Genomic DNA, 288,358 nt, shown 5'->3' on the forward strand with positions numbered 1-288,358 from the left:
AGGAAGGATCACAAGCTTTGTCACAAAGGAAAGAAGGATGGGAGGAAAGATCACAAGCTTTGTCACAAAGGAAAGAAGGATGGAAGGAAAGATCACAAGCTTTGTCACAAAGGAAAGAAGGATGGAAGGAAGGATCACAAGCTTTGTCACAAAGGAAAGAAGGATGGGAGGAAAGATCACAAGCTTTGTCACAAAGGAAAGAAGGATGGATGGAAGGATCACATGCATTGTCACAAAGGAAAGAAGGAAGGAAGGAAGGAAGGAAGGATCACAAGCATTGTCACAAAGGAAAGAAGGATGGAAGGAAGAATCACATGCATTGTCACAAAGGAGAGAAGGATGGAAGGAAGGATCACATGCATTGTCACAAAGGAAAGAACGATGGAAGGAAGGATCACATGCATTGTCACAAAGTAAAGAAGGATGGAAGGAAGGATCACATGCATTGTCACAAAGGAAAGAACGATGGAAGGCAGGATGACATGCAATGTCACAAAGGAAAGAAGGATGGAAGGAAGAATCACATGCATTGTCACAAAGGAAAGAACGATGGAAGGAAGGATCACATGCATTGTCACAAAGGAAAGAAGGATGGAAGGAAGGATCACATGCATTGTCACAAAGGAAAGAACGATGGAAGGCAGGATGACATGCAATGTCACAAAGGAAAGAAGGATGGAAGGAAGAATCACATGCATTGTCACAAAGGAAAGAAGGATGGAAGGAAGGATCACATGCATTGTCACAAAGGAAAGAAGGATGGAAGGAAGGATCACATGCATTGTCACAAAGGAAAGAACGATGGAAGGCAGGATGACATGCAATGTCACAAAGGAAAGAAGGATGGAAGCAAGAATCACATGCATTGTCACAAAGGAAAGAAGGATGGAAGGAAGGATCACATGCATTGTCACAAAGGAAAGAACGATGGAAGGCAGGATGACATGCAATGTCACAAAGGAAAGAAGGATGGAAGGAAGGATCACATGCATTGTCACAAAGGAAAGAAGGATGGAAGGAAGGATCACAAGCTTTGTCACAAAGGAAAGAAGGATGGAAGGAAGGAAAGATCACAAGCTTTGTCACAAGTGCAATACTTTAATTTTCTGCTGCTCATTCCTGTGCAATATCCCATCTGCCCTCCCGTCATATTTCTTTTCAAGATTTTCTTATTTAATCACTAATGTACATATATTTATATTTATAGATACATATATATTCAGTCATCTTTTCTCTTTTACCATGTCTCTCTAATATTTTGCTCCTTACTATTTTTCTATTTTCTTTATTGTTTTATTTTATTTTAATATATTTTCTCCTACTGTGCATGCTGCTGAGTGACTGCTGCTCGTCAAACACATTTAATTGCAATGTTGACCCTGTGCTAACTTGCATATGACAAATAAATCTGAAAACTGAAACTAAATTAAGGAAAGAAGGATGGAAGGAAAGATCACAAGCTTTGTCACAAAGGAAAGAAGGATGGAAGGAAGGATCACAAGCTTTGTCACAAAGGAAAGAAGGATGGGAGGAAAGATCACAAGCTTTGTCACAAAGGAAAGAAGGATGGAAGGAAGGATCACAAGCTTTGTCACAAAGGAAAGAAGGATGGGAGGAAGGATCACAAGCATTGTCACAAAGGAAAGAAGGATGGAAGGAAGGATCACATGCATTGTCACAAAGGAAAGAACGATGGAAGGCAGGATGACATGCATTGTCACAAAGGAAAGAAGGATGGAAGGAAGGAAGGATCACAAGCATTGTCACAAAGGAAAGAAGGATGGAAGGAAGGATCACAAGCATTGTCACAAAGGAAAGAAGGATGGAAGGAAGGATCACATGCATTGTCACAAAGGAAAGAACGATGGAAGGCAGGATGACATGCAATGTCACAAAGGAAAGAAGGATGGAAGGAAGAATCACATGCGTTGTCACAAAGGAAAGAAGGATGGAAGGAAGGATCACATGCATTGTCACAAAGAAAAGAACGATGGAAGGCAGGATGACATGCAATGTCACAAAGGAAAGAAGGATGGAAGGAAGAATCACATGCATTGTCACAAAGGAAAGAAGGATGGAAGGAAGGATCACAAGCATTGTCACAAAGGAAAGAAGGATGGAAGGAAGGATCACAAGCATTGTCACAAAGGAAAGAAGGATGGAAGGAAGGATCACAGGCATTGTCACAAAGGAAAGAAGGATGGAAGGAAGGATCACATGCATTGTCACAAAGGAAAGAACGATGGAAGGCAGGATGACATGCAATGTCACAAAGGAAAGAAGGATGGAAGGAAGAATCACATGCGTTGTCACAAAGGAAAGAAGGATGGAAGGAAGGATCACATGCATTGTCACAAAGGAAAGAACGATGGAAGGCAGGATGACATGCAATGTCACAAAGGAAAGAAGGATGGAAGGAAGAATCACATGCATTGTCACAAAGGAAAGAAGGATGGAAGGAAGGATCACAAGCATTGTCACAAAGGAAAGAAGGATGGAAGGAAGGATCACAAGCATTGTCACAAAGGAAAGAAGGATGGAAGGAAGGATCACATGCATTGTCACAAAGGAAAGAACGATGGAAGGCAGGATGACATGCAGTGTCACAAAGGAAAGAAGGATGGAAGGAAGAATCACATGCATTGTCACAAAGGAAAGAAGGATGGAAGGAAGGATCACATGCATTGTCACAAAGGAAAGAACGATGGAAGGAAGGATCACAAGCATTGTCACAAAGGAAAGAAGGATGGAAGGAAGGATCACATGCATTGTCACAAAGGAAAGAACGATGGAAGGCAGGATGACATGCATTGTCACAAAGGAAAGAAGGATGGAAGGATGGATCACAAGCTTTGTCACAAAGGAAAGAAGGATGGAAGGAAGGAAAGATCACAAGCTTTGTCACAAGTGCAATACTTTAATTTTCTGCTGCTCATTCCTATGCAATATCCCATCTGCCCTCCCGTCATATTTCTTTTCAAGATTTTCTTATTTAATCACTAATGTACATATATTTATATTTATAGATACATATATATTCAGTCATCTTTTCTCTTTTACCATGTCTCTCTAATATTTTGCTCTTTACTATTTTTCTATTTTCTTTATTGTTTTATTTTATTTTAATATATTTTCTCCTACTGTGCATGCTGCTGAGTGACTGCTGCTCGTCAAACACATTTAATTGCAATGTTGACCCTGTGCTAACTTGCATATGACAAATAAATCTGAAAACTGAAACTAAACTAAGGAAAGAAGGATGGAAGGAAAGATCACAAGCTTTGTCACAAAAGAAAGAAGGATGGAAGGAAGGATCACAAGCTTTGTCACAAAGGAAAGAAGGATGGGAGGAAAGATCACAAGCTTTGTCACAAAGGAAAGAAGGATGGATGGAAGGATCACATGCATTGTCACAAAGGAAAGAAGGAAGGAAGGAAGGAAGGAAGGAAGGATCACAAGCATTGTCACAAAGGAAAGAAGGATGGAAGGAAGAATCACATGCATTGTCACAAAGGAGAGAAGGATGGAAGGAAGGATCACATGCATTGTCACAAAGGAAAGAACGATGGAAGGAAGGATCACATGCATTGTCACAAAGTAAAGAAGGATGGAAGGAAGGATCACATGCATTGTCACAAAGGAAAGAACGATGGAAGGCAGGATGACATGCAATGTCACAAAGGAAAGAAGGATGGAAGGAAGAATCACATGCATTGTCACAAAGGAAAGAACGATGGAAGGAAGGATCACATGCAATGTCACAAAGGAAAGAAGGATGGAAGGAAGGATCACATGCATTGTCACAAAGGAAAGAACGATGGAAGGCAGGATGACATGCAATGTCACAAAGGAAAGAAGGATGGAAGGAAGAATCACATGCATTGTCACAAAGGAAAGAAGGATGGAAGGAAGGATCACATGCATTGTCACAAAGGAAAGAAGGATGGAAGGAAGGATCACATGCATTGTCACAAAGGAAAGAAGGATGGAAGGAAGGATCACATGCATTGTCACAAAGGAAAGAACGATGGAAGGCAGGATGACATGCAATGTCACAAAGGAAAGAAGGATGGAAGGAAGAATCACATGCATTGTCACAAAGGAAAGAAGGATGGAAGGAAGGATCACATGCATTGTCACAAAGGAAAGAAGGATGGAAGGATGGATCACAAGCTTTGTCACAAAGGAAAGAAGGATGGAAGGAAGGAAAGATCACAAGCTTTGTCACAAGTGCAATACTTTAATTTTCTGCTGCTCATTCCTGTGCAATATCCCATCTGCCCTCCCGTCATATTTCTTTTCAAGATTTTCTTATTTAATCACTAATGTACATATATTTATATTTATAGATACATATATATTCAGTCATCTTTTCTCTTTTACCATGTCTCTCTAATATTTTGCTCCTTACTATTTTTCTATTTTCTTTATTGTTTTATTTTATTTTAATATATTTTCTCCTACTGTGCATGCTGCTGAGTGACTGCTGCTCGTCAAACACATTTAATTGCAATGTTGACCCTGTGCTAACTTGCATATGACAAATAAATCTGAAAACTGAAACTAAACTAAGGAAAGAAGGATGGAAGGAAAGATCACAAGCTTTGTCACAAAGGAAAGAAGGATGGAAGGAAGGATCACAAGCTTTGTCACAAAGGAAAGAAGGATGGGAGGAAAGATCACAAGCTTTGTCACAAAGGAAAGAAGGATGGATGGAAGGATCACATGCATTGTCACAAAGGAAAGAAGGAAGGAAGGAAGGAAGGATCACAAGCATTGTCACAAAGGAAAGAAGGATGGAAGGAAGAATCACATGCATTGTCACAAAGGAAAGAAGGATGGAAGGAAGGATCACATGCATTGTCACAAAGGAAAGAGCGATGGAAGGCAGGATGACATGCAATGTCACAAAGGAAAGAAGGATGGAAGGAAGGAAGGATCACAAGCATTGTCACAAAGGAAAGAAGGATGGAAGGAAGGATCACAAGCTTTGTCACAAAGGAAAGAAGGATGGGAGGAAAGATCACAAGCTTTGTCACAAAGGAAAGAAGGATGGAAGGAAGGATCACATGCATTGTCACAAAGGAAAGAAGGAAGGAAGGAAGGAAGGAAGGATCACAAGCATTGTCACAAAGGAAAGAAGGATGGAAGGAAGGATCACAAGCATTGTCACAAAGGAAAGAAGGATGGAAGGAAGGATCACATGCATTGTCACAAAGGAAAGAACGATGGAAGGCAGGATGACATGCAATGTCACAAAGGAAAGAAGGATGGAAGGAAGAATCACATGCGTTGTCACAAAGGAAAGAAGGATGGAAGGAAGGATCACATGCATTGTCACAAAGGAAAGAACGATGGAAGGCAGGATGACATGCAATGTCACAAAGGAAAGAAGGATGGAAGGAAGAATCACATGCATTGTCACAAAGGAAAGAAGGATGGAAGGAAGGATCACAAGCATTGTCACAAAGGAAAGAAGGATGGAAGGAAGGATCACAAGCATTGTCACAAAGGAAAGAAGGATGGAAGGAAGGATCACATGCATTGTCACAAAGGAAAGAACGATGGAAGGCAGGATGACATGCAGTGTCACAAAGGAAAGAAGGATGGAAGGAAGAACCACATGCATTGTCACAAAGGAAAGAAGGATGGAAGGAAGAATCACATGCATTGTCACAAAGGAAAGAAGGATGGAAGGAAGGATCACATGCATTGTCACAAAGGAAAGAACGATGGAAGGCAGGATGACATGCAATGTCACAAAGGAAAGAAGGATGGAAGGAAGAATCACATGCATTGTCACAAAGGAAAGAAGGATGGAAGGAAGGATCACATGCATTGTCACAAAGGAAAGAACGATGGAAGGCAGGATGACATGCAATGTCACAAAGGAAAGAAGGATGGAAGGAAGAATCACATGCATTGTCACAAAGGAAAGAACGATGGAAGGCAGGATGACATGCAATGTCACAAAGGAAAGAAGGATGGAAGGAAGAATCACATGCATTGTCACAAAGGAAAGAAGGATGGAAGGAAGGATCACAAGCATTGTCACAAAGGAAAGAAGGATGGAAGGAAGGATCACAAGCATTGTCACAAAGGAAAGAAGGATGGAAGGAAGGATCACATGCATTGTCACAAAGGAAAGAAGGATGGAAGGCAGGATGACATGCAATGTCACAAAGGAAAGAAGGATGGAAGGAAGGATCACATGCATTGTCACAAAGGAAAGAAGGATGGAAGGAAGGATCACAAGCTTTGTCACAAAGGAAAGAAGGATGGAAGGAAGGAAAGATCACAAGCTTTGTCACAAGTGCAATACTTTAATTTTCTGCTGCTCATTCCTGTGCAATATCCCATCTGCCCTCCCGTCATATTTCTTTTCAAGATTTTCTTATTTAATCACTAATGTACATATATTTATATTTATAGATACATATATATTCAGTCATCTTTTCTCTTTTACCATGTCTCTCTAATATTTTGCTCCTTACTATTTTTCTATTTTCTTTATTGTTTTATTTTATTTTAATATATTTTCTCCTACTGTGCATGCTGCTGAGTGACTGCTGCTCGTCAAACACATTTAATTGCAATGTTGACCCTGTGCTAACTTGCATATGACAAATAAATCTGAAAACTGAAACTAAATTAAGGAAAGAAGGATGGAAGGAAAGATCACAAGCTTTGTCACAAAGGAAAGAAGGATGGAAGGAAGGATCACAAGCTTTGTCACAAAGGAAAGAAGGATGGGAGGAAAGATCGCAAGCTTTGTCACAAAGGAAAGAAGGATGGAAGGAAGGATCACAAGCTTTGTCACAAAGGAAAGAAGGATGGGAGGAAGGATCACATGCATTGTCACAAAGGAAAGAAGGATGGAAGGAAGGAAGGATCACAAGCATTGTCACAAAGGAAAGAAGGATGGAAGGAAGGATCACAAGCATTGTCACAAAGGAAAGAAGGATGGAAGGAAGGATCACATGCATTGTCACAAAGGAAAGAACGATGGAAGGCAGGATGACATGCAATGTCACAAAGGAAAGAAGGATGGAAGGAAGAATCACATGCGTTGTCACAAAGGAAAGAAGGATGGAAGGAAGGATCACATGCATTGTCACAAAGGAAAGAACGATGGAAGGCAGGATGACATGCAATGTCACAAAGGAAAGAAGGATGGAAGGAAGAATCACATGCATTGTCACAAAGGAAAGAAGGATGGAAGGAAGGATCACAAGCATTGTCACAAAGGAAAGAAGGATGGAAGGAAGGATCACAAGCATTGTCACAAAGGAAAGAAGGATGGAAGGAAGGATCACATGCATTGTCACAAAGGAAAGAACGATGGAAGGCAGGATGACATGCAGTGTCACAAAGGAAAGAAGGATGGAAGGAAGAATCACATGCATTGTCACAAAGGAAAGAAGGATGGAAGGAAGGATCACAAGCATTGTCACAAAGGAAAGAAGGATGGAAGGAAGGATCACAAGCTTTGTCACAAAGGAAAGAAGGATGGAAGGAAGGAAAGATCACAAGCTTTGTCACAAGTGCAATACTTTAATTTTCTGCTGCTCATTCCTGTGCAATATCCCATCTGCCCTCCCGTCATATTTCTTTTCAAGATTTTCTTATTTAATCACTAATGTACATATATTTATATTTATAGATACATATATATTCAGTCATCTTTTCTCTTTTACCATGTCTCTCTAATATTTTGCTCCTTACTATTTTTCTATTTTCTTTATTGTTTTATTTTATTTTAATATATTTTCTCCTACTGTGCATGCTGCTGAGTGACTGCTGCTCGTCAAACACATTTAATTGCAATGTTGACCCTGTGCTAACTTGCATATGACAAATAAATCTGAAAACTGAAACTAAACTAAGGAAAGAAGGATGGAAGGAAAGATCACAAGCTTTGTCACAAAGGAAAGAAGGATGGAAGGAAGGATCACAAGCTTTGTCACAAAGGAAAGAAGGATGGGAGGAAAGATCACAAGCTTTGTCACAAAGGAAAGAAGGATGGACGGAAGGATCACATGCATTGTCACAAAGGAAAGAAGGATGGAAGGAAGAATCACATGCATTGTCACAAAGGAAAGAAGGATGGAAGGAAGGATCACATGCATTGTCACAAAGGAAAGAAGGATGGAAGGAAGGATCACATGCATTGTCACAAAGGAAAGAGCGATGGAAGGCAGGATGACATGCAATGTCACAAAGGAAAGAAGGATGGAAGGAAGGAAGGATCACAAGCATTGTCACAAAGGAAAGAAGGATGGAAGGAAGGATCACAAGCTTTGTCACAAAGGAAAGAAGGATGGGAGGAAAGATCACAAGCTTTGTCACAAAGGAAAGAAGGATGGAAGGAAGGATCACATGCATTGTCACAAAGGAAAGAAGGAAGGAAGGAAGGAAGGAAGGATCACAAGCATTGTCACAAAGGAAAGAAGGATGGAAGGAAGAATCACATGCATTGTCACAAAGGAAAGAAGGATGGAAGGAAGGAAGGATCACAAGCATTGTCACAAAGGAAAGAAGGATGGAAGGAAGGATCACAAGCATTGTCACAAAGGAAAGAAGGATGGAAGGAAAGATCACAAGCTTTGTCACAAAGGAAAGAAGGATGGAAGGAAGGATCACAAGCTTTGTCACAAAGGAAAGAAGGATGGGAGGAAAGATCGCAAGCTTTGTCACAAAGGAAAGAAGGATGGAAGGAAGGATCACAAGCTTTGTCACAAAGGAAAGAAGGATGGGAGGAAGGATCACATGCATTGTCACAAAGGAAAGAAGGATGGAAGGAAGGAAGGATCACAAGCATTGTCACAAAGGAAAGAAGGATGGAAGGAAGGATCACAAGCATTGTCACAAAGGAAAGAAGGATGGAAGGAAGGATCACATGCATTGTCACAAAGGAAAGAACGATGGAAGGCAGGATGACATGCAATGTCACAAAGGAAAGAAGGATGGAAGGAAGAATCACATGCGTTGTCACAAAGGAAAGAAGGATGGAAGGAAGGATCACATGCATTGTCACAAAGGAAAGAACGATGGAAGGCAGGATGACATGCAATGTCACAAAGGAAAGAAGGATGGAAGGAAGAATCACATGCATTGTCACAAAGGAAAGAAGGATGGAAGGAAGGATCACAAGCATTGTCACAAAGGAAAGAAGGATGGAAGGAAGGATCACAAGCATTGTCACAAAGGAAAGAAGGATGGAAGGAAGGATCACATGCATTGTCACAAAGGAAAGAACGATGGAAGGCAGGATGACATGCAGTGTCACAAAGGAAAGAAGGATGGAAGGAAGAATCACATGCATTGTCACAAAGGAAAGAAGGATGGAAGGAAGGATCACAAGCATTGTCACAAAGGAAAGAAGGATGGAAGGAAGGATCACAAGCTTTGTCACAAAGGAAAGAAGGATGGAAGGAAGGAAAGATCACAAGCTTTGTCACAAGTGCAATACTTTAATTTTCTGCTGCTCATTCCTGTGCAATATCCCATCTGCCCTCCCGTCATATTTCTTTTCAAGATTTTCTTATTTAATCACTAATGTACATATATTTATATTTATAGATACATATATATTCAGTCATCTTTTCTCTTTTACCATGTCTCTCTAATATTTTGCTCCTTACTATTTTTCTATTTTCTTTATTGTTTTATTTTATTTTAATATATTTTCTCCTACTGTGCATGCTGCTGAGTGACTGCTGCTCGTCAAACACATTTAATTGCAATGTTGACCCTGTGCTAACTTGCATATGACAAATAAATCTGAAAACTGAAACTAAACTAAGGAAAGAAGGATGGAAGGAAAGATCACAAGCTTTGTCACAAAGGAAAGAAGGATGGAAGGAAGGATCACAAGCTTTGTCACAAAGGAAAGAAGGATGGGAGGAAAGATCACAAGCTTTGTCACAAAGGAAAGAAGGATGGACGGAAGGATCACATGCATTGTCACAAAGGAAAGAAGGAAGGAAGGAAGGAAGGATCACAAGCATTGTCACAAAGGAAAGAAGGATGGAAGGAAGAATCACATGCATTGTCACAAAGGAAAGAAGGATGGAAGGAAGGATCACATGCATTGTCACAAAGGAAAGAAGGATGGAAGGAAGGATCACATGCATTGTCACAAAGGAAAGAGCGATGGAAGGCAGGATGACATGCAATGTCACAAAGGAAAGAAGGATGGAAGGAAGGAAGGATCACAAGCATTGTCACAAAGGAAAGAAGGATGGAAGGAAGGATCACAAGCTTTGTCACAAAGGAAAGAAGGATGGGAGGAAAGATCACAAGCTTTGTCACAAAGGAAAGAAGGATGGAAGGAAGGATCACATGCATTGTCACAAAGGAAAGAAGGAAGGAAGGAAGGAAGGAAGGATCACAAGCATTGTCACAAAGGAAAGAAGGATGGAAGGAAGAATCACATGCATTGTCACAAAGGAAAGAAGGATGGAAGGAAGGAAGGATCACAAGCATTGTCACAAAGGAAAGAAGGATGGAAGGAAGGATCACAAGCATTGTCACAAAGGAAAGAAGGATGGAAGGAAAGATCACAAGCTTTGTCACAAAGGAAAGAAGGATGGAAGGAAGGATCACAAGCTTTGTCACAAAGGAAAGAAGGATGGGAGGAAAGATCGCAAGCTTTGTCACAAAGGAAAGAAGGATGGAAGGAAGGATCACAAGCTTTGTCACAAAGGAAAGAAGGATGGGAGGAAGGATCACATGCATTGTCACAAAGGAAAGAAGGATGGAAGGAAGGAAGGATCACAAGCATTGTCACAAAGGAAAGAAGGATGGAAGGAAGGATCACAAGCATTGTCACAAAGGAAAGAAGGATGGAAGGAAGGATCACATGCATTGTCACAAAGGAAAGAACGATGGAAGGCAGGATGACATGCAATGTCACAAAGGAAAGAAGGATGGAAGGAAGAATCACATGCGTTGTCACAAAGGAAAGAAGGATGGAAGGAAGGATCACATGCATTGTCACAAAGGAAAGAACGATGGAAGGCAGGATGACATGCAATGTCACAAAGGAAAGAAGGATGGAAGGAAGAATCACATGCATTGTCACAAAGGAAAGAAGGATGGAAGGAAGGATCACAAGCATTGTCACAAAGGAAAGAAGGATGGAAGGAAGGATCACAAGCATTGTCACAAAGGAAAGAAGGATGGAAGGAAGGATCACATGCATTGTCACAAAGGAAAGAACGATGGAAGGCAGGATGACATGCAGTGTCACAAAGGAAAGAAGGATGGAAGGAAGAATCACATGCATTGTCACAAAGGAAAGAAGGATGGAAGGAAGGATCACAAGCATTGTCACAAAGGAAAGAAGGATGGAAGGAAGGATCACAAGCTTTGTCACAAAGGAAAGAAGGATGGAAGGAAGGAAAGATCACAAGCTTTGTCACAAGTGCAATACTTTAATTTTCTGCTGCTCATTCCTGTGCAATATCCCATCTGCCCTCCCGTCATATTTCTTTTCAAGATTTTCTTATTTAATCACTAATGTACATATATTTATATTTATAGATACATATATATTCAGTCATCTTTTCTCTTTTACCATGTCTCTCTAATATTTTGCTCCTTACTATTTTTCTATTTTCTTTATTGTTTTATTTTATTTTAATATATTTTCTCCTACTGTGCATGCTGCTGAGTGACTGCTGCTCGTCAAACACATTTAATTGCAATGTTGACCCTGTGCTAACTTGCATATGACAAATAAATCTGAAAACTGAAACTAAACTAAGGAAAGAAGGATGGAAGGAAAGATCACAAGCTTTGTCACAAAGGAAAGAAGGATGGAAGGAAGGATCACAAGCTTTGTCACAAAGGAAAGAAGGATGGGAGGAAAGATCACAAGCTTTGTCACAAAGGAAAGAAGGATGGACGGAAGGATCACATGCATTGTCACAAAGGAAAGAAGGAAGGAAGGAAGGAAGGAAGGATCACAAGCATTGTCACAAAGGAAAGAAGGATGGAAGGAAGAATCACATGCATTGTCACAAAGGAAAGAAGGATGGAAGGAAGGATCACATGCATTGTCACAAAGGAAAGAAGGATGGAAGGAAGGATCACATGCATTGTCACAAAGGAAAGAGCGATGGAAGGCAGGATGACATGCAATGTCACAAAGGAAAGAAGGATGGAAGGAAGGAAGGATCACAAGCATTGTCACAAAGGAAAGAAGGATGGAAGGAAGGATCACAAGCTTTGTCACAAAGGAAAGAAGGATGGGAGGAAAGATCACAAGCTTTGTCACAAAGGAAAGAAGGATGGAAGGAAGGATCACATGCATTGTCACAAAGGAAAGAAGGAAGGAAGGAAGGAAGGAAGGATCACAAGCATTGTCACAAAGGAAAGAAGGATGGAAGGAAGAATCACATGCATTGTCACAAAGGAAAGAAGGATGGAAGGAAGGATCACATGCATTGTCACAAAGGAAAGAACGATGGAAGGAAGGATCACATGCATTGTCACAAAGTAAAGAAGGATGGAAGGAAGGATCACATGCATTGTCACAAAGGAAAGAACGATGGAAGGCAGGATGACATGCAATGTCACAAAGGAAAGAAGGATGGAAGGAAGAATCACATGCATTGTCACAAAGGAAAGAACGATGGAAGGAAGGATCACATGCATTGTCACAAAGGAAAGAAGGATGGAAGGAAGGATCACATGCATTGTCACAAAGGAAAGAACGATGGAAGGCAGGATGACATGCAATGTCACAAAGGAAAGAAGGATGGAAGGAAGAATCACATGCATTGTCACAAAGGAAAGAAGGATGGAAGGAAGGATCACATGCATTGTCACAAAGGAAAGAACGATGGAAGGCAGGATGACATGCAATGTCACAAAGGAAAGAAGGATGGAAGGAAGAATCACATGCATTGTCACAAAGGAAAGAAGGATGGAAAGAAGGATCACAAGCATTGTCACAAAGGAAAGAAGGATGGAAGGAAGGATCACAAGCATTGTCACAAAGGAAAGAAGGATGGAAGGAAGGATCACATGCATTGTCACAAAGGAAAGAACGATGGAAGGCAGGATGACATGCAATGTCACAAAGGAAAGAAGGATGGAAGGAAGAATCACATGCATTGTCACAAAGGAAAGAAGGATGGAAGGAAGGATCACATGCATTGTCACAAAGGAAAGAAGGATGGAAGGAAGGATCACAAGCATTGTCACAAAGGAAAGAAGGATGGAAGGAAGGATCACAAGCATTGTCACAAAGGAAAGAAGGATGGAAGGAAGGATCACATGCATTGTCACAAAGGAAAGAACGATGGAAGGCAGGATGACATGCAATGTCACAAAGGAAAGAAGGATGGAAGGAAGAATCACATGCGTTGTCACAAAGGAAAGAAGGATGGAAGGAAGGATCACATGCATTGTCACAAAGGAAAGAACGATGGAAGGCAGGATGACATGCAATGTCACAAAGGAAAGAACGATGGAAGGAAGAATCACATGCATTGTCACAAAGGAAAGAAGGATGGAAGGAAGGATCACAAGCATTGTCACAAAGGAAAGAAGGATGGAAGGAAGGATCACAAGCATTGTCACAAAGGAAAGAAGGATGGAAGGAAGGATCACATGCATTGTCACAAAGGAAAGAACGATGGAATGCAGGATGACATGCAGTGTCACAAAGGAAAGAAGGATGGAAGGAAGAATCACATGCATTGTCACAAAGGAAAGAAGGATGGAAGGAAGGATCACAAGCATTGTCACAAAGGAAAGAAGGATGGAAGGAAGGATCACATGCATTGTCACAAAGGAAAGAACGATGGAAGGCAGGATGACATGCATTGTCACAAAGGAAAGAAGGATGGAAGGATGGATCACAAGCTTTGTCACAAAGGAAAGAAGGATGGAAGGAAGGAAAGATCACAAGCTTTGTCACAAGTGCAATACTTTAATTTTCTGCTGCTCATTCCTGTGCAATATCCCATCTGCCCTCCCGTCATATTTCTTTTCAAGATTTTCTTATTTAATCACTAATGTACATATATTTATATTTATAGATACATATATATTCAGTCATCTTTTCTCTTTTACCATGTCTCTCTAATATTTTGCTCCTTACTATTTTTCTATTTTCTTTATTGTTTTATTTTATTTTAATATATTTTCTCCTACTGTGCATGCTGCTGAGTGACTGCTGCTCGTCAAACACATTTAATTGCAATGTTGACCCTGTGCTAACTTGCATATGACAAATAAATCTGAAAACTGAAACTAAACTAAGGAAAGAAGGATGAAAGGAAAGATCACAAGCTTTGTCACAAAGGAAAGAAGGATGGAAGGAAGGATCACAAGCTTTGTCACAAAGGAAAGAAGGATGGGAGGAAAGATCACAAGCTTTGTCACAAAGGAAAGAAGGATGGATGGAAGGATCACATGCATTGTCACAAAGGAAAGAAGGAAGGAAGGAAGGAAGGATCACAAGCATTGTCACAAAGGAAAGAAGGATGGAAGGAAGGATCACATGCATTGTCACAAAGGAAAGAACGATGGAAGGCAGGATGACATGCAATGTCACAAAGGAAAGAAGGATGGAAGGAAGAATCACATGCATTGTCACAAAGGAAAGAAGGATGGAAGGAAGGATCACATGCATTGTCACAAAGGAAAGAACGATGGAAGGCAGGATGACATGCAATGTCACAAAGGAAAGAAGGATGGAAGGAAGAATCACATGCATTGTCACAAAGGAAAGAAGGATGGAAGGAAGGATCACATGCATTGTCACAAAGGAAAGAAGGATGGAAGGAAGGATCACATGCATTGTCACAAAGGAAAGAACGATGGAAGGCAGGATGACATGCAATGTCACAAAGGAAAGAAGGATGGAAGGAAGAATCACATGCATTGTCACAAAGGAAAGAAGGATGGAAGGAAGGATCACATGCATTGTCACAAAGGAAAGAACGATGGAAGGCAGGATGACATGCAATGTCACAAAGGAAAGAAGGATGGAAGGAAGAATCACATGCATTGTCACAAAGGAAAGAAGGATGGAAGGAAGGATCACAAGCATTGTCACAAAGGAAAGAAGGATGGAAGGAAGGATCACAAGCATTGTCACAAAGGAAAGAAGGATGGAAGGAAGGATCACATGCATTGTCACAAAGGAAAGAACGATGGAAGGCAGGATGACATGCAATGTCACAAAGGAAAGAAGGATGGAAGGAAGAATCACATGCATTGTCTTTTTTTTTTTTTTTTTTTTTTTCTAAATGACATCAGAAACAGCAGTATGCGACATTACGTGATGGCAGAGCTTCAGTTCATCCTTTGTCATTTTTTTTTTTTTTTTTTTTTTTTTAATAAATAGGACAGGGGGAATGAATGAGAGAGAGAGGGGGAGAGAAAGAAAGAAAACCAAAGGGGAGAAGAGACGGTGAGAAGGGGGGGGAAGAGAGACAAAAAAAAAAAAAAACTCCTGGGTCACCTGTATGGAGAAAAAAAAACAAACAAACAAACAAACAAAAACAAACAGAGGAGACAGCAAACAACAAAGAGCAACATAATAATAGAGAAAACAAAGCACCATCACAATAAACTAGCTAGTCATAGATATCAGTATTTACTAAGTAATAAACGATATTGTGCAGCACGCAAGATAGACAGCGCACAGTGTGCTTTGAGGCAGCAGCCAAGAAAGCTTTAGTCCGCGTCTGTGAATACCCATGTGTGCATACCTGTGTGGATCAGCATGCTTGCATTCCAAAGGTTTCTCCATGTAATGATCTGCTAGGGAGTGTGGGGGGGCCACAGCCCCGTCCTCCAGGGTGTGAAGCGGGTATGGAGGAGATCAAAACTCCAGACATCCAGAGGCCCCCAGAACACAAGAGACCATGGAAGACCAACAGAGGGGCAGCCGCGCCACTGTCCCAGTAAGAGCTGAGGAGAGTCCCAGATGAGGGCTCGCCCAGCAGCCGCGGAGCAGAAGTCAGGGGGAGTTGCAGTGACGCGCCCGTGAGCTCCGCCGGCCCCCAGCTGCGCCTGAGTGACCGAGCCCTAGGCCGAGAGGCCGGGGGCACCCCACCTCCAAAGGGGCCCGAGCGAGCCCCAGGCCCCAGGCCCCGACAAGCGGCCGCCAAGGAGTGAGCCGGTGTGTACCCGGACGCCCACCCCCAGACACAAAGAACCACCAACACACCGACACCTGAGGGAGTCCGCCACCGGCAGGGAAAGTGGTGGTGGGTGGAGATAGGCCTCCAAACCTTGGAGGGCCTGAGGTGTCCCCAGAGAGGTGGCGTCTGATACCCAACCTGACATATAGACACAGACATACAGGCACACACAGACACAAACATCCATTCCCACCCTCATGCTCTCATATGCACTCACTCCACACTCAACCAACGTGGAGACAGACATAAAGAGACGCTGTACACACAATCACACTCCCCAAGCGTACTCTACAAACCGGGTCTAGGTACCCTTGCCCCTGGAGGGGGGAATTGCACCCAGACCCAGGTGGTGTTACCCTTTTCCCTGCGGTGGGGAGAGGCAGACCACCCCGACTCCGCAGCAGCAGGGAGGCCCCACACCCCAGACCGCAGTCGGACGGCCAACTCCTCCTACTAGCCCTCCCGCTCCAGCAGGCCGCAGAGAATGGGGGTGGGAGAAGACTCCAAACCTCCCTCCACCCGCTCATTGTAGTGTTGATGCATATGTGTTCTAAGGTGCAATTAAAACCCAGGAGGGCATGGAGCTACCTGCCAAGGAGCAGCAGGTAAGCGCATAGTCCCTCCTGCTAACCCTCAATGACTAAGTGTATTTAAAATTGAGAGGTGGGCAACGACGTCAGGGGTGAGGTATACACCCTGATGGTGATTTGGACTCCGTGATTGTGCCCACCCCCAAGATCCTATATGTATGTGTAATGAGAGTGTGAATAATGTGAATGTCTAAGTTGTGGGATAAAATTGAGGCAGAGGCAGCCAGAAGGGGACGGGGGGGGGGGGGGGGGGTAGCCTCCTCTGCACCCTGGTGACATACCCCCACTCCAAGGCCCTGCATGTGTGGGTGGTTGTGGAGGAGCGGGAAGAGGGAGGCAGCTGGAGATGGGGAGGGAAGGAAGGGAGGGGCAGGTAACCCCTCCCTGGGGCCAGCTCCCCCGCTGACCCCAGTAGGCACTCCCACCCTCCGCGACCCGCCAGGGAAGGGGGGCCCAGGCCCATCAGACCGGGGCCCAGTGCAGTAGCGCCCCCCGGCTCCACAGAGCCCTGGACAGTCCACCCAACCCCACCACAGAGAAAACTGCACCCACCCCACCAACCACACATCTTCCAGACTACATAAGACGGTAAACGCCCAGGCTGAGATCTTCCTCCACCTCTCCTGTATCTCCCCCTCCTGCAGAGAGTTCCTGAGAGAAGAAAGCTCCTGCAAGATGTGACCATCCCCCCCACCAGTTGAAGAGCCCCCCAGGCGGCTCGATGCACCGGCGGCACCCTGCTCCAGGGCCGGGCCCCCATGCACCCACCCGCCCACAACCCCGGCAACACACCAACCAGGACCCGAGCCCCCGAGGCCCGGCCCGGGCCCCAGCCCAGAGACGGAGCGCCCCCAGAACCTCACGCCCATCCCGGACCCACCCAGGGGCAGCCAGGTTGCCAGGTCAGTAACCCGCGTCCGTCAGCACAGACCCTCCCCTAGCCCCGCTGCACGCAGCCGCGAGGAAACAGTCACCTGAGAGCCAACAGAGCCCTCAACCGGACGTGACCGCTACCCCGGGTTGAGCCCCCCAAGGAAGATGCCTCCGGGGAACCCCCCGACGCCCTAAGCCTGTCCCTACCCCCTCACCAATCACAACAGTGAAGGCGGGACCAAACTATGACCCCCCACCCCCACTAGGTGATGGAGCTGATAAAAGGGGCCCAGAGCAATTGATCTAATGTGGTGGCAGAGGCTGTGTCAAGACTAATGTAATCTAATAGATAATTTCTATATTGGTTAGAATTAAGATTATTTTTATTTTTCCAGTTCATGAGGACTGTTTTCTTGGCTATGCATAGGGCAGTGAAGATCATATGGGCTATATTCTTTTCTGAAGTGACATTATCTAAGCTGCCCAGTAAACACACTAAGGGGGAGGTTGGAATGTTACATTTCAGACATTTTGATAAGTCTTCACATATCTCGCGCCAAAACTTTTGCACTGGTGGACAGAACCAAAGAGCGTGGATGTAATTGTCTGGTGTATTGCCTTGACAGTGTGAGCAGTTGTTGGAAGATGTAAAGCCCATCTTGAACATCCGATGACCTGTATAGTGCACTCTATGAAGTATTTTGTATTGTATTAATTGCAGACTGGGATTTTTAATTAATTTAAAAGTTTTTAAGCAAATCTGAGACCAGAAGTTTTGGTCTAGGTTGACTGATAAATCTGCTTCCCACTTTGCAGTAGGAAGGGATATTGATTCATCTAATTTAGAAAGTGTTCTGTATATTTTAGATAATAATTTGGGGGATTTAAGAGTAAGAAAATGTGCCGCACTTAGTGGTGTTTGTAATTCAACTTGACTGAGGTTAAATTTCTTTTTTACTATGGATTTAATTTGTTGATATTCTAAAAACCTTGTCTTGTTGATCCCATATTGTTCAACTAGTCTGTCAAATGGAATAAATTCTGTTCCCTCTAATATATGTTCTAAGTATTTAATTCCTTTACAACTCCATTCTGGGAAATTAATCATATTATTGTTTTGTAATATGTCAGGGTTATTCCAGATAGGTGTACGTTTGCATGGGATTAATGAAGACTCCGTTATTTTTAGAAACTCCCACCATGCTGTTAGAGAAAAGCTGATGTTGATACTTTTAAAGCATTCATGTCTTTTGATGTTTGAGCTAATAAATGGTAGGTCTGAAATCTCTAGATCCTTGCATAGTGCCTGTTCAACATCTAGCCAGGGCTCAACTAAGAAGGTATGTTTTAACCATTCTGAGATGAACTGAAGCCTGTTGGCTAAGAAGTATTGGTGAAAATTAGGCAGATCTAATCCTCCTCTATCCTTGGTTCTTTGTAGCGTTTTTAAGCTAATACGCGGGGGTTTATCTTTCCAAAGGAATTTGGAAATATATGAATCCAGAGATCTGAACCAATCTTGTGATGGTTTGTTAGGGATCATCAAAAATAAGTAATTTATTTTTGGCAAGATCATCATTTTTATAGTGGCGACCCTTCCCATGAGTGATATGGGTAAAGATTTCCATCTAGTCAGATCGCCTTCTACTTTCTTTAGAAGTGGGATGTGGTTTAGTTTAGTTAAGTCTGAAAGCTTAGGAGAGATATTAATACCTAAATATTTAATATTTCCGGATTGCAGTGGGGCAGAGGAAGAATTATGGAAGGAGCAGTTAATGGGGAGAACTGTAGATTTTGGCCAGTTAATTGAATAATCTGAAACTCTTGAAAACCAGTTTATTAAAGTAATTACCTCAGAGAGGTTGGTTTGTGTGTTTTGCAGAAAAAGCAACACATCATCCGCATAGAGACTGATTTTATGTTCTATGTTCTTACATTTTATGCCCTTAATTGTTGTAGCCTGTCTAAATGCTGCTGCATATGACAAATAAATAAATCTGAAAACTAAAACTAAACAAAGGAAAGAAGGATGGAAGGAAAGATCACAAGCATTGTCACAAAAGAAAGAAGGATGGAAGGAAGGATCACAAGCTTTGTCACAAAGGAAAGAAGGATGGAAGGAAGGATCACATGCATTGTCACAAAGGAAAGAAGGATGGAAGGAAGGATCACATGCATTGTCACAAAGGAAAGAAGGATGGAAGGAAAGATCACAAGCATTGTCACAAAGGAAAGAAGGATGGAAGGAAGGATCACAAGCTTTGTCACAAAGGAAAGAAGGATGGAAGGAAGGATCACATGCATTGTCACAAAGGAAAGAAGGATGGAAGGAAGGATCACATGCATTGTCACAAAGGAAAGAAGGATGGAAGGAAGGATCACAAGCATTGTCACAAAGGAAAGAAGGATGGAAGGAAGGATCACAAGCATTGTCACAAAGGAAAGAAGGATGGAAGGAAGGATCACAAGCTTTGTCACAAAGGAAAGAAGGATGGAAGGAAGGAAAGATCACAAGCTTTGTCACAAGTGCAATACTTTAATTTTCTGCTGCTCATTCCTGTGCAATATCCCATCTGCCCTCCCGTCATATTTCTTTTCAAGATTTTCTTATTTAATCACTAATGTACATATATTTATATTTATAGATACATATATATTCAGTCATCTTTTCTCTTTTACCATGTCTCTCTAATATTTTGCTCCTTACTATTTTTCTATTTTCTTTATTGTTTTATTTTATTTTAATATATTTTCTCCTACTGTGCATGCTGCTGAGTGACTGCTGCTCATAAAAGACATTTAATTGCAATGTTGACCCTCTGCTAACTTGCATATGACAAATAAATCTGAAAACTGAAACTAAACTAAGGAAAGAAGGATGGAAGGAAAGATCACAAGCTTTGTCACAAAGGAAAGAAGGATGGAAGGAAGGATCACAAGCATTGTCACAAAGGAAAGAAGGATGGGAGGAAAGATCACAAGCTTTGTCACAAAGGAAAGAAGGAAGGATGGAAGGATCACATGCATTGTCACAAAGGAAAGAAGGATGGAAGGAAGGATCACAAGCATTGTCACAAAGGAAAGAAGGATGGAAGGAAGGATCACGAGCATTGTCACAAAGGAAAGAAGGATGGAAGGAAGGAAGGATCACAAGCATTGTCACAAAGGAAAGAAGGATGGAAGGAAGGATCACAAGCATTGTCACAAAGGAAAGAAGGATGGAAGGAAGGATCACATGCATTGTCACAAAGGAAAGAACGATGGAAGGCAGGATGACATGCAATGTCACAAAGAAAAGAAGGATGGAAGGCAGGATGACATGCAATGTCACAAAGGAAAGAAGGATGGAAGGAAGGATCACATGCATTGTCACAAAGGAAAGAAGGATGGAAGGCAGGATGACATGCAATGTCACAAAGGAAAGAAGGATGGAAGGAAGAATCACATGCATTGTCACAAAGGAAAGAAGGATGGAAGGAAGGATCACATGCATTGTCACAAAGGAAAGAAGGATGGAAGGATGGATCACAAGCTTTGTCACAAAGGAAAGAAGGATGGAAGGAAGGATCACAAGCTTTGTCACAAAGGAAAGAAGGATGGAAGGAAGGATCACATGCAATGTCACAAAGGAAAGAAGGATGGAAGGAAGGAAGGAAGGAAGGAAGGATCACAAGCTTTGTCACAAAGGAAAGAAGGATGGAAGGAAGGAAGGAAGGATCACAAGCTTTGTCACAAAGGAAAGAAGGATGGAAGGAAGGAAAGATCACAAGCTTTGTCACAAGTGCAATACTTTAATTTTCTGCTGCTCATTCCTGTGCAATATCCCATCTGCCCTCCCGTCATATTTCTTTCCAAGATTTTCTTATTTAATCACATATATTTATATTTATAGATACATATATATTCAGTCATCTTTTCTCTTTTACCATGTCTCTCTAATATTTTGCTCCTTGCTATTTTTCTATTTTCTTTATTATTTTATTTTATTTTAATATATTTTCTCCTACTGTGCATGCTGCTGAGTGACTGCTGCTCGTCAAACACATTTAATTGCAATGTTGACCCTGTGCTAACTTGCATATGACAAATAAATCTGAAAACTGAAACTAAACTAAGGAAAGAAGGATGGAAGGAAAGATCACAAGCTTTGTCACAAAGGAAAGAAGGATGGAAGGAAGGATCACAAGCTTTGTCACAAAGGAAAGAAGGATGGGAGGAAGGATCACATGCATTGTCACAAAGGAAAGAAGGATGGAAGGAAGGATCACAAGCATTGTCACAAATGAAAGAAGGATGGAAGGAAGGATCACAAGCATTGTCACAAAGGAAAGAAGGATGGAAGGAAGGATCACATGCATTGTCACAAAGGAAGGAAGGAGGGAAGGATCACATGCATTGTTACAAAGGAAAGAAGGATGGAAGGAAGAATCACATGCATTGTCACAAAGGAAAGAAGGATGGAAGGAAGGATCACATGCATTGTCACAAAGGAAAGAACGATGGAAGGCAGGATGACATGCAATGTCACAAAGGAAAGAAGGATGGAAGGAAGAATCACATGCATTGTCACAAAGGAAAGAAGGATGGAAGGAAGGATCACAAGCATTGTCACAAAGGAAAGAAGGATGGAAGGAAGGATCACAAGCATTGTCACAAAGGAAAGAAGGATGGAAGGAAGGATCACATGCATTGTCATAAAGGAAAGAACGATGGAAGGCAGGATGACATGCATTGTCACAAAGGAAAGAAGGATGGAAGGATGGATCACAAGCTTTGTCACAAAGGAAAGAAGGATGGAAGGAAGGATCACAAGCTTTGTCACAAAGGAAAGAAGGATGGAAGGAAGGATCACATGCATTGTCACAAAGGAAAGAAGGATGGAAGGATGGATCACAAGCTTTGTCACAAAGGAAAGAAGGATGGAAGGAAGGATCACAAGCTTTGTCACAAAGGAAAGAAGGATGGAAGGAAGGATCACAAGCTTTGTCACAAAGGAAAGAAGGATGGAAGGAAGGATCACAAGCATTGTCACAAAGGAAAGAAGGATGGAAGGAAGAATCACATGCATTGTCACAAAGGAAAGAAGGATGGAAGGAAGGATCACATGCATTGTCACAAAGGAAAGAAGGATGGAAGGAAGGATCACATGCATTGTCACAAAGGAAAGAAGGATGGAAGGAAGGATCACAAGCATTGTCACAAAGGAAAGAAGGATGGAAGGAAGGATCACAAGCATTGTCACAAAGGAAAGAAGGATGGAAGGAAGGATCACAAGCTTTGTCACAAAGGAAAGAAGGATGGAAGGAAGGAAAGATCACAAGCTTTGTCACAAGTGCAATACTTTAATTTTCTGCTGCTCATTCCTGTGCAATATCCCATCTGCCCTCCCGTCATATTTCTTTTCAAGATTTTCTTATTTAATCACTAATGTACATATATTTATATTTATAGATACATATATATTCAGTCATCTTTTCTCTTTTACCATGTCTCTCTAATATTTTGCTCCTTGCTATTTTTCTATTTTCTTTATTATTTTATTTTATTTTAATATATTTTCTCCTACTGTGCATGCTGCTGAGTGACTGCTGCTCGTCAAACACATTTAATTGCAATGTTGACCCTGTGCTAACTTGCATATGACAAATAAATCTGAAAACTGAAACTAAACTAAGGAAAGAAGGATGGAAGGAAAGATCACAAGCTTTGTCACAAAGGAAAGAAGGATGGAAGGAAGGATCACATGCATTGTCACAAAGGAAAGAACGATGGAAGGCAGGATGACATGCAATGTCACAAAGAAAAGAAGGATGGAAGGCAGGATGACATGCAATGTCACAAAGGAAAGAAGGATGGAAGGAAGGATCACATGCATTGTCACAAAGGAAAGAAGGATGGAAGGCAGGATGACATGCAATGTCACAAAGGAAAGAAGGATGGAAGGAAGAATCACATGCATTGTCACAAAGGAAAGAAGGATGGAAGGAAGGATCACATGCATTGTCACAAAGGAAAGAAGGATGGAAGGATGGATCACAAGCTTTGTCACAAAGGAAAGAAGGATGGAAGGAAGGATCACAAGCTTTGTCACAAAGGAAAGAAGGATGGAAGGAAGGATCACATGCAATGTCACAAAGGAAAGAAGGATGGAAGGAAGGAAGGAAGGAAGGAAGGATCACAAGCTTTGTCACAAAGGAAAGAAGGATGGAAGGAAGGAAGGAAGGATCACAAGCTTTGTCACAAAGGAAAGAAGGATGGAAGGAAGGAAAGATCACAAGCTTTGTCACAAGTGCAATACTTTAATTTTCTGCTGCTCATTCCTGTGCAATATCCCATCTGCCCTCCCGTCATATTTCTTTCCAAGATTTTCTTATTTAATCACATATATTTATATTTATAGATACATATATATTCAGTCATCTTTTCTCTTTTACCATGTCTCTCTAATATTTTGCTCCTTGCTATTTTTCTATTTTCTTTATTATTTTATTTTATTTTAATATATTTTCTCCTACTGTGCATGCTGCTGAGTGACTGCTGCTCGTCAAACACATTTAATTGCAATGTTGACCCTGTGCTAACTTGCATATGACAAATAAATCTGAAAACTGAAACTAAACTAAGGAAAGAAGGATGGAAGGAAAGATCACAAGCTTTGTCACAAAGGAAAGAAGGATGGAAGGAAGGATCACAAGCTTTGTCACAAAGGAAAGAAGGATGGGAGGAAGGATCACATGCATTGTCACAAAGGAAAGAAGGATGGAAGGAAGGATCACAAGCATTGTCACAAATGAAAGAAGGATGGAAGGAAGGATCACAAGCATTGTCACAAAGGAAAGAAGGATGGAAGGAAGGATCACATGCATTGTCACAAAGGAAGGAAGGAGGGAAGGATCACATGCATTGTTACAAAGGAAAGAAGGATGGAAGGAAGAATCACATGCATTGTCACAAAGGAAAGAAGGATGGAAGGAAGGATCACAAGCATTGTCACAAATGAAAGAAGGATGGAAGGAAGGATCACAAGCATTGTCACAAAGGAAAGAAGGATGGAAGGAAGGATCACATGCATTGTCACAAAGGAAGGAAGGAGGGAAGGATCACATGCATTGTTACAAAGGAAAGAAGGATGGAAGGAAGAATCACATGCATTGTCACAAAGGAAAGAAGGATGGAAGGAAGAATCACATGCAATGTCACAAAGGAAAGAAGGATGGAAGGAAGAATCACATGCATTGTCACAAAGGAAAGAAGGATGGAAGGAAGGATCACAAGCATTGTCACAAAGGAAAGAAGGATGGAAGGAAGGATCACAAGCTTTGTCACAAAGGAAAGAAGGATGGAAGGAAGGATCACAAGCTTTGTCACAAAGGAAAGAAGGATGGAAGGAAGGATCACAAGCATTGTCACAAAGGAAAGAAGGATGGAAGGAAGAATCACATGCATTGTCACAAAGGAAAGAAGGATGGAAGGAAGGATCACATGCATTGTCACAAAGGAAAGAAGGATGGAAGGAAGGATCACATGCATTGTCACAAAGGAAAGAAGGATGGAAGGAAGGATCACAAGCATTGTCACAAAGGAAAGAAGGATGGAAGGAAGGATCACAAGCATTGTCACAAAGGAAAGAAGGATGGAAGGAAGGATCACAAGCTTTGTCACAAAGGAAAGAAGGATGGAAGGAAGGAAAGATCACAAGCTTTGTCACAAGTGCAATACTTTAATTTTCTGCTGCTCATTCCTGTGCAATATCCCATCTGCCCTCCCGTCATATTTCTTTTCAAGATTTTCTTATTTAATCACTAATGTACATATATTTATATTTATAGATACATATATATTCAGTCATCTTTTCTCTTTTACCATGTCTCTCTAATATTTTGCTCCTTGCTATTTTTCTATTTTCTTTATTATTTTATTTTATTTTAATATATTTTCTCCTACTGTGCATGCTGCTGAGTGACTGCTGCTCGTCAAACACATTTAATTGCAATGTTGACCCTGTGCTAACTTGCATATGACAAATAAATCTGAAAACTGAAACTAAACTAAGGAAAGAAGGATGGAAGGAAAGATCACAAGCTTTGTCACAAAGGAAAGAAGGATGGAAGGAAGGATCACAAGCTTTGTCACAAAGGAAAGAAGGATGGGAGGAAGGATCACATGCATTGTCACAAAGGAAAGAAGGATGGAAGGAAGGAAGGATCACAAGCATTGTCACAAATGAAAGAAGGATGGAAGGAAGGATCACAAGCATTGTCACAAAGGAAAGAAGGATGGAAGGAAGGATCACATGCATTGTCACAAAGGAAGGAAGGAGGGAAGGATCACATGCATTGTTACAAAGGAAAGAAGGATGGAAGGAAGAATCACATGCATTGTCACAAAGGAAAGAAGGATGGAAGGAAGGATCACATGCATTGTCACAAAGGAAAGAACGATGGAAGGCAGGATGACATGCAATGTCACAAAGGAAAGAAGGATGGAAGGAAGGATCACGAGCATTGTCACAAAGGAAAGAAGGATGGAAGGAAGGATCACAAGCATTGTCACAAAGGAAAGAAGGATGGAAGGAAGGATCACAAGCATTGTCACAAAGGAAAGAAGGATGGAAGGAAGGATCACATGCATTGTCATAAAGGAAAGAACGATGGAAGGCAGGATGACATGCAATGTCACAAAGGAAAGAAGGATGGAAGGAAGAATCACATGCATTGTCACAAAGGAAAGAATGATGGAAGGCAGGATGACATGCAATGTCACAAAGGAAAGAAGGATGGAAGGAAGAATCACATGCATTGTCACAAAGGAAAGAAGGATGGAAGGAAGGATCACATGCATTGTCACAAAGGAAAGAAGGATGGAAGGAAGGATCACAAGCATTGTCACAAAGGAAAGAAGGATGGAAGGAAGGATCACATGCATTGTCACAAAGGAAAGAACGATGGAAGGCAGGATGACATGCAATGTCACAAAGGAAAGAAGGATGGAAGGAAGAATCACATGCATTGTCACAAAGGAAAGAAGGATGGAAGGCAGGATGACATGCAATGTCACAAAGGAAAGAAGGATGGAAGGAAGAATCACATGCATTGTCACAAAGGAAAGAAGGATGGAAGGATGGATCACAAGCTTTGTCACAAAGGAAAGAAGGATGGAAGGAAGGATCACAAGCTTTGTCACAAAGGAAAGAAGGATGGAAGGAAGGATCACATGCATTGTCACAAAGGAAAGAAGGATGGAAGGATGGATCACAAGCTTTGTCACAAAGGAAAGAAGGATGGAAGGAAGGATCACAAGCTTTGTCACAAAGGAAAGAAGGATGGAAGGAAGGATCACAAGCTTTGTCACAAAGGAAAGAAGGATGGAAGGAAGGATCACAAGCATTGTCACAAAGGAAAGTAGGATGGAAGGAAGAATCACATGCATTGTCACAAAGGAAAGAAGGATGGAAGGAAGGATCACATGCATTGTCACAAAGGAAAGAAGGATGGAAGGAAGGATCACATGCATTGTCACAAAGGAAAGAAGGATGGAAGGAAGGATCACAAGCATTGTCACAAAGGAAAGAAGGATGGAAGGAAGGATCACAAGCATTGTCACAAAGGAAAGAAGGATGGAAGGAAGGATCACAAGCTTTGTCACAAAGGAAAGAAGGATGGAAGGAAGGAAAGATCACAAGCATTGTCACAAGTGCAATACTTTAATTTTCTGCTGCTCATTCCTGTGCAATATCCCATCTGCCCTCCCGTCATATTTCTTTTCAAGATTTTCTTATTTAATCACTAATGTACATATATTTATATTTATAGATACATATATATTCAGTCATCTTTTCTCTTTTACCATGTCTCTCTAATATTTTGCTCCTTACTATTTTTCTATTTTCTTTATTGTTTTATTTTATTCTAATATATTTTCTCCTACTGTGCATGCTGCTGAGTGACTGCTGCTCGTCAAACACATTTAATTGCAATGTTGACCCTGTGCTAACTTGCATATGACAAATAAATCTGAAAACTGAAACTAAACTAAGGAAAGAAGTATGGAAGGAAAGATCACAAGCTTTGTCACAAAGGAAAGAAGGATGGAAGGAAGGATCACAAGCTTTGTCACAAAGGAAAGAAGGATGGGAGGAAAGATCACAAGCTTTGTCACAAAAGAAAGAAGGATGGATGGAAGGATCACATGCATTGTCACAAAGGAAAGAAGGATGGAAGGAAGGAAGGATCACAAGCATTGTCACAAAGGAAAGAAGGATGGAAGGAAGAATCACATGCATTGTCACAAAGGAAAGAAGGATGGAAGGAAGGATCACATGCATTGTCACAAAGGAAAGAACGATGAAAGGCAGGATGACATGCAATGTCACAAAGGAAAGAAGGATGGAAGGAAGAATCACATGCATTGTCACAAAGGAAAGAAGGATGGAAGGAAGGATCACATGCATTGTCACAAAGGAAAGAACGATGGAAGGCAGGATGACATGCAATGTCACAAAGGAAAGAAGGATGGAAGGAAGAATCACATGCATTGTCACAAAGGAAAGAAGGATGGAAGGAAGGATCACAAGCATTGTCACAAAGGAAAGAAGGATGGAAGGAAGGATCACAAGCATTGTCACAAAGGAAAGAAGGATGGAAGGAAGGATCACATGCATTGTCACAAAGGAAAGAACGATGGAAGGCAGGATGACATGCAATGTCACAAAGGAAAGAAGGATGGAAGGAAGAATCACATGCATTGTCACAAAGGAAAGAAGGATGGAAGGAAGGATCACATGCATTGTCACAAAGGAAAGAAGGATGGAAGGAAGGATCACAAGCATTGTCACAAAGGAAAGAAGGATGGAAGGAAGGATCACATGCATTGTCACAAAGGAAAGAACGATGGAAGGCAGGATGACATGCAATGTCACAAAGGAAAGAAGGATGGAAGGAAGAATCACATGCATTGTCACAAAGGAAAGAAGGATGGAAGGAAGGATCACATGCATTGTCACAAAGGAAAGAAGGATGGAAGGATGGATGACATGCAATGTCACAAAGGAAAGAAGGATGGAAGGAAGAATTACATGCATTGTCACAAAGGAAAGAAGGATGGAAGGAAGGATCACATGCATTGTCACAAAGGAAAGAAGGATGGAAGGATGGATCACAAGCTTTGTCACAAAGGAAAGAAGGATGGAAGGAAGGATCACAAGCTTTGTCACAAAGGAAAGAAGGATGGAAGGAAGGATCACAAGCTTTGTCACAAAGGAAAGAAGGATGGAAGGAAGGATCACATGCATTGTCACAAAGGAAAGAAGGATGGAAGGAAGGATCACATGCATTGTTACAAAGGAAAGAAGGATGGAAGGAAGGATCACAAGCATTGTCACAAAGGAAAGAAGGATGGAAGGAAGGATCACAAGCTTTGTCACAAAGGAAAGAAGGAGGGAAGGATCACATGCATTGTTACAAAGGAAAGAAGGATGGAAGGAAGGATCACAAGCATTGTCACAAAGGAAAGAAGGATGGAAGGAAGGAAAGATCACAAGCATTGTCACAAGTGCAATACTTTAATTTTCTGCTGCTCATTCCTGTGCAATATCCCATCTGCCCTCCCGTCATATTTCTTTTCAAGATTTTCTTATTTAATCACTAATGTACATATATTTATATTTATAGATACATATATATTCAGTCATCTTTTCTCTTTTACCATGTCTCTCTAATATTTTGCTCCTTGCTATTTTTCTATTTTCTTTATTATTTTATTTTATTTTAATATATTTTCTCCTACTGTGCATGCTGCTGAGTGACTGCTGCTCGTCAAACATGTTGGTCAGTCACAGGAGCTCGTTCAGTGAGAGACTGAGATTACCGAAAAGCACCACTGAACGACACAGGAAATCATTCCTGCCTGTGGCCATCTCCCTGTACAACGCATCCACTTAACACACTGTTTGCTGCTACAACTACACATGTTTCTTTTCCAAATATTTATTTATAAGTGACTTATGTATGTATGTATGTATATATATGTATATATTGTACTATTCTTAGTTAGCGTATTGTCTGTCTTGTCTTAATGTTGGTTTAAAATGGAGCACTGTAACAAAAAATAATTTCCCCCAGGGATCAATAAAGTATTCTGATTCTGATTCTGATTCTGATTCAAACACATTTAATTGCAATGTTGACCCTGTGCTAACTTGCATATGACAAATAAATCTGAAAACTAAAACCAAGAGCACCTGGCTGCAGCCACTGTCCACTGTGGAGCTCCACAGTAACCGGAAACACGTGACCTCCACAGTAACCGGAAACACGTGACCTCCACACTAGCCGTAAACACGTAACTTCGGTTAAATCGACTTTGACAGCGAAAACTAAATTGCGTTTTTGTTACTATAAAATGGTTTTAAGTGGGGGGGTTTTTTTAACACTCTGGGTTTGTTCAAAAAAAATTCACCATCCCCTAAATTGTTCGTGGCCAAAAGTGACACTTGCTGTTTCGCTGATTTATTATTATTTTTACAGTACATCGTGTTGTGCGTTCTGATTGCTGTAGACCATTGTCAATCAATCTAGTCCAGTGTCTCCTGTACAGGAGCGGTCCCTAATAGGCCCACAGACCGGTCCCGGTCCGTGAGTCCTTTGGTACCGTTCCGCGAGGGTTGATCCTCCGGTGTGAAATGTATGGTTGTAGTTGTGTGTCTTATTTTGAAAGAACTATTTACGCGTTACCATAGCGACCAGAGAGCGTTAAGAAGCAGAGAGGAGGATGTCACTGTCATTGTTGTTGGCGCACAGCTCAAGTCACGTTTATTATTATATTTACAAAATACCACAGTTTCTTTTTTTTATTCTTTTGTTGTATTTATCCGCGACACCTTAAAGGTAGTTCCCTGAAAATATTGTCTGACATTAAAGTGGTCTGTGGTGCAAAAAAGGTTGGGGACTCCCGCTGTACAGTACAGAATGCGTTTAGCTTGTCGAATTTACATAAATCTTCGATCGCTAGCAGTGTAACTCTGAAGTGCTGTACTGTACGTTTGGAAGTTTTCTCCCAAACAAACACAACAATGCCGACGAAACGTTTTGCACCCTCAAATGCACCTTTAGGTTTCATTCCATAATACTGGACTTGTGTTTCTACAAAGGTTTGAACTCTAAGAGTGTTTAAACAAAGAGAAAAGTGTGAAAATGTTCATTCCTGTCTGAGAAAAGTGTATAAAGCATGTAGTGAGGGGTTTTACAGTCTTAACATCTCTAATAATTGTAAAAAATAAAGTTGGCTATGGATTTCACCTACCGCGGGTTATTTTTTGAACGTAACACCAGCGATAAACGAGGCACCGCTGTATTATTAATAGTAGTGTCTGGGACATATAATTGATTAACATCAACATTGATTATTATGCACTATTATTTTTGTTCAAGGAGAGCCAAAAATATACAACTCTCTCTCAGCTTGTTTGTTGCCAAAAATGGCCACTTTTTGTGTATGTTCACAAAATGCTATAAAATGTATATTTCTTAAAACATTTATCTACTTTTACCGACGTGACTCTTTAAAATAGCACCAGTCCTTTTCATCAAAATCAAAATTGTATCTAAATGTTTTACTCTTTATAGCCAGTTAGGTTATATATTACCATTAACTTTTCTGGTAAAACGGTGATAAAGTCCTAATGTTTTCATGAAACTTCCTTTTTTTCCCCATCTGAGCATCGGGGAAAAGGCCGTCTTGCAATTGTTGAGGTCACTAGTGTGTGCCCCATTTCTTCCAGGATCACTCTCTTTATAGGTTTTAGTGGACTCCTAGTACTGCGAAGTGGTTTCATGGTACAAAGGGATTGTATTCCAAGATCTGGGAGACTGTAGAAATGAGCAGTGATGCCCTTCCTACCATCTTTCCAGAAAAATAAGTGATCTGTAAGCTGTTAGGCTGACTTACAGCAGCAGCACTTTCTGCACCTGCATAAACTCCAGGACACATTTACTAACGGTGTTTGTTGCTGTATGTGCAGCTTTGAATTTTTTAATAATATATATTTTGTTAATATTTTGGCTATGGTGTCTTGTTATGAAATGTAAAAGAGTAAAAGTGTTTTTAGCAGGTGCTTCAAAGCTAAGTTTGACTGGGAAACTCAAAGCTCAATTGGCTGTATCAACAGAAATTCACTGCAGCCTATGTAATATTTCATGCGTCATAATTTATTCTACTCTATCTTGCAAATACATATTTGTGTGGCAATGTCATGCACAACACACATAACTATTAGATCCTTAAGATCAAACCCGTGTCATTGTTTTGGTCCACTGCAGTGCAGTAGTCAAAAAAAAGAATAAGTGAAGTGTCCACAGATAGCCAGGATAGAGCCCAGAGTGTTAATGTTTAAAATGTATAAAAATATTATTGATTACAATTCTTTACTGTTAATATCAACAATAAGCTTTTTATTTTTTAAATTACAAGTTTAAAAAAATGCTGTTACATTTACATTTAATGCTGTTTCACTGTAATCATTTATTATAAGTATGGACACAGAATCAAGTGAACAACATTTTGAAATAAGTTTAATTGGAATTTTGTACTATGCAAAAACAAAACAACAACAACAACAACAACATATTAAACAAACACAGCCAGTGCCTTCATTTGTCCATTACATGTCAAACATAGCACTGACCCTTAGCCCCTGATCATCAGCACATGCTTTCAAAAAGAGCTCCATGTCCTTTGCAAACTGAAAAACAAAGAGGAACAAGTCCCTTGCTCCAGTGTCTTCTTCCTCTGACATGTCTCTTAAGACCCTCTGCTGGTCCCCTTGATTTAAGGACAGATATTTGGGCATTGTTACATGTGCCTTATTTTGGACAGCCCACTGCACAGCAGGACGCAGATCTTCAACAACTGCTGGCTCCTGTGTCAGGCAAATGGGGATGAAAACATAGTTATTTCTCTGTTGCAGAACAGTTTTTTAACAGTTATTCAAATGTCACTAACCATGTAATTACACTACTGTTTAAAGTGAATACTGACCTGACTGACTTCCTGGAACTTGCGCTTTTTCAGTCTGAAAATGGGCACGTGTTGTCCTTCAAGCACAGCTTTGGCTTCCTCTCTCCAGTGTGCAAATAGCTTGCCAGAGCTACGAAGAGTAAGGCCACAGTGAGGGCATGTCATTTTCATGGACTTTCCATCAGCTGCAGTTTTATTGAACACAGAGGGTAGAGCTTATGAATGTTCTAACAAAGACTCAGAAAATGGTTCAGATACCGAAGACAAAACCTTGGGGGGGGGGGGAGACGGGTCTCCTCGAAGAGTTCAGCGGGGAGCAGTCCTGATAATGGTGGCTGACTTGGCATTGAAGAATGCTGACAAGACAATAAATGCCTTGCCATATCCCCACGCCGTATGATTGTAATCTTACAGACAGGGCAGTGAAAGTGTCCTGTTGTCCTACAAGGCTGCCTGCACCGGCATATCATTTTATCTGTAAGAGAAAAAAACAAACAAACAAACAGATGTAATTTAAATGTAGTTGTATAGAATGCAATCAATTTGTCTAACAATCAGATTGTACATGTTAACAAAAACATCCAAGCCAACCTCAATAATGAAAGCAAAATGGTATGGATCACAAAAGTTATGTCAAGAAAAGTGGTGAAAAGTAAATAAAAATATATTTTATAAAAACACTATTTTTGTTGCAGATGAATGCACTGAACTGTACAATATCAACAGCAACTTTTAAGTCAACAAAGATACTGCAGAAGTGCTTAAAAAAGTGCATATTTATAACTATAAAGTATATTTAATACAAACATACCTTTTAAAGGCAAAGCATTTTTTATATGCACACTTAGATGCTCCTCAATCTTTGCCCTGACAGTAGGGCTGAAAGTGGGGCACAGAGGGCAGTGAAAGAGTCCTCTGCAACACGTGTTGCATTCCTGCAATTCTGGCTTTAAGCCTGAATTCCAGATTGATGTGTGCATCTAAAACACAGAGAGAAACAGATAAACACCATATACACATTTAAGTTAAGGTTTTAGCAGAAATAACAATTTACACTTGGCATGTAATAGATTTGGGAAGAAAATTCTTGAAAAAAAAACCCCAAATATTTTAAAAGACACTTTAATCTGTGAGATATGTTTCTATTGACATATAACAGTCAATTGAACAGAGGCTAACTAAAATCTGGGCAATAAAAAAGCTGTACAGAAAAGAATGACGAATAGAAGTATTGATAAATATATAAATCTGTTTGTGACGAAATTTGCAGTGTTGACGCTAACCAAAGGTGTCACAAGTACACACGTTCCTTACTACAGTTTAGATACCTCTGTTTAGAAAGCACTGGCTCGACTTTTTAGTCAAGTCGAAGTAAGAAGTACAGGGTCTAAAATATAATTTATGTACAAAATTTTGAAGTAATCTTGCGTCCAAAGCACGCGTGCTGATTTACAAATGTACGGATTACAAAGTACAGATACGCGTGCTAAAATGTGAGAAGTAGAAGTTTAAAGAAGTATACAGTAGGCACAAAAAAGTACAGCAGTAAAGTAAAGATACCAGAAAATTCTACTTAAGTACAGTATTGAAGTATTCGTTATTTTGCATCTCTGACGCCAACAATAAATCATACTCTAATGCAAAATGTGGTTTTTGCTTCTTCTCGCCCACAGAAGCCGTTAATCCAGCTCTCTTACTAAAACCAGGCCCAGGAAAAAGCATATCTGTGTGTTTCTCTGCCATGGAGCACGATGAAAAAACATTAAAATAAGGAGGAATGTTGTTGTAACGCAAAAAAAATGGCAACATGATCATTGTAAGAAAACTAGACGATTCCTAGAATTATGAAATCACTAACGGCAAATTTATATAAGAAAGACTTAACTAACCTTTGCGATCAACTTGCAAGACTTCCACGGTATCCATGCGTGTTTACGGCTACTGTGGAGGTCACGTGCTTCCGGCTACTGTGGAGGTCACGTGCTTCCGGCTACTGTGGAGCTCCACAGTGGCTGCAGCCAGACCCTTCTCACTAAAACTAAACAAAGGAAAGAAGGATGGAAGGAAGGATCACATGCATTGTCACCAAGGAAAGAAGGATGGAAGGAAGGATCACAAGCATTGTCACAAAGGAAAGAAGGATGGAAGGAAGGATCACAAACTTTGTCACAAAGGAAAGAAGGATGGAAGGAAGGATCACATGCATTGTCACAAAGGAAAGAAGGATGGAAGGAAGGATCACAAGCTTTGTCACATAGGAAAGAAGAATGGAAGGAAGGATCACAAGCTTTGTCACAAAGGAAAGAAGGATGGAAGGAAGGATCACATGCATTGTCACAAAGGAAAGAAGGATGGAAGGAAGGATGACATGCATTGTCACAAAGGAAAGAAGGATCGAAGGAAGGATCACATGCATTGTCACAAAGGAAAGAAGGATGGAAGGAAGGATCACAAGCTTTGTCACAAAGGAAAGAAGGATCGAAGGAAGGATCACAAGCTTTGTCACAAAGGAAAGAAGGATGGAAGGAAGGATGACATGCATTGTCACAAAGGAAAGAAGGATGGAAGGAAGGATGACATGCATTGTCACAAAGGAAAGAAGGATGGAAGGAAGGATCACAAGCTTTGTCACAAAGGAAAGAAGGATGGAAGGAAGGAAAGATCACAAGCTTTGTCACAAGTGCAATACTTTAATTTTCTGCTGCTCATTCCTGTGCAATATCCCATCTGCCCTCCCGTCATATTTCTTTTCAAGATTTTCTTATTTAATCACTAATGTACATATATTTATATTTATAGATACATATATATTCAGTCATCTTTTCTCTTTTACCATGTCTCTCTAATATTTTGCTCCTTACTATTTTTCTATTTTCTTTATTGTTTTATTTTATTTTAATATATTTTCTCCTACTGTGCATGCTGCTGAGTGACTGCTGCTCGTCAAACACATTTAATTGCAATGTTGACCCTGTGCTAACTTGCATATGACAAATAAATCTGAAAACTGAAACTAAACTAAGGAAAGAAGGATGGAAGGAAAGATCACAAGCTTTGTCACAAAGGAAAGAAGGATGGAAGGAAGGATCACAAGCTTTGTCACAAAGGAAAGAAGGATGGGAGGAAAGATCACAAGCTTTGTCACAAAGGAAAGAAGGATGGATGGAAGGATCACATGCATTGTCACAAAGGAAAGAAGGATGGAAGGAAGGAAGGATCACAAGCATTGTGTTAAGATTCAAAAATTGAGAAAGGGTACAAGAGGTGATCGAAAAATAACCACACTGGTCCGGCCGGGTGAAGTCAAACGAAGATTTTAATTCACACGTGGGAAGATCACTGGAAACAGCAATTGATCTTCAACTTACTCAAAGCATTAAACAGATATTTATACCGTCAGGGCTTAAATTTAATGACGCCCCTTCAACGTCACAGATACATTTTATACATAGATCAAATCAAAACCACAACGACTTTTGACACCGTTTAAAAGAACAATTGTCTCCTATCTTCACAACAGGTGCTTCCTGTCACTGCCGGATGCTCGCTTGTCATCCTGACACCTCAGCAGCAGTTCTGCGACAAACTGCTCTTGTTGCAACCCCAGCAAAACATGATTAAACTTTCACCTATAAATGATTCTCTACCTAAGTGTGTGTGTCTGTGTGCTAACCACAATTGCACCCTGTTTCACCTCGCGACTAGCTCCTAACCTCTAACCAGACAGAGAGACAGAAGCCACTCTGATATGCAACAACTGAAACTAGGTATGTGTCCTCTACTAAATAAATGTTTTAATCAAGAACCCCTACTTAAAGCTTAATACAAGAATATGAACATATAAAAGATAATAAAATAAACTGATATAAGTGTTTTGTAAGCATGTATTGCAATTCCTTCTATGTTCTAGTTTTCCCTCAGCATGTATCACCTGAACAGTCACGTCAGTGAGGCTTAAGACCTTTAAAGAACCTGAACATCAACTCAAATAAGCACAGATATGCAATATGTATAAAATAGTTATAACTGCACCTGAAATACAAAGTTAACATCATCATAAACATCTTAAGGCCATCTTAAAGCTATCTATTACATTGTTAAAGCAATGATCATACTGCAGATTATATTATGCTGGTAAAATACTTTTTGTTCATCCCCACAATCCCCCTTTCGACCTCTGGCACACCAGAGGTCGATACATAGGTTGTTGTTCACTCCTCAGTCCACTCGGCTACCTCCAGATCCATCATCGGCATCATGGACATAGGGGCCACCGCCCCAGGGTCCACTGCCTTTACAATCACTTTCTCTAGCAACCTTCGGGCACAAGGAATGAGACAACAACCACAGGTCACCAGAATACCCACCAATACAGATAGAGACAACATAATTGACAGAACAAGCCCCTTCCACTTTCCCTTTTTTACTCTTTTTATTTAAACCACCCCTTTTCAAACTCTCAATTTGTTACCACTCCTTTCTGTAGGCGCGGCGATCTCCTCCTAGGCTGCTCTTCTTTCTTCGGCCTTCCAGGTGGACTACTGGTCGGCCCGTTACACAGGTGAAGAGGTTTATTCTGCCTCTGTTTCTTGACACCTGCGTTCTTTGAAGGCAAATTTTCCTCCACCAAGCTCTCTCTCCTCCTGTCTGAACCTCTGTGTACTTCCTGTTTTACTTTGACAGTCTCTCGTCAGTATGCGTAATGTTGTGTTCACTCCTGCCCTGTCTCGTTATGTTTATCAGTATCCCCTGTGTTCCCCACCTGTGTGTAATCTCCCTGTGTTCTCTGGGTGTATTTAAGTTGTGTCTTCTGTTATGGTAGTTGCTGGTTCGTCTGTGTTGTTTCCCCTCGGTCTCCCTGCGTCTCGTTTCTGGTTTGTGTTATTAGCTTACCCAGTTTAGGTTTCCGGTTTCTTGTTTTTCCACCAGTGCTGTTTTGTGCCCACCGTTGTAAATAAATATTCACCTGCACCAGAGCTGCCGCCTTTTGGGTCCTTTTCTACAACTCCACACGGCTTGCCTCGCAAACCGTGACAAGTTCACTTTTAATCCTTTAACCTTAACTTAAAAATAACAGTTTCAGTTTTACCATATCCAAATGATCAAAAAACCCCAAAAGTCCTAAAATGATCCTAAATTATTAAACAATTAAATTAATAAACCCTAAACCCCCTTTATCTTGATACATTTCATGTGTCAAGATACTATACAAAACTTAAAAATGCTCAGTTTCCCCACTCATGATCCAATCTATGTCATAAAAATAAACTTAAAACAGAACAGTTATCAGTCATGTGTTTCTTCAATTAATGATAACTGAGTTACATCAAAAAATATTTCCCCTTTAGCATTTGGCATTCTCCCAACAATATACTATAATCCCATAATCTAACCCCACTCAACAAAACAAAACAGAAATTTTCTCTGGTAAAAACAAATTGTTTGTCCACATTAATTCATCCTCACTCACATTCAGTCACACATTCACTCACATGCAGTCACACCATGTATTTGCTGATAGTGGAGCTTCCCGCACGATCAGATACTCCACCCTCAGCAAAATGAGCTCAGTCATTTTTTATTTTCCATAGGAAAATATTTCTTTATGCTTTTGGACTGGATTGACTCGCATAAAATCCTTTTTACAGGGACTTACGACCTTGATCAGTCCCCACAGGTAGCTCTCCTCAGCCAATTGTAATCTGGAAAGCCCCCCTTGTATTTGCTCTCCCCGAGAATTTTCAGCGCCGTTATTCACTGTTGCAGGCCTGCTTAAAACAGAAATAAAAAATAGAGCTGATTGTTAGCTCATAAAAACAAAACAAAATCACCTGACAGGTTTTCTTTAAGTGCACTGTTACAAAATAATGGGCCCCTGCCAGACATGTCCATGTTTCCTAAAACTCCCTCTATTAAAAACAAAAACACCAACCCAAACCTAACTGACAAACTCAACCCATCACCACAACAACCTTAAACACACAAGTCTTGCCACCACATAATTTCACCTCCTCAATACACCGAAAGTCTCATTAAAACCACACAATTTGCAAACAAAAATCACCCCCTTTAACATACTTAAATTCAGCATAAAACCCCCTTGCGACAACGTATAATCACTAAACTATAAACTATTTCCTACCCAAATCTATACTTCTCTTGTCTGCCATGCTTCCTCGTCTGAAAGTCACTTCCTCAGTCACACACATACAGGAAGCTCCTACGTCACCACTCACTCCAACTAATTTGCATACTGAGTCATCTCTCAATGAGTTGCTGTAACGACAGAAACATATGTTTAAACATCACCAACTCATTAAATCATTTTATTTCTTCCAACAGTGATCACTAGTGTTGATCACTCAGTACGAGAGCACTCCTAAGTCACTCTTTTTAAAACTACTTTAATCCCTTTGTCATATGGCTTATTCTATTCCTCAATTACAAACTCAAATGTATTTTATTAAACATTCACACCATTGTATCATTCATACAAAATAGCAAGCTGTTCTTCATTGCATATGTTTGTGTTCTTAGCCAGGTTTAATCTGTATCTATGCATTAAACTCCATGAGCTTGTCTTGTCTTTATAAGTTTAATGCATTTTCTGTTTGTGTGTGTGAATTTGCATATGGTGCTTTTGCAGTGTGTCAGACTCCTTCATAATTTTGCCTTTAAACAGTCAATTTTCTCCTCCCCAAATTTACTAACCCAAATTCTGATTTCCTACCTTAAATAGCAGCATTCCTTGTCCTCAGCCAGAAGGTAGGGCTCCACTTGCCACTTACCCCCTCTGCCTCAGCCCAGCGGCCTTACCCGTCAGGTCCCGTCTTCTTACTGAAGCCGAGTAATCGTGACTGTGCCTGCCTTAGGTTGTCCCAGGGTTTCGAGGTGGGATCTTACCCGTCATGGGCTATCCAGCCTTCCATACTCGCCTGATACGGGGCCCAAGTGGGCAGGGGAGGGAACACACTGGCTCTGGGAATTAAAGGAGTGTAAGCTGCTTCCTTCATTGCATCTTATATTAAACTATCTCACTTCTGACTCCTTCCTAGAATAATTTCACATATGGCACTTTGTGTATGTGTGTTTTCTATTCATTAATGTAATTGTCAGTTATTTTCTCTCTTCATTTTACCTTCTTTTGTTTGTTTGTGACGTTCTACTTTAGTTCTACTAAACCTTGATATAAAAACAATACTCCCTTATTTCACACACACACTCTGCATTTTGCCTACGCACACACTTCTCTCTCAGACTTCCTCTGTTCACACATCACCTTGCACTCACTCTACTATCAACTTTCATAGTGTTATTATTATTTAGTATTTTGTACACCTCACACAGAATCATTCAAATCGAGTACTCACAGCATTCACATCACAACCTTCAACTTTCACTTTCGATCCTGCAAGACGCAGAGATGGACATCTCCTTCACCTAACATAAAACTAAATTACCACATCAACATACAATTACTGAAATTCAAACTCAAATACACCGTTTGTTTTAATAAAGTCAAAGAGTAAACAGGTGTACCAAGTGTATGTACTTATGTGTTTTAAACTGAAAGAAAAAGAAACTCAAACTCTTATAACATCACTCATGCCTCTCTCAAATTAAAAACACTTTCAAACTTTAAAACCTCCTACTTTACATCACCAAAGAAATACCTCTCACACCTTTATTCATCATGTCAAAGCTTTCTCCATTTTGCACAACCTGCCACATGTTTAACAAAAAATCGCTGCCCGAGAAGGCTCCCACATATCAAGGTGGTCGTTCTCACAAATTTCCAGCAGACCCTCAAATAAACAAAAACAACGACCCAGGCAGGCTTCCAGTTCAGCCTCCTCAATTTCTATGCACACCGAAAACTCATGGGGAGATTCTTCTGTCTCCCCGTGTCCTACACAATTCACCTCCAGATGATCCCCTACAATTGAAATTTCAGTGTGGAATGACGCAGAGATTAACATTCCCTTATTTATTTACTATATGTAACCTGAATTTTTCTCTCTCTTATCAAATAACAAAGGTTATCTTTAAAATTTGTTATTGAACTACTAATTAAGTTGCTTTTTATGGTATCAATGGTAAACTACCCCTAAAAAGTCCACTTCATTGCGTGTTCATTGAGATACTTCTATTAAGGCTATTTAACAAGTTCAATTTCCACATATTCATTAATCTGTCACGCTTATTAGTGGCTCATGGTTACTTAAAACCTATGTCTGACTTGACCACAGAGTTAGAGCATCATTCAATCCTCTCAGGATGACCACTCCACTTACTCTGCATCCAGTCAGCTCATGAATTAACAACACTTGCAGACTGTAACCCTTTTATTTTTTGTTTATGCCTTCAAATCCACCTTAAATCTTCTTACCTAAACGTTGGTTTTAAACACAAACAATTCTTATATTCTATTTTGAAACGCTGTCACCATTCATATATTTACAATGTTATTATTTACTAAACCAGCATTTTAATCGCAGACATTTATCCACATTTGCAAACAATAGTTATAGAGCTGAATAACACACAGAACCGAAAGCAGCCGAGGCAGCTCATGCGCTCTGCATCAGCTGCCTCATTTGCATGCACACACACTCTTCATCTAAGAATAGCAGCAGGCAGTCAGTGCATTACTGACTCGACACACAGAGATCTCTCACACCAAATTTTCTTATTCTATATTACAACGACGTCTTATATTTACAACCACTGTCAGATCTGCCAGCTTTAGCGCCTACACAATTTTAGACAAATTTAAAATAACCGCCCAGCGGATAAACTCCCTGAGTTTTTTGCGACCAATTAACCAGTATCAAGACTTTAACTGTTTCTGGCCTCATTTCTAAAATCCCTAACTCAATTTAAAAGCGTCAACCAACCCAAACTTTGAAGTTTTAGGTAAAGTTACACGCCCGAAGTCCAACTTCTTCTGACCAAAAAAGCGCAGGTACCGTTCCAAACGGTAAGGAGACTCTAACTCCTAGCTTAATTCCAGGATGCCCTGTACCCCACAGTTAAGCCAAACTGAACTAACCCTGTTTGCCGACAGGTCAATGTCGCGCGTCCACGACAAGGAGGGAGCGTAACCTCCGGGCTCTGCGCTTCCTAGCAGACCCGAACTGCCGTTCTAGAATAATTTATAATACTTTGAAACAACAATCAACACCCGAAACAAGTGTATAACTGAGGCAGGTGCAACCTAGTGGTCAATGGAGACTCCAACTCACAAAATGACCGCTCAGGTCCACTCTTATGACCAAATTTGGACTCTAACCAACACAATAACCAATTCCCTACCAAACTACTTGAGACTCGAACTCAATTTCTTTGGGACTTCAACCCATTATTTAAACTTTTCTTATCAGACTCTTAACTACTTTCATTTCTTCTTAGCAGAACTCTAACTGCATCAACTCATGAGATTTTCATCAAAATCAAAACAGACATCCACCAGTAACTTCAGTGAGTAGACTTAGATTTTATCATGTCCAATTTGGCACACTTTGGAAATAATTCAACAGGTAGTGCCTTACCTTTTGGATAAGCCGGCTTATGCCCACTCACTTCAACCACTGGAATTCATGTCTGCCCGTCTGACCACCTCGGACCACCGCTCACACCTCCACTTTTCTCCCTTACTCAACCACCGGACGAAGCCCCCAAATGTTAAGATTCAAAAATTGAGAAAGGGTACAAGAGGTGATCGAAAAATAACCACACTGGTCCGGCCGGGTGAAGTCAAACGAAGATTTTAATTCACACGTGGGAAGATCACTGGAAACAGCAATTGATCTTCAACTTACTCAAAGCATTAAACAGATATTTATACCGTCAGGGCTTAAATTTAATGACGCCCCTTCAACGTCACAGATACATTTTATACATAGATCAAATCAAAACCACAACGACTTTTGACACCGTTTAAAAGAACAATTGTCTCCTATCTTCACAACAGGTGCTTCCTGTCACTGCCGGATGCTCGCTTGTCATCCTGACACCTCAGCAGCAGTTCTGCGACAAACTGCTCTTGTTGCAACCCCAGCAAAACATGATTAAACTTTCACCTATAAATGATTCTCTACCTAAGTGTGTGTGTCTGTGTGCTAACCACAATTGCACCCTGTTTCACCTCGCGACTAGCTCCTAACCTCTAACCAGACAGAGAGACAGAAGCCACTCTGATATGCAACAACTGAAACTAGGTATGTGTCCTCTACTAAATAAATGTTTTAATCAAGAACCCCTACTTAAAGCTTAATACAAGAATATGAACATATAAAAGATAATAAAATAAACTGATATAAGTGTTTTGTAAGCATGTATTGCAATTCCTTCTATGTTCTAGTTTTCCCTCAGCATGTATCACCTGAACAGTCACGTCAGTGAGGTTTAAGACCTTTAAAGAACCTGAACATCAACTCAAATAAGCACAGATATGCAATATGTATAAAATAGTTATAACTGCACCTGAAATACAAAGTTAACATCATCATAAACATATTAAGGCCATCTTAAAGCTATCTATTACATTGTTAAAGCAATGATCATACTGCAGATTATATTATGCTGGTAAAATACTTTTTGTTCATCCCCACAATTGTCACAAAGGAAAGAAGGATGGAAGGAAGGATCACATGCATTGTCACAAAAGAAAGAACGATGGAAGGCAGGATGACATGCAATGTCACAAAGGAAAGAAGGATGGAAGGAAGAATCACATGCATTGTCACAAAGGAAAGAAGGATGGAAGGAAGGATCACAAGCATTGTCACAAAGGAAAGAAGGATGGAAGGAAGGATCACAAGCATTGTCACAAAGGAAAGAAGGATGGAAGGAAGGATCACATGCATTGTCACAAAGGAAAGAACGATGGAAGGCAGGATGACATGCAATGTCACAAAGGAAAGAAGGATGGAAGGAAGAATCACATGCATTGTCACAAAGAAAAGAAGGATGGAAGGAAGGATCACATGCATTGTCACAAAGGAAAGAAGGATGGAAGGAAGGATCACAAGCATTGTCACAAAGGAAAGAAGGATGGAAGGAAGGATCACAAGCATTGTCTCAAATGAAAGAAGGATGGAAGGAAGGATCACATGCATTGTCACAAAGGAAAGAAGGATGGAAGGATGGATCGCAATCTTTGTCACAAAGGAAAGAAGGATGGAAGGAAGGATCACATGCATTGTCACAAAGGAAAGAAGGATGGAAGGAAGGATCACATGCATTGTCACAAAGGAAAGAACGATGGAAGGCAGGATGACATGCAATGTCACAAAGGAAAGAAGGATGGAAGGAAGAATCACATGCATTGTCACAAAGGAAAGAAGGATGGAAGGAAGGATCACAAGCTTTGTCACAAAGGAAAGAAGGATGGAAGGAAGGAAAGATCACAAGCTTTGTCACAAGTGCAATACTTTAATTTTCTGCTGCTCATTCCTGTGCAATATCCCATCTGCCCTCCCGTCATATTTCTTTTCAAGATTTTCTTATTTAATCACTAATGTACATATATTTATATTTATCGATACATATATATTCAGTCATCTTTTCTCTTTTACCATGTCTCTCTAATATTTTGCTCCTTACTATTTTTCTATTTTCTTTATTATTTCATTTTATTTTAATATATTTTCTCCTACTGTGCATGCTGCTGAGTGACTGCTGCTCGTCAAACACATTTAATTGCAATGTTGACCCTGTGCTAACTTGCATATGACAAATAAATCTGAAAACTAAAACTAAACAAAGGAAAGAAGGATGGAAGGAAAGATCACAAGCATTGTCACAAAGGAAAGAAGGATGGAAGGAAGGATCACAAGCTTTGTCACAAAGGAAAGAAGGATGGAAGGAAGGATCACAAGCTTTGTCACAAAGGAAAGAACGATGGAAGGAAGGATCACATGCATTGTCACAAAGGAAAGAAGTATGGAAGGAAGGAAGGATCACAAGCATTGTCACAAAGGAAAGAAGGATGGAAGGAAGGATCACAAGCATTGTCACAAAGGAAAGAAGGATGGAAGGAAGGATCACATGCATTGTCACAAAGGAAAGAACGATGGAAGGCAGGATGACATGCAATGTCACAAAGGAAAGAAGGATGGAAGGAAGAATCACATGCATTGTCACAAAGGAAAGAAGGATGGAAGGAAGGATCACATGCATTGTCACAAAGGAAAGAAGGATGGAAGGAAGGATCACAAGCATTGTCACAAAGGAAAGAAGGATGGAAGGAAGGATCACATGCATTGTCACAAAGGAAAGAAGGATGGAAGGCAGGATGACATGCAATGTCACAAAGGAAAGAAGGATGGAAGGAAGAATCACATGCATTGTCACAAAGGAAAGAAGGATGGAAGGAAGGATCACATGCATTGTCACAAAGGAAAGAAGGATGGAAGGAAGAATCACAAGCATTGTCACAAAGGAAAGAAGTATGGAAGGAAGGATCACATGCATTGTCACAAAGGAAAGAAGGATGGAAGGAAGGATCACAAGCATTGTCACAAAGGAAAGAAGGATGGAAGGAAGGATCACATGCATTGTCACAAAGGAAAGAAGGATGGAAGGAAGGATCACATGCATTGTCACAAAGGAAAGAAGGATGGAAGGAAGGATCACATGCATTGTCACAAAGGAAAGAAGGATGGAAGGAAGGATCACATGCATTGTCACAAAGGAAAGAAGGATGGAAGGAAGAATCACATGCATTGTCACAAAGGAAAGAAGGATGGAAGGAAGGATCACATGCATTGTCACAAAGGAAAGAACGATGGAAGGAAGAATCACAAGCATTGTCACAAAGGAAAGAAGGATGGAAGGAAGAATCACATGCATTGTCACAAAGGAAAGAAGGATGGAAGGAAGGATCACATGCATTGTCACAAAGGAAAGAAGGATGGAAGGATGGATCACAAGCTTTGTCACAAAGGAAAGAAGGATGGAAGGAAGGATCACAAGCTTTGTCACAAAGGAAAGAAGGATGGAAGGAAGAATCACATGCATTGTCACAAAGGAAAGAAGGATGGAAGGAAGGATCACAAGCTTTGTCACAAAGGAAAGAAGGATGGAAGGATGGATCACAAGCTTTGTCACAAAGGAAAGAAGGATGGAAGGAAGGATCACAAGCTTTGTCACAAAGGAAAGAAGGATGGAAGGATGGATCACAAGCTTTGTCACAAAGGAAAGAAGGATGGAAGGAAGGATCACAAGCTTTGTCACAAAGGAAAGAAGGATGGAAGGAAGGATCACAAGCTTTGTCACAAAGGAAAGAAGGATGGAAGGAAGGATCACATGCATTGTCACAAAGGAAAGAAGGATGGAAGGAAGGATCACATGCATTGTCACAAAGGAAAGAAGGATGGAAGGAAGGATCACAAGCTTTGTCACAAAGGAAAGAAGGATGGAAGGAAGGATGACATGCATTGTCACAAAGGAAAGAAGGATCGAAGGAAGGATCACATGCATTGTCACAAAGGAAAGAAGGATGGAAGGAAGGATCACAAGCTTTGTCACAAAGGAAAGAAGGATGGAAGGAAGGATGACATGCATTGTCACAAAGGAAAGAAGGATGGAAGGAAGGATGACATGCATTGTCACAAAGGAAAGAAGGATGGAAGGAAGGATCACAAGCTTTGTCACAAAGGAAAGAAGGATGGAAGGAAGGAAAGATCACAAGCTTTGTCACAAGTGCAATACTTTAATTTTCTGCTGCTCATTCCTGTGCAATATCCCATCTGCCCTCCCGTCATATTTCTTTTCAAGATTTTCTTATTTAATCACTAATGTACATATATTTATATTTATAGATACATATATATTCAGTCATCTTTTCTCTTTTACCATGTCTCTCTAATATTTTGCTCCTTACTATTTTTCTATTTTCTTTATTGTTTTATTTTATTTTAATATATTTTCTCCTACTGTGCATGCTGCTGAGTGACTGCTGCTCGTCAAACACATTTAATTGCAATGTTGACCCTGTGCTAACTTGCATATGACAAATAAATCTGAAAACTGAAACTAAACTAAGGAAAGAAGGATGGAAGGAAAGATCACAAGCTTTGTCACAAAGGAAAGAAGGATGGAAGGAAGGATCACAAGCTTTGTCACAAAGGAAAGAAGGATGGGAGGAAAGATGACAAGCTTTGTCACAAAGGAAAGAAGGATGGATGGAAGGATCACATGCATTGTCACAAAGGAAAGAAGGATGGAAGGAAGGATCACAAGCATTGTCACAAAGGAAAGAAGGATGGAAGGAAGGATCACATGCATTGTCACAAAGGAAAGAACGATGGAAGGCAGGATGACATGCAATGTCACAAAGGAAAGAAGGATGGAAGGAAGAATCACATGCATTGTCACAAAGGAAAGAAGGATGGAAGGAAGGATCACATGCATTGTCACAAAGGAAAGAAGGATGGAAGGAAGGATCACAAGCATTGTCACAAAGGAAAGAAGGATGGAAGGAAGGATCACATGCATTGTCACAAAGGAAAGAACGATGGAAGGCAGGATGACATGCATTGTCACAAAGGAAAGAAGGATGGAAGGAAGGATCACATGCATTGTCACAAAGGAAAGAAGGATGGAAGGAAGGATCACATGCATTGTCACAAAGGAAAGAAGGATGGAAGGAAGGATCACATGCATTGTTACAAAGGAAAGAAGGATGGAAGGAAGGATCACAAGCATTGTTACAAAGGAAAGAAGGATGGAAGGAAGGATCACATGCATTGTTACAAAGGAAAGAAGGATGGAAGGAAGGATCACATGCATTGTCACAAAGGAAAGAAGGATGGAAGGAAGGATTACATGCATTGTCACAAAGGAAAGAAGGATGGAAGGAAGGATGACATGCATTGTCACAAAGGAAAGAAGGATGGAAGGAAGGATCACATGCATTGTCACAAAGGAAAGAAGGATGGAAGGAAGGATCACAAGCTTTGTCACAAAGGAAAGAAGGATGGAAGGAAGGAAAGATCACAAGCTTTGTCACAAGTGCAATACTTTAATTTTCTGCTGCTCATTCTTCTGCAATATCCCATCTGCCCTCCCGTCATATTTCTTTTCAAGATTTTCTTATTTAATCACTAATGTACATATATTTATATTTATAGATACATATATATTCAGTCATCTTTTCTCTTTTACCATGTCTCTCTAATATTTTGCTCCTTACTATTTTTCTATTTTCTTTATTGTTTTATTTTATTTTAATATATTTTCTCCTACTGTGCATGCTGCTGAGTGACTGCTGCTCGTCAAACACATTTAATTGCAATGTTGACCCTGTGCTAACTTGCATATGACAAATAAATCTGAAAACTGAAACTAAACTAAGGAAAGAAGGATGGAAGGAAAGATCACAAGCTTTGTCACAAAGGAAAGAAGGATGGAAGGAAGGATCACAAGCTTTGTCACAAAGGAAAGAAGGATGGGAGGAAAGATGACAAGCTTTGTCACAAAGGAAAGAAGGATGGATGGAAGGATCACATGCATTGTCACAAAGGAAAGAAGGATGGAAGGAAGGATCACAAGCATTGTCACAAAGGAAAGAAGGATGGAAGGAAGGATCACATGCATTGTCACAAAGGAAAGAACGATGGAAGGCAGGATGACATGCAATGTCACAAAGGAAAGAAGGATGGAAGGAAGAATCACATGCATTGTCACAAAGGAAAGAAGGATGGAAGGAAGGATCACATGCATTGTCACAAAGGAAAGAACGATGGAAGGCAGGATGACATGCAATGTCACAAAGGAAAGAAGGATGGAAGGAAGAATCACATGCATTGTCACAAAGGAAAGAACGATGGAAGGAAGGATCACATGCATTGTCACAAAGGAAAGAAGGATGGAAGGAAGGATCACAAGCATTGTCACAAAGGAAAGAAGGATGGAAGGAAGGATCACATGCATTGTCACAAAGGAAAGAACAATGGAAGGCAGGATGACATGCATTGTCACAAAGGAAAGAAGGATGGAAGGAAGGATCACATGCATTGTTACAAAGGAAAGAAGGATGGAAGGAAGGATCACAAGCATTGTCACAAAGGAAAGAAGGATGGAAGGAAGGATTACATGCATTGTCACAAAGGAAAGAAGGATGGAAGGAAGGATCACATGCATTGTCACAAAGGAAAGAACAATGGAAGGCAGGATGACATGCATTGTCACAAAGGAAAGAAGGATGGAAGGAAGGATCACATGCATTGTCACAAAGGAAAGAAGGATGGAAGGAAGGATCACATGCATTGTCACAAAGGAAAGAAGGATGGAAGGAAGGATCACATGCATTGTCACAAAGGAAAGAAGGATGGAAGGAAGGATCACAAGCTTTGTCACAAAGGAAAGAAGGATGGAAGGAAGGAAAGATCACAAGCTTTGTCACAAGTGCAATACTTTAATTTTCTGCTGCTCATTCCTGTGCAATATCCCATCTGCCCTCCCGTCATATTTCTTTTCAAGATTTTCTTATTTAATCACTAATGTACATATATTTATATTTATAGATACATATATATTCAGTCATCTTTTCTCTTTTACCATGTCTCTCTAATATTTTGCTCCTTGCTATTTTTCTAATTTCTTTATTATTTTATTTTATTTTAATATATTTTCTCCTACTGTGCATGCTGCTGAGTGACTGCTGCTCGTCAAACACATTTAATTGCAATGTTGACCCTGTGCTAACTTGCATATGACAAATAAATCTGAAAACTAAAACTAAACAAAGGAAAGAAGGATGGAAGGAAAGATCACAAGCATTGTCACAAAGGAAAGGAGGATGGAAGGAAGGATCACAAGCTTTGTCACAAAGGAAAGAAGGATGGAAGGAAGGATCACATGCATTGTCACAAAGGAAAGAAGGATGGAAGGAAGGATCACATGCATTGTCACAAAGGAAAGAAGGATGGAAGGAAAGATCACAAGCATTGTCACTAAGGAAAGAAGGATGGAAGGAAGGATCACAAGCTTTGTCACAAAGGAAAGAAGGATGGAAGGAAGGATCACATGCATTGTCACAAAGGAAAGAAGGATGGAAGGAAGGATCACATGCATTGTTACAAAGGAAAGAAGGATGGAAGGAAGGATCACAAGCATTGTCACAAAGGAAAGAACGATGGAAGGAAGGATCACAAGCTTTGTCACAAAGGAAAGAAGGATGGAAGGAAGGATCACATGCATTGTCACAAAGGAAAGAAGGATGCATTGTTACAAAGGAAAGAAGGATGGAAGGAAGGATCACAAGCATTGTCACAAAGGAAAGAAGGATGGAAGGAAGGATCACAAGCTTTGTCACAAAGGAAAGAAGGAGGGAAGGATCACATGCATTGTTACAAAGGAAAGAAGGATGGAAGGAAGGATCACATGCATTGTCACAAAGGAAAGAAGGATGGAAGGAAGGATCACATGCATTGTCACAAAGGAAAGAAGGATCGAAGGAAGGATCACATGCATTGTCACAAAGGAAAGAAGGATGGAAGGAAGGATCACAAGCATTGTCACAAAGGAAAGAAGGATGGAAGGAAGGATCACAAGCTTTGTCACAAAGGAAAGAAGGATGGAAGGAAAGATCACATGCATTGTCACAAAGGAAAGAAGGATGGAAGGAAGGATCACATGCATTGTCACAAAGGAAAGAAGGATGGAAGGAAGGATCACATGCATTGTCCCAAAGGAAAGAAGGATGGAAGAAAGGATCACAAGCATTGTCACAAAGGAAAGAAGGATGAAAGGAAGGATCACAAGCTTTGTCACAAAGGAAAGAAGGATGGAAGGAAGGATCACATGCATTGTCACAAAGGAAAGAAGGATGGAAGGAAGGATCACATGCATTGTCCCAAAGGAAAGAAGGATGGAAGAAAGGATCACAAGCATTGTCACAAAGGAAAGAAGGATGGAAGGAAGGATCACAAGCTTTGTCACAAAGGAAAGAAGGATGGAAGGAAGGAAAGATCACAAGCTTTGTCACAAGTGCAATACTTTAATTTTCTGCTGCTCATTCCTGTGCAATATCCCATCTGCCCTCCCGTCATATTTCTTTTCAAGATTTTCTTATTTAATCACTAATGTACATATATTTATATTTATAGATACATATATATTCAGTCATCTTTTCTCTTTTACCATGTCTCTCTAATATTTTGCTCCTTACTATTTTTCTATTTTCTTTATTATTTTATTTTATTTTAATATATTTTCTCCTACTGTGCATGCTGCTGAGTGACTGCTGCTCGTCAAACACATTTAATTGCAATGTTGACCCTGTGCTAACTTGCATATGACAAATAAATCTGAAAACTGAAACTAAATAAAGGAAAGAAGGATGGAAGGAAAGATCACAAGCATTGTCACAAAGGAAAGAAGGATGGAAGGAAGGATCACAAGCTTTGTCACAAAGGAAAGAAGGATGGAAGGAAGGATCACATGCATTGTCACAGAGGAAAGAAGGATGGAAGGAAGGATCACATGCATTGTCACAAAGGAAAGAAGGATGGAAGGAAGGATCACAAGCATTGTCACAAAGGAAAGAAGGATGGAAGGAAGGATCACAAGCTTTGTCACAAAGGAAAGAAGGATGGAAGGAAGGATCACAAGCATATTCACAAAGGAAAGAAGGATGGAAGGAAGGATCACAAGCTTTGTCACAAAGGAAAGAAGGATGGAAGGAAGGATCACAAGCTTTGTCACAAAGGAAAGAAGGATGGAAGGAAGGATCACATGCATTGTCACAGAGGAAAGAAGGATGGAAGGAAGGATCACATGCATTGTCACAAAGGAAAGAAGGATGGAAGGAAGGATCACAAGCATTGTCACAAAGGAAAGAAGGATGGAAGGAAGGATCACATGCATTGTCACAGAGGAAAGAAGGATGGAAGGAAGGATCACATGCATTGTCACAAAGGAAAGAAGGGTGGAAGGAAGGATCACAAGCATTGTCACAAAGGAAAGAAGGATGGAAGGAAGGATCACAAGCATTGTCACAAAGGAAAGAAGGGTGGAAGGAAGGATCACAAGCTTTGTCACAAAGGAAAGAAGGATGGAAGGAAGGAAAGATCACAAGCTTTGTCACAAGTGCAATACTTTAATTTTCTGCTGCTCATTCCTGTGCAATATCCCATCTGCCCTCCCGTCATATTTCTTTTCAAGATTTTCTTATTTAATCACTAATGTACATATATTTATATTTATAGATACATATATATTCAGTCATCTTTTCTCTTTTACCATGCCTCTCTAATATTTTGCTCCTTACTATTTTTCTATTTTCTTTATTATTTCATTTTATTTTAATATATTTTCTCCTACTGTGCATGCTGCTGAGTGACTGCTGCTCGTCAAACACATTTAATTGCAATGATGACCCTGTGCTAACTCGCATATGACAAATAAACCTGAAAACTAAAACTAAACAAAGGAAAGAAGACAGTTCGACCAAAGACTGCAGCCAATGATTGATGAAGTTGAAAAGCTTAAAACTGAGCTTGACTACTTCAAAAAACAGGACACAATCAAGAACAAACGGATCGAGGATCTAACTAAAGAAAACAAAGAACTTTGGCAGAATAATGAGATGCTGTCTTCTGTTGTGGACGACAGGACCAGTATCTCAGACAGGTTGGACTCGATAAAAGATGACAACGAAGCTCTCATAAAGTTCCGCGCTGAACTTAATAGGAAACATGAAGAAGATGTTGAAGTGCTGCAAGCACTGCTGGAAACGGAAAAAGAAAAATTTGCGCGTCAGCAGTTTCACAACAGCCAAGTCGTCGACTTACTGGTGAAACGCCACAAAGAGGAGAAAAATCGGATGCAGCAATTTTATGACGAAAATACATCAAAACTCACAGACAAAGCATATGCTGCAGAAACAAAGTTAAAAATCGTCATAGGCATTTATGATAAATATATTGCAAAGCTTGAGAGGAAAATGGAAATTGGTAAACGTGTGAGCATCAATGCAGTCTATGAACATGAGGAGGAACATAAACCCTCGCAGTTTTGGATCGAGGACATTTTGGCGCATAATGCGAAGCTGCAGGACCTAAATGAATTCATGGGTAAAACTGTGAATGATTTAACAGATGAGAAAGCTCAAATGGGGAAGACCATCTACGAAAAAACGGCCCAGCAAATGGAGATGAAACAAAAATGTCAGAGAAATATTAGGGCTCTGGCCTTTGAAAAGAAAATGAAGGCTGTGGTCGAAGATGAAAATGATTCTCTGAAAAAGAAAAATGAAGACATAAAAAAGGCCCTAAGCAAAGAGAAGGAAGAACACAGAAAGACAGCAGTGGACAGGCATAAAGTAAAAACGGCACACAATCAGGCACTGGCTGAAAAGATCTCACTGGAAGAGCAACTGCGCGCCACAAAAAAGCAAACAGAAATATTCACACAAAAAACGAATTGCCTGGAAAAGAAAAAGCGCCACTTCCAAGAGGAATTGTACTAGTGCGTTTTGTCCTTTGAAAAGGCATTTCCACATGCAGGTCACTTCAGAGAAAAAGAAAAGGTGGAATTTAGGGATATGTTCCACAACTTGAAAAAGAAATACGTAGACGGTGTGGAAGGCATCCCCTTTGTTGGAACAACGAAGGAGTTTCTTGAAAAACAGCTGAACTGTCTACGTATCAGATGCAAGGATCTAGATGCAGCTTTACTAGATAAAACACGGGAGCTGGAATCATTTAAAAAGCAGTACAATGATATGGTAAAGTCTTCCGAATACGCTTTATTCAAACAAAAACAGGAGCTCATTGGACCAGTGAACCAGATGATCAGAAAGGCTGCCAATGAAGAAAAAGAGATAGGTCATCTAAAATCTAGAGTGAAAGACGTTCAACTCCAGCTTAAATTAGAAAGACAGAAAGGACAAAAGCTCGCACCGGTGGTCCATAGAGGCGTGATGGGGAGATGTTATGAGGAGACTCCGACTCCGTCTCAGATCTTTCCACAGATTAAACCTCATCCACCTCCAGTGCCTCCAAAACACCCTGGCAGACGAAGGCCTTCCCCAGAGTCTCCATCAACACCACCTTTCCTCAATTCTTATGATGTATTACCACCAATTGGAATAGGCCATTAGAAGTATACTTCATCTTGTCTCCCTCTATTCTCTTTCCATCACCCCCAACCGGTCGCAGCAGATGGCCGCCCCTTCTTGAGCCTGGTTCTGCCGGAGGTTTCTTCCTAAAGGGAGTTTTTCCTCCCCACTGTCGCCCAGTGCTTGCTCAAAGGGGATCATTGGGGTTTTCTGGCTTTTTCTGTAGTGTTTTCACCTTACAGTATAAAGCAGCTTGAGGAGACTGTTGTTTTGCCATGATGCAATATAGTATTAAATATTGCTAAATTATAGCATCAAAGTAAAACAAAAAATACTTCAATGAAATTAATCAAAATGTCTAATCTGGCAAAAAAAAAAAGAAAAGAAAAGATAAAAGGTTTCACCTTTAAATAAAAATCCAAATCACAAACATTCTGATTTTTGTTGTGTTTTTTTTGTGTGTGTTGTCAAGTATAAAAGTTTTGCACTCTGTCACGGTCTCGATGTCTGCCCGGCCGGCTCCGCAAGGTTACATATGTTTATTGTGTTGCTGCTTTCTTCCACTCGTCATTCTGCCTGGGCGGAGCTCAGGCCCACGCACCTGTCTGCAATTACGCTGCAACGTGTCCTGTCTGTATGAAGACTGAGAGCTGTATTAGATTATAATATTATTTTATGCCATGTTAGACCCCTAAGTAAAGGTTGTGAATTATTATGTAGTTTTAGTTGGCATTATTCTCCTGAATTAGAATAAGCTGATAACTATTGCATTAGTTAAACTGATTTGCATTACATTAGACTGCTGATTTATTGTGGATGAATGATATTGTTTTATGATGCATTATACTGCTGAGTTATAAGAAATACTGTTTGCAGAAAGTCATCGCCTTATTTGTCTGATTAGAAGAGAACGGAACATGCTGGAGTTTTCTGCCCCATCTCAGCAGGAGCAGATAGACGGGGAGCCAAGGTCGTAGCTTAGGCGCTGTGTGAGAGAAAGCATGTGAATGTTTAGGCTTTTTATGATAAGGTGGAGGCACCAGAGGCTATAAGAGTTTGAGCAATGCTCCACCATTTTGAGATCTGAGGCTCACTGCATCAGTGTCCATCTCCCACGTGTGTGACCATTAAAATCATCGTTTGACTCAACCCGACCGGACCAGTGTTGTTATTGTGGTTTTTTCTCTTGTCTCCATCCCCAATATTTTGAACCTTAACATTTTGGGGGCTCGTCCTGTGGTATTGGGGTGGAATTTAAAAGTTTGGACGGTCTGAGGTTGTTGAACGGACAGGCACGAGCCAGTGGTCTGATGTGAGTGGGCATAAGCCGGCTTATCTAAAGGTAAGGCACTACCTGTTGAATTATTTCCAAAGTGTGCCAAATTGGATATGACTAAATTAAAGTCTACTCACTGAAATTACTGGTGGGTGTCTGTTTTGATTTTGATGAGGATCCCCATGTGTGTGTTATGCAGTTAAAGTCGGCTAAGAGTCTTTAATGAAGTTTAAAAAGTATGAAAGAAATGCTGGGTTAGAGTCCCAAGGAATTGAGTAAAGGCTCAAGTAGTTTGGTAGGGAATTGGTCATGTTGTTGGTTAAAGTCCAAATTGGTTATAAGTGTGGTCCTGTGTGATTATAAGTGAGGGAAACGGCTCCATTGACCTCTAGGTGGCACTTGCCTTAGTCAGACTCTTGTTTTAGGGTGTTGACTGTTGTTTCAAATTTTTATAAATTATTATAGGACGGCACTGGAAGATGCTAAGAAGCGCATAGCCCGGAGGTTATGCTCCCTCCTGGCCGTGGACGCGCGGTCTTGACCTGTCGGCGAAAAGGGTTAGTTCAGTTTGGCTTATCTGTGGGGTACAGGGCATCCTGAAATAAGCTAGGAGTTCGATTCTCCTCACCGTTGGAAACGGTGTGATGTGCTTTTTTGGACACAGTTAAATTGAGTTAGGGATTTTAGAAATCAGGCCATAGGCTGTTCTGGAGGAAACAGATACTGGTTAATTGATTACAAAAAAGTGAGACTTTCTTCGGTAAGACCCGTTATTTTAAATTTGTCGAAATTTGTTAGGTGCTGAATCTGTCAGGCCTGTCAGTGATTGTAAATATAAGACGTCTTTGTAATATAAGATAAAAGAGTTTTGTCTGAGCTTTGTGTGACCCTGTGTGTGACGACAGCGCACTGCAGCGCTGCGAGCTATTTTTAGACTGTGTGTGAACATGCAAATGAGCTGTGACGCGCACAGAGGACTTTTGCTTCCTGTTTAGCGTGTTATTGAGTTTTATCATTTTGATTTGCAAATAATGATACATGCCTGTAATTAAAACGCTGTTTTTGCTGATTATAATAGTACAGATAAGGTTTTGAATGACTACGCTGAATGTTTGATGTTTGGCTGAGTTTTGATATAGAAGAGACAAATCGTGCATGATTAAGACCGGCACGTCAGCTGGCAGAGTAAGATTGTGATGAAAATGATATTAAATAAATCTCTCAGTGTGTTGATACAGGTGGCCTGAGGATGAAGTTCAGGGTGTAGAGCTCGAGAGTTCTACAGTTTCTGCTCCGACCCTGCGACTCCTCAAGAGACTCTTTCAGCTCCTAATAGCGGCTGCAATGGAGAGAAACCCCACTCAGTTTCAGCTGGATTCAGGATGTCATCGCTCTCCAGTGTAGTATCATGCAACACCTATCCATCAAACAGAAGGCCTCATCAACAGAGTGGCACTTTGAGAAGAAAATACACAATCAAGTGGAACATCAGAGGACATGAAAAAGGCTGAGCTACAGAACAGACTGAAGGCTGGGAAAACGCCATCAGCTTCTGCCTCTGGACTGGTGAACCACATAGGAACAGAAACGGTTAAGAAGGAACCCGAGAGCACTGTAAATGCATGTGCCCAACAGAACTGCCCCACTGCCCCCACGATATGGCCCCACAGTGGCCAACAGAACCACAGGAGCCAGACAGAGCCCCAGGAGGAGTGTGTGAGCACCGATGAAAAGCCCTCCTTCTCAATCACCAGCAGTTCCTTCACAGATGCACCATCTAGAGGCAGCCAGGAGCACGACACAGTAATGTTTGGATCAGCACCTACTCCAGGTACACATCAGAAATGTCAAAGCTGCAGTCTAAATGTATCACTTTATACAGCTAATAATAATAATAATAATAATAATAATAATAATAATAATAATAATAATATACTCAAGTACCGGTAATCATTATGTTACTCTCTCCTCATTATACGTGTAAGGGGACCATGGTGTGCATGAGAGAACATTTAATTTGAGGCTATAGCAACATTATTTTACATATTTAAATTAATATAAATACATTTTTAACTTTAAGAAATTGTGTTAATAGTCATGCTGTTAGGCTGAATTATTATTAGTATTAACATCTCCACTTTCATAACGTCTGTTTTGCATTAAAGCACAGAGAATGCCTCAGAACTGAGAATGGTTATATGCTCACCTTTCTTCACTGCAGCCACTACATGCTTGTTTCAAGGCTTACACACATTCACTCACACACTTTAACACACATGCAGGGGCAGGGATAGCTCAGTAGGTAGAGCGGTTGCCCCATGATCGGAAGGTCAGGGGTTCGAATCCCCTGAACGGCTACCCTGAGGTACCCTTGAGCAAGGTACCATCCCTACACGCTGCTCCCTGGGCGCTGCACTGGTGGCTTCCCACTGCTTCACTGAGTGAATGGGTCAAATGCAGAGAAGAATTTCCCCACGGGGATCAATAAAAGTGTACATTATTATTATCATTATTATTCACACGCGTGCACACTGACCAACTCTGCTTCATCCAGGAGATGCGTTACTGTCAGAACTCTTTTTTCCCCTTATAATGTAAGAAAGAGCTCCAAGCAGATGGGAAGAAGGCCTTTTTATTTCATGCCTCAGTCTAGGATGGATGGGATGCATAGCTTATTTTATTTGGCAGATCACTTAAAATTGTGATTCTGTTATTTCTACTTTTAATAATTTATCAGTTTTTTGTCTTTAGGAAAATGTTTCTTCAAGAAAGTGGAAATGTGATTGTGATATGGGATGTAAATACAGTGAAAGAGTTGAGCTCTTTTGGCAGATACTGTGTATTGTTAAACTATCAAAACAAGCATTTTCTAAAGTGGAAACAAATGAAAAGTTCATTTTAAAAGACCTGAGTTTTCTCTCTTTTGAATGTTTACTGTTGCTATTAATTGAATACTCACTGCTGACATAATCGATAGTGCTAACAATTTTCTTGCATATTTTGTATCGTGCAGCCCCATTTATCCAAAGGATACATGGCCATTTAAGAGCACATTTTATTTTCAGTTACTGAGTTATGAAGAAAAAAAAGGTATTCAGATACAACTTGCTTTGCCTTCTATCTCAGTAATAGTTCCTGTGCACTTTTTTCCTTTATAGTGAACTATCAAAAACTGTGTTTTTTCTGGTCCTTCTTTTATCTCATCTCATCAATTTGTCTGTTTTTTTTTCTCTCCTGTCCCTCAGACATAAAGGCTGCTCCTGCACTGACGGACTCACTGCTCCCCAACACACTGCCCTCCATCACCAACCTGTCCAGCTGCATGAAGGATGGAAAAGAGGAGGATGGGGGTGAGTTTGTCACTCTGCGGCCACATGTGACAGTTTAAGAGCCTTCATATTGCTGTGTTCTGCTATGAAGCACACGAAGATGTAATTAGCTTTCAGCGGTTGTGTGTGTTTGTGTTTTTGTGCACATCGATCGAGCTGGACAAACTGGATACAGAGATGATCAAGCTCTTGGCACATCAGAGGATCCAGCAGCTCTTTGCTCCCAAAGTGCCCAGCACTCAACCTCCCCCCACCACCAGCACTACCCCAAAAACCTCAGCACCCCACCCAAACAGTAAGACACCTTTGCACTACAGTTTAGTCTGTTTACTTGTCAAGAAGTCAGTTTTTCTGCTGTTTGATTGCTGTTTTGTTCTAATTATTAAAACCTACACGCTCCTCCTTCCAGGTCAGAAAAAGGTGCAAGCCAGAGCGGTCTTTTACCCTCTGACAGGAAGAGGAGCAGCTGTCAGCATGTGCTATAGGACGTTACACATAGGATCAGGTAGGACATTCAGTCGCTGTGACTTTGACCCTGCTGCATTCTGTGCCCTGGCTCTGAGCCACTCTTAGGTTTCACCTGTGATGTGGGAAAGGTTCACGTAGGAGAACAGCATTAAAGCTGGTCTCACGTAGTTTTTTGAAATTATACCAGTTCACCAAACTCAAGTCAATCATGTTTGATTTAGGTTATATTCTTGCCTTGTGACTAAAGTTTAGTAAGACCGAAGTAGAACATAGGTAGGGCCCCATCATACCTGCTGTGTGGTGCCTGGCAAATGTCACCGTACAGCAAAGTTGATGTTGCATGTTGTAAGCTGTCATCTCTGCTGGTCATGCACTTCTCCATTTTTATAATCTGGTGTGTTGTTGCATTGCTGCTGCAGCTGGGTTAAAGTCTGTTTTTAATGGCATCCTAACATCATATCAGTACAGAAGTTTAGAGGTTCACAGGTTTCACAGAGGGAGATGTTGAAACTTTGAAACTTTGCAAAAACTTTAAAATTCCTTGTCTTCCAACTTTGACTTCTTCTCCTTCTATACCAGCGCTGATTTGGAGGACGGGCAACACCTGTTGTTCAGAAGAATACTGCAGCACGTACATGCACCGTAACAGCTAGCATGAATGGATATAGCTGTGTGATGGTATTACTGGTGACACGCAAAGCTGCCAACACAGCAGGTATACCAGGGCCCCTGGTTTGGTGTCTTGGCTCTGAGCTAATCACTCCTACAGATATAAAACTGGGAAGTGATGCAGAAGCAGTGTGTGGAAAAACTAACAACACCCCATCGTTCATCAGCTTGCAGAACCACCAGACAGATTTGCTGACGTGCTTGGAGTCATTGCACTGCCTGAGCCTTGGTGGCTGTTTTTGGACTTTAACTCCTGGGAATATTTTGCAGCTGTCTTGCATGTTTTCCACTTGAATAATGAATAATCTTTCTCATGGTAGAATTATGAGCATGTTTGGGACTGGCTTCATGCAACTTCAGATACTGACATGCAGCACTCATTTATTCTTTAAGACATCTTTCCTCTTTGGCATTATGTCGACAGACACCAGAATGCTTCTGAGTTTATAGAGGTGGTCATTCGTGCTGATAATCAGTTAATCAGCTACTTGTCATCTTTATTTATATGGAAGCAACAGGGGTTTGCTTAGTGCTTCATACACTAATTCTGCATTTTGGCTTCTTTTTTGTCAAATACATGACAGTAGTGTCATATTTTATAGTTCATTTGAGGTTATATATCAAGATTTAATTTCAAGACCTGCTAAAAACAAGATAATTTTTATTTTGTCCTAATATGTAAACCTTGACAGAAGGTATCCTTTTAACCATGACTGTACTTCTGCACGACGTGCAGCAGTACACAACAGAGTATAATATAATATAATAATATACTGAGCCTGTACTAACTCCCAATCTCTGTATCATTAGTCAGGTTGAGTGATAGTTGATACCGTCATCTTTAAATCAGAGTATTTTAAGCGAGTTGTCTGTGAAAGTAAGTTCTTAGACCTGTGAGGGTCACAACAGGACCATGTGGAATAAAAACTACTGAACGAAAACACAATATGTCACATTGGAGTGCAGGTCATTAAAATACATTTTGACACGTCAATATTGCAGAAAAAAAATCCATGTTGCAAATCTATATTCTTTGTGTTGTGGGAAAGGGTGTTTAAGTCTTTAACTGTTTCTTTAAGGTGCTGACATGGATGTGTGCCTTACAAACTACGGTCACTGCAACTACGTATCGGGGAAACATGCCTGTATTTTCTATGATGAGGTGAGGCTGTTAAACTACATCACTCTGCAGAGCACTCCTGTGGTTGTCAAAGGAGCTTGCAAAGAAGCTTGCAAAGCTCCTTTGACTACGATGACCTGGATGACTGAGAACCTTCACAGACACTCCTGTGGTTGTTAGTGACCAAGATGTAAATTATGTGTGTTTGTCGTCCTTCAGAATACCAAGCATTATGAGCTTCTGAACTATAGCGAGCATGGCACCACAGTGGATAATGTCCTGTACTCGTGCGATTTCTCTGAGAAGACCTCACCATGTCCACCCGGTGGCCTGGTAGCCAAAGTCCAAGGAATCATTCGTAAGTACATCTCCGTCATCTGTTTGGATTGGCTTGAAGGAACCCAGGTCTGCGTGCCCAGTTTGACCATCTTCATCCACTTAGCCACTCATCTGTATGTGTCCTGGTTAAAATAGTTAAAATTTTATTTGTGAAGAAATCATAACATCATTGCTTCTGTAAATTAAAGGAATACTTTAATTTATACTCTAATACTGAAAAGAATCATTTTTAGTTTGGCTAGAATTTCAGGAAGTGTAGCCCCCCATGTGCTTAATGTCAGTGTCCTGTTTGTTACACTGACACTGCTCCTGCAGTATTGGACAGCTTTTAGTGTTCTTCATCCAAATTGTGGTCAAGGTCACATTTGTCATTCTTAATGGGTACAATTAATTAGTTTATGCAGTGCAGTGAACCAATGACAAGAAAACTTATCACCTTCTTGCTGTAATTCATACCTTACAGTAGCCTATGAGATGTGCTGAGCTATACGTGCTTATTTTTAAGTGAATAATATTAAATGGTAAATGGCCTGTATTTATATAGCGCTTTACTAGTCCCTAAGGACTCCAAAGCGCTTTACATATCCAGTCATCCACACATTCACACACACACATATTAGCTTAATATAAAACTAAAATAAATGGTAAATGGCCTGCATTTGTATAGCGCTCTACTCAGTCTCTAAGGACCCCAAAGCGCTTTACACTACATTCAGTCATTCACACACACAGGCAATGGTAAGCTACATTGTAGCCACAGCTGCCCTGGGGCACACTGACAGAGGCGAGGCTGCCGGACACTGGCGCCACCGGGCCCTCTGACCACCACCAGTAGGCAAACACGGGGTTAGTATCTTGCCCAACAATATTTGGCATGCAGCCATGAGGCAGCCTGGGATCGAACCACCAATCTTCTGATTAATGGCTGACCTGCTCTGCCACATGAGCTACAGCCACCCCAAAATAAATAAGTGAACATCATCATTAGCTGTCTTCAGTCAGCCCATGTTCTTGGACTGCAGCTGCTGGCTCTTGTTCTGCTCTGAGTCCCAGTGAGCTCATTGTATTCTCATTGTGTGAGAACTGCACACGAACCAGTTCTCCGTCTGTTGTAGGTTCTGGTTAGAGTGCCAGCTTGAAGTGCAGGAAAAAAACAAACCATGAGTTTGGTATTGGAATTCATCTCCATCCATAATGGCGATCTAGCCAGCGAGCCTGCTGGTAGAGAAAACACCAAATGGGAAAGAACGGGCTGGCTTATTATTAGCTATTGCAATTTCAAAGTAAAAGTAAGGATGTAGTAAACGTACAGTACAGTGGTAAACTTGGTGCATGTGGCATTGTAGCAATGAGAAAGGTAAATAAAGTGCTAAAATGAGCAGTCAGATATACTTGTTCTGTGGCAGACCACGTTATGTAAAGTCTGAATGTTGCTGTATCACATAAAGCTTCCAGTCTTAATCTGTTATTAAAGATCATTTGGACAGATGTTTGATTAGTAAAGAGCTGCAGTGTGAAACAGCATTAAATCAAATTTCTCTGAAACTGTTTATAGATGATGAGTGTAAAACATGTTTGCCAGAGTTCAGCTTTCCACATGATTTTAGTCTCATTTTCAAAACAAAGTGTTCATTTTTTATTTTGTGGATAAAATGTAATCAGTGAAATCTTTTCATGGTTGCATTGTCTCCACATTAATGGAGTTTACTGTGACACTAGTCTGGACAGACGTCTTTCTCAGACCTGCTGCATTTCTTCTTTGTGTAGGTCGCAGTAAGAAACGGGAAGAGGACGAGGGAGCCAACTCCATGGTGGGGTTGTTGCCAGTAGGAGGAGTGATGAGTAGCCAATGTCAGGGTGGTGCTGAGCCGTCTTGTAGCTGCAAAGCGAGTAGCTCCAGTCTAATTGGAGGCAGCGGGGCAGGCTGGGAGGGCACGGCGCTGCTCCACCATGGTAGCTACATCAAACTGGGCTGCCTCCAATTTGTCTTTAGCATCACTGAGTTTGCCAGTAAGCAGCCCAAAGAGGAGCAGGCCACTACACCTGCTGCCAGTTGCACAAGCACCAACACCAGCAGCAGCAGTGTCATCAGCACCACCCTCACCACCACCGCTAACACCTCCACACCACCACCACCCAGCACTGCCACAACAAGCGGCTTTTCCAACCAGGATGAGGCTGACTCTGAGACTGTACCTCCCCACCAAGTGCCCGTACTGCGTTTAACTCTGTTCCATAATCCGCACAGGAAGCCCCGCCCTGCCTCTTATTTTGCACCTTCTGTGTCACGACGAAGGGAAAGCTGCACAGCTGGTTGGTCAACAGGGAAAAGTTCTTTTTTTTTTTTTAATAGTTTATATCTTTGTCAATAATACTTCAAGTTCATGCAATCTCTTTTTTTCTTTTTTCTTTTAAATGACTGACGTAACCGTTAGGACCGTTAGGTCTTTGAGCAAACATTACTTCCTTGCGCTCAATCTTTGTTTTTGCCAGTATATTAGTTATGTATGGTGTAACCTTTTTGTCAGTCAGCCCATTTAGCACAAACATTTTTTGTTTTTCTTCCTTTGTAGTATTCAATTCCATACATTCTAATTTCTTTTGCTGCTTTTGCACCACAGGTAGCTATATATGTATGAAAACATACATGCTTATACACTATAACATGTATATATAATGTAAATACATTTTAATTCAGTGCCTCTCGATTGGAGAAACATTGGATTTCATTTAGATTTGCCATTTTTTGGTTTTTAACTGTACAGCTCATTGAATTTGTGATACTGTGTAGAGTACCAGACGTTTTGTGATAAAACTTGTTCTTAGTCTGTACTTTCCGCTGTAGTCCATCTGTAAATACCGTATAGTTTTAGCATTCATTTTAACATCTTGTGCTGCTGTGTATATAAGCACTCTTTGTCTGTACCTGCTTGTCTGTTCAAACCTGTGAATACAGAAAGTTTCTAAGAACAAACTCAGTGTTTATGCCTGTTATTTTCAGCCTTGTTTTAGGTCCACTTTGAGCTCTAGTTTGGTTTTCACTTTCTGAGACAGCAAGTTCAGTACTGACAGGGGTGGATCTACAGGGGTGGCATTGGGTGGGCATGTGCCACCCTAAAATAATCTTTGCCACACCCTAGTTGTTTGCATATGACATGTTGTTTATTAAAATAAGCTAGCATTAACACTTTGAGCCTAGCTGCAATTAACGTTGAATATAAATTCTAAAAAATGAATATATTGCATAGCGTTACCCTCCCTCCCCTATTAGAAAATGGTTCAGCCCTGCTTTATTTCTTGTTGTTGGTAGCAACCAATGCCTATGATTGGGCAGAGCACATTTGGAATCAAGAGTTTATCAATGAGGTCGACGCGGACCTGGTCATCATACTGTTCATTCAGAATGCTGGTGGGCTCGGCTTGTTTCAGGACAAAAAAATAAATAAATAAAAATGGACAAAGTGATGACGTGCTCCATGAAAAGCAGACTGTGGGTTGGAACAGAAATAAACAGAGATGTGTTTTGTTTTCATTTCTGTACCTCATGGTTGTTTAATTCAAAAATACAGGAAGCAGCAACAGATGCAAATACAGTTATTAAGGTGTCACACATTAGGGCTTTCACAAAGTTGGTACATTAACTGTTTAGAAATGACAGCTTTAAAAAACATTGTTGTCTCTAGCATGATTATATCTTTGATATGATTTACTTTTAAACTCAAATGTTGCACATTCTTCACAAACAACTACGCTTTAGTTACACCACTTGACACAACATTTTACTATTTATGTAATCTGGTGTATCTGGGTGCTTCACACTATATAGCTACATTGCTTTAGTCCACCTGACAACTTACACCAGTTTAGTCTAGCCCATTGTTAATTATACACCGGCTAGCGAACTACACACCTGAATGCAGCCAGGCTGATTTCATTCTGGCTACATTCCTGTTTCCTATCCTGTTTCCTCAGTTGTCGCCAAATCGTTGCACTGGACTCATTACTCAACCTTGGCTCCCTCGCTTGCATACTCACTTTGCTTAAATTCACCTTGGTGTCCTTTTGCCAAAGCTGCTGCTGCAGAGCTGAAGAGCTGTGGAGAGAGGGCTTGAGTGGAGCGACGTGGAAAGCAGCAAGCTGCATGGTGTTACACTCAGTGTTGGGGAGTAACGCAATACATGTACCAATGCTACGTATTTAAAATACAAAATATGAGTAACTGTATTCCGTTACAATTACCGTTTAAAAAGGTGGTATTCAGAATACAGTTACTTTGTTGAAATAAAGGGATTACACGGTGGTCTTTTCCTGTTCCATATGTTAGGCTATGCCCTCTCTATTTTTGGTAATTCCACGCTGGTGGAAACCCAAACAAAACACGCATTAAGAGGCTCTTATGCCTGTGTCTCAATCTCGTGGCCCATGTCACCTCTAATGACATGAAGAAATATTTTTTAAAATTATTATGCAAGAAATTATTTAATATGAAGGCAATAGCAGAGTGTTACAGGCATCGCCCTAAAGAATGTAGCCTCATGGGCAGTGTAGTCCGTGCTGCAGGGAGAATGGACTGCCATACCCGTTATGTGTCTGTGAGCGAGGGAGGGAGAAAAAGGAGAGTGGAAAAGTACGAGCTGTCACTGAGCAGAAACGGGAGCTGGAAGCATGTAAATATAATAATAACCACTGCAGCCAAGAAGAGTGCCTGACGAGCCCAGCTGTAAGTAAGCTATTAAGACTCGACTGTACAATGTGTGCGTGTTTTCCTCCGAAACAATAAGTTTTGTTGGAGCAGCCTTTCAACGCCTCTCTCTGTCTCTCGCTAGCAAAATTGACCCAGACAACAAAGTAAAGCTAGTTTTCGGCTACAAGCCCGACACGAACCCGACGTATTAGCCAGAGGTCCTTTTACTACGGTTCGGAGCCGCGGACCTGTTTTAAATAAGCGAGGAATAGTTTTCTATATGAGATCGCTGCAAAAATGGTGAGTACCTTCAGTAATAGTAATAAATCACACAGAAATAGTACATTCATGTAGTTGTAAAAAGCATGATAATATCTCAAGTATTCCAAAGTATTCAGAATACGTTACTCTCAATGAGTAACGTAACGGAATACGTTACAAAATACATTTTAGGGCATGTATTCTGTAATCTGTAGTGGGATACATTTGAAAAGTAACCTTCCCAATGATGTTGCCTCTCCTGACACTTTTCATGTTCCTTGTTTGCCTTGAACTGCTGCCAAGCCTTCCCGTTTCACCAAGTCAAGACTGTTTTTATAAGTTCTGTCATATCTGGGATAATTTTAATGGTTAAGTCAGTCACCTGATCTCAGAGTGTGCTTTTCAGTTTCTGAAGTCAGCAGGACCCACAAATAAGCACGATGAACAACTGAAGGTTTAGCACAAGTAAGGAACACATAAACGGATGGTGTAACAGATAAAATGCAGTTCCAATTACTATTTTTCTCATTCAAAGCAATCAAAAACACTTTGGGAGCTTTTAGCCAAAAGAACTAATACTTAGCAAAGACAAATACACCAAATTTAAACGTATAATTTAGTACAGGGAGAGGAGCTATAGAAAGTGTGCTTCACCAGTGTGGAGTCCATGCAGCTCAGGCTGGGAAACCCCACACATGCAACATGTTTACAAGTGGCGTCACACTGATTAATGCCCCACTTCAACAGTGACACGTGGAACCTTAGTGTAGATAACCTGCTGTTAGTTTGGTATTTTGTCCTAATCCGCTTGCCGTACCTCCGAGTAGGTGTGTATGTTTTGAGTGGTATAGGCGCCATTCGTTTAAGGAATCCAAGCATGTAAGTTCTCTGCTGCTGTGCTGGTTAATAAAACCACGTTAACCGAGACTACTGCTTCATCATTATCATACTGGTGAACATACAACATGGTGTCAGATGGGATAGAACACGTACTTCGTAGTTGAGGGTATTTTTTCTTCCCGCCTCAAGTCTTTTTTGTGTGTGCGTTTTTTTGTATCCGGACTGCAGACAACATGGCGGAGGGATTCAGGAGGCCCGACCCACTTGTTTTCTATGGTAATGTTGCTGAAAATTGGCGCATTTTTGAGCAAGAGTATGACATTTTTATAGCGGCGGCACACTCTGACAAGCCAGCGCGCACACAAGCCTACATATTGCTCAACTTAGCAGGTCCCGAAGCTATAGAACGAGAGCGGTCTTTTGTTTACGCGCCAGAAGTGAGAGAGCCCGGCGATGGAGGATGAGTTCTCATTCCTGCAGAATCGAAGGAGGATCCTGAGTGTCTCAAAAAGAAATTCAGACAGATGTGCAGCCCTCAAACCAACGTCACGATGGAAAGACACAAGTTCAACACGCGGAATCAGAGGACTGGCGAGACTGTTGAATCCTATGTAAGTGATTTACGGATTAAAGCAAAAAGCTGCAGATTTGGCGATCTGAGTGAAGAACTAATAAGAGACAGACTAGTTTGTGGCATCAACAATGACAATGCATGTGGAACACAAAGAGGAAGTTTTTGTCACCGTACAGATTAATGGGATTCCTGTTGAGATGAAGGTGGACACAGGTGCTAAATGTAATGTGCTTCCCAAGAAAACGGTTAACATTGTAAGAGCAGATAAACAAATGAAAGCACACCCCAAGTCCGTTAACCTAATAGCATTTGGAGGCAGCAAGATTCAAACCTCAGGTGTAATTAAGCTGCAGTGTTTTCTGCATGGACAGCCACATGTGTTATCATTCTTTGTTATTAATGAAGATGTACAGCCAATACTTGGACTGTGTGCATGCAGAGAAATGGGGCTTGTATCATTCAGCAATGACGTCCACCAATTGAGCACGTCTGCAGATGACCTGTCACAACAGCTTATCACAGAATACAGCGACTTATTTTCTGATGAGCTTGGGAGGTTGCCAGTCACCTATCGCATGACACTGAACCCAGATGTGAAACCAGTTGTTCACCCAGCACATCGCATCCCTTTGGCCATGAAAGACAGGGTCAAGGCAGAGCTGGTCAGGATGGAGAAATTAGGCATCATTACTCCCGTCTCAGAGCCGACAGACTGGGTGTCTTCCATGGTAGCCACCAACAAGAAGGGCAAAGATGAAACCAGGATATGCATAAATCCTCGAGATTTAAACACTGCTCTGAAAAGACCACACCATCCCATGCGCACAGTAGAAGAAGTGGCTGCAATAATGTCAAATGCTACTGTGTTCTCTGTTTTGGATGCTAAGAACTCTTTTTGGCAGGTGTCATTGGATCAGAAATCATCCATGCTAACCACCTTCAGCACTTGTTTTGGTCGTTTCAGGTTCCTCAGAATGCCTTTTGGCTGCCAGCGAGGTGTTTCAGAGAGCCATGGAGCAGATATTCGCTGGATATCCATGTGCCATCATTGTTGAAGATATACTCATCGGTGGAAGAACCATGAAAGAACATGACGACAACCTGAGAAAAGTCCTTGATCGTGCCAGAGAAGTAAACCTGCGACTAAACCCATTAAAGTGCAAATTCTGGCTGAATCAGGTCAGTTATGTCGGACACATTTTCACAAGCGAGGGGCTTAAAGCAGACCCTTCCAAGAAAGCCGCAATCAAAGAGATGCCGGTTCCAACAGATGTCCAAGCCCTGCAGAGGTTCCTGGGGATGGTCAATTATCTTGGAAAATTCATTCCAAACTTCAGCCATCTGTCAGCTCCTCTGCGACAGCTCACACACAAGGACAGCGAGTGGATGTGGGACACACAGCATCAGACTGCGTTCGAAGCACTTAAAGAGCACATGTCTAATCCACCTGTTCTGTCATATTACGATGTCAGCAAACCTGTGACACTAACGTGCGATGCATCACAGTATGGTCTTGGTGCAGCTTGCTTACAGGAAGGGCGACCTGTGGCGTATGCTTCACGTACTCTGACAGACACTGAAACCAGATATGCTCAGATAGAAAAGGAGCTGCTGGCTGTTGTTTTTGCATGTACAAAGTTTCATGACTACATTTATGGCAAGCCTGTGGTCGTAGAAACAGACCATCAGCCACTAGTCACCATACTAAAGAAACCTATTCACGCTGCACCAGCCAGATTACAGAGGATGTTGTTACGGCTCCAAAAATACAACATCACCCTCACATATAAATGTGGAAAACACATGTATCTGGCTGACACACTGTCTCTCCCAACAGCTCCACTTTCCAGCAGTCTGAAGAAGAGGACAACTTTGATGTCATGACGGTGAGCTGCATCTCTTCTTCACGCCTGGAGGAACTTAAAGGACACACAGCTGAGGATGAGACACTGCAAGCACTCAGCTCGCTCATCAAACATGGTTGGCCACAACGACTCCACAACCTTCCCTCAGCAGTTCATCCATATTTTCCTTTCAGGGATGAGCTGATTGTGGATGACGGCATCATTCTTAAAGGTTCCAAAGCTGTGATCCCAAAATCACTGCAAGGAGACTACATCACCATCGTGCACAGAGGACATCCCGGCGTAGAAGCTACCAAGCGGAGAGCACGGGGATTGTCTTCTGGCCGTTCATGTCAAGAGATATTGAGCAAACAGTTACTTCCTGCTCGGTGTGTAACAGCACTAAACAAAAAGAGCCCCTTCATCTTCATGAAGTTCCAGAGCTTCCTTGGTCAACTGTGGCTGCAGATGTCTTTGAGTGGCACTATTTAGTAGTAGCCGACTCATACTCAGGCTGGTTTGAGATTGACCTGCTAAAGGATTTGACATCGGCGACAGTCATCAAGAAGCTGAAAAGACACTTCTCAGTTCATGGTGCTCCACACACTCTGATCTCAGACAATGGAAGGCAGTTTACAAGCCAGCGTTTCAAAGACTTCGCTTCACAGTGGGACTTTCAACATGTCACCAGCAGTCCAGAGTATCCTCAATCCAATGGGCTTGCTGAGAGAGCAGTGCGCAGTGCTAAACAGCTGATGGAGAAATCACACAGAGATGGCACTGATGTATTTCTCAACCTGCTGAATCTCAGGAATGTTCCACGTGATGTGAACCTGGGTTCTTCTGCAGAACGACTTCTATCCAGACAGACTCGAACTACGCTCCCAATCACAACGAAACTGCTCGAACCACAACACCGTGAATCTGAGAGAGTGAAAGCCCAACTACTCAACAAGAGACTGACTCAGAAGGTCTGTTATGACAGATCCAGCCGACCACTTCCACCTCTCAACGAAGGACAAGTAGTGAGGTTACAGACCCCACAGGGTTATGACCGCACAGGTGTGGTCAAGGAACTTTGTAAAGAACCTAGATCCTACCTGGTACAGTCAGATGGAAACACTTACAGGAGAAATCGCAGACACATATTGCCTATGTCTGAGCCCGTTACTGTTCAGGAAGACACTGATCATCATCATTATGATAGACTGCAGGGTGTGGATGAAAACAATGATGTAGAACAGTTTAAAGACAGCACTCATGTTGAGAGCTCTTCTGATGTTTTGCATTCTCCAAGACCTTCCAAGAGTGATGGTGCTTACAGGACACGCTTTGGTCGTGTGTGCAAACCAAATCCAAGATATAGGGATTAATTTGGTGCTAGTTAAAAAACACAGAACATTTTCAGGTTTGATGTTTGAGCCAACAGTAACTGATGTCAATGCCTCAAGATAAATTCTGTTTGAGGTGTTTTTCAGTTGTAATCATATTTTACTTTATACAGCAAAATGGTATTTTTGTCATGTTTATTTCTTCCATCTGCTTGCAAATTTAAATGTTCCTAAGGGTCAGCGTATGTCACCTTTTATGCTGTGAGTTTTATTATTCAATATGCACTCAACTTTATATCCGGTTGGGGAAGTACTAAAGAAGGGGGATGTAGATAACCTGCTGTTAGTGTTAGGTGTGGCTGTGTGCAGACAGGAATAGGACCCAAGGTGCAGACTCCGGAGACAGAACTTAAACCAAAACAGCTTTAATGCTGAACGCAAACATCATATAACTAGAAAAAACTCAAAATAAACTTACACCGGTGGACGAGCAAAACACACAGCAACGTAAACGGTAGATCGCGACACAGACACAGAGAAACACAGGGCTTAAATACACAGAGGGAGCAATCAGGGAATGGGTAACAGGAGGGAAACACAGCTGGGGCAAATCAGGCCTAACGAGACAAGGGGAAGCAAAACCAGACACATTAACATCAGACATGGACTTTCAAAGTAAAACAGGAAACATAACACAGACTCACAGGCAGGCACTATAACAAAGGGAACAGAGATGTGGGACCAGGGCAGACACAGACACTGACTGGATGTGGGGATACAGCAGACAGGGGAGACAGCAACATGACACAGACAGAAAACCAGAACACCAAAACTCTAACCAAATCCCACCCAGAGAACCTAAACTAAGAATAATCCTAAAACCCATAAAGCAAAGCTAGAATATAATGAAATAACAAAATCAAAGAACCAAAAACACAAAACACTGGGTCAACGACCCAGGGACCCTAACAGTTAGTTTGGTATTTTGTCCTAATCCACTTGCCGTACCTCCGAGTAGGTGTGTGTATGTTTTGAGTGGTATAGGCGCCATTCGTTTAAGGAATCCAAGCATGTAAGTTCTCTGCTGCTGTGCTGGTTAATAAAACCACGTTAACCGAGACTACTGCTTCATCATTATCATACTGGTGAACATACAACACTTAGTTTTACAAAAATTAAATTTACACAATAAAAAAAAAAATCTATATACAATACAGTTTTGAGAATGTTCACACTCCGTATATTATACCTTGTTTCTGTAGAGAAGGTGCTCAGGGTTTTTCTTCATTTCCTGAGACCAGCTGCTCTGGATCATCACCAGCTTTTCTCTTCATTTTTTTTTTTCACTCGGGGAAGTCTGTCCTTTTCTTGGCCATTGCTCTGCACTGTGTTGAGAAATCAGTTTTACCCCGGTTCTTTTTATTCCTCGAGCATCCAGAGATGGCACCGGACTCAGTAGTCATTTTTAGAAAACTTTATTCATCTTCATTCATCTTTACTCATCTTCATTTAAGCATGCACTTCTAGAAGGGAAGATGAGGCCGGTGTCCCTCTCCAAAAATCTTCACCCCTTTGTTAGTTACAGCCAGCTTTATAGAAGTAACCCCATCATAAAACCCCCCACGGTGTGCTGCAAACTCTGTCTTTGTCTATGTGCACGAGCACGTGAATGCCTACATGTGCACGTTCCCACGTGTCTATGTGAGTGCTCGTGTGTGACTGTGTACGCATACCTGTGTGTATGTGTGAGTGCACATGAGTGAGTGTGCGTGTGGATGTGTGTGCGTGACAGTTAAAACACTGTGGGTGAAGATATCTTCCTAGAGGTCATAACCCCCCCCTTGCATCCTCTGGGGAATTTCCACTCAATGGGGGAGAAGCCCTCTAAAATCTACTGCTAAATTCACAACACAATAAGGCCTTTATTACTCTACAAACAATGTCTCTACAATAATTCTACTTTCTATGATAACACATTTCTAAACTCTACATCAGCTAAACATTCCTACAACTGGAGAACCAAAGTGTGTGATCAAAGCTGAAATAAGGGATATTTTTCCATTGCAGGACTTAGAGTGCTTCAAGTAGTGATAGCTGTTGATCCATTTCTCAAATAATCTGTAAGGATCTGGATTTTTAAGAAAGATACAAATATCTCTGCTTATATTTGGCTAAAAGCTTGACATAGATAAGGCATATAAAGCCCCTGTACACCAGCACTGCGCTTACATTATAGTTCAATCAAGAAATAGTTATTATTGATTTATTATTGAATTTTTTTAGTAATCATTATTAGTATTTAATCACATTAGCACAGTGGGGTGGCAATAATATTCCACATACTAGAAATCCTGCTCAGCATTTCATAAAATACATTTTCAACAAATGTTGGAGTAACAACACAGTTACGGGGAAAATGTGTCTGTCTGTAAATATTAACTAAACATTTCTATGTGCTACAAAATAGATATAATTGTAAATGTGCTGAGGTGAAACTATACTTTCAATAATATAACCACTGAAATAATCTATTTATATATATATTAGGGGTGCAACGATAAGGCTTGTTAGTGTCGGTAATCGATTGTTCGTGAAGTACCCTCAGAAGGTCTGCTAGATGATGTTAATGCAGCACTACGGACGATATATATATATATATATATATATATTATATATATATATATATATATGTATATAGTATGTACATTGGGTGAATGTACAGTAGTAGCAGCAAGCAGGTGAATTCTGTACATTAATATGAATAGACATCTGACTATTTTATTATTATTATTGTTTTATGTGATAGAAGAACTGAATTGGGCATGTATGGCGTTATCACATCATTTGAAACTTAGCCCTGATTGCAGAAATTGGAAGTGTTACAATTGACCCACGTTACAACTATCCCCGGTCTCCCTACTAGCACTTAATAAAGTGGTCAGTGACTGTATGAGAAACTGATGCATAAAGCTCTGTAGCCAAACCCACATGTTGTATCTATAGCACAGTAAAGTGGAAAGTTACAGGAGATCCTACAAAGCATTGTTTTATCCAGGGGCAATTCTAGGATCAGAGCTTTGGGGGTGCTGAGCACCCAGAGCTGCTCAGCCAGGCAAGATAAACTTTACTCGTCACGATGAGACTTCTTCCCTGTCTCTGTTAGTCCCTGCATTCCACTCCAGTTGTCCTGAGTTCCCTGTCTCCTTGGTGCATTTAAACCCCTGTTCCTCCCTGGCCTCATCATCTGTTGTCTTCATCTCCGTTATCAGTCATCATAATTTTACCCTCTCTGTGCAAGTCTGCAAATTTCTTTATTAAATCATAAGATTCTTAAATTCATCAAGTCTCTCTGTGCCTGGGTCCACGTCACAAAATATGACATCACTGTTTTGTACATTTTAACACAATTTAATCCCCACATTTGTGAAAGAAAAGCAAAACACTTTTTTTTTTAAAGTCTGTAACAAAACCATCAAATCTGATAAAGGTTATTTAAATGCTGCAAACGAAGAATGGATTGGAATTTAAAAAACAAACAAACAAACAAACAACATATCCTAACCTTAATTACTTTACTGGGGGAAAATGATGAATGGTGATCATAGTGAGTAAGAAGTAAACTGAGTGCATTTTTTGGACAGAGATTCACTTTTAACTCATTCACTGCCATTGACGGCTATAGACGTCAATTGAAAAACTTACGTTGAACTTACGTTACTTACTTACTTAAAAATGCACAAAAACCCTGGCAGTGGGGAGTTACCTGATTTGAAAATGGCTGGCAGTGAATGAGTTAATGTGTATGGTAAATGGTCTGTATTTGTATAGCGCTTTACTAGTCCCTAAGGACCCCAAAGTGTTTTACACATCCAGTCATCCACCCATTCACACACTGGTGATGGCAAGCTACATCGTATGTATAATAAAATACAGATATATGAAAATAGACTCCAAAAATAGAGTCCTTGAAATGTACAAATTATTGATTAAAAGAAAATTATAAAAATGGAGGCAACTTTGCCTATGGTACAATGTATGAAAATATCTTTACTGCAGATACTACTATGGCTCTGCAGATTTATTCCTTTCATTTTAACCTGTGTTGCCTCACCTTAAAGTTGGCAAATACTTTTGGTGGTCAACTCTCACAAACAGTTTAGCAGTTTCTGTTTTGCCTGTCACTGTTCCCTGTCTGTTTTCTTACCTGGTTCTTTTCTTAGGACAATTTTAAATTTTAGATTTTAAATAGGCTGTATAAATTTCAATGGGAACAACAGGACAGTCAAATGTCGCTGATTTTACTACACAGTAGGATGGATTGTAGGGTAGCTAACATTGTCGCAAAACACGTTTTCAATACTGCAGGTTACCTGGGTGTAATGTTTTTCAGCTAAAAAGAAACATGGCCTGACTCCTACCTAACTAAATAAAAAGTAACTGAAGGTTAAATGCAGTTAACATGTCCCGTTTTAAACCAGGCACTTACACCTCCGACCCGCTGCGTCTCAGCCACCATCGCTCTGGCAGCAACGACGGCGCAAGAGCCAGAGTAGGTGCGAGCCGAACTGGAACAAACCATTTTGGGACGGGGGGGTATCTATACTTTTGTTGTTAAAATGTTACATCTCAACCAAGTACTGCATGCTTTTTTATATTTTTAGTAGTGTGTAGTAGCAAGTACTGTCAAAAAAGTAAGAAATATTTGGGGGTGCTTTGATTCATTTCGGGGGTGCTGAAGCAACCCCAAAAATGGGCTAAAATCACCCCTGGTTTTATCCAATCTCTGTAAGGAAATCCTGAAGTTCAAACAGGAACGTGTAGGGCGAAGAGAACTACATTTCCCTAAAGCCATCGCGCGAGTCTGAAACGAGGAAGCGAGCTGTTTATTAGAGAGAGGCAAACAAGAACAGCTAGCAAGAGAAAGGAGGCTGTAATAATAATTATTAGGCTGTCAAGGCAATATTGAATATTATTGAATGTAACAGACTCAATTTGGCGGTGACAATGAGCGAGGTTTTCTCGTATGAGAGTTTGGTTCATGCTGTCTCAGGAGCAGTGGTAAGTTGATCTTAGTTTCAGTATGCGCTGCTTAATTTTAAGTCACAAATGGGAGTTGCTGTAGCGTCACTTCTTATATGCTTTATCCAAACAGAGCTCAGTTCAAAATAACAATTTCCACTCCCAACTTTACCAAAAACAATAAATAGTAGATAATGTAGCTGTAAATGTGGAAGTGTTTACAATAATAATAACCTCTTTATTCGGCGAAATGTTTATGTACGTGTAACTTATTATACGCACCGAATTGAATACTGAATAACAATCATATATAAAACGTCTTATTTTAGATCCTAGTGTGCATTTTAAACCGTTTACATGTATGTTCCTGTAACTTGCTTGATTTTTATATGGGGTTCATTCGAGGATTTGTTCCATATGTCAAAAAAATGGCATGCCATGGATTTTTTACTGTTGCCCCTTTAGGGAAGTGTGACTGCAATGACAGTGTTCTTCCCTCTTGATACTGCCAGACTACGGCTCCAGGGTAAGAGAGCAGAAATCACAGTCTCATTTCCAAAAGTTTTGGGGTTTTTTGTTTTGTTTTTACTGAAAGAAAATCCCCATCTGTTTGTGTTCAGTGGATGAAAACAGGAAAGCCAAATCAACTCCAGCCATTCTGGCAGAAATTGTGAAAGAGGAAGGATTGTGAGTATAAATAGTGAAAATCTCAATGTGTTTCAAGCCAAAACTATTTTAATAAATTTGCACGCATCCCCTCAAACATCAAAATACAGTCTTTCAAGCAGTAGAAGGCTGCTAAGATGTGTTCCTGTGTTTACCTCTGCCCCCTAATTCAGACTGGCACCCTATAGAGGTTGGTTCCCTGTCATCTGCAGCCTGTGCTGTTCCAACTTTGTCTATTTCTACTGCTTCCACTGCCTCAAGGCTAGCTGGCTGAAAGGAAAACAGTCAGCACCAAGCACTGACTTGATCATAGGCATCGCAGCAGGTGAGGTGGTCATTGGCAAGATCTGCCATCTAATTTCAGACGAGTCCCTCATACCTTTGTCCTAAGAATGACTAGCGTGAACTCCTATTTAGTAGCCTATTCTGCACAGTGTATAAAACCAGTTTACATTATTTACATTTCTAAATGCTGAAACCGGTAGTAAAGATTCAATTTCATCTGCCTCTTTGTCTCTCCAGGGGTTGTAAATGTACTTGTCACCACCCCTTTGTGGGTTGTCAATACCAGACTGAAGCTCCAGGGCTCTAAGTTTCACAATGAAGACATCCATCCCACCAACTACTCTGGGATTCTGGGTAAATGACCTTACATTTTTCTTCTAATGAGTATTTGTGCAAACCTTCTACACATGTGCATACTACAAATTCTCTCTTTCGCGCGTTTGTTTCCAAATTGTTTTGATTTTGCAGATGCATTTGTGCAGATCATCCGTGACGAGGGCATCGCAGCACTGTGGAACGGGACCTTCCCGTCCCTGCTGCTGGTGCTAAACCCCGCTATCCAATTCATGATTTATGAGGGCCTGAAGAGGCAGCTGAGGAGAGGCATTCCCAAGGAGGTGAGTAAGAAAAGGGAAGGGAAGTATGCAGACATTGTCTGGTTGGTAATTCTGTTCACATGATTTGTTCAGTGGCTCTGCATGTGTTCCCTGATCTTTTGAACACCACGTTTTGAGACTTTTTTGGACACTACCGCAGCGTTTGTTGGTATGTTTATTAGCTAAGGAAAATCTGATAGGCAGAGTAAAACTTTAAACTACACCTGTTACTGAGGTCATCTGAACTCAAAACTTTCACCTTTGGGATACGTTTGTTCCTCTGATGATACACAAAAGATTCAGGTTCTTCTTTCTGCCCAAAGCTGTCATCACTGGAGGTCTTTGTGATCGGGGCCATCGCCAAAGCCATCGCCACCACTGTGACATACCCACTGCAGACTATACAGTCCATTCTTAGGGTATGTCTGCATTCTGTTGATCACTTTTAAAGTGACACATATAATCTTTTAGTAGCTAGATTTGTGAATGTATGAACCTGTAACAAAGAAAACATTAATCTCAGAGATGCTTTTCTTTTTTGTTCAATCACCACAGTTTGGACAGTACAACAACACATCGACAGAGAAGTCAAAGCTGCTGTCCAGTCTCAGAACTATAAAGTGTCTGCTGGTCAACAGGGTGAGGTAAGTGTTTACACACGCATATTAACATACTTGCAGTGCAAATTGCCACCATGACATATGGGTTAGAAGGTCCTGGGTTTGAAGCCGCCATCTGACTAGCGTGTTCTCTGAGGTTTTGCCTGTGTCTGGCTGTCGTTCTATGAAAAAGTGGTGATTGAATTGGATAAGGAGAGGAAAATGGCTGGATGGGAACCCCAAATATGGTTTTGGGTTTTGTTACATCCACATTAGAATCTGTTTGATTTTGGGTGACCGCATTTAAACAGAGCATACTAGGCAACATGGGTTAGAATTACTATGAAGAACAAGATGAAAAAAATAGCTCCATTTGGTATTTAAAAAAATCTGTATGCATACAGAAGCTGCTCTGTTTGTTTGTTTTTTTTGCGTTATTTTTTTTTATTTATTTACAACAGAAACCAATGCAAATGCATTACCATACACATCTGTAATAATTATATACAACTAACTGTACAATCAGACTCTAGAGAACTCATCAGGAAAACACACTGAATAATCTCTGCATTTATATTTTAACAATTAGATTAATTATATCCAGCATAACAAGCAAATAATCCCTGGTTTAATTCCTTGATCGAACCTTATGAATTAGGGAGTATGCTTTATATGGAGTATGGGCATTCATCACTGGGCCCTCGTGATGTATCATCTGAGTTACTGAATATTAATAATTTTGCTCTTTCACCTCTTGTTCTTTAACGTTTTCATGCTGGTTTTCTTCTGTAGGAAGTATGGCATGTTGGGTCTTTTTAAAGGCCTTGAAGCAAAACTGCTGCAGACGGTGCTGACTGCTGCTCTCATGTTCCTTCTCTACGAGAAGATCGCAAGCTGCACCTTCAGAGTGATGGGACTGAGCAACAACCACTACAAGAGGCGCTAGCTTACAAAGACACTTAACAATCCTGCACACTTGACCACAATAAAGGACAGATGAGCAATGGAAATCACTGCTGACAGACTGTATGAGTGACGGGGGCTTCACCTGCCTGGACACCAGTCACTTTTTTAAAAAGGTGAAACTGTAACTTGCGTAAGCCATCCAATAAAACATTACAAACTAAAGAGTCCTTTGGGAATTTATAGGTAAAGAGGTAATGTTTGATTATGTGGAAGATGAGAAGTGCAAAGTTTTGGGTGTTTTTTGGAAACAGCCAAATCAGAAAAGTTCTTCTGTCTCTCTGGGTTCTGTCTCCAAGTCATCCATAGACACAAGAGAGCACCAAGATCTGGGTTACGGCATTGACTCATCTCTTTAGAAGCACAAATAGAAAATCCTTGGTGGACCTGACTGTAGGAATAACTGTAGGAATAACTTCCTGTTTACCAGCAGCAGAATAAAAAAGATGAGTGTGTGGATACAAAGATTTTAAGAGGCAATTAGAAAAACGTAAGCACAAGAATTCATGTTAAAAACCAAAGCTTTATTAACACAGCTACTTTCAACATGGATGTGTTTGATTCAGATGACAGGCTTGGTTTGGAATGGCCCTCAGCAAACAAACATTTTAAGCAGCAGTTTTATTATGACCTGGTGGCAGGTATAGTTTTTAAGATGAGGGCATTTTACAGACATTGAAGGCCTTAAAGGAAACTGTATCAGGTGGAAGTGCATTGCAAAGTATTTGGGCAGGGCAACTAAAGGTTCTGAGTCCCATGGAGTCCCAAGTGGAATAGACAAAAGACATTGAATATCAGATAAATACTAAGGAGCAAGGTTATGAAGGTCTGTGAAAGTGGGAAGGAGGATCTTGAAGTTGATGCATAGGTGAACTGGAAGCAGTAGGTATTAATGGGCCTAAAGTGTGGCAAGAAAATATACACCACCAGCATGATCTAGACCATACAACGATTTAAAATAAAAATTATATATATATATATATATATATATATATATATATATATATATATATATATATATATATGCGCATGCATCAACTTCAAGATCCTCCTTCCCATACATATGTATATACACATATATATATTCCAAGGTGGGCCCGCGTGAATTGTAGCTTCAGTCTGCTGTTTTTAGCCGCAGCTTTAATGAATGTTTTCCAAAGTACAACACCTCCTATCAGCACATTTACCGGTTCCCACCAAGGTACGCACGTGGGGCTCGCACAGATCCCACAAGGTGTGATGGGTAAAAGCACCGCTGCAGCGTGCGCTCGGTCCATCCCTGTGGTGTGTTGATCGCTGGTGTAACACTTACGTGACGCGGCAGTAGACTTTCATAATTACGTAAGCACCTCAGCTCTGTGGCGCTCCCAAATAACTATTAAGCTTGACTTGTGCCTTTTCACCAAGATGGACTCAACAACGACAAAAGACGCGGAGAAGAACTGTGTTCTGTGCTGCCAAGAGGTCGAGATCTTCGCCTTGGGAAAATGCGACCATCCCGTTTGTTACCGCTGCTCCACCAAGATGAGGGTGCTGTGCGATCAGAAGTACTGCGCCGTCTGCCGGGAGGAGCTCGACAAGGTGCGCGTTCTTCTGCTACGTTAACCCGAGGATGGAGCCTTGTGGCATTAGCTAGGCCGTAGCGTTCTCATAGTTTTTACTCTATAAAAGTAGGCACAAGTTGTGTGTTGGCATCCTAACTGTGTTCAGAATCAATTAAAATAGTCACCAGGGGAAAAAAGAGGTGGCAGCTCATTGTGCGTACCCACTGTGGAGAACACTTTTTCTTAGCTGTCATTAACTTAGCTAAGCTAACTAGCGAATATTAGCAAGTGCATAAGTTAGCTTATCTGTTAGACTGACACTGGTCAGAAAGAGTTGGTTTAGAAGCCGGATTTTATAATTGAGCTGATGACAGAGTGCTTGTCTATCCGACGTTTATGGGTATACCTCATTTAGCCAGGGTGACAGTAAACTCTATAATACATTTTTAATTGAACACGTTAGCTGTCACCTCTCAATTTAGCATGAGCTTTAGCGGCGCTGGTATGCTACCTGTTATTACTGGGTTGTGATAAATGTTTAATTGATATAGTTTTAGAGGTCATTGTGATGTCTGCCTACTGTCAGCCCTGAATAAATTCCGAATCTTGATTGCAGATGACGGAATGAGTCAAAACAAGTGGACGGTGGCCCCGGCCTCATAACACTCCCCTAAAGGCCAAATACACCTGTGATCAGAAGTTTACATCCACTCACTATGGGAATTAATGTCATGGTCGTTTGGGGCTATAAATGATTTCGTTCTTTCTCCAGGGTAAAATGATTGTATAGCACACATCTTTAATGACTTTGATAAAACAAGATAGGGTTAAATGTGGACACAGTTCCAGTAGGACAATGATCCCAAACACACATGAAAACTGGATTTAGAATAGATAAAGCAGGTTAGTAATAAGCCTCTGGAATGGCCTTCCCAAAGTCCCTACTTCAGCCCCACTGAGCATTTGTTGACTGTGCTTAGAAAACAACTCTGAGACTGACTAATTTGATTGAAGTCTAACAATTTTGTCAAGAATAGTAGTCAAATATCCAGCCAGGATTACAGGGAGCATTTCAACCTTTCAGCACTAAATTAACACGACATTCGTGGCCATGATGAGCGGACGTAAACTTTCCCAACAGCTGGATGTTGTAATGTCAAACTGTGTTGAATTGCCTAGATTAGACGCGTACCAAGTATGCATCCTCTGTACTGACGTGGTTTTGCTCGTGCATCATTTCATGTGATATTACAGTAGGTGTTTGTGTGACATCACTGGTATGCTTTCTATTTCTAAAACAATCATCTTCCTCCAGTTACCACAGGTTATTACTAATAAGACTGTCATGTTGTTTTCAGGTGGTGTTTGTGAAAAAACTGGAAGCCTTTCAGTCTCTGCCCTATCAGCAGTTCCACTGTGAGAAAAAGTATGACATCTATTTTGTGGATGAGAAGATCTATGCCCAGTACAGGTACTAGATGTCTCTATTCTTTGTGCTTGTGTTGCTCTTTGGCATTTCAGTTCATTTATACTACAAAACCCAGAAATAGCAGTAAGAGAATTACAGTTAATATAGCTGAACTGTTGCTTGAAAAATACAATGGAAATGTGTATAGAGAGCCATGCTGGTATTAACTAATGCTATGTGTGGTTAGAGATGGTGCTCTTGCTGTCTCAGTATATGGTCATATTGTAAATGTATACAAGCATGTGTATAAACCGGTATAACTAAAAGTCAGCTTTTAAAGCCTTTAGTGTTATCTTCTTGAACACTCCATGCTGTGTTCTTGTTTTGATTGCTTTTAAAGTGAGTCTAAGTTTGTGTGATGACTAAAGTGAGCGCTTTTATTTGCAAATGTGTAAATGACTTGCTTTAGCAGGAAGTCTCCTCAATCTGATCTGTCATTTAACTAAACAAAAACTTGGCTTGAATTTTGGGTTTTTTCCTGCTGTATCCAACTGCCTTTCATGCCCCTTTTGATTTTTACTTGACTCCGACTGAACTTTTCCTCGATGTGTGTCTGTCAGGCATCTGCTGTTGCCCGAGTGTCTCCGCTGCTCGGAGCCCAAGGTTTTCTCCAGGTTTGAGGAGCTTGAGCAGCACATGAGGAAGCAGCATGAGCTTTTCTGCTGCAAGCTCTGCACAAAGCATCTAAAGGTATCATCATCATCATCCCTAAAGAGTAAATAAAGGGGTGTCTGATCGGGTTCTCAGTATTACATGACTGGCCAAATGTACATGGAAACTTTGTAGCACAAACGGTTCTTTTTGGTCTTTTTCCTTTTAATTTACTGGAGCTACCACCAACAGTGTTCAGATATAAATATGAATGTTTAGTTAGTTACTCTATTTCAGTTTGAAGGCATTCGGTCATTGTCCTTGACAACAGTATCTGCTACTAAATGGTAACAAAAGCACTTACACAATACAGTTGTTGAATTGTATTAAATTCACCCTCCTTTTTAAGGTTGTTATTTGATGTATTGCTTTTCACACCGAATGAGAAACCGTAGCGTTGTTCAAGTTGTCTGTTGATAACTGAAAGTGCTGTGCATCAGGTCATTAACTTAAACGGTTTTGCTTGTACCATTAAGTCAGATTTACAAATTTTGCAATTATTTTTTTATGCATTTGTTGCTGTTGCATATAAAAATGGTGAGTTGGACAGACTTACATTTGCAGGCAAATAAGGGCTGGTTGAAGGAAGCCAGATATAAAGAAGACAGATGTCAATATCCTGATAAAGAGCTTTGTTTGCTGATCTCCTGAATAATTATTTACTTTAAAAGTTACTCTTTCCCTGCAGATCTTTTCCCATGAACGGAAGTGGTATAATCGTAAGGAGCTGGCACGTCACAGAGCGCATGGAGACCCAGATGACACCAGTCACAGAGGCCACCCGCTCTGCAAGTTCTGCGATGACCGTTACCTTGATAACGATGAGCTGCTGAAACACCTGCGTAGGGATCACTACTTTTGCCACTTCTGTGACGCAGACGGCTCTCAGGAGTACTACAGGTGTGTGTGACCCTTTCACCCATCCACACAAACCCTCCTTTGTTTTTGTTACCTAATGTAGAAGAATATTAAACCAGACTTTTGTTTTTAACCGTGCTACCAACAGTGATTACCAGTATCTGAGTGAGCACTTCAGAGAGAGTCACTATCTGTGCGAGGAAGGTCGCTGCGCCACAGAACAGTTCACTCACGCGTTTCGCTCCGAGATTGACTACAAGGCTCACAAGGCTGCAGCACACAGCAAGAACCGAGCAGAGGCTCGACAGAACCGCCACATCGACCTGCAGTTTAACTACGCCCCAAGACAGCAGAGGCGAAATGAAGGTCGGTCGGTCGAGACGGTGGTGTTTTTGTATTGCCATACCACCAGGATTTCTGTTTGGCATTTGAGATGATCAAAACACATGCGTTCTTACAGGTATGGTGACAGGCGAGGACTACGAGGAGGTGCGTCACAACCGAGGAGGAAGGGGAAGGCCTCACGGGGGACAGAAAAGCTGGAGGTACTCGAGGTGAGTATAAATGACCAGCTCCGAGTTAATTGGAAGGGAGCATTAGTGGTGGAGCTGTCAGAATTGGAAGAGATGGCTGTTGTTAAAGGGTACATTCGTCTTTGTCTGTGACATGGAAATTTTGCAGGATATAAAAAGATGGATGGGTGCAGTTATATGCATGAGTACTGGACTGCAGAGCATCCACTTGTATTGAGAGACCGACATGGAAAACATTTGAAGAATGACTGCACGGCATTGTTGCACCTGGGTGTCTCACATTGTGCTGTTACTGTGTTTGCGTGCTTGTGTATCTGTATATTACTTTAAAAAAACTTCAGCAGCTGTTAGAGTGGGAGTAGTTTCTTGCTTTTTACCGTTTTGTCTGCTTGTCTGCACAGAAATGAGGAAGACAGGCAGGTGGAAGCTGCTTTGAGGGCATCCATTGCAATGCGAAGACAAGAAGAGAGAGCAGCAGTGCAGGAGAGGAGCGCTCCCAAACACTGCAGAGAGGAGAGGGCCGAGAGACCAGAACCAGAAGAGCTCAGACACCCGATCGGACATGCCAAACAAGCGAGCAAACCTCCAGGTAAAAAGTAAACTGAAAAAACATACATAATGGTTATGGTTGCTAGATGTCAGGCGTATTTGTCTGCTAGTTTTAGTGTATTTATTTCTGCCTCTTTAACAGTAAAAACAATGAAGAGCCAGAACCCGCGAGATGTAGAAGATGACTTCCCAGCTTTGGGAGCCACAGCTGCTGCAGCTGTGTAAGCTTCATCAGAGTACAACGTTTTCATTATTCAGTGTGTATGTGAGCATAGTGTGACACAAATCTGTTATTTGTGCTGTTTTTTGTTTGTCCCTGCAGTGTAAAGCCAGCTCCTGCAGTGACTGCACCATCCCACGTAGCTTTAAAGGAGGACGACTTCCCCAGCCTGTCAACTGCCACGCTCACAACCCCCATGACTCCAGCTTACTCTGCACAGCCTAAGAAGACGTCCTCTTTTCAAGAAGAGGATTTCCCTGCTCTCGTCTCCAGAGTCCGGGCCCCCAAACCTGCAGCTGGTACCACCTCTGCTTGGTCCAACCACACATCTGCAGCTAAACCCAACACTCAGCCTACTCCTTCCTCCAGACCTCCCCCACCCCTTTCCTCTGTATCCTCTGGCCCTCAGCTCCTTTCCTCCTCATCCTCGTCGTCTTCACGGAGGAAAAAGAAAGTGGGTGAGAACGGGAAAGCGTTGTCAAATTACTCTCCCCTTCATTCCGACGATGAAAGCGGAGGAATGACGCAGCAGGAGTTCCGCTCAGTGCCCACCATGTTGGATATTTCCTCTCTGCTAACTGTTAAAGCAGGCAGCAGCAAATCCTCAAACCCAGCTGTGACCCCGAGCGCTTCAAATCCAACCCCCAACACCGATCTCCCGACCCCAAAAGCCAACAAGAAGAAAAAACCGAAGAACCCAACTGCTCCCCCTACATCTGCAACTACAACATCAGACCTGGGAACAACTGTAAATCCAGTCTCAGTGGAAACAACGGCACAAAAGGAAAATGTTCCTGAGAAAACGTGGAACAAACCGCTTTCCGGTCCTGTGACAGCGGCACTTACAAGTGGGCTGGCTAACGGCTACGCTGAGCAATCGCCACCCACTAGCAAAGATGACGCTCCCGTAACAAATCATCCCAATGCGGAGCCTGCAGATGAACAAGAGGAGGAGTTCCCTGCCCTCATGACCAAAAATCCACCACCAGGTACGGAATAACAATCCACAGTATTCATTTATCATCAATTTACATGTACTGTTGCTTCTTTCCACCCAATATATCCACCATACAGGTCTTTTTTACAGGACCTCAAACTACAAACGACTAATACATTTAAAACTGAATGTACAGCTGCTTTTCAGAATCAGAATCAGAATCAGAATACTTTATTGATCCCTGGGGGAAATTATTTTTTGTTACAGTGCTCCATTTTAAACCAACATTAAGACAAGACAGACAATACACTAACTAAGAATAGTACAATATATACATATATATACATACATACATACATACATAAGTCACTCATAAATAAATAGTTGGAAAAGAAACATGTGTAGTTGTAGCAGCAAACGGTGTGTTAAGTGGATGCGTTGTACAGGGAGATGGCCACAGGCAGGAATGATTTCCTGTGTCGTTTAATGACTGATAGCTGCCATCACAAAGAAGCGGTGGGGAAGACTTCCTGGAAATCATTTGGAAACTCTCCAACTTAGCTCTTACAATAAACAGAGTCAATAAGAATTATGGAAAGTCATTTCTGTTCTTTGGTTGTGTGGTTGATTGGAAACCAGGAATGTTTCATTATTAGGCAATATGATATTTGATTGATATGAGAGCGGTCCGGCAAGCAGTGGTAAAAAGGTAGACGGCTAAGGTTTTCCATAGACTTCATATAAAAGAAGAGTCATAGAGTTTGACTCCTCATTTAGTGAACGGTTTGGCTAATCTAATGTTTTGGTTTGGTTTGGGGTTTTTTGTTTGTTTGTTTTTTAGCCAGATGTTACTACAAAGCACCCACATCCCTAAATTTAAAAAAACAACAACAACAAACAAGTCACCCACCACACAGTTGTTGTAAAGAGGGAAACTGGTTAAAACTTTTTTATACCCGGCTGTGACCATGCTCTTCAAAATGTTCTTAGGTGAATATTTAAACCCTGAGCTCTGAGCTTTGATTTGACTTAATTTTCGGTTTTCATCAAATTAATGATGTAATGATGTTATACTATTGTAAAACCGTATAAATGCCTCACAAATAAGCATTTTGTTTGAACACTGCGGTGTTGGTTTTATAGTTAAAACCCTGAGAACTGTTTTTCAGAGTTGGTACTGCATCATTCAAAGTTCACGATCTCTTTGTTTTTCAGGCTTTAAGACCTCTTTCCCAATGAAAGCCTCAGCTCCAGCCCCATCCTCCACCATGCCCCTGCCTCCACCTGGCCTGGGTATGTCAGCCCCTAAACCTCCCCCAGGGTTCACAGGGATCCCCCTCAACAGCAATGTGGTGGAGTCTACACCCCCAGTAGTCAACCTGTGAGCCTCTCGTTTTTCTACATTACATGATCACTGCTTGACACAAAGGTTTTTGGTTGGCCTTGTTGGTACTTAGTGTTTTTTGTCTGTTCCCAGGCCTCCCAAAGTGCCGAGCAATGGTTACCTGGTGCCAGAGGACTTCCGCGAGAGGAACCTGGAGCTGATCCAGTCCATTAGGAAGTACCTCAATGATGACGAATCAAAATTCAACCAGTTCAAAAACTACTCTGCCCAGTTCAGACAGGTACTCACTACATAAGAGCTAAATACTCTGTTGGTATGGATATTGTGTCTGGGTTTTTTTTGTTTTTTGTTTTTTGTTCCCCGTCCCCTTTAAATGCCCCTGAAGTGGTTACAGCTCTGTGTTAAGGTTGTGCATCCCTCCAAGAGTTGTGAGAAGTAGTATCTCAGGGACAGACTTTTATTTTATTTTTTAAATTCTAGTTCACTTTGACTTAAATCGGTAAGAATTTAGTTGTATTTGGTCTTATACATCAATTATGACATAATAAATAATAACTGTCACTGCTTTATCATCCTCAAATGAGGATAAAGTGATTATGAAGGTCAAAGGTTAGCGTACATCATCGTAATCTTGCACATAAACACAACCATTATTCAGCACCGTTAATCAGAGTCAGGAGGGTAGTGTGCGTGATTACCATAGAGTAGATCAAGAGAATTCATTATAATGATGTCATGATTTTCCACATTTATAAAGAAATGTGCTGCCAGCTAAAAATGTGAATACGTATGTGCATGTACTACCGGATTTTTATGGCTGCAACTTTATTTTCTCTCTGAATCCGATTTTTTTGGCCAAACATAATAAATTTAAATACCTTTGATTGGATTACATTAAAGCCTTCACCTCTATATTTTGCTCTAGTTCGGACAGATGTGGATGTAAAGTGCCACTCCCCTGGTTGTAGGACTGTGTAGTCGATCAGTAAAACAAAACTGCAGCTGATTTCTGCATTATATTAATTATTATTAATAATATAATAATAATAATGCTTCCATGTGTTGAGTGAAAAATGTTTAGCCCAGTGGTTATTTTGTTAGGGCTTACCTTTTCCCAAGACTATGTCTTTATTTAACATGAATGACAAACGAGAAGAAGCCCACTGAAAGAACCTGCTCCTCACATTTGGCACTTCCTGTTTGTTTACTTTGCTCATATGTCCTTTCTGTCTTTCCAGGGTGTGATATCAGCAGCCCAGTACCACCGCAGCTGTAAGGACCTGCTTGGGGATGGCTTTAACCGCATCTTCAATGAGCTGCTTGTGCTCTTACCGGACACGGGCAAGCAGCAGGAGCTTCTGACTGCGCACGGAGACTGTAAGGCACTGGAGAAGCAGTCTGGGGCTGGAGGAGGAAAGAAAAATAAAAACAAGAAGAATGCCTGGCAGACGCCTGCTACAGCGGTTAACATGGCAGCTGAGCTGGACTGCCGGGTGTGCCCCACTTGCAGACAGGTGCTGGCCCCCAAAGACTTCAACTCCCACAAGACCCTGCACATCACGGAGAGCGAGGAGTTCCCCTCTTTGCAGTCGATTAGCCGCATCATCAGCTAGCCCCCCTTTCTCAGCCTTCCTCTGGTCCGTTTGCCATTGCGAGGCGAATTCAGTTCTGTGGTTCTGACACAGCCACGCAGCAGCCGGTGTGGGAAAGCAGCCGCTCATTTCCTCTGGGAGGAGTCGGAGGCCTAGTGTAGCAAAAGAAGATGGTTCATGGTGTTTCCACTTTGATGGGGATTAATATTGATAGGTTTATGTGATTGGTTTACAATTCAAGATGCACAGGGTCGCCACATCTTATATCTTCTTTCAACTCTCATCGCTTGAGGACGTCCCCAGCTGGCACTGGCACCGGCAACGTCTAATCAGAACTCTAAATTTATTTAATGAAAGCGGAGAGGCGAGCCAGGGCTTTACTTGAAGAATGCAACGCTCCCTAATGCTGATATTATATTGATTTTCTTTTCTTTCTTTCTTTTTTACCTTGCTCTGGCAAGTTGATAAAGTCTGCATGAGTCTCCAGCTGTGCTGCTTGGTTAAATAAGAGGTTCAGTTTGAATATTTAGCTTTATATTTATAGCTGTCTAATTGCTTTTAATTGTTCATTGCTCTATGCAGGCCTGTCAACAGTGTCAGTGAATGGACTCCTCATTCAGGATGGTGTGTCAGAAAGTGAGCTGCTTCAGAAATTGGAACAAATTATGGATTCATCAGTTGAATGCTTTTTTTTTTTTCTTTCAATAAACCCCATTCTCTTTTATTCCGTTTGCACAACTCACCAGTAGATTTCATAATTTTGTTTATGGACTGGTACAAATGTGGCCATGATGTTGCACAAGGTTTCAAAAGGAAATTAAAGAACTGAACAATGAGTCTTGTTGTATATTTCTCAACAGTTTTGTTCAAATTGTCTTTTTAAACATGGGAGAAACAAGATGGTAACAATTGAGATCTCCACTTCTGACTACACATTTGGTTATGATGAACAAATTCAGCTGAAGGCATCGTTGTTTCCACCCACACTCGGTCTGCGTACTCAAGTAAAATCAAGCACTGACACAAATTGAAAGGTAATGAATTATCTACTCATCTCTTTGTCATGCTTGTACTGTTGTCAGCAGGGTGTCTGTGTATTAAAGTGGCAGACTAGTTTTCACAGAGTAGACTGCTCTATTTTTGACCTGCTGCCAAAAACACAGTTTCTGTTGACACTGCAAAGTTCTCCATGTTTGACTTGATGGCAGTTTGTTTGTTTTTTTAACCATTTTTCATTATATTGCTCCAGTGGTCTGCTGACACAGTGCTGTGCAGGCTCACGAATGACCTTTTAACCCTTAGTTTTATGAATCGTAGTGCTATCGTGGTTCCAACATTTAGCTTGCTGTATTTTGGGTAACTAGTGAGGAGCATAAGGAGATCTAATATATGTACTACTACACCCCACACACATGATGGCACATTATTTAAGCACAAACAAAAAACGTCTTCATGTTTGATTTGACACCAAGATCACATAAAAAGCAAGTGCAGTGCAAGTCTAACTATACTGAAAATGGATCAGAAAAGCAATAATAAAACAGGTTTTGTACCAGTTTTGGTACTTGTATCTACCTGTGAATGATTTCCCTCTAAAGTTAAGTTATCTAAGATAAGATAGAACTTTATTAATCCCTCGGGTGGGTTCCTCTGGGAAATTCGACTTCCAAAAAAAGCACAGCAACGACCGAAGTTACAGTTACAGAACTGTTATATATATATATATATATATACACACACACACACACACACACACACACACACACACACACACACACACACATATAAATACAGAGACAAATATAAATAAAATATACGAAGGGGATAAATAGAATAAATAGGAATAAAAAATAAAAATACAAGTGAATTGCACATTTCAAGTATTGAGTCTATTGCACTGTTGACTATTTACAAAAAGTATTGCACAAGGTATTGTACAGTGAGGTGCAGAGGCACTACAGCTTAGTTGTTCCCCCCTCCTTTGTCCTCCTGTTTCCCCTCCCTCTCCCCTCCAGAGAGGAGTTAAACAGTTTGATGGCGTGTGGGACAAAGGAGTTTTTAAGTCTGTTAGTTCTTGTCTTGGGGAGAAGCAACCTGTCACTGAACAGACTCTTCTGGTTGTTTATGGCCGTGTGCAGAGGATGCCCAGCATTGTCCATAATGTCCATCAGTTTCTTTAATGTCCTTTTCTCTGCCACTGTCACCAGAGTGTCCAGCTTCATGCCGACCACAGAGCTAGCCCTCCTGATCAGTTTCTCCAGCCTGGATGAGTCCCTCTTTGCTGTGCTGCTCCCCCAGCACACCACAGCATAGAAAAGTACTCCAGCAACCACTGACTGGTAAAACATCCTCAGGAGCTTCCTGCAGATGTTAAAAGACCTCAGCCTCCTGAGGAAGTACAGTCGGCTTTGGGCTTTTTTATACAGGTGCTCTGTGTTGCATGACCAGTCCAGTTTATTGTCCACCCACAGCCCGAGGTACTTGTACTTGTTGACCACCTCCACCTCCTCCCCCTCTATCTGAACCGGCAGTGGACCTGCTCTAGACCTCCCGAAGTCCACAACCAGTTCCTTAGTCTTTGAGGTGTTGAGTTGCAGGTGGTTTGTGTGACTCCATGCGACAAAGTTCCTCACCAGACTTCTGTACTCTTCTTCCTGATCATCCCAGATACACCCCATGATGGCCGTGTCATCTGCAAACTTCTGAATATGGCATAATTCAGAGTTGTAGCAGAAGTCAGAGGTGTACAGGGTGAAGAGAAGAGGGGACAGCACAGTTCCCTGTGGTGCTCCTGTGCTGCTGACCACTGTGTCAGACGTGATGTCCTTCAGCCTGACGTACTGTGGTCTGTCGGTGAGGTAGTCGGAGATCCAAGCCACCAGGCAGGGGTCCACCTCCATCCTGTTCAGTTTTTCTTGAAGCATACAGGGCCGGATGGTATTAAAGGCACTGGAAAAGTCAAGAAACAGGATCCTGACCGTGCCTTTTCCCCCATCCAGGTGTGAGTGGGCTCTGTGTAGGAGGTACAGGATGGCATCCTCCACTCCGACACCCACCTTGTATGCAAACTGTAGTGGGTCCTGGGCATGTTGTACCTGTGGTCGGAGGAGGTTGAGGAAGAGCCGCTCTAGAGTCTTCATAAGATGTGACGTCAGTGCCACCGGTCGGAAGTCATTCAGCTCATTGGGCCGGTTCTTTTTGGGGACCGGGACGATGCAGGATGTCTTCCATAGGGCGGGCACTCTCCCCAGTCGCAGACTGAGGTTGAAGACTCGTTGTAGCGGCTCCCCAAGTTCAGCAGCACACGCCTTAAGCATCCTAGGACACACCTTGTCTGGGCCTGCTGCCTTTCTGGGGCGAAGCTTCCTCAGTTGCCTCCTGACCTGATCCACTGTGACACTGGGAGATGTTTGGGAGGAGGGGAGGGGGGGAGATGTCTTGCTGCTGAGAGAGGGATTGGAGGAGGGGGGGGTCATGGTGTCAGGAAGGGGGGGAAGCGAGGGAGGCAGGAGAGTGGGGAGAGGACTCTGTAGTGAAGGTGAGGGTGAGGGTGGGGGGGTTGTGGGCTGGTCAAACCTGTTGAAGAAGTTGTTGAGTTCGTTTGCCTTCTCCACAGTCCCCCCCACTGTGCTTTTCTTGGTGTTGTGGCCTGTGATGGTTTTCACACCATTCCAGACCTCCCTCATATTGTTCCTCTCCAACTTCTGCTCCACCTTCCTCCTGTAGGTGTCCTTTGCTTCCCTCAGGCAGCGTTTCACCTCCTGCTGTGCTGCTTTCATCTCCTCCTTCACTTTGCTCCTGAAAGCCTTCTTCTTCATGTTGAGGACAGCTTTGACTTCCTGTGTTACCCACGGTTTGTTATTAGGATAACACCGTACCGTCTTAGCAGGGGCGACTGTGTCCACACAAAAGTTGAGATAGTCTGTAAGACAGTGTGCCCCCTCTATGTCCTCACCATGTGGGCTCAGGAGCACATCCCAGTCTGTGGTGTCATAGCAGTCTCTCAGAGCATCCTCCTTTTCTGGGGTCCATCTCCGGATGGAGCGCGTCTGGTGCACAATTAGAGCTTTCTTATTGAAGAAGTGTAGGGGTTGGCACAGCTTCCATTCTCTAAAGCTTTGGAAAGCCCAGGGAAATAGTGTGTATATGGAAAATAAAGTAAATGGTAAATGGCCTGTATTTGTATAGCACTTTACTTAGTCCCTAAGGAGCCCAAAGCACTTTACACTACATTCAGTCATTCACCCATTCACAAAGTCACAGGTCCTCACCCACGAAACCCAGGGACACAAACAGCCAGTCCAGAACATGGTTTCTTTTTTATTGGAGTGATGGTCAGACTGCAGTCCAGAGACATTCAGGTAATAGACAGTGATACACATCTCTGTACACGCGTTTTTACACTGAAGAGGTCAAACACCTTCAGGAAAGGAAGAAGCAACTCAGAAGAAACGTTTAAGGGGTAACACGCCATAAAATCAATGTTCACTTGAATTCTTGGTTGATGTATCCATACAACGCATTATACTATATGACATGCCTTCTTTATGACCTCGGTCTAACAGATTAATGGCATGAACGACTGATTTTAGCCCCTTTAAGAGTGATCGGACAAAGTATTTCCAACAGAGAGTGCTTTCTAGTTATAAATATGCATTATTGACATAAATTTATTTATTTGTTGTTGTTTTTTAAATTTTCTGTAGTAGTGGACACATCAGACCCTGAACAGCATCACACAATAATTTCATTTACTTCAATAACATACTGAATTTTACAATCAAACCAATACCACGGTGGTGTACATGGGCCAGAGCACGAAACACAGAGAATGCTTGTATTATTATTATTATTATCTACCACAGTGACTGAAGAAGAGACTGAAGCACTGAGAACATCAATACAACCTGACCTGACAGCAACCCAATCTACCCAGTAACACCCCAGCAGCACCTCTCACCCAACCACAGTTATCTGTTCACTACCATCCCGGCAACACTGAAGACTTAAAGGACTACATCGGTGCTTTCTAACACATAACGACAGACTATTTTCAAAACTCATGCCATAAACTGAACTTAAACTGTATCCATAGCTGCTTAAATCCGATTTCTCAGAATGGCAATGGCAGACTCCACCAGCAACAAAGCTGCTTTCAACTATGTCAAATGTCTCCTCTAGAAAAATGGTGTCAAAAATAGTATAAAAAAACCCCTATATTTATGATTAAATATTTTTTCAAAGTTTTTATTTATTAGCAGGTTGTGGTTTATGGTAAGCCAGCGTCCTTAACAGATAAATCTGAACAAACAAACAACACGTAAACCAAGCTGGAGTCTGTGAGAACATATTCAAAGCATTTTCAAATAAACTAAGACCAGCCCGTGTGAAAAGTAGGGGATCTGTGCACAATTTGCAGCTGGTGGGCTAAAACACAAAGTGTAGTCCTTTAACTCTTACAAATAGACTTAACGGTACTCCTCCTGTCCCCTATTCTAGCTGTAGTCCAGCAGCCAGTGGCGTTGCACCCTGTCCCAAAATAAAACTCTGAAAGACAGGACTGTTGGATTATCCCACGGTTTTAAAGACATGCTTAACTTAACACTCGCTGACAGACGGCGAGGTGAGTAAAACTGGGTTTTTTTTAAAGATCACAGGTAGATCAGTGTTATTCATTTGAGTGCTGGAACTGAGGACACACAGAAATTCTATTATTGCAGAATAAGAGTTCTTTTTCTATAACTACATATCTACAGTAGTTAACATTTTCAGTCTGTTGGCTTCCTGTAGCTCCAGTCCATGAAATCAAGGGCCGGATCTGGATTTTTAATAATACTTTAAGTTGTTTTTTTTTTTTAATGTGTGTACACACTTGTGCAAAACTACAACTGAGGAATCAGAAAGTAAATTTAAAGTATGGATACATTGGCGGTTACAAACGTATAAAATGATCCTGTCAGCTTCACCGATGCTGCCAGTCTTTCTAAAACATCCTATTAGAGTCGGAGTGACACAGCATTCGATATATAACAAACAATTTTCTTTCCTTATTATGATGATTGCTTCAGTTGTCCTGCCGCAGCAGAGATAACCATTTACACTGGATCCATTAGAACAGCAAGCAAGGCTTTCGACTGGTCATGTGTGTCACTTTAACTAGAATTCTTTTAGATTTGGCCCAGTTAATTTGCTTTGCATTATGTATACCTTATCAGTGACACTGAGGTTAAATAGTGTTTTTACTGAGGCAAAATGATTAAATATCGTAGCACGCTCGTGATTCCCCCTCTCTGATAAATGCACGTTAAAGAAAAAACAAACTTCGATGCAGCACAGAACCCAACTGACTGCACACACTCACGGCTTTGGACACAAGCGTGCAGACTTACACGTCCCTCGTGCACGACGATGGTGCACGTGGACACACTCGCACGGTCGCACACACACCACACGACACCACAGATTCACTGATGAGAGCGTGCACGCGAAGCACAGCACAGACACTGCTACACACCGACATGGTTGGCATGGGTACTATCTACATCAGGGCCCCTGGTGACCAACATCCACACAACCCTGTCGTCATGGCAACTAATTATTACACCCCAACCCGCCGCTCTCTCCTTAATGTGGCGGGATTGCAGGATCAATGAATTAGCCAGCGAGCGATCTGTAACACCCCCCAACTATATTCTTTCTTTTGCCCCCCCCCCTCCAGAAGATCCTATTAACAACATAGTAGTAACGTAGTAGTAACGTGGTAATCAGAAGACAGCAATAAGAACACAGGGCAGTTTGGCAGCTTCTAAAACGTAAACATAAACGGACCTACATAATTTACCCAGAATATCTCCCACTCTCCTGATTTTTGTACACACAGCAGTCAGCACAGGGCGCTGTCTCAAATAACACACTGAATACATTCCCTGGCACCATGGATTGATTGTGAGACAAAGGCCCCCTGGGCACAGGCTGTAAAAGCCCCCACCCTCCCCCCGAACTCCTGATCAGTTTGTGTGTGTGTGTGTGTGTGTTTTTAATAGTCATGTAACTGACTTTCCAGGATTAATAATCACTTCCAGCGCAGGAGCCCATTAGGTCCATTTAATAATCCATTCATGCCAGGCACAGAAATATACCAGACTGAATGGTGATTCAATAAGGATGAAGGTTTCCACACTGAATTTGAAGTGTAATCAGGCTGACCCCCAAAATCACACCGGCTCAGTCAGGGTGACACTGTACCATTTATATTTTGCACCGTGAGTGTCGTTTGCTTTAAAATGTGCGATAGATTTCATTAAGGGAGACTAAAACATGTCTGAAAGGATGATATAGCACAATTTGAACTTTTCTAATTATATATATAATAGCTCAGCTTCCATGGAAGAGAAATTCCCTCTTTCTCTCTCTCTCTGGAGCGCTTTGATCATCTGATACAACTTCCATTTCCTGCAAAACATCACCAGGGTGGTCAGATCGTCGAGACTTATCAGCACAATCCAAAGAATTGCATGTGATTTGAGACAGCACCTGAAATTGACCTAAACTAGTTTACCTACAGTACTGCATCTACCTACTTACATAAGAATGTGAAATATTGCACTTGGTCACAAAAACATTGCCGTTGTGTTTTTTTTGTTTTTCTTTTCTTTACAGCATGTGGAAAACTACTAAATTAAGTCACTGTCTGAAACACACAGTACAGTATGGCACTTAGTTGATCTCTAAGTTTGGAAACATGCAGATTTAATGCAGATGATGGTTTCTAACTGCAGCAGGGAACATACGAGGAAAGACCAGACTCTAGCTAAAAAAGAAAAAGAAAAACAACAACCAAAAAAAAGAAAAAGAAAAACGATTCCCTGCAGTGTTTGGCATGAAAGGGGATTTGGAATAAATGAAAAGAATAAGACAAGGGTGCTCTCTGGATGCGAGTGCCTCCTGCACTATTTTTAGGGATCTAATACTGCTTTGTTGTGGTGGAGTCACTGACTTGTTGATCACTTTTTTTTCATACTTATTTTTTGTCAAAATGCGTTTGAAGTCGGCAAAAGTGGCCTCCTGCTCTGCATTTCCTCCACTTGTTTTTCTTTTTGATTTATCAGCTCTCGTACCTGTGCTGTGGCCTTGCTCCACAGAGAGGCGTACAAAAGTGACGATAAAACTGGAATGTTCGGGAAGGAAAAGGTACCAAGAGGAAGAAATGAGGAATCAGAGGCCGCTAATTCAACGCTTACTGAAAACTCAGCCCGGATCAACATAAACAACTGCACGTGTAACATCACAGAAAGCAGTTTCCTCTTATCTGCATCCCTCTCCCCTGTCGTCTTCTTCTTCTTCCACCACCATCACCAGGTCTATCCTTTCTAGTAAATGGGAACCTGGTATGTGGGTGCTGCGTTGTTTTCGGTGAATGGTGGGCTCTGGTAGGTCTCCGTGGTCTCGATGGTGGTGCCGCCGCTTCCCGGAGAGTTGGAGGGGTATGGCTGGGTGGGTGCGCCACCGTCCATGTGTTCGGTGGTGAACAGTGTCATGTCTGTGCCGAGCAGATACTTCTGGACCGCACGCACTGTTAGACCAGCCTGGAGGACCGGGAAAAGGGCCACAGAGAGGGAAAAGTGAGTCTGAGACTCAATGTGAGGTATTCCTAATCATAAAAGCACATTATAACTACACTTTAGCAACAAAGGTTTTAAAAAGAAGAATTTTATCATTTATTTTATAGAATTTAGTAGAAATAAAGCCAGCTAATTTATAGGTAAGCTGGCTAGCTAGTTATACAAGCTAGGTAGCTTGTCTGTGCCAACAAAATGTCAGAAAGAAGAAGGGAAAATAGTGAACTGAGTTTACAGCTAACAAAACAGCCCATCATGGAAACCAATAAAACTTCAAGAAGAAGCCAAGAGAGAGTCCAAAAGAAAAGCCTTAAAACAAATAACATTTCTATAGTTAGACTTAAACTAGCTACACTGCAGTATGCGCTAATCGAGAAGTGCTTTAGCAGGTTTTTGTATACTGTGAGCCAGGCAGTTATTACAGTTTTGTAACTTCTGATTAGTTTTTATTTATATTTTATAAAGGCAATGTCAGAGGTAGCATTTAGGAAAATCAGTACAGCTATTACAATAAAAAAAAGAAACTTTTTGAAAGTCCAAAGTCTCAATAAATACGTACATCAATGCCTCATAAGGCCAGTTGCTGCTGGAGTTTCATAATTAACTTTAGACATGGAATCAACTCAGATAGAAAGATTTCCAGCCTCAGCTCTTGGGGTTAAAGGTGGTTTTGCTTTTAGGTGGTTGGAGGGGCTTACCCAGGTGATTATGGAGAAGAAAGAGAAGGCGATTGCTGCCCGAGCGGCATCTGCTCCTTGGTTGAGTGGCAGCTCTTCAGCTCTGGTCCGAGACCACTGATTGGCGAGGAAGCAGAAACTTACAAAGTATAGAAAGGTCCAGAAACCTGTCAGAAACCAGCAGAGCAATTAATAGTTTATTCAACGTTAGCGTTCCACATAGATGAAAGAGCACCTGTAGGTGTTGATTTCTCCAATTTTTGGACTGGAAGCACTTCTTTGTTCCCTTTTAGAAACATAAAATGCTCCTTAATACTATTTAAAACTTAAATTCAGGTGACAGGTTTCATTCCTTTGAATGTTATTTGAAATAAAGAAGCAAGCTGGTATCTGTAGCATTTTTGTTATTTTTGGGGAACTCCGGCCTTTTGAATCATGATTCCAGGCTTCGTTCACTCACTTCAGTTTCAGACCCTTTAGGCATTCAGTGGTTAGCCTGTGATTTGTCAAAGTGCAGATCTGATTTGAGCAAGGAAATCAATGCTAGTCATGTATATAATTGGTTTTATCCACTCATCAATCAACTTATTTAGGTACACTTTGCTGGTACTATGTTGGACCCCATTTGTTCTTCAGAACTGCCCTAACTCTACCTGGCACAGATTCAACAGTGTGCTGTGGTCATAAAGTTATGGACATGATCAACACCAATCAGTTACCCACAGAGTTAAAAGCCAGGGAATAAAAATAGGTTTTTAACCCTCGGAGGCTTTAAGTCAAAAAAAGCTTTTTTGACTTAAAGCCTCCGAGGGTTAATAAAGACTTAAAAACTGGCACTGATGTAGCCTGTCTAATATGGAGAGGAAGGTTATTCCAAAGCATCGGCACAGCAACAGAGAACGCTCGGTCTCCTCTAAGTTTCAGCCGTGACTTTGGAAGCAGCAACTGCTCAGCTGACCGAAGGGAACGAGTGGGGACGTGGGGCTTCAACAAGTCAGACAAATAAACAGGTGCCAGACCATTTAGAGATTTAAAAGCCAATAAAAGGACTTTAAAACGGATCCTGAATTAAATTGGAAGCCAGTGTAAAGAGGCCAAAATCGGAGTGATGTGATCAAATTTTGTTCTGCCAGTTAAAAATCGTGCCGCAGCATTTTGCACTAATTGCAAGCGTGACAAAGTGCCCTGCCCAACCCCTATTAAAAGAGAATTACAATAATCTAAACGTGAGGTAATAAAGGCATGAATAACACTTTCCAAGTCACACTTGGAAAGAAAGGGCTTAACCTTTGATAAACGTCTGAGGTGATAAAATGCTGATTTTACCACCCCGTTTACATGGTCATCAAAGGTGAGTGCAGAATCAATTTTAACTCCAAGATTTGTGATCGAACTCTTTAGTTGGGAAGTCAAAGCTGCAAGATCAACATCCAGAGTATGAGAAGAACGATTTGGGCCAAATAAAATTGCTTCTGTCTTCCGATCATTAAAATTTAAAAAGTTTTTTGCCATCCATGCTTTGACATCAGTAAGGCAGTCAAGCAGAGGTCCAGTTGGGAGACTATCAGAATGACTAAAAGGTAAGTAGAGCTGGCAGTCATCTGCGTATAGATGGAATGGCACTTTATGCTTTCGGAAAATCGCGCCAAGAGGCAAGAGGTACAATGAAAACAATAACGGCCCAAGAATAGATCCCTGTGGCACACCACAAAGCAGAGGAGCCACAGAGGATGAAGCCGACCCCAACTTAACACAAAAGGTCCTATTTAAAAGATAGGACTTTAACCACAAAAGTGCCGAACCATTTAGATTAAAAGTACATTTTCCAAAAACATCCAGTGCACAGTCCCATTACGCGGTTTGGCATTATGCACTAGTGATGATGTATTTTGTTTGATTTCTTCATTTTTTCTCACAGCAAGACCTTTTAAAAACGAATCACTTCCTGTAGCTGCCATAACTCAGACACACCAGGACAGCCTGGAAGAAATGCTCTGTGCCTTCCCTGTTTGCTTGTGTCTGCGAACAAGACCTCCCATCACATGTCACATCCTCACCTGAGAAGCCGATCTCAAGCATTACAGCCTTCTTCCTGTCTTTAACAGAGCTGATGGAGGAGAACTTGTAGTCAAGCAGGAAGAAGAAGGAGCATGCCAGCAGGCCAACCAGGCCCACGAACACGCCGTAGTTGCACGCGTCTGTGTTCTTATTGAAGATGCAGTGGAGTCGCTCGCTGCCCATGTTGACATAACCCTCGTTCACGATGGAGGCGAAGACCACCAAGGAAAATATCTGTTGTTCGAAGGGAAAGTAGAGGGTGGAGTCAGAGTCAGAACAAAGTGAGCGACAGGAAGGAAGAGCTAGATTAAAGAAAACAACAAAAACAGATTACCATTTAAAGCGATACTGTTTCAGTTTTCTGTCTATCCAGCAAACAAACACTGCTTGCAGACTCACTGGAAGCGGGATTGTGGCTACACTATTCAAAAGCATCTCTCTGAGCATACTCAAACCAAAAGGCATTAACCTAATTTCCCCTCTTTCTCTCTGACCGACTGGAAGAGGTGGATGCTTCGCTTCCCCTAAAGAATCACACAGTCCCGAGGCAGTGTGTGTGTAACTGCACGTAAACCTACTACCATAAACTCCAACTTAAATTTCTCAAGTTCATTTTCAGCCTTTCTTCTTCCCTCTGTTGATCAGCTGACTAACACTCATGGCAGAGTAGGGCCATGTGACTGACACACACACTCACAAAGAAAAAATGCACTCCTACTGGGGGGGGGGGCTTGTGGGTCATATGACAGAGGTGGAGGGGACACACAAAGGAATAATGTCAGGTCCACATTTTAAACTAATCACATGTGTGGATTTAATCTGAGTAGACGCACACTCGGGTGCTTTTAGTGAATCGTTGTGATAAAAAAAATAAAAGCTGCTTAAAAACAATATGTCTTTTTAAGGGTTGGCTTCTCCTTTTACCTGCCTGCTCTAAACTTTGATTCGCTTCTTCCTTAATTAAAAAAATCCTGCTGTGAGATTTCTAACTGACGAATAGCTTTTTTTTTTAAACAAACGAGAGGAAAGGGCATTAACCTAATTGCCTGTTTACTGTGGATTCCCACTACAGACTAGAATTCATTTCCCCCTCCTCCTGAAATAGATTCCTGGTATACTGTCTTCTGTAAACTGCCACTGCAGTGGTGGGAAGTACCACATGGGGCTGGAAGCACAGGGCTACCTTAACGTATATCAAGCAGAGTTTAAAAGGCTCCATCTTGAGTGGCCACAGCTATAAAGTGAGGCAGCTTTTTCTGCATAAGTACATCACAGCGCGTATCTTAACTCGACGTGGCAACCTCTGCATCCAGTCAAATTCTTTAAAATCACGTGATGATGATGACATTAATTGCATACGATCCACTGGCTTCCTTTTGAGGCCCTGGCACCACTGAGGAAGACCTTCTCTGTGTCACCCAGAGGTGATGCGTTTAGCCTACACGAAACGTCAGGGCACGAAGCTTCTCGTGGCCCTCCGTGCGTAACGACGATCGCGGACCAATCACAGGTGGGATGACGAACGGCGACGGCAGTGTAGGGGTAAATCAGCAAAATCATGAGCTGAAAATTGTGACTTAACAGTGTAAACGACAGGTGAAATGATAAATAAGAAGTGGTAGGTCAATGGGACCGTAAATAAGTAGCACAATTGCCCAGAAACGTGAATGCTGATGAGTGAATATGGATGTGCCTCTCTTATTTTCAGCACAACCCGGTCTGCTGCTCAGTGTTTGTTAAACACTGGCAGGTGGCATGTAAAAAAAAAAGGAAAAAAAGGGAAAGAGAATAGGTGAGGAGAGGTCGTTTACACCTCACAAACACACACATCTGTAGTGAAATCACTGGTCACGGTGTCAGATAAGCACCAGGCCCTGGTTACACCCTGTACAGCACATTTCTGTAAATCACCCCCAGCATTAACATTGATTTCATGTCTCCATTTACACCGCATCCTTATCAGCTTTTAGTGGATTTCTCGAGCCTGTATTTACAGGGAAAACACGTCACTGGTTTCGCGCAGCAACGACAACAGAGAGGACCCCCCACCCCCCGCACACACACACACGGCAGCACCGTGAAAACCCGCTCTCACCCAGGACAGCACTCTGAGGATGGTCTGCGGCTGCTTGGCGAAGGTAATCGGGTCGATAGTGGACCCGGACCGGCCCGCTCCGAACGATCCCACTCCGTCCATCTTCTGTCGCTCTGTGTGTGCGCTCCTCGCGGCTCCACGCTCCCGGCTCCACGGCAGGATGGATGCGCTGCTGCTGCTCGCTGCTGTAGGGACGGGTCCTGCGCGCTCCCAAACGGCGCGCGGGCGCTCGGTGGAGAACGTGCAGGAGCCAGAACGTGCCCACGCTACGGACGAGCGGGATAGGCCATTTATGCCAGAGCTCACTTTAATGTTGTTACACAGGAATAAAACAGGATAATGGAATACAATTATAGGAGGATAGCGTGAGAGCGGGGATAAAACGATGGAGGCCACTTGGACCAATGTTGTTGGTTCAAAATAGAACAGGTTAATGAAATACACATTTATGTTTGACCTCAAAGGGCTTTTGCAGTAGGTTAGTGGGATTAATAATGGCAAAAACAGAGTACACAATACCCGTGTGGGACAGCTTATGTTGCCATACTTTTCCCAAATCTTTGGCCAAACTTTATGTAAACAAATAAAAGTTTAAAAGAAAGGAAACCCAATCTGGGATAAGGTTATTAAAGAGCGCTATTACAAATTACTGTAAGAACTACATGATTTTATTATTATTTTATGCTGTATTTTTAAAAATACAGTAAACTTCTACAAACAACAATGCATTCTGGGAGCCTGTGGAGGACTGTCCGACATTAAATCAAGTATAAAACCTTTCTTGTAAATTTTAAATTAACAGATGCATTGTGGGATTTCCATTTTAGTGTTTCAAGCTCTCTGTTTAGGAGGTTTAAATTTGGCATGTTTTGTAATGTTAAGCACACATTACCACTTATCGTCTGCTAAAAAGGTTAAGGTTAGGTTGGTTGTTGGTAATGCAATCAGTGAGCTTTTGGAGCTTTTGGCACCTCAGATATTTTACGTGGATGAACTGGATTTTATTCTATAAAATTACTGTTTTGAATTACTAGTAAACTTTGCTTAAATCTCCTAACCCTGAGCATATGTCTTTGTTGTCCTGAGCACCATCTAAATCTACAGGTTTACAACTATTCCAGGAGTTTCATATAAGTTAGCATCCAGCTAAGCAGGCTATAAACAATACAGTGGGTGAGACTGTGCGTGCCCCAGTCACAAACACTCTGCGATTATGAAATAAAGAAAAGTCTTATGATGGTACAGGAATGCCAAATACCACAGAAAGTATAGTCACAAGTGTCTCATCATGGGATATTTATTCATTCATGAATCCTCAATGATGACTGAACCATAAAAATCAACATTATCAGCCTTACTAAAAATCCCAGCACAGGTTTACAAGTCATTCCTGGTAAATTTATGTACACTGCCTGAGGACACGTGGTTTGTGATTCAATAAATACTACATAAATTAAATAAATGCAACTTGGCTGTACAACCAGTGCATTGTGAATACTAAAAAATATTATATTATTACACCTGGAGAAAAACAAATGTGCCATTTTTAATATTCAGTGAATTGTTTTATGTAACGTGTTCTGAGAAAGGCCACTGAAGCAGTAGATGTGTTGATTTATACAATGAGGTGCATTTATGGCTGACACCACTAGAAGTCACTAATGTTTTTTGTAGTTTAATAGTCTATGTTTGAGGAAATAAACTGAATGTGTGATGACACTAGGGTTATAAAGGAAATAATTCTAGACAAGATATGGCAGGAGAATATGGCATAAATAGAGAAAAAATTATATGATCAGTAAAACAAATATAAGAACTCTTCAAAATAAGAGCTTTTATGTAGTCTTTTGAGTCAGTGTGCTTAAATTTTCACAAATGCAATCATTTTGATTAGACATGTTTTATTCCCTCTGGAAAACAGACACATTTCTGTCACACGTTTACACAGTCTAGTGATTTCTGTTGAGTGATTACTTTGTCAGACCAGCAGACAAAACACTGCATAGTGTATAGTAAAAAATGAAATGACAGAAATTTAGAAATTTTACTGGTCCAAAATTTACAGTACTTTAACAAAAGTCTTGACTCTTCATTTCTCTATATTTTGCTGGGAAAATGGGAAATAGGTGCAGTGATATACTGAAACATGCAAAAATACATGAAAATATAGTATACAAGACAAAATGAAAGTTAATATTTCCTATGACTGCCTTTATTCTTCAACACAGTCTGAACTCTCTTAGGCAGCTTTCTTGTCTTTTCTGTGGGTAAGGGGTGGGGGAACTCCAGGCCTCAAGGTCCAGTGTCCTGAAGGTTTTAGATGTATCCTTGATCCAACACAGACAATTTAAATGGCTAAATTACCTCCTCAACATGTCTTGAAGTTCTCCAGAGGCCTGGTAATGAACTAATCATGTGATTCAGGTGTGTTAACCCAGGGTGAGATCTAAAACCTGCAGGACACCGACCCTTGAGGCCTGGAGTTCCCCACCCCTGCTTTGAGTAGTCTTCATTAATAGTTCTCCAGGTTTCTTGAAGGACATTCCCAGCTTTACTTTGGATGTCCAAAGATAAACTTTGAAAGACTTTCAGAAAGCCTGGAGAACTATTGCTTAGGACCACTTTGAAAAATTACAAGAAAATCTGGCTCTTGGGAAGCAAAATATAAAGAAATGATGACTCGATATGTTTCCACAGCACTGAAGGTTGGTGATAACGAACCAATACACAGGTGTCTTTGCTCTAATGGTCAAGTGAGAGTCATACCTGGTTAAGCACTTCCAACAAGGAGAGGATTATAATATAACCCAGAATCTTGAGTTTAGTGTTTTGAGTTTCTCTCTATAATATTGCAGAAAACTGTTTTTATGTTTCAGTGCTTTACAAATAAAACTGAACTGAACTCAAGAAACACTGAGGAAAACTATTATGTAATCTTTAATTTTATTAATAGATTAATTATACTATATTAAAACAAAACCAGAAAAACCCAACACTCAAACATGAGCTCAGTTTAGTGGTGTTTTATACCGACGACGGGGTTTACTCGAGTCTTCAAATCTCTCTCAGCACAATCACTCAATCACAGGAGCCATCTTTCCATCCATCTCTCCACCTCTCATCCACACGGGAACAGTCAAACTCAGGCTTCCCCAACCTGACGTTGATGTTGTTGTGAAGACGACAGAACCACTGAGAAAGAGCGTGGCGGCTGCTAGTGTCTGGCTGATTGGTTTTCAATCTGTGGAGAGGAAATGTGGTTTGGTGATCGTGGCATTTCATCCTAAAGCATCTGAAAGTGTGAGGGTGGTAAATAAAAGAGTAAAATATGCTGAATCATTTCTAAGATCCTTTATGTGTGAAGATGTGCGCAAGTGCCGATATGTGACTTTCAGCCCTGTACATTAAATCTGGCAGCACTCGTGTGGTTCTGACCTGTCCCTGAGGTCTTGTGCACATTCATCACATGGGAAGAACTTGGAGAAAATGTTGATGAACTGCCCCATCTCTTGCTGCTGAGTGGTAGATGGATGATCCGGGTAATACGCGGCCATAGTGTGCAGAAAGGACCAAGTGCTGCGGCCCAGCTCTTCCCTGTCCAGCGGACACTGGGGATCTTGTGGCTCTGAATCTGCAGCTTTTGTCTCCTGCAGGATCAACACAGACAGTCACCTGATGAATTCAAGAGAGACTAGTGGCCTGCTGCCCCGTCTGAATGAATGATTTATGGTTGTTTGGTTATCACAAATACATATTGATATCTCTCCAGTTTGCTGGCTGCCATCACAACCAAATCTTTAAACAGTGAATCACAATGTTACGACATCATAAACTTTACACCGTCGAAGTAATTTGTCAAGTTTCCAGCCTGACTCCATTGTGTCACCTGTGCGGTACCACCACTAGCAGTTGTCGCCTGCTTCTTCTGCATCTTTATCCACGATTTAAAGTCCGTACAAGCCCTGCATGGCTTCTTTTTCACATCCCCGGTCTGCTCCTGCTCTTTACCGGAGCTGTCCTCCGGTGGTCTGCTAGCCATTGGAAAGGGGAATCCTTCAAACTCAGAGGGCACCTGTGATCCTCTCGGTCCCGTGGGCGCAGCCATGCTTACTTTACGTATAAGCTAATACCGCTAACTGAACACTTGACAGGCATGGACGTATAGCTGTTTAAAATGCAAATGCCTCTTAGTGGACGGGTAATTGCTCTTTAATATTTCCTCTACCGTGGCGACAGTGTCATGGTCACAAGCGGTCACTTCCCCGACTGATGTAACGACATCGACACACGCGGTAAAAGTTTCCCCGAGTTTTCTTGTTTCCTCCCGGACATTTCACTGGAACGGACCGTGTTCCGGTTGGTGATGTCGGTTAACTGTGCATGCTGTTGAGTGTATCCTCTGCTAAAGTGTAATTTTCTACAGTATTTCAATAATTTAAGCTGTTGACATTACCCGTGTTGTATTCGGGTGCTCGCTTGCTTTATCATATCCTCACTCTCTGTTTTTGTTTCTCAACTGTTAAAGTGTTACTAGTTGCCCGGTTAGCCGGGCGGCTAACAAAGCTAACAACTCTGGAGTGACACGTTTCTTTTTTTTTTTTATTTGCTGATTTTTTTAACAGTGTAAGCGTTGACACCTGTCTGAACTTCAGCCATGGGAATCCTGGAGAAAATCGCGGAAATAGAGAAAGAAATTTCTCGAACACAGAAAAACAAAGGTGAGAGGGAGAAGTCGCAGCGCTAACTGTTAGCGCCACAATGGACCAACTTGTACCCAGCTGTGTGTGTGTTTGTCAGCTATGAGTGTTGCATTATACCTCAAGACGAATCAATATTTAGTCTTATTTCCACATTTTGTTTATGCATATGTTAAGTACAATCTAAAAACAACTGTATTGTTGTTATTTTAATTGCAGCATTAACAGCTCCATTATCCCCCCTTTCCATTCACTCTTACTTCCAGCCACTGAGTACCATCTGGGTTTGCTCAAAGCCAAGCTAGCCAAATACAGAGCTCAACTTCTGGAGCCCTCCAAGTCAGCAGGGGCCAAAGGGGAGGGGTTCGATGTCATGAAATCAGGAGATGCCCGTGTCGCTCTCATCGGTTTCCCCTCTGTGGGTAAGGTATGTCAACATGGTGGACGGTGGGTTGTGTTTCCTGGTCTGGACGTAGAAGATAAAGGAGTTTGTGCTTGTCTTCCTCTAATAATGTCTTTATTTTTCCATAATCCTACCACGAGAAAGCAGGGTAAATTTTAGTATGTTCAGGTTTCCTTGAAGCATGCCTTATTCTGATCATTTGCTGGATCCTAATTTATTTTGGAATTTTTTCTGGAATAACTTTTAAAGGCTTTAAAAAGGGTAATTTTGAGCATTAATGTTTGCTTGTACTTTGTAGCAACACCTCTTGTCACCCTCTGAAGGGCTTAGCTTTAAGTCCTGTCTCTTTAAAAAACCCTTCAGTCCAGTTTGTTCTGATTGCTTAGCCCTTATGACAAAGCTGAGGCCAAAATAAAATTTAGTTGCATGCCATAACTCTTATTTGTTGTTTAAATTAGTGTTAAGGGGAGTCTTTGTGATTTATATGGACAGAATTCATAGGCATAGCTAGTTGGTGGTCTCAGAATCTCGTCTCTGCTGGATGATGATATTCTTTGGCTTCATTGAGCAGCAACCTCGAGCTTGTTTAGGGAGCTTTGCAGCCGAGTACAAGGCGATGGAAAAAAGAATTAGCATTTCCAGGTCCAAGGCCATGGTTCTCTACCAGAAAAATGTGGAGTGCTCACTCCAAAGCTGGGACAAGTGGGAATTTCAGGGTCTTGCTAATAAGTAAGGGAATAGTGGGGCGAGAGATTGACAGTTTAATTGGTGCTGCATCAGTACTATAACAGACTGGTAGTCGGTTGTGGTGAAGAGAGAGCTGATCGTGAAAGTAAAGCTGTTGATTTACCAGCTCGTGTTCTGATCCTCCACTGTGGCCACAAGCTCTGGACAGATGGTTCAGGCATCTGACTGGGTTGCCTCCTGGACCATACGTAGGTGATGTGTTTCAGGCATGGGAGGAGGTCTGAGGCCCATCTTTCAGCTGGCTTGGGAAGGCCTCAGTGTTTCCTTAGATAAGCTGGAGGAGGGTGTCAGGGTCACCTGCTGCCCCTGCAGGTGAACATCAGGTTATGTAGAAGGTTGCAGCATAGGGTTAGAATGGGGTTTCTTTTATGGCATAGATCTGATGCAGAAGTATAATTCACGTGTAAGGCTTGGCGCATTTTGGTGGCTGAAGCAAGTAACAGAAGAACTCTGGAGTACACAGTGTTTCATGTGAGAGAGAAGGACTCACTTTGCCTTTGTAACACTACAAACATGTCAAAAGGCTGCGTAACATACTAAAACACCATCTTTGACTAACGTTGACACTTTCATTCTCTGCTGTGTTCTGCAGTCCACCTTCCTTAGCTTGATGACATCAACGGAAAGTGAAGCTGCTTCCTATGAGTTTACAACCCTCACCTGCATACCTGGTGTCATAGAGGTACACACATCTACATTAAAAATATTTTGACACATACAGTGTGTTAAGCGCTGTATCTTGAAACTCTTCTACTCTGTTTTCCCTCAGTATAAAGGGGCCAACATCCAGCTGCTAGATCTGCCGGGAATCATTGAGGGTGCTGCTCAAGGTACACTTAGGATTTATATTTTTATATTTTGTCGCTTTAAATTTAAAGTGTACAGAGACTTTAATATTTAGGTATAAGGGTGTGGTTTTTATAGTTGTGGTTAGAATTATTTATAAACAGATGAATATGATTTTACATGTATTTGTTGCTGTGTTTAATATTGTGGGGAAAGGGAAAACCAAATCATACCTGTGGAAGTAAGTGCTTCTAAAAACTGTGGAAAAAAACATGAATAAAAGACCTTAATTTGTAGTTGTTGTGTTAAGCTGATCTCTAACTTTTATACTTCTTATAGGCAAGGGTAGAGGTCGACAGGTGATCGCTGTTGCCAGGACGGCAGATGTTGTCGTCATGATGTTGGATGCCACCAAAGGAGATGTTCAGAGGTTTGTGAGTTTGGAGAGCTTGGATGGAGTTTCAGGGACACACAAGTGTTTATTTAGAATTCTTATCCAAACATATTCTTTGTTTGGTTTTTTGTTTGTTTTTAGGGCACTTCTAGAAAAGGAGTTGGAGTCAGTGGGCATCAGACTCAACAGAACAAAACCCAATATTTATTTCAAGGTACAGTGTGTATATTTGTCTTTTTTTTGTCTCACAGTTGGAATAACTGAAATAAGAAGATTGTAAACAGCATCCACTAACAGCCATTTGGCTGTTTGTTCTCTATATGTAAATGTTGATTTGATGGTGGAAATAACTACTGAAGGGGTTTAGCAAAATATCAACACAGCAGTCTGCTCTTTCCCTGACTCTTGCAATACATTATCAATACACTAAACATTTGCAGATATTTATATTTTTATCAATACATCTGTTCTAAATTCCTGCCAGTTTGAGTTACCGGAGTTAATCTTTCATGGTGCACATTAAATAAATAGAGTTGACTGTCTGAGACGGTGCAAATATCAAACATCCTGGACGGCAGAGTTATCTTTGAGTTACCTAATTGAACTGAGATATTATTAACACCGAATAACTCTAACTATACTTTAACTATAATAATCTTTTTATTATTGTACAGCTGGTCCTTTTGGAGTTCACAGCAGATCATCTGCCTCCATCTAACCCTGTCTTTAGCATCCTCCTCTGTCATACCAACTCTCTACATGTCCTCCTTCACTTGAGTCTCCTCTCAGGTTTTCCTCTTTGCCTCCTGCCTTTCAGCTCCATATTCAGCATCCTTTGTCCAGTATAGCCACTGTCTCTCCTCTGCAAAAGTCTGAATAACTATACTAATAATACCCTATATGCACAAAGCAGTGATTTGATGTTTTCCTCTAAGTGATTCTTTGTGATGTGCGATTCTGCTTTTAGCTACAGACATCACGATATACCACAAATGACCACGTTATGTATCACTGGTATTTTTGAAGCTGGAAAACAAACATTAATTTCAGCGCAAATGTGCTTTTTTTTCTTCCCCTGTAGCCCAAGAAAGGTGGCGGCCTCTCCTTCAACTCCACAGTTCCTCTCACCCAGTGCTCGGAGAAGCTCGTTCAGCTCATACTTCATGAATATAGTATCCTTCGTTGATCTCTTTGATGTACATTTAGCCCAGTTAGCATTTCTGTGACATAATTTGTGAGTAGGCTGCAGAAGTGTCTGGTTATTCCTTTAATTCTGCTCCTCAGAAATCTTTAATGCAGAGGTTCTCTTCAGGGAGGATTGCACACCAGACGAGTTCATTGACGTCATTGTTGGGAACAGAGTTTACATGCCTTGTCTATATGTGAGTCAGTTAAAGCCTTGGACTTATTTAGAAGCTTCCTTGTCATTTTAGAGAGATTTGAGATGATTTTCTGTTTTTTGACTCATAACAAAAGGGAAATAATTTTGAGATATTGGGCAAATCTCTTGAACTTTGACTTTGTGTGTGTGTGTGTGTGTGTTCACAGGTGTACAATAAGGTGGATCAAATCTCCATTGAGGAAGTGGACCGCCTAGCACGCAGACCTCACAGTGTTGTCATCAGGTCAGATATCTTTCCACAGGTTCACAAGAAATAAACACCATAATGTTGTTGTTCACATGTTGAAATAAATTGCCAATCAATCAATCAATCAATGTAAGTTAGCTAACTGGCTCCAGAGTAGAGTCCAAATCAAATCATGATATTTTAAGAAACTTTGCAATAACGCTCACAATTTCCGACAATGAAGGGGGAAAAAAAATGCAACGTTTTATTGATGTTTGCAGGAACCAGTGTTTGTTCGTGTCATTAAATGAAGGATATTTTCCATCCTCCTTTTCCAGTGAGCTGCCACTGATGACACCACCTAATTTGAGTGCCAGCAGCAGCATTATATCCATGATATAATGGATATAATGTAATATAATATAAAGCATGATGCAAATGTGAACTCTAAAGCAGCTTAAGTTGTGTTAGTAACTTCTATCCACATGAAGCTAAGCTTGTGTGGGCTCCAGTGGCACTCGTCGTCTCCTTTGTTTACCTTTAAAAAGTATTTTGACTAGTTGAAGGTCTCTGAAATAGCTCCCTTTAAGTGCCTTATTACTAAGCAATTGTAATCATGGGGGACATGCCTGGGAATCTAAACACATGACGTTGCTATAGCAATGATATTGCGATATGACATTTTTATATTATATAAAAACTTTGTATGTGCACAGTCCAGTTTCTTTAGTCACTTTTAAAATACAAGAAACAGACACATAAAACCTGCTGGCTTAAGTAAAACAATGCAACTTATAATTGTGATTCACTCATGCTCGTGTAGTTGCAGCAGCACAGAAGGAATTCCTTTATTTTGCCTCTTTGGTCCCATTTTCAGCTTAATTAGAAGGTTGGAGGGATTCACAGAGTTTGTTTTTTTTTTTTTTTTTTCCTCAAATGAGAGCAGTCACTTCACACCTTTTCTGTTTGTATGAAGGAGGTAAAAGTATCCTATTTTTCTGACTGTATGTTTCAGTTGTGGGATGAAGCTGAATCTGGATTACCTTCTGGAAAGGTTGTGGGAATATCTGGCTCTGATCTGCATTTATACAAAGAAAAGAGGAGGTATCCACATGTGCACACATGTATTTTTCTCTTAGTCATTTGTGAGACTTTTGTCTTACATGGATGAATATACACTAGATCTAAATTAATTTACCCTTTTCTGCTTTCTCTGTTAGAGCGCCCTGACTTTAATGATGCCATCATCATGAGAAGAGGAGCAAGTGTAGAACATGTGGTAAGGAAAGCGCATTTTCAAGTCAGATGCTTTTACACGCATAATAAGTTAGAAGCAAACTATGTGTACAGTGGGGCAAAAAAGTATTTAGTCAGCCACCGATTGTGCAAGTTCCCCCACTTAAAATGATGACAGAGGTCAGTAATTTGCACCAGAGGTACACTTCAACTGTGAGAGACAGAATGTGAAAAAAAAATCCATGAATCCACATGGTAGGATTTGTAAAGAATTTATTCGTAAATTAGGGTGGAAAATAAGTATTTGGTCACCTCAAACAAGGAAAATCTCTGGCTCTCACAGACCTGTAACGTCTTCTGTAAGAAGCTTTTCTGTCCCCCACTCGTTACCTGTATGAATGGCACCTGTTTGAACTCATCATCTGTATAAAAGACACCTGTCCACAGCCTCAAACAGTCAGACTCCAAACTCCGCCATGGCCAAGACCAAAGAGCTTTCAAAGGACACCAGGAAAAGTATTGTAGACCTGCACCAGACTGGGAAGAGTGAATCTACAATAGGCAAGCAGCTTGGTGTGAAAAAATCAACTGTGGGAGCAATCATCAGAAAATGGAAGACATACAAGACCACTGATAATCTTCCTCGATCTGGGGCTCCACGCAAGATCTCATCCCGTGGGGTCAAAATGATCATGAGAACGGTGAGCAAAGATCCCAGAACCACACGGGGGGACCTGGTGAATGACCTGCAGAGAGCTGGGACCAAAGTAACAAAGGTCACCATCAGTAACACACTACAACGGCAGGGAATCAAATCCCGCAGTGCCAGACGTGTTCCGCTGCTGAAGCCAGTGCATGTCCAGGCCCGTCTGAAGTTTGCCAGAGAGCACATGGATGATACAGCAGAGGATTGGGAGAATGTCATGTGGTCAGATGAAACCAAAGTAGAACTTTTTGGTATAAACTCAACTCGTCGTGTTTGGAGGAAGAAGAATACTGAGTTGCATCCCAAGAACACCATACCTACTGTGAAGCATGGGGGTGGAAACATCATGCTATGGGGCTGTTTTTCTGCCAAGGGGACAGGACGACTGATCCGTGTTAAGGACAGAATGAATGGGGCCATGTATCGTGAGATTTTGAGCCAAAACCTCCTTCCATCAGTGAGAACTTTGAAGATGAAACGAGGCTGGGTCTTCCAACATGACAATGATCCAAAACACACCGCCCGGGCAACAAAGGAGTGGCTCCGTAAGAAGCATTTGAAAGTTCTGGAGTGGCCTAGCCAGTCTCCAGACCTCAACCCCATAGAAAATCTGTGGCGGGAGTTGAAAGTCCGTGTTGCTCGGCGACAGCCCCAAAACATCACTGCTCTCGAGAAGATCTGCATGGAGGAATGGGCCAAAATACCAGCTACTGTGTGTGCAAACCTGGTAAAGACCTATAGTAAACGTTTGACCTCTGTTATTGCCAACAAAGGTTATGTTACAAAGTATTGAGTTGTATTTTTGTTATTGACCAAATACTTATTTTCCACCCTGATTTACAAATAAATTCTTTACAAATCCTACCATGTGGATTCATGGATTTTTTTTTTTCACATTCTGTCTCTCACAGTTGAAGTGTACCTCTGGTGCAAATTACTGACCTCTGTCATCATTTTAGGTGGGGGAACTTGCACAATCGGTGGCTGACTAAATACTTTTTTGCCCCACTGTATGTGCACAGTCTAATTTTTGTCTTTAAATACTTGCAGTGTCATCGAATCCACAGAACTTTAGCCAGCCAGTTCAAATATGCCCTGGTTTGGGTAAGTTCAAGTTTCCAGGGTCAACAATCTTCAGAGACACATTTTCTGCTTGTCCTATGAACCGTTTGAGCTAACTCTGTACAATTGTACTCTTGACTAGAGTAAACATAGTCTGCTGACGTCCTGGTCACAGGGCATTTAGAACAGACACTTTCTTTCTACTAGAGATGTAAAGCAAAATTCTCATTTTGAAACATAGAGCAGAGAAGGCAAATAAATATACAGTTTACACTTGAACATGAAGCCCTTTGATTGAAGGGGAACTAAAATGTGTTGTCTCTCGGTCTTTTAGGGAACCAGTACCAAGTACAGCCCTCAGAGAGTGGGCCTAACGCACATCATGGAGCACGAGGATGTCATCCAAATTGTTAAGAAGTAAAAGAAAAGAAGAAGAAAAGCTTCTGTTTGGACAGAGGAGGAACTCGCCAGGAGAGGAGGAAAAAATAAACTGTATAGTAGAGAATAAAAACAAAATAATACCCACCATCCTTATTTTGTATATGGAAATTAAGAGAGGCAGTGAATCAAAGACCTTACAAGAATTGGATAAGGACAGAAAATGGTGCATTTTACCTTTTGATTAAGATAAAGAGAACACAAGATGCATTGATTCAGAGAGAACATGGATAGAATAAAGTCCATACAACATTTCCAGTCTTTTTATGTGTGTTTTATTTGTAGCCTTATCTCAATCTTAGATTGAGGCGCATGCAAACATGTATGTTTTTGTGTCCTTTATTATTATTATTTTTTTTATTTTTTTATTTTTTTTTTTGTTACACTTCTTTTGTCAAAGTAAAGATTACTTTTTGGCATTTTATTGTCTGACTTTGAATTTAGTCATTTATAGCAATAATAATCCAGTTAAATTGTATTTGCATAGCACAGGTTCACCACAAAAGTCGTCTCAAGGTGATTTGTAAAGAGAACGCCAACAATCAGAAAATCCTAATGAGTGACATTCAGCTGTGGTGGGAAGGAAGAACTCCCTTTTAGCAGGAAGAGACCATCCAGCAGAATGAGGCTCAAAAGTTCATTATGTGAACATGCAATTATTTTTAATGAATTTGTTTTGCCATGTGAACTTTTTCCATTGTCAGAGCAATGATGCCTTTGAATTTATAAGCCGAGTAAACAAACTTGTAGCAGCACTAGCGGTTCTATTTTATTCTACTTTCTGCTTTTACTCATATTTCTGTTGTAATTATGATTGTGTTTTGGACTTCATACCATTTATTTTTAAAGAATTAATAGTTTTCAGTTTAAGTGCATTATTAAGCAATTCAAGCTATGTAGCAAGCAATAGTACTATCCAAAAACCTCAAACCACCCTTTATTTTTTGAATAGTTTCATATTTTCTGGGTAAAATGGCTGCAGTAATTTATGCACACACATAAGTGTAAATGGAGTATATAGGGCAAAAACAGTGTTTCAACAATTCTAACAAACTTGAAAGTCAGTATTTGATGTGACCACCTCAGTCTTCAGGAATAGTTCTCCACATTTCTTCAAAGCTCTTCTTTGAAAAGTCGAGAAGTAGGCCAAAATAACAAAAATTGTCATTGTCCAAAAATGTATGAACCAAACTGCATGCCTACATCATCATAAGCTTAAGGTCAAGGGTGAGAAAAGGCAAGTCTTTTCCCTTCGTATGTGTCAAATTAGATTTGCACTAAAGCCACAGGCAACTCCCTTTTAAGTAGAAAGGCGTAGTGGTGGTCCCAAATAAATGGGAATCCTACAAAGGTCTAACTAACAGTGATAAAGACTATCACAAAAGGCCAGCTGTGACTTTAAAATGTTTTTGTCACATGAATCCTTCAGGTGCACAGTAGCTGATGGGGATGTCCCCTCTGAGCTCCCCCTCCCATACTGCCTCCTTGCAGCCGAATTGTTTGTATAGCTGTATCCAACGCTCCAAAGCAAGCTGACCATTTGTCTTTCAGAAAGTGTGGACTCCCAGCCAATGGACCCCATTCACTCGCGCACACACAAGCATAATAGGGCCATTAAAAATTCACAAGCATCTCTTCAGTCTAGGAGACGAGGACTGAGTGGATGCTTTATACTAGAAAGAGAGAGGGGGGCTGTGAGTTGACAGGGTTGTACTTCAAGATGCCTTAAAGATGTCTCATCGAGTGTGTCATGGATGGAGACATTCTGCTTTGAAATTACCTGAGCAGGAGAGGAGAGATGGTGGGATGATATCGTGGTGCAGAAACAGAAACAAAGGTACTGTTAGCTGGGTGTGTGCTGAGTGGTGCAGGTATGACACTTGATGCTGTTTGGCTCCATATGGCATGGCTAAGCGTGAGTGAGTGTGTGGGGTGCAGGTGTCCATGAGCTAGAGTTGTGTCCTTGTTCATTAGCTGTTTAAAGCAATGAGCTGAGAGAGCACATTTAGTGTGTGAGAGGAAGAAGTAGCTTGTAATTCCTGGATGTAAATAACTTTTTTCACAGCTTGGTGAATAACCGTTAGAAACACTTGACTGGGTTACCTATGAGTCACCAACGCATCTATAGCTCCACAACTGCTGCACCTTGTGGTTAACTGAAACCAAAAGTGCATCTTACCTTTGAGATAAGACAATCATAACATGAGGGCCAGGGTCATGACCTGCTGAGACAGTGTGGCTGTTTTTCACACTAAAAGTCTTTCCTGTCTCTCTACTGCAGCTATCATAGTCTGTAATTTTTTTCTGTTCTTATATATTTTTTTCTGTTTTTAGTTTAGACTGAGGTTGTTTGTTTTAGTTTAGTATTTACTCTTTGGAAACGTTTAGCTTTATTGTGATTTATATTAGTGTCAGAGACAGTTTTTAACCATGGTATGCAAAGTCAGCCCACCAGGGGGCAGCACAAGCGAGGGAAGGAAAAAAAGGTGTGACTTTCACTATAAATACTATTAACCATTAATCTGGAAAAATAATCCCACATTATTTAACTGTACAGTAATAATAATATTATTAGACTAAACCTGCTCTCTGGAATTGTATTTTTTTAGATAATAAAATTTAATTACGTTATATAGTCTGCATCTATTTATTTATTTATTTATTCCTAATTCATTTTATTATAATAGTCATTCACACTTTCAGTTTTTGGTTTAGTTTTAATATAATAATGGGGTATTGAGTTTTGTGACCCCTGAAAGCATTATGACAATGTCAAAACTGCCAAAACAGAAGAAGACAAAAAGAAAAGAAGAGGGGGAAAAGATAACAGAGACAGAGGTACAATGAAGTTAATGTGATGAAAATATTTGTCTGTTGTTTTAGCTATCGAGCAGAGTGTAGCGTTAACATGCTAATTTGCTAGTTTTGAATAGCAGTATCCTTTAGCCTAGCATGGCTTGCTAATCAATAAATAGCTTGTTTTAACATAAGCTAAAGTACTGCAGCATTTTATAATAAATATGTACAGTACAGATATCAAAGACAAAGCTATTCAGTGTCTTGTGTGTCTTAAATCTTGCCATGGCAAAGTGTTTAGAGGCAGGACTGATGGTACAGTGAGGTATTTGTCAGGGAAAGGATTTAAGAAGTCCATAACACCTTTTAACAGGGACAAAGGCTTCACTCACAATTTCCTTGTCCCAGTTTTGATAAACAAATGCACCAAAGGATCTTCAGGTACCTTGTGTTGATGAATTGTATATTTTTATTTTAGTTAGATTGTAAGTACAAAGTAATTTATTTTTTTTTAATATAGTCTAGTTTAGATTTTTTTTAAATTTAGTTTAATATATTCACACTTTCAGTTTTTGGTTTAGTTTTAGTTGACTATAATAATCTGTAATATATTTGTAACTCCCTAAATGAGGTAGACTATGTTTATTTACGCAGATAACAGTTTTTCACAAATTTTACTTAAAGAAGGGTACAGTGAGGTTTTTGGACAGTGACCTTTTATTGCAATTTTGCTTCTCAACACCATTATAGTGGATTTGAAGTCCAACATTTAAGATATACCAACTTTCAACTTTAATTCAAAGGATTTAGCAAAAGTGTTGCATTGTCTATTTAGGAATTGCAACTATTTTTAAATATTCCTCCATTTTCAGAAGCTGGAAATAAATTGAAGTAGCCACCTTCAGTTGCTGCCTGTTTGTGGGTTGTTCTGCATTCAGTTTTGTATTTGGTAATTGAAAAGCACGCTCTGTTGGGTTGATATCGGGTGACTGACTTGGTCTTTGAAGAATATCTAATTTCTTTTCCTTGTCTTTGAGAGACTCTTGGGTTGCTTTTGTAGTTTGCTTTGGGTCATTATCCAGCTGCACTTTGAAGAGGAGTCGGTTTAGCAGCGTTTGGCTGAATCTGAGCAGATAAAATAATAATAATATAACTCTGTACACTTGACAGTCCTCCTGGTACTTACATCAGCAGTCACATTACTCAAAAAAACAAACCCAAACTGACTTGATTCAGTTAGCATTCACACCATAATATTGCCTCCACCATGACTTAAAGACATTGTATTATGGTTTGGATCGGGAGCTGTTTGTGTCATCTTCCATACTCTCTTCCCAGTGTTCTGGTACACGTGGTTTCATTTGTCTAAAGATGTTTTTTTCAGAACTGGGCAGGTGATGTGGATTGTAGACTTTGACAATGATTTGGTTAGATGCTGTGAAATTGTGTTTCCTGACATGAAAATAACTCTGTGATTGTGCACTTTAGCTGTCTTATCTGGTCCTTCAGGCCATCATTATTGATTTGGCCACTCCTAAACCTTCTTCTATCTATCTCTAATAGGTTTATTTTCTTCTATTTCAGCCCACTGATGGCTCTTTCATTTGCATTGATCTCTGGGCCTCATTGAAAAATTCCAGTGAAGAGCTGCTAAATGCAAGCTCAAGACTTGGAATAAACTTTAAATGTCTTTAACCGTCCACAGGTCTCGTCTGTCCATGAAGCTGCACGTTAGTCGATGGTTTAAATTATTTTGAGCCTTCATGAATGTTAATCCAACGATAATGTTATCCCCTTTGAATTAAAGCTGAAAGTCTACACTCCAGTCACATCACGATTGCTTGATTTAAAATCCATTGCGGTGGTGTGCAGGGGCAAAAGTACAGAAACATGTGTCACTTTACAAAAAACCTACATACTGTATGGGCTGAGAAAACTTCATTAAAAATAGTAAGCAGACATGCAAGTCTCACGAGACTCTAAGTTGAATAGTAGTTAGTGGGAACCAAGCTTTGCTTTTTTTAATAAATATTTTTTTAGGGTGCCTTGAAAAATAATTACAGACAAAATCACACTGTGAATAATCACATTTGACAAAAAGTGTAAAATTACAAACGTACAAAACAACATACAGAACTCAAGCGTTGATCTGAGAGCCTGGATCACGTTGTCTCTCCTGCCCTCTTGTGCTTCATTTTGCTCACTACATGAAGTTGCATACTTGAGTTAAGAGTCCAGTTATCACTGTGTTTACTGCAGTGAAAAGTTAACAAACAGAAGATGACTAAATGTCACCTACAAAGAAATCTAAATGTTTAAAAGTTGCCAAATGAGAGCAACAGTTGAATTTATCTGACAGTATAAAAAAAAATTATTATAAAACAAAAAAAAAAAACCCTCTAGCAGATCATTACATGAAGGAACCTTTTAAAAAACAAAAAACAAGCGCGTCCATGCTCACAGGTGTACACACGGGTGATCACACCCACAAACTACACCCTTTTTGGCTCCTACCTCAAAGCACACTGTGTTCTGTTGATCTTATGTGCTGCACAATAATGTTTAATATTTAGTATTTACTGTCATATTCCCATATATCATTGTGATGTTGTTTATTCTATTACTCTTGTTCTCTTCTGCTTGTTTTCTTTTTTCTTTCTCAGCAGGTGACCCAGGTGATTGATATATGCTTTTTTTTTCTTTTTTTCTTTTTTTCTTTTTCTGCTCATTCTGTTGGTTTTTGGTTTTTGCCCTTCTCCCCTGTCCCTCTTCTCAGCTGTTTCTCTTTCCCTCTTTCTTTCTCCCCTTCTTTCCCCCAGTCACGTCTGTCCCATATTCAGTAAGTGAAAATAAAATAAACAATAAAAGGTGAATCAAATGGACCATTATAGCAAGGCTGGGATGGTCAATTTGGTAAAGTAAATCCGTTGGGCATCTTTCTTTGCCTTTAGACAACAATTCTGATGGCAAAAGAGCCAAACGGGACAGGCAAAAAAAAAAAATAATAAAAAAAAAATAAAAAAAAATTGGACATTGTGAAAGGGTCTATATTGTTTTAGCCAATTGGTTCAACCATAAGAGATCAAACCAAGTGTTGAATGTGCAAATTAACTTTTTAGAAGTTGGACATTTCTGTATTTTGATCCTTCATTGACCTTAAGAAATATTCCAATGATTTGAGATATTGAATATCTTATTTTCAAGAGATATATGCCATTTTCTTCCACTTGGAGCCTGTCCCATGTTTCCCATAACCATGAAAAAAAGGATTGAGACTTTTCATGGATACAGAATATGTAAGTTCACCTTTTTTGAAATACTTTTTAAAATGAAAAAATATTCTAGCTGTGAAAGATTAAGAAGAATATGATTACAAAATACAAATGTCTCATTGCTTTTGATGTTTTTATCCTTAGTTAAAGAAACATTTGTGCAGTTTCATGTCTCTATAGACAGCAAGACATATTTAACTACTCATATTACCACTACTTCAGTTGTCAGAAAATGTTTGCTCAGCTGCTACAAGAATAGAGTTTTACCTTTTGCACTAAGTTATATAAAACACTCTGCAGTAATATCTGTGGATGTTAGTTTCTATAGACATTGTTTGTATTGATCATGTGTACTTTTGTAAGGTAAAGAATGGCAGACTGCTAACAGACATTTGCCTTTGTGTGACTTATATGCCTTTTAAGGCCAGTAATAAGTGGTCCAGTTGTTTCTCTGTCTAAAGCATCAGTGACATCCATAAAGAAGCAGGCCCGGTACAGAGAAACGAATCCAGCATTGTATTCTCTCTTCTCACATGCAAGCCCAGTTTCTGTTTTGTTAAAAGCACAGATTGAATCATTAACAGTTAAACACACTTAGTAATTTCCCTCGCAAATCCGATTCCTATTGGCCCGCTTTAAATGTTATTTTAATTTGAAATACTCACAAAGTCATGAAATATTTCAACAAACCTAAAAAGTAACCAAGTGAATGCAGTTTTCACATAACTGTCGTGTTTCCTGTTTAAAAAAAACATTTAAGTAAAGAAGAAAATGGAAAGCAGGAACTGTTGTGTTAGAATTATAGCCATTTGCCACTTTATTAGGTACATCTGTGAATCAGATGGTGCAAATATCTAGTCAGTTTAAGATGACCTGCTGAACTTCAAAGCAAGAATCCAAACGTGGAAGGAAGCAATGCAATGTTGATATTTTGTCCCAGTAAAAACAGAGTTAATAGAGTTCGTCATTTTATCATTAGTATCGTTACTTCTGCAGATATCATCTGATGTGAAAGATATTCTCAGGTCTGTGAGGCTCTGTTGTGATGCTATTGTTATCATAGGCATCCTATCGCGCTCTATTATTCTGGCATCTGCAGAATGTGTCGATACACACACACACACACACACACACACACACACACACACACACACACACACACACACACATATATATATATATATATATATATATATATATATATATATATATATATATATATATATATATATATATATATATATATATATATATATATATGATCAGAGCTACAATCTTGTGATTTATGTCTGTGTGTGTGTTTGAAAGAGAGAGACAACTTCTGAAAAGGCACCCCAACAGAGAAACGCACACACACACACAAATGTCTCACAGCTATTGTCACCGCACAGGATTTATAACAAATAACTCTCTGGGCTCTGACGTTAAGACACGCTTTGGCAATGATGATAGCGTGATATGTGTTTGTGAGTGTGGTAAGGAGAGGATGCTTGTGTGCCAGTCCTGCCATTAATACACAAAGGATCCACCCGGTTGTTTGCTTAAACACTTTAGCTGGGTAATGCTGCACGTTGACATTTGTAAGTGCAGCGTGTTTACCTAGAAACCCAATCACTGCGCTAATGATGCGTGGGACAGCAAAAAAAAATGCATATGTCTGAATCACCACTGTTCTCTCTCTGCTCCCTGTTGTGCCTTTGTTCTGTAGATGTACAGGTGGATACTGAAACATCAGAAGTTATGTTTACCATTCGATCTGCTCATTTCATTTCAGAGAAGCGAGGTGAACTTTGTGTGTCTGTGCGTGTGTGTGGCCACTATATAAATGTCCAGAAGAGGAGTCTGTCCATGCACAGAGGAGTCGGCGAGTTTAGTGGTTTTATTCCAGACGGTGGGTGGGTTGGTTCATAAATTGATGGATTTTCGTAGCAAACAGATGATCTGAATATCAGTCACAGTCACTCAGATTAACAGATGAGGTAAGCTACTTAAAAGCCAGGGGCTTATTGTGCTTTTATAACTAAAGAAGGGCCATCAACTTCACTGTCATGAGATGTTTTATCCACTTGTGCTGCTGCTTTCTGTGGAAAAAGAAAAAGGGAGATCGGTGAAATAGCAGATGCCATTTAAGGCTTTAAAACTGTGTTTTTAAATTTGGCACAAATCGCTGTATAGTGAATTATTTTTAGCTGCTGTGTTCCAACTAACAAATATTTGCACTTGTATATCTTTAGTCGGTTAAACTTTTACAACTTTGTGGAAAACTTGTTAAAGAGAAGTCCCAGTGAGGAACCTAACAGTTGTTAAAAAAGATGTTATTTTCACAGTTACAGTTTTAAAGTAAAATTTGTAGCACAAAGTGTCAGATCTCTTTGTGACAGTACTGGAGGAGTTACAATACTGTAACAGTGGCTCGTGTTGATTTAGCACTGTGAGTTTGTGTTTGTGTGTCCTCATGCAAATCTGGATCTGCTGATGCCTTCTGTAGGAGGAACTAAAGACCTTTTTAGTTTTTTTAAACAAGTTTTTAACTGTCTTTCGGCTCCTCAATAGACAAACAATAGTGTTGCAATGACGAAATTAAAACCGTTAAAGGGAATCAAGGGCACCTACGTCAGTGTTGCTGTTTGAATGAGCTGATGGGTCATTGCAAGTATCTTTATAAGGAATGTTTTTGAAAATAAGGTCGGAGAGCGCACAGGCATTCTGCTTCGTGTGGTCTGATGACAAAATGGTATATATAAGAACCAGTCTATTCATTCATGTCCTCTGTCATGTCATTCATGTGTTTTTGGTCTATATATTTTGACTTATTTGAGCTACCATACTGATCCTGATGTACTAAATAGAGGACATCCTGAGCTTTCCACTGACATCTCATGTGTTTGGGTGGCCTCTTTTAGCTCCAAAGAGGCAGGAAATCAAAAAGTTCAATGGGAAGATCCTTTTTCCTTGGATCTTAGGAGGCTATAATTGGTCAATTTTCCATTGTCATGGATAATCGCCCACATAATATAATTATTATCTGAAAAGAAAGCATGCTCACGCTCAATTCTTTTAAAGATAACATTATAAATGCTTTAAAAAACCTCACATCAAAGCAGAATATTCTCAGCCTGCATAACCTTTATCAGTTTTTGACATTCAAAGGTTCACTTTAGTTGTTTGCAAGGATAAAGTTGGACCCTATTATTGAGAAACTAATGACTTCTCTTCATTCTGGTCATAGGGATCAATCACAAGTACAGAATTACATCTTATATTTAATATAAGCCTCACACACTGAGGCCTCATATGAAAGTCCCAGTTTTGGAATACAGCTATTGGGTTTAGCCAACAGCCCTGGGCCCTGCCTCTGCACCACAATGTTTGTGATTGTTTCATTCTCTGTAGAATGTAGAAATATAAAACATAGTTGGCTGGTTTTACACTGAAGACCTAGGATTGGCCCAAACTTTAATTCTAGACTTCTAGGCTTATTGAACATGAGGTTTGGGGGTTATACTTAGTATGTGCAATCTTCAAAACTACATCCGTGCATGTACTGCAGGAAGTTTGTCAGTATTACTTCATCAAAAATATTTACAAAGCTGTGAAGTATTCTCTCTTTTCTCGAGGTCTGTTCTTTTTGTGAAAATTCTGACTAATTTTCTAAATGTCTGTGTAAAGTCTGAACTTGTACATATTTTATTATGCATTTATTTTCTTTACCACTTTGTGGTAAAAGCTCAGTTTTTTACAGAGCGATAAGCAGGGTACATAAGTGAATAGCCAGAACATTTACACCCAGTAACATTAAACAAGTCAAAGTGTGTGTCTTATCTTTAGTGAGTCTGTTCAAGCAGTCAAACCAACCAAGAAATGATGTCTGATCCACTGAGACAAGTCTTCAGTGAGTTACTAGCTGCTGGCATTTCCTGCATTGTCAAGTCTGACAGCGCAGGTTAAGACCTGAATGGGGCTTAAAGGCTTACAGGAAACCTGAATCCAGCCTCCTCATCCTCCTGTCTTTCCTTCAGTCTGAAGGACACTCTCCCTCCTTAACTCTGTGTTTCTTTCTGTCAGTCATTTTCCTCTTTATGTTTTACACCCATGTTTCATAAGCAAATATGTCACTGTGGAGTATTATTCTGTCACTTTGACCGTATAGCAGGTTGCGTGATCATCTCCAGCATTGTGTTTGTTTAAAGGTCAATTGTAGATCCATTACTTTGGTCTGTTTATATTATATTTATGGCTTGTGAGCAAAACTAATGATGTCATCTAAACTTTGTGTTTAGTGCTGCTATGTAGTAACATGCTAAGCCAAGATGCTAAGATAATTAACATTGTTATTGTGAAAATGACATGATGTTCATCAAGGTTCAGGGTTCACATGTCTTGGTCTCTGGGCCTATCAGTGTGCATGTTCTCCTCCATGTGCTCAGGTAGTGATGCTAAATATGCCATAGTTTTGAGTGCAAGGTAAATAAAGCTCTTAAGTGCTTAGATTAAAGTGCTGTATGAATGTGACTGATAATATGAATGGCCATTGGGGAAGTCTTTATCAACAGGAAAAATGTATTCAAATACATTTAAAAGTCCAAAAACGTATACCCTTCTTCACTGTTTCCAGTGCTGTCCAGTTGGTTGAAACCCCTGAGGTGTAGATGCATGTAGCAATTAACTAATGCAATCATAATAAACGCTGCTGCTTTTCCTGCAAATAAATTGCCCCTGTAACACTAGTGTGTGTGTGTGTGTGTGTGTGTGTGTGTGTGTGTGTGTGTGTGTGTGTGTGTGTGTGTGTGTGTGTGTGTGCGTGCGCACGTACCCCCACTCACTGAATGAGCTTGTTGGCTATGCTCTGCTCAGGTGATCTCCTTTATTAGTCTTGTATCAGTGAGTGGGTTCACTGAAAGCCTGTTGTCAGTGGTTGGCACACGGATGAAAAGACTTGATCGTCATCTCTCGTTCACTCTCTATCTTCCTTTCCTGCCGCTCCTCGTTTTCACTTCTTCTCAATAACAGTTTTCTCTGAGGGACACCTATCACCACATAGTAATCCATAGTTTATTTGGAGTAATCTGCAGTTTACACACTATTACAGATTCTGTCTTTTACATGCCTTCTACCTCCCCTCTTTTTCCACCTCAGTCATTTCTGTCACTTGTGCTCTGTTCATTGCACATTCACTCAGTCAGCAGGCCACATCAGTCAGACAGCAGATGCATATCACACATATCAAATAGAGCATTTTGTGTGTCTTGTTACCTGCCTGGTGACCAACAGTGTTCACATGGAAGGAACTTTTGAACTTTCCTCTGGGCCCGTTCTCTGTCCTGTCTTCACCCTCTTATCTCTACCGGCAGTTAGATGATACCGACAACTGCTGTTGTTATTGCTGCACAGGCTGCAGACAGTTTAGAGTGTGCTATGGTCACTGCCTTCGAGGAAACGTGATACCCATTTCTGCTTGGATGTACTCTCAGGTCAAGACTATTAGTCATTCCAATTCAGTGGTTAGAAAAGTTAGAGGTCAACCTGTTAACTGTGGTTGGCATTAATAACCACAATCCTTATTTTGTTCATTGTAATTTTCCTTGTAGATGAATGGTTGTAAATGCCAGTATTAAACCATTACTTTCCATCTGCTGTATGATGTCTGGCTGTTAACCCCTGACAGCAGTATGTATAATATATTGGTTGGGCAGCGGGCCTGGGTGGGGTTGACCCTTTGTGATATATTTAGAGGAGCCCTTGCTGAATGTTTTATCCATGCTACGTAGAAAGAACACAGGGCAGTCATTAAACATTCATATCTGCCACTGAGATGACCTCCTGGAATATCAGCCCATCATCAATGAATCCACGACAGACACTTCTGTAATTCTCTCAGTCTTTTGCACTTCCCATTGCGCATCTACTGACAGCCCATACATGTATGTATGTGTTTGTGTTTTTACCAGTTTAAATATGCCAACATGCCACAATAATGAGGGGGAAAATAATAAAAAGGTTTTTGTTGTTTGGCTGTTCTTTAGTTTGCCTCATAGCAGCCATCATTAATATTTAGAAAGATGCATAATAGCCAGTTTATGGTCACGAAGCAGACTGAGTTTTTAAAAGATCTGGGCAATATCAATAAGAAGCAAAGCGACTTGATTTTCTTAAATCTTTCCTAAATCCTTACTTGCTTTTTTAGTTGACATTTTAGATCCTTGAATGGTGTCTTTTTCCATAAAATGTATTGTGCATATGCACTGTAGGAACCTAATAGAAGGCATCACTCTCAGCTGTGGTCCATGCTGCTTCTTGTGTGTGTGTCTGTGTGCGTGTATGTGTGTGGTTAAGCTATTTGAAGCTTTGCCTCTCAGACACAGTTTAGCAACAGCTCAGCCAGCTTGCATTATTCATACAGAAGTGAGGCAGCAGATAGTGTTACCCCAAGCCAGTATAGCTGGGACATTATGGTTCCCCTTTTCAATTGTAACTGGGGAGACTCATATTCTGATGCACATGCACGCACAGACATACAATATATTTCTATATTTCTATATATGCTCCTATGTCATGCAACTGGATTGAGATGCGGAAGAGGCCTCGTGTTGAGGTGAACTGGGCTGTGGAAGTTTCAGTAACCAGAGAGAGATGGAAAAGGTTGCAGGAGGTCACAAAGGCAAGCTGACGCGGTTGTGGGTGGATACAACCGCAAACGCAACACTTGTGCACACTCATTCTGAGACAAAGAAGAGGACATCCCTTGACACGGAGACTCACTCTGACGCACTTGCATCGGCTCTCCTTGTTGGGGGGAGCATTGCGCTAAAGTTGGTGCGGTGGCCAAGATGAGGATTCACTGCTGGACTCACAGGACGAACTGACAATGGGAGACACACAAAGGACTACACAGAGTCTGTCAGTGGGATAGCAGGGTCTTTTATCTGTCGTGTGAACCTGGGAAATTACTTACAAACCCATACAGACCATCGGGACCAGGAACTTGCTTTGCCATGATGGATTATTTTCTTATTTTAGATGTTAAGTGGAAAAACTCAGTAAGTGGGTAAAACTTGGAAACAATCAGCACGATTTTTTTTTCCATATGTGATATTTGAAAATCAGTAAGCATCTGCAGTTTGGGGAGTTTTTGGGGGGTTTTTTGGTTATTTTTTTGCAATACTCCTGGAAAGGAGGTTTGTTTCTCTTTTTGTGCTTAGAAAACAGCTCTTTTGCCGAGGATTGAGGACGTATTGTAATGCGAGCGAGCACTGATGGCTGAGATTCCGACTCTGTTACTAGATCGTCTTTTGAAGGACTGTGGTTTGTGTTTATCTTGGTGTGCATTATAGAACAACTGACTTGAGACAGAGTATCCTGAAGTGTGTGTTTGTGGTGTCACACTGACAGATCGGATGGAGGAAAAAGGAGAGAAGACATGAAAGCAACTGGGGATGAGAGGATGTCGCTTCTGTTTAAACTGCTCTTCTCAATGCTGCATATCAACATTTACATTAATGCTGCCCTGTCCAGCATGCGTTTGGGAACTTCCTGACCTTCTTTGAAATGATTTGACTCAGAATTCATCATGCCACCCAAAAAAGGTGACCCAAAATCAGCTGCCAAGAAAGGCAAGTCAGAGGAACCAAAGAAGGGAGGGAAGGATGATAAAAAAGGAGGAAAAGATGACAAGAAAGGGGGGAAGAAGGTGGAGGAGCCCCCAGCTAAGGGGAAAGGAAAGGATGATGGAAAGAAGGGAAAAGGAAAGAAACCTGTCAGTGAGTCGGAGGAGGGGTCGGAGGAAGAAGAAGAGGAGATGAAGACTGAGGAAGAAGAAAGTGGTGACAGTGAGGAAGAAGTAGTGACCAAGAAACCAGATAAAGGGAAAGGGAAAGCAGCTCTTAAAGGTGCATCCAAGGCCATGGCTGTAAAGGGTTTTAAGCCTCCTTCTAAACAGCCTCCTCCATCAGATGATGAGAGTGATGATGGAAAGCCACAAATCAAAAAAGGAATGGGTGCAGTAAACCTGAAAAAGATGAGTGATGTACACATTAAAGGAGCGTCTAAGGCCATGATGGGATTTGCTGCAGAGGGGCAGAAGAAGACCTTAGGAGCAGCAAAAGTACAGAAGACACCCGATGTGAAATCTCACCTGAAAGGAGCTTCCAAAGCCATAACAGGCCTTACAGGAAAGGCATCCCCTTTCAGTTTTCCCTCTAAACAACAGCAGCCAGAGAAGGCAAAACCAAAGAGAAACCTTAAAAGCACATCCCGTCTCTTCCTACGACTCTCCAAAAAAAAGAAACCAGCTGCTGGTAGTAAACCACTTCTAGGCACCAGTAAGCTTTTTGCTGGTTTTGGGGCAAAGTCTGCTGACAAAAAGCCAGGCTTGTCTGGCTTCAGCTTGCTTAATAAAAAAGACAACAATGCAAAAGAAACCACACCACCTAAAAAGACAATAAATCTATCCAGTTTAGGGGGTAAAGGAAACATGGCAACAGAGGCAAAGGGACTAGGAGGGAAGTTCAAAGGCATGTTTGGCAAAAAGAAAACCACACCAGGCTTTAAGGCTAAAAGTTCGATGTTAGGGAGGATAGCTGCAGCAACAAACTGGTTGACAGGGAGGTTCCTGACTTCAAAGGGCCATGGTCAATTTGGTGCAAGGGCTGGAGGACGAGGCCGAAAGCGCTTGTCATTTGCCAACAGGGACACTAGAGGGAGACAGACACATTATTACAATGGAGAATATGAGTATGATGATAATGAGCATGGATATGAGGATGATTACCATGACAGGTGGAGGCCTAGAGGCTTTGGTAGACAACCAATTGCCTATGACCCATATGACCCTTTTGGAGAGGAAATGGATTACTATGATGATGATGAGTGGGAAGATGAATATGGTTACTATGATGAGGAAGGCAACTTTTATTACGATGACGAGCTTTACTATGATGATGAAATGGATTACTATGATTACCCTTATGGCTACTATGAGGATGAGTATGACGATTACTATGGTGATGAAGGGGTGGAGTACTACTATGGTGAGGATGGAATGCTATATGCAATAGAGTCAGAACCATATGGCTATTATGGTGATGCCATAAATGGTTTCTCTGACCCATATGACCCTTGGCCATATGAAGAATACTTTGACCACAATGTGGGATCTGCCTTTGGCCTTTCAGACTCTTATGGACTGATGAACGGTGGAAATGGTTTTGTTTCCGGTCTATATAATGACCCAATGCTGGGATATCCACAGCCTGCTCCTACTTATAATCATTATCAGCAACCTTTCCATATGGATTCTGGGCTGATTCCAGTTGAGATTGGGCAGCTATATGGACAAGAACAGCTGTCTTATCCTCTACCTGAGCCAGTTCCTACACAGCAGTTCAGGTTTCCCAGGCCCCAGGTTAGGTTATTTGGAAAAGACAGACTAGAGGTGGAAACATTGCCACCACCTCCTCTTCATTCTCGTCCCCCATCCCCTATGGTTCCTCCTCCCTCCCCAGTTCTGGCCCTCAACAATCAGGAGATGATGTCAGATATACAATATGAGCAACTCATCCACACATATCATCCTACACAGCCAAATTACCCTACTGTCATGAACCAACAACACACTTCCATTCTTGCTGGACACGCCCCTTTTCTTACAGCCGCAAGCATTCAACAAGAACACATTCCTTTCCCTCAGCACACTTACCCTCCTTTCCCTGTTTCTCCTAGTCATCTGACCCCATCTCCCCTGCCACCTCAGTTCTCCTCACAAGTCTATCAAGATCCCCTTGCACAAGACCCACAGACATTCCAGATGGTTCAAATGACACCACTGGGTCCACCAGTGCAGCCAATGATGCATTCACAGCTACATTCACCTGTTGCCTCACCTAGGCCAGTGCGCCGAATGAGTCCCCTTCCATCCCCACAGCTATCACTGAGGCTGGGATCAACTAGGGCAATGGCGCCTCCTTCATCTCGCCTTTCACCACATCACATGGACTTCCAAACAGGCATCCGGTCTGACCTACACCTCTCTCCTCACCCTCATAGGCGGGTGCTCAGTCAGCGGGCCCCAGTGCCAGGTCAAAGGCCAACATCCCCAGTTAACAGGCGCAGACCACACAGCCCACCACCTTCTTCTCCACTACAACATAGGAGAGGTATGTCAGTGAGAACTCAACCTTCAATGACAAAAGAGAGGGGAGATATTCGGTTGCGTCGAGCACCTTCATCTGTCCGACCCCAATCCCCAATTTCCAGCCCGCTAGCTTCTCCGCGGGGATCGCTAAGGAAGAGAGCAAGCCCACCACCTTCCCCAAGACTCTCCTTTAGACAGCAACCTCCACCAGATGCAGTCCATTTGCCTTCTACCAGACCACAATTGTTCAGAGGAAGAAAACAGACATCTAAGATGAGGCGTTCCCCCTCTCCACCCCAGCCACATTCACAAAGAAGGAGCCCGACTCAACCTGAAAGAGCTGAGTCGCCTCCGCGATCCTTCCGCCCCACCTCTCCCCATCGCCCTCCTTCTCCATCGCCGTCGCGCATCACCAGTAGACCCCTCCCCACCCGCTCCTCTACTCGCAGAATGAGAGGTGGTGCAGGGATTCGAAGTCATGTGCCCATGGGGGCTGTGAAACCGTCTCCAGCCAACCCCTACTTACAGAGACACAGTCGACACGGGGCCCCTGTTACTCAGCATGTTGCCCCATTTAGGTCCTCCATCCATAGTGGTCCCGCCCCTCTTTCAGGTCAGATAGAGGATATAGCTGGAACACCGATGTTAGCCAGGGCAGGCTCCCGGCCTACAGGGTTAAGGGAGTCCAAGCGAATTGGTACCCCCCAACGAGGATTCCACAGACCTGTAGGTAGAGGGCAGCCATTAGTCCGAATGCCCAGAAACCAGTCCTCTCTTCAGTCTAGGCAGTCATTCAGAGCACCTCCTCCAGGTCCCCCTGCCCCTCCACAGCAATCATTGAAACAGAGTGGCCCTCTTTCTTCCCAGCCATCAGTGCGCCGGCTTCAGAGTACACCTCCATCTCCACAGCCCTTGCAGCAACAATCTCCAATGCTGTCCCGTTCTGCATCTCCCATGCACCATTTGTCTCATCCACCCTCCCCTTTGCCTCACAGGGCAATGAGTCCCCATGGTTTCAGACCAGCATCTTTTCAGCCTCCTGTTCCTAATGCTAATATTTCTCTTGCTACTTTTCCACCATCACAGAATATCACTCATTATGACTATACATTGATGGAGCCAGGCCCATCTCCAATGCTTACAAATGCTTTACCAAACGGTCAAATTGTAGGCTCACCCTTTCCTACCTCTCCTCTCCCTTACTCCACTATAGCTCACACTTCACCTTTACAAAGGCCCAGCTCCCCACAAACACAACATGAGATTTACCCTCAGAGCCTCCCTCAACTTACACCCTCATCACCTAATCTTGGACGCACACTCCAGAACCCTTACCTGCACAATGTCAGCAACACCACAGCTTTTCAGAGGAGCCCGTTACCTGTCATGCCTGGTGGACAGGAGGAGATATCAGCTAATGTACAGGAGAGCCAGATGATGCCCCAGTATCCCACTGCTGGTCTATCCAATGCTTTAATGCAGAACTCACGCCTACGGAGTGCCTCCTACTCATTTCCTCTGCAACGCAATGCCAACCTCTATACAACAGTTCTCACGCCACCTGAAGCAGCAGTCCCTCTTGCCCCTTCTGTCCCTTCCTCCCCACAGTTGTCCCCTGCTATGCTGACCTCTCAGCTACGTAATGCTTCTTTTGCTTCACCATTTCAGCGACAACCCTCCCCCACATTGCCAGGCTCACCTGCTCCTCCACCTTCCCCACAACAACAAGGAGGTGTCAGAGGTAGCTCCCCACTTCTCTCAGGTGGATTGCGAACTTCACACATCCAGGGATCCATGTTCAAGCTTCCAGGTGGCACTTTGACAATGTCCCGGGGCCCTGTTGAGACTCCAGTTAACACTGATAGTGTAGGTGGTGTTAGCAGTGGGATGCTCTCTAATGCCTTACAGAACCAAAGCCTACATCGGGCGACCTATAGACTACCCGATGGCTCTTTTGTCACAAGAAATGAACCTGCTGAACATGTCTCAGGTCCATCTCCACTGTCTTCCCCTATGCTGTCCTCTGCTTTGCTCAATCCCAATTTGCGACAAGCCACATATCGTTTACCTGATGGTACACTTGTTACCAGGACAGAGTCCACACCTGCACCCTCCCTTTCCTCTTCTACACTCTCCTCTGCTCTTCTCAATGCTAATGTTCGTAACGCCTCTTATCGATTACCAGACAGTTCATTTCTCACACGTCCAGGAGAGCAGACGCAGAGTGCAGAGAGCTCAGTAGCCTCCCCTGGGCTTTCTAGCGCCCTGATGAATGCTAACTTGCGTAAGGCAAAGTTTCAGCTCCCAGAAGGATCTTCATTGTTCTCACGGAACCAAGCTCAACCTTCTTCCTCTGCTTCTTCCGGCCCTGTCCTTTCTGGTGCATTGTTAAAAACCAACATCCGTGGTGCCTCTTATAGGCTTCCAAACACATCATTATTTAAGCAGCCTGGATCTACTGATGCCTCTCAACCGCGCTCACTTGACCTTTCCAATGCTCTTCGCAACCAGAACCTCCGATCTGCCACTTACCGTTTGCCAGACGGAACTCTCATGACCCGCCCTCAGCCGGCTTCGACACCCAAAGCGCTTGACCTATCTAATGCCTTATCAAAAAACCCAAACCTTCGTGGGGCGAAATACCGCCTCCCTGATGGCAATATCATGACACGACTCGGTGCCCCCAAAGCACCAGAACCTCGAACACTCAACCTATCTGGTGCTTTGCAGAACCCTCACCTTCGGGGGGCCTCCTTTCGCCTACCCTCCTCATATGCAGTAGTATCACCCCAGGTGCAAGGATCTGGCCCTAGACAGCACTGGGCACAGAACGCTGGAGTTGAAGCCCAACAAGATGAAGATGTGTGGGGGGCAGAGAGGGTTTTACCTCATGGGACAGTCCAAAACTTAAATAAGTGGTCCATGTATGGTGAAGGGGAGCTGCTGGACCCCCGCAGCTTGATGGGACAGGAAGGCTTGGGGAATGAGCAAGGAGAATGGAATCTCCGCAGGGAGGGGGAACCACATGGGCAGTGGTTTGACAAGGTAATTTCTAAAAACGAATGTGGCATGACAAAACTATGTATCCACAATGGCTAAAATTGTCATGGTGTCAACCTGTGAAGTGCTTTTGTTTATGCAGTGAGTTCGAAATATCTAGTGTAACATTAGAGTGAAAAAGTTCCATAAATGATTAGGTATGTCTTGATGTTTTTGTTTTGAAAAAGCAGAATGTTTTGCTAAACAGCAAAAAAGGTAAAAATTTCTGAAATGTTTTTCATAAAGTTTGAGGGTAAGCAACTAATAATAATTCAAAAGTAAGAGAATCAACAGTTCCTTGTGAGTGAATGTGTTCTTGTAACATGTACTTGCATTTAATTTCTGAATGTCTGTGCTTGTTTTAGATGTATGCAATCAGAAGCCTGCCCACAATGGTTCAGCGGGAGCAAAGAGAGGAAAATGGTGTTGAAGATATGACACAGCTAGAGTAAGTTAAAAACAAAAATGCCACAGTACACCACAGTTACACTTAGAACAAAGCAGTGGGGACCTTGAACACTGTCTGGTTGTTCAGTATTTGTATATATTTAAGTCATATTTTTGGTTATCAGATTATGGAGGCAATGCATTGTGCTCAGCAGGCAGTGTTGCACAACACATTTTATAACACCTTTATAACTAAAGAATGATGAAAGGGTGGAGAAAGTATTTGGCTGTAAGAAAAAAAAAGCTCAATTTAAATTCAGTTGAACTCAAACATGAAAAAATAGTGTGGTTTTGGGTTGCTTTTTTTGTTCATAACCCCATAAATAATACTCTAATTGCTTCTTTCCCCTAGTGACATGCATGAAGTGGCTGTTCTGCTGAACATAAGGAAAAGGTTTGAGAGAGAGGTTATTTATGTAAGTATTTAAAGTATTTAAGCAATACACACATTGCAAAAACAACCCTAAGGATGTTTTTTTGTTTTTGTCTTTGCAGCACTCATGTATGGTCAAGTTATCTTGTTGTCTTAAAATTTTCCTTAATTTTTATTTAGTTGGATGACAAAAACGTTGTCTATAAACATCTATGGCTACTTCACAAACTACATTGAGTTTGAAAGACAAACAAAACCTGACCTGTAAACCTTGGGTTACACCAAAAAGCGTACATTTTTAACCTGGAATCAAGAGTTATAAAAGGGACATAGTGCATGTATTTAATTCTTTGGTCAATAATTTTAGATACCAGTTTTAATACACATTGTAGCCAGATGGATTTACATCTTGGCTGTACATCTAAATTGACCCACAGGCTGATCATTTAACCTACGTCTGCTGCCTTTAGCAGTACTTGCTGTGTATGGCGTTATTTTTGTGCCACTATTCTGAGCGCATGTAAAAAAAAAAATTGCAGGTGCAGGTGTTGCATTTTGAGGAGAAATTTATTTTGATCGAAGAAAAGCTAAATTAGAGTGAACAAAATTCATTGCTGCTTGCAAAAAATGTATTTCAGTGTTTGCTATTATCCACACACACACACACAATAGCAGCCCCTCTCGCTCAGTTTTTGCATTTGTGCTCGCTCGCAATGTGTTGCTCGCGCTCTCAACATTTCTGCCTGTGCGTGCTCAACTCTTTCTGTACACCGCTATATTTGTGCCACAAAACCAGCCAATCACAGACTTGGATGCAAAAAAAATCTGATTGGCTGTTTTGGTCTCCAATCAGTTCGAAATGACGAAATGCAATATCCCAGAATCGTCCAAAACTCAAACGAGGCAGTGGCGGAGGAACACAGAGTGGCGGAGTTTGAAATATTACTCTTTCTGGGTCACAAAATAAACTTTTAAGATATTTTCATGCGAGAATGTTGCTGTGTAAACTTCAAATATCTGCTCGATTTATCGAGACATCACATATTTGCATAAGTGCTCTAACGTTTTCGGAGATGCCTGTTACCCACCAGCTGACCTGGTGGTCACTCGGGTTAAACATAATATAAAAAGCTGAACTGACAAAAAATCGGCCGACTGCACCACCAGGTATTATAGGAAAAACCATAAAGCCTTTCAACTAAAACAAACGCTGTTGTGACAGTGATGTACACTGTCTTGTTGGTATATATGTATGATTTGTATCACCTTCATGTTTCCCTCTCACCACATATCCAAACCGATATCATGACCAGCAGCTTTTACAGCTGTGGCTCCAGCAAACATCAGCTGATACTAGAAAGTAATATCAAATAAATTCTAACAACAGCTTATCAAGCTTGAACGTGCTGCTGTTGTTTAGCGCGACATCCACTGGTTTCCTGTTTCTGGTGCAAAGTGGGCGATAAACAAACAAGAGAGACGATCAGCTGATCATTGATCAGTTTCATGATTGAAATAGCAACAGGAGAGGGAGGGGGAGAGAATGAGAGAAGAAGAGGAGCTGTGCGTTCCTTTTCCCCTCAATACGGATGTATTGTAATTGGTCCAGCCCAGAGTTGATCATGACCAACTGGCTAATCCACCACCTTTCATTGTTTATATTGTTACAAAAACAAACATAAAAATGAAAAATCACCATCGGCCCACCGGGCAAATGTCCGGTATGCCCAACGGCCAGTCCAGCTATGCGGTCAGCTGGTGGGTAACAGGCATCTCCGAAAACGTTAGAGCACTTATGCAAATATGTGATGTCTTGATAAATCAAACAGATATTTGAAGTTTACACAGCACCATTCTCGCATGAAAATATCTTAAAAGTTTATTTTGTGACCCAGAAAGAGTAATATTTCAAACTCCTCCACTCTGTGTTCCTCCGCCACTGCCTCGTTTGAGTTTTGGACGAAATGGATTCTGGGATATTGCATTTCATCATTTCGAACTGATTGGAGACCAAAACAGCCAATCAGATTTTTTTTGCATCCAAGTCTGTGATTGGCTGGTTTTGTGGCACAAATATAGCGGTGTACAGAAAGAGTTGAGCACGCACAGGCAGAAATGTTGAGAGCGCGAGCAACACATTGCGAGCGAGCGCAAATGCAAAAACTGAGCGAGAGGGGCTGCTATTGTGTGTGTGTGTGTGTGTGTGGATAATAGCAAACACTGAAATACATTTTTGCAAGCAGCAATGAATTTTGTTCACTCTAATTTAGCTTTTCTTCGATCAAAATAAATTTCTCCTCAAAATGCAACACTTGCACCTGCAATTTTTTTTTACATGCGCTCAATTTTTTTTACGTGCGCTCAGAATAGTGGCACAAAAATAATGCCATAGCTGTGGGGTTCATGCAGTCCTGGTCACCAAAAACATCGCCTGTCAAGTTAAATGTCTATGATATTTCAGGATTTTTTTTGTAATTCTTTATTCAATATTTGGTGGTGACTAAATGATGACAGTACGGTGGCCCTGAGAGGCCAAATGGACTGCAACTTAAGAAAACACCAGCAATAAGAAAAATGCTGCAAAAGCACACAAAACACAACAGAAATAGGAAAAAAACACAAGGGAAGTGTTTCTGGGGAGACAATAACCCGACAGACCAGTTCCAGGAACCCAAAACATGGTAGGCGTGTTTTATCATGATTCATATAATACTGATGACGGATTTTTAGGCTAATAGTTAGGCTAACACACTTAGCTCTCATCTTTTCTTTCCTCACAAAACCGATAGATCCTCCACTTCTGTTAAGTGTCTTCCAGCGCAATTCTTAACATATTTTGGTTCCTGCAGCTGGTCCGTCAGATCTCCCCAGAAACACTTCCCTTGTGCTTTTGGATATCTGTTTTTTCCTATTTCCGTTGTCGTTTTTCCTATTTCTGTTGTGTTTTGTGTCCTTTTGCAGCGTTTTTCTTATTGCTGGTGTTTTCTTAAGTTGCAGTCCGTTTGGCCTCTCAGGGCCACCGTACGACAGATACAAATTTTGATGTCTTTTAAATTCCACGCAGGTGATGTACAGGGAGTGCAGAATTATTAGGCAAGTTGTATTTTTGAGGAATAATGTTATTATTGAACAACAACCATGTTCTCAATGAACCCAAAAAAATCATTAATATCAAAGCTGAATGTTTTTGGAAGTAGTTTTTAGTTTTAGCTATTTTAGGGGGATATCTGTGTGTGCAGGTGATTATTACTGTGCATAATTATTAGGCAACTTAACAAAAAACAAATATATACCCATTTCAATTATTTATTTTTACCAGTGAAACCAATATAACATCTCCACATTCACAAATATACATTTCTGACATTCAAAAACAAAACAAAAACAAATCAGCGACCAGTATAGCCACCTTTCTTTGCAAGGACACTCAAAAGCCTGCCATCCATGGATTCTGTCAGTGTTTTGATCTGTTCACCATCAACATTGCGTGCAGCAGCAACCACAGCCTCCCAGACACTGTTCAGAGAGGTGTACTGTTTCCCCTCCTTGTAAATCTCACATTTGATGATGGACCACAGGTTCTCAATGGGGTTCAGATCAGGTGAACAAGGTGGCCATGTCATTAGTTTTTCTTCTTTTATACCCTTTCTTGCCAGCCACGCTGTGGAGTACTTGGACGCGTGTGATGGAGCATTGTCCTGCATGAAAATCATGTTTTTCTTGAAGGATGCAGACTTCTTCCTGTACCACTGCTTGAAGAAGGTGTCTTCCAGAAACTGGCAGTAGGACTGGGAGTTGAGCTTGACTCCATCCTCAACCTGAAAAGGCCCCACAAGCTCATCTTTGATGATACCAGCCCAAACCAGTACTCCACCTCCAGCTTGCTGGCGTCTGAGTCGGACTGGAGCTCTCTGCCCTTTACCAATCCAGCCACGGGCCCATCCATCTGGCCAATCAAGACTCACTCTCATTTCATCAGTCCATAAAACCTTAGAAAAACCAGTCTTGAGATATTTCTTGGCCCAGTCTTGACGTTTCAGCTTGTGTGTCTTGTTCAGTGGTGGTCGTCTTTCAGCCTTTCTTACCTCGGCCATGTCTCTGAGTATTGCACACCTTGTGCTTTTGGGCACTCCAGTGATGTTGCAGCTCTGAAATATGGCCAAACTGGTGGCAAGTGGCATCTTGGCAGCTGCACGCTTGACTTTTCTCAGTTCATGGGCAGTTATTTTGCGCCTTGGTTTTTCCACACGCTTCTTGCGACCCTGTTGACTATTTTGAATGAAACGCTTGATTGTTCGATGATCACGCTTCAAAGCTTTGCAATTTTGAGACTGCTGCATCCCTCTGCAAGATATCTCACTATTTTTGACTTTTCTGAGCCTGTCAAGTCCTTCTTTTGACCCATTTTGCCAAAGGAAAGGACGTTGCCTAATAATTATGCACACCTGATATAGGGTGTTGATGTCATTAGACCACACCCCTTCTCATTACAGAGATGCACATCACCTAATATGCTTAATTGGTAGTAGGCTTTCGAGCCTATACAGCTTGGAGTAAGACAACATGCATGAAGAGGATGATGTGGACAAAATACTCATTTGCCTAATAATTCTGCACTCCCTGTATGTTGAACGTGACAAACAGTGAAAGATAGCATTTGCAGGGGGATAGTGAAATGCACATATAGTAACACAGAAAATCAAAAGAATTGGGATTTATAATAAGTGTTTTTAAAACATATATTAATAATTGTGGTATGTGTGACAATGTTCATGAAAAGTTTTTGTTCAGATTGGTCCACGTGTTAAGGGATAGATAGGGTACACAGACACATGTTCCTACACACATACACTATGATCATTATGGTAAAATTACTTTCTTTGTGAACCTCTTCTTTCTTTTTTGTCCAGACATACATAGGCAGCATTCTGGTGTCTGTGAACCCCTATAAGATGCAAAACACCTATGGGACAGACATGGTGCTCATGTACAAGGGCTGTGCCTTGGGAGAAAACCCTCCGTAAGTTATTTTCACTCTAAAATTGTTGAACCGTGAACCTTATATTTAAAAAACAAAACAATAAATGTCAAATTATTAAGTATGTTTCATCCATACTGACAGCTGTAAATAACTGTCAGCAACAGAGGATCAAAGTGCAGAAAGAGGGAAGCAGAATACTTTGTTGCGCTTCCTTTAAGAGTCTGAAGGCTTGTTGTGTATCTCTTTCTCCTTCAGGCATTTGTTTGCCATAGCAAACGCTGCTCATTCCCAAATGATGGATGCCAAAAAAAAACAGGTCATAATAATCAGGTAAGAGGCTGACTCTCATTGTTTCTTCAGTCACTTTCTCTGTAAATATGAATCAGACAACAGAGACGTGCATGCAGTTAATTATACGGTGCATTGTATTTTTAACATCTGAGTCTTGCAATGTGAAGCTTTTCTTTTGTATCCTTTGATATATCATTGGTAACCTTTCAAGGTTGTCCGTGAAGCTTCTTGGTTAAAGGTTTCCATCTACAAATGGATTAGTGTTTGTAAATTCATGAGTGTCTGTCTGTGGTTTACTGGCCAGCAAACTTAAGATGGAGTGTTTTGCTCCATGTCAGAACTGATCTCTTGGAAGAAAAAACACACACACACACAAACACACACACGCACATAAACCAGTGAAGTTAAATTTACCAACACTTGAGTGTGACTTCATTTAGTGGCTGCGCTCATCTGTGAAAACAAACACACCGACATCCAGAGGTTTGCACAAACATAGGTCTATGCTTTTGGATATGACAAAAGACACTCATAATATACACATAAACGCACACTCACACATGCACACGCCCTCACAAACCTGGAACACTTTAGCCGTATTCGGAAGGAGACACCTGTAAGGAAAGCCCAGCCAGGTCTGAGTTGGAGCAGGTTATGTTTCAGAGGTGTGTGTGTGTTTGTGTGTGAGTAGTACATTTGTGCGGGCTGTGTGCTTGCAAGTGTGTCTTTGTGTTTCAGTTAGTATGTGTTAAGGGGTAACTGAGGTCTGGTGTACAGTGACCAATAATGGTCCTGTTTTTAGCTAAGCAGCCATTGAGCTGAAACCCTATGCTGGAATGCGGTGAAGGTGCCAGCATCCCTAAATGCACACACACACACACACACACACACACACACACACACACACACACACACACACACACACACACACACCCTTTGGCCAAGCTTACATAATGGTGGTATTTAGTGCTTGGCAATGGTAGATCAATGGACCTGTGTGTGCATGTGTGTGAAACTCTTTCAGGTGGTTTAATGCAAAAGTGGAACCGAAGCCTTGCCTAATGCAAGATTAGCCTTGTCTCACATCACTTAGTCAATTAAGTCAAACACTCTGCAAGCACCACCACAGAGGTGAAAAGGATCAAATAATGGACGCTCTAAATGATTTCTGGAAGTCCTGAGAAGCTGTGCTCTAATTCAGGGTAATGTTCACACTTGGTGAGCTTTTCCTTGCATCAAACCTGTTTTTGTATTTCCACTAGTAGAATGCAGATGATCAAAATAGTTCAGAGTTATTTTTGCCTACCATTAAAGAATATAATCTTTTACACTGCTCAAAAATAAAAGGAACACTTTTTATTCAGAGTATACCATCAAGTTAGTTAAACTTCTGGGATGTCAGCATGACTGGTTTGGTGGTGGGTCAGGGATGGTCTGGGGGGGCATATCCATGGAGGACACACCTCTACAGGCTAGGCACTGACACCATGACTGGCGTTACATATCGGGATGAAATCCTTGGACCCACTGATACACCCAACTCTGGTGCAGTGGATACTGGATTCCTCCTGCTGCTCATCTCATGTACCAAGAGTATGTAGGCAGTTCCTGGAGGATGAAGGATCTGATACCATTCACTGGCCCCCACGTTTGCCTGACCTAAATCCAATAGAACACCTCTGGGACATTATGTTTCAGTCCATCCGACGCTGCCAGACTGCACCTCAGACGGTCCAGGAGCTCAGTGATGCCTTGGCCCAGATCTGGGAAGAGATCCCCCAGGACACCATCTGTCTCATTAGGAACACCCCCCGACATAGTCAGGCATGCATGGAATCATTTCTATCACTTGATGTGCCATCATTTCATTGAGCACATTGCCCAGTCCATATCTGTGTAGATATCAGCATCATTTCTTTCCACTGAGATCAGTGTTTCCAAAGTGTTCCTTTATGGAAATGGCACCTCATAATTAACCCATCATGGCTGTATAACAATAAAGCTTTTTGTATCTGGGCTTTGAAAAAGCACACACAGATTTTAAACATTAAAAACTGGGCATTGTAATGTTTGATAAGCTCAGTTTGTATGCACTAATATTCAAACTTTCCAGGTGCTGGTTATCTGAGGAAAAGTTGTCTCCAGCTCAGCTGAGCACTGGGGCAGTTCTTGATTGTTTTCATTGCCGTGTTGATGGGTTTTCTGTATTCCCAGTGAGACTCTGTTACTGTGTTTCAGTGGGGAGAGTGGGTCTGGAAAAACCGAGTCCACCAAACTCATCCTTCGCTACCTAGCAGCTGTACTTCACAAAACTAATCTTGCGCAACAGGTATGCACACACACTTCCTGACATGAATAAAGAACTGCCATCAGAGTTGGATATTTGCAAACTAAGACACTCAAAGTTTTCCTTCTTGTAATGACGACTAATGTGCTTGTGCATATTTTTTATTTGCCTGTATCTCCGGTGGCTTTCCTTGGGTGCAGATTGAGGTAGTTGGGGTTTTCTGCATGCTGCGTGTTTTATATTTTACAAGTAATTTTCATCAATAGCCATAAGAATATCAGGTTACTGTGTTTTGCCGTGGTGTGTTTTTCTATGATTCATTTGGCCAGACATTCCCACTGAAACAGCTTCTTTCCTGTGTGTTGTACAGTTACAGTTACTGCTCCCTTTATAAGGCGATCTGATAAAGGTTTATATATTGTTTGTGTGTTTGGCATCCCTGATAGATACTTGAGGCAGCTCCTCTTCTGGAATCTTTTGGAAATGCCAAAACCGTGCGGAACGATAATTCCAGTCGCTTTGGGAAGTACATTGAGGTCTTTATGGAGAAGTGAGTTGTTGTTTTTTTTAAAAAGCAACAAGCAAAACTTTGACCTCTGCTCTGATCTCACTCCAGCTTCTTTTACTTCTGAAGCTGCTTCTTTTTCACGTGTGTTTTCTGATTCCTTGTTTTCCCAGTGGTAGGATCAGTGGTGCCATAACCTCTCAGTATCTGCTGGAAAAATCCCGCATCGTCTTTCAGGTGAGGCAAGCTGACACAAAGGTCTCGATAGCTTGTTTATTTCTGTATATGGAAGTGTTGCTGTAAATGTGCCGCGTGTGCTTCAGGCCAAAAATGAGAGGAACTATCACATCTTCTACGAGATGCTGGCAGGTCTTCCTTCGCAGCAGAAGCAGGCCTTCTATCTACAAGAAGCTGAAACCTACTATTACCTCAACCAGGTAGAAGATAGTTTGAGTTTGATCATCATCATTGTCAGTGATTTTGGGTCACGACCCTTCCAAAAATCCTTCTCGGGTCACGTTTAGCACTGCTGGTCTTCTCGTTCTGCACACAGGGAGAGGATTGTGGGATAAAAGGGAAGAATGATGCAGAGGACTTTCTACGTCTGCTTTCTGCCATGGAAATCCTTCACTTCACTGCAGATGACCAGTCATCCATCTTTAGAGTCCTGTCTTCCATACTGCACCTGGGCAATGTTTACTTTCAGAGGCATGAGGTGTGAATTATTTTATTTCTCAGGTTTTTCTCGTATGTCATCCCTTTTATTAAATTTTGATTAATATAATAATAAGGTGCAAAGTGTTCAGTCACCTAGACTAATGAGTTAAATTCTAAAATAAACGAAACTTTATCAGGACAATAAAAACTATGTAAGATAAGCAGCAAAGATTTTCCCACAGGTAATTCTTCTTTTCTTTTTTCTTTTCTTTTTGCATTTCTATTTTCCTCCTGAACTGCAGGCTGATGGCCAGGAGGTGGCGTCAGTGGTTAGCACTCAGGAGATCAGAGTAGTCGCAGAGCTGCTGCAGATCTCACCAGAAGGACTACAGAAAGCCGTCACCTACAAAGTCACAGTCAGTATCAAACCGTGTCCCGTCTGCATGTGCACTGATGTTCTGTCTTTTGTTCGTTCAGTGCTTGAAAACAACAAGCATAGCACTGCAGTCTGTGACATTCCTGAACCTGGAGGTGATTTTTCTACATTGTCAACAGGAAGGTGATGTGGCACTATGCCAGCGTTTCTACCTTACTTACACAGCTGTGGTTACATTAAAGGCATTGTATCGCCCAGAGTGTCGCTTACGCAGACACAAAGGAGACACATGTGTTGATGCCACACACAGAGTGAAAGAATGAAAGACAAGAAAGAGGCAAACTGCTGTCATCGACCTGCTTGGATGGTTCTTTTCTCATCCTGACCTCCTCTGGTCGGTTATTAGGATCGTTTCTATCCAATCTGACTATTTCTATAAAGCAGGGGGTTTTGTGGAGTATTTGGTTATCAATTCCAATGAACCATGCCATGTTTTAAAGGGGAATTTAAATATATTGGAGTGCAAAACATTGGAAGATACTTTGTATATGTTTGCGTTTTAAGGCCTTAAACAGAACAATGAATTTAGAAGTGAAAGAATTGAAAAACAAATCAAACATGTGCATATAGCAGCCTGTAAACTAGGAGAGCCTTCAGCATTTGTGAAGGAGGTGCATGATTATTTATCGAAGGACTTCACTGCTGATTTAGTTTAAATCTAGGACAGCTCATAGCTCTGTGTAGTGCAGGAGAGTGACTCAGTTTATCAAAGATTTATTGGAGGAGTCTGATTAAAATTGTTCCCTTTTTTAAAAAAAAGTTTTGATTCCTTTATTAAGAGCCAAACATTCAACCCAGTAACTTTTTTGACCCAGCTGATAAACTACCAGCAAAATGGCAGACATCCTCAAGTGAATGTACAGCATGAAAAAAAAGTCTAAAACTGAGTTTTGCAACTTTAGCTTTTACCTTTGTTGGTGTATTAGTGGTATTCAAATAAATGCAGATGTGCCTTTAATAGGTCACTTTTAATGATCTGTATCACTTTCACATGGTGAAAACAAGACTTTGCAACATTATACACAAACAGCACAATTTGATTAAGCTCTTGACATCATTGAGGAGGAAACGTCTCTCACCAGGACCAAGATCAGGAAGGGCAGCCATCTGCCTCAGCCAGTGAAGGCAAAAGGGGCAAAAAAGTATGATGCACAGACAATATATATAAAAAAAAACAAACCAAAAAACAAGGACGGGTCAGTCTAAATTAATTCAGTTCTATTCAGTTTTATTTTATATATGGATCAAATCACAACAGTTGCCCCAAGACACTTTATATTGTAAGCTAAAGACCCTAAAATAACACAGAGGAAACAGAGAACAACAATAACCCTCTGTTAGCAAACACTTGGGAACAGTACCCTAAAGCAGATGACTCGTAATCTGGAGAGGAAATGGCGTGTCACAAATCTAGAGGATCATCATTTAGCCTGGAGAAATAGTTTGCTGCTTTATAAGAAAGCCCTCCGCAAAGCCAGAACATCTTACTATTCATCACTGATTGAAGAAAATAAGAACAACCCTAGGTTTCTCTTCAGCACTGTAGCCAGGCTGACAAAAAGTCAGAGCTCTTTTGAGCCAACCATCCCTTTAACGTTAACTAGTAATGACTTCATGAACTTCTTCACAAATAAAATTTTTATCATTAGAGAAAAAATTACCAATAATCATCCCACAGATGTAATATTATCTACAGCTACTCTTAGTACCATTGATATTAAGTTAGACTCTTTTTCTCCAATTGATCTTTCTGAGTTAACTTCAATAATTACTTCCTCCAAACCATCAACGTGTCTTTTAGACCCCATTCCTACAAAACTGCTCAAAGAAGTCCTGCCATTAATTAATTCTTCAATCTTAAATATGATCAACCTATCTCTAATAATCGGCTATGTACCACAGGCCTTCAAGCTGGCTGTAGTTAAACCTTTACTCAAAAAGCCATCTCTAGACCCAGCAGTCTTAGCTAATTATAGGCCAATCTCCAACCTTCCTTTCATATCAAAAATCCTTGAAAGAGTAGTTGTCAAACAGCTAACAGATCATCTGCAGAGGAATGGTTTATTTGAAGAGTTTCAGTCAGGTTTCAGAGCTCAGCACAGCACAGAAACAGCTTTAGTGAAGGTTACAAATGATCTTCTTATGGCCTCTGACAGTGGACTCATCTCTGTGCTTGTCCTGCTAGACCTCAGTGCAGCGTTCGATACTGTTGATCATAATATCCTATTAGAGCGATTAGAACATGCTGTAGGTATTACAAGTACTGCGCTGCAGTGGTTTGTATCATATCTATCTAATAGACTCCAATTCGTGCATGTAAATGGAGAGTCCTCTTCACACACTGAGGTTAATTATGGAGTTCCACAGGGTTCAGTGCTAGGACCAATTCTGTTTACATTATACATGCTTCCCTTAGGCAGTATCATTAGAAGACATAGCATACATTTTCACTGCTATGCAGATGACACCCAGCTCTATCTGTCCATGAAGCCAGATAACACACACCAATTAGTTAAACTGCAGGAATGTCTTAAAGACATAAAGACCTGGATGGCCGCTAACTTTCTGCTTCTTAATTCAGATAAAACTGAGGTTATTGTACTCGGCCCTGAAAATCTTAGAAATATGGTATCTAATCAGATTCTTACTCTGGATGGCATTACCTTGGCCTCCAGTAACGCGGTGAGGAACCTTGGAGTCATTTTTGACCAGGACATGTCCTTCAACGCACATATTAAACAAATATGTAAGACTGCTTTCTTCCATTTGCGCAACATCTCTAAAATTAGAAATATCCTGTCTCAGAGTGACGCTGAAAAACTAGTTCATGCATTTATTACTTCCAGGCTGGACTACTGTAATTCATTATTATCAGGATGTCCAAAAAACTCACTGAAAAGCCTTCAGCTAATCCAAAATGCTGCAGCAAGAGTCCTGACAGGGACTAGAAAGAGAGAGCATATTTCTCCTGTTTTGGCTTCCCTTCATTGGCTTCCTGTTAAATCCAGAATTGAATTCAAAATCCTGCTCCTCACATACAAGGTCTTAAATAATCAGGCCCCATCTTATCTTAATGACCTTGTAGTACCATATCACCCTATTAGAGCGCTCCGCTCTCGCTCTGCAGGCCTACTTGTTGTTCCTAGAGTATTTAAAAGTAGAATGGGAGGGAGAGCCTTCAGTTTTCAGGCCCCTCTTCTGTGGAACCAGCTTCCAGTTTGGATTCGGGAGACAGACACTATCTCTACTTTTAAGATTAGGCTTAAAACTTTCCTTTTTTCTAAAGCATATAGTTAGGGCTGGACCAGGTGACCCTGAATCCTCCCTTTGTTATGCTGCAATAGATGTAGGCTGCCGGGGGATTCCCATGATGCATTGAGTTTTTCCTTTCCAGTCACCTTTCTCACTCACTATGTATTAATAGACCTCTCTGCATTGAATCATATCTGTTATTAACCTCTGTCTCTCTTCCACAGCATGTCTTTATCCTGTCTTCCTTCTCTCACCCCAACCGGTCGCAGCAGATGGCCCCGCCCCTCCCTGAGCCTGGTTCTGCCGGAGGTTTCTTCCTGTTAAAAGGGAGTTTTTCCTTCCCACTGTCGCCAAAGTGCTTGCTCATAGGGGGTCATATGATTGTTGGGTTTTTCTCTGTATCTATGAAGCGCCTTGAGGCGACTTTTGTTGTGATTTGGCGCTATATAAATAAAATTGAATTGAATTGAATTGAATTGAACAGTGGGAAGGGAAAACTCCCTTTTTACAGGAAGAAACTTCCAGCAGAAAGAGCCTCAGGTAGGAGCAGCCATCTGCTGTGACCGTTTGGGCCTGAGCGGTGGAGACAGGACAAAAGACAGACTGTGGAAGAGAGCCAGAGATTATTAATAACTAATCATTAAATGGAGACTCCTAAAACGAGTGACTGAAACCATCAACTCAGCAGGAAATTGTATAGAGTGGTCAAGTCAGAAAGTCCTCTTTCTTATAGGCCTCTATAGGTCTGAATGTCTTTTTTGCAGCCATCTGGTGGTCTGCAGTTAGAATGCAATTTGAGGGCACTTTCACACTGGTTTAATTTTTCCAACCCAGAACAGGAGGCAGCCCACAGCACTGGAGACTCGCAAGGGGGAAAGCATGAATGTAAACGGCTGCACACATCCACACATCCTCGATACATCAGAGGACACAGAAAAAATTCATATATAGTATTTAGACTGAGCTATGCTATTTTAAAAGGGAAAGCATCTTTTTACTTCTTTTATTTTTAGTGTGCTGCAGAGATGAACAGCCACATTCAGCTTATAGCTCCAGGGCGTGAATCTGTCAGTCATGCTTTTGTTGTGATTTCAGCTTTTTATGCTTCTGGTTTTTGCATCTAACCAGCTGGGAATCCTCTTTGTCCAAAGAACGCAGTTACTTATTTCCACGAGGCTTTGCTGTTTGCATCTTAGTGTCTTCATTTCTATACCTTACACATTCTCCTGCATAAAGAAGAAATGCTGTTTTGTTTTCATGTGAACTTTCTTGAGGTCCATTGAATTCAAACTGGGACAGGATGGTAAATTGGTCATTTTTTTTATGCTCTGAAGGAACTTCTTTAAAAACAGTAAACAGTTAGGTGGTGACAATTTTAAAACCTAGATTGTTTGCAGTACAAATAAATAAATTTGGTTCCATTTTTCCTTATTGTTGCCCACATGGTCAAGTGTGATTAAAAAACAAACTATTTTTGTTATTAATTCCAAACTAACCCAAACTGAGTGTGGAGAAGTGTCACAATACCAGTAAGTATTAAAACCAGAGAGCATAAAAACCTTTGCAGAAGCCTGGCTTTACTTGAACTTATCTCCTTTATTATTTTAAAGCAGCATAAGAGATTTCACAGCTCCAGAAAGTTTGATGGAGCTTTTGAAGGAACTGTCAGTGTTAACAGCGCAGTTAAAGGACTTGCACGTGACTTACAATAGCCAAAAAAAGAGAGGATCCTCCATCGCATTTGCTGTTCAGTTATCCTTAATTACCAGTACATGAGCTATTGATGTGGTCATTATCATCCAGCTAGGAAATGAAGTGAATCCATACCAAATCCAGGAAAGGAACAATTAAAATATCCCACTGTCCATACAAGTGTTCCAGTTGGTCATCCACCTATTTGTGTATTTCCTTGTTTGCTTAATTTCCATCATATCCATGAACAAAGTAGAAAAAAAAACATATTTTTTTTGTTAAGCAAAGTATTTCTCCTCTTAGTATTTCGTTTTTTGGATCCAATTTCTTTTATCTGTAAGTGTCCAGTAGTTTCTCTGTCCGGTTTAAGGGCTGATTCAACTCGTCCTGACCCCTCTGGTGCTGCCTCTGGTGAGGAATGAGGGTGATGGGAGAATTAAAAGAGAGAAACATCTAATTATCACCCACCTTATATCTTCCACATACACATGCTCCTATACACTAACCAAGGACCTTTTGTATAATTGAATTCCTATTTACAAAGGTGCCTGAGTAACAGGAGAGGGGTGGGTCGTACCCACTCATTTCCTCTCACTGGAGGAATCATGTGTACACATTAGTGTCTTTGTGTGAGCGCACGTGTGTGTGTGTGTGATAATTAAGTGTGTTTGGCAAGAGAGGGTCTCAAGTCTCAAAGCATTCTTTATCTGATCAGATCTCAAGTTTAAGACACCCGAATCAATGAATAAGAGAGTAGAAGAAAGGGAAGAAGGGAAGAGCTGAAAGGATGCAAAGGAGTGGATACAAATATAGGAAAAGAAGTTAAATAGGAAGCAGTTCAGTAAAAACAAAGGGTGAAAAGCCTAACTCTTCAGCCCAGAACTTATGGCGTCCTGTTGTGATTCTTCAATTGCAGAAGAAAAAGTTCTGCTTCTATAAAATATATATTACAGTGCAGGAAAAAAAAAGGAAAAACAGACTGGAAGAAGCAGGAAGCAGGTGGAGGATAAGACCACCTGATCTGTCAGCCCAAGATGAGAGCCTCACCACAGTTACTGAACAGGCACCAATGAGGGGCACATTAGCAGGAAATTTGGGTGCAATTCCATTTTTAATTTGAACTTAAAGCCTTTCAACTTCAAACCAAGATGAAAGGAGGCTTGAGACTCTATATTATCAGGTAGACGCCTGCGTAAAACGTGCTGACTTAATGTTTTTTCACAGGAAACAATGAGGGACAAGATCTACACCCCTCTGAGTGTAGAAAGTGCTATTGATGCCAGGTGAGAGACAGCTACAAACAGAACATGCCGTGCATAAAAAATCATTACATTTATTACCGTTAATTTATTTAAATAACATGTTTGCATCTTTATCATTATGTATGCATGCACACTAATACATGTGCACTAAATTACTAACACATATGCAATCTTAAAATCCCTTTTGTCTTAAAGTTTTACCTAATAAAATTCTTGCTAATAACAATGCATGTTTTCTTTCTCCTTTTTAATTTCTTATATCATTGTGTCACTCGCTGCCCACCACTCACACACATCCAGAGATGCTGTTGCCAAGATCCTATATTCGCTGCTCTTCTGCTGGTTAACAGAGAGGATCAATGGTCAGGTGTACCCTCACCAACACACCCTCTCCATCTCCATCCTGGACATTTATGGATTTGAGGTAACGGAGCCTTGTTGTATGTTTGACCTTAAACCCCTCAGAAAAAACTAGAATGCAATGAATCCTTAGTAGGTTCTAAAATTACTTTAAACTTAATCACAGATGAATAACAGCGCATGATATATTGCACCTTGTCATTATTTATTTAATAATTATTAAGCCAAAATGAAGAGGCAGCTTTACTTCTTCTATAGGAATTATAGGAATGCTACTTTCAGCTGCTCCTTTGCCACATGGGGTCGTCGCAGCCGGCAGCTCTACGTCTTTGATTCATTAGAGTTTTGCACCAGATACCCTTCATGACACCACCCCAAAGGGGATTTGTGGCTTTGGCTGGAATTGAAGCAGCAACCTTTCACTCACACTACATCATGAGAATGATTGGTCACAAGTGGAAAGTATTAAAAACTGCTGCCAATCGACACAGGAGTGAACGACCCAGCAAATTCACCCTGAGGTCATACCGTGCAATATTCAGAAAAACTGCAAAAACCCAAGAGCTCCATCTCAACTCTACAGGCCTCAGTTAGGATGTTGAATGTTAATGTTCATGACAGTATAGTTATAAAAAAGACTGAACAAGTGTGGCCTGTTTGGAAAGGCTCACAGAAGGAAGCCTCTTCTCTTAGGACAGTTTAGGTGTGCAAATTTGCGGTGCACGAGCAGCTTATCAACACAAACACCTGATACCAGCTGTTAAACATGTGGTGCAGGGGTGATGATTCGGCTTGTTTTCCAGCCACGGGGCCTGGACGCCTTGCAGTTACTATGTTGAATATGAACTCCTCTGTATACCGAAGTACTCTAAAGTCAGATGTAAGACTGACAGCTAAAGCTAAAGCATTTGAAATAATCCGTCGCATTCCCAGTAATGCAGTCAAAGCTTTTATTGACATACCTTATAACTATAAGAGAAAAGATTCAGATTATTATCAGCAGGGAAGGAAGGAAGGAGGGCTTAACAATGTTGCACGTTAAAGATACTCAGAGGGACATCCAGATAATCACTTTGTAGGCATGATGATGAGACAGAATTACCATAAGAATTACCATATATATGTGTGTGTGTGTGTGTGTGTGTGTGTGTGTGTGTGTGTGTGTGTGTGTGTGTGTGTGTGTGTGTGTGTGTGTGTGTGGGACAACAGGATCTGGTCCTCAACAGCTTCGAGCAGCTTTGCATTAATTATGCAAACGAGTACCTGCAACTCTTCTTTAACAGGATCGTATTCAGAGAGGAACAGGTGAGTCCACGTCACACTTGCCGATGAAAAGCACACACTCACGCACTTGTCCTATAACAATTGAGGACAAAAAATGCACATATTTGAGGCATCATATGCACGCAAATGGATCTTATTAAGTGTAGATTAGTGGCATATAAACATGTGAATCCTTTGCTTATTTCAGGCGTTGGCAACGTTCAACATCAAAACAGCCATTTTACCTCCTCCTACCAAACAGCAGGAGTAAAAGAGCAGCACTTGGGGGATGAGGGATAGACGGGTGGATGACAGATGTAACTGGGGGAGGATAAATGAATGTATTGCATATAGTATATGTATTAATAGGTAACCCTAACCTGTACCTCGTGAGCTGCAGGTTGCCAACATCTGGCTTAGGTAATAATGCAACTAATATTTTATGATCTTTTATGTGATCCTGTTGAAGGAGGAGTACAGCAGGGAGCAGATCCCATGGCAGGACATCACATTCAACGACAACCAGCCCTGCATCGACCTCATTGCCACTAAGCCTCATGGGATACTGAGGATTCTGGATGACCAGAGCGGTTTCCCGCAGGTGAGGATGAGGAGAAAGTACTGACAGACTTTCAGATTCCTTATATGGATTATAAAACTGGGACTTTTGGTGTGGTAATTTGTTGACAGGCAACAGACAACACTTTTCTTCAAAAGTGTCACTATCACCATGGCAGTAATCCACTGTACATGAAGCCAAAGATGCCGGTCCCAGAGTTCACAATTAAGCATTTTGCCGGGCGGGTCACTTACCAGGTACTAAGCTCCTCACTGAGATTCTCTTGGCTAGTTTCATTGTATTATAATTCATTGAAGTATTGAAAATGTGGTGAACTGTAATGACAAACAGAGTGATCATCTGTCACTGATGCAGGTTTACAAATTCCTGGATAAGAACTACGATCAGGTGCGTCAGGATGTCCTGGACCTGTTCATTCAGAGCAAGAACAAGGTCGGCTTGGTCTTAAAACTTAATCTAATCGACACAATCGCTAAGCAATGTTTTTGTAAAGTCTGTATTAATCTGTGCATTTGTGTGTTTCCAGATGGTATCGAACCTCTTCCTGGTTCATGCAGAGGCCACGGGTCAGCAGAGAGGTCACATAAGGAAGAGCAGCACAGTCACCAGAAAATACCAAGCTCCCACCGTCAGCAGCAAGTTTCAACAGTCCCTGCTGGAGCTGGTGGAGAAGATGGAGAGGTGAAGTACACATGTTCTCTCTCAGATCATAATTGGTTTTTATTGTTTTCATTAAAAAAAAAATTATCATGTTTTTGTTGTTCCATTTCAGGTGCAATCCTTATTTCGTTCGCTGCATTAAGCCAAATAACATGAAGGTAGATCTTGAAGCGTCATATATTTAAAGTTATTTACCTGCACATACATTAGTGTTTCTGAGCTTTTGGACACCTGTCTTTAGCAACCAGGTGTGTTTGAGGACGAGCTGGTGAACAGCCAGCTGCGGCACTCTGGTGTCATGGAGACCATTAGGATCCGCAAAGAGGGATATCCAATCAGAATGCCATTCTATGTCTTCCTGTTCAGGTAACATGAACTCTGATCCTCAGCGTATTTGTTGAGTTTGTGAAGCTATTCAGGACTTTGTGTTCCCAAAAAAAATGAAGATAATTGATCTCACAGCTGAGGCAGAGGAGAACCTTCTATAACAGAAAATCCCAGCAATAACTGAGCAGACCGCGAAGTGGCAACTCATAGCTGATGCTCTTCTGATTTGCAAATATCATATGTCATGCCTTATTTAAGCTACTTCAACTGGTCCACAGTTGCACGTGTCTCTGCAAGTCACTTTGCAACCCAACTTTAACTAATTTTCTTCTTCTCATGCTTTGTCTGACTTAATCAGTGTCATAGCTGCTGTCATTGCGCTGCTCTTTGGTGGGGTCTTGCTGCTGCCCTCCCAGTACAAAGCCATGCCACCAAAGTTTAAAATTTTAATTCATGTGTAACTTTGTTTATGGTGTTGTCTTATTTGGCAAAAAAAAAAATGAACTATGGAAGATTCTGTAACCACAACCACAACCATAAAAGCACACAAAAAGAATAATTACACATTTCACACAATATACACTACATTGACTATGAGGACACGTACACATTATACCTACAGGAGCCTTTATTACATCCCATTATAAATCCACAGCCATTCATAATGTGTCTGTTAATGCGTCCATAATGCGTTTTCCTTCCTCCACCAAATTTTACAGTTGGCACAATGCAGTTTGGTGTTCAAACCCAGACTCATCCATCAGACTGCCTGATAGAGGAATGTGATTTGTTATGCCACAGAACTATTTTCCACTGCTTCAGAGTTCAGTGGTGGCATGATTTACTCCGCCTAGCACTTGGCATTGTGTCTGGTGATCTAATGCTTAAAGCATGGCCTTCAGCTATGGAGAGCCATGAAGTGAAGCTGCCAGTACTCCAAGAGCTTTGGTGTAAGTTGGCGACCCTGCTCTGTAACTTTGCATGGTCTGAGCTACTTTGGCTCCTAAACAATGAAACTGTTAAACAACAGTTTAACAGCTGATCGTGACCCAATACCTCTGTCCATATTACGTGTCTGAATTGCGACACAGTCAGTATCAATTTATATCAGTACTTCTTTTTTAAAAATCACTATTATCGACTGAGCACCCCTAATTTGAATGTGTGTCTCTGTCAGGTACAAGTCCCTGGTGGGGATACAGACACTTCCTGTGGCAAATGGAGAGAACTGTGTGTTGTTGCTCGGTAAACTGTGTCCTCTCCGACCAGGAGCCTACCATGTTGGAGTCACAAAGGTGAGCTTGTTCACATTAAGCCTCACAGTTAAAGACAGACCCAGCACCAACTGCTGGTCTAATGGCTGAGTAGAGATTGTTTTCCTGCTTTGTAGCTTGAAATTTGAGATACTACGGTTTGTTGGATCAATGTTATATCTTTTTTTTTTTTGCATGAACTCACACATGTATTTGAATAATTGCACTTATATGTGTGTGTGTATGAATGGCAGTTGTTCCTAAAGGAGGACATCTACCAGCTGCTGGAGTGTAAGCGAGAGCGCTCTCGTCATCTTGCCGCCCTCACCCTGCAGCGTTACACTCGCATGTTCTTCGTCAGGAAACGCTACGTTGAATTCCGCAACAAAATCAGCAGGTTTCAGGCACACTGCCTAGGCTTCCTCGTTAGGTGAGGTGTCCCACAGAGATCTTACATTTTCAGTAGATTTTATTACAAAACAAAACGCAAATTCAGATTCTGATTGGAGTCTTTCTTTCATTCTTTCAATGTAATGATTCTGAATTCCAGTATGTGCTCAACCACATAGTTTAGGTTAAAAGGGCAGTGAGGTAAAGAAAATGTAAATTGTGTCTTTACATTAAAATCACTATAATTAAGAAATAAAGCTTTCAGTGAACTGTTGTGCTTGAGCTTGTAGCATGCTTGTGAAGTTTACCTCTGTGAATGTGGCAAATGTTAGGAAACAAGATCAACAATCAGTGCATTAGGATTCATTGTACTGAGATTCTCTTCATCTTCTAGGAAACGCTATGTGAAAATGAGGGAGAGTCTGGTCCGTTTCCGCTCTCTGGTCCACATGTATGTCAACCGGAAGCAGTACATTAAGGTACACTGAGATACTGTGGTTTGTTGGACTGATGTTTATACCTTCTGCCTGTGATTTTTTTTAAGTAACACATGTATTTGATGCAGTGTCCTTTCAAACATCTTCATGTTTTCTTCATTTCTAAGAAAATAATTTCAAATATGACCCACCCTTAAGCCTGCTTTGTGCTTTTGAGTCTTTCTGCTCTGGATTTACATTAAAACACTGACCGTGTGTTTTTGGGATCTCATTGAAGATGAAGTTTGAAGCCAGGAGGAAAGCAGAAGAGGAGAGGAGGAGGAGAGAGATGGTAAGATGAAGGACTAGCTAAGACAAGACTTCAATGAGAAAAGCATCTGTGTTTTTGTTTTTGCACACTGGCATGAGTTCAAACCAGCAGCCTATGTTAGAGCTCTTCTAACCTCATTGTTAGTTTGCAGATAGATTAAAAGTGGTGTTTCTTTCAGGAGCTGACCAAAAGGGAGGTGGTTAATGTGACCCACTTGGTGATCCCTGCAGAGCTGGGCGCTTTGCTGCAGACAGCAGGAGGTGTGTAGATGTCTGTCCGTCTTTCCCGTCAGTGTGCATCACATGCACATAGATTATTCATGTGTGTGTGAGTGCTCCAGCCAGCTGTTTGAATGTGTCTTATCTCATCAGCACTGACAGTATCAAATTAAGAAATGATATGAACAGTTCTGACAGGGTGGAGCAGGAGGCCCATCATCTAATAAATAAACCAGACACTGAAAAATTGTCAAGGAATGTAAAAAAGTTTTAGGATTTTGTACATGTAAGTTTTTGGTGCTCTTCCATTACTCCTGGCTGACTCCTCGTTTAACCTTGTCTGTTACTCCCTTCAGTCCGGAGGGAGTTGCACTCAGACTGCTTGGCTCTGCTTCAGGCTCCTCATATCCAGGATGATGCTGAACTCACGTTGCCTCTGGACATCAACAACTACCCTTTCTTCCGCTATGTTCAGATTTACTTCAGGGTGAGATGCACGTGCATCAGCATGTCGTCATATGCTGTGTAACATACTGTGTATGTGCGTGGTTACTCAGATTTGAGGACAGCTGTTGAAGTTTGTGTTTAGATTTATCGGTTATAACATAATTTTGAAAGGTTTTAGGTAGATTTGTTTGAAAAGCTGTTTATTAAACACAGCAAATCTTTTGTTGCTGTAGGAGCCAAAGTTTGGGATGTTGATGGCTCCTCTGGAGTCATCTCTGACCCGTGTGGAGGACGACCTGAGAGGGGAGGCTCTGGAGCTTTTCAACATGGTAGGGTGATCTTTGTTCTCCCCTTAAAAGGCAGAGACTATGTAAACTGTTCTTTTTGGTTGTTTGTCTGTCCGTCGTGCACAGTTTTGAAACATCGAAGAGCTCGAGCTGATTTCAGTTGGGTGGAAATCGCCCCAAGGTCAAGGTCAAATGTGAAAATCAGTAAAAACCTTCCTATTACCCAGTTTTTATGAATCGTCTTCAAACCTCTCAACAGTATAGCAGGTCTTGGGGAAATGAGTACGTAAGTTAGCTAAGCATTTGACCTTAATCTTCATTGTTAGTGCCGAAGGTCAAATTTAACCTTGAACACAAACTTCAAGAAATCATATCAAGTGTCATACACTTTTTTAATGCAACGCCCTACGACGTCACAACTATGCCATAACAGGTTGTAATGAAAGCATCATAAAACATCAGTTTAAGTTTCCCATTTACCCTGAATATTCTTGAGCACTGCAGTAATTTAAAATGATAACAGTTTCACAGAGACACACTTGCATCATGTCATTATGTTACTCTCGTTACACAGAAGCAAACCATCCTCTAATTATGAGGTTCTGCTACTAACTGGGAAGCAAATAAGAAATTTGGAACATGCTTTTTACATTGTAAAAGATTTAACAGCAGAATAAAAAAGTCTCTTCTATTTTCTCGTGTTTGTAGGACAAACCTACAAAAACACACACAAATACGTCACCAGACTGCCATAAAGCTGTAAAACCGACAGAGTTAGTTGTTACAGCTTTCACCTGGATTCTGTTTTCTTCAGGTATTACGGTTTATGGGGGACCCTCATCTGAATGGGGCGCAGGAAAACATGTTTGGGAATTACATCGTCCAGAGAGGCTTGTCGTCGCCAGGGTTACGAGATGAGATCCTGGCTCAGGTTGTCAACCAGGTGTGGAGGAACATAAACTCTGAGAATGCAGAGAGAGGCTGGCTGCTGCTGCTGGCATGTGTCTGCTGCTTCACCCCATCGGCCAAGATGGACAAATATCTGCTCAAGTGAGAAATCATAAAATGACCTCGCAACTAATTATTTAGCAAATAGTTTGAGAGGTTAAAAAAAACACATGTTAAGAAGCTATATGCTGTAAGTAAGAGACTTCTACTCCACTGTTGAACCTCATTTCACCTCTGCTCCAGGTTCGTGTCGGACCACGCTCCTGCTGGCTGGCAGGTGCTGCTGCAGCACAGACTCATCCAAGCGAATCAGAAGATGCAGCTGGGATCAGGCTCCGCCCCCGAGATTGCGCGGACGTATCCGCTGTCGCTGCTTGAGTGGACCGCCAACAGGAAGAAGGCTAACATGGTGTTGCACGTGCACTGTCTTGATGGTAATATCTCACCTGCTTAATGTTGCAATGTTCAACTTTTCATCGGTCTGCTTCTTTGCTCTTTTCCAAGAACTCCAAATGATTCAAGCAAAGTAAATAAAAAATTCACAACATTTTCCTTTACAATCAGTATCTAGTTTTGAGGTGCACAGAAAAAAACCAGGAGCTGTTCAAATATTTAGGAAGTCTTTCACACCTGGGGTCTAAACTGGCACACACCTCAGAGAAAAGAAAGAGGGACGACCTGGCATTGCTTTTATTGTGTAGGATCAATTACATCCCCAGATCATTGATTATTCATTGTCATTCAGGATCAGGTGATGTGACTGTGGGGCTCATGTGCTTTGTATTGCGCAATTAACACAGTTTGTTAGTTAATGAGTGTAATTTAAAGCAGCAAAGGAACTATTTGTTGCATTTTTATTAATTTATCTCTCCCTGCAGGAGGGTCCTTCCTGTGTCCTGTCCATTCCTGGACCAATGGAGAGGATTTAGCAGGAAACATTCTGCGTCACAGGTTTGGTTTTGTATTTTTAGCTCCATAACATTTAATGTAAACATCTGAACATGCCATGATAATGTTTAGAGAGTAGTTTTAACACGTGTGTATAGATATTGTGAACATCTGAATCATGCATCTTGCAGGGGAGTGTCTGACTGGTGGAGGGGGAGTTCAATTCTGATGAAGGAGCAGGGTCAGTGGGTGGAGTTAGCTGGTCATGACTATGTCATGGACCTGATTGCAGATATGGAGCTTCCTATGGACTTCCCAAAGCAGAAGAGTTACTTCATCATCAGCACTGACAACCCAGCTAAAGTCAGAGCTAATGCCAGCCTGTTAGTATGCAAGATGCACACATGCAGTTCATTACTCACGTGACTAAAGCTACACCACGTGGCACATTACTCCTCTCTCCTCTCATCTCTCAGTGCTTTGTTTGGCAGTGGCTTTGACTCAGATGAGGAGCTTCCTTCCTCCCTTCCTCTCAGCAGCAGCAGACCAGCCTACAGCCTGCCTGATTCAGATGGTTACTACAGCCACGGTACACACACACAGTTAACTCTTAACTGCATAACTGAATTTTTAAGCACTTACAAATTAAAGATTTTCAAATGATCTGATCAAATGTACAAACCAATCTTTCTGTGAATTGAAGCCCCCATCGGCTGTTGTTTTTAACTACTTACTAGCGTGTATCACTCCCAAACTGCTGAACCCAAAACTTTTATGCTCTTTGTGTTTAACAAATGCTTCAGCTGTGTTATAGATGAATCCCACCTGTCCAGATGTTTAAAGCTGAGTACCAAGGATGGCACTCAGAAAATAGCTTTTTTGAGTCGTGAAATCAGAGGTTTCAGGTTTCCAACTCACTCTGGGTTCCAAGAGATACAGTTAGCAGGATTATATGCAAATTTAAAACTTGTGCTAGTTTGAGTACACAGTCTATAAGAGGAACACTAATGAAGCAAGCTTGATCCTTGCATATTTGCCACTGCATTTTTGATATGCAAGAAAACACATGGATAGGCCTGCAGGGTGCTGTGAGTCTGTTTATGGACTGATGAGACTAAAGTGGACCTGTATTGACCTCTGGATGGGCTACGTGTGTGGTGTAGGAAGAGTAGGCACTATTTTACCATCATGACAGCCAATCCCTCTGATGTTCTTTGATGGGACTTAAAGAAAGCAGTGGATTCATAACTGAGCTGGATGCTTTTGGCTTCTTATTAGGAAATTACCGGAATGTCTTATTGTAGATTTTAACAGTTAAAAGGTGCCCAACAAAGTAATGTATTTGTTGATGATAACCTTTTTTGGAGAAGTTCATTAAAGCTTTAATTAAAGCTTTAATTTGAATAATTTTAATCACATGACCGGAATGTCTCTTACATTAATGCAGTTGAATAATTGTTTGTACAAGTTTCTGTATTTAAGTAGTTTTGTTTATTAGAGTTTTGGTTATGATGTATGCTCACCTAGTCCTCACCACTGTGTTGTATGTTTCTAACTCTAATTAGTTACTTCCTGGTTCATTTTGCAAGCACTTGTTTTTCTGTGTCTTGTGTTTGTGTTTTCATTAGGTTATTGTCTTCGTTTCCCACATTATCTGGTGTGTTTGTATTGTGTGAGTCTCCATCTGTTCCTTGTCGCATCATCCAGGTTGTGTGTTTCCTTTGTTCAGTGTTTCCCCTACGTTTCCTAGTTTTGGGCCCTTTGCTTCAGCTGTGCTCTTGTTTTGTATCTTTGTATCATTTGAAAGCATTCAGCACTACAGCTGCTGTTTGAGTTTACACGCTGTTTCATGAGCCCTGGATGTGGGTCCATGTCCTGCTTGTCACAGAGCTGCACTTTGGCAACAAAAATGGAAGAGTTGGGAAAGTTTGAAAGTCTTGTGATCTTGAAACAGTTTCCTGTGTGTTGTCCGAAGAGAGAGAGAGACGTAGATAAAAAGCTGGATCAATTAATCAAGGTTTCTGCAACAAATGTGACAATCAAAACCGTGAAAAAACAATGAACTGACTTAGGTTGCATTTTTGAGAATAAGACATTTTGATCAGTGACTAACAACCTTTTCTCTACAGTTAAAGTAAACCTGATCACCTGATAAAACATGCTTGATTAAAAGAAAGAAAATATCAAACATGACAGTTTCTGTGCACTAAAAACACTGAAAATACAATGTTTAAAGCATTATTGCTGTTTGTCTGTGTTCAGAGTCAGAAACATTGAGCGAGGGTCAGCCTCAGAGAGGGATGGACCGCTACCTGGACAGCCTGTTTGACCCTGTGCTGTCGGACAGCAGCACGGTGAGTGCTCGTCCTGATTTCTCATAAACTACACATGTCAACCAACTATTTCCTCTTTGTTTTTAAAATTGCTGTAGTGCTATGAAACTAACACGCAAAATAGTAATAAATGATTGCTTGGTATAATCTTTTAAGTCATCTACCAGGTGAAATACTCGACAGATGACCATATTACTGCATTGCCACTGCTTTCATTTTGACAAAGACTTTTCACTATAAATGTGTCTATGTAGAGCTGCAAGTGCTTTCCTGCCACTGCAACTCAAAGCTTATTACTTCTTTGTTCAGTTATATTAATTATATTATAAGACCAATCAGTTAATTGCCGACCTAAAAGAAAAGTAATAATACAGGTGGATAGTTGTAGCTCTGTGTCATTGATCTGTCCTCTGAGTGTGAACAGAAGAGTGGTGATGGAGGAATTGAGCATGTGATCCTCGGCTTGTGTTTGGGTATGAATGGAGCACACGGGACGGCTGATTAGGTTACCGAGTGACCTACCGTATATGACCGCAGCAGCAGTCAGCATAAACGAGTCACCGTGTGGGGAAAAGATTCCGCTCATAGCTTCATCTTTTGTTTATTAGTGGAAACAAAACGAGTTCAGCGTCCTCATCACTCGGGTTGCACAGGAAAGGTTGCATCAGGAATGTTTTAGGGCTTTGAGTAGTATATATCAATGGCAATAGTTAAAATAAAAACATAATATCTGTGTTTGGCAGAAGTCTTGATAGACCTGTTTAGATTTTCTTGAGCAGTTTTGGCTTTAAAATCATCTGACACTGGAAACAAAGTAGCTGAGAATTTCAGTCAGCTCAGGAGAATGAGGTCTGTCATGTAGTGGTGAATTTTGTTGTAGTCCATTTAGTGTCTTTATGCTGGAGCCTCTCCTCCTGCGTGTACGGTACTTCCTGGAGAGTATACTGTTCCTGCAGCTCTGGCTCAGAGAGGGTCTAAATCAACCAATCCAGTTCACTCCCTCTTGCTTGTTGTCTTAGTCCCTCTCCTTCCCTCCCTGCTTCTGACACCTTTTCTTTTTCCACTTCATGCCCCTTAAACTCCAGTTTCTCAACTATAAGCATCCCTTTCCTTCTGCTGAGTCTCCTGCTGCTCTTTGCTCACCAGGACATGGAGAAGAGTGGAAGTTTGTCAGAAAGGATGAAGGGAGGAGGAGGTATAGGCATCACAGGAGAAGGAAGGGAAGAGGGAGAGAGTCGTCCAGCTTCCAGCCGGCCTTATCCACCAGGAATACATCCTGGAGGTAAACACTGAGTGCTGTGTGTATTTGTTGTTATGTGTGTCAGTGCTGATTGGCCATATGTTTGTCTCTGGACTTCTATTTTTTTTGCTGCCTATATTTTGTGTCTAAGCGGATATTGCTGTTTCCAGAATTAGTGGCACCTTTCTCCCTTTTTGTCTGTGAATATTTTGCTGGACTTTTCATTTTCAGACATTTCTTTTGTCCTCACAGCTCACTCTCTCTGCACTGACATTAATAATTCAGCTTAACCTAAGCGCTCCTAAATCATTGGCTTTTGTCTCAGGCTAATAGAGTTTCCCTTTGTTTCTCCTTTGTAAGCTCCTCCTCAATAAATTAATAATAACGCATTTAAAATGTTTTGGTGATGCTTTATTATCAACCTACTTTCATTCCCATAGTAACAGGCAGACAGAGTATTTCTTTATTGGTATCTTAAAGGCAATGAACAGACCTGAACTTTAAAAGTTTAACTTTGAGCTGTTGGCTGTATTGACTGTCCTCATAGATAATACATTAAAAGCCATTCACTATAACAGGTGACTGTTATTTCTCTTAAACACCAGTCATTACAAATTGATCACTTTCCACACATCTAGTAATGTTAAGTACCTGGTACTATTTTTACTGGCTCTTGTGTGCTCGACTGTAAAATTCCAGAATTTTTATTTATTATTTTACCTTCACAGTTTCCTCTTTTTTCCCCTCTAATGGACTAATGCCAGGCTTACGGCACTGAGCAAAACTCACATAGTGACAGTGCCAACATGCTGATGTTACACTGGTTTGATGTTTATCATCAGCAAGCATGTTTGCTTTACTTCTAAAGCAGGGTATTGGACAAATTGAGATTTTGACCTGACATGTGTTCAAAACGCAAATCTAAAAAGAGGAAACCATACAGTATCAAACAGCACATACTGTAGAGAAATATTGGACTTTTAAGACCAACACTGATAACAATATTTGGTGATTTAAAAATCTGATATCCTGATATATCACCAATGCTTTTTTTCCCCCTTTCAGACACATGAACAAACAGATTTCCCTAGCGCTTGCTTATTTACTTGCTTGCATATTTCCTGAGTCTGATTGGATAAACTGGTTGTTATGCTTATGGTGTTTCAAACATGTGTGTTGCCCTCTGCTGGACGACCTAAACAACGTCAACTCCCAGGACACGATTGAAGCATGTTTCACCTGTCTTTACTTTTTTGTTACATTCTCATTTGTCAGCCGTTATGTTATAAGTGTGACAAATAGCTGATATTGGCCAGTAATATCATTCCACTGATGTGCTCTAACAGTTACTACTACTTTACTCAATAGTAAAAATGTTAATTTTACAATGGCTCCAGCGTAAAGCTGAAAAATAAACCGAACATTGGCATGAAACTAATTTCTGAGATTTGTAGAAAGACCCTTTGCAACAGTGTTAATTTTGACAGCAAATTTTGATTTAGTTGTAGTCACAGACTTGACTATGATGTCATTTAGTTTTAGTCGACTAAATAGCTCATGATGAAGTCAAAAGCTGCCCAGCAAATTGGGGAAGTTGGTTGTGTTTTCACTGATGAGATTTGCTCAACACGATTTACAAAGTGTCTTATTTTCCTTGCCATCAAATGTAAAATGTGTACATGTGTCTACTCTTCTCTTCCTCCCAAGCGTTGACATTTTGTCGTGTTTTCATGAGAATCGGGGAGCATGGGAGCTGGTTGTAGTTTCCCTGGGGCGGCTCAGACGTGCGTGTCCAACCTCACAGCACAAGATTAGTTCTGCTTGGATCACTTCCAAACTCGCTTTTCTGTACAACTTAATTAGTTCTGATTGGATCTCGTCTCTCCAGAATGTTTTCATCTTGTTTTTTATTTGTTGAATGCATCAATACATTTTATCATAGCTTTTGTCGTCCTGCATAAGTTTTTATTAAGTTATTGTTCTCATTCGAAAAAACAAGGTTGTTGATGAAAACTATAATTAAAATTATTTTTCAACATAATTAACACGGTTTTTCAAAGCGATAAATACAGCACAAACATCTTCACACCAGCACTGATACAGAGCAGAAAAACATAACAGCTTCTTCATACAAATTGTATGAATACAGAAGTTGTTTGCTCAGCTTTAAGGACTTTTCTTGTCGTAGTCATGTCAGCACCTGCCTGATAACAAAGACACGGAAAGTGCCTCATGGCCTTGAACAGAGTTTACAGTTAGATTTGAACCTGTTGCTTCCCATCTTCACACACGCACACACTTTGTACTCTTTGTACAAGATGTTACAGTCACATACCAGCAGAACACAGAGATTAGAAAAGCTGAAACAGGTTTTCCATTACACACTCAGCAGGATTTGTCTGGGTCAAAGTTGGGGAGTAATAAACACATTAATATTGATGTTCTATGAACCACAGCATCAGTGTGGCTAATAACGACCACTCTGACATATTTTATTTCTGAATCTGAACTTGATCATACCTTGTTTGTCGTAAAATGTGAAATATTTCCCAGTCACTAACAATGTGTGGACTAACTGCCACTTAAGACCTGTCTATCTTCCTTTTCCCTGCCTGCTACTCCTCAAGCTGTGCCAGTGCTTCCAGTAGCAGGAGGAATGATGCCCCCAATCCCTGCTATGCCAATCCCCTCCCACCACCATCATCACGAGCAACATCAACAACAGCAGCAACAACAACAATACCACCAATACAACCGACCCCAACACCCCTACCACCGTCAGCAATCGTTTTCTGCCACCACTCCTTCTAGTCATGTAGCACCCACGCAGTCACCCACTCGCACCCCCGCTGCTGCCCCCGCAGCTACCCCTGCTGTTGATACCGATGTCGCTTCCAATGTGTCTGTTGTCCCGGGTCTGCCTGCGGCGCCCTCACTCCCAGCCACGCCTGTGGTTCCAGGCTTGCCTGTGATGACAGGTGTGCCAGGTAGAATAAAAGGATGTGTGTTAGGTTTTCCAGCATGTTTGGCCTGAAGTGTTTGGGCATGATGGACTCCTTTATTTCTTTTTTCTTTAATTAAAGCCAGTTTCAAGTTTTTTTGTGTTTGTTTTTTATGTGGGGTTGCAAAGTTCATTCGTGTGGTTTGTTTTAAACAGATAATTCTGTTTCTTGTGCTCTTAGTGCAGCAACAACATAACAGTTATATGTTTGTGCTTCTCCAGGATCGGAGCAAGTGGTACTGACTCAGCAGCAACAAGCCATCATCAACCAACAAGCCATCATTCTGGTCTGACATCATTTCTCTGAACAACTCTGATATTAAAACCACTGTTCGTACTGGGCGATACAGTTCTGTGTAAAAGAGAGACTGTGCAACACTTACACCTAATGATTCAGTAGTTTGTAGGAACACATCTAGCAGCAATAACTTGAAGTAATCATTTTCTGTGTGACCGGTTTGTCACATAGTTGTGGAGGAATTTTGGCCCGCTCTTCTTTACAGCGTTGTTTCAGTTCACTGGGGTTTGTTTATGCTTTCTCTTAAGGTCACATCACAGCTTTTCAGTCAGGTTTCACTGGACCATTGCAACACATTGATTCTTTTCTTTTTCAGCCATTCTGTTGTAGATGTGCTGCTATGCTGGGGATCAATGTCCTGTTGAATGACCCGGTTTAGGCCAAGTTTTAGCTGCCTCATGTAGACAGACATCACATTGTATTTTCTTTCTGCACCAAAAATATGACACAACAATCTAGTTTTTTGTTTGTTGGTTTTTTAGACTTGTTCAGTATATTTCCAACTTACCTAATATTCATATTTAACATGCTAACTGATGGCTGCAGAGGCTTACATGTAGCTAATGGGTGTTTTGCAGTTCTTCTGAGTATTGCACTGTCTGACCTTAACTCGTGAATGCACCAGAGCAGCAAAGCGCCAAAACATCTGATTTTATAGATGTGCTCACACTTGCTGATGATCAGCTAATCCATTACATTTGATTTGCTGCTACTTACCCTCTCAATTTCAATGGAAACATTAATGGTGAACTTTTTTTACAGGACTGCACAGAGTCTTTTTCACATGGCTGTACGAGCAAATGAAGTATGATAAAACTGTCTTTATGCAGTCAAATGCTAAAAAGATAATGCTGCACTCTGAGCCCTTAAACTAATGTTTAAGTGAAAGATACCATAATCAGTACCACTTTCACATTTGTATGTCACAGTACACATGACGCTAAAGGCTGTACTACCAAAATACTTGGATAATCTAAGCAGTTAATTCATTTATTGAGTGAAAATTGACAACTTTACAAATGTACCACATTACTTTACTGACTCCTGACATCAAATGTCTTGCCTAAACAAATGATATCAAGTTACAAATTGACACAGTTAACCTAAACATTAAGTTAAACCATAAAAGATGAATATGTTTTAAACATAGGTATAAACTGTTGTTTACTAAATATTGAATATATGTTGGATTGTTTGTGTTGCAGGCCCAGCAGATGACGATGCAGGCCATAGCAATCCAGCAGCAAATGTTGTCTTCTTTCCCCCCAGCTGCTCCAGCCCCACAGTCACCACCCTCATACTATCACGCGCACTCACAACAGCGCTCACGCACAGCCAGTCCTGTGAGTAAACACACACGCTGCTGTGTTGATGTAACGTTCAATACACTTTATGCATGCAAATCTGAAATATAATCTTGAAGCCGTATCACTTATTGTTGTTTTTCCTGCAGACCAAAGAGAGTGAGGCGTCTCTGCACAAGCCAAGCGCTGCCGCTGTTCAACGGAAAACGAGTATGTGGTACACTTGCTGTGCGGTTTCTGAATCAAAAAAGAGTGGAAATAAAAATATTGGTGCATTGCAGCATAGTGATTTGTGGTTGGAAAGCCCACTGCAATAATTGAACATGCAGAATTGAGTAACTGTCCTTAAATAAGTATATGATTATCACTTTAAGGATTTCTCCCTGTGTGTCATGAGTCGCTGTGTGGCAGGCAGGAGTTGGACCCAAAATGCAGGCACTCAGGCATGAGGTTTAAACACAAAAAAACTGAGCTTTATTTGCTGGCAGGGGAAAGTCATAAAAAAGCAACCTAAACTAAACTGGAAACTCATAAACAAACCTCACAGTGAGCCACAGGGAGATCCACACAGCATGAGGGACAACGCAACACTGACTCAGAGAAACACAGGGTTTAAATACACTGGGAAGTAACGAGGGGAATGAGACACAGAAGGAGAGCACAGCTGGGGGAAATCAGAACTGACGAGACAAGGAAGCGTAAACTGAACACACTGAGATAAGACAGAGACCTTCAAAGTAAAACAGGAAACACATAACACAGACTGAACAAAAGACACAGACTCACATGCAGGCACTACAACAGAGGGAACAGAGACGTGGGACCAAGGCAGACACAGACACTGACTGGACACGGGGATATAGCGGACAGGGGAGACAGCAACTAAGGATTACACAGAGACAAACCATAAGACATGACTCTAACAAAGAAACCAAAGACTAGAAATGATAAATAATATATAAACTCAAAACCCTGGTTCAACGACCCAGGCATCCTAACACTGTGGCTACAGGGGTTAGGGATAAACCCTGAACAAACCGGGTTCGTGTGTAATCAAACTTTTTATTCCAGGTCCATTACGTGGCCCCCCTCCTGAGGATGTGGTCCGCTCCACTGTGAGTAACACTGAGCACTTGGACCCCAGCCATGATATTAAAGACATTATCAAACAGCACCAGCCTGAAGGCACAACATCTTCCTCTGGATCTCCCACGCAAAGGTTAACACACACACACACACACACGATGATGTGAGATATTGACGACTGTCATACTCTGTGGTATTTAATCTGTTCTGACTACTGTGGTGTGTGTAGGAGAAGTGATGGAAAGTTGTTTGGAAAGAAGCCAGACCCTCATGATGAAGCGATGGAGATCCTTAAAGATCAAATGGCAAACCCACCACAACCGGTATCCTAACTCCACACCTACCACACACACACACACACACACACACACACACACACACACACACACACACACACACACACACACACACACACACGGCAAAACAATATCTAACCATTTTCCATATCTCAGACTCACAGAAAGACTTCGTCCGCCCAATCTAAAGAAGACAGGGGACACAAGACTAGCCAGAAAGCCAAGCCTCGCCCCCAAGGGCCATCTAGCTCCAACATAAGCCCCGCCCCTCCTCCAGGTAAATTTACACTGTAGAAATACCTGTGAATAAGCTCCAGATTAGACTGATACAGGTGTGTATTGTTCATGATATAAATAAATAAATGAATGTTCTTGCTTCCAGTCTCCAGAGAGTTGCCAGTTGAGGAGGAGATCATTCAGACTCAGCTCCACAGCAGAACCAGTGATGAATATTACACTTATTCCAACGTCCCGTGGAAACTCTACATGAGGAAAGAGGTTTGTTTTTACCTCAGTTTTTTTTTAGCTAAGTACAAAAAATGGAGCTGTAAACCCCAACGTCAATATAATCATTTACATAAAAATACAGTTTATTTATGTCTGTCCTCCATTTACAGGTTTTTTATCCTAAAGAGAACTTGAACAATCCACTGATCCTGGATCTGATCTTCAGACAGGTTGGTTTATAAATCCAATAACTGTCAATATTCATCATCTTTATTTATTTTGCTTTTATGCAATTCTTTGTGTAAACTTGTGTAAATTATCATAGAGACCTCAGGGTGTCTTCCAGCTGGTCTAGTTAACAGTAATTATGGCAGTAGTTCAGATGGTCATGATTCATTAATATTAAAATGCTAAAATAGTGTCTGTGATGTAGTTATTTTTCACTCCAAGTGTTTCCCATTAGCACATTCCTATTCCTGGCTGTGTCTTCCCAGATTGTACATGACACCTTTTCTGAGGCTTGCATACGCATCACGCAGGAGGAGAGACAGAAGATGAAAGACCTGTTGGGTATGAAACTAGCATGCATGCTTTAAGGTTTATGACTTACTTGCATCTATGTGACGCTCTCTGTTGGTTCTCAGGAGTTCAAACCTTTACTGATCCTCTGTTTCTGTGACAGCGGAGAACAAGGTGGATCAGGTTTCAGGAACATACAATGAGAACGTGAAGAAGAAGGTGGTCACCGTGGCTAGAGACGAATGGGAGATCTACTTCTCTCGCCTCTTTCCAGCCTCTGTGAGCTGTTGTTTTGCTTGGCATAGATAAACTGAATTAATAAATAGTTTCATGTGTTTATATTGTGGTGTGTGTATATGGTTGTGTGTGTTTTCCAGGGCAGTGTCGGGACAGGTGTGCAGGTGTTGTCCGTGTCTCATAAAGGTATCAAGCTGCTGAAGATGGTGAAGAGCAGCTCTTCTGCTTCAGACTACTTCAGAGTGCTGAGGCCTTACAGGTGAGTCTCATACAACATATTCCTGTTAAAAAACCCTGTAAGTTAGATTGTTTTAAATGCATTTTCTTGTTTTAAAAACACAAATCAGATGCTAAAAAGAAGATCTGGCCATAGATCTTATTTAACTTTCTGTGTATACATGTCAAATGCCTGATTGCTTTGAACTATGACTTTAAGTTGACTTCCTGGTTTGGCGTATCACTTCCTTTGCAGCTATTCAGACATCCTGTTTGTGTCGATTCCATCTAAGAACATGCTTGAGTTCAACCTGACTAATGAGAAGCTGATCTTGTTCTCCGCCAAAGCCCCGCACGTCAAGCATATGACCGACTACTTCCTCACAGAGCTTAAGAAGGTCAGAGGAATGTTGTCAGTGTCTGCGTGTGACGAAGTGTGAATTATGAATGGATGAGTTTTTGTAATGCACACTGATTGGCACAATTAAATTAGATAACATTACTGTGTAAAAAAAACTCATATAATTTTTTTTTAATATATGTATGCATGGGCTTTACTCCATGTCCTCTTTGATTTGAGTGTTTTTTTATTAACTTTCTATTTATTTATTTTTTTACTTTAAAAAGATGAAATTTCAGGTGTAATCCAAATTTATACTGATGCCATAACATTGACATCTAAGCGCGTTCACAGGGTGTGTAGTGCTCTTTATCCACGTGTGAAACTGGCTCAGTTTTCAGTGTCTTAAAATTATGTGCAAAAATAATTTTTTTTAATATTTTGCTTCCAAGAAGCCAGACTTTCTTGTATTTTTTTTAAAGTGGTTTTGAGCAATACTTTTAGAGTTTTTCTTTGGACATTTTCTTCTTTTTCCCTCATTTTCACTCCTTGTACCTGACCATTTTCAGAGGAATTTTTTGTTTTGTTTGTTAAGCCACTTAACACTGACCTCTGAAACATTCAAGCACCAAAAAAGGCGCCTGAGTCAAAGGATAAGTCTGTATTTTGTCTACATGTGACACACAACTTAGCAAAAAAAAAAACAACAACAACAAAAAAACCAAACAGGCACTTTGTTTCTAGCAGCCTGTAAAAAAAAAAAAAAAATGAAAATCCCCATTTCTGGAGCTGGATCTTCAAAAAATTCCAAAGACAACAGACATGAAATAGCAATTAGCAATTTTACACCAAACAGGTCCTTCCCAAAGAGCTGCTAGCTGAAACCTGGGTGTATACCGGCATGGTGTGCAGTGTGTCCTGACACGTGACCTCATCAGAAATGGTTTGAGTGGAAGCCATTCTTAAGGAACGGAAACGGGGAGAAAAGACTGAAGTGTGCCAAATAACCCAAGAAGTGGACTAAAAGTCAGTGACAACAGGTGTTATGCACTGATGAATCCACATTTCAAATGATCGGTTCAAATCATCATCAGTATGTACGGAGGAGGAGGTCGGGAGAGATGTACAACACTGAGCGTCTCCAGCCATCTAAAGCATGGTGGAGGCGCCGTCATGGTTTGGAGCTGCAGACTACTTAAACAAAGCTTGCCTGATGATTTCAGGCTGTGCTGAAGAATAAAAATGGTCACACAAATCCTGTATTTCTTGTATGCTTGCACATGTTTCAATAAATCAATGTACATATTTCCCATTTTCTTTGTAAAATACAAAACCATGAAGTGTGGCTTAAGACTTTTATACAGTACTGTATTATATGGCACTTTAACTATAAAATATCACTACCTTTATTTCTTTATTTTTTACTTATGGAGATGTGATCAGTACGCAGGAATAACTATTTAAGTTTATAAACTTTAAAACAAACCTACAGTGAGTAGCGCTGACAAACCCATGAATTCAAAGTGGACATTAAGCAGTGAGTGAGGAAAGGGATTTTCTTGGCACAAATGTTCTTTGGCTCTCTGCTGGATGTCAGCGTGCCCTGTCTTTGTCAGGACTCGGAGTATGTGGTGGCAGTGAGGAACTACATCACTGAGGACAGGACTCAGCTCAACTTCCACAAAGGCGACATCATCAGACTCCAGCACATGGACGGACTGGAGGCTGGTGAGATACAGGAACAATCCAACACTGAAAATTGTCACAGTGATAGATCTGCGTTCTGCCTCTGAATTATTTCACAGTGCCCATTTCATTGTGTGGTTGTATCTCAGGTAAACGTTATGGCTGCATTGTGAGGAAGAAGGTGATGCTTCTGGAGGAGCTAAAGAGAAACACCACTGAGTTTGGTGCGTGTGGCGTGACCTTTCTTATTCTAGCTTTCTTCTAACATTTTGGAGTTTATTTATGTTGGTTGTGTGACGCAAAATATTTACGACATTGAAGAGTCTCTATTTTGTGTGCAACCTTTTACTTATTTTGTGTGTGTGCATGTGTGTAGGCTGGCGGTTCGGCGCCGTGTATGGAAAGTCTGGAGTGTTCCCCAGCGAGTTCATCCGTCCTGTGGCTGCTCCGGACTTCTTGGTCCTGCCTCCTGAACGCGTGGAGCCCCGAGACCGGCAGGGACGAGTCGCTGCCTCTGCTGCTGTTGCCGTTGCGATGGGCTCAGCTGTAGCTGCTCATGAGCTCGACCTCTCTACCGAGGTGCTAACTGCATTTTTTTACTCTTTTTTTCTGCTTTTTCAAGCTCCCCACTGTCAGAATAATAGATTAAAGGCTAGTGTAACCTACAGAGCTCAACATGAAAAGTACCCTTACATTATGGTATTAGCCAGTGTTTATACAGCATACATTGGAATGCTTTGGTTAGCAGAAATGGAAATATTTTTTAGATAATTACACTGTTGGTGCTCCCAGTAAGTGGCACTCTTGCTTTTGCTCCTCATGCTGTGGATTTGTGTGTGTCTCAGGTAGTGAATGAGATCTATGGAGACAGCCTGGGTGTCGAACTGGACGACCTGCCTCTGCACAGCAGCCAGTACCACATGGTTGAGTTTGCCAAGAAGTACTTCCGAGAAGCGCAGAGGAACAGGAGGTCAGACACACACATGTGCAGTGTCAAAAACAAAAAAGAGTTAGAAGGGTTCAATGTAAAGCTAAAATTTGCACTTACGGTGATAAATAAATAACCAAGAGTTGATTGTCTGCTTTTCCCCACAGTGATCAGAAAGCGAAAAAGGGGAAGGAGCTCAGGGACCCTGCTGACATGGTCAAATTCTCCAAGGTAATTCAAATCACAATCATGTCTCTGTGTTCAAATATATAGGATATGTTTCTCTGTGCCTGTGCACAGACATCTAAAATGTTTTTCTTGCCATCGTGTTCTGGTTTAACATCTTGTTTCTCTTTCTAGTCTCCAATCCAGGAGTCACTGATCGACTTCTCAGACAGTGGGATGAACCGAGTGGCTGCTGACATCTTCTTAGGTGAGAGCAGAGTGTGGAAACGAAAAGAAACATAGGAGGTTGAAGCAGAAGATAGCAGCATAAAATACGCATATATTTCGTGTTTCTTTGTGTTTATTTTTAGTTTATTTTTAGTATAAAAGCATTAATGTGCTTTAAACGAAATACATCCGAAAAGATGTGGTCCAGCTCCTTCTGTTTCTTTTGCCCAGCTATAATGAAGTTTATGGGAGACTTCCCAATGAAAGGCCAGACCGAGCAGGACCTGGTCACCACTATATTAAAGGTATGCTTACATCAGCAAATTGTCTATCCATTGTAATACTAAGACGAGGTCTGTGTGTGTGATTTTATGTTTTTCTTCATGCATGTGCTTAAACAAATCTAGTTAAGTGGTGACCATGGCCTGATGAAGGATGAAGCCTACTGCCACGTGATGAAACAAGTTACTGTCAACACCAGCTCCAAACCGTAAGGCTTCCAGCGCTCGCTTGTTCTTAAAGAGCGGTGACATGATCGTGGAGAGGCTTTAATCTGTGGCTGTGTGCGCGCTTCTCTGTGTGCAGGGACAGCTGTCAGAGAGGATGGCGGCTGATGTATATTCTCACATCTTTCCATCGGTGCTCTGATGTTATGAAGCCGTTTCTGTTGACGTTTCTCCAGGATGCATGTGCCAGCCCTGGTTTGCAATACCAAGGTGGGCATCGTGTTCATCAGTCCATCTCTTTTGATCTTCACTGGTCTAAAGTGTTTACTAGCTGCTCTTCCAATTGACAGGTATTGCCAAGGCATGCGAGCAGAATCTGAGGAGGACTTTTCAGTATGGCGGGCGTGTGCAGTATCCCAACAGCATGGAACTCAAAGCAATGATGGTTAGTTTGTAAATAAGCTACACAGTGTTCCTTTGTGGCTTGAAATATGTCAAAATTGTAGGGATTGCTAACATTTATTAACTTAAAGTGTCAACAGGTGTTTAAAAATACGGAAAAACAATCGGGATAGTCCTGTATAGTCTCCTTTATCAGGTAGATCAGGCCGTGCTAATTAATCTACAGCGATATCTTTCATATTGTGGTGTCTGTCTGTCATGTTCAGATGTGACTTTGCTACATGACTTCTCAGTAACAGCTGTGGATAGCAGTGTGTGACGTTTCCCTCTGATTTGTTGTCCGTGTACAGGCCGGGCGTAGCTCCAAGAGACAGCTGTTCCTGCTCCCAGGTGGCATCGAAAGGCACTTAAAAATCAAGACATGCTCTGTGAGTGGAAAACACACACACACACACACACACACACACACACACACACACACACACACACACACAGAATGGCTGCAGTCTCTAAATGTAAAACACAGATGCCGAATTTGTAGCCTGTAGTGGCATATTTGCTTTTTCCTTATCAGGTTGCTTTGGATGTGATCGAGGAGCTTTGCTTTGAGATGGGACTCCAAAGAATGGAGGCACTGGATGAACATGCCGTCTTTCTGGTCACACACAAGGGTAACAAGGATCTCTTGTTTTAGTGGAGCTCTAAAATGCTAACATTTCCTTTTGCCGAGTTAGATATTGTTACACGTTTTGGATAATAGATGGTTACTAAAGTGTCTTTCTGTGTAGGTCAGAATGTACGTCCCCTGAACAAGCGAGAGTACATCCTGGACATCGCTACAGAGGCCGAGCCCGTGGATGCCAACTACAGTCTTTGGTTCAGACGGGTTATATGGAGTCTAGCTCTCAAACTTGACAATGAACTTTATGTCACCATGCACTATAACCAGGTATAAATCTCATTTCACAGAGCTGTAGATTGAAGCAGTCCTGAAATTTTAGCTCACGTGCTAAAAATTTGTGACATCCTAATATTTCATTGGATAGCTGACATCTTTTTTTTTGTGGCCACATACGTCATCACCACCTGATGAGGGGTTTTTTTTTTTGTGGTCGGGCGGTGTGCATAGAAGTACATCTTGTTTCGTCTTCTCATCAGTTGATATTTGTCATAGAAACAAGACGGACTAATGCACATTGTGCATCTCTTTTCAAGGTGTTGCCAGACTACCTGAAGGCCTTGCTGAGTGTGGTTCCTCAGGGTAAGCCCAGTGAACAGCATCTGCAGCAGATTACCAGGCTGGCTGCCCTACAGCATCGTGCCAAAGACACCATCTACCTCCCCACCCTGTAAATATATCCATTTGTTGTTGGAAACCTTTTGCATGCTAATGTACCAACTCACACTTGCATATCAATTACTTTTGGGCAAGTTACTAGTGATACAAGGGACAAATTAAAGGTAGGTTTATGTTGATTTTTTGTCACCCATCATATCTAATCGTATCTATGCAATCAACATGTGACTGAAGTGCAGACTTTTAGCTTTAATTCAAACGGTTTAATGAAAGTGTTCCATTAACTTTTTAGGAATTAAATTGATTCAAAGTGATTTAAATTAAAGTTATCTAAAGAAACCAGTGATTGAGACTTTTAGTAGCTTAATTTTTTCCAAACAGTAAGACATGGCTGACTTACAGAAGAGCACGTTTGGCCCAGATATCCCTTTTCTACTATTTCTGATATTGTGGCTATATCACAAAGGGCTGAGAAGGTTGCTGCTGCATCCAGGGACTAAGTTAGTTACCTAAGGGTTTTATATAACAACACTCTTTAAAATGTAGTAAGACAATAATAGTAGACCCAGGACTGAACCTTGGGGAAACCTACAGGTTGGAGAAGCAGTGGAAGAGAATGTACGGTATCCCTGAGAGGTCAAACGTACTGCAACGTAAAAGAACACAAATAGAAAAATGTTCCAAAAGCACACAAAACACAATGAAAATTCATCAGGTTAGACCATTACATGGTATGTTGAACAACTAATATAAAACATTCATCTACAGTGTTATATGTATCATTCAATTACAACTTTACTTCCTCACAACAGCTACAAATCCTCAGGTTCTGTGTCTCAGTCGAATCCTGTGGATGTCTCTGTTTCTCTCATTTCCACAGCTGTTCTGTAAGATTTTCTGCTAAAAAAACACTTTTGTTGTGTTTTGGGAGCTTTTTTCCCCCAACTTCCACTGTGCTATTTATCTTTTTATTTTTTATTTTTGCTTTACATCTGTTGTGTGTTTCTTTTTTAATTTCATTGTGCATTTTTGTGTTTTTATGTGCTTTTGTAGCATTTTTGTATTTTTCTGGCCTTTTCTTATGCTGCAGTCTTTTTGACCTCTCAGGGCCACCATACTCTGCTTTGCACATTGTCGGCTTGCACAGAAAAATACACCTAACATGCACATGTATAATTTGATCTGCTGTCTCTCAATTACACCTTGTTCCCTCTTTGTGTGTGCGTGTGTGTTAGCCGTGAGGTGCAGGAGTGTATCCCTCCGCAGTTCTACAGCAAACAGGGTTCACAGCAGTGGCTGAACATGACAACACAACACATGCAGCAGGTCCAGCCCTTAAACCCACACCAGGCCCGTGCGCAGTTCCTTGGTAAGACAACAGTTCTTTGTGAGTGTGAAAGATACTCACAATTTGGCCATTTAACTTTTACATATGTCCTATAATATTAATAACTTTTGTATTGTTAATAGCAAAGCCCATTGCATGTTCTGTCACAATTCTATTAGGATAAACATCTGAAACATCTGGTAAACAAAAAAAAGGCTTATTCTGATCCCAAATAGCAGTTCTAAGTTGATATGAGTGCAGCAAGGTGTCTTCTTAGAGCATTTTTGTTGGACCAGTGGGAAAGAAAATGTTCAAAAGCACGCTGAGTTGTCGCGACATTTTCTGTAAACATCTTTACCTCGCAATTTGAATGCGGCAGCTTATCAGAAGTGAGCTTTGGTGTGTTTTTGCCCAGGTCTGGTCAGTGCCTTCCCCATGTTTGGCTCCTCCTTCTTCTACATCCAGAGTTCTGGCTCTTCGTCCGTCCACGCCCCATGCATCCTGGCTGTTAATCTGAACGGGCTTCATTTTCTTAACAAGGACACACATGTGAGTCAAACAAGCATTTTACCCTTTTACTGATCTATTGTGATTGAAAAATACAAAAAAGGCAGGAATTTTATTATATTTCAACAAAGCTTTTGGCTCCCCCTCTTGGTTATGGTGTTTACTGGCTCTCCCATCCATCATTTTTTAATAAAATCTAAATTACAAATAAAAAAAAAATCTGTGCAAGAGAAAATATAACCTTTAAAACTTGAGATATTTAATTTTATATTTTATGTCTGTGTGTCCCCTGAATGCCTATTTATATGCACATTGGTGTGTTTGTGTGTGATTAGGAGACTATGGTGCGTTTTCCTCTGAAGGAGATTCAATCAACTCGCACTCAGAGGCCAACATCTGGCTCCAGTTACCCATATGTGGAGATCATGATAGGAGACCTGCTTAACCAGCGTGTCACACAGCTGCAGCTGGAGCAGGTGGGTGTATAAGACATAGATGGAAGATTTAGATGTGTGTGTGTAACAGTGTCTGTATTTACAGTGACACATTTCTGCAGTCAACATGTGACTGAGGTGCAGACTTTTAGCTTTAATTCAAGGTGTTTAATGAAAGTGTTGCATCAACTTTTAAGGAATTAAAGTGATTTTTATACGCAGTACCCCATTTGCGAAAATCTTTCGCAGTCAACGACAGCTTGAAGTCTACAACCCAGGGTCATCACCAAATGCTTAGTTTTCTCTCTTGAGATGCTCCCCCAGGCTTTTACTCCAACCACATTCAGTTGCTGCTTATTTGTGGGTCTCTGCCTTCAGTTTTGCATTTGAAAACTGAAGAGCATGCTTTATTGGTTTCAGAAAGATATCCCATTTCTTTGCCTTGAGAAACTTTTGGGTTGCTTTTGCAGTTAATGTGTTATAATCTGCAGTTTGAATCTGCATCAATCTGAAAGTCTGGACTTCAATCAAATATTGATTCATTTGAAATTCACTCTGATGGTGTACACAAGAAAAATTACAAAAGGAAAAAGTGTCCACAAACTTTTGCCCCTTTCGCCCCTAACTGTACCACTGAGCAGTCTATATTCACTCTTCATCTTAAGTCCAGTGTTGTTTCTTTAAGGGTCTAAATGATGTTATGCTATATGATGTTTTCCAGGGCCTGGAGCTTTGCCGAGTCATCGCCATGCACGTGGAGAACATGCTGTCAGTCAGAGAGAAGAGACTCACATTGCCACCAAGTGAAATCACCCTCCTATAGCACAAACACGAGGATGACATATACATAGAAATCACAGTTTATGCCTTAAAAATGTACTCTACCTCTATTCGTAAGACAGGTTATTTTTGTATGTAAAGGCACTGTTATGTAAGTTGATAACTTGTTTATTGTGATGATTTTGAAAAAGTGCTTTTCCATTATGGCCATGAAAATGTTATTTTTTCTTAATTGATCAGCTGTTTTCTTAATGAATGATTTGGCACATAAAATGTCATTCATGTCAGTCACATTCTAGTTTTAGGAGAAACTTGAATGAATGCCTTAATCTTTAATGTTTATAGTTTTACATAATCATCCAGAAATGTTTAAGATCTTGTCCAATATAACTATAAGGGTTAATGTCTCCTTGTTTCCATGCCCCCTCTTTAGAAGAATAGCATGATTTGCTTTGTTCTTGGGACAACATTAATTTAGTGTAATGGTGGCGCCAGTTTATTGCTGTATAACAAACAAACCCTTATAACCTCATCTTGGTTTTGACATTAATGGAAACTTTTGGTTTGATAGGATAAAGAACTTTTTCTGACACATCTCTTATTCTCTGCTTTGCCAAGGGGCAAAGTCTTTTTGGCACATAAGCTTTGAGGCCACATCACTAAGAGTTTGCACTAACTTAAATATTTTATTTTTACAATAAATTTTTTTGCAAATAGCAGTTTTACATAATTATTGCATGTGAATAATAAATTAAAGCTTTAGTATAACAGTAGTGGTGTGTGAGTACTTTATTTTTTAGCAAATACACAGCAATGTATATGAGTTAGGTGGAATTAAAGAGTATGGAAAATCATTGGTGAATACAATACTACTAAAAAAAAAACCCAATTAGTAAAATATAATTAAAATAAAATATATGCTAATTATAACCTTCAATTAATGGTCAGAGTTACCATTCTTTTCATGTTTTTCTTCCTAAACAGGACGTATAATCATGTTTGAAGTAGTCATTCAAACATGATTGAATCTGTCTGCTTACATTATTTATCTTAAACCCAGTTTTTGACATCTTAAAAAAACAAATTTACAATAGTTAAGGTAAAATATTTACATTTTCTCCACAGTTTCGAGTGAGAAAAGTTAGCCGTTATTGGCTATTTAATCTCTGGCCGTTCCATTTTGTTTAAAGGAACTCCCAGTTGTCGCAGTGTACAAACTCAAGCAGCTGGGACATACCGCCGGTGTATCCTGTGCTACAAACCGAGCATCCGTCTCGCGAGCCCTTGGTTGTGTAGGCGTTGCTGAGTAATTGCTCGCAGATTTCCTCGTCCCTATTGGTTACCAATAACGGGATCCGTGTGAACCGGGAAGAGGAGGGAAGGGAGGGGGGCTGCTGTGGTCAAACCCACCAGGACCTAAACAGCACCAGGAGGGAGAGGAGGGAGGAGAGCCGCAGCAGAGGCAGTAGTGTTGTACCCCCGCTTTCAGCCTGCATGGGCTAGTCCGTTAGCTAGCTTAGCATCTTCCGACTGCGCCGAACCGCCTCTAGTCCCGCCGAGAAGCTCGGGTTGATACCTCCGTGTTACCCTCTCTGTCCCCTCGGTCCTGCCTCCCCCGTGACCGGCTTGAAGATGATGAAGTTTAGGTTTCGTCGGCAGGGCACCGACCCGCAGAGAGAGAAGATAAAACAGGAGCTTTTCGCCTTCAACAAGGTAAAGTAACGGGACAAGAGGAAAGAGAGGGAGATGGTATTCCTCCTCTCGCCTGGTTCCCCTAAACTAACAGACTTATTTTTTAAGTATGGATATATAAAAAAGCCAGTACTTTGCAGCTGAAGTCCGGCCACTCCTCTTGCGCTTGCTGTTTTCTGTCCTACTTCGCGGACAGAAAAACAGATTAGCTGTGAAGTGTTTGCAGGGCGCTTTGTTGATGTGTGTTTAGTAGCTGTTGAGTTGTTTTCACGGCGTGTTAATTACCCCTCACCCAAACCAGGACCTCGCTCAAAGTGAGCACCGAGCAGCAATCAAGGAAAACTGTAGCGCTAATATTGCTGTAATTAACCAGCAACAGAGGATTGTGTGGGTGTTGGGGATTATCAGCATGCAGATTAACGGGATTAAATTACAATACATGCTTTTCCAGCAGTTTGATGCTTCGTGTGGTGTGACCCATCTGTCATGCAATGAGCAGGGGTGTCTCTCAGCGTGATGGCACTTTTTACTCCTCTCGTCTGGTTTTAGTAGAAGCTGCCAGAACTCTGCGAGCAGGTTTTTTTTTTTTTTTAAATCTCTGCTGCTTTTTGTTATGCAGAGTCCTCATACCCCTTGTTCCAGTTCTTGGGGGTCTTTGGGTGCAGCCACGAGTGTCAGGTTTCATGCTGGCATCACATCCACATGGATATGAACCAGTTCATGTACAGTAAATCTGAGCGTCCTGTGGTAACATTCAGTGGTGGTGATAGTGGGTTTCCCCTCTGGACAGTCAATGTAAGAGCTCATTTCAGTTCCACTTTCAGTATAAGCTGAATCTTGTCACCCAGATCACTGTTGCTCCGCCGGTGGGAACATAAAAGCAGCTTGCACCACCCAGATCTGTGGAATGTACTGATAATTCTGCATATCCAGTGTCAGCTGTAGTAACTTACCTAACAGGTTGTTTCTAAGCTCATACTGAGCACTGCAGTGGCCTTGAACTCAGGTTAGATGAAGGCATGGTCTGCATGCTGTGTCTCAGAAAGTGTCCCAGAGAGCCGGGCTGTCTGAACCTTTTAAATGTTAAAAGAATCAAGTTTGTCCTGCACGCTGGATGTGATAGTGACATTAACCCTTCTCAGCAGGATTGTTTAGGACTGCGGTGCAAACAACACGATGATGACTGATGATCGTTAAGAATCAGCACTACAGTAGATTTATTTCTCCAGAATTAAGTACTTCAAGTCTGAAGTAAAAAGAGTCCTCTTTTAAGCCATTTTAGCAAATGAAAGAATAAGTAATATAAAAAAACACGAACCAGCGCATGTCCTGGAAAATATTAATCAGCCTTTCGTGGCTCCTAGAGTCGTACTTGCATGACCTTGCAGACTTGGGTAACCTCAGTTGTCTGAGTAGCATGAATGAGATTGCTCACTGTGGCCAGCACAGTGACATGAGCGCTTTGACAAACTGTCCTTACACCATCCCGCCTCAGTATCTGCATTCCAGTCGAGGCCCTCATTGAGTTTGCCATTGAACGGTTTTAGATTGTGGCTTTCCTTAGAGCCACAGCAAATAGTCGATTTGTCAGCTGGTGGATCTGACTGAAAATTAATCAGCAAGCATGTCTTTTGGTAATAGAATGATCAGGTGTTTGTTTTGTTCATTTAATTTAGTTATGGGATAAAACAACTCTCACAAATTTGAAAGTAATTGCTCTTGTTAACTTCTCAAAAATGAGGTGTGATCAGTTATTGTTTTTTTTTTTTTCTTTGTTTTTCTGTTACTTATTCCTGATGATATCCTATGTGGAAGTAAGCTTTTGTGTGAATGTGGCTCAGGCGGGCAAAAACTCCAGAGCAATCAGTTTGACATCATTGTTGCCGTTACACAGCTATCAGAAATGTGTTGACGAGAGTGATTTAACGAGAGTTGGTGTAGTGCCGAGTCATATCTGATAAATATATTTTGTATTATGTCTAACCAAACGAGACATCTGAGAGAATCGCCCACTAGATAAATGCCTTTGTGGTAGGAGAGTACAGTTAGGGCCATTATTTGTTGGACAAAGACATCATTTTCTGTTGTAGTTTTTCTTCCATACACCATCACAGAGGATTTAAAATCAAACAACCGGGATGTGGTTGAAGTGCAGACTTTCAGGGTCATTTTAATAGGTTCAACAAAAGTGCTGCGTTAACTATTTAGAATTCACAGCCATATTTTTCACAGTCATCCATTTTTAGAGACTGAAAATAAATTGGAAAAAAAATGAGGGATTTAAGGAATCCATGGAGATCATGAAATGCTACGTTTCCCACCATGAGACGCTCTCCTCGGCCTCTGCTGCAGCCAGCTTCAGTTCCTGCTTGTTCAAGGGTCTTCCTTCAGTAACTAAAATGACATGCTCTGTTGGGATGAGATCAGTTGATATTTATTTTTCCTTGACAAACTCTTGGGATGCTTTTGCAGTCTGCTTTGGGTCATTAACTGTCTTCACTGTGAAGTACCATCTGGTCAGTTTTCAGCTAGATCTGAGCAGAGGCTCTGGTCCTGTACATGTCACAGTTCATCCTGCTGTTTCTGTCAGACTAGACTGTGGCGATGATGCACCTCCCTTCCAAAGGAGTGTTCTTGTTGCTCGGTTAGATGTTGAAAGTAGTTCTGTCATGAAACATTTTAGTTGTCTTCTGTGGTCTTTGAGGCCTTTCGACTTTTCTAAGTATGTGTCAGATTGTTTGGTCACTTCTAAAGTTTTTGCTGTTTCTCTAATTGGTTTATTTTACTTTTTCAGCTTTCTCCTTCACTTGCACTGACATCTCTATTCATCTCTTACCCATAATTCCAATAAACAGGTACCAAATGGGACATCAACTACTGATCTTTTATCTGCTATTTTGTTATGGAATAATGAGGGAACAGGCTTCACCTGCCCATCCAATTAATTTGGACTCTCTGAAAATGAGGGACTGTGTATAAAACTTACTGTAATTCATAAACAGTTAATGCAACACTTTTGTTAAACGCCTTGAAAAGAAAACTGAAAGTCTACACTTGAATCATATCTTCTTTGAGTTGTAAAGAGGCCAAAGCTGCAAAAATGTTGTCTTTGTTCAAATACTTACAGACCTCACAGTTTTTAGGTGGGGAGACACTTAAACAGCTTATGTTCATGTTAGCCAAATGATGATTCTTTGTTTGAATCTCTGATGAAAGTCCATGGACTGTTTGTTTTGCTGTAACACACACACACACACACACACACACACACACACACACACTTTTGTAATGTTTGGCAGCAGCTGCCAGACTGTCACAGACGTTGTCTCTCTTCAGGAGGGTTGTTTTGATGTGACTGTGTTTGTGTGATAGAGACAGATCGCACTGCACCGGCACTTTAAAGACAGAAGGAGTTAATGTTTTACGTTATGTCTGAGTTCAAGCAAACAGCCAGGCTCAGTTTTTTCAGTTAGCCATGCCGAAACCTCGAAGACCTCCACAACCTGTTTTTAAACCAGTTTTAGGTGTCTCTCTACTGGTTTCTGTTCCCTTTTTCTTTGTTGACATAAACACTTCTCCAGCTGTCTCACCATCTCCTGACATGGGCTTGGAGAGAAAAAAGCTGAAATTTTATTTCAACCCAATTTAACAAGGTCTGCAGCACATTACAATAAAGCAATGCTGCTGCCATCAGTACTTTTTAAACTACTTTCCTGTAACTTTATTAAGGGAGTCCTCCCTTTTAGACGCCTCGCTGACTATATTCAGCGAGTCTGATGAGCAGAAAATGACACGCAAACTCTCAGACAGAACTGGGTGCATTTATGGAGGAAAGTCTGGAAAAATAAATGCAAGTGTACTTGTTGTTGTATTTCTTGTGGCATTTGATAAATCTGTCTCATCAGTTTGTCTTCTCTACCCTTTCTCTGCCTGGCTTTCTCTCACAGACTGTGGAGCATGGGTTCCCCCATCAGCCCAGTGCTTTGGCCTTTGACCCCAAGTTGCAGCTCATGGCCATCGGGACAAAGTCAGGAGCCATCAAAATGTATCCTTCTGTCAGTGAGCTCATGCATCTGCAGAAGTTGTTTTGGGGGCTTGGTAAGGATTGACATTTTCAAATAAGAAACAACAGCATCACACTTTTTAAATGAATACATCGCATTAGACTAGATTAACAGATCATATTGTAGTCCAAGTCTCAAAGTGGTCATGCTGTATTAGTCAAGGCATGCATACTACAAGTGATCTAACACAAAGCTGAGGTGACTGACTTGTGTTTGTGTCAAACAGATTATAATTTATCATATTTTAGGTTGTGTCATGAAGCTGATAAAGATTTTGGGGACAGGAAAAGATCTAGGAGTACCTCGGATAAGATTACAGAGACTGTTTCTTTTTCACTGCTGTCAGTTTACATCTTTTGAAGTGCTGCTCTGCTTATCTCGCTGCAGTGCAGATACCGTTTTGCTTTAGCTGTGGGTTTGTGGCAGAAGTGTTTCATGGATGTGTCTTTTTTTTCATGCTCTTTAGTGAAAATGCACATGTTGTGGGATGACAGCTAGTCATTCTTTCAGCTGCTGTTATTACACCAGGTCTACAGTGATCATACTCTTCATTGCTTTTCAATAGAACTATATCTTATGGTCTGTCTTTCTCAAGCTCCACTTTTTTTTTTTTTTTTTCTTTTTTTTTTAAATGTGGAGGAATGTCTGATCAGTCGGGATTTGCAGAAGAGCTGTTTACATAACATCAGTTTGGTAGAAGTGTGTGTGGGTGGGTGGGTGGGTGGACCAGTGTGTCTCTAGATTTTCATGTTCCATGTTTTTGTTTTTTTTGTTTTTTTTAAGTTGTGACATTAGTCACATATATTTACCACGCCAACTGTGTTTCTAGAAAGAAGCCTACAGGTCAAACAACACTGCAGCATCACTTAGAGTTAAAAACTGTCTAAATTCTTTCATCTTTAATAAAACGATCAGCATTGCTGCTTTACCAGGTGTAACTATAAAGTTTAACTTCCAGGCATCCATGAAAACAAAAGTTATTACATTTAACGGAGTTAGAAGTTAGCAGGAAGCTAGCGGAAGTTAGCTCGCTAGTTTCGCTAGTTACCTAAGCATGATATAGCATGTTCTGACGGAGAGATTTCTGAAAAAAATCAAACGTACAGCTCTGCTATCACTTCCAACATAAATGAAGACAGGAAACTAAACAGCAGTGACGTTTGTAGGGTTACTGAAGTTGGGCTAGCTGGTATATAATGATGTGCTACGTGATCGCTAGCGACACAGCTATGTTAGCATAACATAAACAGTGAAGCTGGAGGACGAACACTAACACTTTTCCACTTATAAAAGTTAACGTGAAGGTTCTTCATGGTTAGAGACAAATGCAATCGCATGGCAGGATGCTGTAAACGGACCAAACTTCAGTCAGGAGAACAACTGAGATAATCCATCCACAATACGAGGTTAGTCATTAATATACTGCAACAACATGGGAATAGAGCAGCTGCCAGAGAATTCAACATTAATGAATCAATGGTACAGAAGTGGAGGAAGCAAGAAGAATGAGTTTACTAAAGTTTGATTTATCTGACTGCTTTGTTTCGCTTAATGTGCCTTATAATCCCGTGCACCTTATGGTCCGAAAAATGCGTACTGCACACTGCAGTTTAATGTTGCAAAGCACCTCTTTTTAACTTCAGTGGATATTATACATGGTTATGCTCAGGATATGTCAGCCCATTTCTACTGGAAATGCCTTTTGGTTAAACTTTCAGCAAGGAATTTGCATTTGCACTGTTACATTTTTATAAAGCTTTAATGTACATAAAAACCAGCTTCTTGTTTAAGTGAAAATAAATGGAAGGTTGTCTTTTTGCGCTAGTAATGTTGTGGAGTTGTATTTTGTCTCGCATCAATTATATCGTCGGTTATATCGTTATCGCAAATTTTCAAATATATATCGTGATAAATATTTTTGGCCATATCGCCCTGCTCTAATCACAGCCAAAAGGATGGTCAACAAGAAGTATGAGACTGACACAAAGCCTGGAAAAGAAAAACTGATAAACAACATCATCTTTGTTGCAACAGAATTTAGATGCTTGAAGAGGATTTCATCCTCAGAGGCTTAGAATACCTTAAATGCATTTCTTGGTGTGCGGTCAGTGGGGGAATCTTAACCCCCCGACCCAGGGAGTGGCAGTGTGACGTTCACTCTGTTTGAGTAATGCCGGATGAGCCGAGTGAAGCTGTGCTGGGAATCTGTATCGGGTTTGGCTCATGATATGCATTATGACAAAGCCATAATCTGGCTCAGTGTGTCGGTTGTGTCAGAAATTCCAGCAGCTCTGAGGCTAGTGCTTCATCCACACCAGCAGCTCCGTGACATGTTGTTGATGTCTGTTATCTCTGTGGCATTCAACTCTGCCGTATTTATGCCGTAGCTTCTAGAGTGAGTAGCAGTCTGCTGCTGCGGTGTTGTATTCAGGATTGCCCAGAGTTGGGCTTTCCTCCCTTTCATCGATCAGACAGGTGAACTTCACCAGAGTAAGACCTTAGGTGGAAAACGAAACGCTGGGATATGTTAAAACTTGCATTAAAGGTGTTTCTGCGCAGATTATAGTAACTGTGTGTGTGTGTGTGTGTGTGTGTGTGTGTGTGTGTGTGTGTGTGTGTGTGTGTGTGTGTGTGTGTGTGTGAAGGGAGGCTGCCGGCTGTGTGTGCATTATGCTGGAGAATCGACTCTTTCACATTCAGATGGGAGGAGAGAGAGAGAAACTGGTGGTACCAGGCACTTGCACTGCAGAGAGGGATGGATCGAGGGGGGAATGGTGAGATGGAGATAAACGGCAGCAGTGAAGACAAGGGAGTGTGAAACAGACAGTGGGGGGGAGGCAAAAATAACTCCAGTCCACGGCGAAATGTCTGTATCTAGCAAAACGAACCTGCCATCACCCTGCCTTTTAACAAGATTCCAGCTGCTGGAGAACATTTACCTACATTGCATTAGAACTTCAGCCTGTGGCTCAGGACCACCTAAAGCTGGTTAACTTTCCCAGGTAGTTACACGAGACACTGTTTTAGAGGGCTGGACCAATAAGCTAATAAAGATATAAAATTAATATTGAGGTCAGCTTTTTGGTGCAGTCCTCTACAACATCCCAGTTTCTCATGTGGCCCCTTGGGCGAATTAATTGCCGACCCCTGAGCTAAAGTTGTAAGTTGTTTAAAAAAAGTTTTATGGTGCCCAAATCTGAGAGTTCTCCTAAATGTTAAAAAACTAAACACTTGATGGCAGTGAGATGTTTGTTTGTTTTTTCCCTTGGAAGAATGTTTGTCACAAAGAGCTGCAGCTAATGATTTTTATATTAAGCTGATGGAGTTACAGTAATGTGGCAGCTGTGACTTTTGGTGTTGGATGACGTTTGATCTTCAGTAGAGATTCTTAGAAATGAGGGGTCACAGAAAACTTGGCCAACCCGCTGGCTAATCACTGCTTTCCATTCAAGCAAGAGAAAAAAAGAGCCAAACCATACACTACAAGGACAAAAGTATTGGGCCACACCTCAGTCTTTGAATTCAGGTGTTTTCAGTTTCGTTGCCACAGGTGTATAAATTCAATCACCCAAGTCATGCAGTCTGGCTTTACAAACATTTGTGAAAGAATGGGTGGTTCTTAAGAGCTCGCTGAATTTGAGTGTGGTGTTTTAATAGTGTAGGTTTAGTTGTAAATGCTTTTATTTAGACCGTGAGAAGCTGAGCAGGAGCTTTTTTTTGTGTGGAGGTGAAACACCATGTCCAGCTGGTATTTTTTTAACAAAGTGGCAGGTTAATTATTTGTAGATTTCCATCTGGTGGTGTTCCTATCTGTAGATCCACCACATTTGGTATCAATAAGAACAATGTGAGAGCAGCAGCACCAGTTTCCTTAGGTTTGTTGTTTTTCGTGAGTGTCCTGTTGTCTTTGAGTCTCAGCCTCCGGTCATCTGCATCTTGTTTTCTGTTTGATTTTAACTGCGTGTCTAAGATCTGGTTTCTTCAGAGAATTATGAGTGAAACAAACTGCTGTTTACTAATGAATACACTGGTGTTAAGGTCATCTTATGGTTTTCCCCAGAAACTCTTCATTTCCCCAAATCTCTGTAGACACTACAGGGATCTGCATGACACTTTGAGCCACAACAGCCACTTTAGTGGGAAATTCATTGGAATTTCCCTTTAATCTCTCAAAGCCTACTACTTGTTTGTTTTAACATTTACAGTGATATACAACAAATAATAAACTTGAAGAAAGCAACACTGTTTTATTCCACTTCCGAATTCAAGGTTGGGGGTAAACTAGACAGACAAGCAGTGAGAATGAGTTTCAGGTTTGTGTATGTGAGTGAGTGTCCACATTCCTTGTTAATCTGACAGGCTCACTGACTTTGGTTTGACCTAGAAGTGGTTGCCAGCATACCTGTACTGTAGTACGCATTCACAGCCCTGTAGAGCCAGATGTGCAGTCCTGCTTTCTGACGCTGATGCCTGAACTGTGCAGAGAGCGTGCTGAGTAGTAGGACTAGAGAGTATTCACAAAAGAAGAGTAGAAAATTGCTAAATTTGAGGTACTCGTTTCATTTGAACTCATGCTCTCCGTCCTGGCACCACGTCTCCTCCTCTCCTCTTGTTCACATTCAGCCTCTCGTTCAAGTTTCTCACTTGCTCCCTCTCCTTTTCTCCTTCTCTCGTTCTGTGTTTATAAAGGCAGGGTCATATTACACCCTCAGAGTTTCTGCTTCGACCACAGACTGGGGCTCAGCAGAGGGAAGGGGACAATGTAGCGTGGAGGGTTTTTTTTTGTTGGTTTTTTTTCCCCCCCTATCATCTGTGGGGGTGGTGGGGCGACTTAGGAGTCTGTCTCCTGTCATGGAATGCATGTTGCGTTGCCCTGGGTTAACCCTCCCTCATTGTGTGTGTGCGTGTGTGCAGATCGGGTGAGTAAGAGCTTTGTTGCTGAGTCGAGTCTTAATAAAGGGCGCTTTTGAAATGGTTTCCAAGACGACCATTGCAGTTGCCTGGGATGAGAAGTACTTGCACACTGGAGGGGTTTAAAAGTCTGCAGCTAAGCACATCAGACATTAGAGTTTGGTAAGAAATGCATCGGTTAAAGGTAAAAAGGTCAGAAAATGCTGCCTACAGTATTACAGAACCTCTTTGCGATGAACACATTTATTTCAGAATGACAAGTCAGGGCTCTGATTACTTCTAGACAATGTGGTACGTGCTCAGTCGCACAGACACTCTGACCATTTATCAAAAGGACCGGCCATCTAGCAGCCAGGACGAGCTAATATTTACACACTCGGGCAGCAGAGCTTTGATCTGTGTGTTTGTGAGTGTGCTCCAGCTGATGGCTCTGCATCTGTCTCGCTGACATCCTGCTGGTCAATTGCCTGTTGTTGTTCTGATTCATCAGTTCCTATCTGACACTTTATATTTGCATCTTTATTCAGTATTTTTATCTGTACTGAAGTCACCATAGTCCAGCTTAGTTTAGACCACAGGGTTGTTCACTGATTTTTTTTTTTTTTCTTTTTTCTGGAATTCAAGAGAAATCTGTCTTTAACACCATGAGTCATGCACTGTTGCAATGTCACACTGACTGGATTTAAAAAAATAAAAACAAATCCCTGTTTTCTTAATTTCTTCTCATGATGAGTTGATTTTATTCTGACAGCTGTTTTAGTTTAATGCGAGTGCTCATGTCTGTGTAGTTGGTGGTGAAAACGGTGCATTTCCTTTGTGCTTGTTGGTGCCATCAGTTTCCCTTCTAATTGTAGTACAGCTTCAGCTTCTCCTGCCATTTCCCCATCATCAGTCTCCAGCTTTTGATCAAGTTATATGCATTTGTGTTTTTATGCACAACTGTGTGGTCTGTGTTGCAGGGGAGTCTGCAGAGAGGGTATACCATTTTATGTAAGCTGCATTATTTTTGTTTGTGTTGAACAAATCAATGCAAGTATTCATTGGTATAGTTGAGATCAAGTTAGACTTTGATTTAATCTGGAACACTCCTCCTATCCTTTACCTCCTACCTTCTCCTCCCCCAATCACCCACACACAGCCTACTCTCTGCTTGCTTATACGGATGTCTTATAAAGTACTTTTCTCTCTACAATATTTTTAGTTTCTCCCTCCTCCTATCATACTTTTGTCTTTGTTTTTTCTTTTTCACTTTCTGTGTCACTTGGTTTCCCGACTATTCCTAGCTCCTCATTGATATTCCTGAAGAATTGCAGGACCTTTTAACCCCACCCCTTCTGCTCTCTCTGCCTTCACCCTCCTCACGCCTCATTCTCTGCTTTTAGTCCCTGCCTGCTTTTACACCCACACACATGAATTAATGTGCACACACTCGCTCGCCCAGTTGGCAACAAGTTGCAGGAGTCTGTCTGCGGGGATAAAGACTGTGCGGGCTTACCAAGTAGAGCAGATTGGATGGGTTGTATAATAGAGTTGAGGCATGAAAAGGAAAACATTTATCTGAACTGACAAATCAAAGTTGTCTGATTTGCTGAATGAGCAGGGTAAGGTGACTGAATTAAAGAGAGCATTATGGCAGCATTAGCTACTTGGTAGCTTTACTTTGAGTTGTATTTGTAAGCCATTACCTCCCAGTGTTACTGGCTCTGGCATTGCAGATAATAAACCTGTTAAAGCTATGTTTACATCTTTACATAAGTAACACTCAAAGCACAATTTTTATTAATTTTTTTTAAAATTTCCTTTCCTTTTTTGTTTTTTCTTTTGTGAATTAATCAGCAGCTATGCTTCTGGGTTTGAGGCTGTAATTTCAGCCAAAAAAAAGACTAATGACAACATTAACATGCCCATAGTCACTATGTCCGAAATCAGGTGTTATTTACAATAGAGTAGTGTAAAGTTTCAGTCAGTGTACTGCAAACCTGGTGACCTGCATCACCTAAACATCAGGAATTGTACAATTTTTAGTTAAGTTTATTTTAGGTTTTCTGTACGTTAGCTTTGCTAATGTATCTTGTTGGCTTTTGCCTTAAACTTGCGTTCTTTTTAAAGGTGGGATTGTTGCAAAACAAAAGCCCTCAATATGTTGTACATATAAATAACATCCTTTTCTATTTCTTTTTGATGTTACTTTTAGTAGAGGGTTTTCTCTAGCTAGACCTGGCTTAGGTAGAAATGCTCTACTCGAATTGCTGGACTTGTGCTGTTTGTTCCTGCTAATGATGTTATTTTGTTCAGCTGATCTTCTTGGGACCATTAATGTTTGCAGTGTTAAAATAAACCGTGTACTGTTTTGTAGTGATTCTCCAATGTACATGTACATCCACTCCTTCAGGTTTGACTGCCTCGGTGTGACAGAACGTGCACTGAGGGGGCTGCACAGAAAGGGGAGTGTGGGAGGTGGAGAGGTACTAGCAGAGGGAAAGGATGCAAATGAGACAAGATTGTTTCTCTAGTGGGTGGGTGGAGTTGTTTGGCTTGTCTTGTTGTAGACTTTTGCCAGACGTCTGAAGAGTTTGTGCATGTGTTGCTATGCATGTAGGGAGGTGAAGGAGTTAGAAAATGCACATAAATGATGTCTTTCATCAGTTCAGCTTCCCTGAAAGTCTGAAACTTTTAGGAATATATTTTTTAAACCTTTTTTAGGGCCTTCATTCTCTTTCTGTGTGTGATTAATTTGTACTTCATCTTTAGGTCTAGTGATGGGGTCAGGCAGGAAGTAAGAACATGTCTTCTGTCACTGTTTGTGTGTGGGTGTGTGTTTGCTGCTACCTGTGTGTCCACATGGAAGACAATGCCTTCTGTTTGTCTGTATTCAGACCGTGAAATCGCTTTATCCTTGCTAACGCACTCTCTCTGCATCAGCGGGCAATTGTGCGTGCGTGTGTGTGTGCGCGCATGCGTGTGTGAGGACGAGACAGTGATTCAGTGATTATAAGTTACTGTAGGCCTCCATTGTGTGCTTTTCTGTCCTCTGGTGAGCAGTGAAGCAAACCTTTGCATGCTACAAACAGAACATATAGATCAGTTCAACCAGTCTGTCATTCAACAGGTGTCGTTCTTTTTCTTTAAAATTTTCTCTAAACCCTTGGCATGCTGTTTAGGAGTGGTTTTACACAGCTGGAGTGTCTGTTTATACTTTTTTTCCAGACTGGATGGAGGAGGACTTTAAGTTTCTGCTTTGAGTCAGCGTTTCATTCTGTTTACGAGTATTAAAGTCTGACTCCCTTTAGTTTTTGCTGTTAGAGCCTTGTGTGTGTTCGAAGTGTCGATGAAACTTCTGCCTTATCTGGTGAGGCACCCTGAGACTTTGCAGGCGTTCCTCTTTACCTTATCCTGCGTTTGGTAGGCACATAGTTTAACTCTTTCCTCCATAAAGATGCCGTTTGATGTCCTCCACCTGTACTCTTAATGACAAGCTTTGACACCTCAGTAATAGATCAATAAAGACATGGTTCAGGTTTTCCAAGGGTACCTCCATAAGCAGAGACCACCCTCACCAACTTCTGATGCTGCTCATTTCAAAAAAGAGCTTTCAGGAGGTAAAGAGCTGAGCCTCAGAAGCGTATTTTGTACATGATAAAGGAAGCACTTTCCAAATTACCTTTTACAGCACATGTTCCTGGTCCCCAGAGGATAAATCCTTACATATTTTATTACAATCCTACTTATTTGTGTATCAGCATCAATATCAAGTCATGGGTATAAAAATAAAATGTGTGCGTATAATGGGCAGATTGCCATGTCTTCGATCTGTTGAGCACATTTGTGCTTCCCAGAATACAAAACCATTTGAGGATCAACACTGCAGCTCCAGGGATATCTAGTGAGCCTTCAGAGTGTGTGTGTGTGTGTGTGTGTGTGTGTGTGTGTGTGTGTGTGTGTACATTATTCCTATAAATGTTTAATCAGTTCCCCTCTGATCACTTTATTCCTGTTGGCATTGCTTTATCTTTTGTCTTGCTGGAAATGAAGGTATTGGATATCAAATTACCTGATGCTTCTGAAGGGATCAGGACTAGAGTTGATGGGGAAATTGAATTCAAACACATTTTAAAGAAACTTTTATTGAAATCAATAATATATGTAGGTTTTTAATATTTTCTTTTCAGCTCACCTGTTTTTTTTGTTTTGTTTTTACCGTCAGTGCTTTGTTTTTGTTTTTTTTGTTTTTTGTTTTTTTAAGTGCGATTTCTCAACATTTTAATGGTCCAGCTCTTCTGAATAATAATCTAACGACATTCCCAATCAGCCTTAGTCACACTTGTGGTTTGTGCTTCTTGACAAACATTTGCATGTTAACAGGCTAAAGTAAGACTATGATCATGGTGAACATTATACCTGCTAGACATCAGAAATTGTGAGCCTGTTAGCTTTTGGCTAGTACTCAGAGGTGCCACCATGCCTGTAGACTCTTATGCTAAAACTTCTTAATGTTTATTTTAAGTTTCGTCATTAATCAGAGTTTACTGGAATGAAGATGACAAAGCTGTGAGCACAGGCACATAGTTGTAGAGGCAGGAAGGGTGACACATTTACTCACTTATTATGACCCCACAGCTTTTGGGGGCTTGTATTATTGGCCAATGAGCAGACCTCTTGGGGGAGGGAGCTTAATTCAGACATGCACATAAACTTTTAATGAGGTCAAAGCAACAGGGTGACATCATCCCTGGGAATCCCTCTACCAGCTGTCTGCTGACACACCAGGAGCAGGAAGTGTGTGTGTGTACACATTTTTACTTATTAATTTTTCTAACTGCTCCTGATTGATAAACGTTTTTATTCCTGGTTATGTGGTGTTGGGCTGGTTTCTGTCTGAGCTGCTACAGACCAGCCAAAAGTCAAGTCTCTGACAGAGTCCTAAATATTAGTGGTCTTCTTTTTTTTTTTTTTTTCCCCCTCAATGTGCTGACAGCTTTCTTTGCACTCGTTTTTGCGTAGCCAACCTAAATGTGTGGGAGCTGCGAGATTTGTGATGAATGAGCTGTGGTCACCATGACATAGCTGGAATATATGCACAAACCGCTGCTGTCTGTCTGTTTTTCAGTCCCTCTCATCTTTCCCACACAGCTGTGATTTTTCTCCGTTCACTTATTCTCCTGTCGGCTTTTTCACTTTTACCTTTAAGTTACAACAGGGCACTTTTAATTTGTCCCTCGGTAATTTACCTTTCTGTGGAAGCTTATTTCTGCTGCTGGAGGGGAACAAAATGCCATCCATAACTTAAAATTTGGGTATCTCACAAGTTTAATTTAGTAAGATTGACAGAGCTAACACAAAATTCAATCCGGAAGCTTCACAAAGGAAAGCAGATGGAGCAGCATGCACACTCAAAAGCATCAGAGAGCTACCAGTGAACGTGAACAAAGACCAGGATGAGTGTGTTCATGTCAAACTGTTGGGCAGCGAATACTGTCAGCCACCTCCTTGTTACCTGCTTCCAGATGGCAAGGAGATGACATATCTTCATAGACCTTCCTGATTGGGAGAGCTAACTTTAAATTTCAAGTTATTATTTTTTTTCCTCTCCCCATTGGCGGTAATGCGGTTCTGTACCTTTTTGCCATTATTGCTCCTCTTTAGATCGTGATGCCTACGCTGCTCATTGAATCTGCTTTTAACACAGATGTTGTAATGCAGCAATTCAGTCCTTTTAATATTTTAGCACACATGCTGTTGTGCCACGCACAAATTGACTCACAGCTTTGGCTTAAAAAAAAAAAAATAAAATCTGCACTGGCAGTTCATGACCCACAAATGAAAGCCCTCCTCACACCTCCACCTCCAGCTGTCTGAGACTTGTTACTGCCGTGTATAAAACACAGGGACAGGAAGTGACAGCACTCAGGAATGCCAGTATAACACCCAGCTTGGTCTCCAGGGGATCGGCGTCGTGAGGGAATGAAAAAGAGGGATTTAAGTTCTTCCTGATGGAAGAAGACAGCTTCCATAAACAAGAGGATGGAACTTACAGTTATGAAAGCTGTAGGAGGATTTTTTTTGTTTTTGTTTTGTTTGTTTTTTGCACCCCCTCGTCTGACAATAGAGCAGTAAAGCAGTGAGAATGATGATGATCGAATATCTGTGACTTTCTTAACAAATTCCTGACTATGGGGATTTGGAGTCCTGGGAATAGGAAGTGAGGGAAAGAAACGTATAAATTAATGTAATTATAATATTGATCTTTTCTTTTTCCTCAGATAAAACAGGAATGTAGAAAACCCGCTGTGCACACAGTAGAATACAAACATGCACTCCCCAGATTTCCTCTTATTTTTCTGCATTTTTAATCCACATTCCTACAGGCTTATGTAAGCAGTGTGCTGAAGTGTGTCGATATTGCTTCCAAGCACCACGTGTGTATGTATATGTGTGCAGCTTCTAGTGAGGAGTGTGTGTGTGTATGCGCGCTAACTCACAATTTAGTCCTATTTAGTGCAGTTGTCGTCACAGATCTTGAGAGTAATCTTTATTTTATCAGCTCGGCTTCATTTCCTGGGCTAACAAAGGGGTGACTGCGGAGATTGCCGCTGATTACACACACGCTCAGACGTACATATATGTACACAGTGGTGGTTTCAGGCATCTGCGTCATCTGGTTTTGATAATTGCTATGAGCTTTGTTATAGTGTTCTAATTCCACCCCTCTATTACACCTAAACTGTGTGCGTCTAGTTTACAGCTCAGAATTATAGCACTCTGTCCTCTTACTCACTAGTTTTGTTTGTTTGTTTTGTTTTTTTAAATAAAGTGAGATACTTTAAGGTACTCCCCTCTGCCTGCTGGTGTGTACGTGCATCTTTTTTTTTTTTTTTTTTTTTTGTGCCGTGATTGTTTTGTGTATTCACATTGTCTTGTAGTATCTGAGGACGCTGAATTTTGTTACAGAATATATGCATCTAAACAGACAGGAGGACACAGACGACTATGTTATGGTCCTCTCTATCTCGTGACCTTTCTGAAAAACTAAAAATATCCACAGTTTGGTTATCTGCTTTTAACAGCACTGGTGTTCCGTACCAGTCATGCATATTTTTAAACCATGATGGGAGTCTAATTGCTTGCCCTGGCAGAGTTGGCGCCACGCTTGGTGCACAGTGTTATACTGATGTGCAGGGAAATGGGAAGGAGTAAAAGAATGATATTTTAAACAGGAATGTTAATTTGGGCATGTGACAGAGAGGCAGATATATCCAGGTTTATGTTTTTAAACCTCTCAAGCTTTGTTTTAGGAGTGTTCTTCTTGTGTATAACTAGCCATTGACTTAAAAAATAAAATGTGCTTTTGCCCGTCTCTCTGCTGAGACCACTCAGTGTCTAATAATTCATGCAAGTTTTTTGCCTGCAGAAATTATATTATGTCTTGCTGCACCAGCTGTGGCCAGAGGCATCTTCTCTATAATGTGATATCTCAGGATACTGAAAAAATGTACTTTTCTGATTTTCTATGAGTTTGAACACGAAAAATAAAATGATGACAATTTGTCTTTTATGCAATGACACGCCATGGGTTATGTCTTTGTCAGCAAGACGATTGTAAGACTGATGAAATTGCCGTTAAAGGTTCAAATTTTATCCTCCTCCGTTTGAAATGACCATATTTTTGAAAGACCAGGAGCAGCCGGGACCCCCTGGCAATATGTTTGACACTCCTGGTCTAAAAGAAAACATTATACATGGAAAAAGCCAAGCCTGGAATGACAAAGAGGTAAAATGCAACTTTACTGACTGGTGGAAGCAGAAAGTTTAGTTTGGATTAAGGTGGAAACTTGTAGTATATGAAGTGTCTTGGTAAGGTGTGCAGCCAGAACAGCCTCAGTGCACGTCTCTGGAGGGATGAAGGACCATTGTTCCAAACATTTATTGATTTGCAGTGAATCTTCTCTTTAAAGGGAGTAGTGGACACAAATTATACAGAAGAACAGAGATTCCCTCCTTCCAATCTTTTTTTTTTTTCCCCTCCGTGTCTGTAGCTCTAGACAATAAGTATGCTGCTTTGTGACATCTTAACTTTAGCCCACTGCTCATGCCAGTCTAAATGTCTGAATGCCAAGTTGTGTATTTCTTTAATGGGATACCTGCAGCTATGGGGCGCCTGGTGTGGAGTTCACAGGTCTGCACAATGACACCACTGCTGTCACACAAATCCACTTCCTGCCTGGACAGGTGAGCTCAATTTTCTCCTGAATGTTTAAAAATGTTAAAAAAAAAAAACTCCTCCAAAACATTAAAAATTAAGTTAAGGTTTCGGCAGTGAGTCATGGCACACATCATATATTAATTCTTTTCTCCCAAGGGTCGTCTGCTGTCACTGTTGGATGACAACACAATCCACCTGTGGGAGCTGGTGGCCGGACCCCTGAGAGAGGTCGGTGGGGTTAAGAAAGAGGGCGTGGTTTCTCTGCAGGAAGTGAACACCTACAATCTGCCCGGCAGACCTGGCATCGAGAGCTGCAGGTACACAAGAGTCCTCTTTACAGAAACCTGAATGAAAATTGGGAACTTTTGAAAGTCTGTAATCATGTCTCGCCTTCTTTCACACCCCAACTTGTTGTTGGTTGTGCCTGTTAGAATTTTGAGTATCATAAATTTTCCTAATTTCCTTTCTCTCAGTGCCACTCGGGTGACTGTCCTCCTCTTGCTGAAGTCATGTGACCTCCTCTGCGTTGGAACAGAGGGAGGAGGCGTCTACTTCCTAGAGGTGCCCAGCCTCTCGCTGAAAGATAACCAGACACTGCTCCAGGATCAGATCACACACAGGTGAGATTGTTACACAAAAGGAATTAATACAAAAAAACATGAACAAAGAGACAACCCAAGTACAGATCAAGCAATAAATCTGTGTCTTTTTTTGTTAACTTACACTGTTAAACAAAAGAATCTGGTGGATACAGCAGCTAAGCTGATATTGGAATGGAATACATAGCCTTATTGTCTAACTGTCAACACATGTGGAAGGGTTATATTTTTTATTTTGCAGATATTTATTAGAGAATATGAAATTATCCTTGTAAATAGCTTCACATGCTTAAATCTTTTGACTTTTCTTCACCATCCTTGTTCTCCACTCTTCTCCGTCCTCCATCACAGTGAGCGTTCCTGTAAACATTAAACACTTCAGCTTCCTCCACTCACAGCTCCAGCTGAGCAGCTCACACACATGCGGATACAAATATCCCCACTGACCCTAGCAGCAGCAGGCAGGTCAGGTTCACTGGGTTCAGGCTCCATTAAACGCTGTCAGATGTTTTATATATTAATTTATTTAGCTTTTAAAAAAACCCAAAAAAACCCGACAAGTCAAAAATAATTACACACCGTAGTGTGAGTGAGGAGCACTAAAAATGAAGATATGGCTGCTTTTACTTGCAGAATAAAATGATCAAATCAGTCATGACAGTAAAGTTGACCTAACAAAGCAGCCTATTACCTAATTTTGGCTTTGTTCCGGTAACTCACTTGCACAGTTTTTTAACAGACATGTTCTGTGAAGCTTATTAAAAATGTACGTGTGTTTTTTCCCTTCAGCGCTTTTGTTTTCACATAGGAGGTTTGTGTGTGTAGAGTTCATTTGAACAAAGGTAATGTCACATAATGGATTTTTTGTTTGTTTGTTTTAAACCAGTGCAGATTAGAAAACCTTCTTTAATTATGTGTGAGGGTTTTCAGCTTTAATTCTTCATTTTCTGCCATATTATGACAGTGGTTTATATAATATAATATTATTACAGTGGTATTAAATATGGCCAAAGTTGAGCCTCATTTTTGTGGGTTTTTTTTCTTCTTCTTTTGTCTAAGATATCAGAGTGAGGGGAATAACGTTAATATTGGTCCTCTCAGGCTGTGGCTGTGAGCACAGTAGCTCCAACCACCTGCTGATGAAAACCTTCTCTATGCTAATAGCAGCCAACCATTAGAATTAGAAAGGTTTAGAGGAAGGGTGGCCTTAAAGAAAAGCTAAAAACGCCTTGTTTCAGACTGGGGGTTGCACCATGATATCAGTTGTAAAGGCTGCAAAGGAACTTGCTAACAAAGCAGTGTTAACTAGATATACAGACACCTGAAAGACGGCTATGTTACTTCAGGGCTGTTATTTGTAAGGTGTTTTTACCCCCTCCCCCTTAATGATGGTGGAGCCTCACTGTGGCAAGCAGTGATGTGAGAGCTCAGCAGTGAACTAGAACAAAACACAGTGAGAGTGGAGCACAAACACCGATCATCACGCACGTAAAGGAATTCAATTGTTATCATAGAAGAAAGGAAATGCAGAATGTTGTATGATATCTGACAGAAAACAAACGTGATTTTTTTTGCCTCCCTACATACCACAGACTACTTTGTGGTTCGTGCTTGAGCTTTGCTGTGCTGCCACACTGGCTGTGTATCAGTACTACTGTTGTTTCTTTTTCATTCTGCTGTGACTGTGTGACTGCTTGGCCAAACCCCTCATTAACCAGGCTTGTCGAGGGAAGTAAGCAGAACTGAAGCCTAACGAGGGCGCTGATAAGGCAGGCGTGCGTGCGTGCGTGTGTGTGTGTGTGTGAGAGAGTGTGTTTGTGCGCAAAGGAGGGGAGGTTTTAGACAGTAAAGCTTTGTACCAAATGCCAAAACACAGTATTCCGGTTGGGGAAGTGTTTCAACACACACACACACACACACACACACACACACACACACACACAAGCGTACACAGGATCATCTCTAGGACTCTATGGCAGGATGCTGGATTCCCTAAAAATACTTATGAACAGGGCGACAGAGACAATGGAATGCTTTGTTGGGAATGTTTCTGCCGCTGTGCTTCCGGAGAGGATCTTCCTCAGTGAAGCCTACAACAGCAGACAGAAGTTATATATGGGGTGTACGCTTCACCCGGCGCTGCTGTTCATTGATCCTTGTTTCATCTGCATTAAAGTCCATAAAGCTGCAGTACTTTCTTTCTTTATCACTTCATTTTCTCTCTCTGTCTTGGCTGTTTCGTCTCCTTTCTTCTTCCTTCGCTGAGGGAATCCTCTGACATCTCAAGGGTGTGTCCTGCTCTACATTCCTGCTCTGGCTCAGAGGAATGTCTTGTTCTCAAACTTCAGCAACTTGGGTCTTTGCTCTGTGCTGATTATACATGTTTTAGCACTTTTGCTTTGGGGTGTTTCGGTGCAAAGAACAGCTTTGTGTATTTGCTGCAGTGACTTCAACATTTTGTATAATCTCCTTGCACTGTTTCCGAAACTCTGTTGCGCCGTATGTGTACTGCATTATTTACCCTCTCCCTCCACACACCATAATTTCAGATGATAACAAACACTAAACCAGTTTGAGGATGTAGTTGTTGTTGTTTTGTTTTTCAAACTCAGCTGTTTACTGTGTCTGTACAGTGTAACCAAAACACAGAATTTCTCTCGCATGGAACCAGGTGACTCTGTCCTCTGGTATCTCTCGTGTCATTGGATAATTGTTTCATCAGACAGATGTCTGACCTCGTCAGGATGTGTAGATAAATGTAATTTACAGCCGTGTGGATCACAGTAAAGCGGGAAGCTACAGATGTGGGATAATGGATAATGTTTGTTTTCATTTTCCCAGTCTGCCAGATGACTACAGATGTGGGAAATCTCTGGGGCCGGTGGAAGCTCTTCAGGAACACCCTCAACAGTCAGGGAAGATTCTGATTGGCTACAGCCGAGGCCTGGTGGTCCTGTGGGATCTGAGCATTCGTCACGCTGAGCAGCTCTTCCTGGGCAAACAGGTACCTGTTACAGTTGGTGCTCATTGTTCTTGCTCCCAGTTTTCAGGGTGATGTTATAGCTAGATGACCTGCAGTGATGACTGTGTGTCTATGACCCTCCCCCCAGCAACTGGAGAGTCTGGTATGGGAACGCTCTGGAAACTTATTTGTCTGTTCCCATAACGATGGAGGCTATTCCGTTTGGGCTGTTACCAGTGGCAGCACCTGCAATCACCAGCCAGTGTCCTCCACTATCCCCTACGGTGAGAAATGCACACATGCATACATCACATGTCACACACTCCACACATTTGCATTTCAAGTGTAGGAGTGAAACATTCTCAGGTCTGGAGGACAGAGTGGAACCAGTGATGGACAGTGGACTCCACAGTGATGAGAATAAGTGCTTCAGCTGAGAGCTCGCTGTGGCTCCACACACAGGCTGTGTTAGATGCATTTTTCCCAGTCATGCAAATTGTTTTCAGAATCTTTTTACCTGTCATTTTACATTTCTTTCATGATCATAAACATTTCTAAAGCATTTAACTTTTGTTCAGTAATGAGCTCTAACGTGATAAAACTCTGTTCTGCATCTTAGTTAATTCTCTCTACCACGCTGCAGACGTGTAGAGAATAGATGAAGAGCCACAAACCATATAGAGACTTTTCATGCTTACCCTTTTATTTTTCCTGTAGTAACAGAAGCATTGAAATAAAATGGACTAAAACTTCACTTTAAAGAGAACCTGAGAGAACTTCGCACCTAAATTACTTTGGGTGTGAATGCTGAACTCGTACTTCTATTACAGTTATGAACTCGGAAGAACCCTTCCTGGAAAGTGTTACAGCTTCCTCGAGTTGTGGTGGATTCTGTAATGGTTTTGCTGCTTAAGATTTGATACTATGTTAAGAACAGACCACTACTAGTGCGTACACGGTTTCTGTCTGTGTTGGCTGTAAATTATTTAATATTCCCGTGGAGTACCCTGAGTGCTGTCTAACAGACGGCCCCTTTCATTTGCCCTCTCTTGGACTAAAAAGGATCTCTGGTAGCTTTTAATAGTCTTCTTTTTCTTCTTTCTTTTGTAATTGTCTATCACAGGTCCATTTCCCTGTAAAGCCATCAGCAAAATCCTTTGGAGGACAACACAAGCAGGGTGAGTGTTAAACCTCGTTTTGCAACCTTCCTGTTAAAGTGTGTTTGAGTCCTTCTATCAAACAGGTCATTTGGAATCAGCGCTGGCGAATTTTCACTTATGACTGTTTTCTCAGATTCATTTTCATTTTATTTTTATTGGTCTTTTCTTTTGCATCCCTATATTTATGCAATTGCTGATTATTTTCCTAGTTTTGTAAATCTAAAAGGTATAATTTACCACATCATGTAACTATGATCTGTGGTGAGAAAAATACTATTAAAACATAATAAAGAGAGAAGTTAACTTTTTGTTTGCAAGTTAATGTAAAAGAATGCAGTGATGCAGAGTGAAAATAGAAAAAAATTGTGCGGTAGAAAAGTAGCTAATCTGTGTTTCTCACTGTAGTTCTCCAGTGCTTTTATACAGTGGAGGGATGCCCAGAGCCAGTTATGGTGATCGCCACTGTCTAACGATCCAACAGGACAAAGATCACGTCACCCTCGATTTCACATCTCGAGTGATTGATTTCTTCACCGTCCACAGTGTGGAGCAAGAGAGAGGTCAGAATCTGACCTGTGTTAAAGATGGTGTATGTAAGGTAACATTTTCACGAGTATCAATCCTTTATCCCCTGTGTGATCTTTTCTTCTTATAGAGTTTGATGAGCCATCTGCTGTAGTGGTGTTACTAGAAGAAGAACTGGTTGTAATTGACCTCCAGACCCCCGGATGGCCCTCTATGCCCACTCCCTATCTTGCTCCTCTTCACTCGTCAGCCATCACCTGCTCCTGCCACATCTCCAGCGTCCCTCCTAAACTCTGGGAGAGGCTGGTCAATGCTGGCAAAGCACAGCAAAGCCGGCAGCACACACACAGGGTAAGAAGCTCATTGGCACTGTGAATGACAGGATTATTTAGCAAATTGGTTTATACATGGCAGTACGGGATATTCAGTCGCAGGAAATCCGGGATCCTCATAAGAGGCTTAACCTGAAAACACCTTAGACAAAGTCTGACCCATCAGCTGACGTTTTACTTGGATTTATATTAAAATTGCTTGTTTCAAATCTCAAAGGCAAGAACAGTTGTAAATTGATCAGAGGAGGCTATTTGCATGTAAATGGAAGTAATAAGTCACAGGCTCTCAGCCCAGCAATGAGAAGAGGAAACAATCAGGAATGTAACCATGAGCCACTGGTAGTGTGTGAGCTTTAAGAGCAGGTGTAGACAGTTAAAGGCTTTTCAAAAGCTCTGTGGCTTAGATCGGTTGTGCGATCAGTGGGAGATTAGCAACACACACGGACACACAGCTGTTACGCTCTTCATCATGGCTCTTTGTTTGTCTATGTGAGGCCAAATCAGATTGGCAGATCCTTTATGAGAGTGTGAATCTCTATGGTACATTTTTCTGCTCTAACTTTTAAGACGAGTTCATGAGAAAATATGTTGATGTGAAAAATGATGAGTCCTAGCTTGGTTCAGAATGATTATTTATTTATTGTTTGTGTGTACAGAGCTGGCCGATATGTGGGGGGAAAAATCTGGCACCTCCACCTAAACAACAAGAACTGCTATTGACAGGGTATTTACACACACACACGCACACACACATACACTCTTTGCACATGTCTACCCTGCAAATGAATTCAGGTCTCTTGTTTTTTCCCATAACGTAAATCTGATGCTTTCTAGTAAGATTAGGTCACTAAAAGCAGCGTGAAGAAAGGATATCCTGCATTCAAAAAAATGGTGAAGGGGAAATCCCGTGAAACTGTTGGTGTTGCCAACCGCACACTTGACAGAGCTTGCATTGGCCTAAAGTGCAATAAAAAGAGTTATGTAATAGAAGTGGTTTAAAGACAATTTGAAAACTGAGAATAGCGTGAAAGCAGGAGGAGAATTTTGATGCCGCTGTTAGTTTTGTTAGCAACAAACTGACTGACGTTATCCTTGTTTTTCTCTTTCTTTGTCCTTTGTGTTTCTCTCCATTGTTTAAAGTACAGGAACTTGTTTCCATCACCAAAGATGAGTTAACTAAAAGCAATGGATTGCAGCAGATAAACACTTGTATGATTTTAAAAACTTGATGGTCAGAAAGTGACAGGTTTGAATAGCTAGCTAAGAGTATAAATAACTGTTGAAGTGGGTAGTGGATAAATTGGTTAGTGTATCTATTAAACATTTTATATAGCGACCTAAAATTCAGAATTAAAAAGGAAATTATTACTTACAAGTTTGTTTAGCATAGTGACCAGCTGGTCATGCAGAGGTTGAGCTTGCAACACTCTCAACCTCTGGGTAACTTTTTTGGATTGCAATGTGGTTGCACAGGTCGTTGAGAAATAACATGTCTGCAAACCATCATGCTCTGACTGGGACTGACTGCAGTCACTCTCATACAGTTCGGTGAAGGCAATCAAATAAATGCTGACCAATTTACAAGCACGGAAGGATTGCCAACATGTTGCGATCAATTTGATTAATGAGCGCAACTCGTCTGGGCTGCGCTGCTTTGCTGCAGGGTACTCGACTCAGCCAGTTGCCAGCTGGTTGTATTTTGGTTATTTTCATATATAAAAGCAAGTTACTGAGTGCTTGTGTTATTCTGCAACAACTGTACCACTACGTGTGGAGGATTTTCTCTGACTGATTGCAATGTGTTGACAGTCTGTCTGCATTTATAAATTAGATGGTGATTATTTGCAAACTTTTGCCAGTCAGTCTGAGAGTGATTCCAATCGATTCACGTCAGACCACGAGTGCTTCAACTGCCATAGCAGGCAACCTGAAAACTAGCAACTACGTATCCAGCCAGTAAAAGTGGAACAAATTCAGTCATTGAGCAGACACTGATTTTTATTTTATTTTATTTTTTTCACTAGTGATAATGAGGTTGCCATCTAATTTTTACTGCAGTGTGACTGACCCATGATTTGATTGTCTCTGTATGAACACGGCAACTTATGTAGTCATTTCTATGCCAGTTTTTCCCAGTCAATCGCCACATTATCACGTGATCCCATTCAGTCATAAACTGATGGAATCAGGTGAATCTGCTATCTTATTGCCTTTTTATTGCTGTCTTGATGCACCAACATCACTTTGAACATGGCACCTGACTAGCTGGACATAATAGACTAATAGTTTAAACTGGTCACTAGCTGTTATAGATGGCTGTTAAAGGGAGCAGTTGTTGAATTTTCTGTGATTGTTATTTATTTTAAATCTGTTGTGATTACAGCCATGAGGATGGCACGGTGCGATTCTGGGATGCTTCGGGTGTCGCCCTCACTCCGCTGTACAAACTCAGCACAGCCAACGTCTTCCACACCGACTGCGACCCTAACGATGACCCGCAGGACCCCAGCAACGACCCCGATATGCAGCAAGAGGAGGAAGAATGGCCTCCGTTCAGGAAGGTGAGAAGCAATGAGGCTTTTCACGAAAGGAGGTGAAATGGACATAAATATAAGTCTCTCCTCAGAGTTCAGACACAGGGTCTGGTTTTACAAGCTGAGGGAATAAAAGCAATCTGTCTTTCGCACACATGCAGCCCTGTAATGCTGCATCTGTGGCCCTAATTTTCTGATTGTTTTCATGTGTTTGGATTTGAGACTGACCCACCCCATTGTTCCTCTTATTAAAACTCGACTCCAGCGTAAACCGCAGTCTGTTTCTGGTTTAATGGACAGTTTTCTGTGCAGAAATACATTCAAATGAAGTGATTCACAGTCTGGAGGCAGAATTTTGTGTCAAGGGGAATCTAGCTGAGCTGTTTGGCTTCATTAGTCAGGAAACGGAGACGGGAGATTTTAAAGAAACGGTCTCTACAGTCAGAAATGTTTCTCAGTGCTCGGGCATGTGATCAGGATAAGAGCACATTATATCTGGGATTTGATATGAATGGAGAAAAAAAATAGAGGCATCACACCAGTAGAAAATAGATGAAGTATTTGTACATGCTGATAGACAGAATGGCAAGTTCCTTCTGCTCACTTCTTTTCTTCCTCTTCGCTCTTTAACTGCCTTACAAACACATCTCCTCGTGTATCCTGTGGTAACAGAGCTGCATGTTCAGGAATGTGGCCCTCATATGGGATGAAGAGCCTTTCCCTTTTTTCTCCTCTGTAATGAAAACCAGACCCATCATCCCACTCTTTCTGCTGTGTGTGTGTGACAAGCTTCTCTTACTCCTTGTTTTGCTAAGACAAAACTCCAATGTGAGAGGGATTCCTACTGTGTGCGTGTGTGACGGACAGATTAATGCGCATTTGCAGAGACTGTCAGGGTAAAGTAGGGACTGTCCTGGCATTTGGTTGATAGTAAGAGGAGAGAGGCCTTTAAAGGAGGAGGAAACCATCAGGAGGGCATTTTGGCATTAAACTAAATTTGTAATTGGGCCATTAAGACAAAATGTTTTACACTGATGATGCAGTTTTTACAAGTTTCCAAAAAAGGTCTGCTTGTGAAGTCAGGTAGAGTTTATAAGATAATTTCTGACATAGGTACATTTCATTAACTGATTTGCAGCTCACTTCCTAGCACTTTTCCATGGGGATATTTATGATGAACTTGAAGTGTGTGGGAAGTAATCTTCAGTGTAACTTTGCGTGGCTTAGTGTCACTCACTGCATAGTTCAGTTTTGCTTTGATCATCTAGAAAGGCACAGTATTCAAAATGGTTTAATGTTAACAACTTACAAGAAAGTGGTTTTATATTCAAATGAATTAAATCCAATGTGTGTGTGTTTAGGTGGGCTGTTTTGACCCCTACAGTGACGACCCCAGGCTTGGCATCCAGAAGATAAGTCTGTGCAAGTACAGCAACAAGCTGGTGGTGGCCGGAACCGCCGGACAGGTGAAGATCAAAAACACACTGTCACAAGTTATTAAAAAAAATAAAACCAACATTAAGTAAGTTTGTTTCATTAATTATATCATAGAAAAACTGAAATCTAATTTTAGTCATTTTCCAAGTGTTTGCTTATAGGGCCTTGTGTGATTGTTGGTTTATTTCTTTTTATTATTGTGAATTGGGGATATGTAAACAAAACTGAATTGCTTGAAAAAAAAAAAAACCCAAAATGAGCCACGGTGTTTCTTTACTGTTTCTAGGTGATCGTGCTGGGTCTGAGTGATGAGCGTTCGGACCACTTGGTCGACGTGTCAGTGGTTGATCTGCTGTACGACAGGGAGGGCTTCACCTGGAAGGGCCACGACAGGCTGGAACCGCGCTCTAAACCCGCACCTTTCCCCCCGGGCTTTCAGCCGCTGGTGGTGGTGCAGTGCTTGCCCCCGGCCTCTGTGACGGCAGTGGCACTGCATGCCGAGTGGAACCTGATCGCCTTTGGGACGAGTCATGGTTTTGGCCTTTTTGACTACCACAGACGAAATGCTGTGCTGGCAAGGTTAGGCGCACACAGTCATGTGATTTGTATTCTTTGGTTATCGGGCAAAGCCTGAGTATTTTTGGCATAATGAAGATCTACTTAGTCCCTGCTTAACCCATTTTCCCGCTGTCTTTACATTCATTCTGGTGCTCTTTATGCTCTCCTAGGTGTACCTTACACCCTAATGACTCCTTAGCAATGGAGGGTCCCCTGTCAAGAGTCAAGTCCTTGAAGAAGTCCCTACGACAGAGCTTCAGACGCATCCGCAAAAGCAGGGTTTCAGGAAAGAAACGCACCATCACTACGCCCACCAGCAAGGTGAGAGACTGTGTGTCTGAGAGTAAACTGTCCAAAAAGAACACTGTCTATACTATTTATACTATGTATTGTATGTGTGTATAGGTTCAAGAGGCAAATGCTGCTCTAGCGGAGCAGGAGGAAGTAGCTCCGGTGCAGAGGCGGATAGAGCCGCGGTCAGCAGATGACTCGCTCTCTGGAGTGGTCCGGTGTGTCTGCTTTGCAGACACATTTCTACGTGATGGTGCGTTTACTTACTTTTCAACATATTTCCACTCTGTCTTTACTTCATTCACTTTTTCTTAAACTGTTTGAACTGCATTTGTTTGTTGGAGAAAATGTCAGGATTGAGCTAAGGAAGGTTGTCGTTTATCGTTTGTGCCGCGCTAACAACACGCTCGGTCTTACTTAGGTACACACCACGGCCCCACGCTATGGGCAGGCACCAACTCGGGCAGTGTGTACGCCTACGCTCTGGAGGTGCCCGGTGTGGGTTCGGGGCGAGTGTGTGAGCGTGGCGGTGCGAGTGAGAGCAGTGTGTGCGTGGAGGCAGTGCTGGGTAAAGAGATTCAGCTGATGCACAGAGCGCCTGTGGTGTCGATCTGCGTGCTGGACGGTCGGGGGAAACCTTTACCAGACCCGTACGAAGCCTCTCAAGACCTCGCCATCGCGCCTGATATGACCAACGCTCACTCTGTCCTGATCGCTTCGGAGGAGCAGCTCAAGGTATCGTCTGGAAACAACATCACAAAGTCTGTATTTACATTTTTATCGTCATTTTTTTTTAAGTTTGTAATGGATCTGGGCTTAAAACGTGGTCTGTTACTTGTATATTGTTTTAAATCGTACCTTTCTTCCTCCTCTGCTTAATTCCAGGTGTTCTCTCTTCCCAAAGTCAGCGCTAAGACTAAGTTTAAGCTGACTGCACATGAAGGCTGTCGGGTGAGGAAGGTTGCCATGGTGGTCTTCAGCTCCACAGCTCAGGAGGATTACAGCGAACACACACTCGTCTGTCTGACCAACCTCGGGGACATGCACCTCTTTAGTATTCCTGCCCTCCGACCACAGGTGCAGCCTCAGGGTTTGATCAAGAGCTTGACAGCAGCGTGTGCTTTCAAATGTGTTTTTGTGAGTCATAACTGTGTTTTATGTGTCCTCAGGTGCGTTATGACTGCATCCGTAAGGAAGACATCAGTGGCATTGCATCATGTGTCTTTACCAGGAATGGACAGGGTGAGAAGAATATGCTTGAATTTAAAGTGAAAGAAGTTATTTCAAGACACCTAAAGAGCAGAGTGGGATTTCTTTCATTATTATTTTTTGCTTTTAGATTTTCATCACGATAACATTTGCCTCCTTGTCTCTGATATACACACACATGAGGTAGTGCAGGAAAAAATTAAATTAAATGTGGAGGCAACATAAAATGAAAGCTATGTATGTTCAGAAAGGTCAGCGTATGACTAAAAGGATGGTTTCACTCACTAATATAAAAAAATTGTTCTTCTCTGCAGGGTTTTACCTGATCTCTCCTTCAGAATACGAGAGGTTCTCTCTCTCCGCCAAGGTCCTCACTGAACCGCTCTGCTTCGTTCAGCTCGACCGACCATTAGAGCCCACACCCACCAGGTAACACACACACACACTCCGATTGTAAGCATCATTAAATCTCAGGCTGCTTTTACTCTGTGATTATGAGCGAGTGTGTTCAAAACTTTAACGGGTGTGTTATGAAAAGGCGAAAGGGAAGCAGATCCTTCTTTGCTGAAATTTGGTTCTAGATCTGAGGATCCAGTTAAACTAGGGTTGGCTATATGGATTAATCCTTTATCAGAATATACGTGCTAATAAATATATCATAAATAATAAAAAAAATTAAAAAATTCAGTGTCATTGTTACTGATTTGCAACATTTCCCAGGACCAGTGTAAGTCCCTGGGAGGTCTCTGGACACCACACTGAAAACCACTAAGCTGTGACTGTTCATTATGATTTCTCATGTGAAACCAAAGAAATGATCATTTTATTGTTATTGCTGTATTATTCCATCGACTGCCAAAGTAAATGGTGCATGCTTGTGTGTGTGTCCACAGCGATGGTACGACAGTGCAGCCTCAGGCCAACGGAACCCACAAGAACCAGATGGGTCAGGCTGAGGGTAGGTCTGGACACACACACACACACACACACACACACACACACACACACACACACACACACACACACACTTCTTCCTCCTGCCCTTCTCTCCTTTTTTTTTCTTTCTCCTCTCGCTTATTCTTCCTCTTCATCACTCTCTCTTCTTTCTGTAAACCTCTTACAACCCTGACCGTGCCTTAGCAGGGGTCCCCCCCCTCTGGTCTCCACGGTAACCATTCAGTATGCCCCACTCGCCTCTCCTATCCAAAACCACCTTCCACAGCAGGAAACTGTGGTTGCTGTGGAGACCAGCAGGCCTTTCACCTGGGACTAGGTCATTAAGAACTTTACACGCAGGCACCAACACATTATCCTGGATTATGATACATTGGGGCAATTTTTACTGTCTTTGTACAAGACAATGTCAATTTTGGCACATCAGAGCAGCTCCAGTGTCTTCAGACAGTGTAGCAGGGCGCAGATGTTTAAATGTTTTGATCACATGCAAATATTTCTAATGAGGAGAAAACAGTAAAATCCAGCTCAACACACAATAATGAGCAAGTTACTGGAGGAGAGAGTGGTGGTGGTTTGTTTCCGGCTGTTCAGATGTGGCTTGTGGTTACAAGTCTACAGAATACAGTAAAGTGCTTTATAAATATCAATCTGTTCGCCATATTTAAATCATTTGTTTTCTGGGGCGACCAATCAGTCACTCTCTGTCACTCTCTATCGGACGTAGATGAATCTCTGGATTTGTCCCTTGCAGGGCAAACAGAAGAGCCTCCCAGCTGCTTGTCCTCGCCAATCCTGGACACCCCACTGGACTCCCCCCTTAGCTGTGCTGACCTCACCCTCGACTCGACAGCAGAACTCACCGTGGAAGACGTCAGGGATTTCCTAACGTAGGTACACACACACACACACACACACACACACACACACACACACACACTTATTAAATGTATTATCGGCAAAGACGATAAATAATTTGCGTGTCCGTGCTACAGAAGTGTGGACGAGGCAGAAAATAACCTGAAGAATATCAAAGAAGAGGAAGGACGATCGACTGGCATCCTCATCAACTGAACAGGTGAGAAACATTGGTTTATTAACCTCATAGTCCTTGAAGCCCGTCCACCTCTATGGTGAGGGTATCAGAGCGAGTGGACACACACACACACACACACACACACACACACACACACACACACACACCTGTTTCTAATGGAGCGCATCCAGACTGTGCAAACTTCAAAGAGCCGCTCTGTCTGAGCGCTGCATTCCAATAACGAGCCGTCCACACTGTTTCCACCCAAACTATGTGTCTCTGAAAGCCAGTCGAGCTGAAAACCTTTGCACCGAGGCGCACTGAAGCTTCAAGCTGTAGCTCAGTATTTTTGGTTACTGTCATTATAAAGTACACGGAACGGGCTCATGAACTTTTTTCTTTTTTCCTCACTGTTCTGGTTATTATTTCAAACATTTGCAACTTTTACTTCACATCAATCAGATTTTCTGCAGCTGTGACCAACACGAGTGTCCTCAGCGGGTTTCCTTAAGACACTGGGGTTTCACAAATAAGAGCTCGTTTACTTGATTTAGATTATAAGCTTATTATTTATGACAGGATAGTATTTATTTTAAGTCTCTGCTTCCCTCTTGTGGTGCTCAAAAAATATCTTTGCACAGATTTGACAAAGGAAACTCAACATCTGTCGTCACCCCTCCCAAAATAAATAAATATGACTTCAGGTTTTTTTTTGTTTTTTGTGCAAAGCAAGATTGTCAGTCGTACTAACAGTGTGACTGAAAACTGCTGTAAATGTTGCCATAAGACGGTGTTACACTGCATGTAATTGCCAACTTGACCCCATTCAGTTGCAGTCTATTTCAGATATTACAGCAAATAACTGATAAATCATTGAAAATCACGTGTTGCGGTGTACACAGACAGAAACATTACATAAGTAAACATTTGGAAATCTTTTCTTCTTTTGTGGATGTGAGACGGCTGCTGTTCAGTATTTATTTTTTAATTCATTTTTTTCCTTGTGTGACTAAGTCATTAGCTTGTTCTGAATTAGGAGTTAGCTTCATGGAGCTCAATGTGTTGTGTGTTTGGTTTGTTAGTTGAGCCGATTTATTGTGAATTTGCTTGTAATTATGTATTTGTTTATTTCAGTATTACAGGGAGGGGCTCAGGTGGTCGTGATGGATTGGATTTCAGTGCTGGACCACAAACATCTCCCATCAACCCACAGTGGAGCCCCCTGCCAGCACTCTGCACTCTCTTGTTTACCTGGCACAAGCTGGGATGAAAGTCTTACTCCAGACACAGAATCCAACGTTAAAAACACTTGTTGTGGTTCCTCCTGCTGGAAGAACAAATTCTCTATTGTCTTCTTCTGGAACCCCTTTGGAAACATGTCGTTTCCTCCGATGTGGAGACACAAAGTGGGCACAGTGTGGCGTGGGGTCGGCCTTGGAGCTGATGGTTCTGATTTCAAGAGCTCAAACTGAAACGTCCGTCTTTGAGGTCTTTGTGTTCATCTGTTATCGGCCCTTCAGCTCAGCATTCGAGGAAAGAGCCGTCACAGTCTACAGCGGAGACTCGATGGTCACTTTTTTCCCTCCACCTGCAGCCTGTGGCGCGCCTGGCTCGGCCTGAGGTTTTGCAGTTGCCAAATTCCCTTCTTGATCTTCAGCACATGAGCGGATGCGATGGACCGCTCTTCCTGACGCGTCCTGTGAATAACCCGTTTAAAAAGAACCGAGATTGTCCAGCAAAGCCTGAAGGAGAGCACTGTAGTGTTGAAGACAGAATAGCAAATGAAGTATTTTGAGTATGAGTCTTAAAGTTGTAGCATTTCTCTATAGGTGCCAACAAAGGCAGCTGACTTTTTCACCTGTGGGGGTCGAGGCAGCGCTGAAATCGGCAGCAGGCTCTGAGAAGCTCTCTCCACTCTGTGGGTACTGAAGAGGAAGCTGAGTGTGGGACAGTGGAGGTGTTTTTGTATTGCAAACTTTTCTATGGCTTTTGGAGAAAGTGAAGATATTTTCATTGATGAATGAAGTGAGGAAATATTAAAAATTCATACTGTGACTACAAAGGGAACCAGCTGGGGCAGAGGGCAGATTTTGGTGATTTATTTTTTAACTTTTGAAATATCTTTATTGCTAAAGAGCCGGGCAGTGATGTCACAGGGGTAATAAACACAGAATTACCATCCTCGTGTTAGTGACTGTGGCAGAACATCTGCTTTCCCTCCCACGTTAACACCTCTTATAAAGGACCCCCGTGGCATCACTGTCCCCGACTACAGTGGGAGTCAGCGGGGCCATGTGATGTGAGGTTACTGTGCAGTGTCAGCCTGTTTGAAATTTAAAATATATTTTGTCAATAATTCAAACATGTGGATGAAGGTGGAAAGTGGGTCTCTCTCCTGAACCCTCCTCCTTCATCGCAGCATGCAGAAACCTTCGGGCGGGACTCAGGGAAGTGTTGCAAGCTAAGCAAAGTTAGCGTGGAAGTGGAGTGGGACTACTTTTTTGGAGGGGGGGTCTCTGAGTTGGTGCATTCTGCATAGTGTTGGTTACACACAGAGCTTTGATTGCTAGTATTTTTACCCCCCTTGTGTTTTTTTTAAAAGACGTTTTACTGTATATAGAAACAAATGTATACAGCATCTATATCTGGGTTCACACAAGAGGGAAGTATTTGAAACTGTCATAACCTTAAAACCACTCTGTTCCCTCACTTTAACACACGTCACCACTAACTAATTTAGCTCAGCAGGTAGGAGTCATGTTAATGCCTTTTTAAAATGTTAGCTTTTTTCCCCCTCTCGGCGTACTGGTTGATGCACATAATTAACCCTTTCATGCTACAGCTGGCACGATTTACCTTCTTAATCCACATTTAAGATGAATCTGTTTCTATTTTTGTCAGTTTCGTGTGTAGGAATTTATTAATCGGGTCATTTAGCAGTTTGGCTGATGAAGAATTGAATGTTAATAAAATTATTTACACTCAAACTCAAGTTTGGTTTGTGCTTACAAATCACCTCTGCTTTATTAGAGCGCTTAAGAGGTTTGACACCTTGCTTGAAAATGCCTCAGTTTGAAGAGCTGATGCTTTAAAAAAAGAAAAGACCAGATGGACAAAGATGTGATGTGAAATTTTATTTTTATATAAAATACATAAATAAAGCATCTGCAGGTGGCATCAGGAGCATGTGCAAATTTTCAGATACACACATGTATGTGTGCAGGACTCAAACACACAGACAGGCATACACCCCACACAATATTAACCAAAATGATGGAAGTTGCAGCCATCTGGGAACAGAGACTGGGTTTTGCCTGCACCAGTGCCAACATCCAACACAGGTCACATGATCATTAGAAGCACTGCAGCAGTTTAGTTTGACGGCGCCGGCTGCAATGATTTTTAAAAAGTGCTTTAACAACTCAAAGATTAGCAGAACCAGAAGTCACGATACAATGCTCGAGCTCTCCCATTTCAGAGTTCTGTCCCAATAAGGAAGCTATTTGAAAAGCAAACATGCGCCTAAAGTTTTAAACCTGTAGCATTTTAAATATCATGCATTTACTTTTTCAAATGTAGGTACACATTCTATTTTTTTTTTTTTTTTTTTTAAATTTGGAAAGAAATATCTTCTTTCTTCGGATTCTCTCCAGAAAATAAACATTTGACAAGTTAAAAGCAGCCTGTGATGAAGAATACAGTATTGTTCAGTTTCAGAAACTCCCGATCTTCACCAATTGCACAAACATCAGTCCTCAAACATTACAAAAAAACCAAAACAAGACTTTGCTCTGACCTTGACAAGATTTCTTTGGCCAAATAAACGTGACTGTGTTACTTTACTTCAATTACTGTCCATCATGCTCTTAACAGGATCAGGAGGTGAGCGCAAAAGTATACTAATATGATGACAGGAAAGGGGATGACCCCATTTCAGCAAAGGCGCACAGGGTAGACACTCACACTTCATGAAAAATATATAATATATAAAATGACATTCCTCAGAAAAACTATTATAGTGCTGTTTCGTGTTCAGTCCCTCAATGACGACGAGAATACACACTAGTCCCTGCCTTAAGCTGCGTGAAGGAGCGCCTAGCCCTCCCCGCTGACGACCGTCGACCATGCAGCACGAGCCACGTGAAAGCAGCAGAACAGATCGATATGTTAGATGGTGCAGCTCCCTTAGGTTTTCATAAAGCCCATTTTTATCTCAAAACATAATTCTTTAATTCAGACTTGCTAAGAAAATAAAAAAGCTTGGGGGAAAAAGGGGAGGGGGTAATTTGCAGTCTATATCAGATACTTAGCAGCCAGCAGCCGCTTGACCAAAAAGGCTGCTGAGCATGGATGGAGGGGAAGGGTCTCGGGTAAAGCTGGGATAGATTTCTGTAGAGAACTCTCTGGCAGTGTGTGTGCACGTGTGTGTGATTGGGATAGTGTTTGGCCTATGCAGGGGGAGTTTTGAAGGGTCCCCAGGCGTGGAAGCAGCGCGTGAAGCAGTGAGGCTCGTTGCCCTTCCTCACCAGCCGAAGCTTCCTCGGTTGTTCGGTTTCCTTGGAGCGCATGTGCTGGATGTAAACCTGAGAGGGAGGAGGAGGAGTTACAAAGATGTGGATAACACAAAGTACGCACACAGAAAGTGCACTCCCCCTACTCACCTGGCAGGCTTTCAGACTGAGTTTGATCTCCACCTGGCTAGTCTGGGTACCAACCCACATGTACACCTGAAGGAAAAATGATATCAAGTATGATGATAAAACCTAACAAAGTCCATCAACACACCAATCCTTAATTGTCTCTACCTCTTTGCCGTTATCCAGCAACATGATGTCATCATCAGCCAAGTCATCCTGGCAGAAGTCTGAGCACTTCTCTGACACAGAGAAATAACCTTTCTCGTTTGAACACCTGAAGCAGAAGAGTAGAGGGGAAAGGAGGAAAACGCCACAAAGATAGAACCAATGTGATGAGTGAAAGAGAAAAGCAGCTGTTTCATACTGTAATGTGTAAAAACACGAACAGTTACTCACCGGAAGAGACGAGCGTGTTTCATGTACTCTGCGTCTTCATCATAAGGTTTCTGAGAACCAATGCCGACCCAGAAGAAGTTCTCTGGCTCCTCCCCTTCATTAATCACCTAGGAGACACATTAATGATCTGTGACTGCATTTCCACTGCTGAAGGCACACAATCTTCTTTAGAGAGTTTAAAAGAGAGGCCAATGCTTCCATTAGTCACAAGTGAGTCTCTCATTTCCTGTATGATCATTTTTACCAGCACACCGGGGGGGAACTGTCAAAAGTGGCTACAAACAAGTTTTTGGAGGTAAATCTCAAAGTGACGATGCTGTGAAGTTTCATCACTGCCGAGGAGACGTATGAAGCAGTCTCAGAAAAATTAAAGATTCATTATCTTGCTTTTTAGCGAGGATGGATTTTGTTTTATCGAATGACTCATAATGCCAGCAGCTGTCACGTCCCAGCTTTTGAAGAAGGCCCCTGTGAGTCGGCTGTTTGGTAGCCTACTTTCAGAACTTGCTGATTTGTCAAATCTGGTAAAGGCCTGACTTTTTGTTTTCCTCTTTCAAACACACGACACGCAAATAGGTTTCCATAGCAACTGCTGGGTGTAGTTATTTGTGAGTCCTTAATAAGATAATGTTACAGTATATAGTATACAGATTTTGCTAACACGGGAAGTTATAGAGTGCCCTCTGGTGGACAAACTATGCAACATCAGCACCCGTAACATGGCTGAAGGGTGTTCCTCCTGCGTCTTTCTCACTTCTACAGATGCTGATACAGATAAATAACAAATATCAGCCAGGTTACGAAGAATTAAAGACTAAATTGAAATTAAATCATGTTATATAATGTAATGGAACATGTAATAAATCAAGAATTTATAAAAAGGTATCTGCTGTGTAAGCACTGAGCAGCTGTAGTAAAGGATGAAAGCACTTGAACTCAAAGTTAAAGGTTAAGTGTGCAGAGGTTTCTACTTGACTGTATTAGCTGTATGCAGAATAAATAAATAAACACTGGCGGGTACCAGTGGTCCCCCTCAGCCTCCCAGTAGACACACCTACGGTGTCAATTTCAAACTCCTATTTTGCCTTTCTCTTGAGTTACCGCAGTCACAAACTTGGGTGCCTACACCGCCTGTCTGTCTGGAAGGGTGACGACAATACCCGTGAAGATCCATGCTTGCACATGATCTCACCTGCTTGCTGTACGTGTCGTCGAACATGCTGTTCATGATGTCCTCGGCCAGCTTTCCTTCATCGGGATCGGCGGCTCTGCCCACCCAGGTGTAAACGATGCCCTGATTATCTGTGCTCTCAAACGGTACCTGCAGAAAGCACATTTTGGGATTGGATCCACATGAAATCATGCTTTGTCTTTATTAAGTTGCTTGAATGACAGATGTTCTTTTTTTATATCCAAACCTTGAGTATGTAGCAGAACTCAGAGTTGAGATTGCCGGAATCTGTACCAATCTGGATGGTTCTAAGAGAGAGATGGAGGGAACATGTTTAGCTTTAAAAAAAAAAAAAAAAAAAAAAAAGATCTTTCTGGGGGAGTGGAAGCTGGCATGCGTCAAAACATTCAAACTTTTCTGAGGACAAAAGAAGCAGGTTTTGCATGCCTGGTGCAAAGTGCGCTGCCATTGGTGCGTATGTGGTAGAGGGAGGGCTGGGCAGAGTCGGTGTTCTGTTTCCTCTTCCCTTTGTGGATGATGAACTTCCTCTTAAAGTGGGACAGGAACTTGAGGTTCTCCTGCTGCTGAGTCATACGCACCACCTAAACAACAAAACAGGACGTGACTGTCATTGTGATGCTGATGGATGTAGTGTGGTAAACATTTTTTTCTTATTTTGGAAAAACAAAATTCCAGAAACTAGATTAAACTCTTTGCTCGTACTTGCAGTTTTCCAGGGAAAAGACTCTCAAACTTCTTCTGCAGGGAGAAGGTGAAGGTGAGCCAGCCCATGTTGGAGGCCTGCCTGCCCTGCCAGAAATAAACTACACACTGGAAGTCCTCCTCAGGCTGTTTGTCCTCCTCCTCCCCATCTCCCCCTGCTCCTTGCTCACCCTCCTTCTTTTCCTTCTCTTCATCCTCGTACTCCACAGGCACCCAGTATCTAACAAAGCACAGAAAGTCACCAGTAAAATGAGGTTTTTCTTCATCTTTGAAATCAATTCCAGCATTACAGCCCCAGAAAGACTTGTCTACCTGCAGAGGAAGACATAACAATCTTGGGTGTAGAAGTGCCCAAACTCCTCCTCGGGGAGGCGAGCAAACTTCTTTCCCTCCAACACAAATCCTTCCATGCCATCCAGGTCCTCGTTCCACTCCTCCATCAGCTGTTCAGCCTACACAGGTAATACAGTAAATATGTGAGATGTAAATATGTTGTTTTACTGTGCTTTACAAAGTCAACAACAATCAAAGGTAGAAATCAACTGCACTGCGTTGTTACCTCAGTGAGGGGCATGGGTGGCTGTCTGGGAAGGAAGAGAGCTGTGAGGTCAGCTTTCATCTGGTCTTTCTGCTCTGCATCCTTCTTCACCTGAAAGAAGAGCACAGTTTAACTTGTGCATTAAAAACAAAACAAAAAACAGTCTGATGCTGGTCAGCATGTGTCACTGACCTTGCCCTGCAGATTATCCTTCTGTTGCACAGTCTCCGCTGCTCTGGTGTAGTCCACCTTCAGCACATCATCCCAATTCTTAAACTTGGACTTGAAAACCTGAGGAAGAGGATGAAGCAGAGGAGAGGTTAAGCAGGAAGAAAATAGTTTTAAAGAGTGTAGATTAAAAAGTGACAATGATATTTAAACCGTATTCAACTGCAGTGGCTTCAGTAGACGTTTACCTGGCACTCTGTGCCCTCCAGGTTGCGGGTGACACATGCGTGTTTGGGCCGGTGCAGCATGGAGCACAGCTCCTGACCAAGCTTTAACGCGGCGGCTCGGACGAGACGGGGAGACTTCCTCCCGATCCAGATGAAGACGTCAGACCAGCAGTCCAGGATGTAAACGCACTTTGTGTCCAGTAGGGACTGCAACTGAGGAAAGGGGCAGACATAGAAGGAAAGGAGGGTGAATTTATGGAGTGCACCATGAAGGGAAGAAAGGTGAAACAGGACTTTACTGCTGCTCATTTGCAGCAGATGGACGTACCAGTCTGAGCTCTGGTAGGACGTCCAGTTTGACCTTGTGATCTTTGTGCTCGACTGAGAGCTTGTAGTTAATCTGAGGCAGCTCCAGGTAGCCAAGACCCAAGCCCACCTAAAAGAGAGATTAAAAAGTAAAAGCCACTGATGAATCTTTGCTTTGAGTCTTTCTCATATCCGAGTAATGTCTAAGAGCTGTAAATTAAATATGGGCTGTCATGCAGATGATTTTTCAGGCTACAGAAGGGTTACGGTTAACTGATGTAAACAAACAAACAACCCCCCCTCCAAAAAACCAAACAAACAAAAAAAAAACCCACATGCAGCTTCAGGTCTGCATCCCCTACAACACTGACCAACACACTTTACACTTGTGCCACCTTAAAACTTAATGTGAAGTTCAACTAAAAGATATGCACAGCATGTAAACATCAATAAATATTTACTTTATATAGTTTAGGTCTTATTGGAGTGAAGTCATCTGGCACGTGTTTCTTGATCTCCTCTGGCTGCCCTCCCAGCGTCTCCCAGAATCCTGGAGGCTCCTGGTTGTGCATGAGGGTGATGATCTCTGACTTCCCCTTACGTTCGTTCTTATTTATCTTTTCAGCAAATAACCTGGAGGATGACAACAAATCACATGACATTTCACCAACTTTCTGGGCTATAATAATTGGTACAGTGTCTCTAACACCGTCGGTTAGCGTCTCACCTGGCCTTGGTGGTGGCGCTGAGAGTAGCGTTGGCTCCTCTCCAGATAAAGATTTCCAGGCCTGAATCCAACAGGAAGACGAAGCTGCCGATAAGGAAAAACGCAGAATGTTATGGACACAATGCTCCGAGTTCCAATAGGAGAAATTAAAGCTTGAAGATTAAGGATATAAAGAGGATGATGATTGTGTGTCAACTGTGCTGGAATGTGTAGAGAGCTGGTGGGTGTCAGAGAGTGTTGCAGCAAGAGTGTGTTCAAAGTCACCGTGGATCGAGGGACGAGGCCTTTACAGGAACAGACTCCAGTTTGATGTTTTTCTTGCCGTAGACTCTGTACAACCTGATAAACACATGAAAGCATTCGAGCCTGTTAAAGTGCTCTGAGCCTGAGCAGACGCAGTACTTTGAATTTACCGCTGATACACTCACAAAATTAGGCTCAACATAAAGATATGAGCAGCTGTTTAAAGCTAACGTGTTTCTGCACATTGCAATGAGTCATTTTCTAAGTAAAAAGGTGCTCCAGCCTACCTTAGTGGATACTGTGTCTCTTCCACAGTGTAAAATCCACTGGCTGTTCCTCCCTCGATGTAAGAGATGTCATTGTTAAAAACCTGAACACAAGAGAAGGTCCTTTATGACAGCACAAAGCGAATAACTGCTCACACAGGTACGTGTAGTTGTTTTAATGTTTCTACATACGGCAGTAAACTCGTCGCTCTCGTCTCCCATCTCTTCCCTTATCGTCCTGCACTCTGCTCCCAGGAAATTTCTGAGGTTGACTGCATGGATTGCAGAGCCGGCCTTCTTGTCCAGGGTGGCTTCCTGACCAATCCAGTAGAAGATCTGCCAGTTTAATGCCCCATTGTCATCCAGATATGTCTGTAATTGAAAATTGTAAGATTAATGACTGGAATATTGTTTATATTGCACATTATCGTGACCAAACAGACGAGTTTATCCCGCTTTGTTTTGCTGATCAGACTCCTCTGAGGCAAACACACTTAAATGACACGTTACCTTGAGGATGATGTAACAGTCGGCCTCGTAGAACTTGCCGTGCAAAGCTTCGTCCACTTGTAGGGGAATGAAGTTCTCTATCTGCCACACTGTCACACCTGGAATCTGGAGAAGAACAACAACAGAAATATGTAAGGTTACATTTAGTTTAGACCTCTAAACTGTCGACTGACCACTTTTCTGTCCCATTTAAGGGAGGATGTGGCTCAACAGGGGGTTTGATCCCCAGTTCGCCCAGTCTGCATGTCCTTGGCAAGAAACCCAGCCTAAAACTGCCCCCAGCTGTGTCGGAGTGTGGAGAGAAAGCCTTCTGAGAGAATGTGAAGTGCAGCATACAGCACTCTGAGGAGCCAGCAGGACTCCATGTGATGCAGACTGTAAACAGTCATTTAAACACAAATAGGAAGTAGGAGTTGCTGATTGTTGGAGTTAGGTGTTTATACACACACACACACACACATTACCTGCCCCACATCCTCCATATAGAACTCCGAGTAGTCCAGCTGAGGCTTCTCTAGGCTCTTGTCCCAGCGCCGGACTTTTAAATCACCATATTTCAAATCCCCGTTTTCCTGCAAAATTAAAGGATTTCTTTGTAAGGATTACGCAGCCATTTCTTCTACCAGTCGTTTAGATTATGTTTAGATGAAATATAAAGACATTCACACGACAACAATTACTTAATATAGCCGAATAACCTGACTTTAAGTTGGAGTAGGCTGAACTTACTCACTTATCAGATTACTGTAAACCTTAGGCCTTGATTATACTCTGCTGTGCACACAGACAAACAGTTGGAGACCCAGCAGCTGAGCAGTCATTCCTACCATACGAAGTCCACCGCCTGGACCACATGTATAGTTGGTACAGTGTCATTAAATTCTTTGCAGATAAGTCCAAAAAACAGACATCCATACTGACCATTGAGCTCACTGTCTGATGATTACATTTAAATCACGTGGATCTGAGTGGACCTGTGGACGTGTGAAGCACAACCCCAGCTTTAGGTGTGTTTACACCACAGGGCTGCAGTAATCTGAGGGAACCACTGCGGGTTGTTATCTATATCACAAATCATGATGTCATCACATTACCTAACAACCACCTATCAATAGGTTTAAAATACCCTTCTGTTGTATTTACTTATCCTGTATAACACTGTATAACCTTCCAACAATAAAATCTAAGTCATAACCACCTAATGTTATTCTGATGCAATCATGTTGCTTAGTAACAACCTACCAAAGGGCTAAAACAACTCATTTATAATATTTATGCACCTGCAAAACATTTATTGCTAACCTAAATAGCACATTTTACACATATTTAACAAATGAAATTAATTTATATCCACAATACTTGCATGTTACATAATATATTAAGACGCCATCATGTTGCCTAGCAACCACCTAACAACTGATGATTAATGACTAAACTCACAGGCCAAATAATCCTGAAGCATTACTAGTAAATTTAATTCCAACAGCTTCCAATAACATGAATAATAACTGTCATGCAGAACTTAAATCCCTATTTCTTCTGTGTGAAGTTCCAGGATCTGTTTGATGTCCTTAACTTGTCTTTTGCCTTACCTCCAAATTCTTCTTCTCATGTGCGACATCACTCATGCCCTTCAGCACTTGCTTTGCTTGATCATCCTGAGAACAGTCCTTCCTCCTCCTCAGTCGCATCCTCCTTGCCATGGGATCCCGGGGGCTGGCTCCTGGACAAATGTGTACAAAGATGCAGATCTGAGCCTCCAGGAAATGATCAAGATGTATGCAAAGAAGGAAACAACAAAACATACTGTTGTTACCAATACATTCATTCATATTTAGAAGCTGTCTTACCTCCTCCTGCGGCTGCAACGGTAGCAGGGGAGGCTCCGGCCAGACGGAGCTGGTTCTGTAGGGAGAAGTCAATGTTGTACCACTCTGCTGCGCGGTCGACTGGTTTAGGAGGCATCACGAGGTTGGGGTTCTCACGCACATCAAGCACCTACAGAGAGAGACGGGAGTGTGTTTGTGAGTGCATTTCAGGCAGAGATTCTTTTCCTAAATTACAGCAGGGGAAAAAAAAAAAACCAAGGCATATTTAATAAACCATTTGTTTGTTACAAGGTCAATCACGATTCTAATTTGTTTAAGAAAAATATCATTACATAGTTCCATCTCATTACATTCACTGCTCAAACTTCTTCCTGGACTGTCTCTTCAGTCATGACTCAAGCTTGCTGGGGTTTTTTCCGCCAATAAAAGGATCACAACCACTGTTATGCTCCATTTAGCCAAATATTACAAACATTGTGTGTAAAGGTATTTTAATTTTAATATAATCTGATTACTTTACTAGAGTACTGTACCTCTAAGTCTGTCAAGAAGTGGATAGCCTCAGGTAATGTAACCAGACGGTTTTTATTCAGCACCAGCTTCTTCAGCTTGCCACACCTGGACAACACAAAAACACAAGAAGCTTTAATATTTCTTGGTGTAAACTGGAATGAGCAATGTAAACTAAATTATTTTAAGTGTCAGCTGATTGCCCAAAAACTGTGTGTTTGTTTATGGGTTAAACTGACCTGCAGAGTCCCTCAGGGATGAGTTCCAGGTTGTTGTTAGCAGCCATGAATTCAGTGAGGTTGGACAGTTTGCCCACTCCGGGTGGAACCCCATCAAAGTCCAGTTTGTTGGAGTTGAGGTACAGCTTCTTCAGTTTGGACAGCTTGCAGATGGCAGACTGGTTGGAGAAAACAAAACCAAACTTTATATTATGGGAAATTCCACATGAAATACATTTCTTTTTCCTGTGTCTCCGCTTCCCCTCTGCAGGATACTAAAGCAACAAATTTGTTTCTGCTTGTGCTTCTAATGTTAGTTAACAGAATAGAATAGAATATAAAAATGGCAGCTGCCTGCTCATGGTCCTTACAGGCAGTGAGGTGAGCTGGTTGCGGCTTAGGTTAAGCGTCTCCAGCTGGGTCCACTGGTCGATGCAGAGCGAGAGCTCAGAAATCTGATTACTGCTCAGGTTCAGCCTCTTCAGACTGCTCAGTGAATACAGGCACTCTGGTACTCGAGTCAGGTCATTACATGAAAGGTCAACATCTTGGAGGGAGAAAAGAATAGAATATGAAACAGAGAACACATGTTTGCAAAACGCCGATAGGTGTGTGTGTGTTTATGGTGTTACCTGCTAATTGTGTTAGTCCCTCCAGGCTGGTGGGCATGTTGCTCTGTGTTCTCTGGGTGTTCCTCAGGTGCAGAGTCTGTAATGCCACCATTGCTGGGAGCTGACTGCTCAGACAATAAAAGAAGAAGCACTAAAATCAGTAAGGAGGTTTAAAAGATAAAATCATCCTTTCTGGATGTTTGTTTAAAGGTATAAGGTGACTGTTAAATTGAACAGAGGTTGGCAAAAAATGATGCAATATTAAATCTTTTTTTTTTTTACCGCAACTGGGCATGCATCAGCGGGTTGTTGTTTAGAATCAGAGTCTGCAGGTGCACCAGGCGTCTCATCTGGGGTGGCAAGCTGTCCAGTTTGTTGTCACTCAGGTCCAGATACAGCAGGTCTGTCAGATTGATGAACAACTGGTTGGGGATGGAGTCGATGCTGTTGTGGCTCAGATTGAGCACCAGCATGTTCTTGCTGTTCTCCAGGTCCCTGGGGATCTCTGTCAGCTGATTGTAGCTCAGGTCCTGGTGGAGGAGAATGTGAATAAATAAAGAAAAAGTAGTGGACTGGAAGAAACCGATTCATGCTCAAAATGTTAGTGTTAAATTTAAGGGTATGTTGAAAGTATGAGAGTTAAGAGACGTTTGTGTACCAGCACAGAGAGGTCATCGAGCTGAAAGATGTCATCTGGGACTCCAGAATTTTTCAGATTGTTGGCTCTGGCTACCACCGCCTGCAGACAAAATTTAGAATACTAGATTACACACTGGTGTACAAAGAAAGAAGCAATCATGTGGCAGGAGCTCTGTTTTTTAATGTATGGGTGGAACATCATTTCCATTTTTTCTATTTTTTTTTAAAGGCATGCGGTTTTTATGTTTTTTTAGTTACCCGTAGATTCGGTAAGCTGGACAGTTCCCCATGTAAAGTGGTCAGGTTGTTGTGACTCACTGAAAGGTGCTCCTAAAAAGGGAAAATACACACAGACACATGTCACTGCTATACTTTGGTCTTCACAAGTCATGAGAATACAGGGTATGTGTGCGTGTTTCACAAGCAAATCAATCTGCTGATTGCACCCTTGTAGTTACCTGCTATCAGATTAAATACTTCTATGTTTTGACTTCAAACACAGTTTAAACTTGTTCATGTGACCACAAATACAAAGTTGAATCCAGCAAGGACAAAATGAAAATATATTGAGCTTTGATCTGTCTCATCTCCTGTATAAATAATTTTCTTGCACGAATATCTACCTCACTTGATAAAATAAACAGTTCCTTGATCCTTTTATCTTTGGAAAACTGCACAGTACAGATGTAAAACAAAAAGACTGTGGCCATTACAACGAGGTCTACTCACAAAAAATTCTTATCTAATTGAATTTTAGATGCACATACACACATATAATGACATAAATGACTTCATGTATGAGGATGCTCCTAACTAGTCAGGATGTCTCACCAGCTTCTGCAGAGAGGCCAGCTCCTCTGGGAGGTAACACAGTCCTGTCCTGTTCAGTTTCAGCCATCGCAGGCTGCTCATACACTTAACGTGCTCTGGGAAGTATCCACCCTGAATGAGATGACACAAAAATACATGACTTTTGACAGCAACAATGCAAGAACTTACTTTGTTATAGCGCAGGGGGGCTGAATTTTTCAGGATTTACCAAAGCACTGAAACACCTGAAACAAAATCGCAGACATGCTACCAGAGAAAGATTATATTTTTAAACAACTTCCCCCAAAATATACTCTAACAATCTCATTGCCAATTATAGGAACGAACTGCACGCATGTTCAGGTTGCATAAAAAGTGACAGTGGCACATTTTCATACAAATGGGCAGATAGCATTAATCTTGATTTTTTTAACAGATGAAAAGTGCACACATCAAGGAAGAGAAATGCTAGGTCTACATATGCTAAAGCATTTGGAATATAAGGAAATGATCTCTTCATGTACTGGCAGATTTCAATCAAAAGCCACCGATCGACTAACAGATAACTCAGTTGTTTAAGCAGCATATTTCCAATACTTTGACGGGGATACGTAAATAGTTGTGTCAGGACAAATACATGCCAGGTGATCGCAGCTGTCAATCGGGCTGTTTTTTCCACTCTCCCAAAATAAGCTCACAAAAGGGTGTCGCAACCTAAAATCAACAGCAGGCTCTATTAGTTAGCTGACGCTGTTTGTCAACTTCACTTTCTGACAAGTTACAACACGGAGCTTGAGCTTCTGTAACAGACATTTAGTTAGCCATAAGTGTGGCTAGATTACTTAGCTAACATGACGGTGAAAAGAAGACCTGGCTCATCAACAACTTCACAAAAATAATATTAACGCTAGCTGACGAGCTAAAAATATATATCATTCGCAAACCAACACGTCAAATAAGAACTGTGTTAACCACCAAACTGGGCGGTGGTGGCTGAGAGCAGACTGTGTCACTCTGACAACTGGCTAACGCCCAATGCTAGTAACGTTAAGCTAAGCTAGTTTATAGCTAGCCCTGCCGTTTGTTGCTCTGAGAATGACTGAAGTCGCTCCAGCCACGCTAACGTCGTATTTACTAAACATCGGAGGGTGTGAAAATCAGTGAATGCTGTTTAAAAATCCTTACTTTAAAGTCGTTTCCACTGAGGTCTACCCCCCGTATAAAGGGAAGAACTCCGGTGGCAGCCATTTCTAACTATTTGATGTCTGCTGCTCTATTTTGGTCAAAAGAGGGTTGTGGCTGAAAAGACTGCCGTTTCTTTTTCTTATTCTTTTTCCGTGTCGCAAACCAACGCGATGAGTGGCATGTCGCCACCTAACGTACACCCACTGAGTAACAGCTGTCCCAAGCATGGATGAGTGGAGTACCAGGAAGGGCATCCAGGGGAAAATCTACTCCAAATCTAATACGCGGATCATCAAATGATTAAATCCCCAAAATTGTGAATTTGCTGCAAAAACAGTAAAAAAAAAAAGTCAAACACAACCCCAATAAATACATAAGAAGGTCAACAATTAAAAAGTAAAAATCTAAAAACAATACATATATATATATATATATATATATATATATATATATATATATATATATATATATATATATATATATATATATATATATAAAACACCCAGCACACCCCTGCGGGCGGTTTATCCTTCAAGCTCGGGTCCTCTACCAGAGGCCTGGGAGTTTGAGGGTCCTGCGCAGTATCTTAGCTGTTCCCAGGACTGCGCTCTTCTGGACAGAGATCTCCGATGTTATTCCCGGGATCTGCTGGAGCCACTCGCCTAGCTTGGGAGTCACCGCACCTAGTGCTCCGATTACCACGGGGACCACCGTTACCTTCACCCTCCACATCCTCTCGAGCTCTTCTCTGAGCCCTTGGTATTTCTCCAGCTTCTCGTGTTCCTTCTTCCTGATATTGCTGTCATTCGGAACCGCTACATCGATCACTACGGCCGTCTTCTTCTGTTTGTCTACCACCACTATGTCCGGTTGGTTAGCCACCACCATTTTGTCCGTCTGTATCTGGAAGTCCCACAGGATCTTAGCTCGGTCATTCTCCACCACCCTTGGGGGCATCTCCCATTTTGACCTCGGGACTTCCAGATTATACTCGGCACAGATGTTCCTGTACACTATGCCGGCCACTTGGTTATGGCGTTCCATGTATGCCTTGCCTGCTAGCATCTTGCACCCTGCTGTTATGTGCTGGATTGTCTCTGGGGCATCTTTACACAGCCTGCACCTGGGGTCTTGCCTGGTGTGATAGACCCCAGCCTCTATGGATCTTGTGCTCAGAGCTTGTTCTTGTGCTGCCATGATTAGTGCCTCTGTGCTGTCTTTCAGTCCAGCTTTGTCCAGCCACTGGTAGGATTTCTGGATATCAGCCACCTCCTCTATCTGCCGGTGGTACATACCGTGCAGGGGCCTGTCCTTCCATGATGGTTCCTCGTCTCCCTCCTCTTTCTTGGGTTTCTGCTGCCTGAGGTATTCACTGAGCACTCGGTCAGTTGGGGCCATCTTCCCAATGTATTCTTGGATGTTTGTTGTCTCATCCTGGACTGTGGTGCTGACACTCACCAGTCCCCGGCCCCCTTCCTTCCGCTTAGCGTACAGCCTCAGGGTGCTGGACTTGGGGTGAAACCCTCCATGCATGGTAAGGAGCTTTCTTGTCTTTATGTCAGTGGCTTCTATCTCCTTCTTTGGCCAGCCTATTACCCCAGCAGGGTACCTGATCACGGGCAGGGCGTACGTGTTGATGGCCCGGATCTTGTTCTTACCATTCAGCTGACTCCTCAGGACTTGCCTGACCCTCTGCAGGTACTTGGTGGTTGCAGCTTTTCTAGCGGCCTCTTCATGGTTCCCATTTGCCTGTGGGATCCCCAAGTACTTGTAACTGTCCTCTATGTCTGCAATGTTGCCTTCTGGTAGTTCAATCCCCTCAGTTCTGACTACCTTCCCTCTCTTTGTTACCATCCGACTACACTTCTCCAGTCCGAACGACATTCCAATGTCATTGCTGTATAGCCTGGTAGTGTGGATCAGTGAATCGATGTCTCGTTCACTCTTGGCATACAGCTTGATGTCATCCATGTACAGGAGGTGGCTGACAACTGCTTCGTTCCGTAGTCGGTATCCGTAGCCAGTCTTGTTAATGATCTCACTGAGGGGGTTCAGGCCTATGCAGAACAGCAGTGGGGACAGAGCATCTCCTTGGTAGATCCCGCACTTGATGGTGACTTGTGCTATGGGCTTGGAGTTGGCCTCTAGTGTTGTACGCCACATCCCCATTGAGTTCCTGATGAAGGCTCTTAGGGTCCTATTGATCTTGTACAATTCTAGGCATTCCAGTATCCAGCTGTGGGGCATTGAGTCATAGGCCTTCTTGTAATCAATCCAGGCAGTGCACAGGTTGGTCAGTCTGGTCTTGCAGTCTTGCAGTCTCGGCTGCAAGACCATATATATATATATATATATATATATATATATATATATATATATCCTCTCGAGCTCTTCTCTGTGGAGGGTGAAGGTAACGGTGGTAATCGGAGCACTAGGTGCGGTGACTCCCAAGCTAGGCGGGTGGCTCCAGCAGATCCCGGGAACAACATTGGAGATCTCTGTCCAGAAGAGCTTGAAGGATAAACCGCCCGCAGGGGCGTGCTGGGTGTTTTTTTTTAAAAAAAAAAAAAAATACTTGGTGTATTCAATTAAAACCAAGCATGGCAAATATCAGTCAACATAAAAATGGCTCACTGTAACCCACAAAAGTACATTTTTTCTTTACAGTCTTTAGTGCAGAGTGAAAATAAAACATTTGCTCTCATCTAATTTCTTTTTTCGACCCTTCATCCCAGTTCCTGCAGTTTGTTGCCCTTGTTTAATATCTGTGTCCCACTTTTTCTGCCAGGAATCCCACATTGCCTCTCTTCTTAACCAGGTCGAATTTTCTAGAGAGAACCTTCATAATTTCTTCCTCCTAATTGCAGCACTTTTTTTGTATAATTTCACCTGCTTTCTCAAAAAAAAAAAAAAAGGGGGTAAGGACGCAGCAACCTCCAACAAGCTGTATTCTCTACATTATGGAGAAAAATAGCCACCAGTCAGTCATCTCCTTTTATTTCTGCTGGATTTAAACTAATATGGTCTGCTAAAAAATGTAAACAAATTACAGCTCCCTCGGGGCTAAACTTCTTATCTATCATCATTTCCTTTGCACACACGGCCATTGTCTCATATCTTGTCTCGGAATACAGCGCCCTCCAGTGGTTACCACTGATCATAACAAATCCAAGGACTCACTTGTGTCCCACTTTTTCTACATTTTTCTCGCTAACAAGCCAAAACCTGTAGAAATCTCTGTATAGAGGTGATATATTTATATATTGTGGTCCTTATTTTTGTTTAAATAAATAAACGAATTTTTAAAAATATATTTTTAAAAATGGCTCCCTTTTCTGGGTGATATTAGTGTCAGCTATCAGGCTACCGAAGCGTTTATTTAATCTTGATAAACCTTGTAATTATTTTCTATTCGAAATAAAAACACAAGCTTTGTGTTATCAAATTAAAATTCTGTCAAGTCATTCACAGACAGCGAACTAAAATCGGAAGAGCCACAGAGATCCTTCAAAATAAAGCAATCTCACAAGAAAACAGTCGACCTTTCATTAAAGATTCTCGCCAGCCGTTCTTATTTTGAAAGCAGTGAAAGCGGAAGTGCTTGGGCTATTTAAAGGCCTGACATCATTCCTTTCGTTTAGAACCTCGCAGGAGCGTATGTTGAGAAAGCTCTGTGGCTTAGCTAGCTAAGGAAAAATAGAAAAATAAAATTTCTGAGTTTGAGTTATGGACAAGAATCCTACGCGATACAATGTACAACTGTATATTTATGATTTGTCCAGAGGAATGGCTCGGAGCCTTAGTCCTATAATGTTGGGTAAGTAGCCTGCAGACAAATACTGATGCAGTCTGGCCTTGGGGGACAAATAAGTGATGATAACCGGCTGGAGAAGCCTTCTTTGACGGTCGTCTAAAGTAGATGTTGCTGTTCTCTGGTTAAAATATCAAGGTCAAGGGACTTTTATAAATATTGTTTGGTTTAAAATAAATGGCGAACTTAATCGACTTGCACCCGTACATCATTAGAAATGGCTCATCTCTTGTTTTACCGGCTTCTTGCATTAGCGACCATCTCCTGCCTTGCATGCATTAATCCCCCCCCCCTTTTCTATTGCAGGAAAGCAGCTGGATGGGATATGGTAAGTGTAACCTCCTTATCACGAAAACACAGCTTTTACTGTAGATACATCAGGTGTAGGCCACTGACCTAATTCTGGTCCCAGGGAAGACGGCAGTGGCATTAAAAATGGTCAAAACACCTCCTGGTGGTCTGCCTGTTTGTATTTATTAATGAAGGTGTCTGGGGATGTATGTGAACTGACCAAGTGAGCTATAATTAAAAAGATTAGGCAGATACATATGATATTTTAACACTAAATAAACAGCTAGTTGCTCACTCATCCACTCGTCTGTCTATGGATGGATTTTTAGTCCTTATAATTGTTGTATTCGGTAGTTTGTAAAATGCACCGTGACTGTATTGTGTTATTTGGTGTGCCAAAGTGGATTAAGCGTCATGAATGGTGCTAATGTAATTTTAAATATGCTGTTATGCCACTGAGATGCTCTGACCTGGATTTACCAATGTAATAATTTTGCAGGCACACAGCTATAGTGGCATATGGTGATGAGTTCTTCTTTGGAGGGGAGGGGATCTCCAGCTGTTCTCCGGTAAGGATGTGACGTCCATTTCACTTATATCACCAAACACCTCAGCCTTCTCCCAGACTGCTGCACACATGTGGAAAATAATTTTTGAAGGTGTTTTAGACGTGTGTCGGCTGCCTCTCATTTCTGCAGTACCTTTCATTTTTGCAGGACTTACAAAGTATACCCTGAGTTTTGAAATGGTTGTTGTCCCGAAACAAACATTTGTATGTTTGTCCCTTGGGGCCACAAATGAATCGACCAGATGTTTGTGATGTCATGATAGCGAGCAGGGGGAAACAAAGAAACAAACAAAAGCTGTGCAAAGAAGGCAAATCACAACGCCTGAGACCAGTGTGACACTTGTCAAGAAAGAAAAAGTACAATTGGGTAGGTGATATTCTACAAAAGAACTCAAGAAATGAAGTTCTATCCATTTTCTTTATTTATTCGTGGGGTGATGGGTTGAGGAACCTATACCAGCTGCTGTTGGGTGAGAAGCAGGTCACCAGCCTGCACAACGCTAACACAGAGAGACGCTTCATACCTACATAGAATTTAACTATATCTATATGTACTACTCATACATATGAAAGTAGTACATACCATTTTATATATATATATATATATATATATATATATATATATATATATATATATATATATATATATATATATATATATATATATATATATATATATATATATACACACACACTATCAGTAAAGAAATGTTCAAATTTGCCTAATAATTTAGATCATAGTATATCGTATAATATACATTTCATACATCTATGGTCTGCTACCACAGCTTTATTATCATGACAAAAGTCCACCTATTAAAAATAATAAATTAGTTAAAAATAATATAAATGGGTTGTTTTAATGTTTTGGCTGATTGCATATTCTTACCTGTAAGTTGAAGTATTTTACTTTTTTCCAAGACCAAATAAATGATGTGAATTCAATCATCTTTTCCTGATTTTTTTTTTTTTTTTTTTTTTTTTTAATTTATTTTTTTCCCCCAAAAAAACAAAAAACAAAACCTCAGTCATAACAATTAGCTTATTAGCTTAGCATTTTTCCCACCTTGGAAGTAAGGTGGCTTGCTAACTAACTTAAGCGTGTATCACAAATACAGAAAATTGACTCAAGAAGACCTCTTTATTTTTTTATTTATCTAACATTTCTTTATGCAGGTAATCCCATTTTATGCTTACTAGCGAGAGTTGTTTTAGACATGCATAATAAAATTAAAACAATAGAAGCTAATAGTGCAGCAGCTTCCTCAGACCATCACTGATTTACTCTTTAATCATGTTTCTGTTTTATGACACATTTTCTTTGTTTTTGGCAGGGTGGGACTATGCTGGGGCCTCCTGACACAGTGGTGGAGCTCGGTGAGACTGAAGTCTCTGAGGAGATCTTCATGGATTACCTCTCTTCCCTGGGAGAAAGCACATACAGGTCAGTTTCTTTCCCGCATACAGAAAAGCTCCAAGCTCCTTACATAAGTAATGTATAATCAGGAGATAGTCAGGTTTATTATTTGAACTTTGCATGTTACTGAGTTTTTTTGTTGTTGTTGTTCAGAGGTGACAGGTATCGTCTGTTTGAGCACAACTGCAACACTTTCACCAACGAGGTGGCTCAGTTCCTGACTGGCAGGCCTATCCCGTCCTACATCACCGACCTTCCATCTGAAGTCCTCTCTACGTGAGTGAAACTCGGGCTGTCAGCTTACATTCGCTTCATTTGAGTCTGTGGTATTAATAATGTCCCTGCTCACCACTGCTCACCCCATGACTGTGAATGTGTCCCATTGAAATCTGAACAAGGCGGCAAGTCTTTGAACGCCACATTAGTCGTCTAGACCTCCAATTGCAGTGAAGTTATGTACTATTAGTCATGATCGCAGCTAAATTATGAAATGTTGTTTATTATTAAGCATTAATTATAAACTACAGTGTAGCTTTGATATGTTGCCATACAGTCTTGGATGAAGAGGAAGAGATTTTAAATTTGCCCACTAAATGTTAATATAGTGCAGCCTGCAGTGGAGTTGTTTGTACTTTGCCCTGGTTGAACTTTTTGTGGTATTTAATTATTATGAAAGCTCAGTTTGAGCCTTTTTTAGCCAACAACAAGGGCAGTCATAGCAGAGGCACAAGCTTTTACCACAAATTCAGTGTGACTGCATGAAAAGGGAACAGGCAGCACTACCTTAGGCTGTTGCTATTGCTCCTATACTTTAAACATCCCTGCAGAGATTTGCTTCACATCTGCTGATGCATAAAAGTAAATATGTTGGAGGGAGTTATTGGGTTAAAAATGGGGCAGTCATTGTGCTTATGTGTTTTTAAAATGTCAAATGAAATCTCTCCATCTTTAGACCATTTGGCCAAATACTGCGGCCCATCCTGGACTCTATTCACATCGCCCCTCCGGGAGGAAACGTCATCAACGGGGGACGAAACATGTAACCTGAGAGAGTGCAGAGTAATCTCGAGGTATTCCAGTGTAGTCAGGCAGTGTGAAGTCTCAATCGTTCTTTTTTCTTTCTTCATATACATCACTAATATATAATATAATGAATGACTTTGGATTGGGGGGGTATTATTTGACACTTTAGCTTTTCAGGAGTGAAAAGCCGTCGAGTATGTTGAGTCATGTTTTGTATAGAAGAGGTTTGAAGCACTGAAACATTGTTTTGACTTTAAAAAAACAGACTTTGTAGTATTAAGAACAGCTCATGTGGTAGCTGTAACTAATCCACCTACGATATAACTTAGTTTTGTACTGAGGTACAAAATGCTCTTTTATCTTAAAGCTGAAATTCATTTGGTCACATGTTTGATCACAATTTTCTCGCTCCGTTTGCACGACTAATATTTTTAATAACACTCACCTCTGAGGATCTTCTGCTGCTGACTACAGTGGATTGAAATCTCAGCATATCAATTTCCAGTGGATAAAGACTGACATGAACACAATGGCTGATTAATGGAGAGGTTTTTTTTTTGTTTTTTTTTTTCCATTTTGGTCAATCATGTTTTGATTTTGCACTTTTATGTTGTTAATTTTCCATCTTCTGTTCTTTTGTACCTGTAATCTTTGTCTTTGTTTGTATTTAGGTCAACTAATGTGGATGCCTACTTACATGATCGCTCCATTTGTCACAGAGTGCGATGTAACATACAGCAGGTGATTGATTGTCTATACCACGCCAAGGTTGTAAGACTAGAGTGTATAGACTGTATATAAAATATGATTGTAGCCGTGGTGGTGGATTGGCTTGAGAGGTCACCAGTAGAAGCCTCCAATTGAGCGTTTTGGCCACACCCTTTTTTGTACCCAGACTTGTTAACAGTTAAATTCCGTGTTTTTTTTTTTTTGTTTTTTTTTTTTTTTTTAAAAAGACCGTAAATGAGACTATAAACTCCTCAGACAGTGTTTACTGTGATAATAGATGATGTGATCAGTACTATAATTCTACACAGTCAGGCTTCTTTTACCTGACTATGGCTACGTTCACACTGCAGGTCTTAATGCTCAATTCCGATTTTTTGATCAAAGCCAATTTTTTTTTTTTTTTTTTTTTTTTTGTCTGCTTGTTCACACTACAACTAAAATGCGACAGCAAACGCGCTCTACTGTGAACCCTCAAAGCGGCCCGCATGCGCAAAAGAAGACGTCACACACAACTCGCTCTGTTTAGACCCAGAGCAAACAGTATTGTTTGACTGATGGCCCTTAATATAAAGACTTCGGACTTTACGTTTCCCAATTTTTGCTTTAAGTTATTTTGTTATTTACATAATAATGTAAATAACCTAATAATGATCCTTATTGCTGTTTTAGAGGAGCGGTGCTTCAAAGGATAGTTGCAGATTTCTGTCAGAATCTGCAGATTATACAGTACAAATAAAATGTTCACGTTGTCTTCCCAACAGTTTCACTAACATCTACACTGGATGGCCAGGAAGCGTTCACGATGTGTTCTCGGGCGCTACTCCGGAGCTGATAATTGGCGTCTGTCTTGTGTCAGTGACGTAAAAGACGGATTTAATTCGACCTGACCGTTCAAACAGCAGTCGCTTTCTAAAACATCGGATATGTATCGGATTCAGTACTACATACGAAAGTGAGGTCGGATTTGAAAATATCGGATTTGTGCCGTTCACACTGTCATACCATGATCGGATATGGGTCGCATAGGGTCAAAAAAATCGGATTTGATGCGCTTTCGCCTGCAGTGTGAACGTAGCCTATGAGTCGCCTCCTGCTGGCGATTAGAAAAGAAATGCAGTTCTGCTTCAGTCGTCAGATCTGGAGGCTACATCTGTTTTTATATACAGTCTATGGAGTTGACTACTGCTTAAACTTGTTCTTATGTGTGCACATCTACAGCAGGACTGTAAATTCTCTGTATATGCAAGTAATCCCTGGCTTTCAATAGTTAATTGCAGAGATGATTACAGGCAGCAGAGTTCCACAGTGCTGTAAACTAACTTTCCACACAGTCTCTCTCTGTCTTCTTAAAAACAAAGAACAAAGCAGTGCGTTTGGCTGTTTCCGATTAGGCCGAAACATTTTGAGAAATAACCTTGTTTTGGTGTCGAGTCTACTGAAAGCGATGCGCGTCTCAGTCCCGCTTTGACAGAAAGTTGTCATAGGTGCTTCGTGGTCTGAATTAACTCTAGAAATAGATGCTGATCATAGATACATTTTCTTATATAGATATATTTTTACAACTGCCTGTGATCCAGATGCCATGACAGTAATTCCAAACGATAGCACATCCACATTTGCAGGCAAAGTTGACCTGTACTCTTAATAACTTCCCGCTCGAGTCCTTTAACAACCACCAGAGTGTGTTTAAAAATACAATACACCTCTGTGCCTTCATTCCCCTCTGCTTGGCTGTAGTTACACTGTTGGCAGGTGACGTGGTTTCCATATAGCATGCAAGGTAATGCGCCGTGCAGGCTGCGTTATAAGCATCTGATCCTACGTGAAGAGAAAGGAACTAAAAGTAGTAAGAAGCAACACTCATTAGAACATTTACTGTAAACTATCAGAAATATTCAGATTTAATATCAGTAAGTGCACACACAGCTAACTTCAATATAATGCATTTAGTAGGTGTCAATCTGTTAAGCCGATGTTAAACACGTAACCCACATTTGAACTTACTAACTTTTCTCTGCTTAAACAGAGTGATGGGTGAAAGAAGCACAGAAAAAACAAATTCTCACCGAGTGATTAAACCAGCATTAACTCTCCTCACGTGTTCCTGTGATAAACAAACCCTGCACACACTATCTCCATCACTTTGGCACGGCACCTGTGGCTCGACTCTTTCTTTGTTGCACGCGCACAAGCTAACTGGACCTGCAAGCTTTTTAAAACTTTCTTTTAGAGTTTAAGCTGACCTTTGCAAAGCTTTAACCGTACACGTTTGGAATATTTCTCTTCAGCGAACTTTTGAAAAACTCAGGTGATTCTGAGTTCTGTAAATCTGCCTTCTACTAATCAACTAACTCATATAATAACCCGACCGCTGAAATGTTTTTAAAAGTCACCCTTCGTTGCTCTGATTTTTGTTGTTGCTGGCTGCTACCTGTAATGTGAACTTGCAACAGATGTTTATGGATATTATTTCCTGATTTAACTAATAACTATGATAGATATATTTATGCATATTGTTTGTATTGTTTGTGTGATTGTTTTTTGTAATTCTACCTATACATAAAGCCATTGACTGCAAATACTAGTTGTATTTTCTTTTTAATTATTTTACCCCATAAATGTAGCATTTTGCCTTTTTTTTTAATACTTTTTCATAGGCATACATAGATCCATAGGACCTTTCTCTCCCACAGCTGCACTGCCGCTGATGTTCATTTCAGCTTTGACCTTTGGCCTCTGGGGGCTTCTTAATGTAAGCCTGGTCTTTACCCTATTCAGTTTGATGCTTTCTGTTTCAACAGGAATAAAACCCAGAGTGAGAGCACGTGATACCACTGTGTACATCTGTGAGGAAAGTGCTTTTAAAAAAAACACGATTAACGCTGTAAAACTGAATGTGTGTGAATGGAGGAGCCAGAGTGGCAAAATCAGACAGCATCAGACTCTGACTATACACATGCAGAGACACAGATGGGAGAAGATAACAAAGAGTTTATGAATATACAGATGTTCAGCAGCTGTGTTCGCTCGTGTGTTTGTGTTTTACGTACAGTTCTCTAACAGGATGCAGGTACTGGACCATGTCGTCAGCAATCTTCAGCACATTATGCTTGAGATGATGATGATGATGGCTATCAGACAAGCTGCAATGCTACCATCTATTCAGTAGGTGGTAGAATTTGCCCTCTTTTACATATAAAAATTGAATGTGTGCGGCGATAATATACATTCACGTGAATGCTGGGAGACTGCAGTGTGCGAACAGGAGCTTACTGGGTTTGAAGGAGTAGCAGAAAGAACAGTTGCTGTTGTTGCCGCTGTGCATAAAACTGTAATACTGACACTTAGGCTGGCATTTCAAAGACTAATAATGATAAACAGCACAGAAACATGAAAGTGTGGAGTGATTAAACCTTTGGTAATCTCTTTGCATGAACTATGCAAAGTAGAGTGAACATGTGCAGAAACTACATTCATTTAAGTTTCTATTAAGACGTGCTACACAGACTGTTCAGTTTGCTTCACAGCAAAGATGTACTATATCGCCTAAAGTATTCACTCACCCATCCAAATCATTAAATTCAGGTGTTCCAATTACTTTAATGGCCACAGGTGTATAAAATCAGGCATGCAGACTGCTTCTACAAACATTTTGTGAAAGAATGGGTCGCTTTCAGGAGATCATTGAAATCCAGGATGATACCAGGATAGGTCCACCTGTGCAACAAGTCCAGTCGGGAAATTTCCTCACTACCTATCATTGTTTGCAAAGCACGCTACCACTGGACAGTAGAGCAGGGGACATGCGTTCACTGGAGGGATGACGCTCTGGTGGTTGCCAGGAGAACAGTACTTGACTGCATCGTACCAAGTGTAAAGTTTGGTGGAGGGAGGTTTGTGGTCTCGGGTTGTTTTTCAAGAGTTGGGCTCAGGCCCTTAGTTCCAGTGAAAGGAACTCTTAATGCTTCAGCATACCATTTTGGACAATTTCATGCTCCCAACTTTGTGGGAACAGTTTGGGAACCTGACTGCACATGCGAGCCAGGCTTCTAGTCCAACGTCATTGTCTGACATCAAAATGTGCTTCTGTAAGAAATTTCTAAACCTTGTGGAAAGCCTTCCCAGAAGAGCTGAGCTGGCATATTAAACCCTAGGGAATAAGAATGGGATGTGACTCAAGTTCATATACGTGTGACGGTACAGCAGCAAATACTAATATAGTGTATAATGGCATGAACAAACACTAACAGTTCCTCTGGAGATAATTTCCTAATGAAGCATTTGGTCTTTACTTGCACTTTGCTCGCCTGAGTCTTTGGAATTATGATTCACTGGAAGTGATTTAAGTTCACTGATCAGCAAAGCCTCACAGCACAGTTACACAAAGGTAAACTACAAAGAAGATAACAGCAGATTGATTTTTAGACTCAAAAAGAAGTTTTTCTTTCATTTGGCCTGAAGCATCCAACAGTTTCAAGCACCTTTATCAATAAAAGTCTAATTACACCTGTCACTACCTCCAAGTGTCTCACCTGTCCCTGGCTCTCTGTGCCTGCCTGCCTGTACATGTGAGATGGCAGCATAGTGATGGGAGCAACCATGAGTGGAACTTGCTGTTGAGACAGAGGAGGAGCTGATCTCAAGCAGGTGTAGCTGCACTCGGACAGCCACCCACAAGATTTAGAGGAAATATTTTTGTAGAAACCGTAATCATGAGTTAAAAGAATCAAGTGTATTTGTTTAGATTAAACAACCTGAGTTTCAGTTATTTTAAAACCATCTATGCCAGTGCTTATTTCAGTCATTCAGTGATGGTTCAGTTTGTGTTGTAAAATTGGGGCGACCGTGATTCAGGAGGTTGGGAAGCTCATCTGTAACCGGAAGGTTGTCGGTCCGATCCCCCAACAAGACACTTTACCCTACCGCCTACTAGTGTGGCTGTGGTTTGCCTGCACCAGTGTGTGAACGTGAGAGTGGAACTGTAAAGCTTTGGGTGCCTAGAAAAGCGCTATATAAATGCAATCCATTATTAAAATGTTTGAGTTCATCTAAATATTTCATTGGATTCCTGTCCATTTCTCTTCACCCACAATCATCATCATGGTGGGATCAACTTCCATGGAGACCCCCAGCAGTTACTGGACCCCCACTGACCTAACAGTACTGCGAGATATCGCTATACACTTATTTCCTAAAGCTCCCAGGTGTGATGCTGATGATTTTTGGACATATTATATATTTAATAAATGAACTGACTTTTAAAGTAAATTGCTTTCTTGCAATTCATTGCAGTTATGCAAGCATCTGCCAAGTGAATTAGCGTTGGGGTGAGCATGGCAATTAAACTACTAATTGCCGTAAAAGGCCCTCAACCACTAACAAATGACTGATGTCCTACTGAGCAAGTGCTCCATCATAAGTGTGAGCTTTGAAGGTCAGTGATCCTCAGCAATTGTGGGTCATTTCTTGGAAAACGCAGAGTAAAAAAGGGAAAATGCACAGAACACATTAATGTGTGAGCTTTATACACCTAAAGCGCTACGGTAATTTACTTTTAACTTTTAAACAAAACTCATATGCAACAATTAAAGTTCATCATTCTTCAGCAATTTAACCATCAGCACAAAAATATACAAGACCTCCTCTGTACTGTGCTGTCAGTTTGTCAGCTAACCCCTGTGCTGCGTGTTACGATGGCAAAAAAGATATCACTTTTCCAGATGGCCGACTTCTCGCTGTGGAGCAAAACTGTTGTGCAAACAGATGTGCAGCAGACTTTCTCAATGGCCTTTCGACCAGCATCCCTCCTAAGTGAGAGGAAAATAAATGCATGCAGACCTAGCCCGTCCTTGCTCCCTGCGGCTGGGTAGCTGAATCAGTTGAGTTAGTGACACGATTATAAGAGAGCGTGTGACATTTGACAAACGTTAACCTTCTCTTTTACTTCAAGGATACTCTCAGGCAGGGCCAAAGTTGTAAGCATGGCACCTGTGTGATAAAAGCTGGTGAGTCACACCAAACCTCCTGCTGTGGTGACACATCCTTCCATGGCATACAGAGGTGACTTGGCTTTTCTTTCTTTAGGGTCTCTTATAACTGTGAGTTGTTCATTTTACCATTATCATTAAAATATGAAATGATAAGGCTGAAGATTTTAAGCCAAACAAGTTAATATATTTAATGTGGCTGATAAAATAAAAAAAAGAAAGAAAATATGACTTATAATACAGTAACACATTATATAGTACTGCACAAAAGACTTGAGCCACCCCTCCTTTCTCAGAATATGCATCCAAGGATCAAAACTTTGTCACTTTTTAAAGTCGTCTTCAGCAATAGTTCTCCAGGCTTTCTGAAGCTCTTTCAAAGTGTTCCTTTGAACATCGGTTGATTTTCTTTTTCACTTATTTTCAGTCCAATCTTTGTACCTGATCATTTTCTGGTTGCCACTTAACAGCAATCTATGAATGATTCATGCATTAAAAAAAGGCAACTAACTCAAGGGATGAACCAATGTTATATCATATAACAGAAAACTTAGCAGAAGACTGATTTTAAATTGTAGTTCCATTAGATTTGAAATGCCTGATTGGTAATGGTTTTCTTTTTCAGCATGAGAGGAGGACGGCGTTTAATCTCGCTGATCAAATAAAGTTATTTAGATATAATGACGCTATTTTCTCAATTGCTTTTTTGACAGTTTGAGGTGTAAAGTGCAAATGAAACATGTAAGATGTAAAACTACACAAACTGATTTTGCATAGACTTAAACATCACAGATCTGTAATGATCTGTGATGTTTAAGCTTAGAGAGATTGGGATCAGAGGACAGGTGCAACGGCAGGCTATAAGAGAATTAGCTAACACTGCTGAGAGGACCAGTCACTGGCTATGGCTAAAAAAGGCTGACATCACTTGGGCAGCTAAGGCAGTCAGCTAACCGCGAAACACCCGCCCAGGATTGATCAACCCGTGGCTGGTCTGCCTCAAGGGGGCGTCAAAAGGGTAAAACACAACATTAGAAGTTTTGCTGGTTGACTGATACAGCTGTCTCAGGGCCTCCTGGGGACTGTGCAGTTAACCTCATGGTAGTGAAACTAAAAGGAGGAATAAAAGAAAAGAAAAGAAAAATGTTCCGCTCTTCTCCCCTCTGCTCTTCTTCCCTTTTCTGGGAGCCAGTGGGGAGGTAGGGCGTACAGCCCGATCCAGGGGGAGGTGTGGGAAGCCAGATCCGGCTCTCCTCTCTGCTCTCTCCTATCTTGTCCCCTTTGTCTTACTTCTCTCTATCATCTATTCTATCCCTTTGAAGAAGTGAGGCTCCATGAATGTTAAAGAGGTAAGTATTACTTCTCAGTTGCAGTGAATAGATAGAAGAAAATAAACTGTAGAAAACTAAAAATTTTAATATGACAATCTAGATCAGATCTCTAATCTAAGTTGGGAGTTGTGACTGCTTATCCATAACAGGATATGGTGAACTCACTCTGTAGTACAGGGCCCTGATTTGCTCTACCAAGTATACATGAGAGCTGATGTCTGCATCAGGGTGTGAGCAAAAGTAAGAGACAGGGAACTAGTTTGTAAAAGCTCTCCTGAAGGTTTTGCAGGGGAGATCCCCATGGCCTAATGTTTCATTTAGCACTGGTGTGCATAATTAAGGGATTCATGTACCATTTTTGAAGGTTACCCTGCAAGAAATAATTAATGAACATAGCAGCGGAATACCAAGTTCCTGGTTTTGGGGGTAACTGAATGTGGTGTTTTGCAGGAAGGCAATCCAAATCTTATCTGGAGCACTTAAAAAACACAACGTGTTGCAAAATCGTCTGCACAGCGCAGCTTTGAGTCTCTGATTCATCACATTCCAGCAACAGGCTCAAGTATTTCCGGACACCTACAACAAAATATTGCATTACTGGACCAAATTACTTACACACAACTGAGGCAGTAGAATAAATGTGTCTGGCGTTGAAATTATTCATTAAAATGTGTATTGCTTGTAGGTACTTTATTGTGTGGTTACAACAGCTTTCTCCACATTTATTAGGCTGTTCTCAGAGGGATCAGGCTAAATGCTGTAGCCACATCAGTAAGTGCGATGATTATTCTTGTCTGGCCACGCTTGACCAGACATGGTTTCATCTTTGCTGTAAGTGTCACTTTAAATGAATGTCAGTTTGTCGCAGCCCCTGTAGTCCCTCTTTCCACTTTTCCAATTCTTTTCTTTCTACCATACATCCCTGTGTTTACAACAGTCTCCCTCTGAATTCGCTCTTCAGCATCTCATCAGTCATCTATTTATTACCGGCATCTTTTTTTCAATAACATACCTTTAGCAAACAGTGGATTACTTACCTTCTTAGTCTTTATTTCTTGCCTGTTTCTCTTCAGACCTTCATTCCCTTCCTTTGCTTTGTTTCCCCAACTCCATTCTTTTTCCATCCTAGTTGACTTTTTCTCAAAATCCTTAATTACCTATGAGTTTCTGCCTCGCTGCACCTCCTTCGCTTTCTGAGCCTCCTCTCATTTCTCTACTTGCCTCCTTCTCCTCCTCTAACTTCCTTGACCTTGTTCCTCAACCTGTATCATTTTCTATTATCCATTTTGGTTTGTAGCTCTAATGGCCTAAGACTTTTCAGCCATTACAAAGTACTCGAGTACACCATTTTTAAAAGAAAACTCTGAGAAATGCAGTTATGCAAAGTGCAAGTATTTAAGGTCGAGAGTTTCTGAATGTCATTGGGTTTATGGCTGTTGCATGGTCAAATGCAGAGTTAGCTCATTTCTGAGTCCTGCACAAAATTGCGTCTTATGTGTTTGCATAATGCTCTAAGACATTAATTTTTTTTGTTAGAATAACACTGAAATGAAAGCATGTTGCCAGAGTTTGACACAGTGTTCCACAGGAAAGCCAAATAACACGTGTGACCCTTTTGCTTTTTACCCATCATGCTCTGATGCTGTTTGTCTCTAGGTTTTCTTGAATCCACCTCTATCCACCTTCTCTATTTCCTTAACCTCCTTGTCATCTCCCTCTGAGGGCAGCCAAAGGGGGGAGGCCCACCAGCTGGCCAGGTCACGGATTTGAAATCACTTGGGTCAACAGCATCTGTGTGCTCCTTGTCTATGTAAAACCAAGGCCAGGATAAGTGCCATGTCCTCGCATAAATACATAGATGCATAAAGGCGTGGACACGTGAAGTGTCCTCAAGGCCTTCTGCTGCATCAGTCAGGTTCCTTGAACGCCCTTGGTTGGTCCCAAGTGGAAAATGGGTATGAACTCAGGTGTTTTTACCTGTATACCCATCTGTGTGTGCAAGAGATTAATTATGTGTGCTTTGTGTCCTATTTTGCCATCTTGAAATTTGATCATCATAATCTTGCTTTAAGAAATAACACTGATGCAATCACTGATAACGTGCTTCAGCCAGGAGCCAGTCAGCTGCTGCTCCGTACTTCTACAGATAAAACATAAATGTGCTAATAAGAGGGCATTGGATATGATGGTTAGTGAAGCTTGATACATTTGAGCACTATTTGTTTCCACTATTTATGCTAAGCTACCCCAACAGACTTCCTAATAAATGGGCACGCATGTCTTCATGTAGCTCTGCACCAATTTCCCACTATGTCAAACATATTCATTGCCTCTATTTGGCAGAATAGTAGGAAAGTAGACAGAGAGCAAGAGGGAAATGCTCCAGGGCAGAATAAACACTCAGTCAGTCATCGACTGCATATAAAAGATGGATAACTTTCAAAGATGTGAAAGTGCTTTAAACCTGCATGCTTCTGCACATCCAGCAAGAGGCTACTACAGGCTGGAAACATCTAAAAGAATGGAAGTTAAATGACCCTACTGCTCACTTAATTTATAACCTCAGTTATCATTTAGAGTAAAATCCACAAACGTTGGGTCAGTTTTTTATGTGCAGTCTATACTTAAATATAGTACATAGCTAATTTTATTTTGAAAAGAAAAGAAAATTTATTTTGAAAATATACAGTGTAACTTCCAATGCAGTTCAAAAAAGAAAGCATAACAGTATCTGAGACTTGCCTTGTAATTAACCAACAATACATAACGACTTGTTTTATGTAGTTAAATAGAGATAAAAAATAAAAATAAAATAACAAGACTGTATCAGCCATGTCGACCCAGTAATAATGTGCTTTAATCCACAGAGTAACTTTGTAGGATTAGAGCAGCAGATCATTTTTCATTACTCTCATTTTCCACTTGATGGCACCAGCTCAGAGCAGTAGCTCCCACATGTAATGTTCTGGGCACAGACGTTGCAGCTGCTATAGTCATCGTTACATTAGAACAGGGTTGTGTTTTTATGGTATCATTATAAGATGCGATGTGTCCTCGGGATTTGTAAAAAAAAATCTCTACTTTGATAAGGGCCACTGAATGCTTTTGGAGGCAGATTTATAGGACAGAACAACCCGGCAGGGTAATGTTTGTATTACAGCTGGAGCCTGAAATTGAAAACACTTTTCCCATAGACCTAAATGTAATTTGAACATTATTGTCTAATTCTTGGCAAAAAGGGGAAAAGGTCTCCAGAAATGCCAACCTGTTCTTTTAAGAGAGGACAGTACAACAGTTCTATACGTGTGTGCATTAAATTTGGAAGAGCACAGTATTTATTCATTTAAGTCGGCCGACTTTCTTACTTACATTCTAAAGCAACGCCATAACCTGACACATCAACAGCATTCATGCCTTGTGCTCACTGATGTGGACGCAGCCAGAGAGGCTGAGAAAGATCTCTTTGCACTCATGCAACCTGTAACTAGGGATGTCAGTACAAATTTTAGACCCCGTGAAAACATGTGACACATGTACCCTCAACTTGAATGCATCGGATGAATGCACACTGGAGAGTCAGCTGTGAAGATGCTTTATTTGATGGGAGAAGAAGAAGCAGCACTCTGAATGTAGAAGTAGTCCTGGTAAAACATGATGTTAGGTTGGGCCAGAGAAGGCAAAACAGGAGAAATTTGACAGCAGCTTTGCTATAAAATAATCACATTTGTAGCATTGTAGCTTACATAGTTTTGCCTCATATCTACTTGCTGGCTTGCTTCCTCCCTCATTTTTGTTCTTGTTTTTTGGCACCACTATAGTTCAGCTTTTAGGTGCAGCTGCAGACCATCGGCAGGACAAAAAGAATCGTCATTCAGAAGTGGACTGCTGTTAAATGTGTGGGATGTGTGATATGCGAAATCAAACTCCTGTGTTTGTGTTTTCCTGCCTTCACCCTTTCTTGTTTGTTTACTGTGATAAACAGCCATAGACCGCGAATCAGGAACACCACCTGTTCAATAACCTTCACTTTTCCTGTCTGGATTGTGTTTATGTCACGACATTTTTGAACAGTGCTGCAGTGACGATCAGCTAAGATTCCCACCTACACTGAGGGGGTAGTGTCTGCAGCAGAAGGAATATAGAGAAAATTGCTGCCATTACTACCAAAAACAGGCAAAGTTGAACTGAATCATACCACACAGGGAAGGCTAATGTGCAAATAAGAACCAGTAACTAATGCAGGACATTAAGCATGGTTTCATATACTTGGCCACCTGATCCAGCTGTCTCTCCACAGTTAGCTGTGGACTGGTGGATTACCACAAAAACATGTAGAGAGTTTGATGAGTCATCCTGTAATGACTGGTAAAAATATATGAAATACAGTTAAGGAGCTGTAGAAAATGTTCCCTGAGCCCTGAGGTTTGAAAAACAGCCGAAGACAAGTGAATCTCTGACAGGAAGAACATCCCAGAGTCAAAAAGACAGAATTTACAAGATTTTGGAGACATGATGAGCTGTTCAGTAGGGTAGGAGTCCTCTTGAGGACAATCCCTGCAACCCCGCATATGAAAAAACCTTGAGAAGGGTTGGAAAAAATTGTCACTGAAAATAGAATAAGGATGAAAAATTGCACACTGTGTTTCCTTTTGTCCTGCAGCATCCGCTACATAAATACTGCCTACAAATGCGTAGAAGTCCCCAACCTGTAATTACCACACTTTATGGAAGGTGCCAACACGGGCGTACGGATTAGCACGCACTTTTAAGGAATAAATTATGCATTGCTGCGTCAGAGTCGATTCGCCGGTGTGTGAAAGATATTTTGGAGGCAATAAAGCTTTAATTCCAAAATGAGGTCACAGAATCTGACAGCTCACATAATACACCTCAGCACCGAGACTGGAAACAGAATGAAAGATAGACTGTCTGTCGCTGTCAGTGATAGAGCGTATTTACATTTCAGATCCTCTATGAAGAATACAAAGACACTTTTTCGCTGCTCTTCTTTCTTCTGTAAGTGGTAGTGTGAGTTGCAGCCTCAGTAACAAAAGATATCACTGTCATGCCGAACTGTCAAAACAATCAAAGACAGAAACGGCTGCGGGTAATGGAAACTTTTCAAACAAACTTTGTACCAACTGTTTGTGTGTATGCATGTATATATATATATATATATATATATATATATGAATGGGAGTCACTATGTTATTGCTGTAAAACATTAAAAGATGATATCACGAGTTTTCCCTCCATTACATTTAGCTGAGAGGATTTTGCATCCACATCACAACATGACACAACCCAGTGGTCTTATAATTAACTCTCGAGGGGTTGATTCTGGGACTTCACTGCTCTTGATGACCCGTAGCGTCATTCATATCATGAACCCAAATGGGAACATACAGAGCCAACCCTAATGCCTCAGCTCAGAGTATCTGCGCATGCTGAACGCTTACGTTATTTAAAATCTGCACATCTAACTGTGTTGAAACTGCATTCATAACGTTGATAGATCAAACACTGCTGGATCTAATGTGATTTTGTCTTGTGCGCTTTGGATCGTGGTTTGAGGAAGGCATCCATCTCAGTCGAGTCGAGCAGCCGCCTCTACGTTTTTCAGTATACCGAAAAAGGTAGAGATGGCTGGTAGAGGTGGTTGTTACATTTACAAAAGTCTAACTTGTAATTTGAATAAAATAATTTCATGTTTCTATGGTGAACGTAATCAAATCATGTAGGATCTGTAAGAAATTCAATAACTTAATTTGTTCTTGTTGAGATAACGTGATACAATCTAGTAAGAGTGGTTAGTTGCTGGACTCATGAAATTCAAAAGATCACATGAGATTTTAAACTGTAAGAAAATCACTGAAGTCAAGACGCAGACAACTACACACACACCAAATGTATGCTATTGGTATTTATTGTGGTTTAACCTGTCAAGGACAAAAACATACAGAAATCATAGCTTTCCTACTTTCATTCAGCCTGGATTGGTGGCATGGTGGTTAGTGCTGTTGCCTCATAGCAAGAAGGTCCTAGATTCAGGCTTACTGGGCTTAAGCCGGGGTCATTTTTTTAGAAGCCCGGGGTCTTTTGGAGTGTAATTTGTTTCATAGTTAGATGCCTTACTGACAACTGTATAAAACAAAAACTGCACACATTATTCGAAGCACATAGCGCACAGTCGTAAATTCTCCCTAATTTTGGTATGATCCGAGCTCAGGCACTAGGCGACTGAGCACAGCACTTAGCATGTGCAGTGTTGCCAACTTAGCGACTTTGTTGCTATATTTAGCGAGTTTTCAGACCCCCTCAGCAACTTTTTTTCTAAAAAGCAACTAAAAAGAGAGAGCTGTCTATTTTTTTTTTATCACTTTCATCAAATTTAAGAGCACATATACAGGGAGTGCAGAATTATTAGGCAAATGAGTATTTTGTCCACATCATCCTCTTCATGCATGTTGTCTTACTCCAAGCTGTATAGGCTTGAAAGCCTACTACCAATTAAGCATATTAGGTGATGTGCAACTCTGTAATGAGAAGGGGTGTGGTCTAATGACATCAACACCCTATATCAGGTGTGCATAATTATTAGGCAACGTCCTTTCCTTTGGCAAAATGGGTCAAAAGAAGGACTTGACAGGCTCAGAAAAGTCAAAAATAGTGAGATATCTTGCAGAGGGATGCAGCAGTCTCAAAATTGCAAAGCTTCTGAAGCGTGATCATCGAACAATCAAGCGTTTCATTCAAAATAGTCAACAGGGTCGCAAGAAGCGTGTGGAAAAACCAAGGCGCAAAATAACTGCCCATGAACTGAGAAAAGTCAAGCGTGCAGCTGCCAAGATGCCACTTGCCACCAATGACATGGCCACCTTGTTCACCTGATCTGAACCCCATTGAGAACCTGTGGTCCATCATCAAATGTGAGATTTACAAGGAGGGAAAACAGTACACCTCTCTGAACAGTGTCTGGGAGGCTGTGGTTGCTGCTGCACGCAATGTTGATGGTGAACAGATCAAAACACTGACAGAATCCATGGATGGCAGGCTTTTGAGTGTCCTTGCAAAGAAAGGTGGCTATATTGGTCGCTGATTTGTTTTTGTTTTGTTTTTGAATGTCAGAAATGTATATTTGTGAATGTGGAGATGTTATATTGGTTTCACTGATAAAAATAAATAATTGAAATGGGTATATATTTGTTTTTTGTTAAGTTGCCTAATAATTATGCACAGTAATAATCACCTGCACACACAGATATCCCCCTAAAATAGCTAAAACTAAAAACTACTTCCAAAAACATTCAGCTTTGATATTAATGAGTTTTTTGGGTTCATTGAGAACATGGTTGTTGTTCAATAATAACATTATTCCTCAAAAATACAACTTGCCTAATAATTCTGCACTCCCTGTACACTAAGCTTATTGTTAATTAATAAGAAAACTCCAGACGATTCCACTCTGAGCTGAAGAAGCTTCTGATTGGTTAGTAGAGTCCATGTGAGTAAATTGGTGGCACACCTTTGGATGCATATAAGGCAAAACACAGAGCCTGGTTCTTTGACATGGGAAAATCAAGAGATGTCAACCAAAACACCAGAAAAAGAATTGTAGACCTCCATAAGTGTGGCTCAGTTTTGAATACAATTTGGTGCCATTTACAATTAAGAAATACAGATAGTTTCTCTCTTTACTCTTAAAGTTAACAAACATGTTTTTTATATTTATCAATCAAAAAAAAAACATTTAGTCTGATTTAATGTTACAATTAAAAAAATGTTTGTGTTTTTATCTGAAGAGTTTGTAAATATCTGGTTTCAACTGTATATTTGATGATGTTGGTGTTTGGCTTGATTGTCAGCACAGAAAGAAAGGGAGAGAGGAACAGACAGGAAACAAGAGCAGGTGAGACACACATGTTAGTCAAATGGTTGTTTGCCAAAACTCATCAGAACATTTATCTCGTACCTAGTGTTTCTTTTTAGATACCATTTGTTACTTTTCAAATTCTACATTTATTAAGTTATGCAGGCTTGTTTGCACAACAAGGCTAAATAATTATATAAACTTTTCTCAATCTAAATATTGTACTTTGGTAGAATTAAAAAATACCGGTAAGTGTTGGTCAGGTCTATGATGATTTTTAGTGCTACTATCATCTAGTTCTGATTCTGGTTCTGTCTTGGTTACTGTTGTAGTCCTGTTTTAATTCCGGATCAGTTCTGGGTCTGGTTGAATTGGGGTTTAGTCCTCGTGTCTTGATACAGCCCCGACTTTGTTCTGCCTTGCTGCTTAATTAAAACAACTAGTTTAAGGTGTCCTGCATATGTGATATATATATTTTCCTATATGAAGTCATTTTTTTTAACAAAACTCTAAACACAGCCTAATAAATCTTTCATTCATTTCAAAAGCATCAGCTCTAAGAGCCGTGCTTACAGAGTGCTTTGTAGTGAATCAGAAGAGTCGACGCCCATTGAGTGAGAGCCGGCTCCTCACTTAATTTCCTTTCGCTGCTCAGCTCTCACACAGTGGCTCAGCTATGCTCCAATCCCTCCATATTGTGGCCAATCACATACGAGGATATAGGACAACATCATTATGTGAAAAATAGAGAGGGTGAGAGACGCGACAGTCAAGTGGAGCGTGTGTCTGTCCTCTCAGTAAGTGAGTGAGACAGTAGACAGCGGTGAGGAGGGCTGTGCGAAAGCAACAACACATAAATATGCCTGACACCCGTAAACGAAGCAGCATCTGACTGCAGTTTAAAGACTTTTTTGTCTTGTCTTGGTCTCAATACCCTCTGGTCTTGGTATTGTCTTGGTCTTGGTTTAGGTGGTCTTCACTACAAGTCTAGTAGAGTGTACGAGTACACACATACACACAGAGAAAGTGTCAACCCGACAAAGACAATAACATCATTGCTAACTGAAGTGTTATAGCCATTGAACACGCTCTCACTCAGAGCTAACACACACAATTTCTGTTACAGGTAGCTCGAGTTAGGACCAAAGGTAATCATTTGCATGGGCAGGTGGGCAGTGGATCATTTTGGAGCCTGTCCATTGGAGAGATGAGGGCATGACACGCAACAACATCCTGACAGAATTCGTTTCACCGGGTCAACAGAGAACTGAAAAGCTCTCCCATCCTGGAGTCAGGGTGAGAGGCTGCTAGGTTGGTGCTCTGCATTTCCAGCAGGTGGAATGAGGATTATAAGTGCAGCATTTGACTACTCAAGCAAACTGCGTTTTCTGACCTTTGAGAAACAATTACAGAGAGTCCTGGTGTTGAGTTGAAAGGTTAAACAATATGGAAGAAAAATTGAAAAAGCAAAGAAGACAATGAGCAAAAATGGGTGCCACATGGGTTGCAGTGGTAGGCAACTAATTCTAAAAAGCAGTAGAGACTGATCACAAGAACATTAAAAAGATCACCTGAAAACAATTCATAATAAAGAAATGTCCTTATGACAAGAAAAAAAAGAATGCACAAAAAAGCAAAAGTGAGAAGCAGGAGGAGAAGTCCTGGCTGTTGGAGGCAAAGTATGTTCCCAAAATAGTGTAAAGACAAGTTGTAATATTAAAAAAACAACTTTTGAGAACATCTGTTCCCAATGGATAATCGACATTCTTCTGAATCCTAAATTTCTTGAGTATAAACTCCAAAACAATATGGTTAGAAAAGTTGGAGTCTCATATGTATCTTCTTGTGCTATAAGCCGCAGTCGTCTTACCACAGGAAACCGCACAGGCGTTAATCCAAAGTACCGTATATCATTTGAAAAAGTCTCAGACAGGCTTCCAGCAGTCATGAATGAGTGATGATGATCTCGCAACCACTTTGATCTTTTTGAAGACATTCTCCTTTAGTCAAGACGAATGCATTTCCACACTGTCAACGTTATGACACTTTTCAACTGACAAGAGAAAAGTTTTGTTATGAAGCCAAAATATATTTTCAGTCAGACAACTGACCCTGTTCTAACCACCTTTTGCTTACTCTGTTTGGCATCTTTAGCTTCTCATTCTTGCATGACAACAAAGCCCCAAGGAATAAAACTGGGCTTTGAAGTGATTTAAGGGCAGTGGCTGCTGACTGCATTCATCTCAAGATGTACGATGGCCTAAAAAGCATTTTTTCTCACATAAACTATCAATGAAAGAGAAGTGCAAATCGGGTAGTTACTCAAAATTTCCGCACAAATCACATTAGGAATATCATTATATGAACAATGCAGACCAAATTGCATATGCTTTTATTGAATCCTCCATTAATTATTCCTCTCAAACAGTTTCATCACCAAAATATGATTGTTTAGGAATATCTCCAATGTTTTGTTACGGTTAAGATATCTGCCACCTTTAGATAAGCTACAGAGAACATTTTGCAAGGTTAGAACCCCGAACATTATCCCCGTAGAAGCGTCCAAGACCACACTGCACTATGCACTGGTAAAAATGAAGCATCTCTTAATTACCGATCCATGACTGCAGAATCACTGGTTAAGGAAAGGGATTTGAAAGCCATCACTTTAGACAGCTGAGCAAGGTAATTGAAACTGTGGTGTGGTTACCCAGAATGTATGAAACTTTAAACCGGCTCCGTGGAGATGTGTGATGTTTTCTCAAATGTGAGCAAAGAGCCAGGGAGCCACAGAGAGCGCGCCTGTGCTGTACAGTTGACTTTCCTTATGAGCTGTAACAAGTAGCCCTGAGCAACTAAGTGTCAGCCCAGCAAGCAAAAGATACAGAGCCACACACAGGGAGTGAGAGAGAGAGGCAAAAAGGGAGCTGAGTCAAGAGAACAAGAAGAGGGGGACACACAAACAGAATTAAAGAGAGACGCACATACAAACAGACTTGAGGGGGCAGATGCATATGTAAAAAAAAACACAGCCAGTGTTGCACAGATTCAAGTCTTCATGCTATGTTTGGCTGTCTGTAATTATGCAAGGCTTCCCGCACGCTGCATGGCTCTGTCATCGCCCCGCACATCTTCACATTTCTTTGTCATTTTGGTATTTTCCCCAAAGCCTTAATCAACGTGGCTCCCTGCTTTAAACGTTTCTAACAATGTTCACGCTTTAGTCGCGTTAGTCATTTCCTCGTTGCTGCTGCATTGTGGCGTTCTCTCCCCCCCACCTCGCCAAAGCCAAGATCATGCAAGACCGATCTTCCTACAGGGACAGAGGGTGGAGAAGAAAAACAAACAAACAGAGAATCTGATGGCAGGGTTAATACGACTGGCAGTGAGCTGCAGTATCTCTGACTTTGTATTCTGCTGCTGTCAAATGCTGCTGCTTTAATTGGAACTGAAATAAGCCAAACACAGCAGCCGGCTCTTCTCAGTCTGACCCCAAAACAGCAGACACTCACTCTCTCAGCCTGTACACGTAGCCGCCCCCACACTCCTGCACTCACGCGCTCCAGAAGAGGCGGAGAAGTCAAGAAAGATGGAAACGAAGAGAGAAAGTTGGAAAAAACTCAAACGTATTGCAGGATTTACCAGCTGATAAGATGATGGCTACATTTGATGGCTACATTCGTTACCTTCACTCAACTCACTGCTAGCTCTCCGTGTTTTAGATGACTGCTCCAATAGTATTGGCCCAACTTCGACTTATATAACGGCATGTTCCATCCATTCATCCATCCATTTTCTAAAGCATCAAGTATTAAAGTGTTCTGAGCCCCAATCAACAACTATGAGAGGGGGTGGCATCCATTTATTTTCTAAAACAATGATAATTATGTGCTTGAAAGCCTTGGCAATATTGTTTCCCATTTAGCAATCACAAAGACAGTTGGCCTGAATTGATTTAAAGTCTGGTGAATTGGATTGGATTGTTCCAACTAATGGCAACGCTGAGTGTAATAAATGAATTCAGCTGTTCACAGGTGCCAAATGTATTGTCAGGTGTGGCTGATTAAAAGGTGGGACCTGCATGGGAAATCAGAGCAACGGCACTTTGTAAATCTAAATGTAAATCTAATCTGACGTACCATTAAAAACAGATAGCGCTCTGAGTGAAAAATGTGTGGGAGAAACGTGACAGATGGTTTATTATGAGCCTGCCGTCTCTCAGAACTCTTGATTAGTTGATTTTTTTGCTTCTTCTGAAGTTACTGATTTCTAATGTTCATGCAGACGTTTTTATTGCGTACTTGTGCTGGTGCAGCAGGGAAGAGTAGATGTGAAAGCAATTGTAATGTCATTCTAGGAAATGTCTTTTCAATAATGCTTTGAGTGTGGTATTTGTACTGCTAAATACCAAGTTATAGTTAACTTACTTGCTAACTGTTAAAAATAAAACCACTAGAAATGCATGGAATGGTTTAGGAACCTGCTGAGTCCGCCTCCACATACTTTGGCCTTTCTATTTACCAAGCAGACCTTTTTCCTTGACTATTTGAGCCAATATGGATGACCCGTAGCTTTTGTGACTTCCCTGTTGGCTTTTGAAACTTGTTGCAGTGGGTTGTAGTTGCTGCTTTAGACCATTGTTTGGTGGAGACCCTCATGAAGTCTAATGCAAGAACTTAGGCACAGAGTCAGGTTGAGCGCCTGAATGTTCATCTGGCTCATAATCAATTCCAATTCACAAGTTATTGTAATGTATGAAATCCAGAAAGAAAGTGAATGTTCCAGGAGTGATGACAGCCGTCTGTGATTTCGTACCTCTAATCTTATCACTTATCTAATCTTATCACTGATGGGGACGACAAGGAGTACAGAGGTCTGACCCAAGACTTTGTGGACTGGTGCCAGCTGAACTACCTCCAGATCAACGCCAGTAAAACCAAGGAACTGGTGGTAGACTTCCGCAGGCACAAGCATTCTCCACTGCAACCACTGAACATCCAGGGTATGGACATTGAGGCTGTGGACAGCTACAGGTACCTTGGTGTTCATCTGAACAATAGACTGGACTGGACTCATAACTCAGACGCCCTCTACAGGAAAGGGCAGAGCAGGCTGTACCTGCTGCGGAGACTCAGGTCGTTTGGAGTGGAGGGCCCACTCCTGAAGAAATTCTATGACTCTGTTGTGGCTTCTGCTATCTTTTATGGCGTGGTCTGCTGGGGCGGCAGCATCTCTGCTGGGGACAGGAAGAGACTGAACAGGGTGATCCGAAGGGCCAGCTCTGTTCTAGGATGCCCTCTGGACCCAGTGGAGGTGGTGAGTGACAGGAGAACGGCGGCTAAGCTGTCATCCCTGATGGACAACATCTCCCACCCCATGCAAGAGACTCTGACAGCACTGAGCAGCTCCTTCAGTGGGAGACTGCGGCACCCACGGTGTGGGACGGAGAGATTTCGCAGGTCTTTCCTCCCCACTGCTGTCAGACTCCATAATAAAGACTTTAACTGATCAAGCACACACATCCACACATGTGCAATAATACTAAGTGCAATAATCCTTTCTGTCATCGTTGTATTTTTACTCAGTTGTATATAGTATTTGTATTCTATTTTTATCTTATTGTATATTTATTTTATTTTATTCTACTGTATATAGTATTTTATTTTATTCTATTCTGTACAGTTGTGTACTGTATTTATTCTTATTGTATTCTAATTTTTGCCTCATAACTTTTGCACTGTCCACTTCCTGCTGTGACAAAACAAATTTCCCATGTGTGGGACTAATAAAGGTTATCTTATCTTAAACTGAGTGACTCGAAACACTGACAGAACTAGAAACACAATAAGGTAAAACGATAAAATCAAAGCAGAAACCAAACCTCTGCGTTATACAAACACGAGACCACGAAAGAGACATACTCCAAGACACAAGTACAAACTCTTACAACTGTGTTTTGTCTTGATCAGTTTCTTTAGCTGTTAAAATGAGACATTTTTCCACACTTTTGGGCTTTTTGGCTTTGATAACATATGTTTTTTTTTTTAACTTGCACAAAGTTGATTGTGTTTACTTTTCTTTGTTTTCTTTATTGAACATAAATGGAAATAACTAATATTGTGAAGAATACTGAAAAAATATGTTTTTAAGTGTACAAAATTACGTTTGTGTTAACACAAATGTTAGTAATAAACAGTGATAGAATTAGTATTTATGGAAATATTGATTTGTTTAAGTTGAATTTTAATTATCTTTTAAAGTACAAATAGGAATATGGCTATGTCTCTAAATGTGACATTAAATGATGACGTGAAGCAAAAACACTTATTTATGATCATGATTATTTTTAATACTTTTATTTGTTTTTCTATAACTTACACATTTTGGACAAATGTGAAGGACACATTTAATCGCTGTATTCGTTAAATACCTTTTAAGATCAAAGGAAAAGATGATAAATGTATGATATGGTACATTTCATTGGTAGTTAAAAAGATAATTAACATTATATGCGCACACTTATTTTCACTTCATTTAATTACAACCTTGATATGCTGAAATTGGTGGTCTCAGAAAATCATTAGTGAGAGAAAAGAAAAAGGGGGAAAAAAGAAAACTGGGTGTTTTTGACCCCTGACTTGTGTAGCGAGCGAAAGCCACCGAGTAACCGCTAAGGGCCTCTATACTACTTGTGCAAACTTTCAGGCCCAAAGCTCTCACAGGAACGAGCCCAGAATAAACAGGACAAGAGGGTCAATATCAGTCAGATATGTTAAAATTTATTATTTTAAAAGAACACAAAGGGTTTGCAAAAGGCCTAAAACATCAAAATGGTAAAAAGGTCACTAACGACCACAAGATAGTGTTATTGGTGCAACCTGCCAGCAATGCAACTATCACCTGAGGGCTTGCTCTCCCTTGGCGGTCCCAGATGCTCGTTGCTTTAAAAGAAACAAATCCACCCCAAATAAATACGAGCCCAACAGAACACTTATCGCATGCACTAAGTGCTAGTTCAGGCAATAATCGGTGTCATCCTTTAAAAAACTTACGTTGATCACCCTGGGGACCAAAAAAGGTCCCGCCCCAAAAAGTGCAATAAAAATGTTATATACTAATATTTTTTACCACTTTAAATGAGTCAGTCTTTTAAGACTACTTCTGCCTGAAATATTCACATAAAGTTTTAATTATATTTTCGTTGTTTTAACCCTTTAAATCCCAGTTTTATTACATGAACGCCCTGTTTTTTTAGCCCCAAAAAACAAAAAAACTAAATATTTTCAAAAAAAAACATTTGAAGTAATATTTGATTGTTATTATAATTAGGCCTTTAGATGGACTAAAGATTGGCACCAAGAGTCATTTCGATCGCCTTTTATTTTTTTTCCAGGAGCGCATTTCATAAAATGCACACTATCGACCACGCCCAAAAAGTGCAATAAAAATATTAAATATTAATTTTTTTTTTCACTTTAAATTGGTCAGTCTTTTAAAACTACTTCTCCCTGAAATATTCATATAAAGTTTTAATTATATTTTCGTTGTTTTAACCCTTTAAATTACAAAAAAAACTAAAAAAAAAAACTAAAAAACTAAATATTTTCCCAAAAAAACATTTGAAGTAATATTTGATTGTTATTATAATTAGGCCTTTAGATGGACTAAAGATTGGCACCAAGAGTCATTTCGATCGCCGTTTATTTTTTTTTCCAGAACCAGAAAATGGTCTCCAGGCGGCAAATGCTGCTCGTCGAGGCCGAAATGAGTGCATTCTCCCGGGTTAACTCGCAACGATGATCGGGGCATGTTGCGTCGGACTCCTTTTTCCAGCGCACACTTCCGGTACCACGTGACAACAAATACGTCATTTCCTGTTGACTAAAAAAAAAAAAAATGCACCCTCTCATGGTCCTAGGGACCAAAAACTGGTCCGCCCGATCAGCGGGCGAAGCCGCTGCTGCACGCCGGAAAAGAGGCGTCATTTCCGGCAGGTCTGTCCAAGCAGCCCGCTGTTTTCCAGCAGAGGTCAAATGTGAAGCAAGGGCGCCACCCGGTGGACAAATAAAAAAATTACAACTCTAAGGCCTGTAGTCCAAAACGAAACCTAAGCTGGAGACCTGACGATACCTTTGACCGTAATTTTTCTGGCGTGAAAAATAGCGTTTATAATGGAAGTCAATGGGCCCAAAACGGTCCCTAGGGTGATCAGTGTGAGTATTTTTGCTGCTCAGCCGTGTTAGGCTGATTTAAGAAAATCAGACTGGAATTTTAAATATTTTACAAAAACGAAGCCGTTTGGCAAGTTTGGCTATGCTACACCCAACACAGTGAAAATGGCTTTCATGCAAACAAACAAAGGGACCCAAAAAGGGCCCAGTATGACACAAGGGTTAATAAAAACTTATTCACTGCAAATCCACACAGAGCACCTCTAAAGATCCTAATTCCCCTAAGGTAAGAGTCCCACTCAGGGATTGCACATTGCCCGACTAATATTGCACCAGCCCAGTAGAAATAAAAACAAACCCGGCATAAAAAAAAAAAAACAGTTTTAAAAGGTGACCCTACCAAAACCAAAAACACAACAACAAGGAGAAGGAGGAAAAAAAAACAGCGACAAATTCACATGTGCAGCCTGTCCTGCAGGAGGCAATACAATATAAATTAGATTATAGTGCATCAATATACTTTTTTTAATGTCAAATATATTAAGTTAACATACCTCCAGCAGACAACTGTGTTTGCTGCACACCTGGCTTATCTTGGCTTATCTTGTGAAAATCACTACTAAAACATAAAATACAATAAACATCAAATACATTTCAACAAATTTAAAAAAAAAACACTAAAAGAAAAACAGCCTGTACCTCGAACCTCTGCTGTAGAGGTTTACAACAACTGTTTGTGTAGCAGACAATTAAAACTTCTCAGGCTCTTCACCTACTCACACAACCATTGTTCACAGCCGCTCGTCAGTGGAAATGAAGAGCACCTGCTGCTACTTCCTCTTTTATACCCTCCATTGGGTCCCCTGGGTCCTAAAGACTTCCCCATTACACTTGTAAACTGACTTGTTTTTTAAATGTATTCATTCAGTCAACTGTAATTTGCACTTTAGTCTTTAAAAAGAGCAGTTTTAACTAATCACTATAGGAGACAGGTTAGCTGTTGTGGAGAAGGAACATAAAAGCTTCAGATGAGGCTGATAAATGGTGGCAATTGAGTGGAAAAGTCACTGCTCCTGCAATACTGAGGAGCTGTAGTGGTGGGATATCAGTTCACCAGGAGACTAATATACAAAGAGACTGCGGAGATTGGCAGGATTCAATTATGATTGCATTGTCTTTACTTGTTGTTGAATGTATTGAATTGCTCTGTCGGTTAGACGAGTCTCTCTTTAAATTAAATCTAAGGAAGTAAGACATTTAGATTAAATCTGAGATATTATTTCTGTTTCCAGTTTCCAGTTTTTGCTAACATTAGTAATAAGAACCTCTGCAGTCAGGCAGTGATGTCAAAATGAACTTTTCTGGCCTTTTCCTTATTTTTTCTTTACTTAAGGATTAGCAGTAAAGTAAATGAGATGTATCAAATACATTTTTATGCTGTACGTTTTGTACTGAGGCAAGTGTTTAGGTGAAGAAATAAGAGAATACATGAGGATACAACTGTTTTTGTGGCTGATGCTGTACTTATGCACACCGGCATATAATGAGGCATGGCAGGTAGTTGGGTACATACAGCAAAATAAAATTCTGTCCGGGCAGCTTCATCTAGAGGAAAAAAAGTGGACATAATGTGGATACTAGAAGAATCCGAAATGAATAGGATTCATCCTCTGGGACCAGACTCACATCCCTAAAGCCACGCTGCCGCAAAGCAAGTCATGAAGGTCAAGTAGAAGTCAGAAGCTGGAGATTTACCAGCAACTTCAAGGATGCCAGGACAGAACTCCCAGCTAGTCAGCAGGAAGTCACACAATATGAGTGTGAAGTAAGAGTGGCTAGCAAAAAAGCTACTTACTGGAAGAATAACCGGTAACATATGGGAAGAACCCCTCCAGCTGACAATCAGGTCCCAGAGAGCGGGCTGTTCCCTGGTGGTTTACTGACTGACTGACTGGAAATAAGGCACTTTGGAGAGCTGATTTAAAACAGCATCCATCAGAGAGACACACAAAAACACACACAAACCCTCTTACACTGTATCTGTGATAAAGCCTCCACCATTGCTGGCTCATTTGCTGATCCAGCCAGAGCAATTATGGATGTGTCCAATCGCCATGAATTTCCTTAAGGTTAATTAATTTTGTGCAGTAAGTCTTGACTCTATCAATCCATCAGGTTTTATGTGCTGCCTTTGCCCACCTCTCCATCTCCTATCATTTCTCCTTTAAAGGACATGTATAGATTCTAGCTTCTTCTTTTTTTTAAACCTTTTATCCAGTCGTCATGAGAGCTTGTCTCTATTTTTCTTTTATATTGCTTTTAATCAGCTCCTGAATACAAATTTAATCTGACCTTTCATAGTGGAAATAAAAATCCAGCTTCTGTAATATAAACTCCTTAATGTGACAATTAAAGACATGAAACGGTCATACATCAGAACTGAACTGCTGCACAAACAGGATCTAATATTTGATAATTAGTATCGAACAGATGATCTAGTGATGTTTTTAATCCCTTATCTTATAGTCCCTCTGACAATTTAAGCATGGTGTGGCATTGAAGAGGGATAGGGCAGCGAATTAGTGGCAAAGCACGGTAGATTTCCCCGTTAGAGCAGAGCGCTGGCTGGAGAGTGAGATTTAGATAGATGGAGTAAGAGATCGTTCCACCTCAGGAGGCCTTTAGTTTAATTGAGTTTATGAAGCAGTGGATGGAGCAGATTGATGGGGGACATCTATCTAAGAGACCTCTGATCCCTCACTTTCCATCCTTCACCTGATCTTTTTTTGCTAACTTTCCCTTTTCTAGCACTATTCATCTCATTTACTGTCCTGCCTTTTTTTAGTGCAGATTTTGAAGTTTTGTGTATATCTGTCAAGCTTTATTCGTGTCCTTTGTATGGATTCAGATACACACATAACAGTGCATTCGATTTTTATACTTTTTCAACCAGCTGCGCTCTTGATCTGTAGTAAAAGTAATCTTTTTTTTTATAGGTATACAATTTTTATGGTAAAGTAACAGTCTTAGTATTTGATTTTACGCATGATATTACAGAATTTTACCATTTTTATTATCACGTATAATGACACTCAACGTACTGTGAAACTTGTATACTGGTGTAACGTGTAATCACAAAAGATTTCCTTGATGATATTTACATCAGTGTAAATACAGCAGATTAACCAGAGCTACATATTCCATATATTTGTAATTTTGTTTTGTTCTCTGTCACGATAAGCCTCCATCTTCACAGATGGCTGTAGAAACTTACTCTTGTACCTACCTCTCTCCTGACCTCCCCCGTACATGCTGATGATGATTTGAACCTAAATCGACATTAATTTGTTTAAAAATTTTACATTTGGATTTATCTGTTGCCACTGATTTTCACTTCAGTTCTTGTGTCATTTAGCATACATCAGCATTTTCTCCCTCCTTCCCTTCCTTAAGTACTATCAAACAGACATTCTTATGTTATTCAAAACCATTAATAAGAGATTTAAAACAAAAACACAACCTTATAACAATGATTCAGTAAAGCTGAAGCTGTACTAATTTGTCTTTTTAGGTTTAGGTTCTCACTAAAATGCTGTGCCATTACATCTGCTCAAAAATCAGAAATATCTTATTTTTATTTAATTAGTCCAAAGCACAATTAGCCCTCTCAACCCATTTCAATATTGTCTGATCTGGTCTTACTATACTTAATTATAGTAATTATAAAATAGCTAGTCAATAATTAACAGTCCACTTACAGGGAAATTTCAAAGTAATTTTTAAATACATAAATGCCTCCTCTTTCTTTTTTCGGTATAGGTCTCCATTAGGTATTTTCATTATTGTATTGTTTAACACATGTACTGAATAACTGCCATATTTTATTCTGTATTGTTTTGCAGTAATATTACAAATCCATGCAACACCCACGCACACTTGAACTTATTTTGTCAGCTTGTTACCCTCCAGACTGTGTGTTGACAGCTGGTTGCAGACACACCAGATTGACGGAGCACTTACTGGACAGGCCTGCAGAGCTGCAGATGCTTGTGTGTGTGTGTGTGTGACTGATTAGGCTGTGTGTGGGCTTTTACAAGAGAAAAATGGATTGACTTAAGAAAAAGAAGGAAAAAGAAATGTATGTTTGGGCCAGAAAGAGGGAAAATGATATGCTAATGAGTGCATATTGCATGAATAAAAGAGCTGGAAATGTGTGTATGTATGTGTGAAATGCCAACGTTTCTGCCCTGAGTGTCTTTCTTTTTGTTTGTGCACATGAATTGACAGATGATGATATACAGTATAGCTGCTCATGTGATTATAGGGCCCGCTCTGCATACATTTGCTTTGATAAAGCAGTTGCCAATATGCATTCATTCAAACCTAAACTTTGCTTCATTGGGTCTTACAAAACAGTGAAGAGCAGTCAAAACAAAAAAGGCACAATTATCATAATTGTGCTCCTAATGATAAAACAGAATAGTGGGAGTAAAAAAATTAAATAAGTAGCATGGGTCTGAAGGTGTTATGAAACAGCTTTGTTGACTGCCCACTGATTGGAAATGAAAGGCACTAAAACCCACATGCTTTTGGCTCTCACTTAGCCTACGGAATCACCAGGCTCAGCACTTCCTCAGATCTCCATGGCCCTATTTCCAGCTGCGTACTCCCCACTAAACCACAGCATTAGCTGGATTAACCTACACACTCCTGCTGTCTGTCTCTCTCCTGCAGCACCAGACTTAAATCTTTCCTCTGTTTCTTCTCATGTCTGCCTTTCTAAGGTTACATTCTGTTAGTTCTGCATGCCTCTTTGCCTTTTCCCCTCTACAGAGCTGGAAATGTCATCTCCCTTTTCTCTCACATTTCTTTTGTCCTTCCTTTCGTCTCCTGCTATTATCTGACGCAGTTTCATTCCTGAGATCATTCTCTTTTTTAACAATATTTCTCCAGAGAGGGAGTATTTCCACCCATTCTACTTCCTCCTCCCACCCTTCTCTCCACCTCCTCTGCCCTTTTGATGTTTTTTTCCCCTCCTTCATTCATTTGGTTTTCTGTCCAGTCATTATCAGCTGTGGTGAGTGACAGTTCCTGTCTTATCAGGTTCTTTCAGGTGCTGGTTAAAATCCATTCTCTGGTGGGATGCACAAAGGTGAGCTGGTAAAATGCCATGTGCCGCCTCCATATTGCAATGGGAAGACTATTTTGGCTGGACATACTGCACTAAACGTGCCTTTATTTTTTCTATTTCAGTTTCAGTCGTTTTTAGTTGACTATCAATTCTTAGACTGTTACTGTATCCCTGCTGATGTGCTCTTAGGCATTCCTTTATTTTAAGTTTACCCATAAATGTAAAAATATGAATGCTACATTGGCTTTCCTAGATAAAACCAATCAGTGTGAAAGCTCTACAGCAGCTAACCAGCACGAACTAATAGTTTGTTGACAAAATGCAAGTTTAACACAACATATTTTTGCTGGGTCTTAAGAATATTTGCATTGCTTTTCAGCCATGTCTCTGGTAAATATATGACAAATGTAAGTCACGGAAACTTTGGTCTCCAAATGTTCAAAGATAATCATCGTGTTGTTGCTAACATTTTGCTTATTGCCTGCTAATCGATGACAGTAGCAACATTAACAGCCAAAACAGTGCTGCTGTGGAGTGTAAAGGTAAAAACAATAAGCCTAACAGTACTTACTCGTTCAGCTTGAAAAGCTGTTAACCATGTTACTAAGATACTTATGGTTGCTTGCTGTTGAGCTAGCAATCTTTGCTTTTGGAGCACCCGGTAGCAAGTGCAATGCACCTTTCTTTACAAACGTGCCCAACAACTTCTGTAACTAAACTTAAAGTAAGTGTCCTTTTTCACAGAAAACAAACTTAACGATAGCTTCTGTTTTGCTGTCCTTACGCTGTGCATGCTGCCTCACTGTGGCTTACATGGGACACTTGAACTGAGCAGAATATTTGTAACACCCGTACTTTTACCGACTGTGACCACTCTGAACGTCTGCTGTGGAAAAAGGGTCGCTGCACAGTTTCGCTTTTGCTGCTAGAGTGCAGAGTCCCTGCATTAGCATTAGCAGTGTGGCTGAATAAGTAATGGTAATGTAATATTCCAGCATCCTCTGACCTGAATAAGAACATTTATACACTGGTACTGAGCCCCAGGATGACTGCCAGGGGCAAGAGAGGCCGAAAGAAAGAGCAGGAGAGGTGAGAGAGAGAGAGAGAGAGAAAGATTGTGGACATGGTTTGTGGCATTTGGCTTTTTGCTCTCTGTGATGGATTTGGTCCAAACCCTTGAGACACACATGTTTATCTTTATTTAGTAGCAATATCGATGACAGACATCCACTGAGTGCCTATATTGTATGTGAATTATTATTTGTGATTGCAGTTGTATAGAGTTATTATTGTGTTGTCATATTCACAGATGTGGTGTCTCCGATTTCATTAATATGAAAGTTTCCTATAACTTCCATTTTTTCACATGTATAAATAAAAGTCAAATTTGTTTGATTTGTTACATTTGTAAGGGAAAAAACCATCATAGTCACGTAAAATCAGTCAAAGGGGGATTGAGTTTACGTGATTATATACATACAGGGACAAACATTAAAAAAAAGATTTGACAAATGAAGATTTAAACAGGGAGTGTCAGTTTTTTAGGACTGGGTTCCAGTTTCACACGCCAAGACTGAGGGCTGCACAGAAAAAATGCCCACATCAAACACTTGACTTTTTCCCAAGTACCCCAAATATTTACCTTTATTGAAATCTAGCTTATTAGGTATGCTTGGTTTGTGTATCTGAACAAACCAGCCATTTTTGCTTACTAAACAAAGAGTTCATTGCACCCAAAAACCACACAAGGGTTAACAGCACTTAATGTAAATAAATTACAACTAAATTTTTTAAGCCTTTTTGCAATACCAGGAGGTGGAAGTCATTTATTTCTGTGGAGAGTGCTTTGTTAAAACTTCATTTATTTTATAAGACTAGCTGTCCCTCAGTAACTTATCTACATCCTGCTGTACCTCTCGGCTGGGTTACTTGGTGCAGGAATTGATTGTCTGTTTTGCTACTTGCACATTTGATATGCTTATTTTCCTCCATTTCTTTTGGCCTTGAACATAAAGGACCACATTAGCTGAATGTTTGTATGCACACGGGGCAACATTATGAATACAAAATCTTGTTAGAGTATTGCCCACCATATGTCGTCATAATCTTGTTTTTCTCCAAGTCACTTTAATCCTCTTTATGTACCGTAACACATTTCTTCAGGTCGAAAATAATGAAAGGTTTAATCTACATTATGTCCTTTTTTCCCAGGATAAATGTGCGATCGTATTATCACTGTCAAAATTAATTAAGTTGTTAATTTAAAAGATGTTCAGTGGGTGCTTTGGGTTGAAAATAAATTGAATCAGACATTCTTAACTGGATTTGAGGATGTAAGGACATAACCTACTGTAGAAGCAATTAGTTACAGTTTTTCAGTTAAATATAGTGAGGACTGAATCCAAGTAACTATAGGAAGAAGTGCTGTTGAATCTGTAATTATGTTTTTTGTTCTATTGTACCTCTCAATCTCACGCACTAGCTCTGGCTCCTTCCCCACCCAAGGTCCCTGGGTCCCTCACCCAGGTACCAATTTTCCATGGGAGACCCTACCAGGGGGTGGAAGTCCCCCGATAACATAGCCCCTGGGATCCCCGGGACACACAAACCCCTCCACCACAATAAGGTAGCGATTCACGGAGCGGTCAAACCAAGTTGTAAAAATACCGTATTTTCCGCACTATAGGAGGCACTTCAAATCCTGTTTCTCAACAATCGACAGTGCGCCTTATAATCCGGTGCGCCTTATGTATGAATTTTGGTTGTGCTTACTGACCTCGAACTGATTTTATGTGGTACACGGCGCTCAAAAAGCTGTCAAAAAATGTTTTACTACGACTTTGGTAAGCTACGACGTCACACCGCTTGATGGATTGTCGGAGCGTTATGGCTCACGGAGTAATCTGGGTCCAAAACGCCATCCGCTTCAGTTCCCAAAGTTAAACGGACACTGCGACATCACTGAGAGTTAAAAACTGTCTAAATTCTTTCAACTTTAATAAAATGATCAGCATTGCTGCTTTACTAGGTGCAACAATTAAGTTTAATATCCAGGCATCCATGAAAACAGAATTTACTAAATTTAAGTTAGCTCGCTCGTTTCCACCTAAACATGACATACCATGTTCTGACTGCAAGATTTCTTAAAATTTTAAAACGTACAGCTCTGCTATCACTTCCAACATAAATGAAGACAGAAAACTAAACAGCAGTGACTTTTGTAGGGTTACTGAAGTTGGGCTAGCTGGTATATAATGATGTGCTACGTGATCGCTAGTGACACAGCTATGTTAGCATAACATAAACACAGTGAAGCTGGAGGATGAATGCTAACTTTGTTCCACTCGATAAAAGTTAACGTGAGGGTTCCCGATGGTTAGGGACAAATGCAATCGCATGGCAGGATGCTGTAAACGGACCAAACTTCAGTCAGGAGAACAACTGAGATAATCCATCCACAATACAAGGTTAGTCATTAATATACTGCAACAACATGGGAATAGAGCAGCTATGAGAGAATTCGGCATTAATGAATCAATGGTTCAGAAGTGGAGGAAGCAAGAAGAATGAGTTGAGTAAATTTTGACTTATCTGACTGTTTTGTTTCGCTTAATGCGCCTTATAATCTGGTGCACGTTATGTATGAAAACAGACCCGTTGATCAACAGTGCGCCTTATGGTCCAAAAAATATGGTATATATATATATATAAAACAAAGTGAGTTGGTCACTCTGGAGTTCTTCAAAATGAAGAAAAAATTGGTTATTGGAGTGCAGAATCATTCTGTTTTATTTGACCATAGCTAACAGACAGTTCATGCAAATTACTAATTGAAATTCGGTTAGCTTGTCCTGTGAGTGATTGGTTGTTGTCACTGTGACGGACACGGTAAAACCATTCCTCGCAGAAGCATCAGGCAGCCTACCGTGAAAGGTGGAATCCTCCCTAACGTGCCTGCTGAATGTGACAGAGCTGCAGCGTGTGTCTAATGTTTTGATCGATATCTGATAGAATGCATGCAGGCTACTGAAAATGTGTAAAGTCATAATATCTCTAAGGTACCACAAATAAATAAAGGCAGCTTATACAGTTGCTCAATTTTGACATGGCTATAACATCATAAGAATTAATCGCTACCATATTCCATTAATGCAATTTGGACATATATAAATGGTGGTCACATAAACACAGGTATGCTAGAATATATCAGCACCCCCTGAGCTGTGAGTCATCATTAGTGTCAGCCTCAGCCCTTAACCAAACTCCAACCCCAGACAATCAGAAAAGATAATTTTGTTTTTACTTGCTAATACCCCCAACTATTAGCAATTAGAAAGAAAACCATCATTGTAATTAATATAATTATGTAACCGACATTTATTTTTTCAACTAAATCTGGTTTGCTATTTCTGAGTTATGGAAGTCTTAGAGTATAGGCCTCAGAGAGTAATCCAGGACACTCTAATAGGAATAAAAACCTTTTCACTCATATTATAAGACATAATAATACATTTTCTCCCCAAAAAATAAAAAGGTAAAGCAAATAAAATATGGAATAATTAAAGTGATATTCTTTGAAATAATGTACCATACTGTCAGTGATTGATCCACTGTTAAAGGTCAAAGCTCTGCGCTTAAGGCACTAGTTCCACAACCAGGCAGCTACAGTAAGCAACCTTTCCCTCCTTGTCTTACTCCCTCGTCGCCTTTGGAGCTGTTCCTCTGGCATGACATTCATTTTCCTGGCATGCTATGCCCAGAAAGTAGATCCTATATTGTATGGATATTATAGCATTAGGGTTTATTAGTGATACAAAGCAATTGGTTTGATGTGAAAAATCTATTACAAGGGACATAAGGTTTACACGTGTGTCAACATAATGGACCCATTTCAAACACTGAATTCTTACAAGTGATGATTTAATAACCCCATATGAAGTATTTTATTTAATGCCGTTGATGTGTCGATTACAGTGATTGTCTGTTACCATGACTGGCTTGTCCTCCCCTGCTTCTTTATGCTGCCCACCAAACAGTCGAACCATGTGAAACTGTCAGAGTAACAGTTTTGTGTCATTCTGATTTCAAGACATTGCCTAATATAAAAATAAACAAAGAGTATCGGCTCTGTACACCAAAATGTGTAATACTTACAAACACTCAAACCAAAATTCAATAAGTAACAGTGAAAACAAAACTTTTCAGTGTATTTGTGTTGACCTGTTTATTACCTTTGGTCCAGTGGCTCAGTAGTAGTAGGTGGGTGACAGATGTGAAGAACACAGGGTTTTGACCTTTCCTGTTAGAGCCTTCATCAGTGGCGTTCTCTCTCTCTCTCTCTCTCTCACACACACACACACACACACACACACACTGTCTTGTCTAGGGAAAACCATCTTCAGTGGTCATTAGTTAAATAAATATTTGCTCTTTTCCTAATTTTATGTTTCCTCTCATCAGTTATTCCTACTGAATTATTCATTTAAACACAAATACAAACAGCCCATTCAGGAACACTGACAACAAAAGCTCAATGAATAATAACAATAACAATAAGTGACTATAAGTGTGACAAACAGTTAAGCCATTTCTTTGCATGCTTCGACACATCACAGGGCGATCGTGGCTCAAGAGTTGGGAGTTCGCCTTGTAATCGGAAGGTTGCCGGTTCGAGCCCCGGCTTGGACAGTCTCGGTCGTTGTGTCCTTGGGCAAGACACTTCACCCGTTGCCTACTGGTGGTGGTCAGAGGGTCCGGTGGCGCCAGTGTCCGGCAGCCTCGCCTCTGTCAGTGCGCCCCAGGGTGGCTGTGGCTACAATGTAGCTTGCCATCACCAGTGTGTGTGAATGGGTGGATGACTGGTTGTGTAAAGCGCTTTGGGGTCCTTAGGGACTAGTAAAGCGCTATACAAATACAGGCCATTTACCATTATTGTGTATTTTTTTATTGTGTTTAGTTGATATTTTAAGTTGAGAACTACTGCACAGAATTTCGTAATGCGACTGCATGATGACAATAAAATATCTTGAATCGTTGATCAAAGTGCAGACTTGGATTATTTTTGCATATATGGATTATTTTCTGTTCACCTCACTGCATTAAACACCTTTTATGAATATTTCCAATTAAATATTTAATGAAAACACTGTATGTTTAACAGGGTGTTGCTCGATTTAAAGATTCAAAACAATCACAGAGCAGTAGTTTAAAAACAAAGGGTTCACTACTCCTCAGTAGTCGGCCTTATTTAAATCCATAAATTAAAGAAAAGATAAACCCTTAATTTAGTAATGCCCCTTTTTTGCCCTGCCTGGGATATTTCTACAACTCTTTTATGAGCAAAACTTAGTTTGTAACTGTTTGCATGACACCCCTGCTGTGTGTTTTTTTGTTGTCTTCTTCTCAGAAACAGCGTCGCTTTCCTGTTTTGACAGCAAGTCTCTTTTGTTCTGTTTGTTTTGTGTTAAACCCTGTGACAGGTCATCCTATCCGAGTTGCTCTAACTGAAATAGGACCTGATGTGGTAAAGACATTGATATTACCTCCAGGTGAGCCAAAGCACTGGCGCAACCTTGAATAGCTGCTTTTCACCTTTTGCTTTTCCCATACAGCCATACTTAGCTTTTAGTAATTGAAGATAATGGCCTAAGTGAGTAGTTTGTATTAAAAATCGAGATTTGCTCTCAAAAAGAATTGATCTTTTAAAGAGACGAGACAACGCAAACAGTTTCACATGCAGTCAGAGGACATTGCACACTTAAAACACAGCACTGCCAGCTCGGTTATAACCCACGGCAAACATAGTCAGATCCCAAACAATGTCAGAACAAATTAAATGGCAACACGCTTCTTTGGGAGACCCAGACTTTGTTGTTGTGTGAGACAAGAAAGCAGAGAAGAGAGGCAGAAAATACAGATATGTGAAAGGATGGGGTAAAGATTTTTTACTCTTTTTTTACATTCTGTCCTGCTGGTATGTGTTTTTGTTAGATTTTCTGACTTTCTGTATTTGGAGGTTTGAATGTGTCATTTACCAATAAACCTGAGAGAATATTCTGCAGGGATTCATGCTTGGGAACTCTAAACTGGGTCATATGAAAGCTTGAAGCAGATCTTTTGGCAGTTTCCTTGCTAGAGCTGCCATGAGTGTTGTTGTCAAAACTAATTAAGCAGGAAATTTTGGGGGAAACCTTAATTCTTGTTTAATCCTGTACTTATTTTCATCATCAGTTTGTGACACTCAGTGCTATAATTTACCCTGCTCTTGAACCCATTTCCCTCCCTTCTCCTTTAAGTGACTTAGTTTTTGCAAATCCCAGGATGTTTTCTGACACCTGCACCAACTATGACCTTGTTCAGTTTTCCGATAGATTAGCTGCAGCAGTTGCAATAGACTGGAGGCTGGCAGCAAGTCAAGGACGAGCCCGTCTCTTGCCCTATGATGGGATAGCTTCCAGCCCACCGTGTTATTTGAATTGGACAAGTGGTTAAGAAAATGGATGGATGGTTACAGTAAGCTATACACCAAGAGTCTGGTGCTGGTCAGTTTGAGCTGCCTGATGAATGTACTGATTCTGTCAAGAATTCCAAGATCACAGTCACAAATCAATCTATCTTGTCCAGCTTAAACTGGGGAGTAAGGTCACAGCTACTGGTCTGTTTGAGGTGTGACGTTAGTGAAATGCTTCATCCTGTGAATTGACAGGTACTAGAAGCAAGTTCCATTTTAATTACAAAACTGCAGGAACTGTCTAATGGCATAGCCCTGCGACAGATTGGCGACCTGTCCAGGGTGTACCCTGCCTCTTGCCCTAAGACAGCTGGGATAGGCTACTGTTTTAAGCTACTGTGGCTAGTTTTTGATCTTTGGCACATTCTGTGTCCTTATGGATTGTTGTGCCTGGGCTACCTTAGATACTGTTAGACTAGGACATTAGTTTTTGAAAGCTCCTGCTCTATTCTGACCAAACAAAAGATGGATGTGGACTCTGGTTGTGAAAAATGTGGACGTATCTTCAATCTTCATTCTTGCTGCTGAGAAAAAAAACAGTGTTGCTCACTATGAAATAAGTAAACACATTCCTAATAAATCTGTGTTGTTAGTTAATTGCTTAATTTACTTACTTAATTTCATAAATTGTGGTCAAAATTTCGGTAAAATTACTTACTAAAAGTATACTTAATTTGTGTGACTGCTTTGATACTGATGAGTCAGTAGTGTCTGCCTGATGAATATGCAGTGGATCAACCCCTCATACATCAGGTTTCAAACCCAAGGTGCTGACAGCCAAAATGTCGAACTCAAGGATACAATATGGGAATCTACCAACTATTTGATGGCATCGCAGTATCTTTCATGGACTCTGTGCAATCATTTGCAGTACCAAAATAAATGTAAAAAATGAGGATTTTATATGTTACAAACATACAAGTGTGTACAAGTAAACAAACATGCTATAACTGCTAATAAACATGCTTAACGGTGTGTTCACACCGAACGCGATAGACGCAAACAGAGCGTCAGGTTTACATGTAAAGTCAATGGAAAAGCACGATGACCCGCGATTGCGTTGCGAAAATGCCTGAAACGCGCGTCAGTCTAGCGCGTTTGAAGCGTTTGAATCGCGAAGATACCGGTCTGGCACAACTTCCTCCCACATCCATCCCACATTTCCGGTTCACGCGCGTCAAAATATGCAATTTTGAGGCGCGATGGATTTTTCTTGGACACACGTTGAGGTGCGAATGTGCACGCGTCAAATTAGGGGCGTTTGGGGCGTTTTCGTTCGCGTCTATTGCGTTCGGTGTGAACACACCGTTACAGGTGTCTATTTCCGAATGAGGGTCATAGTTATGGGTATTTTTGTGCTGTTTTTTCTATTGGACGTGATGGTTATCAAAATCAAACTTGATGAATTTGGCAAGCGCGGAGATTTGTCAATCAGGCTGCAGAATGCAATGCTGTACAGTGTAAGAAAAGAAAAAGAAAATCAGCGAAAAAGCGAAGCAGTGACGGATGAGCGGGACCACTGTGTGCTGTTTATTAATAAACAAAATATATTCCTATATGACAACATGCATAAAAGCAGAACGGTATTTGTACGTCAGTAGGAAAATAGCGGTGGCTTGCTACCTTTTGTGCGGCTTCCCCGGGTCAGCGAAAACTTTCAAAAGAGAAATGAATGAACTTACCAGGTTGCCCGATCTCTTTACATATCTTCCTCCAAGCTCGGTCCTTTATATTCCTGTCTCGGTACAGAAAGCAGCTGGTGTCGTACAGCTACGTTTGCTACGGCGTTGATTAGCCTTCCTTCCATTGAAGAATGAAGGGCTTTGGCTGGATCTGCCCCTTTGACTTAAGTCACAGCCACGTCACCAGGCTCCTGATTGGTTGTCGCAGCGCGGTTTGACGCTGGAGTTCAGATTTTTCCAACTCGAGCGGTAGACGCGTAACGCGCGTATGCACAAAATGCAACACAAAAACTCACGCGCGTGGTTTTTTTCGCGAGTCAAACGCTCCAAACGCACTAGACTGACGTGCGTTTCAGGCGTTTTGGCGACGCAAATCTGCTTCCGAATTTTCGCGGGAGCCGCAATCGCGGGTCATTGCGCTTTCCCATTGACTTTACATGTAAACCTGACGCTCTGTTCGCGTCTATCGCGTTCGGTGTGAACACACCGTAAGGGTCAGTGGTAGATATTGGATTTTCTAACTTTTGTGCAAAGGCAGACTTTTTCCTGTCTTCATGCAAAGTTAAGCTAAATTGCTGCTGAGTTTTTTATACTGTAGTATATACTCCATATGTCAAAGTTAAAAAAAGAAAACTACATACTCTTTCAGTTTTATGTATAAGGACAGAAAAGAAATCATCTAAATTAGGTAAATACAAAACATATTACACTGTGTCATCAAGATGTAGAATCAATGTGTAAAGAACCAAGAATATCCTCACTACTTCCATAGGAATTTAGAGGCTAAATAGCAGCCAGATGCTGCTAGTGAAGTGGACTTGATTAATTGATCATCAGCAAGTGTGAGCACGTCTATAAAAGCAGAAGTTTTGGCAGTTTGCGGGAGCATTGAGCTTTATGCCAAGGAGGGAAGAAATTAGCAATGATCCTAAGGAGGCAGTCTACTACCCATCAATCTGGGAAAGGTTAAATGGGCATTTTCAAGTATTAGAAAGTCCATAATTCATTAGAGGTTGTACTTTTTTAAGGACCAGATGATTTTTATTACATCCCATTAGGTAAAACTTTAGAATTAACTGTCTGTTTACCATGCCTGCTATATCATTTAGGCAAATAATGTTGCTAAAAGGTGTGAGATAAACAGTTTCCTAAAGCAACATGACTCTTAGAAAGAAACAGCCAGCAGACACAGGTACGATTAACAAATGCTATATTTCTTGAAAGATTTATTCAAACAAGACACATGGGCCAATGCAGTATGAGTGCCTATAGACATTGTAGTTTGGCAGTCAAAACTTTATTATATAGCATTTTGTATGCGTGAAAATTCTGTTCATATCCCTTCATCCCTAAAAAAACAAACATAAAAACAAAAAATCTGGAGAAATTTGTCTTGAGTTACAGAGTGACGTCAGATTGCCCAGTCTGCTTTTATATATCTATAAAAAGCCCTTATGTAAGCTGAGTAGTCAACGAATTTCACAGCAGACAAATGGTATAGGATACATATAAACACAAGTATTACATAGCAATCCAAGGCAGCCTATTGCTGCCTATTACAAATTATTATGAGACGACGCATTACTTTTTTTTTTTGTCTTTGTCTTTTTTTTTTTTTTTGCAGATGCAAAAGCTGTACAAGAAACCGCTGAGTCTTCCTTTCACTTTCAGCGAATGTGTTGGCAAAGCACTTGGATACAATGCAATATCATTTAACATTAAATATATGAGTGCATGTATACCGTACAAGCTTCAAACACATGGCATATAATGTAATTCATCTGCTTGACGTTACATTGTATGGCATGTGCTAGGTGATTGCGAGGGGCGGGGGCAAGGGGTGCGGCCATGAAATCTGGAAGCTCTTCAAAATTTTTCCGTTGGTCAATCATTGAAAAACACCGTACAAAAACGGACAGAAAACAAAGAAACAATCGAACCATACAACATAATCTATATATTGCTCGGGATCATGGAGCCCAAGTATGTCTACCAGGTTGCATTCAGATAACCTGCCGTAGAATACTTGATGATTCTTTTATAGAGAGGAAGTTTTACAAACAACAGTCAGTTAGCTCTGACTCGAGCGAGCAATGCCACAGTCTGTCGTAATCAGGAGAGATTGAGTAAATTCACTCTAAGCTGATGATCCAAAGCAGTCCCAGCATTCTCACCGTTTTGGATGTTTAAGCATCAGTTAGGTGTACTCAGTTTCTCCTGATTCAAGGCTTTTGGTCCTGCTTCATATCACAAAGTTGGAGACTTTGTGTTTAGGATATAAGTAGCGTTATACGTCTGTGGCTCTTGTGTCTTGTTTCAGCTGTGTGTGGATGTTGGTACATGTATGTCATTTGCTTGAAGGGAGTCATTAAGGTTCATCCATCGTTGATGTAAAAACACATCCTTCACTGTCCATTCGCTGTCCATTGGGAAATTAACACTGAAAGGTGCCATTGTTTTCCAGTACATCAGCAAGATTGCAGCTGTGATACGGATCTCACAAAATGAACAATTCAAGAAGCAGGCGTTCACAGCGCTCGCTGTCAGCCATCTCCGCGAGACATGACAGCTAACAAAATCCGAGCAAAGCTTTCAAGTTGCCAGTCTCTTTCACTTTGCTGGTAGCCTGTCCTCAGGCTTTGCTTGTCCTGAAGGACTAACTCTGCTCCTTAATTGCAAATCCTGGAGCCTGTGTTGGCATTCTGTTCAACCTCCGAGTTGTTGGGTAGCACAAGCTTCACGCCCTCTGAGGCCAGGCAGTGAGTACAGGGTCCAGTTCCTGATTTTGTTGTTGTGCAAATCAGAGTAAACACCATATTCGACTCCCAGCTACAGTCACAAAGCGTTTTTGATAGCTGGTTGCTTGAATGCACAGAGATAAGACCCAGAATGAATGTTTTTAGACCACCCAGACAAGTCAGAATGAAAAACAACCATCGCGATATCGGCTGTGTTCGTACAGCCACGTTTCTCTTTTCTCATCTCATCGCCTTCATTTTTTTGTCTCAAGCCCTCTGCACAGCTCATTCTTTCACTCAGCTCTGACGTGGCTAATAAGGACACCCGTGCCCTTATTAGCACCCAGCCTTAAACTCTGAGGAGGCTTCCAAATAGGCAAACAGAAAGAGAGAGATAGGGCGAGGGAGGTTTAGCGCTTATTGCTTCACTGATGCATATTGCTTGTTTACTCGCTGTCATTCCTTATTTATTCTCAACCTCTTATGCATTCCGACTGATTAGGGAGAGAGCCCACAGAACGGTTTGGTAGGGATTTTAGAGGCCAGAAAGCTTTTCATATGAAGTGACCCACTAAAAAATGTGGCACCTCGAGAAAATAAAAGTCAAAGAGATGGTGAAGCCACGCAAGAGAAGCTGCGGCACTGTGGTGCACTGAATACTGTGCAGTGCTGGCGAAAGCATAAGCACAGATGTGTTTGATGCATATTCACAGCATGCATATCCCATTGATGCTTTTGTATTCATGATCCCCATTCTCTACTGATCCCCTATTACAAAAGCATGCCATCCCCTACCACCAGTCCAACAGCTTGCCTAACAGGTTTTTCACATCTTGGAGAGGTAAAGTGGAGAAGCCATTGCAGCATTACAAGCGAGCATTATACTGCTACTTGATTCTTGCTCGTTAAAGTTTTACCCTGCTGCTCATTTTATTCGCTTGTGCACATTTACAGCTCCAATAAAATTGAGATGCAAATTGGGGAATTTGGCTGACTGACATTTCTGCTGGCAAGTAAAACATACAAACAAAATCTTCTTAAAAATTTAAATCTGTCTTACATAAAATCCACTTTACTTCTTTAAGCTTGGCATCAGCAAATCTCCAGATATGAATAATATATTGCAAAGCATTTGGTCATTGATGCCACAGCTTGTGTTTGTGGATGCTAGCTTGTGCATGTGCGTATGAATGTAATCGTTTTTGTGTGAGCGCTTGTGCGGTGTGGTGTAGTGAGGATGAATCTGGAGCCTGCCATGCTTTGATTGGCTCTGTCATTAATTATAGTTTTCTCCTTGTACATGCTCAAACACACTATGAAGACCCAGTGAGGCTATCACGTTTACAACAGCTTGGAGCAGTGGGTACCAAACATCAGGGAGAGTGCTTCGTACCCACTGCTCAACCCTTCCTGGATATGGATGCACAAAGGGAGGTCGGGCAGTAGAAGAAAGTCTGCTAGGACACTACAAGTAAGAGAAAGCAAGTGAGATACAGAGTGAAAGAAGAGAGATAGATGGAGAGACAGAAAGGGAGGGAAAGAGAGAAAAAGTGCCAAATAATGTGCGACTCTGTTAAGCGGTGCTGTTTGATGAGGTTCCACCACCTGCCGGATGCGCTGTAGCATGAGCCAGGCATATGCACTGCGGAATAGCTGGTGTCCCAGTGATAACAAATGAAGGTGAATTCAATCAGTGAGTCAGACTGGCTGTTGGATTGGTCTATATTGAGGAGGAGGAATTGGAAATAAGTGGTGGGATGGTAAGGGATTTTGAAGGATGAAAGCATTATTGCGTTTTTTTATACTTAAGCTATCAAAAAACTGCTATTTGGCAAACTACTCAAGAAATTCTACTTTAAAAAAACAGTATTTCTAGTTACTCCTCTGGAATAGCAATTAGGTAAAGGTACAAAAGGTGCCTTTTATGGTTGGAACTTTTAACATGGGCAAATTTCCATTATTTCCTTGTGTTTAGCTATTGTGCCTGTAAGGGTCATGCCAAATTTATGCTAGCTGACATTGTTGCAAGAATTTGGTGAAAATCTTCAAAAAGGTTTTTCTAAGATTAACTAAAAGTGAAAAAAGAGTTGATGGCTAACTACACTCATGATAAAGCTGATAACTAACATTTGTTTTGTTTAATGTATTTTTTTTTAAATGCTATTATTCATGGCTAGCAAGCTAGCTAAGAAGACACAACCTATAAATAAGATAAATTAACAATTAGCTGGTGCAGAACTCCTGTGTTCACCAAACATAGAGAGACAGCAAACCAAATTGAAACAAAAAGGGATTTTTTCTAAGATAAAAAGATATAATTTATTTATTAAAATGTAGAATGAGCATCGACGGGTTGTTACGGGTTGTTACGTTACCACGTATGATTATCAATGGGTATTAATGATTATGGGTATTATTATGATTATCAATGGGTATTATCAATGGGTATTAATTTCTACTTTTGGCCCTTGGTATAAATCTCTCGATTTATACCTGGTTAATTTTTTATGTCAGTATTCAACAGTTTGAAGCGTTATCTCCCAGAAATCCACTGATTTATGCTGCTGTGTATGCACGTGGAAGCAGTTATTAACTTATAGTGTTTGAGCACTTTGTTAAGAGGAAGTGAAGTAAACTGCAGTGTACTATGTACAGTTGGTTTCAGCCTTTCAGATTATGTTAGTTTTGCAGAAATATCTCCATGCATCAAACAGCAGGGAAAAAGGTTTCTGAATGCATCACATCACTCTCTTCCTACATCCAGAATTATGTTAATCATTAGTGTCTAATTATGAAAATGTATCTTTGCAAATGTATGGCACCAAAAATAACAAAGCGAAATTCTGGGGTCAGAGAAAATCCATGTCTGTACTAATGTGCAGGATTAACTGACTTTTCTGTGATGCATTTGTGAAATGGAAAGAATTCACTGACTTTGCAATGACATTTCGGGATGATCCCTTTGCCCCTTTTCTAGGTATTGTAACACATCCTCGGCTTCATGTAGAGGTAAAAATATCCACCACGTCACAAGAGACTGTGACTGAAATTTGCTGTTCAACATGCTGCCACAAATAACTAAAGGGCCAGCCTGTTCATTTGCCCAGTTTTTCGGATGGAGGTGGGGTTTTCTGTGGTCCCTTGACACTGCTGGGAACCTTGTATAATTTTTGACAAGTGTGTAGTATGTACATGTGTATGCATTCCTCATTTATTCTTATCTTTCTCATCTCACTTGCGCCTGGAATGAGATGAATCCCTCCCACACTATCCTGCCCTCCACTCTAGTATGAATTGCGAGGCTGATATCTCATTCTTTGGAGGGCTGGAGGGCAATGAGTGGTGACAACACAATGGCATTGTGTCTACTGATGGGAAGCTAGAGTCTTGGGGGACACACTCCTCTACCCTCCTCTCCTGTCAGTGTTAGAGTCTGGGCCAGTTTGAGGGGTAAAGCGTGTATGAGTTGAATTTGAACATTTGTACATAGTGGAAGGGCACTCGGCACCTGAGCAAAATGTCACCGAGGTACAAGGGGCTTGAGAGGAGACGGAGGAGAGAGCTGTGCCAACTGCCACTCAATTATTTAGAGACGCTGCTGGGTTCAAAGAGTCAAAGCAAATAATCCACTAATCCACCACCTTCACAGCTTATCTGCAACTTATCTGTTTTGCTTTAGTGGTCATAAAAGTACACAAATATCACTCACATTATTGTTATTCTTGGTAACAATGACAAGGAAAATGCAGAGTTAAAAAAATTCCAGATACGATATTTGCTTGCTCCAGCACACCATTATAACTGAGGATATAAAAGATATTAGAACATTTCCCCTCAACTGCTCCATTTTTGTCTTCTGTCTGTTCATCAATCCTGCCCCATGTTCACACAGTGACCTCTGTTTTGCTGTTAGTGGCCAGTCCCTTGTGCTTGGGGTGCATATGCGGCGAATGGCCGTAGCCCAGCGGCTGCGAGAAGAGCTCGGGCAGCGTTTCAATGCTGAACTGCCTCTTGTTGGAGTAGGCCTGGCGCCTGCTGTTCTGTTGGTGCAGTGTCTGGTGCTGCTGCTGTTGGATAGGGTGATGCTGTTGCCCGCCAAGGCCCATGTGGGAGGCTGCCGGGTGCTGAATGTGGCTCTTACTTGGGTCCCATGCTTTGAAGGCTGAGCTGGAGGTGAGTGGGTGAGTGTTGGTCTTGGAGATCTTAGGTTTGGGGATCTGGGAGGCGTTGATGGTAATGGCTAAAGGTGCATGGACATCTGGTGGTGGGAGGAAGGGCTTGTCCTTGGGGTGGAAGTTGATAGGCTGGAAGGTGGGAGGAGACTGGCGGTGAGTGTAGTCTACCATTGGGTAGCTCTTGTAGTAGTCTCTTGGAGTTGTGTCTAGATGAAAAGGACAGAACAAGACAAAGAGGTGGTTATATTTTTAATTACAATATTACCATATTCAGTTCTATCCGGTCTTTAAGTGATGACATGATCTTGCTTCTGGGCCCAACCAACTCTGCGTTTAATAAGGCTGTTGTGTTTTGAACATGTTTTCATGGTTTGTATCTTGTTCTATTTAATCTCAACAAGCCCCTAAAACAGTCATCACTGTCGGCCTCTTTTGGTTTCTATTACCGCTATTCATTTTAAAGCTCAGTTTTTAAAACCTTATGATGTAACTACAGCCCAGCCCATGCCAGCAGTATATTAATGGCTAACCTCGTATTGTGGATGGATTATCTCAGTTGTTCTTCTGACTGAAGTTCGGTCCGTTTACAGCACCCTGCCATGCAATTGCATTTGTCCCTAACCATCGGGAACCCCCAACTTTTATCCAGTGGAAAAAGTTAGCGTTCGTCCTCCAGCTTCACTGTGTTTATGTTATGCTAACATAGCTGTGTTGCTAGCGATCACATAGCACGTCATTACATACCAGCTAGCCAAATTTCAGTAATCCTACAAAATGACACTGCTGTTTAGTTTTCTGTCTTCATTTATGTTGGAAGTGATAGCAGAGCTGTATGTTTTAAAATTTTAAGAAATCTCTCAGTCAGAACATGGTATGTCATGTTTAGGTGGAAACGAGCGAGCTAACTTAAATTTAGTAAATTCTGTTTTCATGGATGCCTGGATATTAAACTTAATTGTTGCTTAGGCTGCTGCCCCCGCGACCCGTAGTTTTCTATCTTCATTTGTGTCAGAAGTTTGATAGCAGAGCTGTATGTTTAATTATTTTTCTGAAATCCCTGAGTCAGAACATGGTATATCATGTTTAGGTGGAAACTAGCGAGCTAATTTCCTGCTAACTTCTATCTCTGTTAAATTTAATAAATTCTGCTTTCAATGATGCTTGGATGTTAAACTTAATTGTTACACCTGGTAGACAAGCCACATTTTATTACAGATGAAAGAATTTAGACAGTTCTTCAACTCTTAGTGATGTCGCAGTGATTGTTTGACTTTGAGACCTGCAGCGGAGTTTGGGCCCAGACATGGCTAATGACGTTAGACTTAAAGACCGGATAGTGCCTAAACATTTGTATCAGGCTGTCCAATTGATCAGTAACGGCAACAAAAGTAAATCAAAGACTGATACATTCATTACTGATCTATACTGTTTACAAGGCGCTTTATTACAGTCACTTCACTATGTGCAAAAGTAGACATGGACATATGGAAATGATCAAATTAACCCTGATTGTCATCAAGTTTCTCTTTAGACTCACTCACTATGTAACTGTGCCCATGTAACAACATATAATTTTCCAGTAAATATAGTGATTATTCATGTGTGGATATAGATGATTCAAAGGTGGTCCTAACAATGAACAAATGTCAAATATAGACTGTTTTTGGTTTGATATATGAATGTGGACCCCCACCACCAGACCACCACCCACCTCATATATTTTTATACTTTGAGCATTCAAATATTTATTCATTTTTTGCAATTTTTTTAAAGAAGCTATATGGTTTGTAATGTCAGAGAATATCTTTTTATTATCAGTCACCAAATTCCAGATAAATTAACAGGTAGCCAATAAAAAGAAAGAATTTGTGAGCATTTGTATGATTGCTATTTGCTCTTTGCTCTTTGATCTGTGTGCCCGCTGACCATAGATGTAAGGCAGAAGAGACAAATAAAAATACAAGCAACAAACTATGGGGAAAAAGTGGCATGAGCGAGTCCCGAGCAAAAGGAGTGATTTGTAAGGAATAAAAATAGACCCGGTTCAGCATGTCGAGTCAGATTAGTGTGAGCTCTCTGAGTGGAACTCGACTCTGCTGTTTGGTCATCACCACCGCCCCCAACACCACCACCACCGCCACCACTTCCCTCATACATGCTCTGCCCTAAAGACACTTACAACCTTGTTTGCTTGGCCCTATTTTATCGGTCCCTTTTCCTGGAGAGAAAAAAATATTTGAAAAATATTCTGCTGTATGATTTTTATTATTTTTTCTTGCCCCTTCACCTTTTCTGACTTCATTGCTCTAAATCAGCCTCTCTTAAATGTACATTTCATTTCCTCGTGACGTAACATCATGCTTTCAGCCCCTGTTGTATCAAGTTAGTCTTGTGCATCTGTTTTTCTCGTTATACTGTTGAATTTGACAGTGGATGGCTGTGTGTGGGCGTTTGTGGCTGCAGACCCCAAATTTATTGATTTATTTACTGTATGAAAAGTTTAGCCAAGGGCCACTTTTCTGCTCCATAGCTAAATCTGTCAATTTCAATAATATATTCTAGCCAAGATGACTAAAACCATTTCCTTATGTTTGCCTTTCCAGAAAAACACCTAGAGGGCGAGTCTCACATTCACACATGTCAGGAAGCTGTCCAGCACTATCACAGTGCTGTAATTGCTTATTGAACCCTTTTGTGCGTCCATTGTGTAACTCTAGGGTACTTCAACAGCAGCTGTTGGCGACGAAGACAGAGTTACAGGAAATTATCTACTCCCTCAGAAAAATTCTCCATGCTGGCTCAAGGATTTAAGCAGGTTCTAGCATTTCTCAGTGCACCATCAAGTATTCCAACAGCACTACAGCCATTTTCAGTCTGTTAATTCTGTAGAGGAACAGAAAATACTTCAGGAACAAGAAATGAGTAAAGTACAGGCACTGGGGGCTATTTATAACAAATGATTAGCAGAAGAGTTCTGCTTTTATTTAACTTTGGCACGATACAAATGAGGATTAGTCTGCATTTCTGTGTCTCTGTCTGCAAATATGCACAAGTGTGAACTGTATGTGTGGATTCACACACTTAGCTCAATAATTTGTTGGACCTGTTTGGTTTGTCTGTATTCAATTTCATATTTAATTAAAGCTGCAAGCAGCCACGAGAGGGCCCTTTTTCTCTGGTGCGGTCCAGTCTCGCTGAACATCTCCTATACCATAGGTGTCAAACTCTGGTCCGCGGGCCACATTTGGCCCGCAGCCTAATTACATTTGGCCCGCGAAGCCATACCAAATTACTATTAGAGCTGGCCTACTACCTATTACCTATTATACAGCTAGTATATATATTGTTTAGTATTAAGCTTTGCTTGTTCCATATTCAGTTTTCCAGCAAAACTTATTTGAGTCCATAAGAAAAGATTCATTCTTATATCTGGAGGAAGATTTTTTTTTTCAATAAATATTAATGTTAGCCCGCGACTTTGTTCCAGTTTTGAATTTTGGCCCACTGCGTATTTGAGTTTGACACCCCTGTCCTATACCCACTACAGGGAGTGCAGAATTATTAGGCAAATGAGTATTTTGTCCACATCATCCTCTTCATGCATGTTGTCTTACTCCAAGCTGTATAGGCTCGAAAGCCTACTACCAATTAAGCATATTAGGTGATGTGCATCTCTGTAATGAGAAGGGGTGTGGTCTAATGACATCAACACCCTATATCAGGTGTGCATAATTATTAATGTCCTTTCCTTTGGCAAAATGGGTCAAAAGAAGGACTTGACAGGCTCAGAAAAGTCAAAAATGGGGACTTCCGATGACGTCACCGTAGTGATCGGTCGAGCTCTGAACTGCTCCTGCAAGAAACTTTGCTAAATCCTTAAAATTAAGGAAAAACGCTCCGAAACACGAAAACGAAATACATTATAGACCCACGATGCCTGGACCCGGTAAAACTACCAAGGAGAAGACTAAGTCAACCATGCAAACCAAGATATCGGTGTTTGGCGGTGAAGCTAGCGCGTCTGAGACCTGCGCAGTTAACAAGCCAGCCACCATGAGCGAACACGGCCCCACGGATAGTGGCAACATGGAGGAGAGGTTGCAGCGTGCCATACGAGAGGAGTTTGCAGGTATTGAAAACAAGCTTGCAAACGCGCAAACTGCACTTTGGGACAAGCTGGAGGGCGCTGTGGCCAAGTTTTCCAGCAAGGCAGATGAGGTTGTGGCAGCCATGAACGAAATGCAGAAAAAATTATCTGACTGTGTGGGGAGAGTAGAGCAAACGGAGAAACGCATTTCAAATGTAGAAGATGAACATGTGGTGATGGGGACCACCATTTCAAGATTAGAAAAAGAAAATAAAGCAGAAAAGTCAAAAATAGTGAGATATCTTGCAGAGGGATGCAGCAGTCTCAAAATTGCAAAGCTTCTGAAGCGTGATCATCGAACAATCAAGCGTTTCATTCAAAATAGTCAACAGGGTCGCAAGAAGCGTGTGGAAAAACCAAGGCGCCAAATAACTGCCCATGAACTGAGAAAAGTCAAGCGTGCAGCTGCCAAGATGCCACTTGCCACCAGTTTGGCCATATTTCAGAGCTGCAACATCACTGGAGTGCCCAAAAGCACAAGGTGTGCAATACTCAGAGACATGGCCAAGGTAAGAAAGGCTGAAAGACGACCACCACTGAACAAGACACACAAGCTGAAACGTCAAGACTGGGCCAAGAAATATCTCAAGACTGGTTTTTCTAAGGTTTTATGGACTGATGAAATGAGAGTGAGTCTTGATGGGCCAGATGGATGGGCCCGTGGCTGGATTGGTAAAGGGCAGAGAGCTCCAGTCCAACTCAGACGCCAGCAAGGTGGAGGTGGAGTACTGGTTTGGGCTGATGTTGTGACCATCCGCCTTGAAACATGACATTTCCTGTTCCCACTAGGTGGCACTGTGGCCATTGTCAAATATTGCAGTTAAAGAGATGTGTGGTCCAGATCGGACCATGTATGTGGTAATAAGAACAAGTAAAAAAATTTACCAAAATGACCAAAATTTAATCTGGTGCCACGGCCACGCCCTTTGACGAAACTTCTGGTGCTTCTATCAGCAGTCATATCTTCAATAAACGCTGGTGACACAGTTCCACTGGCAGCCTTACATACCCATGCCATAACACTACCTCCACCATGCTAGACAGATGATGTGATTGGATAATTAGCCATTTCTCTCCTTATCCAGACTTTTCCCTACTCATCATTCATTTTGGTTTCGCCTGTCCAAAGAAAATTATTCTAGGACTATGCAGGCTCTTTTAGATGGTTTGTTTTTTTGGTAAAGTCTAACCTTGCCTTCCTGCTTGAATGTAACCAGTTATAAACCCTCTGTATTTACATTCACGAGGGCGTCTCTTGATTGTAGATTTTGAAAATGACACGTCTCCTTAAATAATCAATTTCTTGATTGTTGATTATAATCACAGTATCCCTGCCCTTGGTATAAAACACTTCAGCATGAGGCTAGCAGAATTTGACAGATACACTGATTCAAATGTTGCACACAAAGGGGAAAATACTGAGACACAATGAATTAAACACACCCTTGCTTCTCACAACAACTGCTGTTACTGTCCATTTGAGTGTTTCCACACATGTTGCCAGAAGAAGCACCTGACAGCAGGGTCCTCTGTGGCAGTATTACCCACCATCTTGTCCGTTCCACACACTCTCCATCTGCTCTCTCTTTCTCATCCGCTTGTTTCCCGCTCTGTTTCATTTATTCCACACTCTTCAACAACATAAGCTTTTGCTCTCTATCCAGTGGCAGCTTGAAGTGATGCCCACGGGCCCAATCTGGGCCACTGCATTATAACTGCATAAATTGGAGCCTCCAAATGATTTCAGTTTGACAATGTGCTGCATTTTTGTGTGGTCTATTTCAATGTCATTTCATTATGTTTACACAGTTATTTCTGCTTTATAAAGGGCTTATTAACATATTGACATTGTGGGAAGGAAAGATCCAAGATCCAGTTATTTCTAGACCCACACACATATTTCCACTATGCAATTCATAATTTTAAAGCTCATTTTAAAAGAACCCCACTAAGCACATATGCCAAAATAAAGGGATATTTCACTCTAACATCAGATACATCTAGTTTTCCTCTAGCTTGTGTTTCTATTCATGAATATAGAGAACTTTGCCTAGTTTTTGGAGATACAAGCTTTAGAGATGTCTTCTCTCTGATGTAATAGAACTCAATTGTGTTTGCTTGTTGTTACTAAATACAAAAAATATTTTAATATACATAAAAAACAACTCTGCAGCCCTGTCTTTATCCAGTAGAGATGACCCCATAACACAATCAACCAACCAACAAACCAACCAAACTTATCTAAAACCTAAACCTAGAAATGTTATTGTGAGCATTTTTACACAAGGTGAGGTTTAGGATGGGGGTGTTTTGCTACCTGTAGCACAAACCCCTTGTCAAAGTCAGATGGAGTATTCAGATAATTATTGTGTGGTGTGGCTGGCAAGTGTTGGAGGCTAAAAGAGACATGAAAGTTTCTAGATGAAACTTCTCACCACAAGGTTTGTGAGGGTTGTGATATCATATTACAATGCTGCTAAGTTTATAAGCTTTCCTGTGGAGTAAACGCTCCAAGCACTACAAAGCAAGTGCCAATTAGACCAGTTACACAGAAAAAGAGCAGATATGGTAGGTAACTGCAAAATTAGGCAACTCACACCAAATTAATCTACCTGGATAAATAATAATACAAGTGTACTGAAAAATGCCACAGTTTCATTTTGGGGTGACATTTCTCTGGAGATTTGTCGGCTGCACATCCATGACGTTAATCTTCATTCCCAACACATCCCAAAGATGCTTTATTGGAGTGAGATCTGGTGACTGTGGAGGCCATTTGAGTACAGAAAACTCAGTGTCATGTTCAAGAAAACAGTTTGAGATTATTTGAACTTTGTGACATGGTGTGCTATCCTGCTGGAAGAAGATGGGTACACTGTCAACCAGTGTTGGTCAAGTTACTTGAAAAAAGAAATCAGTAACTAATTACTGATTACTACCCCCAAAAAGTAATCCCATTACTTTACTGATTACTTATTTTCAAAAGTAATTAATTACTTACTTACTTAGTTACTTTTTAAAAACACGATTTACAACCTGAATAGGTGATAAAGCGATCGATCTTTCAGCCCAATTCTACTTTTTCTGCATAATCCATCATACAAAATGTAATCCAGTGGAAAAGTCTCTTTTTAAAACTTGTTTTATTAGTTTTAATCTTTTAACTTTATGCATCAAGCAAAAATTTAATTATATGCAACATTCTCTGACTGGAAGAAATTTGTTTAATATTTAAACCTATTTTCTGCACATTCCAGCACATAAAAAATATTTTTTTGTGTGTTTACATTCACTAGATGCAAGTAACACACAGCAGAAAATAAATAAAGTCATAGACTAGCGGTCCTTTTGCTCTATTTTCACCTGTAAAGCAGGAGTGGGGTAGGCGGAGGTTTACCCTGGTGCAGGTGTGTCGCAGCGGGCAGTGGAAGAATCTGCGAGTTTCTCTGTGAATTTCCCATTACGTCATAGCGCACTCGGTGCTTGCTTGGAAGGGTTTTTTCGCTGTAAAAAGAAGTTTTCTTCCCATGCACAATGGACGCTAATGTTCCTTACAAAGTAAGGTCAGTACTTCCACGCTTTAAACGCTGCACGCTCATACTCTCTCCCGCACTCGATATATGATCCACTGTTGATCTGCACACAGCTGTTGTCACGAACGTCGCACTCACTTACGTCACTATCATGAGACATTCTCGCAAAAAATCACGGTTTTAGTAACGCAGTAACGCAGCGTTCCTACGGGAAAGTAATGGTAATCTAATTACCGTTTTTGCAATAGTAATCCCTTACTTTACTCGTTACTTGAAAAAGTAATTGGATTACAGTAACGCTTTACAAGTAACGCGTTACTGCCTACCTCTGCTGTCAACATAAAGGGATGGACACGGTCAGCAACAAAGCTCAGGTAGTCTGTGGCATTTACACAAGTTCAGTTAGTATTAAGAGGCCCAAAGCGTGCCAAGAAAATATCCCCCTTCACCATTAAACCACCACCACCCTGAACTGTTGACAGATGGCTGGATGGATTCGTGGTTTCATGTTTCTGCCCATCTAAGTGTTACAGCAAGAACAAAAATTCTGTAGTCCCAGTTTCCTATTATTTGCTTATGGACAGTAGAGCCTGCGGACTTCTGGTGCTCTAGCCAATCCGCTTCATGGTTTGATGAGTTGCATTGCATTAAATTAACTACTTAAAATCTCATATTTATATATATATATATATATATATATATATATATATATATATATATATATATATATATATATATATATATACAGGACAGTTACAAGTACTTGGGGATCCCGCAGGTGAATGGGAACCATGAAGAGGCCGCTAGAAAAGCTGCAACCACCAAGTACCTGCAGAGGGTCAGGCAAGTCCTGAGGAGTCAGCTGAATGGTAAGAACAAGATCCGGGCCATCAACACGTACGCCCTGCCCGTGATCAGGTACCCTGCTGGGATAATAGGCTGGCCAAAGGAGGAGATAGAAGCCACTGACATAAAGACAAGAAAGCTCCTTACCATGCATGGAGGGTTTCACCCCAAATCCAGTACCCTGAGGCTGTACGCGAAGCGGAAGGAAGGGGGCCGGGGACTGGTGAGTGTCAGCACCACAGTCCAGGATGAGACAACGAACATCCAAGAATACATTGGGAAGATGGCCACAACTGACCGAGTACTCAGTGAATACCTCAGGCAGCAGAAACCCAAGAAAGAGGAGGGAGACGAGGAACCATCATGGAAGGACAGGCCCCTGCACGGTATGTACCACCGGCAGATAGAGGAGGTGGCTGATATCCAGAAATCCTACCAGTGGCTGGACAAAGCTGGACTGAAAGACAGCACAGAGGCACTAATCATGGCAGCACAAGAACAAGCTCTGAGCACAAGATCCATAGAGGCTGGGGTCTATCACACCAGGCAAGACCCCAGGTGCAGGCTGTGTAAAGATGCCCCAGAGACAATCCAGCACATAACAGCAGGGTGCAAGATGCTAGCAGGCAAGGCATACATGGAACGCCATAACCAAGTGGCCGGCATAGTGTACAGGAACATCTGTGCCGAGTATAACCTGGAAGTCCCGAGGTCAAAATGGGAGATGCCCCCAAGGGTGGTGGAGAATGACCGAGCTAAGATCCTGTGGGACTTCCAGATACAGACGGACAAAATGGTGGTGGCTAACCAACCGGACATAGTGGTGGTAGACAAACAGAAGAAGACGGCCGTAGTGATCGATGTAGCGGTTCCGAATGACAGCAATATCAGGAAGAAGGAACACGAGAAGCTGGAGAAATACCAAGGGCTCAGAGAAGAGCTCGAGAGGATGTGGAGGGTGAAGGTAATGGTGGTCCCCGTGGTAATCGGAGCACTAGGTGCGGTGACTCCCAAGCTAGGCGAGCGGCTCCAGCAGATCCCGGGAACAACATCGGAGATCTCTGTCCAGAAGAGCGCAGTCCTGGGAACAGCTAAGATACTGCGCAGGACCCTCAAGCTCCCAGGCCTCTGGTAGAGGACCCGAGCTTGAAGGATAAACCGCCCGCAGGGGCGTGCTGGGTGTTTTTATATATATATATGTATGTATATATATATATATATATATATATATATATGTATATATATATATATATATATTTTTTTTTTTTCTTTTATTTATTTATTTATTTTTTTAATAACATGACATCAAATGGAAATATCATGCTTGTCCCTTTTCACCATGTAAGTTACATTTCAGTTCACTGACAGAATTGGTAACTTCTGGCTCTCCAAAGCAGTGTTCTGTAGATTTTAAGCAATATTTTCCTTAGGAGTATTCAGCTTTTAATTATTTAACACCAGGAAAGTCCGGCAGAGCTGAGGTGGTAAAACTGAATAAGCTACAAGAAAGAAGAAAATCCCCTCTGCAGAACATCATAGCTCAGACGTTCCATTTGTTTTGAATCAGAAGGTTTCCCCTTTATAGAAACATTGCTGAAGGAAATGTTAAAACTAGATTGCTATGCTTTTCCTCATTAGTCTCTACAGGTTGTTCACTAATCGCTGCATGTAGAGAAATTGCATCATGAAGTGCAAAACGTAAAAAAAAAAAAAAAAGCTAAACCAGAGGAGCTGATTCATCTTCAAAGCCAGACTTTGAGATCCCTCCAGTTCACGTGTCTAAAAATTCACAACACCTTTTTTTCATTATTATTTACATTATGTGTCCTGAAGCATATACTGAAAGTTTCAACAACCACAAAGAGAAAAAAAAATCCAAATTGTAATCTTATGCTGTTCTTCTCAGAAAGCAGATTTTCCTGTTTCCACCCTAATTCTGCATTCACTGGATAATAAATTCATTCCAGTTTATACAAGTGTTGTAACTTGCATATCAAAACAAAATTCAGATTGACAGCATTTTGTCTGTACTCCCCTTTAAAACTGCAGGATTGTTAAAATGTAATTAAAAACTTCAGGCAGTCTTGGCCCGCAGTTTGGAGACCGAGTGGTTTGGCAAACACTCCTTCACAGCCTCTTTGAGAAAATCCCTCCACC

The 288,358-nt window shown here is 41.1% G+C and overlaps 11 protein-coding genes and 1 long non-coding RNA gene across 18 annotated transcripts in view; 7 read left to right on the forward strand and 5 right to left on the reverse strand.

The window, feature by feature from the left end:
• Positions 1–58,292: 58,292 nt before the first annotated feature.
• LOC147332190 (PHD finger protein 12-like) lies at positions 58,293–63,784 on the forward strand. Its single transcript, XM_086288631.1, has 5 exons — positions 58,293–58,614; positions 58,729–58,824; positions 60,536–60,618; positions 60,796–60,934; positions 62,683–63,784. The coding sequence occupies exons 1-5, from the start codon at positions 58,497–58,499 to the stop codon at positions 63,285–63,287; spliced, it is 1,041 nt and encodes a 346-aa protein (XP_086144757.1). The 5' UTR covers positions 58,293–58,496; the 3' UTR covers positions 63,288–63,784.
• An 11,517-nt stretch (positions 63,785–75,301) lies between these two features.
• On the forward strand, positions 75,302–78,742 carry slc25a17 (solute carrier family 25 member 17). Its single transcript, XM_086290571.1, has 9 exons — positions 75,302–75,507; positions 75,934–75,994; positions 76,089–76,155; positions 76,308–76,459; positions 76,657–76,773; positions 76,888–77,036; positions 77,339–77,434; positions 77,571–77,659; positions 78,407–78,742. Exons 1-9 carry the CDS (start codon positions 75,454–75,456, stop codon positions 78,558–78,560), a joined length of 939 nt encoding a protein of 312 aa, XP_086146697.1. The 5' UTR covers positions 75,302–75,453; the 3' UTR covers positions 78,561–78,742.
• Positions 78,743–79,827: 1,085 nt separating this feature from the next.
• On the forward strand, positions 79,828–89,110 carry znf598 (zinc finger protein 598). Its single transcript, XM_086288632.1, has 12 exons — positions 79,828–80,158; positions 81,480–81,592; positions 82,150–82,279; positions 82,929–83,140; positions 83,247–83,464; positions 83,559–83,652; positions 84,033–84,220; positions 84,323–84,401; positions 84,503–85,389; positions 86,553–86,718; positions 86,815–86,962; positions 87,921–89,110. Exons 1-12 carry the CDS (start codon positions 79,985–79,987, stop codon positions 88,293–88,295), a joined length of 2,784 nt encoding a protein of 927 aa, XP_086144758.1. The 5' UTR covers positions 79,828–79,984; the 3' UTR covers positions 88,296–89,110.
• A 3,471-nt stretch (positions 89,111–92,581) lies between these two features.
• On the reverse strand, positions 92,582–102,032 carry syngr3a (synaptogyrin 3a). Its single transcript, XM_086288637.1, has 4 exons — positions 101,723–102,032; positions 99,627–99,861; positions 97,591–97,736; positions 92,582–96,859 (listed from the first exon to the last, which is right to left on the reverse strand). The coding sequence occupies exons 1-4, from the start codon at positions 101,822–101,824 to the stop codon at positions 96,644–96,646; spliced, it is 699 nt and encodes a 232-aa protein (XP_086144763.1). The 5' UTR covers positions 101,825–102,032; the 3' UTR covers positions 92,582–96,643.
• Positions 102,033–104,646: 2,614 nt separating this feature from the next.
• gfer (growth factor, augmenter of liver regeneration (ERV1 homolog, S. cerevisiae)) lies at positions 104,647–106,162 on the reverse strand. The gene is made up of 3 exons (XM_086288638.1): positions 105,609–106,162; positions 105,158–105,369; positions 104,647–104,963 (listed from the first exon to the last, which is right to left on the reverse strand). The coding sequence occupies exons 1-3, from the start codon at positions 105,825–105,827 to the stop codon at positions 104,801–104,803; spliced, it is 594 nt and encodes a 197-aa protein (XP_086144764.1). The 5' UTR covers positions 105,828–106,162; the 3' UTR covers positions 104,647–104,800.
• drg2 (developmentally regulated GTP binding protein 2) lies at positions 105,684–114,017 on the forward strand. Of its 3 annotated transcripts, none has more exons than XM_086288635.1 (14): positions 105,684–106,014; positions 106,345–106,440; positions 106,686–106,846; positions 108,162–108,251; positions 108,339–108,399; positions 108,695–108,785; positions 108,891–108,963; positions 109,831–109,921; positions 110,034–110,131; positions 110,298–110,374; positions 111,333–111,421; positions 111,538–111,596; positions 113,310–113,363; positions 113,656–114,017. In XM_086288635.1, the coding sequence occupies exons 2-14, from the start codon at positions 106,377–106,379 to the stop codon at positions 113,740–113,742; spliced, it is 1,095 nt and encodes a 364-aa protein (XP_086144761.1). In that variant the 5' UTR covers positions 105,684–106,014; positions 106,345–106,376; the 3' UTR covers positions 113,743–114,017. The 3 variants fall into 3 exon arrangements, with proteins under 3 accessions (XP_086144761.1, XP_086144760.1, XP_086144762.1); XM_086288634.1 differs by lacking the exon at positions 105,684–106,014 and adding an exon at positions 106,021–106,131; XM_086288636.1 differs by lacking the exon at positions 105,684–106,014 and adding an exon at positions 106,060–106,078.
• A 13,377-nt stretch (positions 114,018–127,394) lies between these two features.
• On the forward strand, positions 127,395–177,799 carry myo15aa (myosin XVAa). The gene is made up of 64 exons (XM_086288639.1): positions 127,395–133,001; positions 133,361–133,443; positions 133,795–133,858; positions 138,726–138,835; positions 139,052–139,126; positions 141,326–141,416; positions 141,821–141,924; positions 142,053–142,116; positions 142,203–142,316; positions 142,433–142,594; positions 142,839–142,952; positions 149,141–149,199; positions 149,479–149,602; positions 150,748–150,843; positions 151,271–151,402; positions 151,492–151,617; positions 151,736–151,813; positions 151,908–152,062; positions 152,154–152,199; positions 152,283–152,407; positions 153,546–153,663; positions 153,876–154,051; positions 154,406–154,490; positions 154,726–154,779; positions 154,937–155,018; positions 155,333–155,463; positions 155,657–155,752; positions 156,525–156,760; positions 156,902–157,092; positions 157,537–157,609; positions 157,738–157,929; positions 158,023–158,135; positions 159,809–159,900; positions 161,026–161,161; positions 164,343–164,407; positions 165,624–165,761; positions 165,872–165,932; positions 166,794–166,941; positions 167,038–167,131; positions 167,261–167,381; positions 167,487–167,602; positions 167,722–167,781; positions 168,046–168,121; positions 168,234–168,349; positions 168,448–168,566; positions 168,780–168,921; positions 170,480–170,591; positions 170,699–170,773; positions 170,926–171,128; positions 171,395–171,519; positions 171,645–171,708; positions 171,838–171,910; positions 172,102–172,175; positions 172,278–172,360; positions 172,456–172,586; positions 172,667–172,761; positions 173,069–173,146; positions 173,293–173,389; positions 173,507–173,667; positions 173,934–174,067; positions 175,251–175,384; positions 175,758–175,891; positions 176,185–176,325; positions 177,005–177,799. Exons 1-64 carry the CDS (start codon positions 127,395–127,397, stop codon positions 177,104–177,106), a joined length of 12,576 nt encoding a protein of 4,191 aa, XP_086144765.1. The 3' UTR covers positions 177,107–177,799.
• On the reverse strand, positions 172,049–178,913 carry LOC147332197 (uncharacterized). 2 transcript variants are annotated; one of them, XR_015128782.1, is made up of 4 exons: positions 178,301–178,913; positions 176,915–177,100; positions 175,701–175,873; positions 172,049–173,124 (listed from the first exon to the last, which is right to left on the reverse strand). It is a non-coding gene; the product is annotated as an uncharacterized LOC147332197 (long non-coding RNA). The 2 variants fall into 2 exon arrangements; XR_015128783.1 differs by having other exon boundaries at positions 172,049–173,144.
• Positions 178,411–212,526, forward strand: llgl1 (LLGL scribble cell polarity complex component 1). Of its 2 annotated transcripts, none has more exons than XM_086288643.1 (24): positions 178,411–178,776; positions 182,703–182,800; positions 195,875–195,956; positions 196,087–196,247; positions 196,404–196,550; positions 199,371–199,533; positions 199,640–199,775; positions 200,615–200,669; positions 201,057–201,211; positions 201,307–201,527; positions 202,165–202,232; positions 203,892–204,069; positions 205,404–205,508; positions 205,766–206,058; positions 206,208–206,358; positions 206,443–206,581; positions 206,750–207,063; positions 207,214–207,405; positions 207,498–207,570; positions 207,852–207,966; positions 208,431–208,495; positions 209,246–209,381; positions 209,490–209,569; positions 210,662–212,526. In XM_086288643.1, the coding sequence occupies exons 1-23, from the start codon at positions 178,696–178,698 to the stop codon at positions 209,563–209,565; spliced, it is 3,204 nt and encodes a 1,067-aa protein (XP_086144769.1). In that variant the 5' UTR covers positions 178,411–178,695; the 3' UTR covers positions 209,566–209,569; positions 210,662–212,526. The 2 variants fall into 2 exon arrangements, with proteins under 2 accessions (XP_086144769.1, XP_086144768.1); XM_086288642.1 differs by having other exon boundaries at positions 178,413–178,776; positions 209,487–209,569.
• Positions 212,527–212,646: 120 nt separating this feature from the next.
• On the reverse strand, positions 212,647–225,451 carry flii (FLII actin remodeling protein). Of its 2 annotated transcripts, none has more exons than XM_086288640.1 (31): positions 225,242–225,451; positions 224,078–224,188; positions 223,505–223,576; positions 223,266–223,346; positions 222,890–223,137; positions 222,629–222,732; positions 222,368–222,543; positions 222,018–222,175; positions 221,802–221,886; positions 221,290–221,437; positions 221,032–221,162; positions 219,904–220,011; positions 219,440–219,544; positions 219,122–219,301; positions 218,951–219,033; positions 218,685–218,759; positions 218,421–218,504; positions 218,155–218,326; positions 217,716–217,823; positions 217,409–217,600; positions 217,185–217,283; positions 217,014–217,103; positions 216,767–216,906; positions 216,455–216,674; positions 216,179–216,333; positions 215,979–216,039; positions 215,753–215,881; positions 214,561–214,667; positions 214,333–214,438; positions 214,189–214,254; positions 212,647–214,110 (listed from the first exon to the last, which is right to left on the reverse strand). In XM_086288640.1, the coding sequence occupies exons 1-31, from the start codon at positions 225,302–225,304 to the stop codon at positions 213,976–213,978; spliced, it is 3,792 nt and encodes a 1,263-aa protein (XP_086144766.1). In that variant the 5' UTR covers positions 225,305–225,451; the 3' UTR covers positions 212,647–213,975. The 2 variants fall into 2 exon arrangements, with proteins under 2 accessions (XP_086144766.1, XP_086144767.1); XM_086288641.1 differs by lacking the exon at positions 225,242–225,451 and adding an exon at positions 224,698–225,044.
• Positions 225,452–228,867: 3,416 nt separating this feature from the next.
• On the forward strand, positions 228,868–235,659 carry desi1a (desumoylating isopeptidase 1a). Of its 2 annotated transcripts, XM_086288646.1 has the most exons (7): positions 228,868–229,058; positions 229,359–229,380; positions 229,843–229,912; positions 231,246–231,355; positions 231,482–231,604; positions 232,281–232,398; positions 233,023–235,659. In XM_086288646.1, the coding sequence occupies exons 1-6, from the start codon at positions 228,968–228,970 to the stop codon at positions 232,369–232,371; spliced, it is 507 nt and encodes a 168-aa protein (XP_086144772.1). In that variant the 5' UTR covers positions 228,868–228,967; the 3' UTR covers positions 232,372–232,398; positions 233,023–235,659. The 2 variants fall into 2 exon arrangements, with proteins under 2 accessions (XP_086144772.1, XP_086144771.1); XM_086288645.1 differs by having other exon boundaries at positions 232,281–235,659.
• A 36,296-nt stretch (positions 235,660–271,955) lies between these two features.
• LOC147332201 (protein shisa-8) overlaps positions 271,956–288,358 on the reverse strand; it is a 142,983-nt gene continuing 126,580 nt past the window's right edge. Inside the window, exon 5 of the mRNA XM_086288647.1 lies at positions 271,956–277,881. Within this exon, the coding sequence (XP_086144773.1) occupies positions 277,385–277,881 (497 nt within the window). The 3' untranslated portion in view covers positions 271,956–277,384. The remainder of the gene's footprint in view (positions 277,882–288,358) is intronic.

This window comes from Aulonocara sp. 'chitande type north' Nkhata Bay, linkage group LG4 (assembly GCF_057382095.1).
Source record: "Aulonocara sp. 'chitande type north' Nkhata Bay isolate Kocher_YH1m ecotype deep benthic linkage group LG4, A_spYH_male_GT1.1, whole genome shotgun sequence".
Classification (NCBI taxonomy): domain Eukaryota; kingdom Metazoa; phylum Chordata; class Actinopteri; order Cichliformes; family Cichlidae; genus Aulonocara; species Aulonocara sp. 'chitande type north' Nkhata Bay.

Coding starts and splice junctions, on each gene's coding strand:
- LOC147332190 (XM_086288631.1), top strand. CDS start 58,497: ATGATCAAGCTCTTGGCACATCAGAGGATCCAGCAGCTCTTTGCTCCC. Junction 58,825..60,535: donor GACGTTACACATAGGATCAG/GTAGGACATTCA, acceptor TGTTTCTTTAAG/GTGCTGACATGGATGTGTGC. Junction 60,619..60,795: donor CCTGTATTTTCTATGATGAG/GTGAGGCTGTTA, acceptor GTCGTCCTTCAG/AATACCAAGCATTATGAGCT.
- slc25a17 (XM_086290571.1), top strand. CDS start 75,454: ATGAGCGAGGTTTTCTCGTATGAGAGTTTGGTTCATGCTGTCTCAGGA. Junction 76,460..76,656: donor GATCATAGGCATCGCAGCAG/GTGAGGTGGTCA, acceptor TTGTCTCTCCAG/GGGTTGTAAATGTACTTGTC. Junction 76,774..76,887: donor CAACTACTCTGGGATTCTGG/GTAAATGACCTT, acceptor TTGATTTTGCAG/ATGCATTTGTGCAGATCATC.
- znf598 (XM_086288632.1), top strand. CDS start 79,985: ATGGACTCAACAACGACAAAAGACGCGGAGAAGAACTGTGTTCTGTGC. Junction 85,390..86,552: donor GACCAAAAATCCACCACCAG/GTACGGAATAAC, acceptor TTTGTTTTTCAG/GCTTTAAGACCTCTTTCCCA. Junction 86,719..86,814: donor ACACCCCCAGTAGTCAACCT/GTGAGCCTCTCG, acceptor GTCTGTTCCCAG/GCCTCCCAAAGTGCCGAGCA.
- syngr3a (XM_086288637.1), bottom strand. CDS start 101,824: ATGGACGGAGTGGGATCGTTCGGAGCGGGCCGGTCCGGGTCCACTATC. Junction 99,862..101,722: donor TCCTCAGAGTGCTGTCCTGG/GTGAGAGCGGGT, acceptor TTCGAACAACAG/ATATTTTCCTTGGTGGTCTT. Junction 97,737..99,626: donor GCTTGAGATCGGCTTCTCAG/GTGAGGATGTGA, acceptor GGTTTCTGACAG/GTTTCTGGACCTTTCTATAC.
- gfer (XM_086288638.1), bottom strand. CDS start 105,827: ATGGCTGCGCCCACGGGACCGAGAGGATCACAGGTGCCCTCTGAGTTT. Junction 105,370..105,608: donor CTAGTGGTGGTACCGCACAG/GTGACACAATGG, acceptor TTGATCCTGCAG/GAGACAAAAGCTGCAGATTC. Junction 104,964..105,157: donor GCACAAGACCTCAGGGACAG/GTCAGAACCACA, acceptor TCCTCTCCACAG/ATTGAAAACCAATCAGCCAG.
- drg2 (XM_086288635.1), top strand. CDS start 106,377: ATGGGAATCCTGGAGAAAATCGCGGAAATAGAGAAAGAAATTTCTCGA. Junction 106,441..106,685: donor TCGAACACAGAAAAACAAAG/GTGAGAGGGAGA, acceptor TCTTACTTCCAG/CCACTGAGTACCATCTGGGT. Junction 108,964..109,830: donor AACCCAATATTTATTTCAAG/GTACAGTGTGTA, acceptor CTTCCCCTGTAG/CCCAAGAAAGGTGGCGGCCT.
- myo15aa (XM_086288639.1), top strand. CDS start 127,395: ATGCCACCCAAAAAAGGTGACCCAAAATCAGCTGCCAAGAAAGGCAAG. Junction 170,774..170,925: donor GAGAAACACCACTGAGTTTG/GTGCGTGTGGCG, acceptor GCATGTGTGTAG/GCTGGCGGTTCGGCGCCGTG. Junction 173,668..173,933: donor TCACCATGCACTATAACCAG/GTATAAATCTCA, acceptor TCTCTTTTCAAG/GTGTTGCCAGACTACCTGAA.
- llgl1 (XM_086288642.1), top strand. CDS start 178,696: ATGATGAAGTTTAGGTTTCGTCGGCAGGGCACCGACCCGCAGAGAGAG. Junction 199,776..200,614: donor GTCCTCCACTATCCCCTACG/GTGAGAAATGCA, acceptor TGTCTATCACAG/GTCCATTTCCCTGTAAAGCC. Junction 206,359..206,442: donor TCACTACGCCCACCAGCAAG/GTGAGAGACTGT, acceptor ATGTGTGTATAG/GTTCAAGAGGCAAATGCTGC.
- flii (XM_086288640.1), bottom strand. CDS start 225,304: ATGGCTGCCACCGGAGTTCTTCCCTTTATACGGGGGGTAGACCTCAGT. Junction 223,577..224,077: donor TGGCCTCTCTGCAGAAGCTG/GTGAGACATCCT, acceptor TTCCCTTTTTAG/GAGCACCTTTCAGTGAGTCA. Junction 214,439..214,560: donor AAACACGCTCGTCTCTTCCG/GTGAGTAACTGT, acceptor CTTCTGCTTCAG/GTGTTCAAACGAGAAAGGTT.
- desi1a (XM_086288645.1), top strand. CDS start 228,968: ATGGACAAGAATCCTACGCGATACAATGTACAACTGTATATTTATGAT. Junction 229,381..229,842: donor AAGCAGCTGGATGGGATATG/GTAAGTGTAACC, acceptor ATAATTTTGCAG/GCACACAGCTATAGTGGCAT. Junction 229,913..231,245: donor GGATCTCCAGCTGTTCTCCG/GTAAGGATGTGA, acceptor TGTTTTTGGCAG/GGTGGGACTATGCTGGGGCC.